The following is a 241,688-nucleotide window of genomic DNA, read 5'->3' on the forward strand; positions in this document are numbered from 1 at the left end:
TACTCCAAAAATAAAACATTCTCTAAACAAAACAGGTCATTTAATATTGCTATTAATAAGCTATTTCAATCGTTATAACTTTAGGTATTTAAAATAAGTTGAGGCATTTATTTCCTAAAGTATGTCTTAACTTCATAAAAAGCATATGCTTCAGATAACCATACCAATAACTATATTTAGTATTGACTGATTTAAAAACACTTAAATTCAGAAAATTATACTTCTTTGTATAGACTTTCCCTTTAAATATTGTGAGAGATGGCCGGTAGCTTATCCCAGCCAGTACATCCAGACCGCTAGATGGAGTCTTCCCTGCAGCATGGAGGTGCTATTTTCCCTATAGCCCGGAAGTACTACCAAGTCACGGGGACGGAAGGACAGGAGCACTTCCGGGTCACGGACTATTTAAAGGACTGTGGGAAAATCCAGCAAGCTGAGCTGGAGTTGGGAGGAAGTGTGACGGAGCTACTGGGTGGAGAGGAGGATTTATTGTGTTATTGATTATTGATTTGTGTATTGTTCATGGTGGTGGAGGTGCTTGGGGCACTTTATTAAGAAGAAAAGAAATTAAAATATTTCTAGTGCTTTTTACCTGGTGTCTGGGCGTGTTGACTGTGGGTTTGGAGGAGCAACAGCGCCCTCTACTGTCACAATATAAAATGAATACAATGTTTTTTACCTCATAACTGTGTTTTAATTGGAAATTAACCTAACGTTTTTAAAGCCCGTCTACCGTTTGTTTTTTTATTTTTTTGAGTTCAGGAAATGCAATAAGCATTGTGACACACTTCTATTGAAAATCAATCATCAATCCCTTTTACTTCCATGTAGATGGAAACTTGGTGATGTTCAGATTCAAATTCTACAGTGTCTGTAAGTGTCTGTGGAAAAGCAAAACTGATTTTTGTCACAGAATGAGGGGAATATGAGTAATAGTTTATTATATGCATAGCTGGGTGGAAATGAATGTCAGAATATGTGAGGGTGAATTGTTAGAGAGAGCAGATTAAATAGCTTGTACGCTGTTGTTATATTTGTTGAGTCAAGTTAATAAAGAAACATTTGGAACCCTACATACAATATCATTACAATTTTCACATCTTATAATTACAATTTTTGTTGCAAAATTATGCATTTTGTATTGTGTAGTGCTCCTGGATGACTGCATCCTAGAAAGGAAAAGAAAAGAAAATGTAGAACAAGTGGTATATCCCTGATGAACACTGAGACTGATGTACAATGATAACTTGCATAAAAAATTACCTTTCTTTTTGAAACAAGTTGCATCGTGTTTGCTTTGTTGCAGGTTCCATGCCTATCGCTTTCAGTGCAGTATTTATCTCCATATCTTTCCAAAATCATTTCATCTATGTCCAATGATAATGACTGTAGAAATTAGTTTGTTTAAAATTGTTTAATTTTAAAGGGATTTTTGCAGTCTGTTCCATTAGTCATATGACCTGGCCAGTAAGGGTATCACAGATCCCAAAACCTCAGATATAGTTTGTCCATCAACAGTCTCAATTTCAAAGGGACCTCTCTATTAAACAAAACACTTGGTATAAGTCACTTCTTTTCCACAATTTCAATATAATACAATTATTTGAATTTCCTTTACACGTTAACTCACTCCTCCTGTCAAGTGGTGCCCTATTCCTCCCAACTCTGACTCTTTAAATGATATGAGGCAGCTCCTTATCTACGGTACTTGGGAGTGGGAGCCATTCCCTTCATCTACTCCTAGTGGCCCTCATGTAACCCAGCAGGGCTTCCCAACAGGACTACATTTCCCAATTCACATTGCGGGTGTGCGTATGCGGTACACCAGCCATGGAATGCTTCCATCCAGTGCACTGGGATAGCATACAGTCTTGGAAGGCTGCCTAACCCTGTCCATCCACCACACTGGTCTTCTTTCCTGCCCCGCCAAGTTCTCTGTCCATCCACTCGCCCTTCCATTTTGGCATGCCATGCCAGTCTCCTGGTGGAAACATGCAACATCTTGCCTCTAACCACCCATTACACTGGCAACCCAGCCAGGCAAGTGAACAGGGGTCCATCCTGGCCAGGATATCAATCTGTCCCAGCTGTCCATCACAGTTGTTTTTGAAACGCATAATTTATTTACATTGTAAACATAGTGCACACACTAAGAGAAATAACATACAGCTTCTTTGCCCTACCAGAAGCTTATGCTGTATGATGAAGAGAAAGAAATGAGCATGCACAATAGAACTGTAAGGGCTGATGTGGACAGAGGCATTAAGGTACCCCCCTAACCAATATTTCTATCTTCAGCTTGATTATTTCATTTGACCCAATATGTTTCATTTGACCCAATGTGTTTAGTTTCAAATTAAATGAAGTTGTCCACTTAATTCAATTTCCTGTTGAACTACATTTTTCAAGTTCCTTCCATTTATTTGTGTACATACCTTGCCACACTTGGGTCACAGATTTGCACATAAACACAGGAGGTTGTAGAAAACAGGAACTTTATTCTAACATTTCAAACAAACATTTGTCTCTTTTTTCAAAAGTTTAAACATGTTCCATGACAAGTCAGAGATGACAGTTCCGCCAGGAGCAGAGAATGTCAGAAAGAGAGAGAGAGAAGCAAAACAATCAATTCCAAAACTGACAGGTGCTGTACATGCTTTTAAGTATGGGGAGTACCACTTGAGATGTTTGTCACGTGACACATCGCAAATAAGATAAGGAACAATGTGAAGGCAGCCTGTCAACATTTTCAGAGATTTTCCCAGGAGCGTCTGTAATCTCTAGGGGTGTGATCAGCCCCCCAGCTCACACCCCCTCCCTCAGCTTTATTCACATTTTCGTGAATCAAGCGACTCTCCAAACCAGGTTCAAACAAGCGTGACAATATGTCTGCATTAACATGATCAGAGCCAGGTCAACGCCAGACTGTAAAACTGTAAGGTTGTAAGTCTAAAAACCATCTCATGAGACGAGAGTTTGTATCTTTCTGACGGTATAACCATTGAAGTGGAGCATGATCAGTCACGAATGTGAAATTTCAACCCCATAAGTAATACCGAAGCACCAAGCATTCTTTCTGAATACTCGAATAATTGCATTCCCTAGGAAGCAATTTCCTACTCAAATATGTGATAGGGTGCTCTTCTCCATCAAAAACCTGGGACAGGACGGCGCCTACACCAAATGCATTTGTGTCCGTCTGTAGGACAAAATCCTTAAGAGAAATCGGGATTCCACAAAATTGGATAAGAAGACAAAGTGGTTTTCAAATCACAAAAAGAACGTTCACAAATTTCTGTCCATAAAATAGGCAGGGTTTTCTTGCCTCTAGTAAGTTCTGAAAGAGGAGCAGCCTTCTTTGCAAAGTCACTGATCGATCTTCTGTAATAACCAGCAAGCCCCAGAAAAGCGTGCACCTGTTTCTGCGTTTTTGGCCAGGGGTAAGCAAGCATCTCTTCCACTTTTCTTAACTTTTCCTAAAAAGTTAGGCCCCAGAATATTCAGAATGAGGACGCAAGATCTGATCCATCATACGCTGGAAAGTTAGAGGTGCCCCATGAAGACCAAACGGGAGTCTCGTAAATTCATAAAGTCAGTCTGGGGTCGCAAATGCTGTTTTCCCGCAACTGTCAGCCTCTAGAGGCACCTGCCAATAACCTTTTGTGAGATCTAGCGTGGAGATATAGGACGCCTGACCCAGTTTTTCCAACAGCTCATCAACACGTGGCATTGGATAAGCATCAAATTTAGACACTTTATTGAAGCGCCTGAAATCGATACAGAAGCGAACCCAACCGTCTTGCTCTGGGACTAATACGACCGGACTGCACCAGTCACTTTTACTTTCACACATTACAGCCAGCATCTTCCTGACTTCATCATGCACAATATTTCGTCACGCTTCCGGGATCCTAAACGGCCACATCTGTACACCGGGTTCAGTAGTGATTTTATGTTCTGCAAGGTTAATCATGCCTGGCAAGTCTGAAAAGACATCAGTGTTCCATTCAATCAAAGATAACAATTCTGCCTTTTGTGAGTCAGTCAAATTGTTACCAATGGCAACATTGGTCTGAGAAACAGCAGTCAAGGAAGAGTAAACCCCATTGCTGGTCGTGCCATTCCTTTAAGAGATTAACGTGTAAAATCTGGAATGGTTTGCGCCAGCCTGGTATTCTAACCTTGTAATTTACTGGTCCCATACACTCCTCAATAACGGCATTTCCCTGCCATTTAGTTAGGAATTTGTGCGGGTCAGACGGTACCAGTACCAAAACACGATCACCAGGTTTGAATTCACAGAGCTTACAGTGACTATCATAAAGATGTTTCTGAGTTTCCTGCTCACGTCGCTGATGCTCTACAGCAATAGAAGAAAGCTTAGAAATTTTATCTTGCAATGAAACGACCTGATCTGCAAAGCTCAGTCCAAGAGCTGTTGTCTCATTTCCTATCCACTCCTCACGCACAACATTGAAGATGCCTTGCGGGCTCCTCGAACTCGAATGGACTCAAGCCAGTGCACACCTGTGGCAATTCCCGCACCGCGAACATAACAAAAGGCAGGACAGAGTCCCAGGATGTGGAATCATTATGAGCGACTCGCCTGATCATCTGTTTTAATGTCTTGTTAAATCATTCAGTCAAACCATTCGTCTGTGGATGGTAAACAGTGGTACTCAATTTTTTAATAGCAAAACTGTCACACAATTGTTTCATCACAGGAGAAGTAAAAGGTGTGCCAGCTGCAAAAGAATTTCCCTATGTACTTAAGGAACAACTAGTTGTTCAATAAATTCCCCCATTAAATGATCTGAAATCACTCTGTAAAGGCAGCCGTCTTTTTCTAGAAAGTGTGAAGTTTTATGTGTAATATGTGTTATGTACATTAATGTACTTCATTGTATATTGTTGTTCATTTGTACTGTACTGTAAAATTTTCCATTGAATTTCATTTACATAGAAGTACTGTATGAACCATTCCATACTGAGTTTCTTGAGGAGCCTGCTTCAGCAAGCCAGGACCCAGTGCTGAACTTAGTATTAATCCACAGCAAGACACACACAAATTGTAGGTGTGTTTGTCCAGGATTTCCAAACAGTTCAAATACAGCTACCAGAAAAATATTTAAGTACGAATATGACTCACCAGACATAAAAACTCCACAATCATTAAGTATCTTCATTTTAAAGATATTGGTGAAATTTAAAGCAAACAGTCCATACAAAAATAGGGAGAAAAGGGAAATGTATGGTATTCTTCTTGAGGATTATGAACCTGGGTTACATTTCTTCAGGTTTCTATATGTTATCTCATTCACTGCATTCACATACACAGCATACATAACATTCAGAAAACTATATACGCTTAATGCCTCTCTGTCTAAAGGTTAATGTTTCTTTAAGGCTGTCCAACTTCAGTCTAAGGACTTTTCTGTTTTCACAAAGAGCTAACATAATGATGATTCCATAATCTGTACACTTGTAGTGAGTTAAAGTAAATTTTCTTTTATTTATGTTAAGCTACATTATATTCAAGTTCAGAACTAAGCAAACTAAGGTAAATTTACCATTAACATTAACTTAAAGAATTTAACTCTTACACATACAATATTGTAAATGTATTATTATTATTATTATTATTATTATTATTATTATTATTATTGCATATTTATCAGATGCCTTTACCCAAGAGAGCTTCATATATCATGATATGTTACAGTGAAAGCTGAGAAGGTTAGGGAAAATGTACATATATCCTGGTGGAAAAACCTTAATACCTTGAGGTATGTGCTACAAATCTTTACAGATAGCATTTATAGTTGGATCGCACACAAGTTAAATGACTTACTAAGGGACACACAGTGAGGCAGCGATGGGAACAGAACCAAAAGGCATGTGGTTTAAAGTCCATTGCTTTAGCCTAATTTACATACTACCTACTAGAATACATACAGTACATGTATGCTTGTTCAAGTATTCTTTTCTTTATATAAAGAAGCCAGAGAAAATCCATATAAACACAGGGAAAACATGCAAACCTTGTGTACAGAGACTTAACAGACTAAACATGACCCCTTTAAATCAGATATCATGGTTTTCTTTCAGAAAAGAATTTTGTGGTGGTGGGGACTGTGACTCCAAATGTTGGACACTAAATGCCTTAGAGCTTTGGTTGTAAATAAGGGTAGAAATTATTGTGAAATTGACTAGTTTATTGATGCTACAATACCAGGAATGTTATGTTCTGGGTATCATGGCATTTAAAAAGAGAATGACACTATTAAAACATCTATGATTTAACAATGGAGAGAAGAATTATTACCAGAAGAAAAACTATTTGAACACATTATTTACAGTTCAAATCAAAGTAATTCAAAATAAAAGCTGTCTCATACTCACAAGTGAGATAGGTAATGCAGGGGACAATAGCAGATTATGTTCTTGATTTAACAGTGAATCATATCTTCATCCTTACCTGCAGCTTTGTGGTTTGGGAAGTCATCCAAAACCTATACTGCGTGTATGAACTACAAAATACGGTTGCTCCAAGGGGTTGCTAGACTCACTCTTTTCCTGACTCAGTGAGAGGCCTGGCAGTTTGCAAGAATCATGGAGTAAAGACACTGCTGCTCCAAACTGAAAACATCCAGTTTTACTTGTTTAGTGAGGCATCCCAGTAATCCATCACTGGTAACACATTTTCTGTAAACAAATATCAACATTTTCTGCTTGCCCTAATTCCATCCTGAATAAAGATAACTCATGAAACATGTCTTGGCCACCTAAAATAAGAATTGTAGATGGTGGTCATCCATCTAGATAACAGCAGGTACAACATTTTTTCAAAATTTTTTGCAGCCTATGTATTTTCTCTATGGTACATGTGCCACAAAGATAAAATCAGCACAGTGTGGTATTTGGATTAATTGTCTACTGCACCTTTCAGGAATCTGGTGTCCTTTAAAGGAGTGCTTTAATAATTGATGTATATTTTTATAGTGTGACTCGCTGAACTATTTTTCATGCTCCAGAAACTATGCAGAACATGGACATTATTTCATTTTTTTTTTACAAATGGTGCAATTGTTATTGCGAAATAACGTATACACATAAAATGCTGCTGAATAATGCTATCATTCTGCAAAATACAGATTTTATTTTCATTGTGCATTAAGATAGTTTTGATTATGATTATATTGTTTATTTTATTTTGGCCACATTGTCATTTTTGCATTTCAAAATTGCATTTGCTGAGGCACAAATGCTCAATGTTTGGTGCTGCAGCTTTACTGCTCCAGAGCCTAAGGGTCAATTCCCAGTCTTGCCACTATCTGTTTGTGTCACGCTGCTACACCAGAACATCACTTTCTCATGTGAGCTTGTCCTTTTGCTGCACCATTAGATCTAAGTGGGCACAAAGGGCTTGTGCTTGTATGCAGTGACAAGAACCACTGGTTGAATTATTTATATAAAATGATTCAGTATTTTGAGTGAAACTACTGGAGGCTGCAGAAACCAGGTTAAGATTCAGGCAACACATTCAGCAATAAGATCTATCAAAGTACTGAAGATTACAATCTTAGTTAAAGACCTGAAAAGAATAAATTAAAAATAGAGGAACTAGCCCCAGTAAAATCAAAGAGCTAGCAAATAAAATTGGACTCAAATATGAAATAATCAGTAAGTGTCAGGAAATTTGTCTTTGGGGCTGGGGCTGATCTTTCTTGATTACGGGGAGACACGGGCATAAAGCTCGCTCTTGTGTTCCCTCATGTCTCTGCACCCAGAACTAATAAGGATTTTAAAAGGGTGCCATGAGACATTTGCTGTTCCCCTGTTTGCCTGTGAATCTAATGCCAGTCCACTGTTAGTCCTTCATGTGGTCAATTGTCTTGGATAGGCTGTCAAGGACTCTTCATGCAGATTCCTATCCTCTAATTTTCTCTTTTTGACCAAAATGTTCTGGCAGGTTCTTGAATATACTTTATACAATATTTTGTACCTATGGTAACCTTCAGTTCTGTCTTGTTTTGAAGTTGGTCTCTGGATGTTTACATCTGAACGTGTCCTGCCTGATAGCTCATATAGCCTGTACACTATACAGATGTAGACAGTCAAAGCAAATTATATGTTTCTGAATTCAGAATATCTACTGTGGCAGGTGGCCGGGATTCAAGCCCGGCCGGGACGCCACTGCAGCATATGTTCCAGGGGAGCAAGCATGGGAAACCCAGTATCTCCTCTTGGACGCTAGATGGCAGCCTCCCTGGGCTGCAGTGGTACCTCGGACTCCCCCAGGGCTTCATGGGGGTTGGAGTTTTGTACAGTCCTGTTGGGTTCTGCAGGCACCACCAGGGGGTGCTGCAGCAGGAGCTGTTAGACCCTTTTGGGCACTAGTTTCGCCACACCTGGAAGTGCAGCCGAATGTTGGCAATCAAGCACCTGGAGCACTTCTGGGTGCCCAATAAAAGGAGCCAGCAACCACCACTCAGCGGCCAAGATCGTGTGGAAGAGGACGAGGTAGCCTGGGAGGAGTGGTGGTGGTGCAGGAGAAGAAAAGTGTGTGGTGTGTTGGTGTTTTGGAACTGTGTTGTGGCTTGGGGGACACGGGGAAGATGTGCCCTCCAGCAGAAGAAAATTAAAAGTTTATTTATTTTATACGTGTGCCTCCGTGTCCAACCTGTGTCGGGTCAGGTGCTTATATAGCACCTTGTTACACCACTAATGTGTCTGTTCTGTTGGTTTAACTATTTCTGTAAAAACTGTAGATCTATTTTAAAAAATCCCTTTCTTTCTTAATTTATATATACCTACAGTCATATGAAAAAGTTTGGGAACCCCTCTTAATTCTTTGGATTTTTGTTGATCATTGGCTTAGCTTTCAAAGTAGAAACTTCCTTTTAATATATGACATGTCTTTTGGAAACTAGTATTTCAGCAGTGACATTAAGTTTATTGGATTAACAGAAAATATGTGAGACATTCATGACTCGGATTGAAATAGCCGAAAATTTAGCTGCCAGTGCCGAGGAAAAACCAGTAAATGTCAGCTCCGAATGCAAAAAACTCAGAGACATACTGGCTGATTTGGAAGATGGAAGCAGAAGGTATAATGTCAGAATTGAAGGTCTGCCTGAGAATCAAGAAAGTTCAAACCCTGTGAAATTTGCAGCTGAACTTTTTTCTAAAATAATCGGGGACGACTTTAAAACAGATCAAACAGCGGATCAAACACCATTAGACCTAGACAAAGATCTTTTATAATTCGTTTTGAAAGATTATCATTTAAGCAAGTGGTGATGGTACTCCTCAAAAACATGGAAGACATTATATATGAAAATAACCACATTCGTATCTTCCCTGATTTCTCTCCAGCAACAGCTACTAAACGCGCAGCCTTCTACAACATTAAACAGCGGTTACGGCAATCCAGAATCAAATACAGCCTCTTGTATCCGGCAAAAGTGAAAGTGGAATGGCAGGGTAAATTCTATGTCTTCGCTAGGTAGGAAGAAGCAGAAAAGAAATTAAGAAAGCTGATCCCGGGACTATTCTGATACATAATAGTGAGTCATGGCAGTTAATGATAAAGCAAGTATTAATAATCTACTGTCTGATCTATTTGTTTAAAATACGGGTTTTTATCAGCATATATTCTCATATACTGTATTCTCATTATTACTTAGTATTACTAGGGCGCTGTCTGTTTATGTTTTATTGTGCTTGATTACTTTTTTTTTCTCTTTTTTTCCCTTTTTTTTTTAGCTAATTATTTCATCTCTACCCTAAATGAGACTGTTCAATATCATACCCTTGGTTTATTGTTATTGCTATTACTGCATTAAGACTTGTTATGCTTATTCTGGACACATTTTTTTTTTTTTAAGACTATATTGGTAATAGATATCTCTATCTTTTAACCCTAAAACGCCACTGCATGTTGGCTTGTTTTGCTTTGGACGTGCTCTGTCTCTGGGTATGTCAGAGGACTAGGACTGTGTGAAGTGAGCTTTAGCCTCACTTGGGGAGACAAAAAGGGAGGGTGGAGGGTTAAGGGGAGAGAAAGAGAGCAGGCTTGATCTATACCTAATCTATCCTCTTAATCTTTATAATTATAACTACCAACGTAATAATAAGCTGCATGGCAACAACTCTAGGGGAAATAGGAAATTAAGACCTAAGCTGTCTCACTTCCAGTTAAGACTATAAAATGACATCAAAAACTCAGAATCAGTGTCTCCATGATGGGACAGTTAACTTCGTAAGCTGGAATGTTAAAGGCCTGAATCACGAATTAAAGAGAAAGAAAGTATTCTCTCACCTAACAGGTCTAAATGCTAAAATAGTATTTTTACAGGAGACCCACTTACTAAGCAAGGATCAGTTCCGGCTGCAAAAAGACTGGACTGGCCAAATGTTCCATTCTAGTTTTACAAAGAAAACTAGAGGTGTGGGAATTCTCATACATAGAACAGTACCATTTGTAGCATCAGATGTAGTATTGGATCCTGAAGGGAGATATGTAATGGTCATGGGAGACTTATCTAACTGTAAAATGATTTTGATAAATGTTTATGCACCTAATGTTGATGATAAGGAATTTATACAAAATTTATTTGCATCCATTCCCAATCTGAACACTCATAAAGTTATAATGGCTGGGGACTTTAATTGTGTTCTAAATCCACTTTTAGATAGGACTTCCTCCACAGGGGGAACGGCATCTAACACCTCAAAGATAATTACAAAGTTTATAACTGATCACAACTTATCAGACCCTGGAGGTTTTTAAACCCAAATTCAAGAACATATTCTTTCTACTCACCAGTACATCATTGCTACTCAAGGATTGATTACTTCTTTATAGACAATAACTTCTTGCCTAAGATTAAATCTTGCAAATATGATGCTATTGTTATTTCTGACCATGCACCTATGATCTTGGAGCTAAAATTACTAAGCCCCATACACTCACCCTGCAGATGGCGCCTCAACCCGCTTCTATTAGCTGAGAATTGTACAGAATTTATATCTAAACAAATCAAATTCTTTCTAGAGACAAATACATCCCCGAGATCTCTGCAGGAATACTCTGGGAAACTCTTAAGGCCTTCTTAAGAGGACAGATTATCTCATATCTTTCCCACAGAAATAAATCCGAAGCCAAGAAAGTAGCAGAGATAAAAAGCGAAATTACTAAAATAGATGAAGAACATGCCAGACTACCAAGCAGACTCTACATAGGAGGAGGCAGGCTCTACATTCAGAATTAAACCTCTTGACAACTAAAGAAACTGAACAACTAATTTACAAATCCAGACATCATTACTATGAACATGGAGAGAAAGCTAATAATCTTTTAGCTCAACAAATTCACAAGCAAGAAGTGCGCAACTCAATCTTGGTAATCACCAACACGAACGGAGATAAAATCATCGAACACAAAAATATAATGCACACTTTCAGAGACTACTATAAATCCCTATATACTACTGAGTTTAAAGAAGACAATACACAATCTAATGCATTTCTGGATACATTACAGATACCACAAATAGACGCTTTTAGTGTGGAGGAACTTGATAAACCTCTGCATTATCAGAATTACTAGATGCTATAAAGTCACTCCAAGGTGCGAAAGCAGCAGGCCCTGATGGCTACCCTGCAGAATTTTACAAGAAATTCTCCGCTCAGCTAACTCCCCTCCTATTAGCAACATTTACAGAAGTCAGAGATAACCAATCTCTTCCACAAACCTTTCGCCAAGCACTAATCACTGTTTTCCAAAACAAAATAAGGACTTATTACAATGTGCATCATACAGACCAATTTCACTTCTGAATAACGACGTTAAAATACTCTCTAAAATCATAGCTAGAAGGATGGAGAAAGTGCTCATCTTGGTAATATCACAAGACCAAACTGGATTTATTAGGGGCCTACACTTATCTTCAAATCTTCGACGCCTGTTTAATGTAATATACTCACCAACTAAATCAAACACCCCAGAAATATTATTATCATTGGATGCAGAAAAAGCATTCACATGATTGAATGGAAATACCTTTTTGCTACATTGGAGAAGTTTGGGTTTGGCCCGAACATTTGTGCATGGATTAAATTACTGTATACTAACCCAGAAGCTTCAGTTTGCATCAATAACATTTGCTCAGACTACTTTAAACTAGAATGTGGCACTAGACAAGGATGCCCCTTGTCACCACTGCTGTTTGTGATTGCCATTGAACCACTGGCAATACATTGTCGAAATACTGATCAGATAAAGGGGATTAGCAGAGAAGGACTGGAACAGAAAATTTCATTATATGCAAATGATAAATTAATCTGAATAAAAGTGTACTCTTTCCAGTGAATTCTCAAGCATATAATATTAGATTAGATACCCTACTTTTTATCATTGCAGAACAGTTCAAATACCTAGGGGTAAACATCACAAGTAAACATAAAGCTCTATATCAACAAAATTTTGCCGTCTGCATGGAAAAAATTAAACAAGACTTGCATAGATGGTCAACCCTTCATGTCACACTAGCTGGAAGAATTAACACTGTTAAGATGAATATTCTTCCTAAGCTCCTTTTTTATTTCAAAACATTCCAATATACATTAATAAATCATTCTTTAGGCAATTAGATTCAACAATAACCTCATTTATTTGGAATTCAAATCATCCACGCATCAAAAGAGCGATCCTGCAAAGACAAAAGGCAGAAGGTGGCATGGCTCTACCTAACTTCCAGTTTTATTACTGGGCAGCAAATATACAGGCGATAAGAACCTGTACACAAATAGAAGAACATACACAGGCTTGGACTGCAATAGAAGTAAAATCCTGCAGTACTTCTTTGTATTCTTTGCTCTGTGCTCCAATAAACACACGTTATCAGCAATATACAAATAACCCAATTGTGCTCCACTTAGAATCTGGAACCAATGTAGAAAGCATTTTAAGACGGAGAAGCTTCTATCTGTGGCACCTCTGCAAGAGAACCACCTCTTTCAACCTTCACAAACCTATGCAGTTTTTAATATCTGGAAAAAATGTGGAATTAACTTGCTTAGAGATCTTTATATAGACAACGTCTTTGTATCCTATGAACAATTACATTCCAAATTTAACATTCCAGCTACACATTTCTTTCACTATCTTCAAATCAGGAACTTTGTTAAACAGAACCTTCCAGATTTTCCTCATCTTGCACCCTCATCCATGCTGGAAAAAATATTGCTCAATCTCAAGGACTTAGACTCCATCTCTACAATATATAAAATCATTTTACAATCCCTCCCTTTCAAAGATCCAAGAGGACACTGGGAAAAAGATCTCTCAATTAATATATCAGAAAAGGAGTGGAAAGTAGCAATGCAGAGAATTCACTCAAGCTCCATATGCGCAAAGCATATAATTATACAACTTAAAATTATATATCGAGCACATCTGTCTTGACTAAAACTCTCCAAAATGTTTCCAGGGCATGATCCAACCTGCAAACGTTGCAACCAAGTCCCAGCCTCACTGGGTCACATGTTCTGGGCCTGCACCAAATTAACATTATTCTGGACAAAAATTTTTAATTATCTTTCAGATAGCCTTGGACTCACAATCCCTCCTAACCCATTAACTGCTGTGTTTGGGGTTCTTCCAGATGGGAGAAAGACAAACAAATTGTGATTGCATTCACTACACTTTTGGCACGCAGACTTATTCTGATAAACTGGAAGAACCCAAACTCTCCTCTTTTAAGTCAGTGGGAAACCGATGTGTTATACTATTTGAAATTGGAAAAAATCAAATACTCAGTTAGAGGATCCGTACAGACTTTTTTCAAAACAAGGCAGGATCTAATCAGTAATATTTTAAAATAAGCTCATAAAGCACAGAGAATTTATTAATTTAGGTATATTTACAAGCCTTAAATTTCACACCGTTTGGCTTGCTCTCTCTCACAGGGTTGGGGATCGATCTGTTCTTAACTCAATTTTTCTTTTTGAAAAAACTTGATTGCTTTGTATGGATTGCAATAAAATTAATTAAAAAAAAAAGTAAATATGCAATATGCATCATAACAAAATTAGACAGGTGCATAAATTTGGGCATCCCAACAGAGATATTACATCAATACTTAGTTGAGCCTCCTTTTGCAAATATAACAGCCTCTAGATGCCTCCTATAGCCTTTGATGAGTGTCTGGATTCTGGATGGAGGTATTTTTGACCATTCTTCCATACAAAATCTTTCCAGTTCAGTTAAATTTGATGGTTGCCAAGCATGGACAGCCTGCTTCAAATCATCCCATAGATTTTCGATGATATGCAAGTCAGGGGACTGTGACGGCCATTCCAGAACATTGTACTTCTCCTCTGCATGAATGCCTTTGTAGATTTCGAACTGTGTTTTGGGTCATTGTCTTGTTGGAATATCCAACCCCTGTGTAACTTCAACTTTGTGACTGATGCTTGAACATTATCCTGAAGAATTTATTGATATTGGATTGAATTCATCCTACCCTCGACTTTAACAAGGGCCCCAGTCCCTGAACTAGCCACATAGCCCCACAGCATCATGGAACCTCCACCAAATTTGACAGTAGTTAGCAGCTGTTTTTCTTGGAATGCAGTGTTCTTTTTCCGCCATGCAAAGCGCTTTTTATTATGACTAAATAACTCCATTTTTGTCTCATCAGTGCAAAGCACTTTGTTCCAAAATAAATCTGGCTTATCTAAATGAGCATTTGCATACAACAAGCGACTCTGTTTGAGGCGTGAGTGCAGAAAGAGATAGATATTCTTTGCACAAATTGCGCTGAATTGTAGAACGATGTACAGATACACCATCTGCAGCAAGATGTTCTTGCAGGTCTTTGGAGGTGATATGTGGGTTGTCTGTAACCATTCTAACAATCCTGCATATGCCGCCCTGTATTTTTCTTGGCCTGCCAGACCTGGGTTTAACAGCAACTGTGCCTGTGGCCTTCCATTTCCTGATTACATTCCTTACAGTTGAAACTGACAGTATAAACCTCTGAGATAGCTTTTTATAGCCTTCCCCTAAACCATGATACTGAACACTCTTTGTTTTCAGATCGTTTGAGGGTTGCTTTGAGCATCCCATGCTGTCACTTCTCAGAGGAGAGTCAAAGGGAAGCACAACTTGTAATTGACCATCTTAAATACATTTTCTCATGATTGGACACACCTGTCTATGAAATTCAAGGATTAACGAACTAATCCAACTAATTTGGGGTTGCAAGTAATCACTATTGAGCAGTTACATGCATTCAAATCAGCAAAATTATAAGGGGACCCACATTTTTGCACATCCAGTTTTTCACGTTTGATTCAATTTCATACAACTAAATACTGCTTCACTAAAAATCTTTATTCAGAAAGCACCCCAGGACTCAAATGTTCCTAGGAAATGAAAGACATACATACCACTGTTATCTTTTTTGTTGAAAGCAGAGTAAATTATTATGCAGGCTGAGAGGTGTTCCCAAACTTTTTCATATGCCTGTATATAACATTACATTTTCATTTGAACTGCATTAACGTTTGACTGACAGTTTTGTTTATAAAGTCTCATTTGGAAAAGGAAGACCAGAAGTAAGATCAACACTTCACTAGTAGTGCTTGTTGAACTTGGAACAGGAGAGTGGTGATATGCTGCATCACAGTCAGCCATGCAAGTAAGAAGTTTAATGTACTCTGTACTGATGAGAATAATTTTTTTTTTTTTTTACTTGGGGGCTCTGCCCCTGCTTGCTTCACTTGTCAAGCCCTGGGCGGGTGCTACACATTAGCCATTTCGCGGATCTGCTGCTTGCGTATGGGGAGGCGGATGTACAATTTAAATAGATTGTTATTTTCATGGGAATTGTTACATATTCATAATAGAAATTACTCTTTTACATTACAGCGAGTAATTAATCTTATTAAAAAATAGTAAAACATAATAAATTGAAAGAAATATGTTTCATGTTGCATTAGAAGTATTCATTGCGTTATAAATTTTTGTTCTGTTTGGCTTTGAAAGTAAAACGCAAATACTTTTTAAACTTACACTTTTACTGTAAAACTTCAGTAAAAACAATTTTTTGAATTAACTTTTCATCAATATCGCATTGAATTTTGATTCCATGTTTGGACTTACATCGTGACAATGCAATGTATAACTGCCCGTGAGTAAATATTTCTTTCTCTCTAATAAATAAACCGATTTTTGTGATTTGTTAATTGTCATAGCAAAAGCTATTCTAATGGGAAACTGTAAACATTTTAATACGAATGGCATATCAAGATCTCCTTTGGTTTTTAATGTTATCCGCGGAAGATGTACTACATTACCTTTCTTGCCGCCTGTTAAAATTTTACATGTCAGATGTTTGACCAATTTTGAATACAACTAATCTTGTCCTACTGCATAGCCTATCACTCAGACATAAGTAATGCAATAACATTACGATACATCTTTCTTTCAACAGTAATTCGGCCAGGGGAAGACTGGATGGTGTTAACGGTTGTAGATATTCTACGGGATATTGTAAGTTGATGTTTTCATCTTCAGCAACATCATCACCAACTGTTTGAGCATAGTCTATTGATACACATTTAACCAATTTGCCATGTAACCAATCAACAATTTTTGCGTTAATTCGTTTGACTTCATTGTTTCTCGGTGCTAGGATTTCCTGTGTATTCATTTCTTCTGTTAATAACCCTTTAAATTCTTCAATAAGATTTCAACATATACTCTACTTTTATTGGGAACTTAAAGTGAGCAAAAAGTAAAAATGTATAAGAGGTGAGAGAGCAGTACTGTGTCTGACAAAAGCATTCACATGAATGAGAGGTGAGAGGACCGTGGCTGAAATGGTTGAGAGGAGGGTGGGACTTGAAAAAATCTCTTGGCAAAAGTCTCAAGATTTTCTTTTATAATAGAGAGATATTTTATTTTATTAAATCAAAAAACATTCCATATGTACAAGTCAAGTTTAACAAAACTGTTTTGAAACAAATCGACCCCCATCCATAAGAAAGAGAGCTAGGTCAGCAGAGTAGTCTGTCAGTCATTTCCCAACCCACTTTAGCCTAACACAGGATCATAGGGGTCTGCTGGAGCCAATCTCAGCTAGCAGAGGGCACAAGGCAGAAACAAATCCCCGGAAAGGGCACCAGCCCACCACAGGGCACACACACCCGGGACAATTTAGGATCGCAATGCACCTAACCTGCATGTCTTTGGATTGTGGGAGGAAACAGAGCACCTGGAGGAAACCCACAGACACGGGGAGAACATGTAAACTACACGCAGGGAGCATCCGGGAACACGAACCCAGGTCTCCTTACTGCGAGTCAGCAGCGATACCACTGCACCCCCGTGCCGCCGCAGAGTATTAATTTAATAATAGTAAAATATATTATAATTTATAATAAAATATATTATAATTTATGTAAATAAATAAATAAATAAAAATAGAATAGAAAAAGAGGGGAGAGAATCCACTTCCTCAATTTAATTGCTTATTCTAAGATGTTATTTATCAGATCCTGCCAGATTGTGAAAACGTTTTGTACATATCCTCTAAGTAAGAATTAAATTTTTTCCTGTTTTAGATAATATATAACATCACTTATCCAATGACTTAAAAGAGGTGAGTCAGGATTCTTCCAATTTATCAGATTAAGTCTGCATGCCAATAGTGTAGTGAAGGCAATCACAGTTTGTTTGTCCTTCTCCACTTTAAGCCCATTTGGAAGAACACCAAACACTGGATGGAGGATTAACCATCTATGCAGGTCTTGCTTATTTTTTTCCATACAGACAGCAAAATTTTGTTAATAAAGAGCTTTGTGTTTACTTGTGATACTTACCCCTAGGTATTTAAACTGGTCTGCAATAATAAAAGGAAAGGTGTCCAATCTAATATTGTATGCTTGAGAATTCACTGGAAAGAGCACACTTTTATTCAAATTAATTCTGAGACCAGAGATCTTTTGAAATTCTGTAATTGCTGTTAAGACTGCAAGCACAGTATTTCGTGGGGCTGATATATACAAAACCATATCATTTGCATATAGAGAAATTTTCTGTTCCAGTCCTTCTCTGATAACCCCTTTTATCTGATCAGCATTTCGACAGTGGACTGCCAGTGGTTCAATGGTGATTGCAAATAGCAGTGGTGACAAGGGGCATCCTTGTCTGGTACCACGTTCTAGTTTAAAGTAGTCTGAGCAAATGTTGTTAATACAAACTGAAGCTTCTGGATTGGTATACAGTAGTTTGATTCATGCAAAAATATTCAGGCCAAAATCAAATTTCTCTAATGTAGTGAAAAGATAGTTACATTCAATCATATCAAATGCTTTTTTTTTGCATCCAACGATAATAATAACTCCGGGGTGTTTGACTTTGCAGGTGAATATATTACATTAAACAGGCATCGGAGATTGGAAGCTAAGTGTCTGCCTTTAGTAAATCCAGTTTGATCTTGTGATATTGCCGAAGGGAGCATTTTCTCCATCCTTCTAGCTAGGAATTTTGAGAGTATTTTAACATCATTATTCAGAAGTGAAATTGGTCTGTATGATGCACATTGTAATAAGTCCTTGTTTTGTTTAGGAAAGATGGTGATTAATGCTTGGCAAAGAGTTTGAGATAAATTTGATTGTCTCTAGCTTCTGTAAATGTTGCTAATAAGAGGGGAGCTAGCTGAGTGGAGAAATTATAAAATTCGACAGGATAGCCATTAGGGCCTGCTGCTTTCCCGCTCTGAAGTGACTTTATAGCATCTAGTAATTCTGATAGTACCAGAGGTTTATCCAATTCATCTGCAATAAAAGTATCTATTTGTGGTATCTGTAATGTATCCAGAAATGCATTAGATTGTGTTTTGTCTTCTCAGTACTCAGTAGAATATAAGGATTTATAGTAGTCTCTAAATGTGTGCATTATGTTTTTATGGTCAATGATTTTATCTCTGTTCGTGTTGGTGATTGCTGGGATTGTATTGCAAACTTTTTGCTTGCTTAAAAGTTTACTGTGCATAAAATAAGCCTTATGTTAACCAACTCCAAAACCATCAGAAAGTGGAAACATGTATTGTGGCTAGACGAATCAGTATTCCAGATCTTTTTTTTGCAGGAAAAAGGACCTTTAACTAGTTATCAGCAACACGTCTAAAAGTCAGGGTCTGTTGTGGTATGGGGTTGTGTAAGTGCCCTTGGCAAAGGTAATTTATATTTCTATGATGGCAGCATTAATGCATAAAAGTACATTGAAAATTTATAGCAGTATATGCTGTCTTTTCCAGGGCCATCCATGCATTTTTCAACAAGACAATGCAAAACCACATTCTGCACACATTACAAAGGCATGGCTATGGAAGAAGAGGGTACAAGTACTGGACTGGCCTGCTTCCAGTCCTAACCTGTCTCAAATATAAAATGTGTGGAGAATTTTGAAATGAAAAATGCAACAACGATGACCCTGCACTGTTCAAGACCTTAAGACAAGTTTGCAGGAAGAATGAGACAAAATAACACCCAAAACACTTTTATCAGTTGGAATCCTCTATGCCAGAACGTCTCTTAAATGTTATGGGAAGGAATGGCAACATTTCAAAGTAGTGAATACTTTACTGTCCCAACTTTTTTTGGAATGTTTGCAGGCCTGAAATGCAGGAATGGATGTTGTGAACGCCAGGGGTTGCTGTTGCCCCATTAAACCCAACAGACAGATACACAGACACAGGATAAAAGCACAAAGGAGCTCTTTTAACTGTTTTTCCTTCTTCAAAGTGCCTTTTAAGCACTACAACCACCATAAACAAGTAAATAAACAACAAATCCACACAAATCTCTCCTCCACTCCAAGCAAGCTCTGTCCTACTACCTCCCACCTCCATCTCATTTGCTGGGTCTCCACCAGTCCTTTATGTAGTTCTTGATCAGGTCAGATGGAGAACTGTATTTTTCTTTAGCCTGGAAGTACTTCTGTGCTTCCATCCCTATGACTTTGGAGTATTTCTGGGCTATGTAAACAGTAGGGACTCCCCAATCTCCCTGCAGCATCTCCTGACGGCACCCATGGTACCCAGCAGGGCTGTGTTGCCAAACTTCAAGTCCCATAGTGCTCTGCGGACATCCGGGGCACCGCTACAGTCTAGGGAAGCTGCCATCTATTGTCCCCCATCCTTCTATTACTGGGGCGTCCCGGCCGGGATAAACTGCCGACCAATCCCTAACAAAGTATATTAACAAATGAAATAAGAGAGACAATACATGAAATATTTTGGGTTCATACTGTCTGCAATGAAAAAAGTCAAAGTAAATGTAAGAATCATTGCATTCTTTGTTATTTGCATTTTCCATGCCATCTAAACTTTTTCTGATTTGGGGTTGTAAGTTTCATGAAAAGAAAGTATGTACTTATGTGGACTTAATTGTTCACATCTATCCATTTTCTAACCCACTTACAATAATTCAGGGTCAAAAGGGGAAACAAGAGCAGAACCTATCCCAGCAGCAAAGAGCAGGCTCATGCTCTCATCCATGCTCCTTCACACATGGCCAATTCACTTAGCAATATGGTAAAAGTTTGAGTGTAAATGTAGAAAGCTTCTGTTCAAATTCAAAAATGCAGTAGTGGAGCAGAATTTAAGACCTGAGTAGAAGCATCAATTTTCACATCCAACTTAATCCAATGATATATTGTAGTGAAGAAGCTGGCAACTATACCCCTGTATTTTTAGGCACAAAGTATAAACCACCCTTGAATGGGGCAACAGTCCATCACAGGGCAGATTTATACTCACTTCTATACTCACTGGGGATTAGTGCAGCGTTCTCAACAGTGGTAGTGCTAGATTATGGCTTGCTTTGGTTAGAACCTCAACCAAAAGGCTGCTAGTCAATTACAGACACACCATACAAATGTACTTGACAAGCAAGAAATATATTGGGCAACAATGAATAAGGCTTTGATTTTGGAATAAAAATTGCAAATGAATAGAATGCATTTAGCTTATAGCCAGTTTTGTTACAGCCTGTGATTACGTAATTATCTTTCAATAATGCTGGCCTTTGAATAGATTGTTTTGTAATTGTGCAGTTTCCTGCTGTGTGTCTTTAGAAGATGTATTATATACAAATGTTCATTAAAATAGAAGGATACATGAGTTTCAGTAAAAGACATAAAACAAACAATGATACAACTGAAAAAAAATCCTTTGTACTCATTGACATTAGTTGAAGAAGAGATCACTAAGAATGTGCTATTGGTGATAAACTTGATACACATGCAATTTGAGCAAAAATGGAAATATTTGAGGTTGTTAATAGCGTCATCTCTTCTAGTAACCACAGCTCTGAGAAGATGCCCAATAAGGGCAACTGATCCCATCCCTTTCAGTCAGAGGTGCATACATCTGAGGCACTCCCAGAAGGTGCTGTCTAATTTGGACATACAGTAGTTCAACAGCAGTACTGAGCCCAGATTAGCGTCTGTTTATTTAGAGGAGGCACTGCAGCTTTATCCTGTATGTGTTTATCTGCAAAAACAAGCACTGCTTCTTTTGTTCCTAAAACCATTATTAAAAGGGCGACATGGTTGGCCTCCTAACATTTATTTTTTGGACTTGTGCTGTACCTCCCTCAACCACACGTAAACCCAAATTTGATAAAGTTTTTTTAGTGCCTCCCTTGGTCACCAGTTAATCTAACCAGTGGATATTTGAGGAGGAAAAACAGAGCACCTAGAAAAAAAAAACTGACATGGACACACGTAGGATATGAAAAGTCACCACAGACAGATGCAAATCAATACTCCTGGAGCTGTGAAGAATGTTAAAAATGTTAACAATTGTGCCACAGTGCCACCGATTTATGTCTTGAGTCCCAGCCCTGGACACTTTCTGTGTGCTTTTTGCATGCTCCTCCAATGTCCAAATTGATTTTCTCTAAGTACTCATTCTAATTATGGAGCAATCAAGTTTTTTTTCTGTTCCGTCTAACCTGTGTATCTGAACAAAGCCAATAGGGAGAAAATTTTAATTTCAGGCAGATTCAAACAAAGGTCCCAAAAACTATGAGGCAGCCATGTTAAAGACTGTGACATCCTACTGGTATTATTATTATTATTATTATTTTGGCCGAGGTCTTTATCCGAGGGGACTTACAACATTTGGGCTACAAATGGTTAAATTTCTTTTGTTTTTCTAGTTGACGCACAGGCAGGTTAAGTGACCTGCTCATGGTCACACAGTTTCAGTAGTGGCATTTGAGCCCACAGTCTTAGGATTTGATGTCCAAAGTCTTAAGCACTATTCTACACCACCTTCTGGCAAAAACTAAACAAACACAAACCAATAATTCAATTTCTTTTACCAAAGGCACTAGCCCTTAACTCTACACAGCATTTAGTGAAAGAACTTGGAAGACATCATTTCCAGCTTCAGTTTTATTTGCTGATAGAAACTAGAAATCAACCAACTGAGGTTTCTATGTTATCAGAAACATCAAGCAATATCCCTCTAGATTGGTTGACAAATTTCTTTTCCTCTGGGCATACATCCAAGTATCAGTGATTACAGTTTGTGTCTTATCTTCTGCACATCAGTTATTGCATCACATTCTGAGGTCTGTTACTTTGAAACTGAAATCTAAACTTCCTTTCTTTCTAAGTTTAATTTAGTTTTTATATTTTGGGTAGAATAAATGTGTTGGCTTTATATATTGGGTGACATTTTAGCATAGACTCTGCAGTCTAAATGCATGTCTGTGTTTTTTTTCTCCAGGGACTCCAGTTTCCCATTATATTGCAAAATCAGTCAGCTAGTCTCACTGATAAATCTAAATTAGCTTATTTTCTGTAAATGTTTACATGTGTGAGTAAATATGCCTTACAATGGACTGGCATTGTATTTATGAATGGGTGGATAATGGATGGATGGATGGATGTTTCCATTGAAGGCTCTTGTTCAGGGATGTACCAACAACATTTGATCACTTGAGAATATGCTATGGTTTTCAGATATACTGTCTGATATTTCTTATGCCTACTTGTCATCTAAGTGTAAATATCAATTGTAAATTATTATGAGGGTTATCAAGGTTTATTGTGTAAGGAACTTTTTTGAATTAAGCACCTACTGGGCTTAATATCATAAAGTACTGCAGAGGATGGTGAAGGTGGAAAACAATACTACTGGCACCCATCAGCCTTTTGTTCAGGACAACATAACACATGCTGCCTTAGAAAGGCAAACAGTATAATTTAAGACCTCAGGTCTATAAAGTTGCATTTTCTCACTAAATTCCCTTTGGCAAATGGCACAAAACCATTTGAACCTGCATTATATATATATATATACCAGTAACGGCCCACTGCACGAATTCACTTGACTTTCTTTCTCTGTACGTTTAGCATTTGTTTGCTCAGAGGCTGATGCGCTTGCTGCTTCCTAAGCAGCTCTTCTTTTCTCCACCATCACAGCCCACTTCTTTTCTTCTTTTGTCAGCATCTTTTTGCGTTAAAACTGATTAAGTCAGTTTTTGTGTTGCAATTACTTATTACGTTTTCCTTAATGTTTTGCTTAAGCTGTCACTTAAGTCTTCAATCTGCCTCAAGAACAATTTAAGATATGAAAAGGTAGGGGAAATGACGGCGAAGGTGGTAGGGATGAGAAAGGCGCCTGTACACAGGCGCCACACAGCTGACCTGCCTGCAGCTGCTGAGAATTGATTCTACAATAAAATAAAATAAAAATTAAAAGAGTAATAATTCCAAAACTCTTCACTTTTAAGATAAAACTGTAGTGCAGAGTTTCAGCATAGTGTATGTGTACCAAATTTTAGACTACAGGTTATTTGATTTTTGACCTTGACCTTCCTGGGTTGACCTTTGACCTTGGAGGTCAATCATCACCCCAAAAACCAGATAGTAGAGGTCACATAGTATATGTGTACCAAATTTCAGGTCAATAGGTCAAACGGTTTGTGAGCTACAGGTGATTTAAAATCCTGGACAGACAAACAGACAGCCACAGTAGTGTATAATATAAGAAGACTATATATATTGCAAGTAAGAATTGTACACTATGACATTTTTTGTTTCTCTTTTGTTTATTTAATTAAATTCTTATTTTCTAAAGTTTCTTTGTGGACTTCTTTCTAAAGCCAAAAATTTTTTTATGGTTTTCCTTTCTCTTGAGATGGCATTTTTATTTATATTGGGACATTTAAACTTTAAAAGCCTTTTCTCCATTTTTCGGGCCAGGGCAGGCCAAAACCTGCCTGTGGAGTTGGGATGTCAGGCTGCCTAAAGAGGTGTATATTCTAGGCAGGCTAGGTAAGGCTCTGGCTTGGTTTTGCGAGTCTTTTGGAGGCCTCACATTGTTTTTCTAATTGTGTGCTGCTCCATCATACTTACAATGCTTCAAAGCTACAATCAGAAGGGACTGACAGAATCTTCTTTGAAAAGTGTAAGAGGTGACTTGTGAGATTAATTGTGCTGTAAACAGGAGTATGAATTAGAAAGACCCAGTCTGACAAAACTCATCTGGTTTAAGTTTTCTGATACTTCCTTGCTCAGTTGTCCATTGCCAAAATATTTTAAAGCGAATTGTTAAACTAAATTTTTTTTTTTCGCACCATCCCAAGAAAATAAACAATGGTACAGTGGATAACACTGCAGCCTCTTTGTTGCCAAGGAGGTGAGTTGCATGGAGTTTAGATGTTCTCATTGTGACTGCACAGATCAGGTCTGTTGTTACTTCAGTTTTCCTTTCATATCCCACAGACTTTTTTAGCTAGCAGGCAACTCTAAATTGCTTACTTTTAGTTCTGTAAAAGAAGCACAAGAATACCAGATTAAAGGTTGGGGAATCCATCCCTATATACTGTAGATAAATAGTTTTTTATAACAGTCAGTTCACAAAAGGTGCAACACAGACATTAAATGGGAGACAACATGGAGCATTTATGAGGTGGGAACAGAAATGGGATAGCCAGGAAAGGAGGCGCTGGGGATCTTGGGATGTGTGACGTCATCAAGAAGGACTGGAGGAAATAAGGGAACCTGGAAGCAGCAGGGACTTCAAGTTACGGTGGTGTTTTCTCATCTTTCCTGTTAAAATAAAAGAGAGATTGGTTAGTACACCATCGTCGCCCCCTGCCTTCTGGTTTCGCGCTCCCCATTGGGTTTTTTAGCTGCTCCCTACTCGCTTGTGTGTGACAGTTCATACTGGAAAGGAAGTTTGTGGGGAGAGAGGGTTGAGGTTCCAGTCACATGACCTTCTCAATACCACTCACTTTTTGAACATGTAAAGAAGGTACAGGTATTTTGATGAAAACTTGTCACCTGCTGCTCAGCCTGCGTAATCTCTATGATATCTCAAACATACTGATATCACTCTCATGGCACCCATTTAATTACTTCTCATCTAAAGCAAAAAGATCAGCTGAAGGAGTAAAATAAAGGTTTACTGATGGAATGCTGCATAAGGTCTTCAAGCTAGATATCACAAAGGGATTTGACAAGTTAAAATTAATGCAACATTTGTTTTTTTCTGGTTGCTTCAGTGTTCAGAATATATGATTATACAATACACAAGAGAGTCAAATCAAAAATCAAAAAGCTACCCATTCATTTACCAGACTCATTAATTCCAGTTCATGTGTTACAATAAAACCAAAGCTCATTAAGCCAAGCAGCTGTAAACTAGAAACAAATAATCTACAGAAAATGTACTGGCCCATTCCGAAAAGGAACTTATCCATTGAAAAGCCAGTGCTTGGTGAGGTCGTAAACCATAAAAAGATTTTGAACCCTGTTTGGCAAGTGACAACAAAGAATAATGCTGTGTAACAACTGAACTTGGCAAAAATGCTGCCATGATGCATAACAAGTCCATGTGAGTGTAAGGACTTTAAAAATGTTAAAGTAAAATTGTAAGAAATGAAAAAACAATCAGAAATTCTGAAAGATCCCTTCAGACTTTGAGGCCCAGGAAAATATTGGGAGATGAATGGGGCCAAGAATAGGATTGGTGTCAGAGTACTGGAGGTTTTAAGGAGTGTCTGTTGTTGCGGCATGAACATTGCAGGATTCTTTGTGGAGTGGTGGCAGCAGATAAGGTAATGAAATAGCCACCTACTGTAATTAGCCTATATAGTTGTTGGTAAAGCTATCTATAACTTTACATATCTCACTGGCATCCTTGTTGTCGAGATCACCACCTGTGTGCTTTTCTTCTTAATTCCTGGTTTTTACAAGTGCCACATTTGGACATTCAGTTCTGCTTCCTTTTTATAGCACCTACTTTAGTAATTTCTCCCTACATCTGCTTGTGCTCACTATTTTTCCAGCAGAAACCTTTTTTTCTAAGCTAGTTTAGCTGATGACTGATGTTGACTGATGATGTTTTTATTGTGGGACTGAAGTGCTTCTGGTTTTTAATAATGCATCTGCCCTCCCACAAATTTAAAATTTTATTATTAGTCAAGTCAAGTCATGTTGGGGAGCATGCACTGGTACAGTGCATTGCCAAACCCACCACACGACAAAACAACTTGGGATCCTGTTTGGCAACCTCCCAGGCAGACACACGGTTCAGTCCCACCCTCCAGAAATTACCTTCTATCTGACGTAGCCAGGTTTTACGTGGGCAACCCCTTGGTCTGGTCCAACCACTCGGGTCTCCAACAATGAGGATCCTGCGAGCTGGATCACCCTCTGGGAATCGCGCCACATGGCCATAGTGCCGTAACTGATGCTCCCTCATAATACAGGTAATGTACCTCATTCGGGACTCCATGAGCAACTGCTCATTCAACACAAAGTCAAACCAGTGGTACCCAAGGATTCTCCGAAGAGACACAGTACCAAAACAGTCCAGTCTTCATCTCAGGTCACTGTATAGCGGCCATGTCTCGCAACCATATAGAAAGACAGGAAGCACCAGGACTCTAAAAAACTTGCTTTGTTAGATTCCTTTTGCATAGATATTGGGAGCACCACACACCCCTTTCCAGCAACCTCATGACTCCCAATGCTCTCCCAATCTGTCTACTGACTTCATAGGAAGAGTCACCAGGGACATGAATGTCACTGCCAAGGTAAATAAACCTCTCGACAAGGTCGGCATTCTCTCCACAGACAGACATACTGTTGATGGCTGTGCCCAAGAGGTCATAAAGTCTGGAACTTGGTTTTTATCCAGGACACTCGCAAGCCCAGACACTAAAACTCCTTACTCAGTCTCTCAAGAGCCCTGATCAGAGCCTCCATTGACTCCATGAAGATCACAGCATTGTCGGCAAATTCAAGATCAGTGAATCTTTCTTCACCAACAAATGCTCCACAGCCGCTGGACCCCACGACCTTGCCCAACACCCAGTCCACACAAGCATTGAACAGAGTAGGAGCAAGAACACCCCCCTGACAAACCCCAGAATCAACTGGGAAAAACACAGAGGTTCTGCCTCCACTCTGCACAGCACTCACAGTACCAGTGTACATACAGGCCTGTCATGATATCCAGAAACTTTGAGGGGATCCCGCAAACCCTCAGGATATCCCACAGGAGAGCTTGATCAACTGAGTCATATGCTTTACGAAAATCAACAAAGGCTGCAACGAAACTCTGCCAATATTCGCGTTTGCACTTGATGCGGTTGATAGTAGACTTCTTAAGCATAAAACCAGACTGCTCCAGTCACTGGTAGGTGAGCAAGTGATCACGGATCCTATTGAGGACGACCCTGGCAAGGATCTTACCCAGCACCGAGAGCAGTGTTATCCCCCTGTAGTTGCCGCAATCCAGACGATCACCCTTCCCATTTTCAGACAGGGACAACAAGTCCCATTTTCCACTCAGTTGGGATGATGCCAGTCTCCCAAATGGAAGCAAAGATTGCAATGCCAGGAGGACAGTCTTACCACCATCCTGGTGAGGTTCACCCCAGATACCACAGATCCAGCAAGACTGGGTGGTTCATAGCTAATTGGGGGATCATCCTCAAGGACTATGGATCCAGAGATGTCCAACATCCTAGCCAGGGGGTCAGCTTTAAAGAGCTGCTCAAAGTAGCCACCCTTGCAGGTCACAACTGCAGCAGCATCATCCATAAGGACCGTTTCATCACCTGCCCTGAGTGCGACTCTCCGAGAACCAGATTCAGATGAGTTTAATGCTTTGATTCCTCTGTAAGCAGGACATGGGTCACTAGAACATAGATGGTGTATCATTTGCTCACAGATTCCTCTAACAAATGCCTCCTTATCTGCCCTCAGAACGCTTGCAGCCATCCTTCTCAGTTCCCAGTACAGACCAGAGTTACCATCAAGCCATCCACTGCAACTCACGATATCAGGGTGCCCTGCAAGGTAAATCACCTCCTTCTGGGAACACCGGCAACACCAAGTCAACCCTCAACAACTTTCAGGCTTCTTGTTATGAAGGACTCCCACATCACATTGGGATTGGCAGTCACACCCAAATCTCAAGTTCCCCACACAAACTGTATGCAAGCTCATTAGAAACAGCCTGATCTTGGAGTCTCACCAGGTCCAGCCTCATTCTCCTAGAAGGTGGAAGCCTACAAGACCTAAGCTGGATCTTCAGAGTAGCAACAACAAGTATGTGGTCAGAATTCAAAATCTGGCCACTCTAGCATCTGCCCACGTGGATATGATTAATCTCCTTCACCGCTCCACCAGTATTGGAGTACCAAGTCCAACGTTATGCGACTCAGGGCACTGGAACCAGGATCCAGTGATCTGCAGCCCCTGACCTTTTGCAAAGTCAAAAAAATGGAGCCATTTTCACCAAGGTTGCCAAACTCATGGGGGCCAAAATAATTGCCATAGCCAGCCCTGTCAGTGCCAGTGGTCACATTGAAGTCACCCATGACCAGAGGAATGTCACCTCACGGGCATCCATCAACCATCAAGTGAAGCTGCGAATGGAATTTCTTCCTCACTGAGACATCACTCATTGCTTTCGGAGCATACACTGACGCAACAGACAAGGCACCCAGAGAGTTCCATAATCTGAGTCTCATAATATGCTCATTGAAAGTAGTAACATCGGACACAATCGGAAGGAGCCAATCCGCCACAGCCATAGCTACCCCCTGAGTATGACAGCCATCAGAGTGACCAGATCAGTAAAATGTGTACCCTCCTACAGAGATCTGGCTAGTCTCAGGTCTGCGCACCTCAGAGAGTGGCACCACTGAAATGCAGTGTTTACAAAGCTCCTCCGACAGCAAAGGAAGATGATCATCATGCTGAAGAGACAAGACATTCCACACGCATTCCCGGAAGGGCCTCCTCAAATTGGGACCCAAGTGCTGTTGTGTAGAGGGCGATGCCTCAGCAGCACACCAGTTCTAATCTCCAACAAGCTCGACCTCATTTGTTCTCCTGTGGTTTTGACTGTTCCAGAGATGAGGCTTCTGAGGGCTTTCCCCATCCCCTTCATAGTGTGAGCAGCCTTCCTCAGGAGGCTGCAGCAGAGCTACTCCTGTGGTGAGCAGAAAGGAGTCTAGTCTGCCGTTTCGGAGCTGTGTGGCTGGAGTGCCAATCCTGTCACCAACTCCCAATTTTTCCATACATTCTGGAGGGCCACTTGCAGCGCTGGATGCAGTTTAATGTCAGAAGAATCAGTGTCATAAAAATGGAAGGAAGGAAGGAAAGATGGTTTGAATTTTTTGGTTAGTGTATCTGTGACTGAAAAGATGCACAATTACAGTATATAATGAAACTAAATATACCCCTGTCAATATCACTAACATGGAAAATGATTCAAAATAGTATAATCCTTCAATAATTGTATTATTTATTATTTAAAGTGTAAGGTTTTTTACCTTATGTATAAATGAAACAAACAGGTTATATAGACTACATTGAAAAGTAGGCCCCAAAATACAAACTGTACATTTAGAAGAACATAGTCATTGTCTGCCAGCTGATCACAAAAAGGAAGCAGCACACAGAGAATGAGAAAAATGTGTTCACTGTCAGAGAGTGTAAAGGGGACAGAGATGATTAATCAAAACCAGTTTTTCATATGCCTCAAGAAAAACATGTAGGCCATAAGGGAAGGGAGCATGTCATTTCCCCACATGGCAGGTGGCAGTGTGCCTCAGGGCTAAACCCTATTAGGACACCTGCTGGGTTGCAGGGGATATGGAGTCCAGAAATGCAACCCTGTTGGTGTCTTTGGGGATCACAAGAGGGTGCTGCCATTGAAGGATTGTCCTGGTTTCTGCACAACCCAGAAGTGCTCTAGATGACTGGGACAAGAGACTGGAAATAAATTTGAGCTTAAAAGAAAGCCCTCTGCCTCGTTTTGGTTGAGTCAGAATTGAAAGTCAGTGGGCAACACTCAGCAGAGGACATAACGAGGAAGAATTATCATGTATTTTGTGATTGTTTATAATTGAGGCTAATAATTAGATTGAATATTGTTAAGGGAGCTTTTGTTGAATAAATATCCTTTATTTTATTCTAAAAACGTGTTGGAGATTACTGTGTCTTGAGTTTGGGGCTCACTGGCGTCCCCCTGGGGTCACTGAAAATGCAAAGCTGACTCACTCACTCATTCACTCATCAACATCAGGTTTTTAGTTAATTGACAGGAAAATTGGCAGGATTGTACATCTAGGGCAGTAGGTATCTGCTTAGAAATTACATTTCAATTGTAGCAGTAGGGGGCGCTACCGCTCCCTTGAACCCTCAGGTACCGCGCCAAACATCAGGTAAAAGCCCAATAATTATTATTTATTATAATAATTAAGTGCACAAAGCACCACCACTCCACTATCTATACTAATAAAAGACAAAGCCCTCACTGACTCACTCACTCACTCACTCATCACTAATTCTCCAACTTCCCATGTAGGTAGAAGGCTGAAATATGGCAGGCTCATTCCTTACAGCTTACTTACAAAAGTTGGGCAGGTTTCATTTCGAAATTCTATGCGTAATGGTCATAACTGGAACCTATTTTGTCGCCCATATACTGTAATAGACTGCAGCTCGATGGCCGTGGGAAGCGGAGTTGTGTCTCGCATCATCACGCCTCCCACGTAATCACGTGAACTGACTGTGACCGCAGTACATAGAGAACAAGGCAGAGCTCCAAAGAGCGCTGAAGAAAAGACGCTTTACACAATTGAGAAGGCAGAAAAAGAATATCAAGCGAGTGATGCATACAAGCATATTCATAAGTGCAGCTACTGCGGAAACAAAGCATGGTGTAAACCGTAAGTTTAAATTAAGTTAGCAGACATGCTCCTTAAATTAAGTTCATAGACAGGCTGCCGCTGGCGTTTGTCATGCCACGACTAGCACGATATTCGCGGGATACAAGTTTAATGAGAGGACGCAGGGTATAAACGAGAGTTTTGATCACTTTCTAACTAAGTTAAAATTGCTGGTGAAGGACTGTGCTTATGCAAATTTCGGGAGATTGTGTTTGTGGGGGGGATTGACAGTTAAAGTGGGGGGGGAAGTTACGTCAGCATCTCCCCTCCCATTCACTTCATTTCGCTCTGAGCTGAGCTCCGCAGCTAACACGGTCTTGCGGAAGCAACTTTGTGACGCTACCACCAAATACTCACAGAAAAATCCACAAGTTAATACACACGCTGTCTCTAGGGCTTCTCCACACTCTGAATCCTCCAGGGACTACTGAGCATAATCTAATTTTGAGGGTTGGGACACCAATAATATTACTGAAAACCTTATAGCCACTGAGACTTTGTAACGGCACGAGAGTTCAGGTCACGTGTCTGCAAAAGAACCTAATTGAGGCAACTATTTTTACTGGCGGTTGCTCAGGGGAGAGAGTTTGTATTCCTCGCATCCCCGTTACACCCTCTGATCTCCCATTTCAATTGCAATGCCTCCAATTTCCAGTAAGGCTCTGCTTCGCGATGACAATTGATAAGTCTCAGGGACAGACCCTCCAAAAGGTTACATTGACAATCATGTTACGTTATTTTTAAAATGTTTCCTTTTCTTAGCACAAGCACAGCTGAGAAGCTTCGATGCATGTGCTCCATAACGCGTTAAAAAAAATAACGTATTTAATCACATTTTGCATTCCAAGCAAAGGGGAACTTTTGTCAATGCATGATTTCCTGGTACATTGATTACATTGATGCACACATCACAGCAACAAAAATTGAAGAGTCTAAAGAAAGCGAATTGCTAGGACTGATCGGAGGAAAATTTAATTTCGAAAGACTACCCGACGAAAGCCTTGATAAAAGCGTGGTTTTGTGCAAACTGTACAAAAAGTAGTTTGCATACCACCGACGTACTTCAACCTTACGGTACCATCTAAATGCAAAATATGTTACAGCGAGCACAGAAACCATGTATGATGTTAGCACTACCAGTACGAGTTTGAGTACCAACAAAAGGTGTCGGCAGCCCAAACCTGATGAAATGACTGGCTTCAGGACCAAAATTCGTAAGTCAACATTGGTCAAACTTACAAATTCTCTTGCAAAATGGATTGCTTTGGACTGTAGACCACTAACAGTGGTGGAAGATAGGGGGTTGGAAAATGTGCTACAGTTTATCCAACTTTCCAACTGCCGTGCCGAAAGACTATTTCAAGTAAAATTCAACAGCTTTATGACACTGAAAAGCAAGCAAATTTAGATACATTACAGAAAGCGGACTTTGTAGCTCTTACTGGGGCTCATGGACTTCCGTGACCGTTAGTAATTTTAATTACATCTAATTACAGAATGTTCAATGATCACACTGTTTTAGCCTAATGTACTAAATAATTTTGGCTAAGGTTACTCGGAGTTTAAAGGTCAAATTACCTTTTATGTTTCTGCCTTATTTTTTTAAGAAGAAAAACTGCACTTTATGTTGAAATTTGTGTTATTATTATTTAAAGACAATGCCATTCTGAGCATGTACTTAAAGTACTTAGAATACTTTATTTTTAAGTCTGCCCAATTTTAGCCAGGGATGATATTTTTGTTTCTGTTTTGAATTGAAAGGCAGTTTAAATGCATTTTTTTTTTCAGAAATTAAAAGACCTTGAGTTTACAATATTCATGTCCATGTCTATTATTTGATTCTGTCGCCCACTAAAACCCTTTTAAATTAAATAAAACATTTGCGCTTTGGGACAAATTTTCTTGTGTGATTACATGCTATTAATCAAGATTAATTAATTACAAACCCTCTAATTAATTAGATTAATTTTTCGACTCCCACGCCTAATATATATATATGTAGATATGTATATATATGTGTATATATTTGTAGATATGTATATGCATATATATGTATATATATGTGTGTGTGTGTGTGTGTGTATATATATATATATATATATATACTGTATATACACACACACACATATATATACATATGTATGCATATGTATATGTATATATGTATATATGTGGATGTATATGTATATACTGTATGTATATATATGTGGATGTATGTGTGTGTATATATGTATATATATGTGTATATGTGTATATACTGTATATGTATGTGCAGACTTTCAGCTTTAATTCAGTGGGGTGAACAAAATGATTGCATAAAAATGTGAGGCAACTAAAACATTTTTTAACACAATCCCTTTATTTCAGGGACTCAAAAGTAATTGGACAAATTAAATAACTGGAAATAAAATGATCATTTCTAATACTTGGTTGAAAACCCTTTGCTAGCAATGACAGCCTGAAGTCTTCAACTCACCAGATGCTGGATTTCCTCCTTTTTAATGCTCTGCCAGGCCTTTACTGCAGTGGCTTTCAGTTGCTGTTTGTTTGTGGGCCTTTCTGTCTGAAGTTTAGTCTTCAACAAGTGAAATGCATGCTCAATTGGGTTAAGATCAGGTGACTGACTTGGCCATTCAAGAATTTTCCACTTCTTTGCTTTAATAAACTCCTGGGTTGCTTTGGCTGTATGTTTTGGGTCATTGTCCATCTGTATCATGAAACACTGCCCAATCAATTTGACTGCATTTAGCTGGATTTGAGCAGGCAGTATGTCTCTGAACACCTCAGAATTCATTTGGCTGCTTCTGTCCTGTGTCACATTATCAATAAACACTAGTTTCCCAGTGCCACTGGCAGCCATGCACGCCCAAGCCATTACACTGCCTCCACCGATTTTTACAGATGATGTGTTATGCTTTGGATAATGAGCTGTTCCACGCCTTCTCCATACTTTTTTCTTGCCATCATTCTGGTAGAGGTTGATTTTGGTTTATTCTGTCCGAAGAATGTTTTTTCAGAACTGTGCTGGCTTTTTTAGATGTTCTTTAGCAAAGTCCAATCTAGCCTTTCTAGTCTTGAGGCTTATGAGTGGCTTGCACCTTGCAGTGCACCCTCTGTATTTACTTTCATGCAGTCTTCTCTTTATGGTAGACTTGGATATCAATACACCTACTCCCTGGAGAGTGTTGTTCACTTGGTTGGCTGTTGTAAAGGGGTTTCTCTTCACTATGGAAATGATTCTGCGATCATCCACCACTGTCGTCTTCCGTGGACCTCCAGGTCTTTTTGTGTTGCTGAGTTCACCAGTGCTTGCTTTCTTTCTCAGGATGTACCAAACTGTAGATTTTGCCACTTGTAATATTGTAGCAATTTCTCAGATGGGTTTTTTCTGTTTTCGCAGCTTAAGAATGGCTTCTTTCACCTGCATGGAGAGCTCCTTTGCAGCACAGCAAAATCTTCCACATGCAAGCACCACACCTCAAATCATCTCCAGGCCTTTTATCTACTTAATTGATAATGACATAATGACGGACTTGCCCACACCTGCCCATGAAATAGCCTTTGAGTCAATTGTCCAATTACTTTTGAGCCCCAGAAATGAAGGGATTGTGTTAAAAAAATGCTTTAGTCGCCTCACATTTTTATGAAAACATTTTGTTCACCCCACTCAATTAAAGCTGAAAGTCTGTACTTCAACTGCATCTGAGTTCTTTCATTTAAAATTCATTGTGGTAATGTGCAGAACCAAAATTAGAAAAAGTTTGTCTCTGTCCAAATATTTCTGGACCTAACTGTATCTGCCTTGCATTACATGTAAAACATTTTTAAACCTGTTCCACTGCACCTCGACTGCTCCACTGTTTATCCCAGTGTATCCTACTTAGACAAAGTTCAACTTAACAATTTTAGTCTTTGCATCTGCACTCTTACAAAATACTGAGAATTAAATTATATTATGGTCACTTGACCCTAGTGGTTCAATCACATCTACACCCTCAATTCTATCCTGATTATTACAGAATACTAAATACAGACAGGCTTCACCCCGTGTTGGTGCTTTAACATGCTGTGCTGATTACTTCTAAAAACTCCAGCTCTTGTGCTCCTCCATCTGCAAGGTTATCCCTTTTAATATTTGGATAATTAAAGTCCCACATGACTATAATATCTCCCTGTAAACTCACCTTTTTGATATTACTAAAAGGATGTGTGTTGAAATTACTGTCTGAATTGGGTGATCTATAACACACTCCTAAAATAAGCCGTCTTTCCCTAATATGTCCTCACTAAGATGGGGATCATCATCCAAATGAAGTTTAGTAAAGCTTAAGGAAAATGTGAAGGCCTGTGGTTAGCAAGAGTGTTATAAACTTTGAGTGCTAGTCCTGGGCATTGTGGCTGGGAGTAGGCGTTACCTTGTGTCACAAGAACGAGACATGGACAGATAAAGAGTTGGGGCAGCCACCCGTATATTGTGGTATCCTGGCTGCAAAGTCGTTTTTCTTATTGAAATACAGAGCACTGAAGTGCATACAACCGAGTCCAAAACAAGACTGAGGAAACAAAGGAAAAGGGGCAGGTTTTAAAGGGGGAGACAGGAAGTGAGGTCGTATGGATCTGGCACGTGGTCTTCCACCATTGGCCCGTAGCCGGAGGTGACATCAGAGGGACTGGAGCTGGTGTGGCCGACTTCCATTGGCTCAGTCCCGGAAGTGATGTCAGGAGATCCAGGTGAAATCCCCCGGGAATGGTCTACAGGCAAGGGAGAAAAGAGTCAGTGCACTCTGCCACACCCCGCATGCCTCGAACTGCCTTCACTCAAGCCCTTTAGCTGCCTCCCATGCGCACGTGTGACAAGGCCCCCTTAGCCCAGACCCGGCGGGTCGGGCGACCTAACCGAGAGGTCGTGAACCCGAGAAAGAGCATCAGCGTTGGCGTGGAGAGCCCGGCGATGAACGAGCAAAACTTGTACGGCTGCAGGTCAAGAAACCACCGGGTGACCCGCGGATTCGACTCCTTGTGGAGGGCCATCCACTGTAGGGGTGCATGGTCCGTGACAAGGGTGAATTCCGGCCCAACAGGTAGTACCTCAGCTGAGTAATCGCCCATTTAATCGCCAGAGCCTCCCTCTCCACCGCAGCATACCTGGTCTCCGGTCCAACAGTTTCCGCTCAGGAACATGATGGGGTGCTCCACACCATCGACGCTTTGGCTCAGCACGGCGCCCAGGCCTGTGTCCGCGTCCGCCTGGAGGATGAAAGGCAAAGAAAAGTTAGGTGCCATCAAAACAGGTGTGGACGTAAGGGCCTGCTTTAAGTCACCAAATGCAGCCTGTTTTTCAGTCCATACCACAATGTTCGGGCCCTCTTCTTTGTTAAATCAGTCAAGGCGCCGCTCTCTCAAAACCGAGGTACAAACCGGCGGTAGTACCCGCTAACCGAAAGGCTTGGACCTGCCGCTTGGTTCATGGACGGGCCATTTCAGAATGGCATCAATTTTGGAGCACTGTGGCCTTACGGTACCCGACCCACCAGGTAGCCTAAATATTTGGCCTCGCTTAATCCAAGAAGCATTTCTGGGATTAATCCGAGCCCGCCTCACCAAGTGTCCGTAATACCGCTTGGACATGCTGTAGGTGTTCCTTCCATGTGCTGGAATAGATGACCACGCCATCCAGGTAGGCAGCACTGTATGAGTTATGAGGCGAAGCACTTTGTCCACCAGACGCTGAAAGGTTGCTGGAGCCCCGTAACCCAAATGGAAGGACACGATACTGCCAGTGTCCGCTAGGGGTACTAAACGCGTTTTTCCTTCGGAGTCCGTTAAAGGAACCTGCCAGTACCCTTTCGTCATGTCAAGTGTGGTCAGGTATTGAGCCTGTCCAAGCCTCTCGAGGAGGTCGCCCACGCGTGGCATTGGATAAGCATCAAATTGGGAGACTTGATTGCCGACGGAAGTCATTGCAGAACCTCCAACTTCCGCCAGGCTTACCGACGAGCACAATGGGGCTGGACCAGGGACTATAACTTTCCTCAATCACACCTAGCTCCAGCATGCGCTTGATCTCAAGCTCCACTTCAGCCTTTTTTGCCTCGGGAAGACGATACGGGCGTTCTCGGACAACAACCCCGGCTCTGTCACGATGTTGTGCTCAATCAGAGAGGTCCTTCCGGGTTCTCACTGACTACCTCCCGAACGGTCCGGATAACTGTTTCCAGCTCCTGCCGCTGTCTGGGACTTAAGTCCGTGCGAAGTTAAGGTCGTGTGTGAGCGAAGAGTGAGCGGGCTGCCGGAGGAGGGATCGGGGTCCCTGTCCTTCCACGGTTTCAGCAGGTTCACATGATAAACCGCTCCTTTGGCCGACGATTGGGTTGACTCACCAAATAGTCGACCAGTCCCTTCCTCTCCTTAACTTCAGTAGGGGCCCTGCCAGTGGGCAAGCAATTTAGAGTGGGAGGTAGGCACTAGGACCATGACCCGATCTCCGGGCGGAACTCCCAGAGACGTGCGCGTTGTAGTACCGGCCTGTGCTGCTTGAGCCTCCTCCATGTGACTTTTAAGGACAGGCGAATCTTTCCAAATCTATCGCAGAACTGCGCGATATACTCCAGTATGTTTGTGGAGGGAAGAGCCTCTTCTTCCCAGCCTTCTTTCAAAATATCTAATATGCCCCGAGGTTGTCGCCTGCATAGTAGTTCAAAGGGGAGAACCCCGTGGAGGCTTGTGGGACTTCCGATAGGCAAAAGGACGAGGGGAGGAGCTGATCCCAGTTCCTTCCATCCTCGCTGACCACCTTACGCAGCATTTGCTTGAGAGTTTGATTAAACCTCTCTACTAATCCGTCGGTTTGAGGATGATACACCGAGGTCTTTAAATGCTTTATTTTCAGTAATCTGGCAGTCTCCTTGAACGTTTCCGAGGTGAAGGGGGTCCCCTGGTCTGTCAAGACTTCTTTGGGGATCCCCACGCCAATACCCTAGTAATTCCCGTGCGATGGCTTTAGAGGTAGCTGAGCGCAACGGAACAGCTTCGGGTATCGTGTAGCGTAATCCACGAGGACTAAAATGTACTTGTGTCCTCGGGCTGAGGGCTCCAGGGTCCCACCAGGTCGACCCGATTCTGTGGAAGGGAACGCCAATCAGTGGAATAGGAACAGAGGAGCACGGTCCCTCCTAGGAATTTGTCGCAGTTGACACTCCGGGCAGGAAGCGCAAAAGCGACGAACCTCCTCATTAATTCCTGGCCAGTAGAAACGGAGCTTGATCCGCTCCAGAGTTTTTTCGGTGCCCAGGTGGCCACCTAGGAGGTGGGCGTGTGCTAGCTCGCAGACCTGCCGCCGGAAGGTACGCGGCACTAGCAGCAGCCTCGCCTCCTGCCCGCCATGCATTGCTACACGGTAAAGGAGGTCATTATCTAGCACAAAGTAGGGGCCCTGTGGCATCGACTGATTAGTGCGCTGGCCATTGACAAGGACCACTGCATTTTTTACAAACTTCAGGGAGTCATCATTCCATTGCTCCCTTCTAAAAGAAGCCGGCGCTTTTTAAATTGGAACCGCAACACGGAGAGAGGGTCAGCGCCGACCTCAATGGGCGTGGTTTCCTCCGCCCGCCGCGCGTTGGTGGATGACGTGTTAGCCCGCGACGCCCGGAGTTGCCACGCCAGTCAGGGCGACGCCGTCTCTCTGCCGGCTGATTACACGGCGTGGAGGCAGCTTGAGACGGGTTATCTCCGCCCATAACGAGGCCCAAATTAACCCCGGAGTGGTATGTGTCTCACCGCTTTTGATTTTAGACCAGTCCCGCCTAGTATCACCGGGTGTGGAGGATCAGGTAGGACGCTACGGTGAGTTTACTAACTGACCCTCCGTAACTGATGACACAGCGGCGGACCTGTACCAGCGGATGTCTCCGTGGACACAGGTTATACCGGTCTTAAATTTTAGCCACTGTTGCGGTTGCACAAAGCGGCGGGCAACAATGGAAATGTTGCTGCCGGAGTCGAACAAACCTGTGGTCTTGTGTCCGCTTGGCGATCACCACGCCAGTATGTGGGACCGCCAACGGATTAGCCAGAGCACACCAACCCCTCCTCGCCCTCCACCTGCATTCCTCCTTGCCCCAAGCGGTTGGCCCGCGCACGCGGACGCCATGAGCTCCGGATTGTACAGGGAGGGGCTAGGTCTTGGAACGCACCGGCTGGGTTTGACATGAGGACGGTTCTGCTCCCCAGAGTGTGAGGCCGCCCTCTGCGTCTCCATAAGCTCTATGAGCTCAGACATGTTCTTAAACCGCCGCCCCAAACCGCTGGGTGAAGCCACGGGAAGCGCTTCCAGGAGCAGATAGCAAGCTACCTGCTCTATTATTTGGTAGGGCGTGTTTTCAAATGGCCGTAGCCAATGCCCTACCATTGCCCATAAGGACCAGGCTTGTTTGTTGGTGGCCGCTCAGGGTCCAACCTCCATTTTTATTTTATTCACCTGCCAGTCTGGGGCACCCCTAGGTGGTAAATGGGGCTTTGGTTTCGCAGGGAGGCAGGCACTCTCCCCCAAGAGAGCATACTGAGTCCCTTTTGCCTCCCCCCTCCAGGGCAGCCCAATTCTGTGAGCCCCACCCGCACACTCCTGGCCTCCAGATGGCCTAGTTATGAGTGCGGGAGCGGAGCCCGCACCGGTCACGCCGACCGCGGGCACCCTCCCCGCCTGAAGACTCGGCCCCGCACGCCCCACCTGGGTATATTGCAGGTCCTGTCCCCTTCTCTTCTGGGACTTCTCCATCCTGCCGACTACGCCACTGTCACAAGAACGAGACATGGACAGATAAAGAGTTGGGGCAGCCACCCGTATATTGTGGTATCCTGGCTGCAAAGTCGTTTTCTTATTGAAATACAGAGCACTGAAGTGCATACAACCGAGTCCAAAACAAGACTGAGGAAACAAAGGAAAAGGGGCAGGTTTTAAAGGGGGAGACAGGAAGTGAGGTCGTATGGATCTGGCACGTGGTCTTCCACCATTGGCTCGTAGCCGGAGGTGACATCAGAGGGACTGGAGCTGGTGTGGCCGACTTCCATTGGCTCAGTCCCGGAAGTGATGTCAGGAGATCCAGGTGAAATCCCCCGGGAATGGTCTACAGGCAAGGGAGAAAAAGAGTCAGTGCACTCTGCCACACCCCGGCATGCCTCCGAACTGCCTTCACTCAAGCCCTTTAGCTGCCTCCCATGCGCACGTGTGTGACACTTGCTAGAAGCAAAAATGAAGTGAAAAAGAAGCAGAGGAAAAAGTGGTGTCCTTTGATCCAAGACAAGCCAGCAGTGATGCAGTGGGATCAGAAGGTGGGTAGGGGTTTTAGAGGCTTAAACTCCTGATATATCTCTACCTCAGTTATATACAGTACTTGACAACAGTGGTAAGCTCTTCATCATTTTGTCCATAATATACAATTTAGCCCCTGATCACTGTTATGCTATTATATTAACATGTGCAAAAGCCCAATGGGACCACTCACCCCCCTATGCTCTTTGAATCTGTATGCATGTAAGACTACACACATCACAGAGGGGGCTAAAACCCTGATACCAGCAAATTATACAAATGTCCCTGGACTTTTAGTGTCAGTTTAAACTTAATGGGTCCCCCACAAGCTACTCCATTATAATACACATTCACATCTACAAACTCTGAAAGGGGACCCCCACCCTGACTACCAAAATAATTTACATACTCATCTGCTTACTTTTACTCTCCTAATGACTAAAATGTTTTGCATTGGTGCTTGAAGAGGGTCTGTATTTCTTTTTTTTTTTTTTGCTTTTGATTACCAGCACTCTTGGATATGTACCAGAATTGTTTTCTAGCATATCAGCTCTCATCATGGTTATCAATTCAATTCTGCTCTGTCAAACTCCAGCCCCAAAGCTTTATATTAATGCCCACAGTTTGCAAACTGGGAGGAATGAAATCTGCTGATTATTTTCATTTTATGTTTTTAATTTATTTTTGTTTTTATTTTTTACCTTAATACCTCAACATTCCTAATATTTTGAAAAAAAAAATAGATCCCAGAATGTTTTCAAATATTATTTTCCCTCTCTTGCTTTCTTTCTCAAAATAATTTAAATTGATCATGCCTTGTTTTTTAATATTAATGTAAAAACTTATAATCTGAGTTGTTGTTTCGAATGTTTTTGCTGCTAGTCGCATACCAGTTGTACGCTCCTGCACTCCTTGCTTTTCTTATATATTTTGCCTGTTTACGTTCAAACGACTTCAAGGCTTTGAAGTTACATACTTTTTCCGTGGATCTCTCAGAACACCTAGTTGGGGTCCGAGCAACGGATTACACCTTGGGAGAGCCTCCCTCCCACGTGCAGCCCTTACATGAATAACTGTGATAGTGGCCTCACCAAAGGACCAGAGTTGAGTGAGAGTTGTACAAGTCCACAGCCGGGCGCGCGCCTGCGTCTTCCGCTCGCGCGTGACATGCGCGCCAAAAAGGCTTCCCCTCCGTGGCGGTGCCGAAAAGCGTTAGGCGGGTTCCACAGTAATGTAAGCTGTGCCGTTTATAAAAGCAGCACAAGCGGGACAGAATTTAAAAATAGCCTTTGCGCTATTTGATACATTTTATATAACTCGCACAACTTAATGTATTTCGTGTGAGAGATTAAAACAAATTAAATAAACCGGTAAGTTAAATAAATACAGTTTCTCGTTAAGATGACTGTAAATACGTGCTAATCAGCAGCTCCATGCTCGTCATTTGCCTTGTTTCAGTGATGGGTTCAGTAAATGTATCAATGAGAGATATTTTAATCAATTAATTTTCCCAACTGTTTAACAAAATACAAGGACGTGTGAGGAAGCAAAAAATACCGGAAAAGACGTCTTATAACTAGACGAGATGATGGCAGTTCTTTGAGATTGTGGACATGGTTAAGTGTTCCCGTGTGTACTTTTCTTTACGTATTTTATTTTGTTTTATTTTATTAATCACTGTTTCAGAATTAATAGCAAACAGTACTAATTTAGACAATACGCCTTTACAATGCCTCACAGTGATTTCACTTTTATCTTTAACGAAGTGAGATCTTTTCTTCTTTTTAGTAATTGTGGTGCGTATACTAATTTAGTCATTCTGCTCAATTTTCCCATTGTGAATAATGATGTACTATCTATCTATCTATCTATCTATCTATCTATCTATCTATCTATCTATCTATCTGTTAACTACAATCGTTCAGAATTATATTTTAACACAGTTAAGCAAAACATTTTGACAATTAGTGAATGTGAATTTTACACCCTAAAAGTAACAGATTTAGCTAAATTTCTCATCTGCGCATTTATTTTAATGACTAAACCTAAAACATTTATACATTGTTTAATTACACTGTTTTTGCTAAATTCCATACTGTCGGTTTCACTTTTTGATATTTGCTTCACAATACTGAAATGTATCCCATACTGGATTTCTAACTATGTGGAATTTGCGTATTCTCCAAGTGTTTGTGATCAGTTGTATTATAGTTAATGATGTTAGGATCCATTGCAACTTTAAATTTACCTGGATATTAAAAGAGCTTGCACAACATTCAAGATAACAATGTTGGTGTCTTGCAGCTATGACTTCCTGGGTAAGCCCTGGCCCACAGAATGCTGATCAAAATTAAGAAAGTTAATGGATGTTCCTTTCTTCCCGAAGCACTTTTATGATGTGCGTTTCACATGGAATTGATTTAATTGTGTAACACATTTTGATGTCTATTCCTGTATTTGCTCATTTTTAATTTCAATGACAAGAGAATTGCGAAAGGTTGAAATATAATGTAAAAATTGCAGACGTTTCCTATATCTTTAAGCATAATGTAAAATTGTGCATTTGTCTGGATACATAGTGTTACCAAAGGCTAAATTTCTAATTAGACAACAAGTTTAATTAAAATACAAATTAACTTGTTTTAAATAAGTCTCTTAAACTGAAAATTAGCAGCCACAATAATCATCCAGAAGTTCAACAAATAATATTGTAAAGAAAGAAAGTTTTGATTTAAAATTTTAAGCATGGTTGAAAATTAGTAGGTTTATATTATTAGTAGTTTAGTCCCTAATATGTTGTTCTGGCTGCATGTTATGTCCTAATGTCCATCCATCCATTATCCAACCCGCTATATCCTAACTACAGGGTCACGGGGATCTGCTGGAGCCAATCCTAGCCAACACAGGGCGCAAGGCAGGAAACAAACCCCGAGCAGGGCGCCAGCCCACCGCAGGGCACACACACCAAGCACTAGGGACAATTTAGAATCGCCAATCCACCTAACCTGCATGTCTTTGGAATGTGGGCGGAAACCCATGCAGAGAACATGCAAACTCCACACAGGGAGGACCTGGGAAGCGAACCCAGGTCTCCTAACTGCGAGGCAGCAGCACTACCCACTGCGCAACCATGCCACCCCATGTCCTAATGTGACTATACATTTTTCATTCCTCATTTAAATACTTTTTTTTGCTTTAAGTGTGTTAAAGGAATAGTACATTGAAAAAAAATATTTTTTATATGTTATTTATTCCATGTATTTAGTAGTGGTGGCAGAGAAAACATTTTAAACTCATGTTTTCATGGAAAAAGTACATAACAAAGATTCTAATACAACCAGTTCTGTACAAAACAGAAAATTATGTGAAAAACCACCATGGAAAGAAAAACGAGAAAAAAGAAAACATCTATGGAATCTCCTAAAGAAAAACAAATTTGTCATGTAACTTGTGTGACGTAATCCACATGTCCATTATCCGTTTGTATGCTCAAAATGTTCAAACGTCATGCATTTTTGCCAAAATATTATTAATACTTACTTATGGAAAATTAAATGCATAATATAAACAGGAAAGACGCATTCCCAAAATACTGTGATTTTTGAACTGCAGATCCGTTTACTCCCTCATTCGCTGGTTGGGAATCCTAGCTTTTCCATTAAGTAAAATCCTTTTTTTCCCATAAAAATTTTGGAGAGTAAGGGGTAGTTACTTTTAAGATAATAAACACTATTCAAAGTTATTTTATTTATTTTCCGAAACTACTCATTCCAATAAAGAATTATATCCTTGGGCTATGTTAACCAAAATACTGGGGCTGTGAGGTAGTAGTGCTAGCTGCTGAGCCATTTTTAACTGAAATTAGAAATGTACAGCTAGTAACTTAAATTCGGAACATCCAGAAATTCTTAGATTCATTTTATTGTGTTATTATGTTTCTAGTTTGAATTGGCATTTATTGCAATTATTTGTATGTAAATGAAAGAAATAGTGTTACCTCTTTATAAAACAAACATTATAAATATGTTAAAAATAAACTGCTAAAAAAAATTAAAGGAACACTTTGAAAACACATCAGATCTCAATGGGAAAAAGAAATCCTCCTGGATATCTATACTGATATAGACTGGGTAATGTGTTAAGAACGAAAGGATGCCACATCGTTTGATGGAAATGAAAATGATCAACCTACAGAGCCCTGAATTCAAAGACGCCCCAAAAATCAGAGTGAAAAATTATGTGGCAGGCTAGTCCATTTTGCCAAAATTTAATTGCAGCAACTCAAAATTGTACGCAGCACTTTGTATGGTCCCTGTGTTCTTGTATACATGCCTGACAACATCAGTGCATGCTTCTAATGAGATGACAGATGGTGTTGTGGGGGATCTCCTCCCAGATCTGGACCAGGGCATCACTGAGCTCCTGGACAGTCTGAGGTGCAACCTGGTGGCATTGGATGGACCAAAACATAATGTCCCAGAGGTGTTCTATTGGATTTAGGTCAGGAAAGTGTGGTGGCCAGTCAATGGTATCAATTCCTTCATCCTCCAGGAACTGCCTGCATACTCTCACCACATGAGGCCAGGAATTGTTGTGCACCAGGAGCCACTGTACCAGCATAGGGTCTGACAATGGGTCCAAGGATTTCATCCTGATACCTAATGGCAGCCAAGGTGCCTTTGTCAAGCCTGTAGCGGTCTGTGTGACCCTCCATGGATATGCCTCCCCAGACAATCATTAACCCACCACCAAACTGCTCATGCTGAATGATGTTACAGGCAGCATAATGTTCTCCATGGCTTCTCCAGACCCTTTCACTGCTGTCACGTGCTCAGGGTGAACCTGCTCTCATCTGTAAAATGCACAGGGCACCAGTGGTGCATCTGCCAATTCTGGTATTCTGTGGCGAATGCCAATCGAGCTGCATGCTGCTGGGCAGTGAGCTCAGGGCCCATTAGAGGACATGGGGCCCTTGGGTCACCCTCATGAAGTCTTTCTGGTTGTTTGGTCAGAGACATTCACACCAGTGGCCTGCTGGAGGTCATTTTGTAGGGCTCTGGCAGTGCTCATCCTATTCCTCCTTGCCCAAAGGAGCAGATACTGGTCCTGCTGATTGGTTATGGACCTTCTATGGCCCTCTCCAGCTCTCCTAGGGTAACTGCTTGTCTCCTAGAATCTCCTCCATGCCCTTGAGACTGTGTAGGGAGACACAGCAAACCTTCTGGCAATGACACGTATTGATGTGCCATCCTGGAGAAGTTGGACTACCTGTGCAACCTCTGTAGGGTCCAGGTATCACCTCATGCTACCAGTAGTGACACTGACTGTAGCCAAATGTGAAACTAGTGAAGAAACAGTCAGAAAAGATGAGGAGGGAAAAATGTCAGTGGCCTCCACCTATTAAACCATTCCTGTTTTGGGGGTCATCTCATTGTTGCCCCTCTAGTGCATCTGTTGTTAATTTCATTAACACCACAGCAGCTGAAACTGATTAACAACCCCCTCTGCTACTTAACTGACCAGATTAATATCCCATAAGTTTCATTGACTTTATGCTATACTCTGATTAAAAAGTGTTCCTTTAATTCTTTTGAGCAGTATAATATACACTATATTCCAATTTCACTTTTACTGAATCTCAGTATTTAAAATAAGCATTCTAAAGAAGTAAAATTTAAGTCATGGAAATGATCTTAAGTTAGAAAGTGGAGTGAAAACAATTTGCTATAGCAGTCCACAAGACTGAATGAAATAATCACTGCTCAAACATACTTACATTCCACATCTGTTAGCTCTTTATGAAACAGCAACATATCATACAGCATGTCCATCTATTTTCTTAAGGTGAATTTTATGATTTCAACATTTCTTCTGAAATGGTAACTGTAAATTACCCTATGCTTAGAACTGGTACTGTGATGCTGTCCTTTTACTGTAAGTGTCCCAGTATATACTGTAACTGTTTTATCTGAAGCCTAGCAGTCCTTTTCTGGTTCAAAAAATAAAAACTGTAGAATTATTCAATATGTTTTATTCTTTAACCTCCTTCACCTGATCAGGTGCATCATCATTTTCTATCATCATCAGATGAAAAGCATGAGCTGGTCTTTAATGGCATGTAAATTTATCCACATGCAAACCACCCAATTCACTAAAGTGCAATCAATTAATTACAGAATTAACTGCTACAAATGTATTTATTATACAAACTTTAAAAATAAACTGATCGCTTGTCACTGTAGTCCATGGTATTATCTGATTTTAGTTACTACCCAATTTTTAAACACTTTGGTACTCTGGATTGAGCATGGGAAAGGTGCTATATAAATAAAATGTATTATTATTTTTATTATTATTTTCCTGTGAAATGAAACACTTAAAAGTACCTTACGAAGTATATGGCTGGCATAGAAGAACATGCAGAGACAGCAAAAGTTTGTTGCTTCATGTTGATTAAATTGTAATTCATTGTAAGAAACAGAATACAAATCATCTACCGATGCAGCCAATTTACAAATAAAATTTCAGGTTTGGTATATGGTGAAGTTGTGGTACATTGCAGATTTCCACTTGCTGCACAAAGTTTAATTCTTCACTTCTTATATTGTCTTTTTACCTTCTTATATATCATATTTTCCAGGAATTAAGTCATTATTTAGAGGAATTATGACTTTAAATCCTTATGGTATGGCAGCAACTGGAAAAGTAATAAAAACAAGCTGGAAGGTAAACATAAAGGTAATTTTTAACTACAGTGAGAATAGATGTTGTCTTGACACTGAATATCATATTGTATTTCTCATATAAATAGGCTGAAAAGCAGTGTGGAATCAGAGACAATCCAATGGATAATAAAGTATTTACAGAACATTCTTCAGTGACATTTGAGGTAGCTTTGAAAGGTATTTCTAAGTGTCTTTACTATTGCTTAAATAGATAAACCATTTTATTTTCCCATTATCTTAGTTATTGAAATACTTTGGATCAATGTCATTGTCCATTTTTCACTCATAAAATCTTGTTTTTAGGCATTCTAAAGAATGCAAATTGATGCTGAAGTTCAAAATTTCTGAATAAGTATTACACATACTTAATAAGCTGATACAGTATTCAATTATCCATACAAATAATCCAAATTGCTTAAGACATCAGCAGTTCAGCAAGTGCAGCTTGGGAATTTGGATTACGTCTACTCCATGTATCATAGATGTAAAAGTCAGAGTGACACACAGATTGTGAAATTGTTTGGAATAAACAGCCACGGGGCTTCCTCAGGATTTAACTTGGGAACCACTGATTTGAACACTTCTTATTGGAAATGAATCATCTGAAATTATTATATAAATTGATAAATTACAGATTGGTAATGTGTACTTACCTGACTTAATTATAAAAAATACATATTCCACTTAACTATGCTTACTTTCTTTAGCAGTATTTAGAACATGTGTTGGTCCGTTTCCAGGTACTGTATTTCATAAGAGGATTAATTCAATGAAATTTTGCTTTGCACAAGATTTGAGTAATTTCAGTTGTCCTTTGTATTTGAATTTATTCATTGCAGCGGGATAGTCATGTTTATTTTGAGGAGCAAAATTATATAATTTTATCATAGTAATGAATCATTTGCCTGCCTGAGTTTCTTAATGAGTGCATATTTATTTTGCAGATGTTAATGAGGAACTTCTTGTACTTGTATCAAATTATTCAGATATTCTCAGGTACACATTTTTATTTTTTTCTCTTTTTGACTTTTTTATTTTCTCTAGTTTCTTGTTTTCTTTTATCTTTTCAGACATGAAATGATTTTCTTAAATGATTTAATATGCAGCTTAAAGATTAATAAAATTAAGAAAACAAATACTGAGAGGTCAGGGCTTTAGAGCTAACAATATAGATGAGGTACAGTTTTTTATATCTATTTAAACTGAATTATTTATAAACAGTTTTTAAGTACTTAGTAAAGGAACGAGGAAGCAGGACATGACTTCATTTAATGGCTCATTTAGTCTTTAATTTTATGAGGTGAATGTCTCCCTTTACCCAGTTTTGTGCAAAAAACAAGGAATTCCCTACAAAAAAAAGTTTTATAATTTTGTAGCACTGGTGTAGAAAAATAATAAAGTTTAACTTATGCAGCAAATATCATAAACCACAAATTTCGGCTACTCGTTATATCTGTCTTAGCATAAAAATAAAACACAGGAACTAAACTCTTTATATTTCATAAACAACAACAAGTGAACAGTGTTCATTTCATATATTGTATATATAAATCCCTCAGGAACTTCTTCAAACATCCTTCATGTTTATTTATATCTCTATCTTACTTATTGTTACCCTGGGTAAGTGTGGGAATGTTTGCAAGTTCCTGGTATGTGCTATACAGTTGAAAGTTGTTGCATTGAATGAGAGGGTCACCTCAATGTTACGTAAAGCCACAGACATGAAAAAGTGTGTTTTTATTTCTTGTAACAGTGATGGTCTTGAGCGTTATCTGCTTTGCCCTTAATTCTTTCTCCCAAAGCAAATGCAAACATTCTGGTAGCAAGGCCTGTTGACATTAACTTTTGCAGTTTTTCACAGCATATGAAAATGGTTGTTACATTGATATCATCAGAAGGCTCAAGGACAGTTTTCTATGATTCAGAGTTAAGCAAGAACAAGCATAAAATAAATCTTCAAAGTCCTGATAAGTGTTTTATCATCCCCACCATGCACTGTACTTCTGTTCATTGACAAAACTTCAGACTAAGAAGACAAAAGGCATCTTACCTGAACAGTTTAAAATGCCTCCTGTACAGACAGAGTGAGAATGAGTTCTCCTAGAGGTGGACTTAATTTGTAATTAAAAATACAACCCCAGTTCCAAAAACTGCAAATACAATTTGTAAAACAATTTCAGAGTAATGTTCCACAACAAAAAATTGCAAAAACTTTGAATATCTCGTCATCTGCAGTGACGGAGGGCTCTGCATTAAGAACAGGTATAATTTTGTCATGGAAATCACTGTATGGGCCCAGGAACACTTCCAGAAATAATTGAACACAGTTCACCATGCCATCCACAAATGCAAGTTAAAACTCTATCATGCAAAGAAGAAGCCATATGTGAACATGATCCAAAAACAGCACTGTCTTCTCTGGGCCAAAGCTCATTTAAAATGGACAAAGTGGAAAATTGTTCTATGGGCAGATGAATCAAAATTTGAGATTCTTTTGGGAAAGCAAGGATGCCACGTCCTTAGGACTAAAGAGTATAGGGACCATCTGGCTTGTTATCAATGCTGAGTTCAAAAGCGTGCATCTCTGATGCTATGTGGGCACATTACTATCTATGGAATTTGCAGGTTGCACATCTGGAAAGGCATCATCAGTTCTGAAAAATATATACAGGTTTTAGAGCAACATATGCTCACATCCAGACTGCATCTATTACAACTGCATGGCTTTGTAGAAGACGAGTCCAAGTGCTGAACTGGCCTGCCTGCTGTACAGACCTTTCGCCAAATGAAAATATTTAGCTCATCATGAAATGAAAGATATGACAAAGAAGACCCAGGACTTTTGAGTAGCTAGAATCCTGTATCAGATAAGAATGGGACAACATTCCTCTCCCAAAAGTAACACAACTGGCCTCCTCAGTTCCCAGATGTTTACGTACTGTTGTTAAAGAAGAGGGGATGCCACACAATGGTAAATATGGTCCTGTCTCAACTTTTTTGAGACATGTTGCTGTCATCAAACTCAAAATAGCCGTATTTCTTTTTTAAAATGGAACATTTTCTCAGTTTAAATATTTGAATATGTTTTCTAAGTTATGTTGTGAATAAAATGTGGGTTTATGAAATTTACAAATCATTACATTCCGGTTTTTTTTTACGTTTTACACAGCATCCCAACCTTTTTGGAATTGGGGTTGTATAAACAGAGCAATAAAAAAAAATTCTGTATCTGAACAGTGTGCACACCATAACACAGTTCTAGTAATGGATCATCCATAAAAACACATTTTTAGAAGATGTGGTTGTACCCTGAGTATTTTCCCAGATGCTAGATGCAAATGGAGAGCTAAGTCTTTTGACCAAGCTTTACAGATCAATTTGTATCTCCATTTTACTTTTGGTTATAAGCTTTAGGTAGTGCTTACAATAATATGATCTCAAAAAAGAAAATTCTGAGTAGGATTCAGGAATCGAACGCTGTTCTATTTACCTGAAACAGTTTATCCATGTATTGAAAGTGTGAACTGAGCTGCTATCGCAGGAAACTGAAACCAACAAACAAACCCAGAACACATTAGAAAAATGGTGTCTAACAAGGCTTGGGGATACATGGCAATTTTCCAAAAAGGAGCTCAAATTCATGTCAGGTTTGTTCAAGATACCTCAATGACCCACTGCAGGAGATATAGATAAATTATTTGTAAGTAAATGTTAACAATTCACTCATGTAGCTACAACACATCTAAACATGTTTTTGTGAAAAGAAGTGCCTTTAGAAGTAACTTAATTGATGGAATTAAGTGCACCAGTTTTCAGTTAAGGTGTTTCACCAATATTTCTGTTAAATCTGAAAGCTAATTCAGATTAACGAAGATCCTGAAAAATGCCTTATGAAGAGAATAGACATTCATATAATGATAATAAAAATTGTTATTTGGAGAATGGTATAAGAAAGTTTCTGAGGGGTTGTAAATCTAACCTAGTATAATAAAGTCAATTGTAAATAAATAAAGAAAATGAGGCACAGTTCTGAATTAGAATAGGATATTCTCCAAAAGGCAGTAGCATCTCTAAACAACTTGTGGTCACCAGGAGTTTGCAACAAGATTCACTTCTTGAGACAGTAACATATCAAAATGAAATCTCAATGGTTTTAAAAAGACCTACGTTTTGCCAGCAAAAGGCTACTCGTATCTTTTATCTTTTGCTTAAATGTTTGTAAGAGCTGGATGAAACAGCATCTTTTACTCTCATCACATCTACATTTTCATTGGAAGACTCATATTAATATATTATGCATTCAATATCCAAATAGAAACTATAAATACATTTAGAGCTGCTGAAATAATTTATACAAAACTTGGTGGCATAGTGTTTAGGCTAACACCGTGTGGCTTTCATGACCTACAGTATGTCTGATCCAGTCACTGCGATTGGGTCCCAGGTGCTCTCTGTATGGAGAATGAATGTTCTTGCTATGTCCATGTTTGTTTCCTCTAGGTGCTCCTGTTTGCCCCGATGGTCCCAAGACTTGCATGATAGTTGAGTTCATGCTGTTAAATTTGTCCTAGTGCATGCATAAGTGTGTGTTCAACCGCTGATAGACTGCCAGCTTTCTGGATGTTGTGCCTGATAAATGCTGGAATGGGCTCCATCTGTCGCGTACCCAGTGTTGGGGGTAATGCATTAAAATAACATGCTTTACATAGTCAAATTACTTTTTAAAGTAATGAGTATCATAGCACAGTACTTTTTTATTGAAGTAAAATACATGCATCATCTAAAAAAAAGCATATGTGCTACTGCATTACAGTACTACAGAAGCTTATTCCCGATCCTCAAAAAAAAAGTTTTTTTATTTTTTATTTTTATTTATTTTGATGTTTTTTTAATATTTGTTTTATTTTTACTGAGTATTGTGTTTATTTGGTAATATCATGGAAGCGTGTGCTGTACCCATCTGGTGACAGCTAGTGAGGAAGAAGTCAAGCACATGTATGGTGTGCAGTTAAATGAAAGGAACCGAACAAAAGCTATAAGTATACATTTAATCCTGTAAATGCTGAGGGATACATTTAATCAGTCCAGTTTATGGTCACAGGGAGCCAGTGACTATTGCAGCACCACAGAATGTAAAGCAAGAAGCAAAAAGGTAGACAGGTATTCCAGTCCTTTGCAGGGCTCAGTCACACTGGCAAGCAGAAAAGAGTTTGGTCCATGCTATTCAGCAACAGAAACCTGTTAATACAGTGTCAGTTTATTTTTCATCCAGTTTTTTGCTATTGATATGCTGAAACAGTGTGATCTAGTAGCACAGTGGCTTGTACTCATACTAAGAAACTTCAAGGGCTCGCTTTGGAAAAGGAATAAGGAGACAGATGTTATTTACATCACAGCGCATCAAAAATTAAATGTATTTATTTCTGGTCAATTTCATGAAGTTTTATATAAGAGCTTGGCATTTAATAAAAATGCTTGCCAGTGATTTGTGAGTTTTTTCCATGCAAAAAAAGTAGTAATGCAAAACTAACTTGCTGTTTGTATTGTATTACATTTTATGATATGTAATTGTATAACAACAACAACAACAACATGTATTTATATAGCACATTTTCATACAAGTGATGTAGCTCAAAGTGCTTTATATGATGAAGAAAGAGAAAAACGACAAAATAAATAAGAAAATAAAATTAGGGAACACTAATTAACATAGAATAAAAGTAAGGTCAGATGGCCAGATAGGACAGAAGAAAATAGAAAAACTCCAGACGGCTGGAGAAAAAAAAATCTGCAGGGGTTCTGAGGCCACGAGACCGTCCAGCTCCCCCTAGGCATTCTACCTAACATAAATGACCTCAATCAGTCCTCATTGTATTCAGGGTTCACGTGGAAGAACTTGATGATGATGGTCATGTGGACTTCTGGCCTTTAATCCATCAATGTAGAGACATCACGGTGCCTTGTTCAGGTGGTGGTTGCCCAGATTGCCACTACAGAAAACCGGAAAAAAGAACAGAAGAGAAAGTAGGGTTTAGTACAGATTTCGGAGCCACCATGAATGATAATTATAATTAATTGAATATACAGAGCATTAAACTAAAATGAAGCTATGAGAAAGCCATGTTAAGGTAATGTGTTTTAGCAGTTTTTTAAAGTGCTCCACTGTATTAGCCTGGCAAATTCTTATTGGCAAGCTATTCCAGATTTTAGGTTCATGACAGCCGAATGCTGCCTCACCACTTTTTTTAAGTTTAGCTCTTGGAATAATAGGCAGACACTCATTTGAAGATCTAAGGTTACGATTTAGAGTGTAAGGTGAAAGATTCTAAAATATAGAATGGAGCAAGATTAATTAAGGCTTCGTAAACCATAAGCAGTATTTTAAAGTCATTTCTAAATGACACAGGTAACCAATGTAGTGACAGACATCAAAACTGGAAGATGTGCTTGGATTTTCTTTTCCTAGTTAAGATTCTAGCAGCTGCATTCTGCACTAGTTGCAATCGATTGATGTCTTTAACATGTTTAGTTACTTTTTTCAGAAGTAATGAGTAATATACAGTAACTAGGTTGCTTTTTAAAGTAGCATTCCCAACACTGCCTGTGAATTTGCCCTGTATAAGCAGGGTCACTAAATACATAGATGAACGAAAGGTTTATGTGCGGTGAAGTATTCAGAGTATTAGTTTAATAAAGGCTATATCATCTTCTTCTTTCGGCTGTTGCCATTACGGGTTTCCACAGCGGATCATCTTTTTCCATATCTTCCTGTTATCTGCATCTTGCTCTGTTACACCCTTTGCCTGCAGGTCCTCTCTCACCACATCCATAAACCTTCTCTTAGGCCTTTCGCTTTTCCTCTTGCCTGGCAGCTCTATCCTTAGCATCCTTTTCCCAATATAGCCAGCATTTCTCCTCTGTATATGTCCAAGCCAGCGCAATCTAGCCTCTCTGACTTTGTCTCCAAACTGTCCAACCTGAGCTGACCCTCTAATATACTAATTCCAAATCCTAGCCATCTTCATCACACCCAATGCAAACCTTAGCATCTTTAACTCTATCACCTCTAGCTCTGTCTCCTGTTTTTTGGTCAGCGCCACCGTCTTTAACTCATATGACATAGCTGGTCTCACTACCATCCTGTCTCCCTTTCACTTTTACCGATACCCATCTGTCACAAATTACTCCCGACACTCTTCTCCACCCATTCCACCCTGCCTGCACTCTCTTTTTCACATCTGTTCCACAATCTTCATTACTCTGTACCCCAAGTATTTAAACTCATCCACTTTCGCCAACCTCTACTCTCTGCATCCTCACCATTCCACTGACATACCCTCTCATTTACACACATGTATTTTGCCTTGTTCCTACTGACCTTCATTCCTCTCCTCTCTTGAGCATTTCTCCACCTTTCCAAGGTCTCCTCAACCTGCTACCTACTCTTGCTACAGATCATAATATTATTAGTAAACATCATAGTCCACAAGGACTCCTGTCTAATCTCATCTGTCAACTTGTCCATCACCACTGCAAAGAAGAAAATGGTCGGAACTAATCCCTGATGTAATCCCACATCCAGGTTGAATGCATCTGTCACTCCTACCGCAGGCCTCACCACTATCACACTTCACTCATACATATCCTGTACAACTCTTATATACTTCTCTGCCATTGCCAACTTCCTTATACAATACAACATCTCCTCTTGAAGCACCCCAACATATGCTTTCTCCAGGTCCACAAAGATGCAATGGTCTCCATCAACCCCCTCAGAACAAACATTGCATCTGTGGTGCTTTTTCCTGGCATGAAGCCATACTGCTACTCACTAATCATCACCTCCCTTCTTAACTTAACTTCCACTACACTTTCCAATAACTTCATGCTGTGGCTCATCAATTTTATCCTCCTGTAGGTACTATAGCTCTGCACATCCCACTTATTCTTAAAAATCGGTACCACTAAACTTCTTCTCCACTATTCAGGCATCCTCTCACTTTCCAAGGCTTCAATCTGGTTAAAAACTCCACTGCCATGTCCCCTAAACAGGTCTGTTCTTCCACAAGTATGTCATCTGGACCAGCGCCTTTCCATTCTTCATCCTCTTCATAGCTGTCCTTACTTCCTCCTTGCTAATCCATTGCACTTCCTGATTCACTATCATCACATCATCCAACTTTCTCTTTCTCTAATTCTCTTCATTCATCAGCCTCTCAAAGTACTCTTTCAATCTGCTCAACACACCCTCCTCACTTGTGAGACTGTTTCCATTTTTATCTTTTTACACCCTAACCTGCTGCACATCTTTCTCAACTCGGTACCTCTGTGTAGCCAAAAAATACAGGTCCTTTTCTCCCTCCTTATTGTCTAGCCTCTCATACAACTCATCATGCGCCTTTTCTTTAGCCTTCGATACCTCTCTCTTCACCTTACACCTTATCTCCTGGTACTGTTGTCTACTTTCTGCATCTCTCTGACTATCCCACTTCTTGTTTGCCAACCTCTTCCTCTGTATACTCTCCTGTACTTCCCCATTTCACTTATAGGTTACCTTTTCCTCCTTCCTCTGTCCAGATGTCATGCCAAGAACTCTTCTTGCTGTCACTCTTACTACTGCTGTAGTTGCCCAGCTTTCTGGTAACTCTTCACTACCACCCGGTGCCTGTCTTACCTTCTCCCTGAACTCAACCTTGCAGTCTTCCTTTTTCAACTTCCACCATTTGATCCTTGGCTCTGCCCTCACTCTCTTCCTCTTCTTGATCTCCAATGTCATCCTCCAGGCCATCATCCTATGCTGCCTAACTACACTTTCCCTTGCCACTACTTTGCAGTTTTCATCTTCTCCTTTATATTGGCCCTCCAGCATAGGATATAATATATACCTGTGCGCATCTTCCTTCACTCTTGTACGTCACCCTATGTTCCTCCAACTTCTTAAAATACGTATGCACCACAGCCATGTCCATCCGTTTCACAAAATCCACTATTATCTGACCTTCTTCATTCCTGTCTTTGACACCATACCAACCTATCATCTCCTAATCTCCTCTGTTCCCTTCACCGACTTGTGCATTGAAATTTGCTCCAATCACCACTCTCTGTCCCTTGGGTTCACTGTCCGATCCAGTATGGAAATCTGTATTGTTGGCCACATATTCATATGGCAGAATTTTACACCACCCTTCCTGAAGTAACCCTCTCCATTTATCCAGGGCTTGGGACCGGCATGAAGAAACACAATGGTTTCTACTTCCTCTGTGACTGGGTTCTTTAATACAGGCTATATATTCTGATAAAATTTGATATGTCTCTGATTGGCCTTTGTACAATATATGTTCATGATTTTAAAGTATTTCAACTACTGAAACTTTTTATTGTGAATAACTGTGCTGTGGTTAAACACATGGTAAAGTAACATAATATGCATTTGATATACTGTATTTAATCAATTATTATCAATTATCCATTGAAAAATTCAGAAAAACATCTGATGTGTGTAGAGGTTGCTCAAATGTTTTTAATATGTTTATTTGTGCATTTATTTTGTTAAAATGTATAGCCTTGACATCTTTCTCCACCTCATTTATTATGAGCAGTAAACTTAATTATGTTGGTTTTAGAACCTTGACTAAAAACTGCTTATAATTAACTTCAGATTGTATAACTGGTATGTGCTATAACTGAATTTATATGCACCTCTAAAATGTATTTATGCATAAACTATTAAAAGTTGATCTGTGGTAATCTTGCACACAATGTAGACTGCAGGACAATCAACAGAAACTCCACATTGCTTTTTAGATATTACGTAAAAAAATAGTATGCTTTAATACATATAGTATGCATATAAGATAGCCACAATCAAATTCACGCTGTTTATAAGTGAGAACTAACAATTTTGCATATGCAAAACTATTTTCTACTACATCAAGAGGTGCTTGTATAAAATGTTTAATGCTTTATATAAGAATGATAGTGGAATGTTATTCAACAAGTCACTGAAAATACACACTATTGCAGATATGAGCCTGCAACTCAAATGCTATAAAATTTCAGTTCACCATGCAACCACTTCCGAATGAGATTTGATAACTGTTTGTTGATAACTGTATAAAACAATTGATATTAAATTTTGTATTTTGTTTTCTGTTCTTACAGGACTCCACATATTTTGTTTTGCTAAATTTTGTATTATTTTTTTTCCTTCAGTGAGAAAGTAGCAATGGATATTTCATTGGTACATGAGCTGAATGAGGTTTTGAAAGAAGCTAAAATTTTGGAAAATCAGCTTAAACAGAAAAAAGAAAGCCTCCGAAAGTGTATTGATATAATTTTTCAAAATACTGAATAAAGCAGACAAGTTAAAACAGATTTTATTTGCTTCAGATATTAAATGTAGAACAGATATTATTTGGATCCCATGTGTTCAGGATTATAAATTGTCCCAGTTTCTAAATTCTGACACTATGAAAAAAATTGTTATTCCTCTTGTCACAGTGAGGGCCCACTGTATTTGTATTTTACCATCTCTCCTGAAAAATTTTGTAATGTGTAATGTTGGCACATTTGATTCTGTTTTGGAAGACATTTGTAAATCTGACCTTGTATTTATTTAACTAAATTGAGTGATTGTTTGACTGAATTACATTAAGTGATTAGAAAGTTTATTGTTGGCCCACAAAAGTTTACAGGTGTATGAAAATATTCATTGTAGAATTACCTTATTAAATTATTTAGATATTAATATATAGTAATGGAGTTGAATTTCCTTTTAAATAGAAATTTCTATATACACATGATTTTTACCTTTTGATTACAGTTTTAAATAAAAACTAGAAATGTTCACTCTTTGCTAAATATTGCTGTTTTGGTTTCAAATTTTACTTTAATATATGTCATTGTGGTCATATTAGAATGCATTTAGGCACTGAGTAGGATTACTATTGTAAACTTTAAAATTACACTTAATTAACAAAGAACATTTAACCAAATTAAAGGTTATTAATTAAAATAAAATTGTCAATGAAAATTTAAATTATTTTTGCCTATTACTTACACATGCCTCTTCTGCAAATAGTCATTTAATATTCTCAAACAGTATAAGCTATGATGGAGGTCTGTCTCCTCCTCTGCATATTCTGTACCACAATGACTGGTGGGGTACACATAAGGACAGGCATATAGGAAAATATATAGTTTATGTGGTTATTTTTGGTCTCTTGCGTTTCACGTGCAAATGCTTAGATTACCAGTTTTTAAGACAGCAGATCTTAATGTATTAGCATTATAAGTTCTGACTTATAAAGTGGGTGTGGGTGGAGACTGGGCTCAAATCAGTTGTAAATAACCTAGTGTAACTTTAGAATGGAGTACTATATAGGTAGAGTTTGAATGGATGTACTGTATATATACATGTATGGAAATATCCAGGTTAGATTGCCCATTGTTGCAGTGAACCTGTGGAAAAGCTACTGAGAGGACTTCAATTCCCTTTAGTCATCAGGAGTGCACAGGAGTTAGAAGGTAGCATGCAGTTTAAGGGAGTTGGCATTCAGCAGTTGGAAAACATTACAGTAGCGCTGTGACCTCTTTCTTTATCTTTCACATATGACATTTCAGTGTTACATGCCACAAAAAGTAAGTTCACTGCTCGTTTTTTCTACAGTACATGGTGGTGTTGCTGTTGTTTTTAGAGTTTGTACTGTACATGTGTATGATGTGTTTCACCTATTTAAGGTTTTCATATCCTAAATAGTAAAATTCTCCACAGCTGATTGACTGCATATTCCATAGCACCCAAGTAAGATTTCAGTGTTCGCCCAACACTGAGTAGTATTGGGACTTCCTAATTGTAATGGGGTATTTTGCATACTGTTTGAAATTCCAAACTTTTATGCTATAATAAATAATAAAAGGAAAATCATCAGCTACACATTGTATTACTGAGATAACTGACTGTGCCATGCACCTTTGTTGTAAAACCAAGCCACTCTGTTAGTCAGGGTGCTGCCCTGTATTACCACGCAAGAACTCATAAAGGTGTATCTATTGTCATAAATCCCTGACCTTCCTCGGTCTCTCAGATCTTGAACAGTTGACACAGAATCACCTCATTTTGGGGTGTCAAAATGATTTCATTTTGTAGATAATAAGAGAATAGTTAAAGATATTTAGCAGAGTCGATACACTGACTTTGTTACTAATATTTCTTTATGTACATGGGTGTGGAAATCAAATTTGTTTCTACTTGTCCATGGACTAGTAAACTTAGAAAATCCACTTGTCCGCCAGTTAAATTCACTTGCCCATAAACAAATAACATAAGTGAAAAATAGTTTCTTTTTTCTGATCTCTTTTATTGATACCAAAACTGCCTTCCATTTTAAAACTGAAAAACGTTCTTTCAGGGAGTAGTATTTTGCCACCTTGCTCTAGAACATTATATAAAAGATTCCCTTATTTTAACTGGCTAATAAACAATGCCTTCATTATAGGTACACTAGTTATTTTTTCATATATTACAGTTACATAACAGAACACTGTCCTGATTCATGTCCTTCAGCTTTTGTCTTGCAACATCTTCTTCCCCAAGAACCTTTACCATCTCAGACAGCATGGGCTGAATGCTGTTCATTTCTGCTTGAGCTGAACTGCATGGTTCCTGGACTGATGGTCCTGCAGAAGTGGATGCTGATGACTTTTCAGGTTTTTTATGAGTGATGTGACTGTTGATAGGTGACAGCCAGAATTCCACAGCTGGTCATGGGTCAAACTATTCTAAAGAAGCAGTATTGAACAGCCTAGCATAAAGCTCAACCCTTCGAGCGTTCAGCTTTAGAAAACGCTTTTTCAATTGAACCAACTTTTTTCTTACTTTTAGACTCATGTGTCTGATGTACTAAACCCCTAGTTCCTATCCTTTTTCTTTCTGCACATAACCAATCACCACACGATAAACGTATTTGTGAAATTAAAACTAGTTATAAGCTTAGACCTCTGAATGGATGGCATAATTAAACATGTATAACGAAAATTGTTTTTAAAGTTCTGAAAACTGAGGTCTAGGTTTATAACTAGTTTTAATTTCACAAAGACGTTTATCGTGTGGTGATTGGTTATATGGAGAAAGACAAAGGCTAGGAACTGGGGGTTTAGTACATACGGTAGACACAGCAAACATGCAATAAAGAAAGCCTGCTCAGAAAAACATCCATTGAATTCTTCGTTCCTATCTCAGACCTCCAGATGACGAACCCAACATTTACACAATATTTCAGTTAAACCTGTGCGATACCCATTCAAATACAGTATCCAGTTTTTTGGAGCCTCGTCACACCTGCCAAACTTCTCTACCCTGAACGGAGACCTGAGAACCCCATAATGCAAGGGAGCAGCACTACAGCCACGCCACCGTGCCCCCCGCCACCCATTTCTAATACATGCTTTAATGCATTTCATCGTGAAAAAGATATCAAGTATTTATCTTAGTATTCTGAATGTTCATTGAGCAGGAATATCATGAAGTCAATGTGTGGCGATTGCTGCCGGCGCCTCTCAGTGCAAGAGAAAATCAGTTTGAGAAGCGCGCAGAGATTAACAACTGGGTCGTGGAACACTTAATATAAAGCATTTAATGTGCTACATTAATTTATGACGGGGTTTGAGAAAATCTAGTAAATGAAACATTCGTTTAAAGATGAAATTTAGTTTGCGACATTCAACTGACAAAATAAACTACGAGAATAAACTCAACATGTCGACTAATCTTGACATTTACATTTTTTTGTCTTCACTGTGTCTGTATTTTTTTCACAGTGGCCTTACTACGCTTTCTTAGGTTTTTCAAGGCCTGTTGTGCCAGTTTTAATCAAGAAATGATCCATTTCTCATCCGCGATGCTACTTCAGTTTCAACAACACGCATATAGCGAGAACAACTTGCTTACCGCAGTGCATTATGGGTTACGCAGGTAATTCCTAATGACGTATTCGAAATTCAGCAAGAGGTTACATTTCCAAAGAAGTAAATATTACCGATGTTGTCGGGAAAAAAAATAATCGCGTCTAAGTGAAGATTTTTATTGATATTTCATAACATTTGGAAACCGTTAGAATGTTTTCTTTATTTTTAAAAAACTGACAGCGCGAAACCAACTTGTTTAATATGAAAAATTATCTAATCAAAAGCGATCTATAGACAGCTCATCAAAATTGATGTCACGCAATAAATTTCTTAACTCCTCAATATATCACAACCTACGCGAAATCGCAAATTTCAGAAAAGATCAAATGCCTAACAAGCTTTATGTGGCAAAAACAATTGCATTGTAGGTGAAATGACCGCATTTTTATATAGAAAAATTAATTTTTTATATATAAAAGTTATCGATTATAATTAAAAATCATCAAATTACATCGTAATGTCGGCATGAAAAAAATGACCGCATCTCCAAGCGTGTAAATAGTAGGGTAAAATACTTAAGACCACAAAAGTGCTTCCCCTTTGAAAAATCAGCCATCATTTTGTAAACAATATTGAATACCAATTTGAGACATGAAGAACATGCCTAAGTAAACTGTTTCCGCACGAAGTACGTACCCAAATGTTTAAAATTTGAAAGTAGTGGTAAAAATGTGCCCTGCACTGCACATGTAATCCTTTTTTTCTCCAGAAAAATTGCACTTGTCCGGGGACAACTGAAACAAGAAAACACGCTTGTCCGACGGTCAATTTACTCGTGTCGGACAAGTCGGGCATTGGATTTCTGCACCCCTGATGTACTTAGGACACAGCCAGAATCAAAACCACAAAACGAATCTCTTTTTTATACAATTGATTTGTTTTTATTTGGTGTTTAAACGTTAGTCTCTCTAAATCTAAATTTATAGTTCTATTGTTCTGACATCACATGCTGCACAGATTCCTACCACATTCACAGCCACAAAATGGAGGCAACTCATTGAAAAGCACAGAGATAAAGAAAGAAAATATACCTAGAGAAAATGTAAATTTCAAATATCAAACACTAATACAGTATGTTCCTCACAGAAACATTATTATAATAAAGCTGAAAAACAATAACAAAATCTACTGTATAATATACCACTAAGGGTTGTGTGTCCAGTCCCTCATTGGTGATGTGATCAAAAGAGGAAGTGCGAGTGTGAGATGCACAGGGAGGAGTAAAGCAGCATGCGGCATGCTGAGAGCGCTGTCTTCAAAGACAGCAAGTATAAAACTGGAGAGGAGGTGAGAAAGGCGTATCGAAAATAATGACAGTCTAAGAAGAAAGCTTTAGCAGAACATGCTCAAGAGAAGAGCCAGTTAAAAGAGATTCAGAAACACAAGGATACTGAATGAAAGAAATGAAGGTACGCAGAGGTCAAGAGAGCAAATATTTTTTATTCTGTTACCTGTCTTCGTCAGGTACCATGGCTAGTAGAAATATAAAATGAATGAACACCCTGAAACAAAAGAAAATGCAAATGATTAACATAATAAATAACTGATACTGTCCTCTAGCTGTTGTGATTTACTCAAGAATAAAAAGGCCAAAACTAGCAAATACAACTTATTTAATTTATTAAATTAATTAAAGAATTCAAAAGAAGCACTAACTACTAAAATAAAGCTCCAAAATTCAATATCAGAAAAGTTAAAGATAATTCTTCAAAAACAAGAAAAAACATCCTAACTGCAAAATTGAACAAACTCCATGAAATGTAAAAATTCTAGAATTTGATAAGTCAAAGACTAAACTGTGAATAAAAAAAAAGCAAAAGAAACTTGTCAAAAAAAGCTTAAAAACCACAAGTCAAATTTCAGAAGCACAAAAAAAGAGCTGATGAATTCCACCACAAACAGCTAATGCTACGGTAAAGAAGCTGTGGCAACAGGTGATTAAAAGCGATTAAAGAAAATTAGTCTTTATGGTTATGTTCGGTATTGTTCAAGTTGAGCTATTTCTTATAAACATGCTGTATATACATTTGCCATGTGAAATTGTGTTCTCAAGTTAATCGCTTTCTATATATTTAAAAAGATATCTTGCTCGCACTGGCGCTTTACCTTATAATCTATGGGGCACAGGACACCAAATTTATGGTTTAATGCTTGCAGCACCTGAGAACTGTGACTTAATTAGAAGCCCCACTGTATTGGGCAAGAATCACAACAAAGAGTAACAGAGAGGGCAAAACACAACGCATAAAACAAAATGTAAAGAAAGACAAAAGTAAGGCAGTGAGAAAATTACAAGCAAAAAAAAAAGAAAAATTGGTGTGAAGAATGACCAAAACCTTAGCACTCATGCCTTAACTGTTTATAAATGGCCTCCTACGAGTCACCACAGAGCGAGTCCCAAAAGTACCAGTTCAAAAAATTCTTTGTGAAGTTGCCCACTAGTCAGGGAAAAGCACTGTCAAAAACCCGGACTTAAGGCCCAAAGGGCCAAGATCAAATCTTTACAAAATAAAAAGGTTTATTTGCACAAAAGGATCTGCATTACAGCAAGCTAGAGCACAAGGAATTGCCTGAAAAGGCATGGTGATACATAGTGAACAAAGTTCCAATATAGAGTCACAAATCATGGTCAAAAACAGAGCAGAGGTCCAAAAAAACTCATTCAACACAGTCCCAATACAAAATCCAGAATCGTAGCCAAAAACAAGGCGGTCAAAAATCCAGAAAATCATAAGGCAAAACAAGGCACAGATGGTAACAATGAAGTCTCGACTACTTTGTGCATTCAGAATGACCTGCCAGCAACTATGGAAGGCCCTTCCATAATTAGGGCAGAGGGTTGTTTCTAGTGGTGATTAGCAAGTGGCCTGCCCCTTATGGAACCAGCCACAAAACTCAAGAGACATACCTTTGGCAATTTCCACATATAAACGAACACAAAGAAAAATGTATATAATCAATTGAATAAACATAAATACAAATACATTACATAAAATTAGACACTGTAAACAAAAAGCACAACTGTCAACCCCAGCCAGGGGGGAAATGCTGAATAAAACATGACATGTATAGGCCCAGTGAGCACCACCCTTACTGTAGAGGGTCACGTCTCCTTAACACCTGCTGGACTGCATGAATTTTAGCATCCTCAGAGAATATTTGCTCCTTTTATACCAGCACAGATCCTTACCCTTAGAGCCACATCTCTGCCCAGTTTCCAGCTTTTAAAAAAGTTTGCTTTGCATGGATGATACTTTTTTTGGTGTCTCAGACTTTGGCTGAAGATTGTCTCATTCTGCTCCAGTTAAAAATGTAAGTTAAGATGAGAACCATTCTGTAGGGGAGAAGAGCACCATGAAGCTGATTTTCTGCCTAATGCCTGGGGAGCAACTTCTAATCATAGTTGAGACCACATAAACTGCTAGGTTTATGTTAGGTTAAGTTAGGGTGCTTTAAGGTCTCCCAATTCTCTTAATTCCTGTCTTTATTTGAAGAATTAGACACACTACTATTGATGCTCGTAGTTGTTACTTTGCATTGAATTAAAGAGCATGTCTGATGTTAGTCTGTAACAAGGGTTAAACAATTAGATGTTGAAATTCAGTTCAAGCGTATACTGTAGATATCTGTGCACTGGGGCAGCAGCTTTATGAACTTGGTTAATGAGACCGGTAAGTGTAGACACTGCAATAAAACTATTGAAATTGCTCATCTTTATCAAAAAAGATCACAAATTAGCAAGAGAATACATCATATGGCTTAGCGATTGCAATTAAAATTTTTTTTGATTAATTTAAAGAATAAGTTTGGAATTTTTCAAGTTGATGTAATTGGTTCCTAATCATGATATATATTACTTTTCCACATTTTTTCTATAAATTTTAAAAATAACTTGCTTGTTCCTGCATTTTAAAATCAAGGTAGAGGTGCCAGGATCCTTAAAACCTTAAAGCGTATCCAATACATCCACTTTGAAGCAAAAAAGGTTTTGATTTGAGAAAACATGCCTTTCGTGTTGCTAAGGCATGCTTGTGACGACAAAAGTAAACTGGAATTAATATATTTTATTGCAATTTCTTAGTACTTTTATTCTTCAGGTAAGGATGTGGTTACTGTCTGCTTGTCCCCATTGTGGATGGAGTTTTGACACATTGCTATCAATGTGGCTTCTAGAATTGCAGGAAATTGGAGTGACCGGGTAAAAGTTTGGCAGGGTGTTCCTTTTGTTATCTGATCTTTGTATACAAACCTCTTAAATAAAAAAATGCTTAAAACACATCTTTTGTTATTGTTCTTCTCGTGAGTTTTGCTTGGTTTGACCTCTTTGCCTTTTTTTCAACTTCAATTCTTGTCTCTAGTTAAGATCTGGTAGCTAGGTTTATCTTTATTTGTTGTGGTTTTATTTTTTATGCACATTTAGCTCAGTAAATAAATCACCTGTCTGGAGACTTGCACCATGTGTACTGGTCAGCTTGGCTTAGGTGATGCAATCGAAAGAGGAAGTGAAACACACAAGGAGGAGTAGTTGTCTTCAAAGACAGAAAGTATAGAAGTGGACAGGAGGTGAGCAAGGCGTTTCAAAATGACCGAGACTGAGAAGCAGGATTTATAGAAATGGAGAGCAGGTCAAGAGAGGTTCAAATACATGAGGGTGCTGAGGAAAGGTGTTGAAGGTAAATACAGTGGTGTGAAAAACTATTTGCCCCCTTCCTGATTTCTTGTTCTTTTGCATGTTTGTCACACAAAATGTTTCTGATCATCAAATACATTTAACCATTAGTCAAATATAACACAAGTAAACACAAAATGCAGTTTTTAAATGATGGTTTTATTATTTAGGAGAAAAAATCCAAACCTACATGGCCCTGTGTGAAAAAGTAATTGCCCCCTTGTTAAAAAATAACCTAACTGTGGTGTATCACACCTGAGTTCAATTTCCGTAGCCACCCCCAGGCCTGATTACTGCCACTCCTGTTTCAATCAAGAAATCACTTAAATAGGAGCTGCCTGACACAGAGAAGTAGACCAAAAGCACCTCAAAAGCTAGACATCATGCCAAGATCCAAAGAAATTCAGAAACAAATGAGAACAGAAGTAATTGAGATCTATCAGTCTGGTAAAGGTTATAAAGCCATTTCTAAAGCTTTGGGACTCCAGCGAACCACAGTGAGAGCCATTATCCACAAATGGCAAAAACATGGAACAGTGGTGAACCTTCCCAGGAGTGGCCAGCCAACCAAAATTACCCCAAGAGTGCAGAGACGACTCGTCCGAGAGGTCACAAAAGACCCCAGGACAACGTCTAAAGAACTGCAGGCCTCACTTGCCTCAATTAAGGTCAGTGTTTACGACTCCACCATAAGAAAGAGACTGGGCAAAAACGGCCTGCATGGCAGATTTCCAAGACGCAAACCACTGTTAAGCAAAAAAGAACATTAGGATTCGTCTCAATTTTGCTAAGAAACATCTCAATGATTGCCAAGACTTTTGGGAAAATACCTTGTGGACTGATGAGACAAAAGTTGAAGTTTTTGGAAGGCAAATGTCCCGTTACATCTGGCGTAAAAGGAACACAGCATTTCAGAAATAGAACATCATACCAACAGTAAAATATGGTGGTGGTAGTGTGATGGTCTGAGGTTGTTTTGCTGCTTCAGGACCTGGAAGGCTTGCTGTGATAGATGGAACCATGAATTCTACTGTCTACCAAAAAATCCTGAAGGTGAATGTCCGGCCATCTGTTCGTCAACTCAAGCTGAAGCGATGTTGGGTGCTGCAACAGGACAATGACCCAAAACACACCAGCAAATCCACCTCTGAATGGCTGAAGAAAAACAAAATGAAGACTTTGGAGTGGCCTAGTCAAAGTCCTGACCTGAATCCAATTGAGATGCTATGGCATGACCTTAAAAAGGCGGTTCATGCTAGAAAACCCTCAAATAAAGCTGAATTACAACAATTCTGCAAAGATGAGTAGGCCAAAATTCCTCCAGAGCGCTGTAAAAGACTCATTGCAAGTTATCGCAAACACTTGATTGCAGTTATTGCTGCTAAGGGTGGCCCAACCAGTTATTGGGTTCAGGGGGCAATTACTTTTTCACACAGGGCCATGTAGGTTTGGATTTTTTTTTCTCGCTAAATAATAAAAACCATCATTTAAAAACTGCATTTTGTGTTTACTTGTGTTATATTTGACTAATGGTTAAATGTATTTGATGATCAGAAACATTTTGTGTGACAAACATGCAAAAGAATAAGAAATCAGGAAGGGGGCAAATAGTTTTTCACACCACTGTATAGGACAAGAGATATCAGATATTTTAATATGTATTCTATTACTAAACCTGTACTTGTAATGTAGCTAATTTTTACTGTTTTACTTTCTGCTTGTAGGTGATGTGATTTCAGCCACACCCAGAGCCGCTCTATGTATGTATAGGCAAATTTCTGCCTTGACACTTTGCAGTGTTTAGATGGCATTTTTATTTTGTATTGTAAACTATTAATATTTTAATTATTTTTACGAAAACACTTAAATCAGAGTCAGTTTAATGTCTCCAGCCTAAAATTTCAAGAACTGCTGCAGACCAAAGAACTTATCAGTTAACCCTGAACATTGATTTACATGCTATATAAAACCATTTGTTTTGTTATTTCCTCTCACAATATTGTGTATTGGTTCTCTACTAAAAATGGGTTTGTGGGTTGTGGGTTAGGTAAGTACGTATACACAGCAAAATCTTCAGTGTAGTTTAGTGTTGTTTTTTCAGTGTTAACTTTTTCTGAGTTCACAAGTGTTAATTCTGGTGTTGATTTGAGGACATCAACACTTGGAGTGTTACAGAGTGTTTAGATTGAGTGTTATTTTGGGGAGTAGGTGTACATTACACCAGCAAAGAGTGGATTTGATTTCCGGCGCTAGCTGGAACAGCACTTCCTTTTTCTTTAATGGCGGCCGTTACTGATTGCACTGCCAGATGATAGATAAATTAAGGTGAGTATGATACTTATTTTTAACAAATTAACGACTGAAAAACAATTGAATTTCAATCAGTACATTTCTGCAATACTTTTACAAGTATATTGCCATTTTATGCTTATACAGTAAATGAGATTTATAATGTTAGAGTTTCATGCTAATATTACTACATTAAACCCCTTGATAAATGGAAATAGACTACTTGTTATTTCAGCAAATTAATGATTGAGTAGATTATGTAGGGATATTTCAGTCTTAAACTCAAAGCGGCCCAGTGTCAGAACGACAAAGGTTCAAAAAATGTTTTAAAACACATTTCACCGCATCATGCAGACGGACTACACCACATACCAATACAAACAGCCTCATTTCAAAGCCACGGGTCTGTAATAAACACATGGAAAAAATACATTAAATTGCTAGTTGGATTAAAACTTCAAAAGTTTCTAACTGAAGGTAAGTTTGAATTTAATTAAGCGTTAGCTTATGTTTCTTCTGATTTGAAAAATTCATTTTATTGACATTTATTATCAAATTTCTCCTTTGATGAGTCTGATATTAATGTGGAGGATGATATTTTTCAAGAGTTGATTCAGAGCAACCCACAGATATGCTTCACAGTAAGATGTCCTCCACAAGGACTTTTTGCTGACCTGGGTGTTTCTGATGGTGTATAATTTCGTTCAGAAATGTTCAAATGTCTTCATAAAATATTTGAAAATTAATCAATATTGATCTTCTTTTTTTGAAAAAACAATTTTCACCCCCTTCTACCTTAACACCAAGTGCATGCAATGGTGCGCTTTCAAACTCCAGTGATGTAGAAGGGTTGGGGAGAACACAGCCGGACCTGTCTGCAAGCTCAAACTCGAGTAATGCCTGAGAAGTTGGGAGGTTTGGTAAGTACAGACATTCTCTTCTATTTATTTGTAGTTTAAGGAATTAAGTGTGATTGAGACATGATGGCGTTGTGTTGTTTTTCTGTATGCAATTTCATTAGGTGATTCAAGACTTTATTGTGCCGTTCAATACTGAAACATCTGCAAGATTGCTTGAGCAGTAGGAGACAGCATTTAAGCAGAAAGTCATCAAAGAAGCAAAGTCTCTCACTTTGACAGCAGAAGTTCAAAGTTATTTCAGTGCAACAGAGAAACAACAGTCTGAAAATGGTAAGTAGTATTTTGAAATTTTAAAGGACAGACAAGGCTCTCTGTTCTACATACTAATTAATATTTCTGAGCATTGACCCCTTCTCATTTTCTATCAGACTTTAACAGCAACATTTCCTCTTTCTTGCTGCTGTTCTATTTGTTACCACCTTCTGCAGGAAGGAACGAGGCTACAATCAGTCCAACTGATGCTGTTGACAGGCTTGTACATTTACTGTACATAAGGTACATTTACTAATGCAAGATCAATGTCTTTGCAATGTGTTGTACAGTCAGAGATTGTTTTTTGGTTCTTTGGTACTGAAGGAAGTTGTCCTCTTGCTTTTCACCCAAGACCAATATGTAATGTTTAATTTTTTAGTCTTATTGGTGACATGTAAATTTAAGATCAATTTTAGCCATATCGCAGTGGTCTGTACTTGTCTCTGCTTTCTAGCATATTATCTTCTCCCCATTGAACATGACATGAATTACAAACACTTGTAAGTTGTAATTGCTGACAACCTCCATACTTACTGTGTTAAATTGTAGGTGTAGTACTTTTCATATTTTCAACCTGATAGAATGTTATTCATTGTTTGAAGTGTTTAATGTATTAAACTATTCTGTTCTGTTTTGAAATTGCTGTGTATTTATTAAATGCATCATGCGTCATTTTTTATAGTCCTGTACCAGCATTTAAGAACATTTCAGCAGGAGAGAAGGTCACCAACCATATCTACTTACAGTAGGACAAACCGAGAAGAGGATCGACAATTTTTATGTGGTTGTGGACAAGCAGCTCATCCCTTGTGCAGGAACCACCTCCCTGAGTGCCATTGATGAACTTTCAAAGTTCATTACGTTTTTAACGCCTCCTATGAGGAATCTCTGGCAGATATCTAGAGCCTTTTATTTAATGCTGTCCTTTTTAAATGATCACCACTAGCACTTATTTATTTTTACACAGTTGCCATGCATGTTGATGAGCTCAGTGTTACAGAGCAGTGTTTGCACAAAAGGATTAATAGCAGCTGTAACCTATATGTAAATATACAAATATGTAAATTAACCCTTGTATCCTGTATAAATTGCTATTAAGACTGGGCATTTTTATTTATTAAAATGCTCTTGGTTGGGAAACCTGATTTTTTTTTTGTTTTATTGGTTTTGAAATATTTTGTAAACAGTTTTGTTTAATAAAACCAACATTTTGCAAAGTCTTAATTCTTGTTTTTTTAATCTGGTGTATACATGAAACTTTTATTAATGTGACATTAGCTTCTAAATAAAATGAGGTGCAGTAGCTTAATATTGCATCTAAAATAATACAATGCCAGATATACTGTACTAACACTCACTATTACCATTTTGACAATCCACACTTGTCAGGTGTTAAAATCAACACCATAAGAGTTATTTTTTTAACACCAGCAGAGTGTTTCGGGAATTTAGTTTACATCAACTGTATGTTCAAAACACTACTAGTGTTAAAAAATTAACTCTTATGGTGTTGATTTCAACACCTGACAAGTGCAGAAAATGTAACACTACACAAAGTGTAACTTTAACTTGATTTGGTGGGGACCTATATAAACTGGTGTGAACCTAACACTTTGGATTTTGCTGTGTAGCTGTATTAAGGAGTGATTGCTTTGTACATCACCTCATCCATTCATTTTTGTAATTTGCTTTTTCAGTTACCAGGTTGCACATCCTATCTCAGCGACATCAAGTGTGACTCAACATATGGCTAAAGTCCATTGAATGGTACACTGGTGCACAAACCCACATTCACTCATAAGGTGAGTCTGATCAATATCCAACATGTTTCCACTCTCTGGCACCATGGACAGCAAGCATTCACAAATGCTTCACCTCACCTTGAAATCATCAGACTCTTTCCGATTTAGAGGCATCAATGAACCTAACCTGCATGGATGCTTGCACAAATAGCATATAGTATGTACATGAAATTCATACCTCAGAGAGCACATCAACTGAACCAAGGTCCTTGGAGCTGTACAACAGACAACTATGCCTTTGATGTAAGGCCGTGCTATTAAAATGTCAGGCATCCATTCATCAGTGGACCCAATTCAAGACTGTGCTGTGTCAAAGCATATACTGTACAAGCACATCAGATGCAAGTCAGGAAAGGAATACACTGGAAAAGGTAGCAGTACTTTGCAGGGCATGAACACCAACATTCACGCTTACATTTTTGGGATGGATGGATGGATGGATGGATGGATGGATAGATAGATAGATAGATAGATAGATAGATAGATAGATAGATAGATAGATAGATAGATAGATAGATAGATAATCCACAGGGGGAAATTTGGCTGTTGGCTCCCAGTGAGGCATTATTCAGATTTATTGCTGTTGATATAAAGGTGCCTTAGTAGCATTTCTTTCTTCTGCTGAGTAATTTTTTGGCTGAAAGTCTTCAGTGTTTGTGTGTCAGAGAGGGGATGTGCAGAATTCTTCATAACGGCACTCAGTTTTATTTTAGTCTTCTCCTTTGCTACAACTTCCAAGGAGTCCAAAGTGTATGCCATAACTGAGCCTGCCATTTTAATTAGCTTATTAATTTAATTGGCCTTTCTTGAAGTGACATTACCAGCCCAGCACACTACAGCATAGGAAATTGCACTGGCCATTAAAGAGTTGTAGAAGATGTAAAGGATGTCACTACTCACATTAAATGAATACAGTTTCCTAAGAAAAAAAGAGCCTGCTCTGCCCATTCTTACATAGTTCCTCTGTGTTTCCAGGCCAGTCCAACTTGTCATTGATGTTGACTCCCAAGTACCTATAGGAGTGCTCCACCCCTACGTCAACTCCCTGTATAATGACTGGATGTAGAGACACTTTGGTCTTGCGAAAGTCAATAATCAGTCTCTTGGTTTGCTGATGCTAAGTTGCAGACACTTTCTTCTGCAGCAGGAAAGAAAGTTCTTCAGCTGACTGGATGTGGGGAGAAATCAGGAGTATTCATAGAAAAACCCTTTCAGACACATAGCAAACATGCACACTCCACACTGACAGTTATTCAAACTTGGAGCATTGGGATTCTACATTATCAGCACTAACACCTGCTCCACTGTGTGAATCAACTAAAACAATTGTCAGACTAGAAAAGCATAATAGTCAAACAAAATGAAAATAAACTTAAATTATTAAAAAAAAGTGTTGATATCATCTGTATTAGTGTACAGCATGCTTTGCCTTGAAGTGCCTTGCGTAGCACTGAATCAGTAATCCTATGAGAGGGACTCTTATTTTGAAAATCAACAAATGAGCTTTATGAGCAAGTCATGCAGGACTGAATCAGAGAAGATCCCCCTTCTGCTTCACCGAACAGGAATTCTTTAAAATCACGGTGGTTTATTTCTGCCTAAACAATAATGATGTCAATTTTTTCCTCGATATTGCAAAATATTCCAGGTAGGAAGAATGTTTGTTCTTTATGCATTGTTATTTATTTATAGGGCTTTATTACAGAGGCTTAATTGCATTCAGATTTATTTACAGCCGTACTTGCAGTAAATCAGTGGATCATGCTGCACTAAACCGTACCAGCACATGATTTGTTTCTCTCAGGAACGTGCTTCATTGTAGCCTAATCTTTAGGATTTATGGAGGAGTGCTGCAGAAAGAAAATTCTAGAATGATCCTGAAAGATGTGTCCCTAATAGTCAAGCCCTGCTCACTAAATAGCCCCATGAATCTTACACTTAATATTGCTTTACTTAGTTAATTCTAATTTGGTCAGTGTCCTATAAATAATATTTTGAAGTTGGGGTATACCACAGTAGCAGGTGATGCAACAATGTGTATTCACAGCTCTCTTAACTTTGCATATTTCCTCTTGGGACTGAGATTTGTTCCCACAGTGCAGACATACTGTTTGGTTCACTGGCAGTGGTAATTTAGCTGGCATGAGTGAATGTGTTTTGTAATGGCTTGCCCTTAACCAGTTAATGTAGGCATAAATTGTGGTTTCAGAAAATACTGACCAACAATATAGGATGAAATGAAGTGCAATAAAAAAAATCTAAATCCTAAGAAAGTGAAATATATTACATATGTGCACGTCATTCTATCCCAGCTGTTGTCCCATTATATTAAAATGTGTAGTCCAGGTTTTTTGCAAAGTGTCTCGCCATGAGTTGTTATGGAAAATTTAAGCAATCAAGATTGCTACGCTAAGACATTGGCCCCAAATCTCCAAGTTGGACAAAGCCAAACTCTCCCTCAACCTAACCTCAGCTGTTGGTGGTGATTCTCTAAGGGGGTACACCTCTCTGATATGATGGTGATCAAGATCTGGGTCTCAAAGACACTAAGAAGGGCAAGATTGAGTCACAAGAAAAATAAAAATTTCATAAGCCCTGCCCTTGAAGATTATTTCTTGTGTATTAAGAAATAGTTTTCTAAAGGTATCTCAGGGCTAAATACTCTACATGTTCATTTTCACTTTGAATTTAGGCAGCATTTCTGCCTTGTTATTTTGTTTTACATTTCAAGAACAACATGGGGGCAACGTTGGAAAACTTGTTAAGGGCAAATTTCATACAGATATTAGTAAGTAGTAATTAGTAAGTTTTATTTCAACACAAAGAACAACTGTAGGAAAAGATAGTTTTTATAGAATTAATTATCAGTTTTGCCTTTGCCAATTCAATAAGACTTCCACTTTATTGTCCTCACCTTTCTCTGTGGGAGACTATTTCCAGCAATTTGGCTTAAATCGAGGTAACTGAAGCACACTCATTTTTAGAAACAGACTAACACCATTTATTAATAAGCACAAGGATTATAGAATCACAATAACTGCATGTATATCGACATAAAAGAACCAGACATTAGACACAACAGACAAACATAACACAGAAGAGGGCAGCTCTTTCCTGGCGAGTTCTGATTTATCAGGGCACAGATAAACACTTTTACAATATCAAGGCTTTAAGGACACTGTCCAATGTGTAGAGTTGTTTGTTGCACTTCGGGTTCAGGTTCAAGACTGCTTTCATTGGAGTGCATTCTTGGTGTTATATGGTCCTTTGTCCGTGCTGTGATGTGATGCTATCTTCTTTAACTTGCTCTTAGGCTCTTTGCAATGTCCTCTGTACCTACATACGTGAAAAGCATTATTCTTTCTGCCACAACAGTGTATGTGCTAAATTGGTTACTGCATGAAGTAATGCTGCTTCTCAATCTTCTTCAACTGGGTTCAGTCGCTGGCACAGAGCTTTGCTTGGCAGAGTGTATCTTAAAGTTAGTTCAGGGCATCCAGCTCCAAGATTCTATGGCGAGTATCTTCCCGGGTCAAGAAAGATTTCTGAGCTCTTTGCTCCACAAACAGCGGGTGGTTTTTTATCCCAAAAAGAGCAGCTTGTCAGCTTTCATTTCCCAAAAAGAAAGAGTGATTTATCAGCTTTCAGGTCTCCAAAGATCATAAATTGTCTTTTTTTGGCTCTACAAAGAGAATTGAGACATCAACACACCTAGTTTTGAAGGAATGTGTAACCTCTTGTGACTGGAACGACGTCACTTCCAGTTACAGAAGCAATGCCTGTAGACTTGTTTGGTGCATCACATCCAGGTAGAGTTCAGTTCACAGTAACAAGCCTAAAGTGCAAGATGTACACCTTTGTTATCAAGCCTAAAGTGCAAGATGTACACCTTTGTTATCAGTTGAAATACAGGGCTGAGCAAACTGTTGGTACAAGTTGTAGTTCATCCATTTACTCAGGAATGCAGGTGGGGACCTCAGCTGTCTTAGTAGGCCTTGTGTGCCATTACAAGCCTAGCAAAATGGCAGCGCCCACTTTGTCCACAACAGATATATAGAATAAATTACCAAATGTTGCAATGGAAAGTGGGACTTTTTTTCTATTTAGTCAGACCTCAGATAGACTGGATTGGTGCTAGAGGCAAAATAATGGGATCATACCGAGTAGACTGAAAGATCTTAATGAAGCAAAGGCATATTCAGTTTGACAGAAATCATCAACAAAGGACTGTTAGCAAGATCTTGCAAAAGATAATGGCAGTTTTGTTGCTAAACCATTGAGTGTTTACCATTCACCTCGGCAGAATACGTTACACTGACATCTTTGGTGCTGTCCCTGGTGTGGACAAAGACTTCAGACAAGACAGCAGGTGTGGTTATATAGCAGCTTTATTTTTCAGAGTCACAGTGAGAAGAGTTTCAGAAAGGCAGACAATCAATATACATGACAGCGTCAGGGCTCTTCTGAACCCCGTCTGTTGGGTGGGGCAAATTTTTTTTACCCCTAGAATGCGTGATTTAATATCATTATAAAATGTAACAGTCAACACGTTGATTATACACAATCCTTAAGCCCCTTCAACGCCCCTTTGTGCAACTTGATTTCTTGGCCCCGTTTGTTATGGCGTTCAGATGTAAACTCAGGGAAACCGTGATAAGGCAGACTCATGTGTGGAATGCTCAGACCTTGAGTGTTTTAGACAAATATTTTTCTATTTGCTCATCAAAGCATGCTTTTACATAATGTATGGTATCATAAAGCTTACTTCTCAGACATGAATTAGTACAAGGGAACAAAGAGAACATTCATCTTCCACACTGGACACAGACTGAATGAGCTTGGTGCCTAAAATGAAAGAAAAAATAATAGACTGAGAAATGTAAAAAAACATGGATACACAAAAGAGAATTCTTAATAGGCAAAAATATCAAAACTGGAAGGAGAAACTGTGGACGAAATGTAACATCTTTTTAAAGAAAGAACCTTCCTCTAACAGGACAATTCTGTAATCAGGCAGGAGAAAAGCTGTTCATTGTGTCTTTTAATTACTCCTCGGTAAAATACCTTGGAGGGAGCATTGTTTAAAAGCAGTCCGTTACAGCATGGTCAGAATGATAAGAATGGTCAGAGAAACAAAGAATAGAGGTTCATTCTATAAACTGTTGAATTCACATACAGTGTCAGTCACTGCATACATTTCACTCTGGTTGGTTTAGTTGTTTTACACCCAAATGATTTATATAAAATAAACATTTATTATATTATAGTCTGGTTCTTCTTATAGAAGATGAGCCACCACCCTTGAAATTTCTGTGCATACAACAACTGTCCATTGCTGATTTCCTAGTCATCTCTTAGTCATCCTTCAGTACATTTTGTATATTACATCAACCTTTCTTTTGGTACATCATTTGTTTACTTGACTCTCTCAGTATTTTTCCTAAACCAATTCTTAGATTTCAGTGTACATTTTGTTGTTCACTTGACATATATTAACCCTTTACGTTATTTCTTAAAGATAAATGCTATGTTACCCTAAAATTATTCATCCACATTCCCCCCTTTGGGACTTCATACAGCCTCACTAAAACTGTAAGGAATAATTTCCTATTGTAACCCTATTCCTAATCTGTATAAAACATGTGTATACTGAATATGTCCCCCTTGGAGGTTAAAAGGAAGTAAAGGATTCCTGGCTCGCTGCATTTGGGGAATAACATAAATCAGTGCAAATCATTAATACCTAAAAATAAATCACATAAACTAATAATAGCTAATAAAATCAATAATAGTGAACATAGAAAATCAAGTTAAATAACATTTATCAAAGTTATTTTTCTTCAGAGTATACTGACATTACATGCTTTCCCCTATAAATCTCAGATTTGTGTCTCATAACTTCCATGTAGAATGATAAAAGCATTGTCAACAACTGTTTGATTTCCTTCTTATCCAACAAACATTAGCTATCTTGGTTCACAGTAGTGTATCCATCCATCCATCCATTTTCCAACCCGCTGAATCCAAACACAGGGTCACAGGGGTCTGCTGGAGCCAATCCCAGCCAACACAGGGCACAAGGCAGGAACCAACCCACCGCAGGTAGTGTACCTAGTCCTGTGTCTTTCATCAGTGTTATTGTTGGTGGTGATACAAACAGCCCAAGTATTTACTTCAAAAACATCCAAAGTCCCTAGTTTATGGTGCCAATGATGTGTACAACAATAACCAGATAGAATCCTTATACAAACGACCATGCTCACATCCTTGTGCTCTCATTCACAAAGTTGCCCCAATTTACATACTGCTGTGGCCTTCAATTAGATGATCACCTTTGCTGCATAACAACAGCTATCCTGCGCTATCTTGCTAAAAGTAGGTGTCAATCCTCCCTTCAGAAGATGACAGCACAACTCATTAATGCAAGCCACTGGCTCATGTCAAGGTCACATTAAAATTGCAAAGGTTGTACCTAAGCTTCTTATTGATGTTAAAGTCTTCTGCCACCAGCTGGGATCCTTGGTTTGTATCTAAGCTTTCCAATTTCACAAACTGCACACTCACCCTCCATGCACAAGACACTCCATCTCTGTTGTGCCAAATTCATTACTTTGTTTTGCTATCTTCTGTATTACTTAGGCCCAAGAAGCCATGATATTATAATTTTTTTGTCCTGTATTCCCACCAACTATTTCTGTCTATACGGCTCTAATTACCCCAGTTCCCAAAATCACTGTTACCACTATCCTTCGAACTGCATTTAACTTATATCATGTTCTACAGACTTTAAAGATTTGTATATTTATCTAATTTAGCACATTTAAACCTTAACAACTGGTATCATACCATTTATGTTGTATCTAATCCTAATGCAAAGTTCCTAATATATCAATATTCACATTTGTTCCATCCTTCTGTATCAATTACTATTACACAATAAAATGTACATTCTTCATGAAAAACAATAGTTATCAAACAAATGGTGCATTTTGATGTATTAGACTTCTATTTTAAATTTTATCTTCACCTTATAGCAGTAGATAGATTTGTTCTGAGTATTTCTATTCCTAAAACATTTGACTGTCCCTCAAGTTTACTACCATTCTTCACAGTTAACAATGTTCCCTTTATGTTAAACTATTATTCATTCTGTTATTAAAATCAATAACAAAGAAAGCTTAAATTGGACTGACTAAGTGGTAATGCTACAAGTGCTAATAATCATGTGTTCAATTTTGATTAGCAGTCCAAATTACATACAAACATTAATCTTTAAAATATTTTTTTTCACCAAGTATCAATAGACTTACTAGAAACATTTATCCAAAAATATTTACTCTTACACATTGCCTGTACTCTGTGTGCTGATCATATTATGGTAATCTCATTTTCTAAACTTGTTCAATTATACTACTCTAATTGCTATACAGGTTAAACAATTTAAATAATAATTATTCAGTGCAATAAATGCATACTGCTTATGAAAGGAGTTAATTTGTTTTGCTGTGCTTGCAGATAATTAGCCTTTCCTCCTATACTATCCATAATTCCATGGTTCAAATCTTCCTTAAAAGACGTTGCTGCAGAAAAATAGAGATTAAATTGTGGTTCCGACTCTTAGGGCAAGAAGAATTCAAGTACAGTACTTGGTCAACAACTACCTTAAAATTGCAAACGAATGGATAAATTGTAAGGCAAATCAAGGACAGTTAAAGTGGGCTCTGTGGCAAATAACATAGAACCTTGCACAGTAAAAGTGTGAATTAGGTCTTGGGGTCCTATACCCTAAAACAAAGGATATCAATATCTGGAGCTCTTCACCAAATGAATGACGCTCTGAGCTGGATGTCATGCAGGCAGCCCTCTTAGATTCTGGACCCACGATGATCATTTGGCATCAATGGTCACCTGCCCAGTTGAGTTATTAGCAGCAGGAACCCGTGATGCCTTGGACTGAAATTTGAGTATGTTGTCCAGTATTCAATTGATCAGTGGCCTGGTCCACACCTTGATCCCCTCTCTGGTATGGCTTGCTTCTCCTTGGAGTCAAGATGATTCATTTGTCTGCAGACCTTTAGCACAGCTCAGTCTCCAGGTTCAAATTCAAGCACTGTCATAAAAAATGTGCTAGGAAAAACAGCTTTTACCTGCAGGTGCAAAGACTTTAAGTTTTGTTCCATGTTATTCAACATTTCAGTACTTCATCTGTAATTGTTAAATTACTTATAGATCCCAAAAATAGTGTCTCATGACATATTAGGCCTGTTTTGTTGGGGGTACTCCTTATCAAAAATAACACTAGCGGTAAAACAGTCATTTTATCCAGTCTCTGCTCGTCTGTTAGCCAGTTTGTTTTAATGGTCAAAAATGAATTCTACAGCTGGTAAGCACAATGCAGAAGTTTCCATTCATTGTAGCCATTGTATTCAAAAAAATAGACCCCTCAATAAAAAAAAACCAAAAACAATCTTTATAGTTGTATCTAGTTTGGCCATTGTTGTGGACCCCACTCAAAAGCATATTCATCATAACAAGTAAATCACCACAATATAAAATAAAGTCAGTCTTAATATATATACACAGTAAATACCAAAGGAAAAACATTCAGTTGTCTCAAAATATTCAAACTATTGGCACATAACCTGTAACTAAATATCAATCTTTCCCTCCTTAGAGGGGATGTGGAGTAAAAGTGTATCAGTCAGTGAAAACCTCTGAATCCAGTCCCATTAACTACTACAACTGGGTAAGGGGCCGAATGTTCTAGTTCTCCCATAGAGAACATGAATATGTCCAGGAGTGGCAAGCCAAACCAAAAAAGAGAGAAAGGAGAGTGGTGTGGAGGTTACTAGTTAAAGAGCTGTGTTCTGTGGAGGTTCCTGTAGAAAAGTATTTACTTTCCTTTCTTATTCCAGTCTTGAACTGAAGCCTAAGACAGACATAATGAATGTAATATAATATCAGAGAATATCTCTCACACAGCATAGCAAGCAGAAGTCAAAGAAGAAATCCGCTGTCTGGACTGGTAAATTCCTAATTATTTCTGGAAATGAGATAAAAAACCCTTTCCCAAATGCTCTAATTACAGAATACTACTCAATTATGTGCAGTCTTGGGATTTACAATATTTAGAAAGGAAATTTGTAGTTCACCTAAGGCTAACAGGTTATTTTCAAAAGTTATAATTAACTTAAAATACTAAAATACATCTATTATTACCTCTCAACCATTAACATTAAAACTAAACAGTTTCTATATTCATATCCCAGGTATTTTTCTTTAACCTAGTATTTTACTAATTAAATTGACACATACATTTCTACTTACGGCTATGATCTTATATAATGCGCTACCGTGGCTGTCCGTTTGTCTGTCCAGGATTTTAAATCACCTGTGGCTCGCAAACCGTTTTACTTATTGACTTGGCATTTGGTACACATATACTACGTGACGTCTACTATCCGCTTTCGGTGATGATTTTTATTACTCTTTTTATTTTTATTTTATTGTAGAATCAACTCTCGACAGCGCGCATGCGTATGGGCGCCGTTCTCATTCCCCACCACATTCGCTAATCATTCTTGAGGCAGATTGAAGACTTAAGTACCAAAAAAAACTAACTTAATCAGTTTTAATGCGAAAGAAAAGAAGCAGCGGGCCGCTAGGGTGGAGAAAAGAAGAGCTTCTAGGAAACAGCAAGCGCATCAACCTCTGAGCAAACGAATGGTAAACAGAGACAGTGAAAGAGTGTGAAAACGAGGAATGCTCAAGTCAAGTGTATTCACTGCACGTACGCCGTTACTGGTAGAAAATAAAAGCTAAACCTTCTATGAGCGATGTAGTCATTCAAGAATAACATTCTATTTCACACTTAAGATATTCAAATTACTTGTGAACAAGGAGTGATGGGAAAAGAAATCAATATCTCACACTGTATCAAATATATAAAATCTTATTTTATTTAAAAATTTTCTCATGGTAGTTAGTGCATTGCACCATTGCATTGCATAGCACCATTGCATACAAAACTTAAAAGAAAATATTCTGATATATAAAATTTAGCTATGCTTAATAATATTGATTTCTTTTACCCATAACCTCCTGGCACTTTTTCATCGATATCATCCTGAAATGCTTCTTGCAGCTTCTCCAGAGTGTTGATCTGTAGAAAAACCAAAATGTTTTTGTTAGTTTAAACAAAGTAGATCTTTCTTAATATAGTAGAACACTACCTGGACTAGAAGCCAGTGCTCATCACCAGCTTTCTTGATATCCTGGAGAATGTCTTTTTTTACTTTTAATCTATCCATCCACTTTCCAACCCGCTGAATCCAAACACATGGTCACAGGGGTCTGCTGGAGCCAATCCCAGCCAACACAGGGTGCAAGGCAGGAACCAATCCCGGGCAGGGTGCCAACCCACCGCAGGATTACTTTTAATTTAATTTAAAATTACTAAAAGAACTTTCTTCCATTTGAATATGGCCAGTACTCAATGAAAAAAGCACACACATTTATATTAAAGCAGGAAATGTTTAATTGGACCTAAACATATGCATTTTCAAGTTTAATTTCAAAACATATTTATGCACACCTTTATCAATTTCCTTATTTCAAACAACACCACATATTTTCACATATTGTCTTTAACAAACATTCCCAAATTCACTTAAATTCCTTCAAAAATACTTCAGTCACAGAGATCATTTTCACATTGCACAACATACTAAATATTACTTGAACTGTCTTTTTACACATTATACTTGCTCAAGTTTCATTATTATTATTATTTAGCATCTACTATTTAAAGCATTTACACACTTTTCCTTACGTTTTTTTTAACCCATGTTGAGAATATATCAAGTTTGATCGTTTATTTCCTGTTGCTGAGCAACAGTGCCAACCACTGCGCCACCATATCACTCCTACGACAATCACCTAACAGCTCATGGAAAGCATTTAAAACAATGTCCATGACAAATATGCACCATCACATTTAGAGCCTTTTCAGTACGTCAGCCGAAACAAATGCACACACACACATGCACATACACATACCAGCAGCATTTTATCCATGAAAGAAATTGTCTCCTTTATTTTTTTATAATTATCAAATAACATCTTTCCTTAAGACTTGATCAGGGTCTGAAGGAAAGATGTTTTATACATAACATTTTTTTATAAGCAAAGTGGAGACTTTTTCATTTTACCAAATATTGCACATTTTCAAAACTCATATTTTAACCCAAATCAACTCCGAGCTCTGGAAATTTGTCAGGTAGTTCTAAATTTGTGGACACAATGTATTTTACTTTAAACATTCAGTCAGTCAATCAGTCATTATCCAACCCGCTATATCCTAACACAGGGTCACGGGGGTCTGCTGGAGCCAATCCCAGCCAGCACAGGGCGCAAGGGAGGAACAAACGCCAGTCAGTTCGCCAGCCCACCACAGGGCACACACATCCACATACTAGGGACAATTTAGAATCGCCAATGCAACTAACCTGCATGTCTTTAAACTGTGGGTGGAAACCGGGCCACCCGGAGGAAACCCACGCAGACACAAGGAGAACATGCAAACTCCACACAGGGAGGACCTGGGAAGCGAACCAAGGACTTTAAACATTCAGTTAAATACAAATACACGCAAATTCCGACACACGAAGCAATTCTTTTAACACGTCACCTCATACACACATTTCTTTAAATTCGCAGCGCATCAAGATGTCTATTTACTTTCTCTATACACCTTCCCTATTCCTTTTTCTTACTACTTATAATTTCATATCTCTGTTCTACTTGTGGGATTCTGTTTCTCCCACGAGTTGCAATCTTATTACCTTAGGGAGGACTTTAACCTCCTTCCCTTTTTACTGAGGTGGGGAAGTTATCTCCCTTACTACGTGACTGGGACTTGAACCTAAGACTTCTCTATTCATTTTACAGCATTACGGTCTACTGAGACCTTTTGCTAAACCCAGAGAGAGATCTGGGCAACTCCCCCAGACAATAGTGGGTTACTTCTTCTAGACAGCAATCCAAATGAATCTGCCATGCGACGAGCAGTGATCTCGGCACTATTCTTTACTCACCAGCAACCTCCAATGCGACCTGGGGCCTCATGCATAACGCCGTGCATAGAATTCGCACTACAGTATAACATGACGTAAACACAAAACTCGAAATGTGCTTACGCACAGAAAAATCCAGATGCAGGAATCTGTACGTACTCCAACTTCCGCGTTCTTCCGCTACATAAATCCCGGTCAGCATGAAAAGTAACGCTCGTGCACGCGTGTGCTGTCCGGCCCCAATTCCTCCCAGAATTACGCCTCTTTGAATATGCAAATCAATATAAATCGCTCTTAAGCTCAGCCTTCTGTGAAAAGACAATGGGAAAGGCATGGGGGAAAGTATAATAATTTCAGCGAATACCAAGTGGAGTCAAAGGAAAAACATACTATTTGTTGATTTAAACCGTGATATAATCAACAAAAGGAAGTTGATCGAGGGACCTACCGTGTTGGAGAAACTTGAAAGCTCAGGTTCACAAAGTCGCACAGTGCCGTAAAATAAAAAAGAAGTTGTCAGATATCAAAGTCGCCGTGAAAAGGTCAGTCTTAGCCCATCGTCTGAGTGTCATATGAAAGCTTATTAGGGTACAGAGAAAAAAAAGGCACACAGTAGGGAAAAAGCACAAAATGTCAACTTCAATCTCGAAATTTCCACTTTAATCACGTAGTATATATTGTCATTAAAGTAGAACATCATAAACTTCATCTTTAAATCGTTTAACCAGTTTCTCAAATCGCATCATAATTAAAGTAGCACGTTAAATGCTTTGTTTTGTATGTGATCTTCTATGTACTCTATGTGTGTGAATCACTACTTGCTTCTTAAACTGGCTCTCTTCCTCCGACTTGACACAGAATCCATGACATTCGTGATATTACAGCTCTCTGAATAACTAACATACTGAGATGTATATGTGACATCATTTTCATGATGATATAAGTATTGTGCACGACCATCGATGAAATAATTTATTGCATGTACTCATGGGCGGCTGTAGGCTCGTGGTGGCCCTGGGCAGAGAAAGAATCGGTGGCCCCTTCACCCGCCAATGTCAATATGGTATCTTATGCACGGTGGATGGCCACGTCCATTGCGGACACTGCATAGCCGTCTCATGCTCATGACAAAAGCGTTTTAACTTTTGTCGAAATTTACCGCTGCATTTTTAGCTGTGTTGTTATTTTCTCTTTCTGTTTTATATTCAATATATATTGGTGTGGCCGCCCCTGCAGTTCTTGCTTTTCTTTCTCCAAGTAACCGATCGCCACACAATCAGCTCTGTAATAGACGTTAAGCCATCTATAAGCTTAGAGCGCCGATTCTTCAAAACGTTTAAGGAACATTGAAATATCTTTGTAGTACATGTTTAATTATCCTATCCTTCACGCCAGTCCCAGTGAAGAATATAGATTATTTAAGTGAAGAATATAGATTATTTAAATGAAGTTAAAGTTTTATCTGTATAATATAATAAACATATTATGCTGCATTTCATCTTAAAAATGATATTGTGATCATATGTAAATATGCGCTTTATAAAGTGGCTCAGGTTGTGCGATATTATAACTGTAGTGCAAGTTTACAGTGGTGTGATTGTACTTATAAGTACAGATAGTTCTACAAGGAGCAATTGATTGAGTGCATTTAAAGTTCTCGGGATGAAACTGTTTCTGAACCACGAGGTCCGTACAGGAAAGGCTTTGTAACGTTTTGCTGTGGCTGAGACAGCGTGTCCTGGAAGATGTATACCGATAATTCTCTTTCCGATCAGCTGCTGCTATGATTCACACTCAGATACAGTGATATAAATACCCCGAGTGGTGCAGTGAACGGGAGCAGCTGAAAGAAGAAGAAGAAGAAAAAGAAGGTGCAATGAGAGTAACAATGCTAAAGCAGTTATGGTATTTGGAACTCTATGACTATTCCCTGGACCATTATATTGTTACAGGTTAATTACAATCAGATGTATTACACTAGGGTGGCAAGGTGGCACAGTGGTAGCGCTGCTGCCTCGCAGTTAGGAGACCCGGGTTCGTTTCATGGGTCCTCCCTGTGTGGAGTTTACATGTTCTCCCCGTGTCTGCGTGGGTTTCCTCCAGGCGCTCCGTTTTCCTCCCACAATCCAAAGACATGCAGGTTAGGTGGATTGGTGATTCTGAATTGGCCTTGGTGTGTTTGTGTGTGTCCTGTGGTGGGTTGGCACCCTGCACAAGATTGGTTCCTGTGTTGGCTGGGATTGGCTCCAGCAGACCCCCGTGACCCTGTATTCGGATTCTGCGGGTTTGAAAATGGATGCATTACACTAATAAACAGTGTATTTATAAAGCCGTGTCAGGAAAGGAAAGGATAACCACACAAGAACACCACACAAGTCTGCAAAAACCGAGAGGAGAACTTACGACAAGGTATGAGGTACCGTGGAAATGTGCGTGGCTTTATGGCAAGTGTAGGTTTTATACATCGCGATTTGAACGTGGAAGAGTTCTTACGCAACATTTCTGTGCGTACTCACCGTTTATACATTAAGTCCCTGGTGAATCCCTGAGATGATGTATGCTCTCTCTAGTAGGCAAAAGGCACTCACAAAATTCACTTTCTCTTAACCGAAAAACACTAAAAGCTAAACTTATTCCAGTACCTCAAATTGCAATTATCCATCTGTTATATTCGCATATATCCACAACTCGATAGAAGGCCTTTTTTATCTTAAGACATTATAAACATGCACGTGAAGCGTCCTCCAGTTAAACTGCTTGAACCGACTCCAAGAGTCACTTGAACCGGAGACAAGAAGTCTCTGAGAGTTAATCCTATTCCTATTTTAATGACCAATTCCTTTTCTTAATAGGACTTATGCACTCAACTTAACTACACTAAAAACTATTCTAACTCTAGACAGAAAACACTCCCTATTCTAACGGCTTGGTATATAACCCAGCGCCTTATCCTCAAAAGAACTAATGAACATACCTCCTTATACCATTTCAGGTTCGACGATAGGGAGTGCTCTCCGGGGTACGGAACGCCCGTTGAGCGCCAAAAACAGTGGACGAAATGTAACATCTTAAATAAGACAGAAACATCCTTTAACAGGACAATTCAGTATGCAGGCAGGAGAAATGATGTCCATTGTATCTTTTAATTACTCCTCGGCAAAATGCCTTGGAGGGAACATTTTTAAAAACAGTCTATTACAGCATGGTCAGAATCAGGGGCGGACTAGCCATTTGGGCATTTGGGCAATGCCCGATGGGCCGCGGACTCTGGCCTAGTCATGGGCCGGCCGTTTTCTAAACTCCAAAACTACTAAAAATTATCTGTCTGGTGCTGCGATTTTTAAAGTCCTATATAATATACCATATTTCGTCATCAAGTTGTTTTAGTACACAACGTTGCAGCGAAAAATTTGGTCAAAACTGCCTTTTGCCGATTTCTGTTTCCATACTGATACATTTCGGTTAGCATATACATTATTGCAATTTATTTTATCTCGTATCTAGTATTTAAATTCTTCGGTACTAATAATTCGTTTAGATTATGTATTATGCATGTTATTGTTCTCTGGTCGTCGGTGTGAGCAATAATTAGTGTTTTTCAGCTGCGATTATTAGTAGGCCTATGATGAAATAAAGTTATAAAGCACAGGATAGGAATTATTCATATTAGGACGGGGCATTTATAGTTTATCGTTAAGTTAATGGAACATTTCAATCATGTGAGGTTTTCATTATAACCTCGGTTATAATTTATTCCATTGTAAATGAACAGTTTTATTGTCGAGTTGAAAATAACTGTTTCATACCTGTAATCACTTACTTTGCTTTAGGCTGCCTAACCGCCTATATGGGTAAGTATTTGACACTGAATTGCATTGAATTAAGTTCTATTAACACCCACTCATGACCTCATCCTCGTTTGACCTCGTATCTTTGTTGTTCATTTCAGCCATTCAGCGTCTATTGTCAAATATGGATGAAGCAAAACAGACGAGGAGAAACATCTTGAGGCGTTCATGCTGATGTCGGTAGAGAAAAGTATCCAATAGCCAAACCTGACACTAACAGTACTGTATTGATGATGTGGTTGCTAAAATCAGTGAACTACGTAAGCTACCAGCCTACTAGGGTACTGGCACTTGGACATGACATTAACATTTGACATGTACTCTAATAACATGTAAGCTGTGTTACTACATTTTTATTTTTCGTTAAATTTTATGTCTAAGCATGTTGTCAAATTTCAAGTCAGTGTCTAAACAACAGTGTACAGATTAAGTTTGGCAACAGTTTAGAGTTCATATCTTAGACTCATAGCAAGTAGCAAGCCGAATACTCGTCACAAGTTTTGAGAAAATTACCTCGTCAACTCACTCATTGAAGGATGACCAGCCCTGTTTTGAGACCCAGTCCGCTCCTGGTCAGAATGGTCAGAGAAACAAAGGAGAGGTTCATTTTATAAACTGTTGAATTTACATACAGTATCAATCAATGCATACATTTTAGTCTGGTTGGTCCGTTGGTTTACACCCACATGATTTATATAAAATAAAAGTCTATTTTATTATATTCTGGTTCTTCTTATACCTTTTGAGATACACCACCCTTGAAATTTCTGTGCATATAACAACTGTCCATTCTCGTTGTTTATAGGACATCTGCTGATTTCTTAGTCATCCTTCAGTACATTTTGTATACTGTATTACATCAACCTTTCTTCTGGTACATTCTTTATTTACTTGACCATCTCAGTATTTTTCCTAAACCAGTTCTTATATTTCAGTGTACATTTTGTTGTTCACTTGATCTTTATCTTGTTTCTAACATTTATTAACCCTTTATGCTACTTCTTAAAGAGGAATGTTATGTTACCCTAAAATTATTCTTCCACACAACTAGCTGGCTTCTGTTTGAAAATTGACCATTACAAGTCTTAATCAAAAAACAAAAAGAGTCCAGGCTTCCTAAAAAAACTTTTCCTCATTAAACTACCAGCTAACTATAAGAATTTGTTGAGAAAATAACCACATACCTGGAATTCGTGCATACCTCAGTGCCACCTTAAATTGCACACACATAATAACCCTGCTGCTATACAAATAGATGGATGCAGTTGCAAAATCATCCAAGAATTTGCAATTCTTGTAATACAATCTAAAATAATAGCAATATGATGATGTCAGAATGTAGAAAGTGTGGCATTGCCTACTTTGCTTTAGGACTCAATTCTTTTGCATAAACAGTAGCTACAGGTTTCATCTTCAAGCTATTAAATTGTAAGTTCTCCTCACAGAGCATCTCTTTGGAGTGAAGTCTCTGGGTATCATCTAATAAAACTGATCAGTCACAGGCAAATGACGTCCAGTCATGTCTTAGTCTTATACAGTCTACTACTTAGTCAGTAAACAAAGAGCCATAACTCAGTCATTGGCAATCTTGATCAACAAGGCCTTGCACCACTTATCAGCCAAACGTTCAGGCTTACATGTGCTCAAGAAATTAATGGCAAAATGTCCACTCCTTCCTTTATAACCCATAGCAAGCACTAGCTCTCTGCTCTCTGCCTGGCCTTAACTTCTACTCTACGGCAGGACCCAGGTGAGCAAATCTGTTAACTTCAAAGGATCACCTAATGCCAGACTGTAAAAGTAGAAAACCATTTGTAATTTAGTTGAAAGTGGGTGCTGCACATACTCCAACATTGCCACAGTACAGCGAAGTGCACAAGCAAGAGAGACCATACACAGAGCAAGAAACAAAACGAGTTTGGTATTGTCTTGCTGAAGAAGTGAATTGACTGATCACCAGCTGCCCACAGAAGTCATTTTTATGTTAACAAACGTGGGCTGCTGTATGTAAAACCACAAGAAGAATGTAAACTGCAGTACAGCCCCTAGCCAAATGGTACATTAAGCCAAAGAGAGATAACAGAATGTGGGAAAAGAAAGATTAATCATGATGAATGCCTTTCCATTTGTGCCCAAGAAATTTCCCATGATAATTGAAGAAACAGGGACAAAGCATCCCATCCACCTGGAGGCAAGGGAAACGAATCCAGGAGTACACCTACTTGGATTCTGAGAACTATTGCTGTAACTTAGTAGCTACGACAAAGCCAGAAAATGTATTCATATATCCTTCTGTTTAGTGTTTTGTTTATATACCTGGTTCAGGTCATATTTCTGCAACAGGACTCTCAGAGTCATGCTAGACGATTTTTCATCTGAATCAGTCCCACTCCCATGTGGGGTTCCCCAGGGTTCCATTTTAGGGCCACTACTTTTTTCAATCTACATCCTGCCTTTAGGTGCAATTTTTAGAAAGCATGCAATTTCATATCACCTATATGCTGACGACTGCCAAATTTATTTCTCCCTCAAGCCAACTGACTCCACCAAACCTCTCCTCGACTGCCTATCTGACATTAAGGACTGGCTGGCTGTAAACTTCCTTCACCTGAACGATTCAAAAACCGAGGTCATTGTTTTAGTCCCGACTGCAAACAGGCTCCACCCCTTGGCCTCGTTTCTCTTCCCATTCCAGTAACTTCGTCTGTCTCCAATCTTGGAATCAAAATGGATACGTTCCTGAAAATGGATGCTCAAGTCAACAGCACAGTAAAATCCTGCTTTTTCCATCTAAGGCGAATCGCCAAACTCAAGCCTATTCTTTCTAACCACCTCCTGGAATCAGTAATTCATGCATTCATTACGTCCCGGCTTGACTACTCTAATTCCTGCCTTTTTGGTATCAGTAAAGCCACACTTTCTAGACTCCAACTGGCCCAAAATGCGGCTGCAAGGCTTCTAACTGGAAGTAGCAGAATCCAACACATTTCACCAATTTTGAAAACCCTTCACTAGCTGCCGGTTAGATTCAGAATCGATTTTAAGATTCTCCTCCTAACCTATAAGGCATTAAACGGTCTAGCCCCCGCCTATTTGAGTGTCTTGCTCCATTGTCACAATCCCCCTCGTGTTCTTAGATCCACAGATCAGCTGCTCCTAACCGTTCCCAAGGCACGTTTTAAAGCTCGTGGTGAAAGGGCTTTCTCCGTCTGTGCACCCAGGCTCTGGAACTCCCTGCCCTTAGTGGTTAGGCAAGCCGCTTCAGTCGCCACATTCAAATCTCGCCTAAAAACGCACTTCTTCACATTGGCTTTTAATTCTTAACCTAATTCATTTTCCACTTGTCTTTTGCTATTTTCTCTATTTTATTTGGTCCCTTGACCTGTTTTTAGTATCTCTGTTTTAATTCTCTCTTAATGTTTATTTTTAATATTTTGCTTTTAGTCCTGCTTGTTGTAACTGTACAGCGCTTTGGTCAGTTGTAATGCTGTGTTTTTAAGCGCTCAACAAATAAATATGGTATGGTATGGTATGGTATGGTATATAGTCGGTAACACTTTTGTTTAGGTACTGCAAGAAAACATCTATTACTCATTTAATCTTATGTAACAAAGGCTTCTTTTGGCATTAATAACACTTATAAAAGCGTCAGTAAAGCAGTTATTAATCTGTGAAATGTGCCCAACTAAAATAATTTTAATTTGGAATTGTCAGAAGTGGCTTATGTGAGACACCTTAATATTGCTTCAGTATAAGACATGAGAATCCTTCATATTCGTAAGTAATTTTACCAGTATATCTTAAATTTTTAATATGTCACACTGCACATACACGAATAACCACTGTACTCATGCCTTCTAAGTACAATTAAGACCAAAAGTTGCCTTTGTTTAAGGTCTTGCTACATATGAATAAATGAGTAATATATTCATTTTTGCATTTCCTAAACTAAAGTGTTATCATATATACTGTTTGGTGTTGCCTTAACTGAAAGCAGTAACCTGTGTTAAAGACACTTCCGTAACTGTTAGGTTTCTCCTTCTTAATTCACAAAGAAAATTAAACGATGCATCAATTATACCCTTCCCCATGAGCTCATCACCTAATCGGCCTAGCTTCTGATCCTATATTCCACTTTTCCTCCCTCTTGGAACCTCCCTCCACATGTTTTGGGAGTGTACCCCTGTGGCTTCTTTTTGATCCTATAGTGCAGGAAAAGCCCACACTTTTCGGCTTGCGAGCTACTTTTAAAATGACCAGATTGAAATGATCTGCCTTCATTAAAATGCTATATATTGCTATATACACACACACACACACACACGCACACATACTGACTATACTTTATACATAAAATGTATGTTGTCGTACCTTGCATAACTGAATAACCTTTATGGCACAATAACAATTCAATACATTTATGGTCAAATACAGTATTTGGATTTAATAATTGTCATGTGGGAAAAGGCTGAATCGCATAAATAAGTAGAGCCGAATAACGCAGTCAAGGAGCTTTTGAATTCAGCCGAGTGAAAAATGACGGCTGTCCGATTAACTGCGATTTTAGTTCCCTCTCCTTTCTCAGATCGCTTTTTAGAAGGACATCAGTTTCGTAGTTTTTATGAACAGTTCCAAACTGCCTTTCCACATTTTCCTTCTTTGGAATAGCAATGATAGATTGACAGATCAAACAAACGCATTTCGATTGTGACATTGTGAGAAAAAATCCTCTTCCAATTCCACATCCAGCCCATACCCTCCCCAAACAATTTTTTTTAAAGCCCTTCTTTAGTCGATATAAATTGGAAGGCTCACAAGATCACAGCCGGAGTTTTGCAGTAGCTCGCGCGTTTGATTGTGCGTGCGGGATGACCAGTGTGTTAGAAGAGAAGAGATCTCAGACTGGCCACCCTGTATGTCAATCAAGTGGCAAATGCCACAGGGAGGATATATGATAGACTAACGTTTACATTTTCTTTTTTTTTTTTAATGCAATGCGATCTACCTGTACTACCTTTCCGATCTACCGGTCGATCGCGATCGACGCATTGGGTACCCCTGCTGTAGTGTGTTGCTGACTTCCCCTCTTTAATTCTTTCCTGTCACGTCCCTCTTTCTGCTGAAATGTTGCTACTATTGGATTTTCTCTTTATTGTTCTCTTTTCTCCTGCTGAGGCTTATAATGTTGGATTGTTAGTGCACTGGAAACATAAGCTGTCTTCTCCACTCACTTTGAAACCTTCTTTCTATAATCTTTTACATTTAGAACTTTCAGGTGCAAGGATCAACCATTCACCAAGCTCCACTATTCAGACTTGGACTAATGCTATCTAGATAGCTAAGGACTGGGCAGTGTATGGCCTGTGAAACTTGTTTTTTACCCTTTCATTCTCTTCCATCTCATTTCTCTCTTTACTGGTAGGTAACACCCCTGGTGGTCTACATTTCCAGTTCTTTTTGTGACCCTTGGACTGAGAAGCTTTCTGTTTGTCACTTTCCTGGGTAGGTGTGTAGTGGATGAGTTTGTGTTTAGTTGTATTATTGTTTCTGCTTATTATAATGTAACCTTCTAATGGTTTATTTCTTGGCTATATCCTTTTTGTAGGTTTGAATATATATTACATTTTCTTGTCCTTTTTACCAAAAAAAATTTGATAATTAAAAAAAAGACTGGCAGAAACAACGGAAGTCCTCATTTACTCCAGGCTAATAAAATCGAAACTTTACTCACTCCAATGTTTTTTCGGCCCCAAGGTGGGCGCCTAAGAGGTGGGCGTGAGCCAGTTTGTAGACCTTCTGCTGGTAGGTTTGCGGCACTAGCAACAGTTTCCGCCTCTCACCTTCATGTTCTGCCACCCGGTACAGCAGATCATTGTCTAAAACAAAGTAGGGCACCGGCTGTGTGGAATCTACAGATGGTATGTCATCTACGGAAACAATAGCATTCCTGGCGAACTTCAGGGAATCATCGTTCCACTGTTCTCTTTTAAATGACGCCGGCGTAAAGCGAAACTGATGCTCCATGCCGGCGAGCGGGTCAGGTGGGCAGTCCGTGGGAACTTCTGTCCGACTCGGAGCCCCACCCAGTTGCACTTCCAGGTTAGGGTCCGTCGTCGAAGAGGAGTCCGCATCATCAACCGTCACCAAAGTGCATGGCGTGGGAGCGGCCGGGAGAGCTTCTTGACCCTCCATAATCAGACCCAGGCTAGATGTGGGAATGGCTTTTGTTCTACCACTGTTATTCTCTGACCAGTCTTGTCCAAGTATAAGCTGAAAGAGGGGCTCAGGCAAAACAGCGACGAGCAGTTGTTTCCGCGTCCCCTTCCAGGAGATGTAACATTTTGCGGACCATATGATCTGGTCTCCCCGTGCACACATGTCACGCTCATTCTCTGAGCCACCCATTGTCATGGTAGCACATAACGGGGAGCAACAATGGAAATGTTACTCCAGGAGTCAAACAGTGCCACCACCGAGTGTCCATTCACCAACACCACTTCTGTATTAGGAACTGCTAGGGAATTGGACAGAGCACAATACCTCTCTCCTTTGGCCTAGCTGCAGTCCATCGGCTCCACGGCATTGAAAGGACAGTTGAGAAGGAGGTGTCCCACCTCATCGCATTTGTAACAGAGCAGCGCGGAGGCCCCCCTCTCCCTCGGTTTTGGTGGAGGCTCTGCCACCTGACAGGGGGCTCCAGGGTGGCGACGTGTCCCTGTCGGGCCCCGCAAGCAGGCTTCTCCAACCCCCCGAGTTGGAGAACTGCCAGTTGGCACACCAGGACCTCCAAAAGACCATTTATATATTTATAAGAGTGCCGTTGGACCGGCAAGATCGTCCAGCATGGTGTTTACCAACCCCTCACAGGCCATCTGTTCTACTACCTGGTGGGCCTGGTTCACATCTGGCCTTAGCCAGCACCCGAGCTTGCCCCAGAACTCGAACACCTGGGCTCTCGCCGGGCCTTGGGGGTCAAATTTCCACAGCCGCCATTCCTTCGCCTGCTAGACCGAGGTTACGCTGTAGTATTTGACTATTTCGGTCTTAAGGAGGTCGTATTGGGCGGCCTCCTCCTCCTCGGGGAGATCGTGATAGGTGCGCTGCATGGGTCCCTTCAAATACAATGCCAGAATGGAGGCCCTCTGCGCCTACAGCCATTGATTCCGAGAGGCAGTCCTCTCAAACACCGCAATGTAGGATTCGATGTCATCCACCTCTGAGAGTGGCACGATGGGTTTCGCCGCTTCCGCTGCAGCCTGCCGTCTCTTGGTCTCCGCCAATTCTGCTTTGGTGGCAGCCTGATCCACTTCAAGAGCCTGCAGCTCATTAGCCATGGTGGTCAGGACCGCATTTAAATCCTGCCCTTCAGACATTTCGGGCGTTCAATCCTGCCAACTACGCCACTGTAATAAAAAGCACAGACAAGTATAAAGGTTGGGGGGTGTTTAGGCCCCATATACTGTTTCTAACCAAACTACAACAGACATCAAAACAAAGGATGTCGGACAATTTATAACGGTGCAATAGGAAATGATGGGGAAAGTCGTGATAGTTGATGGGAAAGTGATGTCATCTTTGGGGGACCGGAAGTTAGAAAGGACCCCAGAAGTAGGTTGTAGCAGAAGACTTCCAAGTTTGTTTATGGCAGCAGTGCTTCAGTTTTTCTAAGGGAACAAGAAAAGAGAGGTGAGTACCCCACCATTGTCCCACAGCACAATTTGTTGCGGCCCTTAAGCCGCTCCCCATGCGCTCATGCGTGACACCATATATCAGAGTAAAACTGTCAGCACAAAGATTCTAGATGCACACCAGCCCAATAAAACACATTTTGTGGAAAACTGGAAAGTTAGACATTTGTCAGTATGTGCAGGGTTGTAAAACTATTTTCTAAGACTTTTAATCTATTCTAAGCCATAATCAGAGACCTATTGTCAAAAAAGAGAAGGTCTGAGATAGTAGACACTCCTGATAAGAGTAGCTATCCTGTCCAAAATGTTTCCAGAATTTTTCCAGTCAATTACCTAGAACAAATTGAAAGGGTATTCATGCCTCTTTCACCATGAATAACATCAGTATGCATACAAGACTCTACAGTCAGATAGAAACTTTGTACAAATAGGATCCATGGCACAGCATAATTGCAGATGCCAATGCTCAGAAGTAAGACTATTGTGTATTTGCCCCAAGTGTTCCAAGGACTGTGGTGGCATTAATTTGACGTGGTGTTAAAGTTAACTCTACTTTTATGTTTGAGATGAAGAATAAAATGGACTATGATAAATAAGAGGTCCTCCACATGCCACTAAGGATCTGTGTGGGAATACTGGATGCCAATATATTTGTTATTGCTTACCAATGTCCTGGAAGCATAGGTTCTTAAGGCAGCAAAGAAGGAAAGAGTGAGTGGTGAGCTGAGAGAAAATGTGCAATATTCTAGAAGACAGAAAACTCAGCAAATTAAAAGGGCACCCTAACTCTCTAATTGTGAGAGAGAAGGACTCTGCAGTAATGACGTCAGCACTGTGTTACTATTAATATCAAAAGGTAACAGCAGAGATACAGTTCTGATTCTGTCCAAAACAGGAAGCAAATGTACTGCCTTGATGACCTGTTTGTTTAAAGGCTAAACAAGACTCTAGAGTGCAAGAAAATTAGGACCAGGCAGAGGATGCTTGATTTTTGACAAGTGGGCAAACCACAACACCAGATAGACTAGGATCTAAATCCATGTAAAGGATGCCCACAGTGCTACTAGGTTTCTTGTTTTTATCTTTCCTTTTTTAGTCCGGGTTATTCTTTGTTTATTATTACATTTTTTGTATTTTTTTAAATAAGCACAAATGTTTTTTACTATATATAAATACCAGGGGCCTCATGCATAACGGCGTACGTAAAATTCACACTAAAACATGGAGTACGGGCAAAAGTGGAAATGTGCATATGCAGAAAAAAATTCAGATGCACAAAACCTTGCATTAGCCAACTTCCACACACTTCAGCTCCATAAATCCCGGTCAGCGTTAAAAGTAATGCTTTTGCACACACCTGCCGCAATATAAATAGACGTTTCCCTTTAGTGTTTGGCTAAAAGACAATGGAAAAAGTATGTAAAAAAAAGAATTTCGACAAATGTGAAGTTGAGACAAGGAAAAATGTACTATTTGTTGGCTTAAGCAGTGGTATAAACAACAAAAGAAAGTCAATTGAGTGATACAGTGTGGTGGAGACAATCAAAAGTTCAAGTTCAGAAAGTCGCACAATGCCAAAATAAAAAGAAGTGGTCAGATATCAAAGTCGCTGTAAAAAGGCAAGTCGTTGCCCACCATCTGAGTGTCATATGTGTATTACGGTACAGAGAAAAGAAAAAACATGGACACAGTGAAAAAAAGGTAAAAATGTCCACTTTAGGCAGTCTAGTAGTTTATTTTGTCATTAAAGTAGAACGTTGTAAACTTAATCTTAAAATCAATGTTTAATTTACTAGAGTTTCTCAGATTCTGTCTTAACTAAAGTAGCATGTTAAATGTTTCATATTGTATGTGTTCTTCTATGTACTCTGTGTGTGTGAATCACTATGTGCTTCTTAAATGAGCTTTCTCTTACTCCAACAGGACACAGAATACATTACATTAATGATATTACATCTCTCTGAACAATTTAAATACTAAGATGTATATCTGATATCATGTTCATGTGAAAGGGATTAAAGCATGTATTAAACAAGGGGCGCAATGGTAGCAATGAGCTGGTGCCCCGTCCAGTGATTTTTCCTGGCTTCCGTAAGATGCATGCTGGGACGTGCGCACCCCTCAATGAAATAATTTATTGCAGCAGTACTGTCTCTTTCAAACGTACTAACCAACAATTCATGTCCTTCATTTTCTTTCTCCAAGTAACCAATCGCCACATAATAAGTTCAGTAATAAATGTCGAGCCATCTGTAAGCTTAGCCCCAGCAAGCATACAGTGCAAGGCAGGAACAATCCTTGAATGGTGCGCCAGTTCATTGCTACCACTGTGCCGCAGTGCCCACACATTTAATTACTAACAGTATACATTATTTAAATTAAGTAAACAATATATCTGTATAATGCAATATACATACTTTAATGCATTTCATGTTGAAAATGATATCAAGAGCTCCAAGAAGATGGCTCTTGGAAATCTAAATCGACTTAGAAGCCAGTCATCATCATCTATAAATGCGCACTCTCTTGTATTGAATTGAATTGAATTACTTTATTGTTATTGTATGGTACAATGAGATTCGATAGATAGATAGATAGATAGATAGATAGATAGATAGATAGATAGATAGATAGATACTTTATTAATCCCAAGGGGAAATTCACATAATCCAGCAGCAGTATACTGATACAAAGAAACAATATTAAATTAAATAGTAATAAAATGAAAAAATTAAAATAAAATTAATGTTAGCATTTACTCCCCCGGGTGGAATTGAAGAGTTGCATAGTGTGGGGGAGGAACGATCTCCTCAGTCTGTCAGTGGAGCAGGATGGTGACAGAAGTCTGTCACTGAAGCTACTCCTCTGTCTGAAGATGACACTGTTCAGTGGATGCAGTGGATTCTTCATGATTGACAGGAGTTTGCTTAGTGCCTGTCGCTCTGCCACAGATGTTAAACTGTCCAACTTTAATCCTACAATAGAGCCTGCCTTCTTAACAAGTAATAAACTTATTTTCCTATAAAATGATAAAACAACAACAACAATAATAATAATAATAATAATATGATAAAACAATGAAAAATGCACAGTATGAAAGTATAAGTACATACAGTACATGTATTTTTTTTTTTTTTGTATCAGTATACTGCTGCTGGATTATGTGAATTTCCCTTTAGGATTAATAAAGTATCTATCTATCTATCTATCTATCTATCTATCTATCTATCTATCTATCTATCTATCTGTCTATCTATCTGTCTATCTATCTATCTACATATATAGTGCAGATAGTGCAAATGGTTCATAATGTGGCTCAGGTTGTGCAAATACTACAACTGCAGTACAAGTTTACAGTGAGGTAATTGTATTTATAACTTGATGGATTGATTTAGTGTATTTATAGCTCTTGGGAATGAAACAGTTTCTGAACCGTGAGTTTTATGCAGGAAAGGCTCTGAACTGTTTGCTAAATGGGAGAAGTTCAAATAGACTATGTGCATGGCTGAGGCAGCAAGTGGTGCACTGAAAGTAACAATGCTGAAGCAGCTGTGGTATTTGGAATAATCTGCCCATTTCATAGACCATTATATTGTTACAGGATGATTACAATCAGATGCCTTAAATTTATAAATGATATGCAGTTATTTTCAGTGTATTTGTTAAAGTCGCGTCAAATATGTGAATCTAAAAAGTAAAGGGAAACCACGCAGGAACAGCAGCACTGTTTTCAAAACCAAGCCAAAATAATTTGCGTATGCAGTGGATTGAGCTGGCATGAGAATGTGTGTGGCTTTACGCCAAGTTTAGTTTTTATACATTATAATGTGAGTGTGGAAATGGGCGTATGCAATATTTTTGTGAGTACACACCATTTACACATGAGGCCCCAGGTGAGTGTTCTTTTTAGTAAAGTGTGACAATGTTGAGATGTTAAATTGTTTTAAAAAGCAACAACAACCAGTACAGTGATGTGTTGAAATTTACAACTTCATAAACTATGTGTGCAGTAAAACTGTAAACAGCAGAGCCAACCAATGTGCCACCATGTACCCAATTATTAAATTCTTTTGTTATTGTGCTTTTTGATATTATGCAAATTGCCCATTCACTCCAAATGTAATTTTGACAAAGAAATATGTCAGGTTTCCTATCTTGACAAAATTTTTAAATTTTCTGATAAAATTTGTACTTTTATAAGACTGAAGTATTTCACTAATTGTTAAACTAAAAATAAACAAATCTTAAGTTTACATTCAACTTCTGATTGCAGCACTGGGAATACTAGCTGAAATTCCTCTTATTTCAAGTAATTCATAAATCATCTAAATTTGTTATCTGGTTGTGGCCTTTATTGTAATTTTATTTTTGGTCCATTTGTGGCTGTAGCTGCCCTTTCCAGTTTCAAAAATCGAGCAGATACTGAGTTGGCAAGGTAGGATCCAGAATGAGTCAAACACATAAAAAAAGAAATTTCTCAATCCAATAAAGTTTGTTTTAAAAAGTTTAGTGAAAATTTAAAAAGAAACAAATCACTAGAATTCAGAAAAAAGTTATTACACATGCAAAATAAAAGGCAAAAAGGTTTCTTCTCTGTTTTATTCCAATCTTAGCTTTCTTGTGTTAAAGTTCAATTAATTTCTATATTTATAGGTTGTCTTGATGGCAAACTTACATAGGCTTCATTTAGTTACATTCAGTACATTCTGTATGTATGGTTTAAAGCTGTTTGCCTTCTATGCAATAGAATATGCCATAAACTGAACTAGTCTGTAGCTAGAAGCTGATTTCTGTTCCTCTCTGTTGGACGTATTTAACATTTGCCTTGCACCATCTATTGAAATGAATTTTGTAATGCATTTAGTAATAAAACCGTGGTGGGCTGGCGCCCTACCCAGGGTTTGTTTCCTGCCTTGCTCCCTGTGTTGGCTGGGATTGGCTCTAGCAGACCCCTGTGGCCCTGTAGTTAGGATATAGCAGGTTGGATAATGGATGGATGGATGTAGTAATAAAAGGCCAACAGATGGATCACAAACATTACCACTACTTTTACAAATCCCATGCCAAATGGCAAATTACAGAGACATAGCGACTGGATGGAGATGCAGATACACAGACACTTTTATTAAGGTGGATCATTCATGGTCTTTTTATAGTTTTCTTTTGGCAATTCCACTTTATTGTTGAAAAAATATGAGTTAGCATTTAGTGGATTACTAGGTGGTATGATATTGTTAGTACGGTTCAGTAAAGAGGGGGTTGTATTTACTTCACTAAATACCTACTGGGTGGTTACTGAGGCTTTTATCATTTGAGAAATTACAATTAGTCACAAACCTTCCACAACTATTAATAGTATATTAATCAATGCCATTTTCACATCACTTGAACTGAAATCTTCTGAGCCCTCATAAGCCTACTTGTGTTCTCTTTTTACCTATGTGATATTGAAAGGTGCTGTCAAAAGGCAGGGGTTTAATGTAGTCTGCTAACATAAGTAACTGCATTTCTGTTATCACTGTTATTTTTAAATATGACTCCTTGTTTGAAAATTTTTTAATAAACGAACATGTGATAACTGACACTTTCATGAAGTAACCAACAAAAACACAAAATGCTTTTATGTTAGTCTCACAGGTATAATTTCACAATGCACCTGAATGTTACTCCAAATGTACATTTTCTACACCCCATTCCACATTCCCAAAAATACAGCAGGTGTTTAGGTAAAACAAGCCTAAACATCCTTATATGAACGGAGTGGATAAAGATGAAAATTAACATCAGTCCACTACATTGCCATAATTGTCTTCCACACAAAGACTTTCTGAAAATGCCAAAAACAATATTCGTTTGACTCCCACCAAGACACCACGTGATATGAATTAGGTCACCGCCGACGCTTTGTTCTAGTAGCTATACTGTACATTTGAACTTGAAATCACTTAAGTAAAAGCTAACATGCAGTTTCTGGTACAGTGTGTAACAATAAACGTGCCACTTTGCTACCCTGTATACATTTGTTGAGTAAGGCCAGGTTTATACTTCACGCGGGTTTCCATAGTGTGCTCCGGTTTCCTTCCAAAGACAATGGTTTGGGGATTTGGTGACGCTAAAATGACGCCAGTGTATGTGTGTGCTTCTGTTCACCTTGCGATGAGCTGATGATTGTTTGTCTTGCGCCCGGTGCTTGCTGGAATGGACGCATCCCTGAATTGATGTATGTAATCATTAAACATCCTTTTCAGAGATATTGTGGCAAAATGTCCTCGGAATTGAATGGGTGCTTCAGGCAATTCACAGCACAGCGGAGCCGAAACTGTTCTCACCGTGATGATATCTCGCACTGCCACCTTGTGGAATCTTCCAGATTTCCGTAAAGTACGCGAGCAAGTATAAGGAGTTGAGCACGCGTCGCGTCTCCTGAACTATACCCCCGGCCTATGACAAGTGCAGTAAGGTGATATTGAAAAGCACAATGTAAAGGCTGCACTGTAGTTCCATCAAGATCATAATTCCCCTTGTGATTAATAAAGTATCTATCTATCTATCTATCTATCTATCTATCTATCTATCTATCTATCTATCTAGTAGCAACAGAGGTAGCAGCGGTATTGTCACATGTACAGAGTACAAACTTGCAAGGTTAAAGTCACTTCTACGTAAAGCTGGAGATCAGGAATGTTTTCAGCAGCACGATATTAATGACAGTGCAAAGCGACCAGATCATACAACGAAGAGCTCTTTATGCGTCCTATGTATGCTCTGTACGAGAACAATTACCTGCACGCTGTACACAATCTTTATGTCGCACCTACTGCGGCCTTGAACTTCGCGCGTACTTTTTGATGCCCACCTCCTTCATTGCCAATGTCTTGCATGACGTAAAGCAACGCACTGGACTGTCGTACTCATGTTAACAGTGCGGGGAAGCGGAAGACAACTTTGAAAATGCTTAAAGCGGTGAAAAGTAGGTACCTTATTTTTTGGATAAAGTGTGTCTTATAACTAACGGCTGTAGCGTATCAGTCGTACTGCTTTTATGTAAACTGCAGACCGTTAAACTTAAAACCCAGAAATGACTTTCTTGCGATTAGAAAACTGTACCATAGGATAAGAATTGACGAATATCATTTAAAATACGTATACTTTAAAAGTACGCACGATTAGAAAACGGTACCATAGGATAAGAATTGACGAATATCATTTAAAATACGTATACTTTAAAAGTACGCACGATGGTGCGTTGCTGTTTCAATGTAGAATCTAGTTGCAGATTAAACGTCACCGTGGCTTTGCGCGCTCACTAAAATAAAAAAAAAACTGCGTATTAAAATTGTGCACGCGTATGGCGCTTGCGCCCTTGTCCCGCGCGTGCACTGGCACCACTGCAGTCATTCAGAGCGCGTTACAGAACCTCAGATACGGTCCGCGATGGGCTGCAGAGCGGAGTGTAGTTGCGAGGCAACCGCAGAAGACCGAGCAAGTGGGCTACAAAGTACTTCATGGTTTTTTTTGTTTGTTTGGTTTTTCTTTCTTAACAGGTTTCAATGTTATCATGGGGTGTCAAATATACTAAATACAATGTTACATTTAGCTAGATATTTTAACATTTGCAGTACATATATATTGATATGGTTACGACGTCAGTGTTATCGTGTAAGTAAGGATATAAGGGACTGAACTAATCGAAACAATTTAATTTTTAAAAACATAGCAGTTAAGTTAACTGTCGAATCTGAATTTGCTCATACTTTGTGTGAGTAAATTCTGCCAGACAGGTGTTGTTTTGTCGGACAACGGCTCATGAACTCTGCTGATGATGCTGGGATACGCTTGGGCACCCAGCATTCCTGCAGTTCAAGGAAGAAGGCTTAGAAAATATATGTAGTGAAAATTGTGCTTTAAATATAAATTATTTTTCACTAAACTATTTTATACATTATATCACGGGATTTTTTTATCTCAAACCGCAATAGAGGTAGGTAGGTAGATAGGTAGATAGGTAGCTAGGTTAGCTAGATAGACATTATTTAAGTTACATATTTTATTGTTGTGATTGGCTTAATGCAGACAAACTTGATACATTACTGACTCCTGGAGTATTAGATGCTTCACTGTCAAGGTAACATATATAATTCTTGGCCATATCCCTGCTTTGAAGTACTTTGATGTATGTAGTGCCAACTCTGACCTTTGACTAAACTACAGTTAGGATTATAATTTTCTAATCAGAATTGAATATCTCAGATATTTAAAGTGTTTGTACAAGCCAATTAAAGTTTTTTTTTCTGTTCTTGTTTATAAACTATACAGAGGGGGGGGCACATAAGTGAAGTTGAGTTAATATGGATTGTCATGCCTGCTTTATAATAGTGTATTCTATCTTCAGTATTTCATATTCCTGTTTGTGGATATACATACTATATGGAACACTAACATTACAGAGACTGAGAGACACATTTATTTTGTCATTAATTGAACCGTATCTGGGGATATTACCATTCTGAGATAGACACAGGTAATCTCTTGATGTTTTACATACATTTGAATGTCACTGTTATATTAATATTTTAGCTGTTTTTTTGTAACTTTAATAATATTTTGAACATGTTACACAATGTGTATTTGATATTTTTATGTATAAGTACATCATAACATTACTCTTCCCATAAATACTTGAATATCATTGGACAGGGACTGTTTTTGACCATTATAGGTTTTAAACCTAAGGACCACAAATTTAACTGTGAAGAGAAAATGCAGCATTAAACAGTGTTCTCTTACTTCTCCAGTACTGCAGAACTGTACAGTATATTAGAAGTAAGAGATTTCAAGGATATTCTAATATGTCATTTTTACCTTCCCTCCACTTTAGTTTTAAAATATCTTTTGCCTAGTTCAAGGAATGAACTGCGGTGCTACAGTAACATACAGGGTCTGGAATGTGTTGCCCAGCTCGTGTCAACAGTGGAGGAAACGCCTGAACCTATAGCACTGAAGGTCAATGGTCAGATCCCAAGCTGGGTAAATGGGAGCTTTCTAAGGAATGGTCCAGGCAGATTTGAGTTTGGAAATGACAGGTAAGACTTGAAGGATATAACAAAATGATTGAATGCATGTGTTTGAATTACTGAATTGTATTTCTGAGCTACTCTCATGTAAATGGCATAGTGCTAAAGCTCCCTTTTAAAATTACAGTATTTTACATTATTTTGGGTGAATACCAACTGGCTATTGAATTAAATTTCATTTTAGAAAATTTTGAGTAGTAAAAGCCCATAATGATGAAATTAATCTGGCAATGGCACATAGGCTTGAATGCTCAGCTCCGCTGTTTTAGAACACAAGACCTTGTGAATTATTTATGAGCTGAGGTATATACAGTACTTCGTATTTACAAAACAGATAAATTCAAACATAATCTGCATAGGTCCTTGATTCTGCCTAGCGTGTGTAATGCCCATTCATACGTACTGGTAACATTTTAAACTACTACTGTCCATCCATCCATCCATCCATCCTCTTCCGCTTATCCAAGGTCGGGTCCCGGGGGTAGCAGCTTAAGTAGAGAAGCCCAGACTTCCCTCTCCCGCCACTTCTTCCAGCTCTTCCGGAGAATCCCAAAGGCGTTCCCAGGCCAGCCGGGAGACATAGTCCCTCCAGCGTGTCCTGGGTCTTCCCCGGGGCCTCCTCCCGGTTGGACGTGCCCGGAACACCTCACCAGGGAGGCGTCCAGGAGGCATCCTGATCAGATGCCCGAGCCACCTCATCTGACTCCTCTCGATGCGGAGGAGCAGCGGCTCTACTCTGAGCCCCTCCCGGATGACTGAGCTCCTCACCCTATCCTTAAGGGAAAGCCCAGACACCCTGCGAAGGAAACTCATTTCAGCCGATTGTATTCGCGATCTCGTTCTTTCGGTCACTACCCATAGCTCATGACCATAGGTGAGGGTAGGAACGTAGATCGACTGGTAAATTGAGAGCTTTGCCTTACGGCTCAGCTCTTTTTTCATCACAACAGACTGATCCAGAGCCCGCATCACTGCGGATGCCGCACTGATCCGCCTGTCAATCTCACGATCCATTCTTCCCTCACTCGTGAACAAGACCCCGAGATACTTAAACTCCTCCACTTGGGCAGGATCTCCCCCCCAACCCTGAGAGGGCACTCCACCCTTTTCCGACTGAGGACCATGGTCTCGGATTTGGAGGTGCTGATTCTCATCCCAGCCGCTTCACACTCAGCTGCGAACCGCTCCAGAGAGAGCTGAAGATCACGGCCTGATGAAGCAAACAGGACAACATCATCTGCAAAAAGCAGTGACCCAATCCTGAGTCCACCAAACTGGACCCCTTCAACACCCTGGCTGCGCCTAGAAATTCTGTCCATAAAAGTTATGAACAGAATCGGTGACAAAGGGCAGCCCTGGCGGAGTCCAACTCTCACTGGAAACGGGCTCGACTTACTGCCGGCAATGCGGACCAAGCTCTGACACTGGTTGTACAGGGACCGAACAGCTCTTATCAGGGATTCCCTGAGGGACACGGTCGAACGCCTTTTCCAAGTCCACAAAGCACATGTAGACTGGTTGGGCAAACTCCCATGCACCCTCCAGGATCCTGCTAAGGGTGTAGAGCTGGTCCACTGTTCCGCGACCAGGACGAAAACCACACTGTTCCTCCTGAATCCGAGGTTCACTATCCGACGGACCCTCCTCTCCAGAACCCCCGAATAGACTTTTCCAGGGAGGCTGAGGAGTGTGATCCCTCTATAGTTGGAACACACCCTCCGGTCTGCCAATCCAGAGGCACTGTCCCCGATGCCCATGCGATGTTGCAGAGACGTGTCAACCAAGACAGTCCTACAACATCCAGAGCCTTGAGGAACTCCGGCGATCTCATCCCCCCGGGGCCCTGCCACCAAGGAGTTTTTTGACCACCTCGGTGACTTCAGTCCCAGAGATGGGAGAGCCCACCTCAGAGTCCCCAGGCTCTGCTTCCTCATTGGAAGGCATGTTAGTGGGATTGAGGAGGTCTTCGAAGTACTCCCCCCACCGACCCACAACGTCCGAAGTGAGGTCAGCAGCACACCATCCCCACCATATACGGTGTTGACACTGCACTGCTTCCCCTTCCTGAGACGCCGGACGGTGGACCAGAATCTCCTCGAAGCCGTCCGAAAGTCATTCTCCATGGCCTCTCCAAACTCCTCCCATGCCCGAAGTTTTGCCTCAGCAACAACCGAGGCCGCATTCCGCTTGGCCTGCCGGTACCTATCAGCTGCCTCCAGAGACCCACAGGACAAAAAAGTCCTATAGGACTCCTTCTTCAGCTTGACGGCATCCCTCACCCCGGTGTCCACCAACGGGTTGGGGATTGCCGCGCGACAGGCACTGACCACCTTACGGCCACAGCTCCGGTCAGCAGCCTCAACAATAGAGGCACGGAACATGGCCCATTCGGACTCAATGTCCCCCACCTCCCTCGGGACGTGGTCGAAGTTCTGCCGAGGTGGGAGTTGAAGCTACTTCTGACAGGGGACTCTGCCAGCCGTTCCCAGCAGACCCTCACAACACGCTTGGGCCTACCAGGTCTGACCGGCATCTTCCCCCACCATCGAAGCCAACTCACCACCAGGTGGTGATCAGTTGACAGCTCCGCCCCTCTCTTCACCCGAGTGTCCAAGACATATGGCCACAAGTCCGACGACACAACCACAAAGTCGATCATCGAACTGAGGCCTAGGGTGTCCTGGTGCCAAGTGCACATATGAACACCCTTATGCTTGGCGAGCACAGAAGTCCAATAACAAAACACCGCTCGGGTTCAGATCGGGGGGGCCATTCCTCCCAATCACGCCCTTCCAGGTCTCACTGTCATTGCCCACGTGAGCATTGAAGTCTCCCAGCAAAACGAGGTAATCCCCAGAAGGTATGCCCTCTAGCACCCCTCCAGAGACTCCAAAAAGGGTGGATACTCCAAACTGCTGTTCGGCACATACGCACAAACAACAGTCAGGACCCTTCCCCACCCGGCGGAGGGAGGCCACCCTCTCGCCCACCGGGTAAACCCCAATGCACAGGCTCCAAGTCGGGGGCTATAAGTATGCCCACACCTGCTCGGCGCCTCTCACCGGGGGCAACTCCAGAGTGGTAGAGAGTCCAGCCCCTCTCAAGGACATTGGTTCCAGAATCCAAGCTGTGTGTCGAGGTGAGTCCGACTATATCTAGCCGGAACCTCTCAACCTCGCGCACTAGCTCAGGCTCCTTCCCCTTCAGAGAGGTGACATTCCACGTCCCAAGAGCCAGTTTCTGTAGCCGAGGATCAGACCGCCAAGGTCCCCGCCTCCGGCCACCACCCAACTCACACTGCACCCAACCTCCTTGGCCCCTCCCATAGGTGGTGAGCCCATGGGAAGGAGGACCCACGCTACCTCTTTGGGCTGTGCCCGGCCGAGCCCCATGGGTGCAGGCCCGGCCACCAGGCACTTGCCATCGAGCCCCACCCCAGGCCTGGCTCCAAGGGGCCCGTGACCAGCGTCCGGCAAGGGAAAACGTCGTCCACAGTTTTTATTCTTCATTGGAGGTTTGGAACCGTTCTTTGTCTCATCCCTCACCTAGGACCAGTTTGCCTTGGTGGTTCTACCGGGGCATAAAGCCCCGGACAACATAGCTCCTAGGATCATTGGGACACGAAAACCCCTCCACCACGATAAGGTGACGGCTCAAGGAGGAGTAAACTACTACTGTCAGTGATGAAATTGAAATGACAATAGCATTTGTCAAATGACATTATTACTTTTCTATGTTGCATTAAAGATGGAGAAATTATGATAGAAATATGAGTAAGTGTATTGTTGCATCAAAAAAAGCAAAATGGAATAGAAGTATTTGGTTTGATATTGGGAAATCTTAAAATAAAATAGCAAATAATATCTGTCAAAAGATTTTATAGGACATGTATTATGTGTGAATTGATTGTTAGGTGTGGTAGAGAGTCCAACAAACCTTCATGTAATTAACACAGGAATAGTCTAAAAAAGTTAACAAGTCAGGTTAGGGAGCGTGCACTGGCACAGCGTTTTGCTGCACCCACCACACAATGAAACTGCTTGGGATCCCGGTTGGCAACCCCCCCAGGTAGACACATTGTGCAGTTCCACCCCAATCAGAGACTCCACTGACTCTGCAAAGATCACAGCATCATTGGCAAAATTAAGATCAGTGAATCTTTCTTCACCAACAGATGCCCCACAGCCGCTGGACCCCACGACCCTGCCTAACACCCAGTCCATGCTAAAAATGAACAGAGAAAGAGCAAGAACACACCCCTGACGAACCCCAGAATCAATTGAGAAAAATCCAGAGGTTCTGCCTCCACTCTGCACCGAAGTTAACTATTAAGAAAATATTCCCCAATCCTAAATTTAAAAATCCTTCAAAACTATAGTCAAAGCCAGAAAATCTTAAATAGTCAAAGCCCACAAACAAGGGAGGTAGCACAAAACAGAACCTAAGAACACAGATGTGAAGTAGGTAATGTCACAGTAAAAGCTTATATGGGTATCTCCAATTCAGGTAACTCAGCCTCTGAATGATTCATATGATAAAGACAATGGTAAAAAACTAGGGAAAAAAGAAGATAAGTCAAAATCAAGTGTTAGAAAAACACAAAAACAAAGGAGAAATGTTCTAAATGATTAAAATGGGGCTGAATCCTAACACAAATTAAGAAAAGTTTTTTTTAAATTTTACTTTATTTTAAAATTTGGATGGCAGCTTTAAAGGTGCCACACAGTATTATAGTTACCAGATACTAAATAGCAGCACCATATGAGAAATAAGACAAAACGTATTAATCATCAGATAACAATTGAACTGTACAAATATTTTTAAAAAACAATAGTAACTTAGTGAATTCCCAACAACAAGATTTTTAATAGGATTAAAAAAGTATTACCCCATGTACAGTGTATCCTAAAAAATTGCCATTTTCTGTCAATTGTAAGTAATCTATGTGCTCTCATGAATAAAACTCAGTGTTATCTTTATTTCATAGGTATAATCACTGGTTTGATGGAATGGCATTGCTGCACAAGTTTCAAATTCAGGATGGCAGTGTAACTTATATGAGCAAATTTTTACAGAGTGATGCTTACAAATTAAACAGTCAACACAACCGAATTGTACTTTCAGAATTTGGTACTCTGGCCATACCTGATCCCTGCAAGAATATTTTTCAGCGTTTTCTTTCCCGATTTGCACCACTTGGTAAGTTACTGGAAATGATCTGCAAACTTTCATTAAAAACAAAGAGTGAAGTAGTTAGCTGACAAAATACAGAGAAACTATTGTTATGGATTCAAATGTGACATGAAATTTGCGTTTCATCATTGTCTATTCTATGCATTGTTATGAGACATGGTACTATACTACATTAGGTTATACTGTCTGTTTTAAGGTATGTTATTCAGATTTGCTAGTAATGTTTTGCTCTTTGGGATGCACACACAATGTGTTTTACTGTAGGGAAACACTGTAGGTGGTAATAGGTATAATTGGTGTTTTAGGGGTCTTCTATATATTAGAGGAAAACTTGCCAAAAGAATGGGTAAACCATCCTGCTTGGTATTTCTCTGTAACAGAACAAAATGCAAATAAATCAATAATGTGGATAGTACTGTTTAAAATTATTTTCAAATATTTGATTTTGCAAACATACTAGAAAAATAAAAGTTCAGAAATTTAAAAATCTTTTTAACAACATTTAAGGAAACTAAAGAAGCCACTAGAGATTGATTATGAAAGGACAACACTTATGCTCTCTCTCATTTCATTTGTTAATTGCCATTTTCTTGCCATTGTCACTGGAATATTGTCCAAGTAGTACTTCAGAGGGTGTAGTAACACAGTCTTTCTCAACTCTGCTTTAAGATAGACAGAGGGTTTTTAAGTAATCAACAGAAGTTAGGATACCTATACAAACTGTTTGCTTCAACTTGCAAGGCTTAATTTTCTTTAATTACTGCAGAACATCTGTAGTTTGTAACCTATTTAAAGTATGTAAACATTTTTCCTTTGATATTCTCTCCATTTAGTTATTGAAGTTAGTGATGTTATATACATCTACCGTATATAGGTTTATATAGTCAAACGAAGTATTTTAAAGCAGAAAACACAAAACAAAACAAAATGCACTCAAGAACTTCAAAGGTGACCTAATATGGAAGCTGTATGGAAATTTTTACTTGTTCAAAATAATGTTAAGCTTCTGGTGTCCACCTGAATGTATTCTTTTAGCACAAAGCACCAGCTAGACTGCTAGGTGGTCTAATAAATCAATTTTCCTGAATATGTTCATCTGTAGCAATTGAGTCAGATTTACAAAAAGCATAAAGTTTCCCTTTGACTAAAGGGGGTCCAGGGAAAAGGTCCATTGCATAATCACGGTTGTGGTGCGGGAGCAATTCTAGTAAAGCGTGCTTGCAAAAACTTGCTAAATATTGATATTGAGTGCGCAAGGATTCAGTTACATAGCAAGGTTTCAAGTGTGAGAAGATTGACTGTAAAGAAGTAGAAACACAGTTAAGACCCTAAGATTCAAGTTTATTAGTAACCCACTTAAAACGTGGGTTGTGATTATGTAACCAGGGTTAACCTAAAAAAAATCATTGGATAGGACTCTGGAAAACACCAAGGTTACATCTTTGTTGTGTAGGCAGGCAAATTGCATTTCAGACTGGAAGTATTCATTTCTAATACTTACTTTCCAATAGGATTCACATCTAGAGAAAGGACCCAGAGTTTAAATTCTAATAAGACTTTCTTTAATCCAAGAGACTCTAGTGGGTTTGCGCTAATAAAAAATTCAGTTTCTTCCGAATCATTCAAATCCTAAACTACCTGAATATTAATTTTATTTAAAAATCATTAAACTGTGTTTTGGCAGCAACAGGAGATCAGAGCAACAAAGAACGCGGTCAAAAGTAGAATTCAAGGGTCAGAAAAGCCAGAAAATCAATGTAAATACACAAAAAGTATTTTAGCCATGAAAATTCTTTAAGTAAACTATGACACCCGAAAGAAACCTTTTTAGGAAATGTCCAGAATCATGTACACCAGAAGGACCATGCTACAGCCCCACGTTCCTTTTGGATAAAAAGGTCATGATGTGCAACTTCCTGCTATGTACAAAATGGCCACCATTAATAAAACAATCATGGCAAAACAAAATGGTGGATGAAAAATTTTAACTAATGACAGATGTTGATTTCAAGTTAAAAAAATAAACAGAAATAATGTGTTTTAACATTTCAACAATGTTTTAAATTATTTAGTCCAGTTTACTCGCAATTAATTTAGCATAATTTCACCATCTGCTGGGAGATGTGTTTCAGTACACCACTTCCTACAATACGGAGATACCGCTGAACTCTACATTATTTGTTCACACATTTTTCAAACTTAGACACACTTGGAGAAAAAAGAGCATTGTTTATTTAACAAGAAATGCATCTATTTGATGAAACTCCAAACCCACCCCATCCAAGAAACAATTAGTTTAATAGTTGCTGCCTATATTTATTCATGCCTTACCCTTTAGCACAACTTGTTTTTTTTCAGCTTATCAGTTTCCTTCTCACATTACATAGATTATTTTAATTGACTACTCAAAGAGTTTAGTGTTACTATGAGTTCCCTGTGATGAGTTGGTGTTTCACTCCACATATAGTTTTTGCCATACACCTGATGCTTCCAAGATAGTCTACAACTTGTGCACACTAGACGTTGCTGTTACCCTTTTAAACCCAACAGACAGACAATCAGGACACAGGGTAAAAGCGCTGAGAAGTATTTTTATTTCTTCTCTTCTCAAAAACAGTGCCTTAAGCACCACAGCCACAATAAATAGGCAAACACAATCAACACAATTCTCTCTCTGTCTTTTCTCCTCCACACCTCCCAGCAAGTTTTGTACACCTCCACCCGACCCTGGCTCACTTGCTGGATCTTCAGCAGTCCTTTATATAGTTCTTGACCCGGGTCAGACGGAGAATTAAAGTTCTTTAATCAGCCTGGAAGTACTTCGGGGCTTCTGTCCTTATGACTTCCTAGTACTTCTGGGCTATAAGGGTAGCATGACTCCCCCGGTCCTTCCAGGGCACCTCCTGACGGCACCCATAGAACCCAACAGGGCTGAGATAGCGAACTCCAAGTCCCAGGATCCCCTGTGGGAATCCGGGGCACCGCTATACTCCAGGGGAGCTACCATCTAGCGTCTTGGGGGAGGCAGTATCCAAAAGTAGATGCCTTTCCCCATCCTTACATTCTCGGAGCGTCCTGGCCGGGTTGAGCTGCCAGCCGTCCCTTACAAACTATATGGACATTTTCCACTGTTTGTAAACCTCCTATTTTTTAATATTTTCATTACAGCTATACCAGTTTCTCCAGTTCAAGTAACTTAAAAAGTGTTTGTTATTTATCTTTTCAGAACCCACAGATAATTGCAGTGTGCATTATGTTATATATAAGGGAGACTATTATGTCAGCACAGAAACTAACTTCATGCATAAATTGGATCCAAAGAGCCTGGACGCAGAAGTAAAGGTAGGCAAATGTAGGCACAATGCAGCTTTTATCAGTTAAGGAAAGATACACTTGATTGTGCACATCAGTTTTCTGAAGAAAAGAGCTAAGCTTGTATTTCAGGGAGTGTATTTTATCTAGCGTTCACAAAAGGATGAAAGACTGAATCTTAAATTTGCAATATATTTTGTGTAATATTTATAGCTTATTGTTTTATTGACAGTTTGGTCCTGGAAACATTTTGTATGTGCTTGTATATAATGGCTGCTCCTGGTTCTGTGGTGCTTAAAAGGCAAAAGATCCCTTTTGTATACCTGCATTCTAACACTTTATTTCAGATTCAAGACAGGATTTGGAAAAGATTGGAAAACTTAAATTCATAACAAAACAGCAAAGTTAGCAGTCGTTCCTCACATCAGAGTACTTCCTCAGGAGCCATGCTTTAATAAAATTCAATGACACCATCCTCGAGAATCAGTCTCAGAGATCCACTGCAGATGTTTTCACAACTTAAAACAGGGAAGCCTTGCAAGATGACTCCTCCTCCTGAGCACAATAAAACGTGGTGATACAAAATATGAAGGACTTCCCCTTTCATTTTTTATTTATTGTGAGAAGATGGATGTCAAAAATTCTTGATACTCTGCCAGGTTTTTTAAATCATAACTTTTAACAGAGTTAAGCTTTCTAGAACTGGTCCTACATAAAGATGTGAACCCCAGGGACAAGTCAGCATTAATCACTGCTGTTTTTGCAGATACTGTGTTATCAATAATGTTTGATTATCTTGAGGAGCAATTTGCTCTTGATGAGATATTACAGGTGAGACAGGGAATGTTTTGGTCTGAATTTTGTTCACAATATACCAATTTATGCACATGCTTACACGTACAATGTAGCAATGTAAGTAACTTTGTAATGGCACCATTTCACTTCCTAAATATAGGCCAAGTACAAAACTTGTGTCTTTGTTTTAAGCAAAGCAAACAGAAATTGAAAAAACAAAAGAAGAAAATGAACTTAAATGAAGATAAAAGTGAAACCTATAATCATTCTGGACTTCCTTGCCCAGGCCTTGAAACCCTGTCCATCCTGTGGAATGGTTTGCTAACCTTGCAATTTCTAAATTACCAAGAACTTGCTCCTTTCAACTCCCATTTACATCTTTCATTCTATTTATCTCATTCTTAGCAGTGAGACATTTCCCACCATCCCCAGCTAACTATAAATCTAAAGAACATATAGCTTGAGGATGATTACACCCCCATTTTTCAATATATGAAGTCTCATCGCTGAGAAGTCACAGTATCTTTAAGTACTTCCCCTAGACTACTGCAGCTCTGATGGAACCAGATGTGTTAGGCAACTTTTGGACAAAACAGCTTCTCCTCTTCCACTCTGAAATGATGTGCTGCTGTTTTACAGAAGGAAAGCCTTCTATCAGTTCCTCCTTTTTAAATGGCAAAGTGCTCCTAATTCTTTTATTTGGACCCATTTCCTGCAGATTACATACAAGCAGACCTCTTTGGCTCCACTTTCTCACTGACTACTTAAAAGGTCCTTCTTTTCTAATAACTGTTAACTCATCCAACCCCTACCTGCTGTTGTAATATTACCTTTTTAATCCTGGGTTGCAGTTGTTTTCTTCCTTCCTGCTAGCCCATGCCTTTCAACATTCCAAGGTTCCCAATACATACTCAAGATTTATCACCCCATGGTAGTGTGTTTATCATAGTGTTTTGTGGTCTAGATGGACCATTTGCTGATGTCCAAACCTTGACTGGGCAGTCTATTTTAACATCAATATTTTTAGGTTTAGTTAAAGTGCCTTTGCAAGGTGCTCAGCATAAAAGCCAATTTTCTATACAGTGGTTTATTTTTAACAATACATAGATCATCACAAATGATATATAGTAGACAATTTTTTTTGACATCCAAAGCATTTTGACAAATATTGTGCCTTGAAGGTAGACTGGAGCAAATTTGTTGCAGTAAATGGAGCCACTGCACACCCTCACTATGATGCTAATGGAATGGCCTACAACATGGGCAACTCGTATGGAAGACAAGGTGAGTTATGCTCTTCTGCTGATTGAAAATGTAACTGGACGCAGCAATCTGGGGATAAGATGGTCAGCTGGCCATAGAGGGAGGAAACTGCATGGTTTAATTTTATCTTCAAAGCTAAACTGTTGTGAATGTCTCTCTACTTTATTTGATGGAGACACACAATTTTATTGAAAAGTCATTTTAATCAAAATCATCTCAGGGTCTGTCATTTTATAGATCCTAATATTTGTTGTGACCAGAATAAAAAATAGGGCTTATCTTGGGAATGACAGCTTAAAATTGACTAGGAGATAAAGTGTTCAGTAAAAGGACTGGTCAATAATGGATATAGGGGTGAAATCAGAAGGACAAAGATTGTAACTGCTATGGTACAACCAGAGTTGCTGCCCTACCTCAAATGTATTATTTATTTAATATTTTTATTGTTATTTAAATATAAGTCTCCTTATTTTGTTAGTAATTCTGCTTTTGGCATTGTCTTTATTTAAACATGATGAGTTTCTTTGTATTTTGTATTAATTTTGTTATTTTGCATTATATTAAGAACATACATAATGTTTTTTTTTTCTGTACTACCTCCTATTTTGGAGCCTAAAAAGGTTGGACCACCTATTTAGGCAGCTGGGGTACTGGCACAGCTGTCCAGATCTGTGAGATTCTTCCACACATAATGTTGTGAGACCTCAAAAAAAAGCTAAGAAACAGGCCAGAACCCAATCTGATCTGCCCAGCAGAGACAACCTTAACTTAATCCTGGCTGCAAGGCACCTGCCGACAGGCTTAAAATTAGGATCTGACAAAACAACTAGTAAAGTCCACAAGATATGACAAAAAAGACCCACAAGAGAACGGTAGCCATCAACCCTGAATTATGCACACACAGGCAGGCAAAAATCTTTATAAATAAAATTAATTTTATTTTCAAAGATATTCCTGGCAAACAAGAACTCGGAAAAGCACTAAAGGTACACATGGACTTGCCCAAAATAGGCAATACAGTAGCAAAACCTCTTCCAAAATACAATCCAAAAGAATGGTCAAAAACAGAGAAAGAAGGTCATAATCCAGGAAATAAAAATAGGTAATAGCAGAACATATTGAGAACTCACCAACACCAAGCTTTTATCAATGTTTCCCATTAAACTGTTTGTTTCCAAAACCTTTATAGGGCTAGGTGTAGTTCTTAGATGGAGATGGACAAGTGGGCCCCGCCTCTTGGGGGACAACCCACAAAACAATAATGACATAATAGAACATTTATAGTACTTCCACATAGAAACATAGTTACACAAAACTGAAATATTATGACCACAAAATAAATACAGAAACTAGTGTAAAGATATTTAAAGCACTTATTAGATTATTAGATTAAATAGAAAAAACATAAAAAGAAGCATATGCAGAACATACAGAACAAGAACTGGTTGATGCATAACCGCAACAGTACTTAACCTGAAGTTGAAAAAGGCTTCGCAGTTTCAACATTGTGTCTTTGTGTTTGATTCCTCATTATGATTTTTGGTTCTTTTGACATATGATTTACTGGAATTGCCCCCTGTTTTGTATTTAAGGTATGTTTGTTTCTGCCTTTGTGTTCCTTGTTATATTTTATTGTTTTGAGTAAATCTTAAAATTTAAGGAACCTGCTTTGTTTTGTGTTAGAAGAAAAGCTTCACTTTTCCCCCTTTCTCCATTTTTGTAGCATCTTGAACTTTAGTTATTTAAATGCCTGAGCCCCTATTTTAGCCTGTGGAGATCAGAAAGCCTGTCTTTTGAGTTTGTGGCTAGGCTCCCTTGGGAGAGGCCAATCCAGGGCCCAGACATGAAAATAAGGCAGGTCTAGCCTCTTTTGTGAGGGTTTAGAGGTTTTCCCACTATTTTGTTCTTTGCAGAGTCAGGATTATTAAACCTGTAGTTACAATGCCATAAATGTATTCCACAAATCGAAATTAAAGATGTTAGAACCAAAACTCAAAAAATGTGAGCAATGTAAAATCTTTCTATTATAAAAAGAAATCCTGGAATGCAAAAGCAAGGCTAGGCTACGATAAGTGATCTTCTCTCAGAAAACATTTGAAAGACCCGTGAGACAAAAGGACCGTATACACGAGGCTTGGTGCCAAGAGATGGTGCCAGGGCTGTCTCGCGGGGACGTGGAACATGAGATTCTTGCAAGACACGCCCTACTTTCAACAGATATCATACAGGAGCACATGCATCAAAAAACAGTCAGTCGTGTAAAAACACGTAGTGCACACACATTCTGTGCTCTCAACACATATAAAGCGTATAAGGGCAATACGGAGAATAGACACCCAAAAGATCGTTGGAGAGAAAAAAGGCAGATAGATTATGAAACCAGTAAAATTCTAAAGTATTGTAGTGTCCCAGTTAGGTTGCGGCCGTTTTGGTTTTAAGAGACTGTTAGGTCCGATTGACGGAGGGCAGAGTACAGCACGGAAGACTGATAGCGGGGTATTGATTGATGCGGTAAGGCGGGGGGTGCGAGACGTGGGGGATGAGTTGTGTTTGGGGTTACGAAGTCAGCGATTGTTCAAGTAAAACTTTTGTGACACTTTATCATGTCAGTCACTACAATATCAAAAACAAAAGGTGATTAACCATCAGAACTAGGTGTAATTGAAAAAAGAGCAGGACAAATCGAGGTCAGAAATAAAAGGCAGAGTAGAGTTTTTTCGCATTCGCATCATTCTTATGCACAAAACGTGGATTTACACAATAATAGACTATACGCTATTAGAATCTGTGGTCCCGCAACAGTTAAAGCAACAATAAGTTGAATTTCAAAGAATACACAATTTAGTCAAGTGTATATTAATGATCACAGAGAAGTGATGCAAATTTTAACAGGCAAAAAGAAAGGCAATGTATATATTCCGTGAATAACATTACACACCAAAGGAGATCGTGATATGTCATTCATATTAAAATGTTTACAGTTTACCATGAGAATAGCTTTTGCTATGACTATCAATAAATCACAGGGACAAACATTAGAAAAAGTCAGATTATTTATTAGGGAAACAAACAATAGTCACTCACGGGCAGTTATACTGTACATTTATTGTCACAATGTGTCTCCAAAAAATATTGTTTTTAATGAAGCTTTAAAGTAAAAGTGCAAATACTGAAGTTGAAACAATTCCAAAGAAAAAAAAAATTTAAATTGTATATCTGATTAACCAAACACAGGGGTTGGCGAGGGAAGCGAGCAGCGGGTGAAGCCCCCTAGTATTTGTAAATGATTTCAATAGTAATAAATAATTTATGGTATGCCATAACCATGACATCACAATGCAAAATTACTTTAGCCAACACAAAAACACTTAAGAGAAAAATGATGCCATAATGATGTCAAGAAAGAAATTAAAATAATTAATAACAAAGTCAAAAACTAAATAATATAAAATCACATATCACAAACAACAAAATACAATCAAATTGATATTTTGACACTCTGGAACATTCTAGAGTTTCCTAATAATTTAATTTGAAAAGTAATGAAATAGTCTTAAATAGTTTTATTATTATTGTAGATACCATTATTTAAATGTAACAGGTTGAATTATTCTTTAAAACTCAGAGAAACCCCAAGGCATTGATTGAGTATAGAAGTATTTTGTGGAGTATGACTTTTAAAATCTTCCAACTACAGTATGTCATTGTTGATAGCAAGATAACTTCTAATTTTGACTGAGAATATACAATAATAACAAAAGGATGTTTAAATTAAATTAATAAGTACAATTGATTCTCTGTTACTGTTTAATATTATGGTTTCAAAAGAGGTACTGTAATATCCCTTTATTGAGATGTTTAAAGTTCATACTTAATGCCCAGTTGGTTTCCAATTTGTGATTTACAGAAACAAGTAAAACCATCAGACCCTCAACTGCATTTTTTACTAAGAAGATGGATATCAGGTTTTCTGCTTAGAATTACATAATTAAGTAGAAATGCATTATTTCTTAAAAACAAATGATATATAGAGAGCATGTTATGGTGCTTTTATGTGAATAGGTCAATTTTGTATTTTTAAATGATGCAAATGTGTTTTAAAAGGCACCCCAGTGGAAACTGTATACTGGCTACAAATGCTTTTTGCACTTTCTGTGTAACTTCTGAGATGTCACTGCAAAGTCATAATGGACTAAAGGTAGCAAAATTTGAACAGCAGGTTGATGGATTGGTTAGCACTGCTGATTCACAGATCCAGCATTAAAGCTTTCCTGGTAGCTTGTGTTAAAATGTTGAGTTGTCTGTAAACATTTTTAAAACACAAGCTTTTAATGAATAAAAATGTGTTGCAGAATATTCTGCCTTTGTATTTTTCTATATGTAAAGCAATTTTAATCATTGTAGGAACTACTTACAACATTATTTGTGTGCCACCTCAGAAGGAGAATGCAAACCACACGCTAGAAGGATCTCGAATTGTATGTTCTATTCCATCTAAAGAAAACATGAAGCCATCTTATTACCACAGCTTTGGTAAAGCCTTCTACAATTTATTTTGGGGGGGGGGTCTGAGGTTTATTGTACACATTGTTTTTGGTGATGATTGCTTTATGATGATACAGAGTAGACATTTTTTGCATATTGTGTAAGATGTAACGTGTTACATACTTTATAAATTCTTTCTCTTTTTTATCTCTTATCATACTGACTTCAATGATGTAAACAGATTAAGGAGATCTAATCTTACAAATAACACTGAAAGATTGTACTTTGTAATTACTTAATAGTCAACAGAATAGTGATTTTCTGGGTTGAAAATGTTATTTGTTGCAGATGTGTCTAGGAGAGTTTACACAGCAATTTCAAAGTAACTCAGAATTAGTCAACCAGCAGTATAATGCATTATCTAATGTTATGATTGGCATCTTTATTTAATTTGATTTCATTTTCGGTATCATTTTTGTTTAATGATTGTGTTGTTGGATTGTATAGAAAAAAACCTTACTTACGACTTACTTCGTCAGTGTTTTTCTGGGCTTTTGAATGTCAGCTTTGCTATTTAAAACTATGATTCATGGGTGGTTTTTGATATGCAACCAAATACATATTTTACTGATCAAGCTTGGGTAGTTTTCATTATTAGATTTCAAACCTGTTATAATGAGCTAATTTCTTTTTTTTCCTTCACTATGAGAAATGTCTTGCCTTAAGCAATATTCAAAACTTTGAATTTTAATAACATCTTATCACAACAGCATTTTGTTAATGAGTTGGGTGTCATTATTTTTTAAGGGATGTGTTACACTGTTGCCATGGCAGTTTTTCTCAGATTTACTTATGACATGTGACATAATCCACAGCACTGGCATAAAGGTGGGCACATTCTACTACAGAGCATTTGATAATTAGGTTTCCAATGTTCATGTGCACTGCTTTATTTTGATCTCTCTATTCCTTATTTAATACAAATATTTTTTTCTGTTTTTCTAGACTTTGATTTTTGGATCATATTTGAAAGTTGATGACTGATTGTCTACTTTTTTTGGTTACTACCATTGCCTGTTTTTTACCACTCCTAATCTCTCATTCCTGTACATTTTAAATCTCTGTTGTCTCTGTTGTCAGATTGGGCCATAGCTATATATGATATTTTTCCTGCTGATTTTCTTTAGGCTTCTTTATCAAATAATTAAGAAAATATGACATATCAGTTTGTACTGAAGTTGGGATGAATAGCCCATTGGAATACTGTCAGAGTACAAGGGCATTTTGCATGCTGGCTGCTGTGGTTGAGTGGAAATATGTGACTCTTGAGTACAATACAGTACAATTTATTTTTGTATAGCCCAAAATCACACAAGGAGTGCCGCAATAGGCTTTAACAGGCCCTGCCTTTTGACAGCCCCCCAGCCTTGATTCTCTAAGAAGACAAGGAAAAACTCCCCAAAAAAGCCCTTTTTAGGGAAAAAATGGAAGAAAGCTTGGGAAAGGCAGTTCAAAGAGAGACCCTTTTCCAGGTATAGTAGGTTGGGCGTGCAGTGGGTGTTAAAAAAAGTAGGTACTGTAAATACAATTCAATACACAGAACAGAATACAAGTAATCCTCAGTACAATATAGTGGAATATGCTGTAAACATTACAATCACAGGGCAGAATTTTAACAGTAGATGATATCACATAATAGGATTCAGTTTTGTTCAAAGTCCTGGAGACCTCAGCCATCAAGCTGCCTCCCCCATTTGGCCATTCCACAGCTGAGACAGCTCTGGGCCAGCCAGTCCGATGAAAGGACCCATCTTCCTGCGATCCTCCATCACAGATGACTTTACCTTAGGCAGGCAGAACAGCCTGGCAGGTGGGCAGTGCCGCCAAGTTCCACATTTGAGTACTGAGAAGAGAAACAGAATAGGTAAGGGTTAGTAACAAATTACAACTATCATATTACTTCTGTTTTAGAGCTATTGACTAACAACAGAGATGCAGTCTGTACAGTTGATCAGCTGCTTTATTCAGGATATTCTAAACTGAAGTAGTGAGTCTTCAGCTGGGATTTTAAAGCAGGCAGTAGCAGGCAGACCATTCCACAATTTAGGGGCCCAGTAACTAGAAGCATGACCTCCCACTGTTATTTTATTAATTCTTGGAATCATAAGCAGACCGTTTGCTTGGCTTTTCTCTACATTCATAATGGCTAACACGGTACAACACCCTAGTACTACATTCTGGTTTTGTAAGTCATGGTAGATTTAGACAAGCCAGACTTAGGCCATTTAAGGCTTTATATGTTAAAAGGAGGATTTTGAAATCAGTGTCAGGAATTAAGAACTGGAGTTATGTGTTTGTATTTTCTCGTTCTTGTAATAATTCTTGCAGCAGCGTTTAAGATTAACTGGAAGCTGTATAAAGAACAAATTGAACATCCAGTGAACTCCGAATTTCAGTAGTCAGTCCTACTAGAAATAAATGCATGAATTAATTACTCAGAATCCCACTTATTTAGAAAATGTCTTAATTTCCCAACATTTTTAAGATAGAAGAAACATGATTTAGACAGCTTTGAAATGTGCGATTTAAATGAAATGCTAGAGTCAAAGATAACTCCACATTGTGGGCTGATTGAGTTAAATGATGATAAAATATTGCGATCAGCATCATTCCCTCCAATAATTAACATCTCTGTTTAATCGGTGTTTAAAGACAAGGGGTTCTCATCCATCCACTCCTTTAATTTACTAACACAACTAATTAAAGACAACATTGGAGAAACTTTATTTGGTCTAAAAGAAAGGTATAACTGGGTGTCATCTGTGTACAAGTGAAAATTAACACCTTGTTCAAAAACGGTTTGTCACTTGAAATCAAAGACACACTAGTATTATTACAAATGTGGCACAAAAAATACACACAAGGCTAACAGAGCAAAAGTTATGACACAAGTCAAAAACCCTGTCTTCACGGTGTCTGCATGATAAAAAAAAAAGTTTCAGAGTCCACAGAGCTGAGAAAAGCTCCTGTTAGCCTTCAAGAAAAACAACATTGAGTCAAAGACAAATTATGTTTCTATTGTGTTGATCTGGGACACACATATATATATTTAGAGTTGGAGTGAGAGTGTAGGTTGACTTTTGGTATTATCCACCTATGGGCTCCATCTTGAAAATTGGTACCACAGTATTATATTTGATCAAAGTCCAGATCTAAATTCATTTGAAATAACACAGGGGACTTGAAGCAGTTAGCATGTTAGAAAGACCTCAAACATCAGCAATTTTTTTCTTTTGAAGGACTTTTATTTCTATTGATTGTTTTTGAGTCTATGTAATTAAAAGTACAATCTTTCAATATGTTTAACTAGATTGGGTCACCTCATTAAGCTAACAGCATTAAAATAACGATCAGATTTGCAAATGTTCAGATACATTGACCAAAATAATTTTTTTCACAATATTTACTTCCACACAGCTATATATATATATATATATATATATATATATATATATATATATATATATATATATATATACACTCACCTAAAGGATTATTAGGTACACCTGTTCAATTTCTCAGTAATGCAATTATCTAATCAACCAATCACATGGCAGTTGCTTCAATGCATTTAGGGGTGTGGTCCTGGTCAAGACAATCTCCTGAACTCCAAATTGAATGTCAGAATGGGAAAGAAAGGTGATTTAAGCAATTTTGAGCGTGGCATGGTTGTTGGTGCCAGACGGGACGGTCAGAGTATTTCACAATCTGCTCAGTTACTGGGATTTTCACGCACAACCATTTCTAGGGTTTACAAAGAATGGTGTGAAAAGGGAAAAACATCCAGTATGCGGCAGTCCTGTGGGCGAAAATGCCTTGATGCTAGAGGTTAGAGGAGAATGGGCCGACTGATTCAAGCTGATAGAAGAGCAACTTTGACTGAAATAACCACTCGTTACAACCGGGGTATGCAGCAAAGCATTTGTGAAGCCACAACACACACAACCTTGAGGCAGATGGGCTACAACACCAGAAGACCCCACCGGGTACAACTCATCTCCACTACAAATAGGAAAAAGAGGCTACAATTTGCAAGAGCTCACCAAAATTGGACAGTTGAAGACAGGAAAAATGGTGCCTGGTCTGATGAGTCTCGATTTCTGTTGAGACATTCAAATAGTAGAGTCAGAATTTGGCGTAAACAGAATGAGAACATGTATCCATCATGCCTTGTTACCACTGTGCAGGCTGGTGGTGGTGGTGTAATGGTGTGGGGGATGTTTTCTTGGCACACTTTAGGCCCCTTAGTGCCAATTGGGCATCGTTTAAATACCACGGGCTACCTGAGCATTGTTTCTGACCATGTCCATCCCTTTATGACCACCTTGTACCCATCCTCTGATGGCTACTTCCAGCAGGATAATGCACCATGTCACAAAGCTCGAATCATTTCAAATTGGTTTCTTGAACATGACAATGAGTTGACTGTACTAAAATGGCCCCCACAGTCACCAGATCTCAACCCAATAGAGCATCTTTGGGATGTGGTGGAACGGGAGCTTCGTGCCCTGGATGTGCATCCCACAAATCTCCATCAACTGCAAGATGCTATCCTATCAATATGGGCCAACATTTCTAAAGAATGCTTTCAGCACCTTGTTGAATCAATGCCACGTAGAATTAAGGCAGTTCGGAAGGTGAAAGGGGGTCAAACACCGTATTAGTATGGTGTTCCTAATAATCCTTTAGGTGAGGAAAACACAGTAAACATATTATGTAAACACATTATATAATATATATGAATTATTTATAAAATAATTATTAATAATAATATAATAATCGAGAGGTTTACTTACCCTGGCAGTGACATTCATGTCTCTGGTGACTCTTCCTGTGAAGTCAGTAGACAGATTGGGAGAGCATGGGGGAGAGCAAGGGGTGTATGGCACTTCCAATATCTATGCAAAAGGACGAAGGTCTAAGTCTTTAGAGTCCTGGTACTTCCTAACTTGTTATATGGTTGCGAGACATGGACATTATCTAGTGACCACAGAAGAGGACTGGACTTCTTTGGTACTGTGTCTCTCTGAAAAATGTACCGTTGGTTTGACTTTGTTTCGAATGAGCGATTGCTCATGGAGTCACGAATGAGGCCTATTATCTGCATTGTGAGGGAGCGTCCGTTACGGCACTACGGCCATATGGCACATTTCCCTGAGGGTGATCCGGATCGTAAGATCCTCATTATTGGGCACCCAAGTGGCTGGACCAGGCCAAGGGGTTGCCCACATAACACCTGGCTGCAGCAGATAGAGGGTCATTTCTATAGGGTGGGACTGGACCGCGTGTCTGCCTGGGGGGTTGCAAACTGGGATCCTGAGTTGTTTTGTCATGTAGTGGGTGCAGCAACACACTGTACCAGTGCATGTTCCCCAACTTGACTGGACTTGGCTTCCATATACTGATATAAATGAAAAAATGTGACAAAAACTGTTTAACATCATATTTATGGCACTTGTGCACTGTATTTTTGCAAAACTTTCTCTTGTAGGTATGACCGAGAATTTTATTGTGTTCATTGAACAACCAATAAAGTTAAATTTACTGAAGATGCTGACATCAAAAATTCAAGGAAAGGGACTTTTCGAAGGGATTACATGGGAGGCAGGCCATGATACAATTATTCACGTTGTGGACAAACACACAGGACAGGTAAGAGGGGGAGGTTTTGAGTATCTGATTAAAATTATAAAGTTGTAATAATATCACAGCCTCACACCACTCCTCCTTCCATACCCTACTATCTTTTTCACTCTTTTTTATTTTACAAAACCAGAACATTACAGTGGCATTCAACAGATCAAACATGTTATAATAACATACCAGATACAACCATTTACTTCAAATGAATTGCAATGAGAGCAAAGGAAAAATAAAAACACAAAGAAAAAAACAACAGAAAAAAAGACAAAAATGAAACGCACAAAAAAGTGTCTCTTGGTCTTATACAGACTTTTTATGGACTTATAATTAGTAGTAGTAACATGCTAGCAATCCTGTAAATATTAATTTAAAAATCAGTTATGTGAGAGGCTGAAAAACTTTATAGGTTGCAATGCTGGATGCTTAGAGACTGCTCCACTTTGTTCATGAGTAATGCACCTTTGAAAATGTTGGCTCTCCCTGAAGCTTATCACAGTTGGGATATTATATTAATAAGCAGTTCAGTTAAAGGTTTGCTTGAGTAATAAGGTAGTCAAACAATATAATTGCTTATGTTGTTCATATGGGGTTTTTTTTGGTTAATGTGTGACCATTACAGTGTCATCAACATGTTTTAAAAATAACTTGATAGGTCACATGGTAAGGTGATTTTCAGAATGTCAGTTTCTTCATCCTTTATGAAAGTTGTTGTTGCAAGTGCCTGTCCACACAATTTTAAACACATTTAGGCAGGAATCATTGATAACATGCCAGACATTTGCTGAGATCATTCATACACATAACAAACTAATTCAGAATCACAAACCAAGTTTAGGATGTGTGACAATCTGAGAGTACTTAAGAAAAAAATCCTACATAGATATAGATATAGAAAAGTAAAACTCAGACAGTGACAATACAGACAGTGACCAGACTGAAATTTAAACACAGGGTCCTGGATCTTTAAAGGAGAGGTGCAAACCAATGCACTATCATGCCATCTCTAGTATGTACAAAAAATAGTTCTGTTTTATGATATATTTATTGTTCTCTAAGCTGTGTTGCTTCTGCTTACCTTTTAGTACTTTTTAAAATACTAGGGGGCTCTGACATTCGTGTATGGGTAAGCGGATGTATACTGAATCTTTTAAATGAGGTCTGTGAGACATGTGTTTAATGACTTTGTACTATAATTCAGGATAGGTTTCTCTGTTTAGAATTTCAGCACAGAGATGACTTTCTGATAAAACAGTCTACTTACGAAAGTCAGAATATCCAGAGCCGTAGTAGCTTGTGGTATTGTTCTCAAGAATCAATAAATTTCTGGCTACTGTGGATTACAAGTCATTGTAATAAATAAATTTGGCAGACCGATAGTTCAGGTTATTGCCATTGCATCATGATACAGTATAACTGTTGCAATGCTCTTGGACTGCCTTGATACGATGATGGTAATATTACTGCTTTATCTACTTTGAATTTGTCAGAACTATTAATATTTGCATTTTGAACGTGATGAATGAAACCTTGCATATGTTCAGTTCTAAGTTTTGCTTGATTTGATTTAATAAAGAAGAGATGATTAGCTTCGACTTTTAGATACGCATTAATAATGTAATGTTGCAATAGACATTGAGATGACAGGTGGGTTAAATACGTTGGGACGTTTGGCTAATTTTGACCTGAAATATTGTGTGGGTATTATTCATTTATCCAAATTCAAGTTTTTCATATTATACAACCATCCTGTTTCGCCGTCAGGGAAAAGCAAAGGAAAGAATAAAGGATTGGAATGAGGCGAATTATTAGACAGAATTGACAAATCGTGCTGTGCTTTTGCTTTTAAACACAAATATCAGTTCTTTATTTGATATCTCTGTCTTTCGAAACTATTATCATGACAATTTATCACATATTGGTTTATTATAAATGCAACCGTGATCTTTCAGATTCATATAGAAATCCAAGAATTCTTCTTTGTCCGTGTTTTGCACATAAATGTAGTGTAAAGTGCGATACTTTTGTATGGATTTATATCCATTATTGGCTGTAGAATTTCTAATACATCCGATAGTTTGCTTTCGATTCTATGTTGCATCCCTTTTCCGTGATCGTAAATACAAACCTAACGGAATTATGGTTTCTTCGAAATTTAACTTATAGTAGCTTTAATTGTTTCGGGATCACAGATTCTCATAGCGTATGGTATGATCCAGAATTGTGTAAATCTATGTTTTAAGCATTGAATGATGCGAACACGAACATATTATTGTAGATTCTGATATTTTGCCTGTAGTGTTTGTGGATTTCACTTTCACCAAAAAACAAATTCTCACGGATACACAACACAAATTAGACGATCTACAAGTCTCCGACTTAAACTTTAAAGCCAAACAATATCTCATACTGTACGTCTGTCATATCCCCTATGTCCATATATTCTATCTCTTTTCACTGTTCCATTAATTCATCGAGTAATAATTTCCATTTGTTAGCACTAATGCGATCTTTACTATCAGTTTTTTGAGACTTTCGAATTTTACTACTTTCATAATCTCTGACCTGCTCTGCCTGTGTATCGCGCCAACATTTTTGAACCTCTTTACGACATTCTACTTTGTCTTCTACTCGTTGTCTTTTATTTCTGACCTACTAGGTTTTCAATTCCAATCAGTCCGGGCTGATTATTACTTTCCTTACTTTCTGAATTTGCACTTAGATTATTATTGTTCTTTTTTGAATTCTTTTCTCTCCAATGCTTCTTTTCGACACGCTGCCCTTTTCTTCTTTGCTTAGTCGTTGATGTGTCATCTAGAATATATAGAATTATTGTGCAGAAAAGGACTACAATGAAGGAAACAAATTGATTGTTTGTATAAAAATACTGTCCAGAAAAGTTTCTTTAAAGGATGAAACGAGGACTTTTCATAAACGACTTAAAATGAGGAAAACGTAAAAATTTATAAGAGCAGAGAGTGCAGGAAATGTGTCTTGACAAAAGCATTCACACAAATGAGATGTGAGGGGATCATGGCCGTGGGTCGTCTACAGGAAATGGTTGAGACTAACTTAAAAAAATCTCTTGGCAATAATCTCATCTCGTCTCAAGATTTTCTTTTATAATAGAGATTTACATTTTTTTTTAATTACTAATGACACAATGCCTTTTAGAAAAAAAACAGTAAATCCAAGAATGGCAATCACTTTCTGTTCCCTCTGATCTTTGTAGGGATGAAAAATCATGGAGGGTGGGAGCGTCCTGGGAAAGTTTTCATTTAATTAAATAAATATATTTGTACTAAAATTGACCAATTTATTAAAACTAAAATTGAAATTGTTATATCATTTAAGTCCAAAATGTCTTTGAGTTGCTGCACTCATAAGTAAAAAAAATATCAGAGGCAAAGATTTAAATGAAGTAAATTGGAAACAAAAAAATCATAAAATGGTAAATTCAAAATAGTTAATCAAAAATTTCCTTATAAACAACATTTTTGGTAAAGATGGTTTCCTGTCCTTGAATCAGCTCTGCCTGGTGTGGAGTAGTTAAAACCTTCACTTTAACGTCACACAAATGCCAGACTCTTCAAAAGGCAACATAAAGTTGTCCATGTCCAAATACAGGCTCAGATAGGTAAATCCCTGCAGGTTGTGTTGTGGTGTTTGGGCGCCACCTACTGACTTTGGGAAGCCGCTGATTTTGACTCTGGGGTGCTGTGCACGTGTGCTTTTGCGGCAACCTAGTTCCCTGATGGTGATGGTGGTGGATTTGCATGCTGAAGTGACCATGGTGGCAGATCCCGGCTTGGAGATCTACATTACTAAACGAAGGTTGTATATGCGTTGGTGTACGCGTTCGCGTTCGGGCAGCAGTTGTATTGTGCATGTTCGTGTTCGGGCGGCAGTTGTATTGTGCACAGCTTGCTTCTGGTGTTTGGCATCCGTGCATATATACAACCTTTGTTTAGTAATATAGATGTGATAAACAATTGAAGTCAGAAGTTTACATACAAATAGGGTGAATTCTTTCAAAGTCACTTTATAAATCCCTCAACAGATTTTATACTATGTGACAGATAGAGGGCGCTGTCGTCCCCTTGACACCAGACACCTGATAAGTCAAATAATACTTTTTATTTAGACTATACAGTGCACAAAGCACCCTCCACTCCACAATACTCATATAAATCACAATAATCCAGTCAATAATCAATCCTCCTACTCCCAGATGCGTTGCCACCCTTCCTCCATAGAGGGTGCTGTTGTCCCCTTGAACCCTCAGATCAGATGCCAGACACCCGATAAAAGTCCAATAATAATTTTTATTTAGACTATACAGTGCACAAAGCACCCTCCACTCCACAATACTCATATAAATCACAATAATCCAATAAATAATCAATCCTCCTACTCCCAGATGCGTTGCCACCCTTCCTCCCAACTCAGCTCCACCCTGGGATCTCCCACAGTCCTTTTTATAGTCCTTGACCTGTGTTTCTTTCTTTGTCCATATGACTGGTAACACTTCCGGGTCAGATAAAAAACTTCTTCAACCCAGAAGCACGTCATTTCTTCTGTCCATGTGACTAGGATGCAGTTCCGGGTTGTAGGGAAAACAATCGTCGTTCCTCCCTGCAGCGCCTTCTAGTGGCCCCCGTGGTATCCAGCAGGGCTGTGGATAAAAACTCCATTGTCCATAATTCCCTGCTGGCATTCGGGGCACCTCCATGCTGCAGGGAGGCTCCATCTGGCGGCCTGGGGATATTGGCCGGGATGACTGGCCGTCCATATATAACAACTAACAAACTGTAAATTTGGAATTTCATTTAAGACATGTGCAGGGCAAAAGTAATTTTTTTCCAACAACATAATTAATTTTACATATACCTAACATTCTCAAACCCTCTTAATCCACTTTATGGTCGCAGGATGTGGGAGCCTATTCTAGCAGCATTAAGCACAATAAAGGAACCCTGATGATGGCAGAGCAATGGGCGCTGAGCAGGCTCCTGTTAATCATGGAGAATCCACTGAACAGTATCATCTCCAGACAGAGAAGCAGCTTCAGTGACAGACTGCTGTCACTGTCCTGCTCCACTGACAGACTGAGGAGATCGTTCCTCCTCCACACTATGAGACTCTTCAATTCTACCCTGTGGTAAACGTTAACATTATGCAAAGTTATTGTCTGTTATACCTGCATTTTTATCACTCTTTAATGTAATATGTGAATTTCCCCTTGGGATTAATAAAGTATCTATCTATCTATCTATCTATCTATCTATCTATCTATCTATCTATCTATCTATCTATCAATGTCTGTCTGCCTGTCTGTTTGTCTATTACCTTACACAAAAAGCATTGCCAACATTAGAAGAAAAACTGGTTTGACCTCTTTGCTTGTAGTGAAAAGGGTGTAACATAATCCAAACTTTATGATTGAATAAAGGCACACATCTGAACCTTGTTTGTTTCATGCTACAATACTGTATGTAGTTAATGAAACACCACAGTGTGAACACAATTAATGATTATGGCAGTACATTGTCTCTCTTAGGGTCCTAGGGTTCTTGGTTCACATCCCAGTGAATGGTTCAGAATAGAGCTCTGCGGTTTGCTTCTTAGCCTAGTCGTTTTTTTTTCTGTAGTTTTTATGTTCTGCCCTCAAAACAAGAAAAAACTATAACAGACTACAGGTTAATTTCACAGTACATGGGGTGCAGTTTCAGTTGATTAGTTTAAAGACTGTCCTTTCATAAGGTAGCAGAGTAAAACAGTGTTCTCTGTGCTATAGTAGTATCCTGTCCAGGATTGGCTCTTATGTCTCTTCTGCTATAAGCATTTAATTTCCCCTTGGGATTAATAAAGTTTATCTAATTTAATCTAACTAACGCCCAGTACTTCCAAGGTAGGCTCTGACTATTTACAAACATCTTTTAGAATAAATGGGTTACAAAAAAAAAAAATCAATGACTGAGACTGCATGATCCATGAGGCAGTTTACTGAGAAGGTTAAATGATCAACTCGTTGTATCCACAAAGCAATAGAAAAAGAAATTTCTTATTCAGACTATTTTAGGATTGTGACATTAGAGCTCTATCTATCTATCTATCTATCTATCTATCTATCTATCTATCTATCTATCTATCTATCTATCTATCTATCACTGTCATGAGCCTTCTACACAAATTACCCTAAGGGGAGAAGCTTCAAAATATAAAAATGGATATGTATTATAGCTCAGATATGAATAATAACCTTATCCAGAACAGGTAATTCATAGACTTCTCCAAAAGATGGTCTTCACAGTGGTGATGACCAGCATGCTCACAGTGTCCAAGTGATTCATGTTGTCCTGTCAAGTTCAAACACAAGAAGGTTAATTAGCTCAGCCCCATTAAATTGAGCTATGGGAGGGTGTGGGTCTGGTGCAGACCTGGTGTGGAGAAAAGTACAATGCAGACCGATTTGGATAGCTGCCTTCGGGGTTTCACTTCTCTGGCAATGAAGCTAGCCAGAACATATGCTGGAGGTTAAAAGACAGTCTGTTTGACCTATATACAGTATTCTGGAAGCAGGCCCAGGGCAGGTGTGATTAAGCGTGCAAGTTGCTTACAGCTTTAAAGAGTGGGTTTTCAGTCATTGCCTTTCTGACCAGTTCAAAAAGAGTCCCTCTTTGCCTTTCTGACCAGTTGAAAAGGGGTCCCTCTTTGGGTACTCCCTAGTCTAGAAAATATTAGACAGATTTATCATTTCCTTGATTAACACTACTTTTATTAGATGGTGATAACCGCTTAGTTACCAAATGATTTATCTTGTACATGCCAAGAGCCCTTCATACAAATATTTTTTCAGGGAGGTAAGCTTGGCTGTGGAGGTTCTGCTTTAACAGCATTGCTGAGCTGTCAAATTAGGTTACTGGAATATTACTTTGACAAACCCAGAAGACCTAAACTAGTGAGGTCTCTTAAGCATGCCAAACAGACTGGTTTGTTCATGAAGCTTTCATCTCAAGGAGGACTTTTCCTTCATTTTGGTATTCAAACAAACATCATCATTTGAGTCAGGTGGCTTGAGTTGTGACCAAAATGTGGTCAGTACTTATCACAGCAGGCACCAAAGGAATCACTGGCAGGCAACAATGTTAAGGGAATGAATCCAGGTAAAGGAGGTCTTTCTTGCAATGTTATAAGGTCGGTTTCTTGATTTGAGTTATAGGCATGATCAGGTCAAGTAGGTGGCAATAGCTGAAGTGAAGGCCAGGATTGGTCGTGTTTGGTTAGGACATGAGGAATGATTTTTATGATGCATCAAAAAGGTTTAGGGATATCACTTGACTTGAAAGGTGTGATGATGTGGAGACTTTTTGGATAGGAAATGAACATATTGACCTCAACTGTCCTTTAAAAGCCATCTATAATTTTAAGAACTTCTGTAAGGAACCCTAAGGACCAGTGCACCTGCCCTCCATGGGAAAGACAGTGGAGACGGATGATAACCAAGTGGAAATATTTAAGAAATGAATATTATAAGGGTGCCTGGATTAAGCCTCTATTCAATATTGTGTCAAAGGGGAGGGACTGTACCTCAAGATTGGCAGAGTGGTCCATATTTTTAAAAAGGGGTAAAGAAGGTCATATTACATATCTTAGGTTCTGAGTGCTGATTAATGGAGATTCATCTGGTATTCAGAGCTCAGGTCCACAAAGAGCTATGTGGATTTGATCTTGGCCACAGAACTGTAAAGACACACATTTGAGAATCCAAGTATACTTATATGTGTTGTTTGAAGCTGAGTAAAGCTTATGATGTGATACCCCATGGTATCTTGCAGCAGGTTCCTCCTGATATGTTTACCCGCTTACAGTTAACTCAAATTTAATTTAAAGCGGGCAGCAAATCTGAGTCATCTGCTCTTATAACTGTGGAACAATTCACAGTGCCTAGTATGAGGGCTTTGTCCCAAACACAAATTTTGTTTTCTGAAGGTGTCTGAAATAAGACACCTGCCAAAGTCAGTTATTTTGCATAACACTTGAAAAATTATATTAATAATAGCTCTTCATATAGGCATGCCATAATAATGGGAGTATTGTTTCTTTGTACATTAATATAGTACAGTATTTAGTGCAATCTGTAACTTCTGATGACAGACTTTATTCTATACAATCTCATGTTGTCTGACATTTTGATTTTTTTCTCTTATTTTGCAGGTTAGCCCTGTTAAGTATCACACAAAGCCCTTCAGCTTTTTCCACCAGATCAATGCATTTGAGGATGAAGGCTTTATTGTACTTGACCTGTGTTGTTCAGATAGCGGGGATGCTTTTGAGATTTACAAAATTCAGAATCTGCGCAAATCAGGAAAAGAATTAGATGAGGTAACAGGTGATGATAATGTTAAGCTTTACATGTCTGTCCTTACTGAAAAACTATGGGCTTTATGTAACAACGTCTGTGTGATTGTTCACATTCCTTACTTTAACCAACATCTTTTAACAATTGTATCTATATTTGGCATTGAAAATAAATCTGCATACCGTATCTCATATTAACACACAAAGCCTCTTCTATTTTAATTTACATACTTTTATGCATGCCTGTGAAGGACTGACTCCTGAGCAACTCCAGGCCACCTTGACTTTCAATGTCCCTGCCTCAATTTTAGAAAAAGATGGAAACTTTCCTGCTTACAAAAATGTTCAGAAAAGTTGAAAAAATAATAAAAAAGGTGTTGCTGCCACTGCAAGGACTGTGTTCTTTGGCAGGCTTTTCACATTTTTCAAAGCTACTACAGATAGCAGATACAAGCCCTATTGTTATTTTTACTTTAACATACATACACATGGAAGCTAATGATAAAATAACACAACAAATCATTATCTGCATGTGTTCAGGTATTTCAGGCAGAAGGTTTTGCTAAAGTGTGAAACTGAGCTTATAAAAGACAGCTAAGAAGAACAAATGAAACACAAATTAATATTGACACCAAAGGGATACATTAATGTACCTGCACATTTGTGAAGTCAGGTGATAGAAGATGTTATTCCTTCTCTCCTTTTCATTGACCCAATCTTGTCAACCTTCTGCAAGTTTTCTTTACTAGAAACTAAAGGCTACCTTTCCACCCTAATACTCTGTTTCTCCCTCAGGTTCTTATATAAAATGTCCCACTTTACAGACAGATCCTTCCACTTGAGCCCTATTTTCTAGTCAACCTATGATTTCTTTCTATCAACCACCTAATTTTACCTAACGTTTTTGTCTCTGACTCACTTCACAAAGCAGACACCCTCTGTAAAGTTTCTTTAGTCACAGTGACACTGCATTACTTACAATATGTCACCAACAGTACATGCATATATTGCTCTTCTGGAAAACATAATATTGCCTAAGGGATCTCCTGCCAGTCAAAAAAAAAAACTTATTTACCACATTTCTCGCAAAAAAGTGTCCAAACATTGTCATGCGTGAAACAGTGACAATTGTTTTAAGGAGTACATTTGAGCCATTAACATTAAAGAGCTTTCTGTTTGTGCTCCATCGCATGGCTTCAAGGACATCTTATTCAAAAAACAGTAGAATCTAAGCTTCTTGTCAGGTTTAAGACACACATTTTTCTAGCACTGCATCACCAGCTAATCTTTTTTTATTCCATCATCTCCAGTGGTAGCATTTTGTACCTGTTGTGGCCTTTCACTGTTTTGATGTCCTTTATCCCTGTTCCTTCTGTCTCCTTCTACAGTATTTAACCTATTTTTTCTTTTCAGTCACACACACACCTAACAAGGCTACACACCCAACATATAGTTACTCTGAATACCATTTTTTTTTGGTATGGGGTTAATATTTTCCTATTTTTCCCATTTACATGTAGGTTTATGTGTATGTACAGTATATACATACTTTTAAATCTAAAAGTGTTCTTTCATTTCAAAATGTTCTTTTTCTATATTGAAAATATGCCTAAATAGGCAATACAATGAGCTTGAGTGTGCAGAACTTCAGTAATCCTGGTGCTTTGTCACATATCATTCTAAGACAGTGGTTCTAAACCCACTTGTAGGAAACCCTTGTGGCTACATGTGTATATTCCAGTTGGTTTCATAACCTGTAACTTATTCCTTGTCTTTAATCAGTGCCCTGTGTTATTAGCTGTGATTTTTGTGTTATCATTCTTAGGTCAAAGACACTATAGTGTATGTGTTTTACTTATTGAATTACCTACAGATGATTTATATTATTCTGTAGACTTTAATGCTATAATTCATTTAAGTTGAATTTGCACATTTAATTGTATTCAAATGGTAGCTCACTAAAAGCAGATAGATATTCAAACAACTATGTATGCTATAAAAGAGCAGTTATTTCTGTGCCATTTCCAGTTATGTGCTAAATGAATAGCAAGCAGAGGAAACATCAAAATGTTACACAAAATCAGGAAAAATGTCTATCCTGTAAGTAAAGTACACAAAATTACTTGTAATATTTCTGTACAAAGTGAAGAAATCATCTTGAAAATTTAGTTAATTAAGCCAAACTTAAAGGGGAAATTAATATGCTTAAAACCTGCAGCCACTGGATTCTCCTGAGTTTGATTATCACTTCTCTAGGTAACAAGTTAGTATGCTCATTTTAATCTAAATTGCATGTTTTATATGTACTGCATGTTAACATACCAAATAACCATTAATACAGAATATGTTTTGTAATTAAAGATATACAATATGCGCTCAAGACCATATCCACGTAGATTTGTCTTGCCCCTGATGATGGATCATAACACGCCATTTGCTCAGAATCTGAACACACTGACTTACAGCTCTGCTACTGCTATAAAGAAAGAAGAAAATAAGGTAAAAAGCAAAGCAATAAAATAAAATAACAAATACCCCTGTGAGAGTTGATTTTTACTGATAAATATTACAGTCACTATTTGATTATATCTTGATTATATTGAATGACTTCTGCTGTTGTTAATTGTTAACTTTTACCTTTAGCACTCTTAGGAAGCATTTTAATTAAAGCCTCTTGATCTGTGATCCAGTCCCACTGCTACTTCTCTGCAAGGATAAGAATTAATAAAGAGAACCAGTATAATCTAGTGTAGCAGAATTCTAACTCTGAGGGTCCATTTATTCAGTAACTTGCAAGGACATGAGAAATAAAGCTAATCATGTGCGCCTGTAATTAATAACTGTGCTTAGGAAGTGTAACCAGTAGTTGTAAGACACTTATTACTTTTATGAAACTGGGTGACTCGACATGCATGTCAATAAAGGCATTTTTCTCATCCTGAACTGGCTAACACCCTTAAATCCAACATTTTCTTAAGTGTGCACAAATCCTAAGTCAATCCCAGAATTTTGAAACTTCCTTTGTTTCATGGTGTAAGTTTAGAAAAGGACACAGTTTAAACTACAAAACTATTCAATTAAAACTTTTCTCAACTGTACTTTCCATTCCTACTTCTTTTTTATAAGTAATTATATCTTTAATCTTAAACACTCTTTTTTTCAATATAACCGTTTGCACAGTATTCTCTTCTTTTACCTTTAAGATTTTCTCATTGATAACCTACTGCTGGTTACTTTCACAGTTGAGGTTTGGTCCACTACAAACCACCCTCACCTTGGAAATTTCCTTTTCCTTGTTGGTCTTCAGTAAAGTCCCTTCATATTGGTGGTACTTCTTATAAAATAATGAAGATAACAGTATAAGTTCTGTTACCTAGAGGACTCTTAATTAGTTCTGCATCATGGCTAAAATAAACAAATCCTAGTTTTTATCAATGTCAATAGTCTTTAGCAGCAAGATGTATTTTAATCATTGAGTATTGATTTTACACAGAACATTTCACAAAGAATACTATCACCAGTTAATTTACTATGTGCATAAGAATATATTTCAAAGTAACAAGATGAAGTGTAAAACATAATTTTCCTCTTTTCATGAATATGTATTACAACTAAGTTTAACTAACTAGACCTGTTTTGTCTGTCACTTTAGGTGTTCTGCACTCATGAAAATTTGCATGACAATGATTTGTTAGAAGTGGGTGGTTTAGAATTTCCACAAATCAACTATGCACGGTTCAATACCAAGAAGTACCGTTATTTCTATGGATGTGGTTTCTTACACGTATTTGGTGACTCCCTGATTAAAATGGATCTGGAAACCAAAAAATTCAAGGTATTTTATTTTTAAATAATCTACCCCTAAGCTCCATGTCTTCTTGTTGGACCATGCACAACAGATATAGAGGTTGTATTAACAAAATTTCAAAACACAAAAAAATTATTCTAACTCTAGTAACATAAGTCAACATTTCCCCTTTATGATTCTCCCTCACAACTCTCCATTGTTAAATAAACTGTGACAGAATTCTGTACAGTTTAATGATGATATTCCGGAGAACTTTTGACAGGATACACCACCATGATCTGAACCATTCTTTGCTTTCTATTCCTCATGCATTCATATATAGAAACACATTAAATTATAATTACCAACGGAACAGAATTTCATTTGTATTGCATAGATATATTACCATTTATTCAAGTCTAATGCATTTCAAGTAGAATCACCATTGTCTTGAGCCTGTTATGGGAAAACAGTGATACACATAATGTATGGTTCAGTAAAAAATGTAAAAAGTCCTTTAGAGTGTTGTATCTGATCTCTTACAGGTCATATTGTGTTTGCTTTCTCTCAAGTTTATCCTCCCTATTATTAAATAAATGCATATATATTTTGAGTATAATCTGTCTGTGTGTGTGTAAGAAAAGTATTGGGGCCTTTATCAAGGCCTTTCTAATACTTTTAACATTAAAGTGTAGGCTAAAAATAAATTAACATTTCCAAACGATAGAAAGAGCATTTTTTTATATAAGTCCTCACAGACACTTTAGTTTAGAGATCATAGAAACTTACTAGTCAATACTTAATAGTCAAATGTAGCCAAGGTCAAAAGACAGTTAGGACAAGAGGGTGGCCATCTATTATAAGGGACATCACTTTCTTTCAAAACAAAAAAAACTAATGTCAAAACCAACATTTTCTTAGCGAAAAGAGTGCTCACAAACAAAGTTTTTTAGCAAAATCATTTGTATTAAATTTTTATGAAGCTCAAATGCTGTTAAATACATGCAGCTGCTTTTTATAACATGATTGCCATGATACCACAGGTTACATGGTGTGTGAATCACATTCCTGGCCACCATACAATATCATAGCAGCCTAGAGGTCTAAAATGGCAACACCCATGAAAGCAAACACACAAAATGGCAGTGCTCTAAACCAAACAAACAAACATAATGGAAAAGAGAAATATTCACAAAATTGTAAATTTATGACATCACCAAAATAAAAGCAAAAATAATATATGCATTAATTAAGTAAAAATGCATCATTTTTGACCAATCCTGACAAGTGAGAACATTTACTTCCAGAAGATTTTGCTTGTGGCATAAGCTTATAAGGTTTAAGTAGTGTAACCATGTACTTTGAAAGTTTCACTGCTGTGCAGATATGCAACAGAATCCTGAAGATAAGGTAAAACACACAAACAGTGTAGTCCAACCAGCCTTAGAGATGAGTGCTCATAGTGTTCAATATGGTATGGGTTGACGGTATTAGTAATAAACTGAACCAATTTATAATCTGTCAGTATTTTTGTTGGAAAACCAATGAAGTGATAATTCTTCTGAATCAATTGGATACAGACAAAACCCCATGTACATTTTGTCTAAAATAGAAACCTAAAGGTAGAATTGTGGAAATTATATCCATTCATCCATTGATTTTTGAAAGATATTAATCTATTTCAGGGACCATTATGACCAGAGAGCCAAACCAATATAGGACACACAGACCCATACACTCGCTCACATTGGGTTAACATAGAGATGTATGGTTGAAATGTCTGAAAAAACTGGAGTACCTGAAGAAAAACCCATATTTACAGAGGAACAATTCACTAACCTTGCACAGACATTCTAAGTTTTGAAACCTTGGAGGTAATATGTTCCAGTATGGCAAACTATTAGAAGAAAGAAACACAACATTTAATTATGCAAGCATGTTTTCTTTAACAAACATGTTGTCAATTTGTTTTAGCCCACTGAAAAGCAATACAGCTTTGGATAGTGAATTACTCCAACTTGCCAAAAGCATGCAAACAATGTGCAAGCATTGCCAGTTATTATGAATTAAGCTGCTGTGCTTATCCTGACCTACAGGACAGATAAACTTCAACTTACCACACAAGAGTAAGACCAACACATCAGACTGGTCCATCTGAGAGTTGTTTTCAGATCTGCCACATAGGTTGCAGCTAAAATTGTCAGGAGACACGATGGCTGCATCAGTAACATGCCATGCTGCCAACCTTAACCACATAGGACAGTTCTTTGACACTCTGGGCTGAGACATCTAAGTATGTCACCTCCTGCCTGCCCATCGCCAGTAACTTCATTGGGCCCTTCTTCAAGAACTGAATAATGGTCTACAGCTGCAGATTCAAAGGCTCATTGGCTTTTTTAATAGCACATTGACTGATTTTGTTGTAAACTTCAATCCTAATGTCAAAACAAATCAATATAACAAAGAGAACCCAGACGGAAAAGGCAGGAGAAAAGCCTCAGATTTAGGTTTGTATTGGTGCTTTTCACATGTGTTTTGTATGAGTTGTTACTGTAACCTTACAGATTTGCCTAACTTATGAAAAGCTTATAGGTTTATAGGGCCATTATTGTCACAGGTACAGGGTATGTTAAAATTCTTACTTGCATGTGCTAATCAACCTATTCTATAGTGCTACAGTCAAAAAGGCATGTAATCCTTTTTCAGTTACAGTAAAGCCAAGTTATAAATTCTATTACATTAAATTTGTGGTCAAGTCACATAGCAATGAGACTTCGAAATGTATCACCTGATTCTTAATTGATAAAAGTTAGGGAAGAAAGTAAGCAGATAATTTAATAATGTAATAAAAGACTGATGTTGACATATTATTACATTAAATTTTGAAAAAGTCCACAATAGAAACTTAAACTCTGTGTACAGTCTCCAATGTAAAAGTAATTATAAAGATATTATGTTTATTTTTATACAATATTTAGTTTAATAAAACTACATAAAGAATTAAAAAATATTGCTTTGTTAATGACTATAATCACCATGAAAATTTGTCCTTTAGAAGTTCCCCATTGATTTTGCTGTTGTTTTCACACTTCAGATCTGGAGACAAATTGGATTTTTCCCCTCTGAGCCAGTTTTCCTTCCTGTCCCAAATAGCACAGAAGAAGACGACGGGATCATCTTGTCTGCTGTACTGACACCTGATCTGGTAATGGCAATTTGGAGAACATTCTTGATATATTGATATATTGTACAGTTATCATTTCACAGCATCAAGGGGTATTTGTCCATCATAAATTACCCGGCACAGCGTCTTCAACTGATGACTCAATGCAGTGTGTTTCAGGTCTTTTTTGACCAGGTTTTGACTCACCTTCTTATGTACTCTGGATGTCATATTTTTCATCATCTTAACCTGTAGTAGTGATGATCCCAAATTTTAAAACAGATTATATTTACAATATTTTTAAACTATTTAAACAGACAGAAACCTACTGTAAATGGAGTGTAAAACACTAAGATAGACAGACAGACATACAGACACACACACATAGATAGATAGATAGATAGATAGATAGATAGATAGATAGATAGATAGATAGATAGATAGATAGATAGATAGATAGATAGATAGATAGAGTAAAAAATCTTTTAAAGGCAATGTTGTGTCAAAATTGACCCAAATAACATGGCAAGGTAAAGATTTTCAGAAACTGTACAAATTTTGAGACATTGTAAATTTGTAAATTTTCACTGCGGTTTTTTGTCAGATCAGCAAGATTAAATATGTCACACGCATTCATTAAAGATATTAGCCAGATTTTGGAAAGTCAGGGTGTAAAATAAAAGTGTGTGCAAACATTATAATGTATAGGCGTCATACAGAGAGATAGCAACAGGCACACGGCAATTGCATGCATCAATCCAACTTCCAGTAGATACTTATCCAGCTGGTCCTGCACTTAAACTCTTTTCTTCTTTTTGCATGCTACATTTGCTTTTATTATTATCTGCGTTTTAATTAAAGTATTTCAGGCACATTACTTTCTCGCTTTCCACACGCAAATATCCGTGCAAACCCGACAAACCAAATGTGCTCAACAAAAAAACAACGGTCCTTTACGGAAGTTGCGCCAAATGACTATAGTAAGCCCAACTTGCAAGATCACCGCACAGTGAACAGCGCAACGTAACTGAACACTCAGGGCGACAAATAACCCCTCTGCACGACTGAACCGGATTAAACGAAAATGCTACTGCTGTTTTTTTTTTTTATTTTTTACTCAATTTTCGTTCCCGTTTTAATTTGTTTACATATTACTAATGTTTATTTTTATTTAGTCTTATATTCTCCCGTTTTGCATTAATTCCAGTTCTCATTCTTGTAAAAGAAAAACAATATTTTTAGTTCTAGTTCTCATTTTTGTTATGAAAATATCACTGGTGCCCACCTGCTGTGATCATGTTCTTCAGGGATTCAGTTCCCATCATGAGGTTGGCCTGTAGTTGGCTAAATTAGAAGGTGGCAGTTTTCCTCTTTCTGTTTTTGTTATCTTTTAAATTGACAATACTGTTGAACAAGCTTTTTTTATTAGTAATCCATGATTTTCCTATGCATTCATTCTTGTTGTGTGTTGCCTAATTTTGTTACCCTGACATACACTTGTTTCCCCTCTGAACATGGGTGAGATGAGGGGCTTAAGAAAATAAAAGCAACCAACAAACAAACATATGTAAATGACATGTTGTCAAATGTATGCCATTTCATTCGAACTCATTCAAGTATAAGTTGATCTGTGTACCATTGTTACTCACCTGGTTCCTCTAGTTAACCACAGACAAAATTTATGTCAAATTATGCCTAATAAGAGTGTGCCTTAATTATTTATATATTAGTACCCACTTCAGAAAGAGTGATGAGAATAAGCAGGCTGACACATCAACATAAAGTTGTCATAAGTGGTTTTATTTATGAGTGAATATATATACAGTATATTTGAGTCAGTTATATCCTCATCAATAAAAATACATTTTTCTGTTCAGTTAAAAGGCTGAAATTTGGTAGGATGGTACGTCTAGGGCATTACATATCCACTAAGAAAGGATATCTCAATTTTTCAAACTAAATACTCAAATATATCAAAAACACTTTGACTAATGTTATTGAAATGTTATGACATTTTATGTATAGAAAAAGAAATCAGTCAACCCATGTTTATTTATTTTTTAGTATTTGCCTGTAATAATGCTGTAGCGATTGGGGTATTCTTAGGCATCATGTTATTTTTTCGACAGTTTATGTAAATGAATGCCACAAGCAGAACAACGCCATTGAATAAGCTATAGCTGTAATTGCACAGAGAAATGCGACTGGGAGCGAGTGAAGAAGGATAGGTGTCTTGAACAGGAAAGAGTGACAGGGTCCTAGTGAATGAAAGAAAGTAAGGTGAAGTTCAGTGAAGATATGGTTAGTAAGTGGTCTCCTTGGGCACACACGGTACTCCCAACTCTGTTGGCTTCTTCTTACTTCTCACAATGCAATATAAAATACATAAAAGTTCAAATCAGATTTCATTGTTGAGTGTGCTTATATGCAAATACTTAAAAGAACAGGGGTATTCTCTTCAAGGTCAGACTGCGATGTGCTGTTATGCTCTTGTTCTCACAGTAGAAACAAGGAAGTGCCACTATAGCATATTGACTCACTTCAAGCCCTGGGTACAACACAGGCCAGGAGCAGCAGCATGCTTTGGTCAGTTTAAAGACTTTCACAGCTCACTAAAGGGATCCCCCACAGACAGAACCAACAGCAGGTGAGCATTTTACATAGTTCACAATATTATTTTATTTTACCTGTTCTTTTCTGTACAATGATTAAAAATGTTCAGATTTCTGCATGGGTCACATAAATATGCAGCCTGTAAATGTCAATGCTGTATGTAATAAATTTAAAATAAAACACAATTCAATATGTATTGCTTTTGATCTAAACCTTCCAAAACTTTGTAATGGTACAGGATTACAGATCAAAAGTGTTCAAATCAGATTGAAACTATTGTTTTTACAGGGTGCTACAGGGTGAAACTTATAACCAAAAATCCCATTATTCCTGCTAATAATCTGTTTAAATTCAAAAGAATACATTTTCCTCTAAACTTGTGGTTTGCAATGAGAATTAACAAAAGCCAAGTAACTAGGAAGAGCAAGAATTGATCTACACCAAGGATGTTTTACTCATGTGCAATTGTATACAGCATGTTCAAGAGAAACAAAAAACAGTGAACTAATAATATTAGCTCATGGGAAACAAAAAATAAAATAACAAATATTGTATACCGAAAAGTACCCAGTTGCTTACAAAATATTTCTGACACATTCAATTAACCGATAGCAATATAACCAAGGCCCATTGTCTTGAAATATCCCAGTTGAGCCGGGTGACACAGCTATTTTTTTTATAATTATAACATTGCACCTTACTTACTTCCTTCCACAGCTAGATGGCAACTGGGACTTGAACTCTACCAGACAAAATAATTTGATTTCAGAAAAGGTTTGTGTGAAAGTGAGGCATACAAACCTATATTTGCTACCACTGATGAGGTGGAATATGAATTTAAAGAGCAGAGCCAGTAAAGGTATATTTTGGCCATAATGAAACTTAGATGTAAAAAGCCCATTAATAAATACATCCAGGATTAATTAGTATATTGTATACTAGCCAACCTGCGGCGTACCATACGCTGCAAAATCAGACCGTTTTTTTAATAATTTTTAAGCACAGGGAGAAAGTTAACATTTGAAAAATCGGTAATGTAATTAATCAGCCAGAAAAGCAACATTGTAACAATGCACTGAATGAACTAACACACAATCGTCCCTGCGGCGTTCAGGTGCGGAGGGTGGAACGGGAGGAGAGGAGAAGGACGTCCACTCCGCTCCCTCCGTCATGCTAGTCTGCTGATTTCTTGTCCAGTATGCACTGCCTGCTCATGTGCCCACCTTCAACTCGTCACTCGAGTCATTGTTGTCTTTGCACAGTCCAGATGCACCTGTGATTCACGTAGACTTTTAATTGCTCTTTGCGGTTTTGGCTGCCTTTCTATATCTAATTCACCAAGACACCCGACCATGGTAGTAGCGAGGTGGGACGGGGGTGTATACAAAGTGCAGGAGCATCTAAGAAGACGCATGTTTGTTGCAGATGTGAATTGCTGTATGTAGCGTGTAAAACAGTTTGCCATGGTGCAAGCGGTCGTGCGTCGAAACTGAAAACTCATTTTTTAAAGACTGCTCACTTCATTATGGTGTTTTAACCTCAGTTGTAAAGGAATGTTTTAAGGATCCCATGGGATACCCCTCGCAAACCGTTTTACACGCTGCATATTGCGCAGAACGGGTGGAGAGGAGAAGGACGTCCATTCCGCTCCCTCCGTCATGCTAGTGTGCTGATTTCTCGTTCAGTATGCACTGCCTGCTCATGTGCCCACCTCCAACTCGTCACTCGAGTCGTTGTCGTCTTTGCACAGTCCAGATGCACCTGTGACTCACGTAGACTTTTCATTGCTCTGTGCGATTTTGGCTGCCTTTCTATATATAATCCACCAAAACACCCGACCACGGTAGTCGCGAGGTGGGAGGGGGGTGTGTACAAAGTGCAGGAGTATCTAAGAAGACGCATGTTTGTCGCGGAAGCGAACTGCTGTATGTAGCGTGTAAAACAGTTTGCTATGGTGCACGCGGTCGTGCGTTGTAACCGAAAACTCGGTTTTTAAAGACTGCTTACTTCATTGTGTTTTAACCTCAGTTGTAAAGGAATGTTTTAAGGATCCCATGGGATACCCCTCGCAAACCGTTTTACACGCTGCATACAGCGATTCACATCCGCGACAAATATGAATCTTCTTAGATGGTGCTGTCGCGTCCACCCACGCTCTCAAAGCACACACACTGCCTGGTCATGTGCCCGCTCGCAAGAGCAACTAACAGAGACCCGCCCACCAACTGTAAGACCATGGGATACCCCTCGCAAACTGCTCTACACGCCGCATACAGCATTCACATCTGCTACAAACAAACTGTTTTACACACTGCACACATCGATTCACATCCGCGACATAATTTTTCTTAGATGGTGGTGTCGTGTCCACCCTCGCACTCGAAGCATACACACTGCCTGGTCATGTGCCCGGTCGCAAGAGCAACTGACAGAGACCTGGCCACCAAGTCTAAGACCATGGGAAACCCCTCGGAAACTGTTTTACACGCTGCATACAACGATTCACATCCTCAACAAACAAACTGTTTTACACGCCGCATACAGCGATTTACATCCGTGTCAAACATGCCTCTTCTTAGATAGTCCTGCCGCGTCCACCCTCATTCTCGAAGCATACACACCGCCTGGTCATGTGGTGCCTCTGTGTGAACCGGTCAGGCACAGAGAAGGTCAGCTGCTGAGAGAGCGTCTTGACTGTTGCAGGGCCTGCATTGGTGAAGCAGGTGAGACGGTAATGAAACAGAGGCACAGGGCTTATTGGTTTTTAAAGACTGCTTCCTTCATTGTGTTTTAACCTCAGTTTTAAAGGATTGTTTTAAGGATCCCATGGGATACCCCTCGCAAACTGTTTTACATGCTGCATATAGCGATTCACTTCCGCGATAAACATGCCTCTATGAACAATCAACGTGGCTCAGAGGTGCATGTGAACTCTATGAACATAAATGACACCGTTTTTCCTGTGTAGTCGTGTCTGAGTTGGTGGGCGTGGTTCTGCGAGTTGTCGTCGTATCCAATGGTCTTAGAGTTGGTGGGCATGGCTCCTTCCTGCATGCGCCATGGGCGTCTTACTTGTCGGCTTAGTGAATCCACGCCCCTTCCGGCGTGCTTTCCATGGGTGTCTTGCCTGTATATATACAGTAGTTACTAGGGCAAATGGACTCTCTTTAACAACATTTTCTGTTTTTTATAGAGACATAATAAATTACATTAGGGTAAAAATTCATCCATCCATTACCCTATATCCCAACTACATGGTCACAGGGGTCTGCTGGAGCCAACAGGGTAAAAATGAAATCTGAATTCACTGAATTAAGATAGGACATGCTTTAACATGACATTTGTATTGTGCAAGTATATTAATGTTTATTTTCTGTAGCAAGAATAAGTTCAACAATAATCTCTTTGATGCTGCCTACAAACAGTACATCAATAAACTGAATGCTGTTTTTGCAGGATTTGTTTAAGGCCAATCCATTTGTGACTTAGTGGGGTCCCCAACAATATTCTGTGGTTGCAAAGGGGACAGCGGTAACAAGCAAAAACTCAGCACGGCAGTAGTCCTCCAAAGAAAGAACTGCAGTAATACAATGTGTATCAAAAGACAGGCAGGTGGGTTTTGATCAGACAAACAGACAAGCTTTGTTAATTTTGCTTGTTATTGAGTGTGAAGGCAACGTAACATTCTGATTCTTTTATTCTCAAGCCACATTTTATTCACCACCATAAACATTCTTTAGTGTTGGGACTAGCCCTTGGCATAACACAGGAAAAGACTGTGCACACACTTAGACCAAACCAATATAGTGTCTCAAATGTACATTTATTTAAACCACCTCAACTACTAGGTCATAAGAAATAGACACTTTGCTGCCTAATGTTTTGTGATACTAAAATTAATAATAATCATATACAGTTTTAAAACTGCCCAGTCCAGGGGGATCAGCACCAATTCAGGAGAGTCAGGAAAAAGGCCTGGACATGATGTGTCAGCCCATCACAGAGTATACATAGTTATTCACACAGGAGCAAATTTTGAGTCGCCCATCTACCTAATCTAAATTTCTTTGGGTAATGTTGGAAGGAAGGTAAAAGGGAAACCCATAGACTCACTAGAACAATGTGCAAGCTGTACTTGGAGAGTGACTACTGTGCTATCTGAATCAAGGATGCTGGATTACTAACCTCTGTGCCACTGGTCTACCAAAGTAAATTAACAATACTAAACTGGAAATCAGAAAGAATCTGACGTGTAAGTCTAGGCCCACTTCATACCCTGAAACTGTCACAGTAGACAAAGTGATGCTTTCATTATCTTGTAAAACTATCACTTCTCTTGTAATAAATTGTTCTATTTAGCTATTTTAATTTCTGATTTCAATGAAAAATGGCAGAAGGTTGAAAGGAATTTTACAGATGAAACCTTTTTCACAATAAGCTCCAGTGCTTATAAAAGCTATTCCCCATCTTTCACATTTTATTGGTGTACAACATTAGTCACAGTGGATTTAATTTAGCTTTTTTGACACTGATCAACAGTAGGAAACTGCTTAAAATCTATATGTTTTATATTTGTAATTAATTTAGACCACTTTGCACAGATCTGTTTTCACATTAATATAGAGTCTTTTTCTGCTGGTCAGTGTTATACAAGTCTAATTAAACTCCACTGTGATTTAATGTATAACAATGAACCATGAAACCTTCCAAGAGGGTGACTACTAACTACTTCAGTTTGTCAAATGCAGGTTATACAGTATGTTCCATGATATGTCTGAGAGGTCTTTACAGCTGAGTTGTTTCTCAAATGAATCAATAATCCTTTGAGTTTGTGTTTCCCCTTTATTAGTCTAGATTTAAATTAAAATTACTTATTAAGTTTACCCTTTTATTCACAGGCAAAGAGCAATTTTCTGCTTGTCTTGGATGCAAAAACCTTCAAAGAGATTGGAAGAGCAGAAATACCTGTACAGATGCCTTATGGTTTCCATGGAGTATTTGCAGCCAGTATATAACTGGAAAAACAGAACCTTCCCGAACATAATCTGGAACCTCCATGCATTAGCATTACACATTTTTGCACTGTTTTATATTTTATCAAATTGTATGTGTCTTTTCTTCAGAACATCTCTGAATCAGTCATACAACTCTAAGAAGTGAGTACAATATCTGATATGCTTCCCTAGATAGATTTAATTCATTCATTTACTGAACCTGCTTATTCTGCTTCATGGTTGCAGTGTGCCAGAACATACTGTATCTTGGCATTGTGCACTAAGCATAATCGAGGTGGAAAATAACAAAATACAATTGCTTCATTACTGTACTTATGACTTTTTTCACATATTTGCACTTTAATTAAATAGATATAGTTTTGGGTACTTTTGACTTTTACCCCACTGTATTTACAGCAAATATCTCCACTTTCTACTCTACTACATTTCTATAAATGTAGATGCATTACATTTTAAAGTGGCATGAATGGTTAATTCTTTCTGAATGACTCTTTTTAGTGAATCATGGGAACTGATTTGCAAGCACGAACAAATCGATACTGACATCTACAGGAGTGCTAACAAATTTAGAGCAATGTTTCTTAAACACGCCTGTGATGGGTCTTCACATAATTATGTGGTAAAAGTTTTTCCAAGTTAAAATTCTGTATTGAGAGATAAACTTTCCATGATTTATTGTACTATTTGCATCATGCGGTATGTGAGTCAGTAGAATTAAACATTTCAAACCGGACTGTTCACTGAATTGTTCAGCAAGTTTTATCCTAGCAGCTGTGTAAAGTACACATAGTGTAGTCTATATATTTGTTGGTATAATTTAGCTTTTTTCAGGGTTTTGTTGAACTGTTAAATGTAAACCAGAGTATTTTAAACTATTTGTGAACTCATCTGGAAAATGTATTATTAATAATGGAGTGAATTTGAAAAACATTGTTTTAATGTTTAAGACAAGGTAAATAAGCTGCACTGATTAATTACATTTTTAACTACTTTATTCCTTAACTAGTGTCATGAGTCATGTGACAAAGTTCTTTCTCTCAGCCTAACTAAAGCTTAAACTAAACTTTTTTACTGGCAGTGATACACCACAGAAATCTATTCTTGTTTTGAATGATAGTAACTTAAGGTTCAAGCCCCAGGTGCTCTCTGTGTGGAGTTTGTTTTCCTCCTATCCATGTGAGTTTCCTCCTGGTGCTCCAGTTTCCTCCCACACTCCTAGTGTGTGTGCATGGGTGTGTGGTGAGTGCGCTTACCCTGTTAAGAGATGACATCCTGTCCAGAAAACGTTCTTGCCATTCACCCTATGGGTATTTAAACGACCTACCACCATAGGCGGAAAAACAGAAAATGTAGAATCAGCAAAATTGTTACAGGAGGACTTGAACAGCATACAATTTTAATGTTAATAAATATAAGGTATTGCATTTAAGAAGTAGAAAGTTTAGATTTCAAAACACAATGGGAGGGTCTGAAACTTGAAAAAATACCTAATGAGAAGGATCTGCAAGCCATAGTGGAATCATCTCTATCTACATCAAGACAGTGTACACAAGCAATGGAGAAGGCTAATAGGATATTAGGTTACATATGATGTATTGCGCACAAGTCATTTGAGGTTATGCTTAAGTTATATAATGCACTAGAGGGGCCTTACCTGTTCAGTTTCCATCTCCATGTTAAAACTAAAACACAGCAATGCTAGAGAAAGTCCAAAGAAGAGCAATTAGGCTGATGCTGGAGCTAAGAGGTATGAGCTATGAGGAGAGACTGAAGGAGTTGATCATTTGATGTTTCCGGTAATGGAAATTCAGAAATGACACAAGCAAAGTATTTTAAATTATGAAATGAATAAGTACAATGGATCCAAGCTATTACATTAAAATACATTCTGCAACAAGAACTTGAGGACACAGTTGAAAATGTGTTAAAAGCAAATTTCTCACAATGGCATAAATTACCAATTAGGACTTTAGGGACTTTCAGATCTCAACTTTATGATATTTTTGATAATCTAGTTGAAATGGACAGACAAGCTGGTTGGGCTGAATGTGCTCCTCTTGTCACAATTGTTGTAATGTTCTAATGGTCAATATATAGGCATTAAATATGTATGATAGGCAATTCATGCTCAACGCAATTATTTTATTTCCCAGTATGCATACTCATAACCTTATAATGGGTGTAGATTTTAATTGTGTATTAAGTCCAGACTTGGAATTGAAACTGTTAAATCTACAACTGGTGGTAATTATACAGTTTATTAAGGATCAAAATCTCCCTGACCCATGGAGATTTCTGTATCCAAATTAACATTATATTCTTTGTTTTTGTCAGTACATTATAGGTACACAAAATGGATTAATTTTTTTATTGATCACAACTTAGCACCTATTAAATCATGGAACTACAAAACAATTGTTATCTCCAACAATTCTCTTATTTTGTACTTCAGATAATTATAGCCTATAAATCCAATTTACAATTGCTGACTTAATCCATTAGTGCTAGTTTATAAGGTCTACATGAAATTCATTTCCACACAAGTTCATATTTTCTTAAAGAACAATTTTACCAGATCATTAAAGCTGATGTTATTAGAGCTTACCAGGAATATTCTAGGTCACCAAATGATGTACTCTAGAAGAAAAGGTTGCCACTACAATTGGAATTTAATCTTCTGACTACAAAATAAACAGAACATCTTATCCTTAAGTCATATCATGATCTTATGGGAATAATGGAAAAAAATTTAAATTGCAGCAATGGAATGGAATTCGGCCATTCATAAAATACACAATAGTTCAATGCGCACTAAGCACACCATAATTAAACTAAAATTTGTTCATCAATCACATATATCACATCTAAAATAGTCTAAAATGTGTCCAGGGCAAGATCCAAGATTTAAGTGATGTCATCACCTGCCTGTATTGCTAGGCCACGTATTTGGAATCTTCTACACTTGAACCATTTTGGTCAAAAATGTTTGTACATATCTCGTATAGCCTTGGATTTAAAAATCACTCCTAATGCCTTAACAGTAGTAATACCTCATGAGATTAAACTGTGCTATGAAGAACTTGGGGGCAATATCCTATATCACACCACCTTCAGATTTACTCTGGTCAACTAGAGAAGCACTGTTACACACCCTGTAGACCTCAGTGGCAAAGAGAAGTCCTATATTATCTTAGGTTTGAGGGAAAAAAAAAACTAATTTTATGAATGAGGATCCAGTGCTAAAATTTTCAGCCTTCGAAAGAACTCATTTATGTAATTCTAAGGTGAGCGTGCCGTACCTTTGCTGAACCTTATCATTTTGTTTGCTGTTTCATCCTACATAAATTACCATTTTACTCAGGGCTCTGTAGTCATGAATTGTCTTTGAAGCCTACTGTTGTACTTGCCATGCTGTTTTCATATGCTTGCTTGGGTAAGGCTTTGTTATTGTATTCAGTTACCTAAATAAAAGGCTGATAATAAAGAGAGAGACATCATTTGGATGTGGATAGAAACCTGAGTTCCTGGAAGAAACCTGAGCAGGTGTTGGAGGAGTGTGAGAACTTCACAATGACAATGCTGATTTAGAACTTAGCTCTCTAATGATGTGAGGCAACAGTGCTAAAAATTGTCTCCCCATGTCACCTTTCTTCATTGATGTTTGGATTTATTTTCAGTTTTGACGATGATGAAATTTTACATTTTCAAATGTTGCTTAATAGTTTGAAGGTAATAGAAAAAAACATTAGTTTGGAAGATTTTGCTTAAGGAAGGGGCGCCACATTGGCACAGTGGTATCGCTGCTGCCTCGCAGTAAGGAGACCTGGATTCACTTCCCGGGTCCTCCCTGTGTGGAGTTTGCATGTTCTCCCTGTGTCTGTCCAAAGACATGCAGGTTAGGTGGATTGGCGATCCTAAATTGTCCCTAGTGTGTGCTTGGTGTGTGGGTGTGTGTGTGTGTGTGTGTCCTGCGGTGGGCTGGCGCCCTGCCTGGGGTTTGTTCCTGCCTTGCGCCCCGTGTTGGCTTTGATTGGCTCCAGCAGACCCCTGTGACCATGTAGTTAGGATATAGCGGGTTTAATGCTGGATGGATGGATGGATAATGGATGCATGTTTATGAAATTGAATATGATGTAAATCTCTTATGTTTGCAAGTTGAGTCGGGTTGCCACCTCACACCATTTGAACACCAGCTTGATTACTGCCTGAGGTGCCTTTTCCATGAAGTGTGCATGAGCTCCCCTTCTATTCATGGGTTTCTTCTATGTACTCATGCTTCTACCACAGTCCGAAGACATACAGTCATATCGAAAGGCTCTGGACACCTGTGACCCTGTCATGGAAAAAGCAGGTTAAAAAGAATAAGTATTTTCCTTTTACAAAATTTTAGTTTAATTTCGAATTGGGAAGCAAATTGTGATTTACTGCTAGTGTGTAATACAGTAAAATTGAGCTACACAGGGCCAAATTAGAACCCTAGCACTTATAACTGAAAATGGTTAATGTATGATGGCCATTTTCATTTACTGTATGGCCCTTGATGTTGTTATTGGTGCTGAATTTTATTATACGGAAGAGACTGTGAATCTAACCTGTTCACTTTACACTAATTTTATCCTTCTTGATTTTTGTTATTTTATATAAATGAAAATAAACAAAATTAAAAATCTTGCTATTTGTCTTTCATGTTGATCAGTAAACATTTAATGTTTGTTATGAATTGTGTGCTCTGTTACTTAAAAATCAGCTTTAAAACACTATCGTTTACATTGGCCGTGATCTATAATGGGGTAGTATCTCAAACACTCAGTTGAATGGAAGAACAACAGGCTCTTAGTTTAATGAATGAGCAGAAGTAGCCCATGGGTTCCAAGCCCCCAGTGTCTATTATATTGTATATCATTTTGCTTTTATTCATAAAAAAATTGATAGTTAAAAAAAACCATGGAGGAAATTTTAACATTTAGCAATTAAGCAACAATTCCTGACAGTTTCCCCTTTTACCAGACCAAATATAAATTATTTTTACTGAATAATTTTGATATTTTATTCACAGAATGAGAAATGTACTGTTTGATCTGATCTGAATGCTTGAACACTCAAAGGGACTGGAAGAGCAATGAAATACGTGAATCTCTTGATTTTTATAGTTACCTTGGAGTAATTTGTTGGTTGCATAGCATTCACAAATTATCAATGTCTGTTTTAGACATCTTTTACGCCAGGTTTAGGGTTATGCAAGTGCTGTGGGTAATTTAGGAAGTACACACCTCCCAGTGGAAGTTGTGTCATGAAAATTTTTCTATATGATAACAACTGAGAAGAAATTGGAAGTAACTTGCCAATTTTTGAATACGGTGCCAATCTTGCACCTCTTAATATACGATTCAAAATTTCACGTCAGCCAGAAATTGAGTTTTGTGGTCATGTTATATTTTGAACAATCTGATGCCCACTTGTTTCATTTTCTTTTTGATGTTTTTCATTAAAGGAAATATTTAGATTTTGTGTGAACTGAGAAGAAAATCAACAGTGACCTCAGCTTTCTTTATTACTCTGACTGGAAATACATGAAAAGAAAATAAAGCCAGTGTGATGTCACTTACAGATGCTTCATATTATTTAAGTCTTATGAACAGAGCATCCATCAATCTGTCACAACTGCTGATTGGGTTATTTCACACAAATTCTATATATTTGGGTCATTTAAACTTAAAGAATTCTCATCTTAGTGGAGAAATGTGAAAATGCCATCCAATGGTATGTGAGATTAGTTTAGAAATTAATTCAGAATTAAACTCAATGACATCTATAGGCAGAGCAAATTCCTTGAGGTTAGAAAAGACTGTTCATATGTAATGGATTGAGAATATATTCATCCAATATAATAAACAGTACATTTGTATAACTTATTTTTACTGTATATACAAATTAAAAACTTTGTCAAAAGAAACTTGCCCAGTTTCCTCAATCTTCTATCGATACCTACATTTAAATATATTTTAGCTTGTAATGAGGGAGATATCTACATTTAAATATATTTTAGCTTGTAATGAGGGAGATACTGGTAGCATTTCCATAGTTTAAGAACTGATTGATCTTACTCAATGAAAGGGAAGGGATCTTTCAGCTGAATTTATATGAAGACAAAGATTGGATTTCAGTCATTCATACACAATTTTTCAATCTCTGCAATGAGAGTAACTCATCTTAAAATTGTACAGTAAAGACAGTGGATTCAGAAAGTATTCAGCCCCCTTCACTTTCTGCACCATTTTTGCCTATCAATATAAACTCAGTAGCCCATAATAAGTAAATTGTGGTGGGGCATAGATCAGGGCAAAGGTATAAAACAATTTCTAATGCTTGGAGTGTACCAAGAGCGCAGTGGCCATAATAACTGTGAAAAAGAAGAATACTTGAACCACCAAGACTCTTCCTAGCATGACCTATCTAGCCAAACTCAGTAACCAGACAAGAAGGGCCTTGGTCAGGGAGATGACCGATACGCCAATGGTCACTCTGACAGACCTTTAGAAGTTATTGGCTGAGATGGGAGAACCTGTGAGAAAGGCAGCCATTTCAGCAACACTCCCATCAATCAAACATTTTTGGTAGAGCAGCTAGATGATAGCCATTCTTCAGTAAAAGGCACATGACACCATAAAGGACTCTTGAGAGCATGAGGTTAGAGATTCTCTGATCTGTCGAGTTAAAAATGTAACTCTTTGGAGAGAATTCCACGCACTGTGTCTGGCAAAGTCCAGCCACTGGTCTTTGTCCTCCTAATATAATACCAATGGTGAAGCATGGTGGTGGTAGCATCATGCTATGGGGGTGCTTCTCAGTGGCAGAGACAGAATGATCAGAATTGAGGTAAGGATGAATGCAGCCAAATACAGAGGTGTCCTTGAAAAAACCCTGCTCCAAAGTTCTTGCAACTTGCACTTCCCATCCAATCGTGCGACGCTTGAGAGGATCTGCCAATAAGAATGAGATAAACTGCACAAATCCAGGCGTGCAAAGCTTGTAGAGACAATTTCAGGAAGACTAGAAGATGCAATTGCTGCCAAAGAAGTTTCTAAAAAGTACTGAATTAAGGGTCTGAATACTTATATGAATGAGAAACTTCACATTTTCACTTTGTCATTATGGGTTATTGATTGTAGATTAAGGGACAAAAATGGCAAATTTATCCATTTAATATTAAATCTGCCGCACAATAAAGCATGCTGAAAATGAAAGGGTGTAAATACTTTCTGAGTCCATTGCATATCTTTTAAGCTGAAAATGATCTAAAATCTGTTGGGAGGGGAATCTAATCTGCAAACAATGCCATCAAATACCAGCCTTAGTAGATCATATGTTTTTGGATTGTCCAACACCATTTAGAGAAAAAATATTCACTTATTTGTCAGGTATTGTTTGATTCACAATTACTGCTAATCTTTTAATAGCATATTTTGGAAGGACTGTACATGGGATAAAATTGATAAATCTATTGTCATCTCCTATCTACAATGCTTGCACATTGGTTTGTCTTGTTTATAGATACTGTAAAAGAATCCTAGCTCATGCTCCATTAACAGGAAATCGGTGTCATTTAGACTATATTGTCTAAATCGGGAATCAAGCTTTCCTAGGGAGGAATGGTGCAGAGTTTGTTTTAAAATTGACAAGAATTCATTTAATGATATTCAGTCTCTGCCTCTGTTGCTTTTCCTTTTGAATTTTTAATAAGTATCTTACAATGAGATTTTTGTTAATGTAACACATCCAGATAGGTAGCAATACATTTTTAAATGCTGACTATGACTTAATGCATCTTCATTTTTTGGAATGTTGTGCTGATTGTATTCTTCATTGTTTTGTACTTTTTTCAAGATTCTAAACTAAATAACACATCTCTCTATTATATAAAAAAATCCTTCGATGAGACAAAACTTTTTGGAGACAAGACTTTTTGAAAGAGATTTTTTGCCTTGAGATTTTTTCAAGTCACGCCCTCCTCTCAAACATTTTCAAACAAGACCACGGTCCTCTCACCTTTCATTCATGTGAATGCTTTTGTCAGACACACTCCCTGCACTCTCAGCAATTATAAATTTTAACGTTTTCCTCACTTTAAGTTCCCAATTAAAGATGACATATTATGTCCAAATTTTATTGAAGAATTTTATCATGAAAGGTTATCAAAAGAAAAAAATTAGTACATGGGCAGTCCTAGCACCAAGAAACGAGGAAGTCAAACGAGTTAACGCCAAAAAGTTTGATCGATTACACGGCAAATTGGTTAAATGTGTATCAATAGACTATGCTGAAACAGTTGGTGGTGAGCGTGCAGAACTGTAAAACAACGACTTACAATATCCTGAAGAATATCTACAAGCGTTAACAATGTCAGGTCTTCCTCCGCACGAATTACTGCAGAAAGAAGAATGTATCCAAGAAAGGTAATGTAGTACATCTTCCATGGATAACATTAGAACAAAGGAGATCTTGATAATGCCATTTGTATTAAAGCTTTAACAGTTTCCCATTAGAATAGCTTTTGCAAAGGCAATTAACAAATCTCAGAGCCAAACATTCAAAAAAGTCATTTTATTTAATAGAGAGAAAGAAATGAAATTCAATCACGGACAGTTATATGTTGCGTTGATGATATGTAGCAATTCCCATGAATATAAAAATCTGTTTAAATTGTACATCCGCATCCCCATACGCGAGCAGCAGAACTGCAAAGAGGGTAGCGCAGGCCCGGGGTTAGTGAGCTAAGTGAGCAGGGGACAAAGCCCGCTAGTCCCTAATCAAAAGATCTGTAAGGCATCAGTGGAAAAAGTTCTTTAGTTGTGGCAAGTTAAAATGGAACAACAGAACATCCACAGTACTTATTAGGTTTTGTAGTAAAGCAGATTACTGCTATTATTGTGGAAAAAAACAGAATCAGAGAAGGCACTTGGAGACCTTGGAATGTGCAGGCAGAATCAACTTTTATTGCATGATGTACACACTGCCTCAGTTCATATTAAATGAGCAATCAGCTACTCGACCACCTTTCATTTATTACAGGTCAAGTCAAGTTCAGGAGCATGCACTGGTACAGTGCGTTGCCGCACCCACTACACGACGAAACAACTCGGGATCCCGGTTGGCAACCCCCCAGGCAGACACGCGGTCCATTCCCACCCTCTATCTGCCGCAGCAAGGTGTTACGTTGGCAGCCCGTTGGCCTGGTCCAGCCACTCGGGTCCCCAACAATGAGGATCTTATGAGCTGGATCACCCTCGGGAAAACTGCCACATGGCTGTAGTGCCGTAACTGACGCTTCCTCACAATGCAGGTAACGTGCTTCATTCTGGACTCCGTGAGCAACAGCTCATTCGACACAAAGTCAAACCAGTGATACCCAAGGATTTTCCGGAGAGACACGGTAACAAAGGAGTCCAGGCTTCATCTCAGGTCACTGGATAGCGGCCATGTCTCACAACCATATAGCAAGACAGGAAGCACCAGGACTCTAAAGACTTGGACCTTTGTCCTTTTGCATAGATATCGGGGAGCGCCACACACTCCTTTCCAGCGACCTCATGACCCCACATGCTCTCACAGTCCGTCTACTGACTTCATGGGAAGAGTCACCGGAGACATGAATGTCACTGCCAAGGTAAGTAAACCTTTCGACAACGTCGACACTCTCTCCACAAACAGACACATTGCTGATGGTTGTGTCTAAGAGGTCATTAAAGGCCTTGATCTTGGTTTTTATCCAGGACACTCGCAAGCCCAGACACTCAGACTCCTCGCTCAGTCTCTCGAGCGCCCTGATCAGAGCCTCCATTTACTCCACGAAGATCACAGCATCGTCAGCAAAGTCAAGGTCCACAAATCTTTGTTCAGCAAAAGATGCCCCACAGCCGGTGAACCCCACGACCCTGCCCAACACCCAGTCCATACAAGCATTGAACAGAGTAGGAGCAAGAATACACCCCTGCCGAACCCCAGAATCAACTGGGAAAAACACAGAGGTCCTGCCTCCACTCTGTTTATTACAGTTCTTATCAAAAGTTTATCTCCCTCAGCTCATTTGACACACGTCTGACTCCACCTCCCCGTTGCCTTGGTCCTGCCTCAAATTAGTAACACCTATATTTCACTCCCTAATGAGCATTTCACTCTATTCTATTCATCATGGCCACTGGGCAGGCCTTCTCCCCACCTTGAACCCGTCCAGTTCCTGCCACCATTATCTCTAGTCCTCAGCTCACGTTCACTACATGGAGAGAAGTGTGGGTTCTGCCTGTCAGCCTCTCTCTATATACCTGACCTTGACTCATGAAATATTTATTGGTGGTTTCCGGCTTGCTAAGAAAAATAAAAAAATACACAGGCACAAGACTTTTTGTGATTTAACCCTTGCACTAGGATATAATGCTTATTTTCATATACAGTATGCTTATGATTCTCTTAAAATATATGCAAATCATCACCTTTAAGAATACAGTATACTTTTCGATGCTATCACCTCAGAGCTTCAAATTCCTGGGTTCAAACCCCACAGCCGATTACTGTCTTTGAGGACCATGCACTTTTGCTCCAATGTCTGTCTGCATGGATCCTCCTTCAGGTATTCCAGTTTTCCTTCCATATCACAATGATGTTCATATACAGTAGCTAAAACTGAAGGCTTTGAATTGGAACAATGTGAGTGGCCATTCACCCTAATGCAGTCAGGATGGCCACCAGCTCCAGCATTAATGGACTTTAGACATGACTTAGAAAATGGATGGATGTAATCCATTGATTTATGCCTTTATCTAAGACATCTTACAGCATCTGAGATACATTTCTTCGTTCATTTTTCCAATTGGAGCACAGGCAGGTGAAGTAATTTGCTCATGGTCACACAGTGTCAGTAGCAGGATTTGAACCAGCAGGGTTTGAACTCCAAAATCTTAACCACAGCATCACATAGCCCACTAATAATTCATATTCTGATTAGTGAAAAACATATTACTGATGTCTGAACTAGCCAAAAAAACATATTTTTGATATTTGACATGTAATTTTGATTTGTCATAATATGATAATCACTAGTCAAATTTAGGCAGTTAAATATATAAACATGCAATACAATGCAGCAATTGTAATAATAATAAATACTAGAGGGCTCTGCCCCCTGCTCGCTTTGCTCACCAACCCCCGTGTGGGCCCTATGCGCTTGTCATTCCCTGGATCTGCCACTTGCGACAAATCGTGCTGTGCTTTTGGATAAACACGAATATCAACTTTGTCTTTGATATCTCCGACTTTCGAAACTATTATCACTGACAATTCGTCACATGTTGATTTATTGTACTGTATATGCAAGCGTGATCTTACGGATTCATACAGAAATCCAAGAAAACTTCTTTGTCTGTGTTTTTAAGATAAATTTTGTGTAAAGTGAGATACTTTTGGACGTATGGATTTGTATCCATTATTGGCTGTAGAATTTCTAATACATTCGATTGTTTAACTCTTTCGATTGTATGTTGCATCGCTGCTCTGTGATCATAAACATAAACCTGACCGAATTGTGGTTTCTTTGAAATTAAACTTGTAGTAGCTCTGTCATATCACCTATGTCCATATATTTGATCTCTTTTCACTGTTCTGTTATTACACTGAGTAATAATTTCCATTTGTTAGCGCTAATGTGATATTTACTATCAGTTTTTTGAGACTTTCGAACTTTAGTACTTCCATAATCTCTAACTTGCGCTGCATGTGTATCGTGCCAACGTTTTTGAACCTCTTTACAACGTTCTACTTTGTCTTCTCTTCTTTGTCTTCTCTTCTTCTACTGTTTGTCTTTTATTTCTGTCCCCGCTTGGACCTATTAGGTCTTCAATTCATTTCTTGGCACAAAGTCTCATCTCGCGGGATGTGAAATTATCTCTCTGAAAATGTCTTGTCTCATCCCAAGAATTTTTTGTATAATAGAGAGATATATTAGTAATCTTCTGTCGCCTGACTATCACCTTGTGTTCGCACACGGCCGTTGCCCCCATGAGTTTGCATTTCTGCTTATGTCCGCCCGGGTTTTCATCCTACAATCCCAAAAGATATACTCATTATTTACTGATTTCATAGTGCAGTAGTTCCCAAACTCTGTTCTGGGACCCCAACTTCTGTTTTTAATTGGAATCTTAGTCTAAATAAGTGAGCAGTTATTTATCAGTTTCTGTGTTTTGGGGTCAACAAAGAAATGACAGAAGTAAGTGTGTTAATATATTTCTCTATTATATAAAAAATTCCTGGGAGAGAAAGACGGGAGACGAGACGTGATCTTCATGTGAAGATCATGGAAGACACTTAAAAGACTCGTAAGACGAACGAGATTGGCCACGGAGCGTCTCGCAGGGACCTTAAAACATGAGACATTGTGCCAAGAGATTGACCCAGGAGCATCTTGCGATGACGTAGAACATGAGATTCTTGCAAGACACGCCCTACTTACAACCAATATCAAATAAGAGCATGGGCAGCAAAACACACAGTCATGTGAGTGTAAGGATTTGAGCACACACAGATCCACTGCTCTCAGCGCATATAAAGTGTATAAGGACAATACGTTATAAATGAAACATTGACAACTAAGTGAAGAAGAAAGCAGCGTGGAGAAAAGAGACTCAAAAGTGTTGGAGAGAAAAAAGTGCAAAAAAGAAAAAGAATAATATAGGTGCAAATTCAGAAAACAAGTGGAACTGGAAAAAAGCAGGTCCATTCGGGCTCAGAATTAAAAGACAAAGTAGAACTTCATAAAGACGTTCACAAACGTTGGCACTACACACATGCAGGGCAGGTTAGAGATTATGAAAGCAGTGGAATTCGAAAGGCTCAAAAAAAAATGGCGCGATAGACGTGGAGAAAGTTAAAGAATATGAACATTGGAAAATTAGAAAGTATAAAAAAAAAAAGTAAAGATCTCAGTAGCACAAACAAATGGAAATTATTACTCGAAAAAGGGAAAATAATCACCACGAACCAGGTGTAATTAAAAAAAAAGCAGGACAAAGCAAGGTCAGAAATAAAAGACAGTAGAAAACAAAGTAAAAAGTCATAAAAAGGTTAAAAAACAAGTGGGCCAAACAGATGTAGAGCAGGTTAGAGATAATGAAAACTGGAATTCAAAAGACTCAAAAAAAAAAACCATACGCACGAAACACATCCAGAGCAAGATACAGAACATGAAAGCAGAAAAAATGACAGTGTCAAAACAAAGAAAGTAAAGATCTCATTAGCGCAAAGAGAAATTATTACTCAGAGAAATAACAAAAAGGCAAATAGAGCTCGAATATATGGACATAAGTGATGTGTCAGAAGTATGTAAAATATTGTAAGGCTTTGAAGTTTAAGTCAGAGAATTTCAAAAACGGGGTTAACCTCACATGCATTTATTGCTTACTTTGCAACACAGGGTTGGCGAATGAAGCGAGCAGCCCCCTATTTTTAATAAAAATTAAGCAGTATCTTAATTTTTTCTTCTCTGTTTATGTTCATCCTGAGTTCTGTCTTTCCATTATTGACTAATTAGTGGGTCTGACATTGAAGCAGTTGCAGCCTTTCATCATTTAGTGTTATTCGCCCGGGTGTCTGCTTTGCTTGTTTTGGTCATTATTAGGATATGATGAAGAGAGTAGGGAATGCAAGGGAAAAATAATAGGAAAACAACAAAAACGTTTAAGAGTTTAACGTTATAGCAAAAAATAGAAATATTATTAAATGCTTAGATTATACTGCTGTTCTTTTCTGAATGTAGAATAACATAAGATAAAAAACGGAACAGTTAATTGAATAAGATCCGTTATTATCACTGCTTGTGAATCTGGTTATAACAAATATCTGCAGCCAAAGGGGATTCCCGGGACAAAGTCAGCGAACCAACTGCCATAGTAAGTGTGCGTGAGTGTCCGGTACTGGTTGGATGGGCATATAGCCTAGGACCTGAACTGGATTAAGCAGATCGGCGAGAATTGACAGCTTGTTAGAAGCTGGATGAATAATAATATAACAGAGCCAGCCACATTTTGGCCTGCTAGCTTTGGCTAAGGCTATTTGACTCGGCATTTTTTGAGATCCCGCTCTTTCAATTAATTCCTTCCCCACCAGGTGAAACTCATTTTCGCACATCTCGCGCGAACATGAAGCACTTGCACGGAGTCGACTCAATAAGTCGGTGTAGTTCGCGCTTGTAGCGTTCTTGGTTAGAAGAAAAACAAAAAAAAAGAAAAGAAAAAAAAAAGTAGGTGGTTAAAGAAGTCAGCGGTTATTACTTTAAAAAGTAAAGTATTGTTAATAGGTATAGTTTCGGATTGCAAAGGAAAATGGATTCGGCACTTATAAGGTAATGTCACTTTAAAAATGTTTAAGTGCTGGTCGGAGATATTAAATTGGGAGCTACGATTAAAAGTAATATTTCATTTCGCTGTTATAGGAGTTTCGTAAACTTCAGGTTAATCAGAAATTCGAAGCATTTATTCTCGCTTGTAAAACGTTTCTAATGGAGAGTAAATATGAAGGTTTTTTTTCCCGCTGTTGATATTTCTTAACGCTAACTTTTACACTTAACTTTTCCTTACTAATATTGAATGCAGCGAATCCTCCTTTTTCCTCCCTAATAATTTAGTATATAATTTATAATAAGTATACAACTATAATTTTAATATCATTCACGTTTCGCACGACCTCTGTTTTCGCAACTTGAACACGTACTGACAATCGGAGATCTAACTTTAGAAGGTTTTTCTCATGGGCTCCCTGTTTTTTAGATTGGCCGATGTTTTTCTTCAACACTTTCCTCCATTCAGTCTGCATGTGGTCCTTTTTTTTGGGAGGGGGGGGGGTATAATTCTTTTTCAAACTTTCTGGAACTTTCAGGGAATTACTTTTCATCCGAGCTCAGCGTTTACGAGGTGGTGTTCGCTTCGAATATACAAAGTTATAAAAATTCCCACCGTGAGGAGAAAAAGACGTTCGCAGCGATTAACGAACAAGGCTCCGTTGTTTATTGAAAATGCTGAACCCGGCACTTAAGAGACGTTCCCCTGGTTGCCTAAAATCGGTTAACAGCTCTCCATATCTAGACTTTAATTATATATGTGCATGGTAATACTAGTGTCTGGTTTTCATTTTCAACTCGGATTTTTGCTTAGGATCTTTACTTGTAGTTTTCCAATCCCTGCCAGTGCTACGGTAAAACATAGACCATGTAACTAAACAAACAGAAAAAAAGACATGTTTAATAAGGCATACAAGGAATTCATTTTCTAATCAAATACAACAGCAGCGCACCTGCCAAATAAATCCTAAGTGTCAAAAAAACTATTGTATTCCTGATAAGCAGGAAATGTCAAATTTAACCTTGGGAGCAGAACATTAGGCAGGACTCGTCCACGCACAAACCAACAATGTAACTTTGAGTTTTTCTGTTTGTACTTTTTCAGTTTCTCACAACATCGTTTATGGCACCGTCCTTCTTTAACGTCCTTGATGATCAGTGTTGGAGGTTTCCAAGTGTAGCAGTTGATATTTAATGACCATCTCTTATGCTGTCAGCACATGACTGACTGACTAACTGACATTAAGGCACGTGCACCATGTCGGATGTGACGTCAAGGCACATGTCACCCATCACAATCACCAAGTTAATTTGGTTTATGCACAGACTAGTACAGTAATTACATTTTAGAGCTACAAAACAAAGTAATGTACACAAAGTGTAGTTCAAGGAATACATGATTGTGATGAAAAAACAGACTCAGCAGACAAAAACCATAAACATTGGCAGGAACAGAAAATTATATACTGTATGTGGAAAAACATAGGGGTGGTAACGCTGCTCCTGAGCTGAAGGTAATGGCAGGTAGCTCATCAAAGCAAAACTGTGATTGTTCCTTCCTATGCCATTTTTGTTAGGCACCTTTTTTGTAAAGGGGCATTCTCCTCTCTGCCTTGCAGATCAGATCGACTCTTAATAATCAAAGCACCAACTGTTGCTGTAGGCAATAATCCTTCGCATTCCTTTTCCCAAAGACTGGTTGAATGTTTTTGGATGCCCCTTTCTTGGCTTACCTATATAGTGTTGTCTCAGGTTAATTTGTGCATGAAATGTTTAGACTTCGGTAAAGATCAATGTCCCCATTTTGCTGTAATGCTATAGGCATATTGGTATAAATTGTAACATGCTGTAAGCCTAGAAGAAAGTGTCTTCCTGTCTTAACATTTTTTTTTAGTCATAATGTGAACTTCATGAATTTGCTTGAGAAGGGTTTTTGGTCTGAATAGAATGATTTTGTTTCTGTTTATCCCAGGGGTGCCATAACACATTTTTGGCTTGCAAGCTACTTTTAAAATGACCAGGTCAAAATGATCTACCTACATTAAAAATTTATATATATACACACACACTCTGAATATCAGAGGTGGGTAGTAACGAGTTACATTTACTTGAGTAACTTTTTTAAAAAAAATTGTACTTTTACTGCACCATACTTTTTACTTTTACTTGAGTACATTTGTGAAGAAGAAACGCTACTCTTACTCCGCTACATTGGGCAACACTCGAATTGTTTTTTTTTTTTCCTCATTAGATAAAGTCTGACAGACAATTGTCAATCTGCTCTGTGTAGCTCACGCTGCCAAGTTGCGCACACGCCTTCCATTGCATCTCCAGCTCTGACGCGAGGTTTTGGATGTTCACCAAGTCAAGGCGCTGCAGCTTTGAGGACAGTTGTTGCATTTTTTTTTTTTGTCTGAAAGCATTAACTGAGATAATCATATTGACTATGGTTTTCTCTTTTCCTTGCAGCTGTAAATTAAGCTCATTCAACATGTTGGTCAGATCGGGGAAATAAAATGCCAATTCTAGCGGCCATTGATCATTATGAAGTTGCATGTTTAATGACAAGGAGAAACTCCTTTTTCTCCAGTCTCGGCAGGAATTTCTCCCTAGCCATCTGCCTCAACAAAGGCATCTTTTATCATCTCTCCATCTTGGAAGGACTTCTTATGCTTAATGATCGAGTCACCCTCCCAGAACGATTCTTCAGTGTGTCTGCCTTTTGCTTTTGAATTCAGCCGAATGAAAAATGACGGCTGTCTAACTGCGATTTTAGTTCCCTCTCCTTTCTCTTTTTTTTAGATCGTTTTTCTGAAGGAAGTCAGTTCGAATGTGCCTTTCGACATTTTCCAACTTTGAAATGGCAATGATAGATTGACAGATCAGACAAACGCACTTCGGTTGTGACATTGTGAGAGAAAAAAATCCTCTTCCAATATTCCACATCCAGCCCGTACTACCCAAACAATTTTTTTTTTAAATCCCTTGTTTAGTCGATATAAATTGGAAGGCTAACTAGATCACTTGGACAGCCAGAGTTTTGCAGTAGCTCGCGCGTTTGATCGTGCTTGCGGGATGACCGATGTGTTAGAAGAAAAGAGATCTCAGACCGGCCGCCCTGTATGTCAATTAAAAAGCAAATGCCATAGAGAGGATATACGATAGACCAGTTGTGCCCAATACATCGATCACGATTGACTGGTAGATCGGAAAGGTAGTGCAGGTAGATCGCGTTGCATTCAAAAAATATTATTTTATTTTTTTTTTTTTTTTAACGTTAGTCTATCACAGCGGTGCCTACACTTTTTCGGCTTGCGAGCTACTTTTAAAATGACCAGGTCGAAATGATCTACCTACATTAAAAATGCTATCGATTGACGTATTGGGCACCCCTGGTTTAGTCTATTAAAATAAAGTCTGCTGAATCTAAAATGTACTGTTTTGCAGAAGACCCTTTGGGCCTAATCCCCTTACCCAGGGTCTTCTGTTCAGCTTAAAAGTGACATACTTCATGTTGGGAGAATTTCTGTGACTTGGGAGTCTGGGATAGTATAACAACTTTACCCAGTTTGCTTCTTTGGTATGTTAGTCAGCTTTGTCTTTTTTTTTTAAATTTCCTTTGAGGTAATTGGTAACATTTACTCCTTCAAATTCCCTACCCCATATCAAGACTTTCCATTTTTTCCATGCCTGTTTGTTCTTAGCTGTCCATGTAAATACGGGACCAGTGAAGAGGTTCTCAAGACAACTTGTTTGAATTGGGAAATTTGTCTTTTTTTTAAAAAAAAAAAATTATTTTTCCTTGTTTTGGATTTAAGTTTGTGCCATTTTAACTGTAAGAAAGTAACAGCTACAATAAAACAAGCAATAGTAAAATGGCACTTTCCTAATCAAGTGGCACACTAGCACAACTGAATTTAATGTACCTAAACATAATGGCTAGAAGTTTAAGACATACTAATGAATAAAAGTTCGAGGCATGATTTGAAAAAAAAAATGCATTGCAACTAAAATGTAATTTGGATGTTTAAACATCTGAATTCAGCAAACATTTATACTCTAACACTGTTAATCAGTACAGTTTGTTTTAACTTGGAGCTGTGCTAATTTGTGTGTTTTTTCCCCCATCTCTGACACACTCCCATTGAAGTACAGGTTTGTGAGGTGCTTGGTGTTGTGATGGACGGCGTCGGCCATTACCTGGCTGAGACGCCAGCTGTATGGAAGAACTAGGGGAGAGTGCAACTCTGAGGCACTACCTCCCCTGGGATGCTAGAGGGCAACCCTCCTGGACAACTGTGGCGCCACAGATTCCTGCAGGGCACAGTGGGAGCTGGCAGCCCTTTTGGGTTGTGTGGGGGCTGCCAGGAGGAGCCGCAGAGCCATATAGTGGACTGGGGAGAGATTCCAGGTAATACTGTACTGATGAGCCACCTGGAGCACTCCCAGGAGTTGAATAAAAGGAGCTGCCTCACTCCATTTGAGAAGCCAGAGTTGGGAGGTAGTGGACAAAGCTTACTGGGAGAGGGGTGGAGGTGGAATGAAGAGAGAAGGAAAAGAGAACTGTGTTGTGCTTTATCTGCTGTGCTGTGGAGAGCAGAGAAAAGCGCTCCCCAGCTGTAAATAAATGAGTGCTGGACTGGAACTCCTGTCCTGTCTGTCTGTGTCGGGTTTAGGGTGGCTGTACGTGCCCCAGTGGTCCACAGTGTTTAACTCACTGAGTGACTCTCTTGTCTGTGAGGAGAGTTATTTACTAAAGCTCCTCTCACAGTCAACTGAGCTGACTGGGAAGTATATGTAGGGAAATGCTATCTCTGTCGCCCTTGGAAAATGCTGTCTTGCATCCTTCCAGTAATCGGCCAGCTCCACAGAAGAGAGACCATTTTAAGCATGGTGTAAATACACTGTCCACCCTCCACTTATTTCTGCTGATGGGCTAATCAGAGGTTTGTTTCGTGTGTCCTTCAGTGGGTTTTTCCATAATAGAGGCTTGCCTGGGGTCAAACATTCTGACCAGCTTATGTACTTCCTTTGCAGGATGGGCAGTCAGTCATTGTCCAACCCATTATATCCCAACACCGGGTCATGGGTCTGCTGGAGCTAATCCCAGCCAACACAGGGTGCAAGGCAGGAGCAAATCCAGGGCAGGGTGCCAGCCACCTGCAGGGCACACGCACACACTAGAGACAATTTAGGATTGCCAGTGCACCTAACGTGCATGTCTTTGGGAGGAAACCAGAGCACCCAGAGGAAACCCCACACAGACACGGGGAGAACATGCAAACTCCCAGGATGGACATCCTAGTGTTTTGAAAACTTGGTAAAGGCCAAGTGGAATGTATCATGCAGGTGGTCAAGCACTCTCATCTGTCGTATGCCCATCTGATCGAACAGCTCATCAGTTTTTACAGTTCCATTCATTGGGTAGGAGACCAGGTCCTCCATGATGTTACATGCTGAGACTGCAATAGGACAGTGTGTGCGCTCTAGAATTGTAAGATCTGTGACTAGTTTAATGCATCCCCCTGCGATGAAGGTTAACTTCACTTTTAGGGTCTCCCTTTTTTTTTTTTTTTTTTTTTTTTTTTCTTCGTCCTCAGTTTTAGTCAGCTCTAGGATGTTTAACAGCCGGAGCTGATGTGTTCTCAGCCAGAAAGAACTCTTTGTATAGGCATGTTCAGTGTGGTACCAGCTTTTCCATCTGGTGTTTTCTGCCTCTGTGTGGGGGGGGGGTTCAGCCTTGGTCCAGCACTATCTTATTTTAATAACTAGAAGGTTGCCTATCTCCTTTTGGAAGGCTTCTTGAAGAAGGCAGACTTCACCCACATCACTAGTGATGCAGCCTCACTGAAGTATTTATAGTGCTGCCAAGTCTCTCCCACCAAACTGATGACCTGACACAAGCAGGTTGAATGCATACTATTAGGCGTAACTCCTTTTAAAACCTCCTGCTATGCTTTCAGACAGTGTGATACATTGTCTGTAACCACTGCTAAAATGTCATTAAGATTCACTGCCTGTGAAAAGGTGGAAAAGTTTCAGCTCTCCATAAGGATAACATCTGCCAGAAAGTATTGGTCTTTAGTACCTGTAATTATGTAAATTTATTTCTAATGGTTCTTAAACTTTAAATGTTTACAGATTGAAAACGTGGTTTCATCTACTGCATATCTTAAAACTAAGCATGCAACAAAGCAGAAGCTAACTGATTAGGAGGAAGTTAAATCAAGGAATTGGGGTGGTGAGAGAGAGACCCGCTTTTAAGGGCTTGTTGCATCAGAGAATGCTCTTCCACCCAGGTTTGTAGCTGCTAAGTTTACTGGAAGAGTCAAATGTGGAACTTGCATCCTTGTCACCATGAGACAAAATGTTGATTAAACCCAGAAACATTAATGTTCAAAAGTTAACCCATTAAAACCAGTGCCATTCACTAATGTTTTTTCAATGGGAGACTGTTAATACTGGTTAAATATAAATCGGTTCAACGGCTTACAGTAAATGCAACTGCCTATATGAAAGAATTAACATACAGCCAAGTTTACTTGCTAATCTCAATGTTGAGCACTGTGTTCTTGGCTTTCGGTGGTTTTTGTCTAGTACAACACATTTTCTTGCATTATATCTTTCAAAGAACAGCGTTCATACAAGACAAATGAGTTTGACAAAGACTGCTCATTTTCCGGCAGCACGCCTCCCCATTTACGATGCTTAAAGAAAGGATGCATCTTCATTGTCAGTATCCCTGACTCTGCACACATCCTCCAAAAACTGGTGTCTTGCATCTGATGAATTTATTTCTCTATTGTTACCTAAAGGGGAATACTCATTGATTTTAATTTCTCCTTGTTCTTGATGGGTTTTAGATTTGACAAGATCATTGCAAGTATCATTTTGTGTCCAGTCTATGGTATCCTGGTAAAACTTGCAGAAAATTTGTCCATTATCGTAAAAGTTGCAGGGATATTTGTTGTGCCTTTAATTTTGCAGTTAAGCTTGCATTTTAGTTTTTTTGATGTAGTTGGGGTATCTGATACTGCTTGCTTCGACATATCCACCTGTCTCTTGCATGCCTTGAACTGCAGGGTGGCCCACGAAAAAGTAGCTCGCCTCCCTGACAAAAAAAGGTGCCCTTCCATAAAGAAAGAACTTGAAATGCAAAAATCTTTACTCACTCTTTACAGAAAGTGCTGAAAATGATTCTTTGTGGAATGGAATACTTCGCTCAGCTCGTACTCACATGTTTGCACTACGTCTACACAACTTTCGTGATGAGGGTAGTCAATCGGTGCGCCACTCTGGCAGGAAGTCGGGCTACTTTTTCGTGGGCCACCCTGTAGAAAACATGCAAGAGCATGAACAGAAGCCCGACTGGATTTCTGTTAAGAATTGCTTTCACTTGGAAAATAAACTAGTAAATAGTATCTGGATGATAGAACTACAGGTGACTCAAACATGTAATGTATTGAGTTTTGTAACAGTCACCTGTTCAGTCTCAATTCTGCACTTTTTGGCTTTTAATCTAAAATCTGTTTTTATGCATTAATTCCATGATTCGTCAGTGTTCTCCACATCATGGAAATCATAAGGCCCAACACAAGGAGTAGTCTGACAGATGCAGGAGTCTGATCCCTCTCTTATGGTATTTGTTTATTCCATGCCTGTATTTACCTCAACTTAATCTGGTTTCCTCTAATGTGTTTTGCTACAGAAATTAGCCTAATATGAATTGGTATATGAAAGTGCTCTATAATGTTCTGGCAACACAATGCTGCTGATTATAAGAATATTTCCCAATGGAGGAGAGACTGCAATAATAGAATGGTCCTAGGTAGGTGTTATACACATCGTTGTATCAGTAAGAACACTTTATTGAACATTCAGATAACTCCACAGTACACCTTTTAACATGCAAGTTAACATTACTGTACATGTATATCAAAGAAAGGCAGAGCAATAAGAGAGTCATGAAAAAGTTTGGGAGCCCCTCTTAATTCTTTGGATTTTTATCATTGGCTGAGCTTTCAAAGTAGCAACTTCATTTTAATATATGACATGCCTTATGGAAACAGTAGTATTTCAGCAGTGGCATTAAGTTTATTGGGTTAACAGAGAATATGCAATATACATCATAACCAAATTAGACAGGTGCATAAATTTGGGCACAGAGATATTGCATCAAGACTTAGTTGAGCCTCCTTTTGCAAATATAACAGCCTCTAGACACCTCCTATAGCCTTTGAGTGTCTGGTCATTGTCTTGTTGGAATATCCAACCCCCGCATAACTTTAACTTTGTGACTGATGCTTGTACATTATCCTGAATAATTTATTGGTTGAATTCGTCTGACCCTCAACTTTAACAAGGGCCCCAGTCCCTGAACTAGCCCCACAGCATGATGGAACCTCCACCAAATTTGACAGTAGGTAGCAGGTGATTTTCTTGGAATGTGGTGGTGTTCTTCCGCCATGCAAAGCGCTTTTTGTTCTGACCAAATAACTCAATTTTTGTCTGCTCAATCCTAAGCACTTTGTTCCAAAATTAATCTGGCTTGCTTGATGTATGCAAATGAACATTTAAACAACTGTGGTGTGAGTGCAGAAAGGGCTTCTTTCTCATCACCCTGCCATACAGATATTCTTTGTGTAAATTGTGCTGAATTGTAGAACGATGTACAGGTACACCATCTGCAGCAAGATGTTCTTGCAGGTCTTTGGAGGTGATATGTGGGTTGTCTGTAACCATTCTCACAATCCTGCGCATATGCCACCCCTGTATTTTTCTTGGCCTGCCAGACCTGGGTTTAACAGCAACTGTGCCTGCAACCTTCCATTTCCTGATTACATTCCTTACAGTTGAAACTGACAGTTTAAACTTCTGAGATAGCTTTTTGTAGCCTTCCCCTAAACCATGATACTGAAGAATCTTTGTTTTCAGATCTTTTGAGCGTTGCTTTGAGGATCCCATGCTGTTACTCTTCAGAGGAGAGTCAAAGGGAAGCACAACTTGTAATTGACCACCTTAAATACATTTTCTCATGATTGGACACACTTGTCTATGAAGTTCAAGGCTTAACAAGCTAATCCAACCAATTTGGTGTTGCAAGTAATCAGTATTGAGCAGTTGCATGTATTCAAATCAGCAAAATTACAAGGGTACCCAGATTTTTGCACTGCCAGTTTTTCACATTTGATTTCATACAACTAAATACTGCTTCACTAAAAATCTTTGTTTGGAAAACACCCCAGTACTCCAATGTTCCTAGAAAATGAAAGACATACCACTGGGGTGTTTTTTTTTTTTTTTGGTTGAAAGTAGAGTAAATTATTATACAGGCTGAGAGGGGTTCCCAAACTTTTTCATATGACTGTGCGTTTGCAGAACATGCATGTGATACAAACTCTGACTAAACCAGATTATATAAGGGTGTTTGTAGGTAGTCTTTTGCTCAGGAGTCTGAAGTTAGCACTCAACAGTGGCAATGCTGGTTTGTCATGCTGTTCTATGTTCCTCTGCAGGGAGTATAAAGCTCTGACTCTGCCTCTCTAGGGGGTGTGTTTTTTTTAAATCTGTGTGATTCAGTTTGGCTCAGTTCCTTGTCTTGAAAATTTTTCTTTCTTGACGTAGGACTTATCACTTGGCTAAGGTTTTAATTCTTCCCTATGATGCAGGTGGGGTGAGTTATTCATCTAATCCTTCCAGTGGGTCTTTCTCCCACAGTTCATTTTTGCATTTCTGTTTTATTAACTTGGTTCTTTTAAGTTCCATGTACACATTTGGTTCACGACTCAGTCTGGGGATCCACTACAGGGTATGGATTTGATCCAGGATGCAAATGCTTTATTTTGTCCCAGTATGACACAGTAACCAGTCTACTGAACATCGTATATTGGGATGTAGGTTAATAGTGGGCCACAGGGGGGGCCCCTTTTCTGAAACAATTGTACAAGATTATTTGATATGAAGATAAACAGATGTTCAAACTTAAAATTATAAAGCCTAGCAGCATTCTTAAGTGAATGCATAAACTGAAAAGCATATGTAGTACAAGCTTCCACTAATCATTAGTTTGTACATATGAAAAATCTTTTGGAGAGTAAGTAATCATGACTGCACTTCTTCTACTGCAGAATTTCAACATTGCATTATACAGAGAAATGTTTCCCCTTGATGTATTATGATCTGTTGTCGGCTACCAAGGCCTATCCTTAAGAAATTGTGCCTGCAGTTGCTCTTCACCCCATGAGGGCACTTTTATGTGCAATCATGATGTTCCTGTGGAGGTGCAAGTTCTCTGTGCTCCCTTGCAGACAGCCTGGAAGTGTTTTGGCCTAATTCACCTTCTTTGACCATCATCATCGCCTACACTATTTTTTGATTTTTCTCCAGTGATCCTAGTGCTCATGGTACCAAATAAAGTACAGTGATCCTTCCTCGATCGCAGGGGATGCATTCTAGAACCCCCTGCAAAAGGTGAAAATCCGCAAAGTAAAAACCATTTGTTTATATGGTTTATTTGTATATATTTTAAGCCCTTATAAACTCTTCCACACTCTTTTTATAAACATTTCCCGCACAGTTATACAGCATAAACAATTTATATTCTCTTGGATATTAGGTAAGATTCATTGAAATTATGTATGTAAACACACTGTTTATATACTACGCACAATCATGCGTATCGTATATCATTGAGGAGTTTTATTTAATACGTAATACAGTTTTAAACACATTGTAATTGATTAGGCAATATAAAAATAAATGAAAAATCTACAACATACAAATATAACCTAAATGTTATTTTAAAGGTATTGAGTATCTCTGATATCACATGTTACAGCCATTACGATAGACAGGCCACCAGCAATAAATTCGTACAATGCAAGAAAAATTGTATAAAATGTGTGTACAGTTACACTAAACGTACGTACGTGTATTAAGTACAGTATGTAAAAAATTAGTTATGGGTACTCTCCAACAATGACACAATTTGTCCAATAACGATGAGATAAATGTTACTGCACAGCAAAGGAGAGCGTTGCAGCTCTTTTAAAGGAGCATCTTCAAGAGTGACTGAGGCGCTTGAGCACAGCCCTGGAAGCAGGAGCAGATCATTTCGGAGACATAACGAAGGGCTTGACTACGCACAAAGAAACGCCGAGGAGCACAAAAGTTAACTTTTTACACAGCGAGACTCGTTGATGCTGAATGAGCGAGATGAGATGCTGGCTAACGCAAAGCAGAATTGAATGCTGCTCTACGTCGCTGAGCCAATCAGCACCCAGGAACTTAACCGCGTGCTCTGATTTGGTAGTTTCTCAGCCCTCTGCCAATAGTGTCCCTTGTAGGAAATCAACTGGGCAAACCAACTGAGGAAACATGTACCAGAAATGAAAAGACCCATTGTTCGCAGAAATCTGCGAACCACTGAAAAATCTGCAATATATATTTAGATATGCTTACATATAAAATCCACGATATACAAAGGGTTGAAACTTACTCAACAAAGAAATGCAGTAAATTTTTCACTGGCTAGAGGTGCTTGTTTAAACATTGAAATTACAACAGGGACACAGATATAAGGGTATTGTTGGTGACAGATTTTCAAATGACACATCTCCTGTTTGTAGCCAAAAGTGCCTGGTGAGGAATGTGACTGTCCTCTGAAGCAGGAGTTGCCAAGTCCGGTCCTGGAGTACCACCGTGGCTGCAAGTTTTTATTATAACCCTTTTTTAAATGAGTGCCCGGTTTGTGCTGCTAATTAACTTCTTGTAATTTTCATTTTAATTGAATTTTTTTTTTTTAAGATTTGCTCCCCTGAGTTTCTTCGTTCCTCTGAATTGCTTCATTTCTTTCCTTAAATGGCACCAAAATAGAAATGTGAAATGAGGGAGCCAACAGAAGATCAACTAAGTCAGGGCCTCAAACTCCAACCAATTTCACTCCAACCAGCTGCCAAATGAGGTGCCAATTCCTGTCGTTAATTAAACCCGTTCTTTAATTTCATGGCTTTTTTGCTACTCTCGTGGTGCATTAGCAGATATTTCTGGAATTGATGTTTTGGGGACCTGAGCAGATCAACATTCCTGAGACCTTCATCTTTCTTCATTTTGAGAGATTGTTGATGGATGCCATGATGGATGTTTTGGCTCATTTTGTGTATCCTTGTTTTTTGCTGCTAATTAAGGAAAAAAACAATGATAAAGGAGTCTGAGTCATCAAGAACAAGTCAATTAAAATTAGAAGTTAATTGGCAGCAAAAACGGGTCACTAATTAAGAAAAAGGTTAGAATGAAAACCTGCAGCCATGGTGGTCCTCCAGGACCAGAGTTGGTGACCCCTGTTCTGAAGTGATCTGTAGATGCAGATTTTGCATAGTTTGGGTGGTTGATGAAAGGAGATCAAGAGGGGGTTAGGGGGAAAAAAAAGATACTAGTTGAAGGATCACACTGCAAAAGTGGGAAATTTTTGTTAACCTCGGGGGTTGAGAGAGTCTGGGTGGAATGATTCTGAATGCCTGTCTGCGGCAATGAGAACCTCATCGTGAGACATGACTGTGTACAGAGAGGTGATGTCCATGGTAAAAATGAAGCTTATAGTACCGTGAAACCTAAAGCAGTCAACAAATGGAGAGAGTATAGTTAGTATCTTAAGTGTGAAGGGAAACCTTCAACCAGTGCTCTAAGACTGTCAAGGAAACCTGAAATGAATAGTGGGTGTGTTGTATGCCAGAGACATGTGGTCAGGGTCACCTGTCATCATGAAAGGTAAAAACTAATAACCTAAAATGTGTCACTTGTCTGTGCTTTAAATTTTGTTTTCTGTATGATTCCAATAATTTTGATAACTTTTTTTTTTTTTATATAGTCAAAATCGCTGAATTGGTGCATTTCCTGTTCAAATATAGGGGAGAAACGCGTGGTGCAACATCAACAAGCCTCGTCTAGGACTACGCTCTCCCTCACACACTGGTTTGATGCATGCAATTGGCATGTGCCTGTATGTCACCAATATATTTGCAGACACGTTTATTGTACACCCTGACTTTCCACAGTCTGGCTAATATCTTTAATGAATGTGTGTGACATTTTTAGTCTTGCTGATCTGACAAAACTGCAGTGAAAAGGCACAAGGTGAGGTGGACAGTACTGTGCCGTCCCGAAGGAGGCAGCTGTGAACCAAACAGGTGCTTGTTGCTGCTGCTGTTCTACGCAGAGGCTCTAGGCGCCAATAAGTTAGCGATATTAAAAGTCAAGTACACTGCAGCCATCCGTTTATTTTTTGTTCGGACTGACTGCCAAAATGGAAGTTTTAAGATTAAAACTAAAGGAAAATTAGGACTTCTCCACGAAGATCTCCATCACTTTCTTGTAAAAGGATAGGTGCACTGACTTCATTTACAAAGGTAAGACCATAAACTGTTTTCAATTTTATAAAAAAAAAAAGGGATCTGACTAAGAAGAAAAACAATCCAATATTTAAACTTAATGACCTTAAATATTCTTGTTTATATTGTTATCCTTTTGTTGAACAGTCTGTATTAAAATTGATTAAAGCATCAAAATTAAAAAGCTTTTTAAAATTAAATATTTTAAGGTCAAAATTGAAATTTCTTTTTGGTACACTGCTCAGTACTTTAAGTTGTAGTGAATGAGTATGAATTGTGGAATTGCAAAGGCAAACTTGGAACACACAGACGGTGCAGAGCAAATGTGCTCTCTCTCGCCGCTATAAATGTAACATTCTTTCTTAGCCAGATGCATTATGTTCCTTACCTGTGTGTGTTGGGGGGGGGGAAAAAAAGCTGATGAGATCTGAAATGTAACCAGTAGTCGACGTGCATGCTGCCAACTGAATAGTGAATAAGCTACTCTTTTTTTTTTTTTTTTTTTTTGGGATTCATATATTTGTAAATCTGACTCTGAAGGAGTCCGTGCCTCACTAGCCATGAACCTCCCTGCACGTCACTGTTGTATGCATAAGGAATTGGGCATCCAGGGTTGTCCAGATTGTGGAGGCTCAATAGAAGCTATGAGTATAATCTGTGAGTTTTCAACATTGAAGTAGTTAGCATAGTACAGAGAACCATTTATTTACATGGTATTGTTGTTCTCCCCATAAAGTGTTTGACTTCTGATTTGATTTTTAGACTTTTGAGTACTATTTTTGTAGCAAATGTTTTTCACAAATTAGTTTACAAGAGGCTTGTATAGCAAAATTTTTTTTTTTTTTTTTTTGGTGTGTACTACATATGTAGGGTTGTGGAGTTATTAATACAAAACACCCCTTCACACTATCACCCTAGAAAGTTTAAAAAGAACTACTTTGAGACTCCAGCTTTAGTCTTTGCTATCATTTAAATGATAGCTTTCATAGGAAGCATTATTCTGATTCTTTTGTAATTTACAGTAATGTAAATTCTAACACACCATGTCATTTAATATAAGGTGGCTGAGGGTTTTGGCGAATGAAGCTGTATGTTAGACGTGTGCAATAGGAGAAAGATTCAGCATAATTCATTGCTGTAGTTGGTAGTTTTGGGACATTTTTACATTCAACTGTTTGGTAAGCCAAATGAACATTTAGAGACTCAAAGTGCATTTTATCATTTTGGTCAATTCCTGAAAAATTTCCTGTTTTCAGTTGAATTTTCAATTTTTATTTTTATGTTTTTTGATACCTGGAATTAATTTTGGAATACCTTGAAATAGGAAGTTATTTAAAAACATCTTGACATTTCACTATTTGAGATAAATAAGTTTTGGATCTCTGAAATTAATTTCATGATATCTTAAAATGGGTCTGTGCTCGTTTTCATATCTTAAAATGTATACCAAGGTATTTCAAAGCATTTTCAGAAATCAAAAGCTTCTGTAAAGTACTATTAAGATGGCCCTATCTGCATTAAACAACTCTGCCCCACCATGTGCCAATTTTGTCAATGTGGCACACTTTCTTCAGTTAGTCAAGTCAATCCAATTTTTGTTGAGGTATCTCAAATGGACTGTGCTGCACAACAACATTTATTTCTGTAGCACATTTTCATACAAACAGTGTAGCTCAAAGTGCTTTACATGATGCAGAAAGAGAAAAAAGACTAAATAAGAATTAAAATTAGGGAACAATAATTAACATAGAATAAAAGTAAGGTCTAATGGCCAGGGAGGACAGAATAAACAAAATGAAATAAATAAATAAATCTGCAGGGGTTCCAGGCCTCGAGACCACCCAGCCCCCTCTAGGCATTCTACCTAATATAAATGACCTCAATCAGTCCTCATTGTATTCAGGGTTCTTATTGAAGAATTTGATGACGGTTATGTGGACTTCTGGCCTTTTAATCCATCAATGTAGGAACATCATGGTGCTTTGATCAGGTGGTGGTGGTGGGGGGTGCAGATCGAGGTATTGAAATTTCAAAATCTCCCATTGAAACATTGTTTAAAGACAGAGTTTGCAAATTTTCCAGATAAACAGTCTGTGCAATTTCGGCTATAAATTAGTTTGCTGTTTCAGTTTTACCTTGTCTGCAGTTGCTTGAACTTGTGCACTTTCCTATTACTCCTCTGACATTTGCTCATATACCCAGTGGAAGTGAGTCAGATGCTGGGCAGGGTGTGTATGTACGCAAACAACTTACACCACTGTGTAGTTCTCTTGCTGCTTTTGGTGTGTTAACTAGTATGGTACAAAAAAAGTCTATTCTCTGGAAATGAAAGGGGAAATCAAATATGTTGGCATATGCAAGATTGAGCAATATTTATATGCAGATTATTATAAAGAACGAACATTACAGTATTATTTCAAACACCATTTAGCTGCAAAGGTGCAGCAACCATAATGGATATAAACAAAGAACAGGTTTAGAAATGGACGGTGCTATCTTGCAACTCACCATACACATGCATAAATGTGGTAAGCACCTTATCTTTGTTTCCTATCTACAAAATAGCCCAAATCAATGGTAAATGATTTAAGAGATACTTGTGACTTTCACGGAACCTAAATGGAGGCAGATTTTTACAAAAGTGTACAAGTAGCATGAAACCTAGCTATTCAGATTTTTATACATGTAAAACACTGCGCAGGGATATAAAATACTAATCCCTGTAAATCCTACCAACGCCCCTAGAAATGGAACGGCAGTTGATCTGCAGGCAGAAGATTGGACTACACCGGCCACGAATTGAGGATAGAGCATGATTGTGGTTTGCTTGGTGTTGATCATTTGTCCATATAACACCAGAATGACCCTGCATTATGGTTTATCTCTACCTGAAGGGCTGCTTTTACTTCCATGTATCTTCAGGCTGGAATTAACGATTACAAGAAGCTGAAGTTGGCTACTTATTCTCGGCACCTTTTTCAGGCTTGTTAAGATTAGATAGATATATCGATACTTTTTATTAATCCCAAGGGGAAATTCACATAATCCAGCAGCAGTATACTGATACAAAAACAATTATCAAATTAAAGAGTAATAAAAATGCATGTAAAAACAGACAATAGCTTTGAATAATGTTAGCGTTTACCCCCACCCCGGGTAGATTTGAAGGGTCGCATAGTGTGGGGGAGGAACGATCTCCTCAGTCTGTCAGTGGAGCAGGACAGTGACAGCAGTCTGTCACTGAAGCTACTCCTCTGCTTGGAGATGACACTGTTCAGTGGATGCGGTGGATTCTCCATGATTGACAGGAGCTTGCTTAGCGCCCATCGCTCTGCCACAGATGTTAAACTGTCCAGCTTCATTCCTACAATAGAGCCTGCCTTCCTAACAAGTTTGTCCAGGTGTGAGGCGTCCTTCATCTTTATGCTGCCCACCACCGTGTAGAAGAGGTCACTCACCACGACCGTCTGGTAGATCATCAGCAGCATCTTATGGCAGATGTTGGACGCCAAACTTCTAAAGTATAGTCGGCTCTGACCTTTCTTACACAGTGCATCAGTATTGGCAGTCAAGTCCAATTTATCATCCAGCTGCACTCCCAAGTATTTATAGGTTCGCACCCTCTGCACACAGTCTGCTCTGATCACAGGGTCCATGAGGGGCCTGGGCCTCCTAAAATCCACTACCAGTCCCTTGGTCTTGCTGATGTTCAGGCATGAGTGGTTTGAGTCACACCATTTAACAAAGTCTTTGATTAGCTTCCTATACTCCTCCTCCTGCCCACTCCTAATGCAGCCCACAATAGCAGTGTCATCAGCGAACTTTTGCACGGGCAGGACTCTGAGTCGTATTGGAAGTCTGATGTATATAGGCTGAACAGGACCGGAGAAAGTACAGTCCCTTGCGGTGCTCCTGTGTTGCTGACCAAAATGTCAGACCTGCAGTTCCCGAGATGCACATACTGAGGTCTGTCTCTAAGATAGTCCACAATCCATGCCACCAGGTGTGAATCTATTCCCATCTGTCAGCTTGTCCCAAAGGAGCAGAGGTTGGATGGTGTTGAAGGCGCTAGAGAAGTCCAAAAACATAATTGTAATCTTACAGCACCACTGCCTCTGTCCAAGTGAGAGAGGGATTGGTGTAGCATATAGATGATGGCATCCTCTGCTCGCACTTTCTCCTGGTATGCGAACTGCAGAGGATCGAGGGTGTGGCGGACCTGTGGCCTCAGGTGGTGAAGCAGCAGCTGCTCCATGGTCTTCATCACATGTGACATCAGAGCAACAGGCCAGAAGTCATTCAGCTCAACTAGGATGTGATACCTTTTGGGACTGGGGTGATACAAGATGTTTTCCAAAGCCTCGGGACTCTTCCCCTGTTCCAGGCCCAGGTTGAAGATGTATGTAGAGGACTCCCCAGTTCCAGCACACAGGCCTTCAGCAGTCGTGGTGATACTCCAGCTGGACCTGCTGCTTTGCTGGCATGAAGTCTCCTCAGCTCTCTGCTGACCTGCGCTGCTGTAATTGTGGGTGGGGATATCTCTACTATGCTGGTATCAGCAGAAGGATGGTTGGATGATGCAGTACTCCGAGGTGAGAGTGGGTTAGGGTGGTCAATCCTGTTAAAGAAGTTGTTTATTTGGTTTGCTCTCTCCATGTCCCTGTCGATGGTGGCAACCCGCTTCAAGCTGCAGCTAGTGGTGATCTTCATCCCATCCCACACTTCCTTCATGCTGTTATTCTGCAACTTCTTCTCCAGCTTTCTTCTGTACTGCTCCTTTGCCGCCCTGAGCTGGACTCAGAGTTCCTCCTGCACATGCTTGAGCTCGTGCTGATCACCGCCTTTAAAGGCCCTTTTCTTCTGGTTCAAAAGACCCTTGATGTCACTTGTAATCCATGGCTTGTTAGCATAGCAGCGTACTGTTCTTACTGGAACTACAATGTCCATACAGAAGTTGATGTAATCAGTTGTGCAGTCAACAGCCTTTTCAATGTTCTCACTATGTGATCCCTGCAGGATATCCCAGTCAGTGGTTCCAAAGCAGTCTCTCAGAGCCTGCTCTGTCTCGGGGGACCACTTCCTGAATGATCGTGTGGTTGTAGGTAGCACTTTCACTCTTGGTTTGTAGTGAGGCTGAAGCAGGGTTATGATCCGCTTTCCCAAGCACAGGCAGCGGGGTGGCACCGTATGCGTCTTTAACATTTGTATACAGTAGGTCAATAGTCCTATTTCCCCAGGTTTTGCAGTCCATATACTGGGAGAAGGCCGGTAATGTTTTGTCCTGCGTCACTTGGTTAAAGTTACCAGCGATTGGCACAAGTGCCTTGGGGTGCTGCATTTGTAACTTGCCATCTGTGGAATGGATGACGTCACTCGCTATGTCCGCGTTCGCCCAAGGAGGGATGTAAACGAGAACAACAATGACGTGTCCAAACTCTCTGGGCAAGTAATAGAGACGCAAACTTACGGCCAACAGTTCAGTGTCCCTGCAGAAAGTCAAGATTTTAACGTTTACATTCCCGAGTTGCACCTCTTTGTACTGACATAAAGAGCAACACCACCTCCTTTATTTTTCCCTGCTGGTATTTGTCCGCTCTAACTGCTAAACCCGGGTAGCCCATGTTAGCATCTGGGATGGTAGTTGTTAGCCAAGTTTCACTAAAACAAAGCAAACTGCATTATCTGTAGGTTCTGTCATTTTTCACCAGTGTGGCTAGTTTGTCGATCTTATTTGGTAGTGAGTCCCAGGATCACAGAAGGCACTGAAGGTTTATAGCGCCATTTTCTTGCAAGCGGCTTGGCTTTTATCTTAATGCTGGCTCGGCTGCCCTGATACGGTCTCTTCTTGTATTCCCGTGTTAAATCAATTCTTTCCAAGTTATTCTTTATATAATTCTTACAAATTAGCATGTTAATAAGCTATATGAACTTGTTTCAATTGCTTTTCTCCTTTCAAGTGGTAATTTTGACAGTGTTGAATGCTAATATTGATCATTTTTTGTTTCAATTGCTAATTTTATACCATTAACGTGCAGTGAATACACTTGAGCATTTGTAGTTTTCATACTCTTTCTCTGTACATTTAGCATCTGTTTGCGCCGAGCTTAATGTACTTGTTGCTTCCTCAGCAGCTCTTCTTTTCTCCACCCTAGCGGCCCGCTACTTTTCTTTCGTTGGCATCTTTTTACGTTAAAACTGATTAAGTCAGTGTTTTGTGTTGAAATTAGTATGTTTTTCTTTAATTTTTCACTTAAGCTGGCACTTAAATCATTCTTGAGGCAGATCGAAGACTTAAAATAAGAGGTAGGGGAAGTGACGGTGAAGGTAGTAGGGATGAGAACGGCGCCCGTATGGATGCACCGCACAGCGAGCTGATTCTGTAATAATAAGAGGAATAACCTTGGAGGTCAATAGTCACCCCAAAAGTGGATAGTAGAAGTCACGTAGTATAGGTGTACAAAATTTCAGGTCAAAATTTGTGAGCTACAGGTGATTTAAAATCCTGGACAAACACCCACGGTAGCGTATTATATATAAAGGTTAGTTTATTTGGTTCACTAACCTTTGCATATGCCACAAATAACCATAGCTGTCCAAACTTTTATTAAAACCTCCCTGAACACTTTGCTTTTTTTTTTAAACAAATTTCATTTTTTGCTACTCAGCACAATAAATCCAGACTGCAGTTATTTATTTTTTAATCATTGCAATGTAGCTACTGGCACACTCTGCAGTGATCAGCTGTTACTGAATATGCAATATGTGGCACCATCTGTGTTTTTGTCCACTATTGTAAGAAGCGGTTTCAACTGATAAGACTTGTGTAGTTTCTCTGTGCAACTTGCTGCAGCTACCTGCCTGCTCACTTCACTTTCAACCTTCTCCTCGTCTGATTTCTGCCCCTCTACAATTCCCTGCAAAGAACATTTATGATCTGATGGCATCAGAAGTGACACTCTGCACTGCCTTGGTCTGTTCATTGTTTGTGTCCCTGCTGCATGCCATTCAGGCTCTCTCTGAGGAGTCGTCTGTCTGTGATGTTCCAGTTTGGCTCCACCCTCCCTTGTCTCTTCTGGGAGCTTCCTCAACCTGAAACAGTCAATAATTATGTACCAAGATGAGCTGGGCAAATGAGGATACACACATGCTCCAAGGGTTTTGTGCAAAAAGTAACAATGCTTTTGTTAAAATCAATCCAAAAGTGCAGTGCAACAAATGATCTTCCAGAAATAGTCAATAAAAAAATCAATAAAATCAGGTGTACGTGGACATTAAAATGTCTATTAATAAATACCATTTAAAATACATGGGTGAACATTTTCTCTTTAAAAACCAAGAGCCGTGATGCTTCCTTCTAAAATCCAATGTCTCCTCGGCTTACCCTTTTTAGATTCTGCAGCATGAGGAGATTGTAACCAGCAGGCTTAAACTTTAATCCAGCTCGGGGCCCCCTGTTGCTAGTTCATCTATGTTTACTGGGCACCATGCTGAGCTTTTGCTTCTTGCTCCCTCTGTTGCCACAGTCCATCAAGCTTTCATGTGAGCCTCTAGAGCACTTGGTTGCTCCTACTCCAAAAAACTCTATAGGAGCAACCCTCAGCCCCCTATTGAATGTATGATGCACACTCTTTTCCATGCCCTTTTTCCAGTCTTTCTTTAACCTCTTTTTCTGTTCCCCTTGTTCTGTGCAGGCCCCTTTTTATACAGCCTGCTTGGGTTCAGCTATGACCCCTCCGCTCACTCCAAGGTGTAAATAAGGCACCTGACTGATCTGCTCGCATTTGCATGCAAATGCTCAATCAGCCAAGCACTTCATTCAGCCCTGGAGTGGTGCTGTCATGAACATACCCTTTCCCGTTTTGAGCCTGCACACTCTCAGGACATACAATTTATTTTTGTATAGCCCAAAATAACACAAGGAGTGATGCAATGGGCTTTAACAGGCCCTGCCTTTTGACAGCCCCCCAGCCTTGATTCTCTAAGAAGCCAAGAAAAAACTCTCAAAAAAGCCCTTGTAGGGGGGAAAAAACCTTGGAAAAGGCAGTTCAAAGAGAGACCCCTTTCCAGGTAGGTTGGGCATGCCGTGGGTGCCACAAAAAAAAGGGGGCTACATACAATACACAACAGTACACAAGAAATACTCAATATAATAGGGCAATAGAAACATTACAAGTACAGAACAGAATTCAACAGTAGATATTACATGGTTGGATTTGTTCAAAGTCTTGGAGACCTCCGCCATCAAGGTGCCTCCCCCTGTTGGCCATTCCACAGCTGAATCAGTGCTGGGCCAGCCAATCCAATGAAAGGATCCCTCTACCCAATGGTTCCAGGGATCTTCCTTGTATAGAAGGGTTAGAAAATGTTTAAGAATACTGAGCAAAAGTCTTGTAGACCCTTCATCACTAACACATCTGTTGATGCCATTTTCACATCCCTTGAATTGGAATTGGCTGTTCATGAAAGCTGCTGAACCACCATAAGCCTATTTAAGCTACATTTTAAACTTAGTTAAATTTGCTTTTTAAACAGCACTTTACAAAGTCTACTAACCCATGTAATTGCATTATATTATTGATATTTTGAATATTACTCATTGTTACAAAAATATTAGGGATGCTCTGATTTGTGCATGTGTGGTGTGATGTATGGCCGGCTGTTCATCCCGGCCAATACCCCCACGCCGCCAGGTGGAGCCCTCCCTGTAGTAAGGAGGTGCCCCGAAGACCAGCAGCGCATTATGGACATTGGAGTCTTTATTCACAGCCCTTCTGGATACCATGGGGGCCGCCAGGAGTCGCTGCAGGGAGGCCCAGAGGCTATTTGCCTTACGCCCAGGAAATACGTCATAGTCGCATGGACAAAGAGTACGATGAGCTTCCTGGGTGAAGAAGAAAAATTTTTCTCACCCGGAAGTGTTCCAGGTCACATGGACAGAGACGGTGAAACGCTTCTGGGTCAAGGAGTATAAAGGACTGTGGGAGATCCCAGATAGACGAGCTGAGCTGGGTGGAAGGGTGGCAACGCGTCTGGGAGTGGAGGATTGTTTATTATTGTTATTGGTGATTATTTAATGAGTATAGTGGAGGAGAGGGTGCTTTGTGCACTGTGGCAATTTAATAAAGCCAAGTATTGGACTTTTACCTGGTGCTTGGAGTCGTGGACAAGGGTTCAAGAGAGCGATAACGCCCCCTATCTGCTACAGTGTTTTTTTGTTTTTTTTTGTTTTTTTTTTTATTTAGGCTTATACCGATCACAGATTTCATGTTACTTGATTGGCTGATTCAGATTTTTTTTTTTTTTTTGGTCCCCTCATCATACTGTACTGTTTAAAACGTTTTATACTATGTTCCTGCATAACCAGATATATTATAATTGAGCTCTACCCCACAGGTTTCTTATTAACAAAATTAAATTCTGTCGTGTTCAGTAACCATAAAAATACTAAAGTACAATTTTCCTTAACACACACTATAATTAAAAATATGTACAAAAATAATTATCCATAATACATATGGCATAAAAGAAAATACTCCTCATAATTACAAGCGTTTTTTCTTTCTAATGTAAACTGCTTTACATTACAGTAGCTCACTATCCAACTCAAATTATATCTGTTTTAAAGGACAAAAAAAAGGTCTGAATTCATTATAGTAGCTTTTCTTGCCATTTGTCTAATTGCACAAGACCACGTATCAGAGTTCATTTTGTCAGCCTTTATGCTAAAGAAAGTGGAGTAATAAACTAAGATTCCAGTAGTCTTGCTTTCTGATAAAGGTAGCCTTGACTTGCTGCTCTTTGTGTATGCTGCAGGTTGTTTGCTGCCAAAACAAAAGACCTAGCTGGCTCAACTACCGTCGTACGTCGCATAAAGGAGTATTACAACTAATTGCTGTAAAGCTTAAAACAATGGCTGAAAAGTTTTTTGCAACTGGCCAATTTAACGATCAATGATCAAGTCTTCACTGAAAATCGGCTGATTTAGATTGTCGGGTAATCGGAGCTTCTGTATTTGGCACTAACAGTTCTTACTGTTTTTGGAAGTGGCACATAATGTTGCTGGCTTTGGGAGTATGTGGGTGTTCCCAGTTTTCATAGTTTGTGTTGATTGCCATCAGTTGATTCTGACTCTTCCCTCCCACAGCCTAACGTTGCTATTGAGCACCTTGTGGATATGTGGTGACTGTGGTGTATCGCTCATTGGTGAGTACTAGAAAAGCACTTACAAAAACTAAGCAGTGAGGTTTAAATTAAAGTATTTGCTGATCATTTTATAGTAATTAATTTCTTATCTGTCTCTTTCTGATGCAAACACCCTATCATGAAGTCTTCCTAGATTGCCTTGGTCAGTACATGTCTTTTACTGGATTGATGCTTATTTCTACTACAAATCTGCTCTTTCTATTTTGCAGAAAACATCAAAGGACATTGCTTGACAGACTATCTTCAGATCCAGATTGACAATGCATTTCTTCATGTCTACAGGGTGACACTTTTCATAAGAGGCAAGCATTGGTCTTTTTTGTGAATTAAATGTTACCTTTTGTTATCTTTAGCATGAAATGATTGTTTTAGCCCAACAAATTTTATACTCTCTCCAAGCACAATGGATTAGTTGAAAATGGCAGCACATCTTCAAAAGAGAAAGCAGTCTGTGAGGGGGGCAAAAGGGCTTCTCTCACTAATTTTTTTTTTTTGTCTGTCATACTCTAGTGTAGTGTACGTATTTGGTAGCTGATGTAAAATTCTGTGAACATGTATTTTCACAGTTCAGTGTTGTCCCAAGCCGTGTCAAATTTGGCAACTTTTGGCAAACTTTTTAGGTTTTGTTTGCCCATGATTTAGGTAATAAAGTGATGAGACTTGATGGCTAATGGCAACAACAAATCAAGAAAGGTTTGTATTTTGCTAGAGTAATGCTCATTTTCAATTAATGTTTACAGTCAATATGGAACACATCAAAAGACTTGCTAAGTGGGTGGTGATAAATTGCAATCAGTGCATATTTGGAGTGTGGTTTTAAAGAGTTGGTTAATGTTTTAAAGTAATTTTACCTGGTTAGACTTTTTGGTTGGACTGTTTTATTTTTCTTGATTTTGGTCCACCAATCTTCTGTAGAAAATTAATGTGGATATGTTGGCTTTTTGTGTGCATGAGCTCAAGTGATTGCCTGTGCCACCTTTAAACATGTTTGATACAACCTGTGTTTGGCTTGTTACGTTGTGTTCCTGCAACACTTATTTGTTCAGAATGTTTGCTGCAACCTGCATCTTATACGCTCTTGTGCATATTTGTGAATCTGAAATAATGTGGGCTTTTTTCAGTTGTAATCGCACATTGGCTCCATGTCCCCTATAAAATTTGTTCTAACCTTGCTTTACAATTGAGTTATGTATTTTCTGAGCCCCTGATATATGGAGTGAGGATGTTTGCAGTGTATTTGACTTATCTGCAGGGTTGAATTTTCTGCTGGACTTCAATGTAGTCCTTTATTTCAATAATTCTGATTCACACTTAACTCGGCTTTATGCTTTCATTTTTGAGTTCCATTTAGGAATGTAAAATTTCTACATTTTGTATATTTTTTGTTGCCAAAAAGTGTAGCTTTAATCAAGACCTAAACTTGGCCCACGTGGCTGTGTAACTATGCCTTATAATGGAGTGATATTTCTGCAAGCATTGTCAGAATTGCACACAATACAGGAACCAAAGTAGACTCCCTGAAGTAGGTGTCACTAGTCTAACTTAAAGTAGTTTTAAAAGCTACTACTTTTAAAAGAAATGGGAGTACAGGCTTTGCAGAATATTAGAACACATTTTTCACACAGTTTACCTCGATTTATTTAAAAACTGAGCTGAAGCCTGCCTATAGCCACTTGAATGCAAGTTAGTAGTTGGGTGGGATTCCAACAACATTCACTGAAGGGTTGTACATACACCACTTATACAGTATAATATGGACATTTGTGTGTGTTTTCTTCTCCCGTTCAGATGATGCAGGAGAATCCCATTTACTGGATGTCTCTTTGAATGCTAAATGTGGATACAAACTACGAAGGAACTATAAGGGTGACTTGGATCTATTTGCATCCTTGAAGGCCTGCCATGTGTATAATGAGGTATGTACTGACTTTCAAGGTACCAACTAGCCACCCAACTTTTTTTTTTTTTTTGGACAGCAATCCAATCACTATATGTAATGTACACCTTAATAAAATAAGTAGGTTCAACAGACCAATTTAAGACCTTTTTAGTTTACATTTTTTTTTTGGGTGGTTGAAAGATGTTGTACAGCTCATGACCTGCTTACACAGTTCAGTCCAATTGGCTGGTAATGGTAGAAGATGCCAGTTTCTAAATAGGCAATTCTGCTAGATTTAATTTCCTTCCCACAGGGAGCCTGACAGCACTGTAGGTTTTTTTTTTTTTTTTTTTAACTAATGCAAGTATGGACCATTTAAGGGTGAGAACGGTGTGATCTGTACCATGATTGTCTAACTCTTCTGATAGGCTTCTCAAGGTTAATACAACTAAGTCTTGATAGTTCATATTAAATGCAACACACTTTTCCACAATAGCAAATGCCTCAATTGCTTTGGTGCATTGTCATAAATAATGCTGTTTGGAATTTTAATTAGTTGAATTAACTCCAGTCATTCAATATGGTGTTCTCCAATTGTCTTGGGCAGCAACTCTGAGTGGTGTTCTTGTTCGTATGTGTTTCTCTCTCTCTCTCTCTCTCTCTCTCTCTCTCTCTCTCTCTCTCTCTCTCTCTCTCTCTCTCCACACTGGATATATTTAAGTTTAAAATTTTACATTATGCATAACCCTCACTACTTACTTAAAATGTGGCTATGGACAAGGCAATCGGGCTCTGTCCTTGGCTTCTACCACAGACTATAGTTTCCGCTTATTTTGAGTAGGGCTAGATAACTGATTGTAAATTTTAAATAGGGCTTGAATATAATTTAAGTATATGACAGCATTTGTTCAATACTAACCCATTCTCTGCATTTTTTTGAACACTCCATCTGCTTTACTGTCACAGTGGGGTTGTGTGTCTTGGCACCAGCCATAACACCAGTTCATCACAGGGCAGAGTACATTTTCTCTTTTTTTTTTTTTTTTTTTTTAAATGCAGTTCTTGTAATGGGTGTTTTGTAGTTTTGGATGACGTGCATAATAGTTTTGCTTTCATTAGCAAAGTGAAGTGTTAATTATAAAGGAACTCGGTCTTTACAGAACTTCAAAATGACGGTGAAACACAAAGAAGATGGATAAACCCCTCCTGAATGTTGTGGCAAAAAGGAGTTCTTTGCTATATACATCTATGTATAAATAACCTGAGAAATGCTATTGAACAGATTATCTTAGATTGATTTCCCCAAGTAAAGTGCCAAGCTGTGCCAGGACAGTGTGGTTTTTTTTTGTTTGTTTTTTTTTTTCCCTTTTAAAACGACTGCATATCTCAAAAGCATTTTGTACTAGAAAAGTTAATTTTGGTCTTTTGTGTGGGGTGCTTTTTGTGATGTTGCTGAAATTTTTTTTTTCTTTTAGGAGAACCATGTTTTCCTTACTTTAGAAGTTATGTTTACTCCATTAAATTTGAGCAAGGCGGCAGAGATGGAAGTGTTTTCTTTTAGTTGCCCCCAGAAAAAGGAGCCAAGTGTGAAAAGGAAAATAACCTGTGAAGAGGATTACATTGAGGTAGGAAGTGAAAGAGGTATCTTAAGATTGAATATATATAATTGCTTAATTACGTTACTTTATTGCACTAATGGATAATTCTGTAGTAATATACCAGCTCACATACTGGCTACAGTGTTTTTTTTTTTTTTTTTTTTCTCTTCATAACAAAACTGCACTTGAGTTAAACAGTAAAATTTGACTGACCAATGCATATACTGGAGTTTGATAGCAACTGGCAAAGACCTGTCATGGAAGTTTCTTTCCTACAAATGCATATGGTCTTAATCCTGTATTGCAGTGCCCAGGGCAGAGTACCAGACTATTTATTGACTTAGATGCAAGTATTATTTAAAACTTTGATCATATCTAGTATATCCTCATAGTAGAATCTTAGAATCCATTTAGCTTTCTGTCTGCTTTCAGGTTTCTCTCATTGTTGATCCAGCTTTTCAGTTTGCTCTGGTAAGTTTTATACATCTATTTTGGGCTTCACTTTGTCTTTTAAATTGTGCAATGCATTGCTTCCAGTGTATAATTTTAAATTACAGCCCATTTAGCAAATACTCCTCGCTGTTTGGGATCATTTTAAGGTTTAGTGGCCTGTCAGTTCTTAAGCAAAATTTCTTTGGCCGACTATGTTCATTCGAAGACCAATCATAGGTTTGGATGTTATCCACTGTCTTCTTTTAGTATAATGCTGCAAAGGATGATCTGGACCCTTGGTATTTTGAAGTTCACTACCCTGATGATGGCACCATTAATGTGGACTATGGGTGGATTTTGGATAATGGAATTGGTCTCAACATCAGTGCCTTCGATGGCTGGATGACTTTCAGGGTACCAGTTGGCCATCCAATTATTCAAAAGAAGGTCAGTTCAAGTCAAATTTACCCAGTTGCATTTATTTATTGGAAATAAAGTAGACTTTTTTATAATTTGTGTGTGTGTGTATGCTGGGTTGCTTGTCATAAAAGCTCTTTGTCTAATATTTTAGATTTTGTTTGCACATTAAGGTGTGGAGCTTTAGCACTGCTGCTTTTTAGTATTTGAATGGACCCACAGAATAAATTGAAGAGGTTACTATTGATCCTATCTGAGCTTTGTAATACAGAATCTTAACCCTGTGGTACGGTGTAGAGTACCAAGTGAAGCACTATGCAACTAGTTGGCCTTGGGACATTTTGGCTTTGCTTTTAATTAAGGACTCTGTCACACTGGCCCCAAGCTAATTTTCTTCTCTGTACTCTATTTATGGTGGGTTGTTTTTTTGATTGCCCCCTGGCCTACTTACCTTTAATTCTTTATCATTTTACTTCACTGCTGCACCATTAAAAACCTTAATTACAAGTATGACTGTTATGAATACAGGGACAAATAACCTTACCAGGTATTGCCTACCACCACCAAAAAGTTCCAAGTATGGATACTTGTGCATTTTGCTTGATCCTCTGAAAAAAAACTTTTACATTTTATTTAACATTTTATAATAATTAGATAAGGATGTAACGAAATGTCTAAATTCAAGAAAAACTTTTTCAATGTAAAGGGAGAAATCTAAATGTACAAATTCAGACTTTACCATCCCCATTGATTTTGGTCATCGCATGCATTAGGGAAGCAGGCAAACAGTGATCTAAAAGCTGTTACTCAATTTCTTTTTAAGATGCATTAGTCAAGAATGACTGTGTGAAATAGGTCTGTAATCTTTCATGAATAATCATTTTGGTTTGTGAGGTTTCCATAACTAAAAAGAGAATGCCCATAATTTTGTTTGTGACTTCTCAATCAGTCTTAATATCTTTTTATTGACATTTTATGTGCTTGATACTGTAAAAATACAACCAGGTAATAAAACTTGACTGGTTTTTGATCAAGATATTTTCTAGTTTTATAGTGGAAGTGCTTGTACAGACAAACCTGGCACTGAATTTTTTAGATTATGCCCATTCTATCACTGTCCCTGTGACAAGCAAATTTAAAAGTTTCCACTATACAGAGTAAGCTTTACTAGTTTGGTTTTGTCAGTGAATGCTTTGTGCTTTTCTGCGTCTCTGATGGTAATCTATAGAAACTTTGTGTACATTTTATTGGGGGTTGTGGTCTTCCAATTCTCAAGAATGCATCCTTTGTAAAATTTAGTGCGTTTTAGCTTGAATGTTTCTGTAATGATTTAAATGGCCTATGAAAAGGTATGGTTTCTTAAAACCGAAAATGTTATGCTGTATTTTTTTTTTTTTTTTTTAACCAGATCTGCCAAAACCTCTCCTTACTGCCATAAACCATGTTAGGACTTCCTTGTACAAGTTTAAAACCAGGTAGAACCATCGAAAAAATGCTAGTACAGATGCAACCATTATTAAAGGGTAGTTGACTACTGTTTAGGGATGGCACTACAATTTTTCATTATTTTGATCTCTTTGGCATCCACCACTTTAAAGAAAATCTACTTAAAGTTTTAATAATGATGTTTGGGGTTTTAGCCTTAAACTGTGTTGCTTTTAATGTTGCATTCCTTCCTTTCCCATTTTATAGGATTTGACAAATCGCCAGTTTCTTGGGTACAAAGTTGCTGCAAAGCATGAAGATCTCCTGATTGGATTGCGGTATGATTTGAGTGCTCTTTGTTCAAAAGGTAAAGCAGGTCTGTTTTTTGTTCATGTATGGTAAATCAGTCTTGCAACTAAATATAGTATAACTAATGTGTAGTATTCTACATTAAATCTTTCTCTTTAGTCTACATTCAGTGCAGAAATGGCAGAATTGCCATGACTGCTGCCAATGTAAAGTTTCCTGTACGAGGCGAAACAAGTGACCTTATCATTGGAATGATGAAGGATGGTATCCTAATGTCCCAGCAAGAGATGGAAGACCACAACATTCACTTGTATCTTGATGCACATAAACTTGGTGTAACCTATCCACAAAGCTTTAATATGGGCTATGATGTGGTATGTATCACTTCATCCTGAAAAAAGTCTAACATTTTAATTGATTGTGTCTAGAGAGAGAGAGAGAATATATAATATATATTTTATTGGGGGGGGTAGGGGGAAAAATTTAATTGTCCAAAGCACATTAAAGCAAGTAAGCCATCAGAAGTGGTCCCTAAAACAATCATTCAAAAAGTTGTTAAGCTGAGGAATAATTTTAGTAATAGGCAATGCATCTTTGAAAAATTAATGCATTAAGTGCTTGGAAAGTTTGAAGATTCTCTCAAGATCAGTACTTTGGGGTGGAAGATGTAACGGTAAACAAAAGGTCACAGACCAAATTCATTGTTTCCTGAGAAGTCTTGAAGATGGCAAAAGGCTACGTTTACAGTGCATGCATTTTAAAATGCAGTTTGCACTAGGGGTTCTACAGCTTTTATAATGCCATTTATTTGAATGCACACTCCTCTCTGTTGCTACTAGGATCCTATAGACTACATTTTTAGTAACTACAATATGTACATCAAACCAACATTAATGCTACAAAACCATGCAGACCAGCTTAAAGGACTGAAAGCACAAGCTCTACCATTTTTGTTTTAAACCAAGCACTATAATTCACTAAAGCAGAAATGATTTACTGGGCTGATGGTTCTTTGGCCGTACAGTAACTTTAAAAGTATTCACCCCTTTTCACATTTTTTTTGCTGTACAGTATTGAATCACAGTAAATGTAATTTAGCTTGGTGTTTATCAACAGACTCTAACGTCAGAGTGAAAACTGATCTCTGCAAAGTGTTCTAAATTAAAAATAAATGCAAACTTTATTGCATAAGTATTCATCTGTTCAAATCACTGGTGTAGCCAATTGGTTTTAAAAGTTGCACACTTGGTTACCGACAAATGATCTTCATTTAACTAAGGGGTTTCAACTGATGTTCGTACATTTCCACAAGTGTTTGGAAGGTGTAACTTTAGGTCCATATTATGGCATAACCTACCAAATAAACCACTCTCCTTGCAACTGTGAAAAGGTAATTGGAAAGCACAATTTATGGAATGGAGACAAAATAGTCAAGTCACTGAATATCCCTTGGTGTCCAGTTAAAGCATTCATTAATACAAATATAGCACAGCTGTAAATCTGTGGAGCATGTCCTCCACAAAAATGGAGTGCATTGTGTTTTTGATAAAGTCCCCACTGTAAAGCATGGTGGTTGTTTTATTGTACTGTGGGGATACTCCCCTGCAGCAGGCCTGGGAAGACTTTTGAGGAAAGAAAGGGAAAATGAATGCAGGGAAATCCTGGAGGAAAGCCTGATGCTGTACGCAAGAACCTTAGATTTTTTTTTTCTAGTAAAGCAGCCTTGAACATGGGAAAGGTGCCATGTAAATTAAAAATTAATTATTAACCCCAGGCATAGCCTGTGCTACACAGAAATGGCTTTAAAATGCTAATGTCATGGAGTGGCAGAGTCAGAGTCCAGACCTACAGCAAATTTGGGAGAATGCAGCCGGACTGTAAATGGCTGTTCGCTCATGATCCAAATACAAATTCCTACACCAAGCAGTTGAGTTGCCAATTGCGAATAACAAAACTGCATATACCCTCTAAAGACCAATATAAGGCAAAGAACCTAAGGGACGAAAAATGCAAATATAAACTGAAATAAAATTATGGGTTGGCCTGTTTTGTATTTCAACCTTCTGTGTTCTGATGCACCTAGCTAATGTAAGGATAATTTCTTTGAATATAAAGTGGCCTAATTTTGTAACTAAATCTTTTCTCTTTAACAGAATGGTCAGTTTCTCTATATGCACCAGCTACACTTGGTCCACACATGGAGAGACTTGGATGAGAGGGGAGATGTCAGCATGCTGATAAAACTACCTGGAGAGAGGTGTCTAGAAAAAAGTTTGAAGTCTACAAAGCCTGAGTTTGTAGGCAAGTCTTTTTTGGTGGGGCGAGTATTAAGCATTTTCTGAGTGCTGTGTGAGTCATCGGATAACTGTAGTAGTTATTTTGTAATGTGCTTAATTTTCTATTTTTATGTTCTTGTTTGTGTGCTTTCAGAAATTGTGTGTTTTTTTTGACTTGCAGTAAAAAGCAAACATGGTGGATTTGATATAACTTATGGTCCTGTGCCTATTGACTATGTGTTGACAAGGATTTCTATCGATGGCGTGACTTTCTATTCTGTCAAGGAAATTGAGGATTTGGGTGTAAATGTAACTATTCACAAGGAGCAGAAGACCCAGTATGTCCACATTTGGGTACAATTTGGAGACTCCTTGGTGCCACACATGGTAAGCAGTCTTATTTGAGTTTAGATATGCATGGAGGGAAAAATGGAGAGATTATGGTGTCTAAAATAGGTGCAACAAGTTAAGCAATGTTGTGCATGAAGTTAGAAATATTAGCATATTTAAACATGTTCTGATAATGCCCTTAGCTTTCCTTGCATCCAGAACAGTTGAAATGACCGTGCCTCTGGCCCCTGCTTAGGAAACCATACTTTGTGCTCCGGGATCATCTGCACCTATTCACACTTTGTACATGGTGATCCTTACCCTTTGTCATTTTTTCCATGTTAGCACTGTATGTAGTCTCCCAGTTGGAGTCTGCTGTTTATCTCTACAGATACCATTATGTAAATTGCTCAATTAAGATTTCACCTGTGAAATATTTAAACTGCTGTGCACTGTACTGCTTGGATGCACATGTTAAATTTAATGAAATTTCTGGGAAGTTAACATGCAGGTTTTAGTAATGCCTTCTAAGGCTTTGACTATGGTATAAAAGTCCATTACTTTAATCCCTTAAACCCATTCAAAACTAATGTTTGATAGGGCTATATTTTGAAATTTGTATAGTCAAGGTGAAGTCACATTTTCATGCCTCAGTTTCTTGGATTACATTATATTCTGTATAAACAATTTATCCTGTGCACAATTACTAATCAATAACCACCTTTCCTGATTTTTAATTCTGCTTTGCAGTTAGTTGGAAAGTCTACTCTTCTTTATTCGGTTGCTCCATCAATTGAATTTGAGACTGCCAAGAGACCAGAGATTACAGTGAATTCCAAAGCATATGCTCACAGACGTTCTATTGGTAAGATTCTTTTCCACTATAGATGAAAGTATTCACTGTTCCCAAGAAAACACTTGACATAGCTGGTGTTTGTTTGCATATTGTATGTTAACATAAAAGATGGCCACTGAACAAAGATGCTTGGTTGACTTTAAGATTGTCCAAAATGTTTCCAGAGCAAGATCTAACCTGTGAATGTTGCAATTGAGCTCCAGCCTCTCTGGGCTTCGTGTTTTGGGCACCAAATTAATATTCTGGACCAAAAACTTGAAATGCCTATTAGCGAGCCTAATCCATTTAACAGCTGTGTTTGGTGTACTCTCAGTCTTAAACCGGAGAAGGACAAACTAATTGCCTTTACTTCACTACTAGCATGTAAACCTATCTTGCTCAACTGGCAGAATCTTAGCCCACCTCATTAGTCAGTGGGTAACTGATATTATAAACTATTTGAAATTGGAAAAAAATCAAATACTCACTTAGAGGATCTGTTCAAAACCCTTTTTTATATATATATAATAAAATATAAACCTGGCAGGATCTAATCCAATGACATTTTAGAATAAGTATGTGGGTGATTCTATTGGCTGTTGGCCTTCCTCTTTTGCTTGGGTGGGGCCTGAATTGAATTTAGTCTTGGCCTTCTTTGACTTGATTGTATGGAATGTTCCTTGCTTTTAATAAAATCAATGGAAATTAAAAATAGTTAAAAACCCTTAAAGCAAAATCAGTTGTTCAAATGTCAGAAAATGTACCATATTTAAGTGATCTGTTTGTACTGAAGCTTGGCTGTAATTTGTATATAAATGACATATATGACAGATCTCAATCAATATTTCTCAAATCATAAGTAAATAAGCTCCACTTGTAAGTAGGATCCAAAAACATGCTGGTTTTGACTCATGATTTTAAATTTCTCAGGCACAGGAAAGTTTTTAGATCCACATTATCATAACCTGTTGGTACAGCTGCAGTATTAACTTAATTCGCTCATGCAATTTTTCCACGAATCCTTTATCTCAAAACACTTTAACTTCGTCTTCCTAGTGCTGCCTATCTTAAAAGGAAGCTGTACAGAAAAGAGCATTTGTTTTAATGTAACCCGAGGGACTGTGGATCATCTGTGGACTTTTTATGTGTGGAAGTTTCCCATGGTTCCTTCACCATCAGAAGAGCGGGGATATGTTTACAAGGATTATTTTACTCATTACACAATGTGTGTGGGTATTGAGTCTCCTTACCTCCTGCATCGGGCAAGTATTTCTTGTATTTGTGTAGTTTCAGATTTAAAAAGAGGGAAAAAAAAATCTAGCCACCATGTACTTGCATACCCTGTAATAACTTTGTGTTGCAATATACAGTGTATTGTTTGCTTTTGATCTGAGCAAACACTAATCTTTGTACAGTATAGTTAAATGTGTAGTGAGACTAATTGTTGTTGCTTTAATTTCAGAATTTAACTGAAAATGCAAGGCGGATGGCTCTGAGTGTGTCTTTCCATGATGAAAGAATGGGTCAAATAGTGGTGGCAGCAGAGCACATCTGCTCCTTCCCTTCTAGTGGAGAGCTAGGTTTGACTTTTATATTTGTGCTTTGTGTGACATTGTAGTTAACTAACTTGTTTCTGTTGAAACATCGTACACTTTTTGATTTTTTGTTCTGTCTTGCAATATAAATTACCCTGTCAAAAATGTATACATATTATCATTAGACTGTTAATTTAGTGTTTAATCTTGCACCAGCAATTCATGTTGTGACACAAATCACTAATTTGGTGTTGGCGGCAAGTCTGTTTCATGTTATAATGGCAAAACCATAGTCTAACTGAAAGCTCATCTTTGAGATGTTTGTCTTAAAGAACATTTTAAGTTTTAAATCCAGACAGTAACCAATGCAGAAATCCACTTTTTCAGTTTTTCCATTCTAAAAAGCTTTATTCTTTGTACAATTCTGCAAAGATGGGGTTTGTGTATATTTCTATTTGAAATCTTTGTTAAATGTTACATTTTAATACCCCTCTTCTCATTCACACACTAAAATGTTTATGAACAAAAATAACTGTCTGAAATTGGCAAAAAATGTCTTGTAGGCATTCAAATTGAATCTTGCATGAGTTGGTTGGGTTAACAGCCACAGGCTACAAACAGTAATGTGAAACAGTTGATAGACAAATTATTAAAGAAATAAGATCTAGACTGAGCTGCCTGTAGTGATTCACAGCACACTTGTTTGCTGTAGGTTTGAAACGAGTTTTAAAATGAGCTGCCCACAACCCTTTCCAAACCAGCACATGGCAATTTTGTTCCTTGTACATACCAAATACTTTGCTCAGACAGAGTGGATATAAAGGCTTTGCTTATAGTACTTGCACATAATTGTATCTTTATTGACTTAAATGAAAATCGGGCAATGATTTTCTAAACCCTCCCAATAATGGCTTTTATTAGTAATTGCCTGCTATTTACACTTAATTTGCTTGTTTTGGGGTGTAAGTGTCCTGGAAAGGCATTTTAACCTGTGTGGTTCTTTTTATATTGGACAAGTTTAATACTGGAATTGTCTAAATTAAGCCCAGATTCACATGTAAAACCCATGACATCCATTCATCATTCGTATCAAGCACACAAATTCAGTCATTCAATATGGCCAAGGCAGGCGACCTTAGCTTCAAAACAGAGCAAGCAAGAATAAGTTACAGGGTAAGTTGTAAGGGTAGAGCCCATTCTTAATCCAGGCTTGGTCCACTTTTTCATTTCGTAGCTGGCACTGCAGTTTTTTGTCTTTAGACAGTATATAAATTTTCAGTGCGTCTTAACCGTCCTTTTCATGGCAGGCATGGTGTTCAGATGTTAAACCTGCATCATTCAAGCATGTGCTGAATATACGTCTGTGCCACAGCAATAAGTGTTTTTTTCTACCATGGATTGATAGCTATTTTTAGTAACTGACATTAGCCAAAAAATGGGCGATTGAAAATTTTACCCTTTGTTAACCTGAAGTGGTTTTAAGCTAATTATGAGAAGTGAAATGGCCGTTTTAGGTACTTTGTTATTTAACGTTTCCTTACAGGCATATAAACACTGATTAGCTTATCTGAACCTAGCCATTATGTTTAACATTTCTCCCTAATTTTTGCCCTACATCTGCATATTTCTCCCTGAGTTCTGTCCATTTGCTTCCTAGAATTCAATGTTGTTGATTATTGCCTTCAAGTTGTTTAGCTTACAGTTCAAAAGATTAACAGATCTTAGTGGATCCTATTTTCTCACACTTGGCCAACACACCATAACACTTCTCACTAGCCCCTTGAAATAATTCATCCATGTCTGCTTCCTCCTCCCCTAGCTGTCTGACAATATGATGGCATCATTAAGCTAAATTTATTCCTCACCCCCCAGTCCTATAGTATAGCTATTGTCTTGGTCACACAGTTTATTCACTTAAAAGCTACATCTAATGTAAAATACAATACCCAAACAAGTCTTGTTTAATACACTAAAAACCCCAGTTTTCAAACCCCATTACACTGCTAATCTATCATTGTTATAGGTAAATCTTTGAAATAGTATTTCAAACTTAATGTCTCGAAGTTGCTTTCAGCTTTCTTATGAAACTGAAGGGGGTGTGTGTGTGTACATGTAGAATAAAGAGGCATTAATTCTAGGTGGGTCAGTGTTTCCCAACCACTGGATCTACTAGGGGTTTGTGAGATGCTATTCATAATGGGATTGGGTTTTGAAAGGCTTGCCATGGCAACTGTCATACTCCAAAGGGGGAACCTTAGTCTCACAGATGCTAACATGGAAAAGTTGATTGACACCATGATGGTTGAAAAAACACCAGTTGAGGTGGCAAGTTCCAGGAACAACATTCTATATGATTAGAGAGAGAACCACAGTAAGAATATAGATAATTTTTTGTTCTTGGAGGTTTGTTTTTTAAAGCTTTTTTTTTCCCTACCCTTCCCCCCCCCTTTTTTTTTTTTTTTTATTTCTTTTACAGAATGCACAGTTGAAGGTGAGATGAAGGCAAGTTCTTTGAGGACTGCTATGTCTGCTGATTCTGACCTCGCATTATTAACTCTGAAGGATCCTTATTGTGGCCCCTCTGACATCCGTGGAAGCCTGGTCTCCTTCAACTTTCCTATTAGCAGCTGCAGTACCACAAAAGAGGTGAAAAAGCACAGGACAGAGTGTTCATTTATGCTTTGGGTTGACTCATTTTGCATAATTTTTTTTTTTTTTTGTTTTGTTTTTTGCCACCCAATGGCTCCCCCGTAGTTGAAAGGAGACATGATCATTTACAGAAATGAGATATCCTATGGAGATGAACACAACTTCACTCACAAGATCTTTATGTGAGTAGACTCATTTTAGTAGTTGATTGTAGGGAATAAGGGTAGTACTGCCTGTGCATTAAACTACTTTAGAGATTGTAAAGAAACAGGGTTCTGAAGCATCATCTGAAAAAGTGTTAGTTTCACATCATAGTGATTGCATTTTAAGCAGGTCTAAAACACAAACTACCCACCCATGAAATGCTTTTGGAAGTTCTGAAATGAACAGCACAGTAGGCAATATCTGTTTTCATTTTCAATTAGTTTTTTGTTTGTGTATCATGATTCTGGGATTCTTATTTAATATAAATCCTGTTTATACTGGTTACATAGCATGCCTTTCCTTCAAAACGTCAAGCTCCACTAAAAGGTCTTTCCTTACTGTTCTCAGAAATCATAAGCCTGATGCTTTCCATAAAATAGAATTTTTATGCTAAAAGCATAAATGTTTTTGGCATGCATTTTATTTGTTTGTGTGTATATGTATAAAAAGTGATAAAAGTGATAAATTATAGATATGTTCCCATGTGTTTTGATATATCTGATACATTTAAAGATACCTGAAAATGATAAGGCCTATTTAAACAGTAAATTTTTACAAGAAGTCATTTTAGGATTTCAAAGTGCATTTGCAGTTTCTCAAATTTAAACTAACTTATTTCAAGATGTCTTAAAATTGCACATTTGTCACTTTGGAACATCTGAAATGCCTTTTATAGTACTTCCATCCCGTTGAATCCAAACACAGGGTCACAGGGGGTCTGCTGGAGCCAATCCTGGGCAGGACGCCAATCCACCGCAGTTATAGTACTTCAATAATGTTTAATTCAAGACATTTAAATGTATCTGAGATTTTTTTCAAACAAAAATTGTAATGTTTTACTTTGCTAGTGTTCATTATGGTATCTTTAAAGGTAAAATAGGGTTTAGATTTTTTTATTTTTTTATTTTTTTATTCCACACCTTGTCATCACCTGTCAATTAACATCACACATTCATTGAAGGATTCAAACACATGGAATTTGGAAGACTAGATTGCACAGCCCACAGTACTAACTTCCCTTTTTGATACTTATAGTATGGGCAGCTTTGTCTGGCAACAAAAAGGATGTCTCTAAGAACAATTTTGTGGGTGTTTTTTGTGCGTGTTCAGGTAGCTTGCCTTAGTTTTTAACATTTCTAAAACTCATCTGTCTATTTCCCTTCTTTTGTTACTCTTTAGTCCAGAGTGATGAGTATATAGCCAAGAGCAACAGCAGAATATCGGATCATCAGACAGACTTTAAAAGTCTCTGCAAACTACCTTGTAAAATATCCTGGAAAGGAAGTTGCATATTTTTGCTGCTTCGAAAGGATAAAACTGGTGTAGGTTAATGCCATGCTAAAGTATGATTACAGAAGTAGTAGGGACATTGTATTTGTAACTTTTTTTTTTAATTGTAGAATTCTTGGTTTGAGAGTCTACAATTTTGAGAATGCTGTAATATCAATACAATAGCCCATGTATAAAATGGAATGGTATATTCATACGCCTTTGTGAGGGTCAATTTTTACATGTTTACATTCAGGCTGGGTCTCCAGTGCCAGTACTTGAGAACAGATATCTTATCTTTGGATTTCAAAAATAAGCACACTCGCAGTCAGCCAAGACCTGCCCCAGGCCAAGGAGATCTTAAGTTGTCAATGAACATCATGAAAGGTAAGAGCTGCTTTTGTAGTGGTCACTTAAACCTTCCTGTGCTCCATTAATTATGGAAGACACAGTTGTACCATAGTTCTTTTATAAAAAAGTTCTACTGACTCATGAAATATAATGATGCGTGTGCTTCTTTACTAAAAATAAGGTAATTACGCCTATTCAAGTGTTTAGTATAAGAAATTATTATATATAATAATTGTAATTAAGTATTGATGTCATTTTTGTAAGACTTTTCTGCCTGCCATATGCCTGATGTAGTGATGCACTGCAATATATAATTTTAGATGCAATACTAGACCCAGAAAACTGTCATAACAAGTAGTCGGGGGAGGGGGGAAATGGGTCACTGTGTGTAGAGCTGACTGTAAACACCATGTAGTCTTTAAAGTCACTACAGGTTCTACATACACTAAAAAGATGAATTTTGAAATATAACCGTGCACTGCAGGAGGGAATACATAAAACATTGTTTCATGTTCAAAATACTTGGATATAGCATTTTGTGTGTAGAGAACAGTGAATCTCATTTTAGACCTGAGACTCTGTTCTGGTTGCTCTCACATGTCTTGATCTAATGCCAGATTGTGTAAAGGGCAGCTTAGAAGTCCAGTAAACAATTTTTCAGTTGCTCTTTCTATTCTCCTAGCAAACAATACTGAACTTTTGTGTTTTGAGGTATTGATTTGCATTTGCCTCATTGCACTGTAGGTGTGTTGTTTTTTTTTTTTATTTTTTTATTTTTTTTTTTTTAATATATAAACTGGCAGGTGTATGAGTTTTAGAAAGCTGCATTCTTATCTGAGCTGGGGTTACTTTAATGAAGTAAGCAAACGGAATATCATCATGTCCTACATTTTCCTATTTTTATATTGGAATGTCTCAAATCAACTATCCACTGCAATACATTTTATAAACGATGGTGAATAAAGCATTCCAGCAAATCCTGAATGCTTTAGCTTTTGACTCATTAAGCTTGTTGTAATAATGTTGGTCATTGAGTTAGTTTTTAAAAGTAGTGTTTGTTTTAGTTTGTCACTTGAATACTGTTGATATATAGTCATTTCCTGAGCAGGGCCCCTCTCCATTCATAACCTATATGATAAAGGTAAACTGACTCCGGTGTTTATGGGGTCCTGGTATGTTTCATAGAGTTTTAGCTTCATAAATAAAATTGTCTTCATTCGGGGTCACCGTGATACTTATTTGACATTCATACAGATTCCACGTTTTTACAAGAGTACCAAGAAAATGAGTTTCCTATCACTAAGTTTTTGAAAGAACCATTGTATGTGGAGATCTGCGTGCACAGTAGTGATCCTGGCCTTGAACTATTTTTGAAAGACTGTTGGGGAACACCAGGTCCTGATCCATCCAATTCCATCCTGTGGCCCATAATCAAAGACAGGTAATTTTTTATAAATGTATACATTTCGTAGGATATCTTTGATCAGAGACTTTAATGTACTCGTGTTACAAGAGCTTGTTTTCATACAAGTATGCCTGCTATTCTGCCAAAAGAACCTCCTAATGTATACACGTGTTTTGTGCTCCTAGCTTCATGATCGGGAAGTGCCCTTGTTTTGAAAAGCTTACTGTCTCCAATTGCAGGGGTGTGCAAAATACCGCTGTTAAGTGTGTTACTAAAATCCATAGAGCAAGATACATTTTGTGCTTTTTAAGCCATCTCCGTTTTAAACATTACAATAGGAAAATTGAATAACTTTAAAAATTGTAAGGCACTTTTTTATTTATGCTCCTCTTATTGGAATAGCCAGTTACCAGCTGAACTAAAATGAGTTTGGTTTTCCACAGATTAGGTGCCTATACATTCCATTTGTACACCTTTGACTTGGTCTGTAAGTTGAAACTGTAATGCTCTATATTACCAGTATAATTTTCAAATCTTTGAATTTTGCCTAGCAAATAGTGATGCTCAGTGTCCAGTGACCGCATGAATAAAGTATAGCCATGTCTACACCATCTCTTAGAGTTAGAAGCATTTTATAGTTTTAAACCAGAGAAGTGAAGATGTTCCCTTGACATACCTTTTTGGTCAAGATTTTTATGCCTGCTGCGTTTTTTTTTTTTTTTTGTTTTTTTTTTTGTGTACATTTATAAAAGTTTGTGTGTGTGTGTATTGTGGCTGTAAGCCGTTTTCTAATTATTTAAGTTATACCGGTATTAAATGTTTGCCTATATATTGGTGCATAGTCCTGTGGGAGGTTCTTTATAACCCACGCAAGCTGAATTGAATTGGTGTTCTGACTTTCTTGTCTCTGTGACTATAGATTTAGTCTCGGTTAGTGACCTGCCTTGTCGTAAGTAAGGCATGGAGGGCGCACGGTTTCAAACCGTGCCTTAACGTGCCCGATAGTATATAACGCAACGTGCTCCATTGAACGTGCAGTGCCGTACATTTAGAGCATACTGAAGGCGAAGTAAAGCATCCAAGTATAGAAACGACTGAAGTTTGACAAGAAAAGCTAAGTTTAGAGAAGAGTTGTTTTTTTTTTTTTTTGCCTTTTATTCTAAGTGTGCAACAATCCTTTTTATTCTTGTGTGTACTGTTTTGCTTTGAATTTTCACTAAATCTTTTAAAACTAACTTTTGGACTGAGAGGTTTCTTTCAGCACATGTTTGACCCATGCTTGATTCTGCCTTACTTACCAGCAGCTACAGTGGCAATAAAATTTAGTCTAGAGCAAGTGTCTGGTTTCGTCACTGAGCTTCTGGTAACGTAAATATTCAAAAGACAATGTTTTTTAAAAAAAAAAAATAAAATTCAATCATTTGAATATTTGCAATTCTGTAAATCTTTTTTTTTTTTTCCCTCTTTTTAGTTGTGAGTTCAAGCAGGACAAGTACAAGATGGAGTTTCACCCTGTGAGGCCAAACTCCAGAGTGAAGTTCCCAAAACATTATAAACGCTTTGAAGTGAAAATGTTCACTTTTGCCGAAGCAGAGACCAAAAAGTTGTTGGATAATCAAGTAAGTAGGAAAAATGCTTGTGCTGTAGTTGTCTGTTTTAGTGTGAGCACTAACAATTTTTCTCACATGTAAAAATACATGGGCTGAAAAATTAACCACACAGTCCAGTCTGCTGCAAGAATTGCAGCAATCATTAGCTTTTCATTCATGTAGCTGTGGTGTAAGGTTTTTTTCTTATCTTCAGAAAGCCCCCCCACCCCCATTCTGTGTCATTTTTGAAGACCCAGTCAATGAATTTGGCTTAATTGCTCACCAACTTTCTAAAAACAGGAACTTGTTAAATGTAGTGTCACATACAATATTTCTTGGAAATTAGAAGGAAACCTGACATCAATACTACCAAAAGAGTAAAACGGTCGAATCTGAAGAAAATTGTATAGTTGCTATTCAGTTTATCTCCAGTTGTGAATGGAATACACGGAAGCAATATTTTTAGTCTGATTACTCAACCATAAGGTTTAAGCCCTCTTAAAGTAATTTACAATAAGTCCTGGTTACCTCGATGCTGCCAAGTAATAGCCAAACTCATCAGATATCTAATAGTGCTTTATTTTATGGAATACTATTGGGCTTTGCCCCTCCTGCTTGCTTTACTTGCCAGCCCCACAAAGCCCCCAGGCCTGCGCTACGTGCCAGCCACTTGACATCTCTGCTGCTTAAATCTAAACAATATATTTACTCAGTGAAATAACAGAATGGCGAAAACACAGCAATTTCCATTTAGTAAAGATCGCATTAGCGCAAACAATCATTTTTTTTGAGACTTTCGAATTTTAGTACTTATCTCTAACCTGCTCCGCCATGTGCATTAAGCCCAAGTTTTTGAATTTTTTATGACGTTCTACTTTATCTACTGTCTTATTTCCAGCCCCGGGCGTGGTTAAATCTCGTCACAAAGTCTCGTCTCGCAGGATGTGAAAGTATCTCTGAAAAAGTCGCATTCCATCCAAAGATTTTTTTTTTTATTGTAATAAGATTCCTAAAAAAATTTGCCCAATGTAGTTTGTAGTGGTGGCTATGAAACCTTTTTCAATCATGTTTTCATGGAGAAAGACCATCATAACCATATAGTGAGAAAATTTTCTTGGGGTGGCAGGCGCAATCCACTTGTCTGTACTCCAGTTCTATGCGAAATGTACAAAAATTTTTTTGCTAAAATATTGTCAAATAGGTACTTCCAGATTAAAAGGAGCAAATCATAAAACAAGAAATTAAAAGCTTTATGCGGGTAGTGTGTTGAACTGACCGGTGATTTGAGGGTGGGAGGCAGGATTTTTTAAATTTTGGGTGGAGCAGTCCTTTAAGCATGGTAGTCAGTCAAAAATGTCCTTTTACAAGAGGTGTAAATTTGGGTATTTGAGATTAGCTTGTGACAGTGGTGTGCGAAAGTATTTAATCCCCTTGAAAGTAGTCCATTTTTTGCTTGATAAAAGATTTGTACACCTTTATCCATTCAATATTTTTAACATGAACTCTTATGCTGTAATAGTATATTTCCAAAGTTAAACCATTTTCTGTAGATTTTTAACTGAAGAAAAACTCAAAAGTTAGTGTTTGCATAAGTATTTAAACCTTTGCTCTGGAAGCTCCAGGTTCACACAAATAACAAATTAATCACAAACGAGACAAAGGTGACAGTAATTTGATCATCATTAAACATAATTAGGTACTACTTGCATGTCTTCTCTCTGAATATAGAAAGCACCCTTTTTAAGGGCCAGTCTTGGACAATTACTTCAAAAATGAAGACAAGGCAGCATTCTGCTGATTTGAGGAATAGTAATTGAAATGTCCCATTAAGCACTGTTGTAGGGCTTAAACAACTAATACTTATTAATAACACTGACAGCAATCGCTTTCATCAATTTAGTTGAGTAAGTGATTGGGCTGCATACCTTGTGCCATGCAATTGTCACTACTTCATTCAGTTGTTGAGCACATTTGAAAAAAGGCAGATGGTACGCAAGTGCCAGAAAAGACTGTGTGACCTAAGACCTCAAATATGGGAGCATTTTACTGTGAACACAAAAAAGGTGAGATGCAGAATGTATAGGTCTGATTTTATATGGCACAAGAGATGTACAAACATTTAAACAGAACATACCATTACAGGCTCTGTAAAGGAGTAAGACTCTCCGTCATCACCATAAATGTTACTTCAGCGTGATAAGGATATATAAACACAATGTTTGGCATGCTAGGCATAATGATGTGATTTCTGGTTTGAAGAGAGGGATAATTAATCATTGTCCAGCTCTCTACAATTTGAATAATACACTACCATATGCAACAGTTTTTGATGGGTGACTAAAAATGTCATTAGCCACTAACTGTTAGGACATTCAGATTTTTCACTTTTTTTTTTTTTTTTTGTTTAAAATGCCACCACTCTAATTATACACTTGCACTCGTGTACCATTAGTGTTTCGTCTCAGTCATTTTTTGTAAATGCAAGTTCTGCCAGAGCAGAAAATTTTCAATTCCCTGCTTTTCAGTGTTGTGTAAAAGGAATTTAAAATCTGAGTGCAGGGGTGAGTCCCAAACCATATAAACCTCAACTGCAATACTTCTTGCTCATTCCGAGTCAGATGGTAGAAGCGGGGTGGAAAGTGAAACACCAGATTAGCCGAATTTAAGCTGTTTTTTATACAATCTGGAGTAAAACATGATGTGCAGGTCTCTGCAGCAAGCCTAGCTTAGCTGGTAAGGCAGATTTTGTCAGGATCAGTTTTAAAACATGAGACTCTAACTGCATACTTCCAAACACAAATGATACTGTATTCAGCAAGCAGTGACTACTACCAAATGTGCCAAAGTACCTGTCGTGGTAAAAAGTTTCCAGGCACAAAATACACTGATGTTGATGCAAAAATAAAAATTAAGTTAAAATAAACTTGACAATGTATCGAAGGAAGAACTGAGTTTTACGCAAATGAAACCACTTGCTTTGCTGCAAAAGGAAAATAGCCTGGACATTAACCCAATATATGACAGCTTACTTCAAACATTACTGCAGACTGGTGCCACATTCTTCTGTAGTGGAGTATTGTGGTCAGATTTACAGATTTACAGGATTGTTTGCCAGAAACTGGAGGGGGAAAAGAACATTTAATTCAAGTTAAGTGTGTGTTTAGTGTGATTGTGAATACATAGAGTAAGCCAAATTGAGTTAATTTATTAAACTGGTTGTAAGGAAATCTAGTGTGCGTTTTCATTGCACAACCAGAGCCAGAGGTGCTTCTAAGTGAAAATAAATAGTAATAAACAGAAACTAAATAATGTATTTTATAAATGTATAAAAACCTATTTTGAATAAAATATTTCCACACCGTTTATTTACAGAACTATTTCTGGAAATTTTATATTTTATTTGGGGAAGTTCCATTTCGTGCACTTTGGATTGTTTAAAAAAAAAAAAAAAATTAAACATAATTAGCAATTACCAAGATTGTCAAAATAGTCCGCTGCAGCCCTACACAACTGGATCCACCAGAAAGTGCAACGTTCACCATAGCACCCAGACTCTCTTAGAACAGGCTGTCCCTTTAAAACCAAGGTCAAGTGGTGAACTGGTGAGGTAGGCTACTAAAAATTCAACAGTTGCTTTCAGAAATCCACAATGCTTTTTAGCTAAAACTGGAATGCGGGTACATGGGTCCACAATTTCAAGAGGTCTCCGTAAAATAGACCTCCTGTGGGAGGGTAGCAAGAAAGAAGCCATTCCTTAAGTATGTTCACATAAAAGCACAAATGGCATTTTACTTTACTTTTATTTGCTTGGCAGAATTTTTTTTTTCTCTCTAATCCAAAGCGACTTTAAGGTAAACAATCAAAGTAACATTAGGCCTAGTGCCTGTTTCTTCAGCAAGTATAGTAGGACCAGTGGTAAGTAGATTGCCGCAAGTGAAAAGATTTAATAACTAATTTACAATCAGATTAGATAGATCGATACTTTATTAATCCCAAGGGGAAATTCACATAATCCAGCAGCAGTATACTGATACAAAGAAACAATATTAAATTAAGTAGTAATAAAAATGAAAAAAATTAAAATAAAATTGTATAAGATTATACAGGGTGAGCCAAAAAGGTGCCACATTTCAAATATTTATTGAACAAAAACGCTACATTTCATTACAACACAAAGAGGTATTCAAAATAGACTGTTTTAAAAATGTCTTCAAGGTGCTGGCCATTAGTCATACACTCTTTGAGATGATTTCTGAATGCTTGCGTGACTCACTTGGCCATTTCAAGCAGCGATTTTCGTGGCAAATAGTGTCCTTTAGGGCTTAAAGGTTTTGGGGTCAGTGTATGTATACCTTCGACTTTAGAGCGCCCCACAAGAAGAAATTGAGCAGAGCAAGATCAGGCCAACATGAAGGCCACCTGACATCGCCGTGCAGGGAGATCAGCTTCCCCGGAATCCTCTCTGCGCTGTATGAGCTGCTGTTCCATCCTGTTGAAAGTTGGTATTCATCACATCTATTTTTTCCCAGTTGGGGCTCTAGTATTTCAGTGTAACGGTGACTGTTGCTGTCCTCTCCTCAAAACAATAAGGGCCTACAATGCCAAATTCTGTAATTATGCACCAAATTGTAACACTCTTCCTGTGCAGGGGCCTCTGAAGTTCATGAGGGTTGGTTTCAGCCCAATAGTAAAGCTTTGCTTATTTATGCAACCATTCAAATGGAAATGTCATCATCCTGTGCAGCGATGAGGCACATCTCAATGAACAGTTTGCAGAATATTCATGCACAACTCTCTACGACTCTCCCAGTTTGCCTCAGTGAGTTCCTGTACTACCAAATTGTATGGATGGAAATTAAGGTCCTCATACAAAATCCTATTCAAAGATGTGTTGGAGATGTGTAAGGCAGAAGCATGTTTGCACGCTGAACATCTAGGAGACTGCAAATTGATGCCCTTACAACTTGGATAGTTTTGTGCGTTTTTACATTCAGAGGACAGCCTGGAGATTTTCTGTTCAGTGTTGTACCTGTCGGTCTAAATTTAGCCACCCACTGAAGAATTGTTTTCTGATTTGGGACGTTACTGTTGGGAGGAATGCTGAAGTGCGTTCAGAAGGTGCGTTGCATAGTCTTGATGGATTTCTTGGTTTTTGAACGCTTTAATGGCGAAAGCATGTTGTGTACCGGACTAAGGCATTTTGCCAACTGAAAACTACAAGGGATCGCCTATCAAAGGACTTCAACCCTCTTGGCTGCCTCTACCTTGCACAAGGACCTTGAGAGCAATTAAAACCAATTAACCAACAATATAAAAGTTCACAATCATTTATTCAGATATTCACAGAACACAGAGGTCTTAGTTGCTTCTTAAATATGATGAGGGAGTCGCCAGTATGGATGGAGGTGGGTAGCCTGTTCCAGCTAGGAACTGTGAAGGAAAAGTTTGAATTGAGACTTGATACTATGCAGAGGTGGCATCACCAGGCACTGTTCAGTGCCAGACAAGTGGGTGAGAAGGAGCATAGCATTTCACCAGTGTTTCCATATATATACCTGAGCTGACCCACTGACTACTCCGTAGGCAAGCATCAGGGATTTGAGCTTAATGCGTGCTGCTACAGGGATCCAACATAGTGACCCCAAGAGAGAAGTGATGTACCTGTCTTGGCCAGTTACATACAAGATGAACCACTGCATTCTGGATCATCCACAGCTTGATGGCACATGCAGGTACTCCTGCCAGAAGCAAGTTGTAGAAGTCCAGAAGTGAACAGACCAAAGTCTGGACCAGACGTTATGCTGTATAGTCTTATCAGATATGGCTTGATCTTGTGAATGTTATACAGAATAAACGTGCATAAACGAGATGGTGGAAATGTGGTCAGAAAAAGGGCTTGTCATCAGTCACCATCTCAAGGTTGTGAACTGACCTAGTGGCTGTTAGTGACAGTGTGCCAAGCTGTACAGAGATGGGTAGTTGAACAGACTGGCTGGCAATGATCACAAGAAGCTTTTGGCTTTGCAAGGTTAAGCTGTAGGTGATGGTCCTTCATCCAGGTTGAGATAAGTAAGATCTGGAGAGTCTCTAGTTGATACTGTATTGTTGTACGGAGGGAACAACCGGTACAGATGTGTATCATTGGTATAATACAGATAAAAGAACCCATGGGATTGGATTATGGAGCCCAGTGACGTAGTGTACGTAGAGAAAAGTAGAGGACCCAGCACCTCAGATCCCTGGGGGGGTACACCTGTGCATGTCTGGTGTACCTTTGACAGCTTTCCTTGCCAGAACATGCTACAGGATCTGCCCAAGATATAGGACTGTAACCATCTGAGAGTATTTCCAGTGATGTCAGAGTGGGTGGCAAGAAGGATGTCCTGGTTGACTGTGTCAGAGGCAGAGGAGAGGTCTAATAGAATCAGAACTGAGGACATTTGTAACCCTAGCATGTTGTAGCTGGTCAACCACCATTAGTAGAGCTGTTTTAGTTAAGTGGTTCCTCTTGAAGCAGTACTGGTTATTATTGAGCAATCCATTCTATAGGAGGAGGAGACCTGGTTAGAAACATTTTTGTCTTTTGGAAAGAAAGGAAAGTCAAGAGAGGTCTATTATTGTTAACTTGGGTTGGATCAAGTGTGTTTTTTTTTTTAAAAAAAAAAAAAAATTGGGTTATCGAGGCATGTTTGAAGGTGATGGAAAATGTGGCAGAGTTCAGTGATGATGTGTGTAATTCCAGGAGTGAGTGAGGGAGATGGCCTGAAGGAGATGTGAGGGGGTAGGGTCAAGTGGACAGGTAGTGGGGTTATTGGAGAGGAGTTTGGAAACATCAGTGGCAGAGAGTGGAGGGAATGCTAGGTGATGTTTGGAAGGAGGTATAATGGGGTGGCAGCAAGGGTGAGAACTGACTGCTGATGGCAGCCACCCAATCCTGAAAAAAGATGACAGTCTACGGCAGACAGGGAGATTTGGGAGAGGAGGGTTAATCCTTAGACCTCCATATACTTGGGGGCGGGGTTAATGCACCCCTGGACGCCAAATACTTTTTAGCTGCACTTTTTAAGTAAATGTCACAATTCACAAAGAAAATGTGAAATTTTAATGGAACACTTTCTTTTTTCATGCAAAGACCATCGCAATTACTGCAAAACTGATCATTTTACACACTGCAAATGGAAATGTAAAAACAATTTAAAAAAAAAACTACTGCAACAATGTATTATGTTCAAGGTGCAACTGACGCCATTGATGAAATTCGGGAAATCACTGAGCCAACTGCACTTGAACTGGCTGCATGCAAACACACAGAGGTTAAACGCTGATGATTGCAGGCTCATCTAGTGCAGCGGCTGAATCCCAGAGAATGGTGCTGCAGTTCTGCCGGGGCCGACAGTGGTTGTGAGCTGGCTGCTCAACAAATATACGGCACTGACAGATCAGCTCCAGCGTGCTGGCAAATTGGTCTGTGAAGCAAATATAGCTGGTTGCGGGGTTCAATGTATGTACATCGCTGAATATACTCACCCCCTGCATGCTGGCAACTTGCACTGAGACACAACTATAGCTGGTTGCAGCATTCAATGAATATACATCGCCGAATATACTCGGCTCTGGCATGCTGGCAAATTGCACTGAGAAACAAGTTTAGCCGGTTGCGGAGTTCAGTGAATGTACGTCACCGAATGTATGTCACTGCATATACTCGACTTCAGCGTGCTTCCAAATTGCACTAGAAACCAACTCTAGCCGGTTGTGCTGCTCAACAAATGTACTTTTCCTACTCTGTTCCGGCGTGCTTGCTAATTGCATTGGAAACTGACTATAGCCAGTTCCGGCGGTTTAAGGGTTAAGAATGTAAGGGAATATAGAGAACAGAGCAAGTTGCTCTGCAACTTGCAGAGCATGTCGGTGTTGCTGTTAATTCTAATCTGATAGAACTTTGGTGGTGGCAGAAGAAAAAGATGCAAGAAGGGACTGATACTTAGCCAGGTCTGCCTTAGCCTCTGAATTCCTCCATTTTGTTTCAGCTGTCCTGTGTCGAGTCCATTGATTGTGGTGTGCTTTTGAAAGCCAGGGACAGAAGGGTCTTTTGTGTGCAGGCCTGGAAGAGAGGACAGAGTCAAGCGTAAGTTGTCAGGAGAAGGGAAAGCAGAGGAGACTATAAAAAAGAAATGGGTGGCGGAGTGGTAGTGATAGCAGAAGGGTACTGTAGGGGTAGGAGAAGCAGAGAACTGAATAAAAATGGTCAGACATGTGGAAGGGGTTGACAGTTGCTTTTGTTGGAATGCAGGTGAATGAGAGAACATGGCATTGTGAATCGGTTTGGTGTGGAGCTGTGTGATATTGAAGGAGGAAAGAAGGACTAGAAAGTCTGCAGCAGGAGGGCTGTTCAGGAGGCTGTTCGGGTCCCAGAGAATTAGAATTGGGCTGCCATCCTCTGGAAGAAAAGAGTAATCTATCAAGCTTATCAAGGAAGCTCCTGAGTAAGCCTTAATGGCGATAAACAACTATGGTCATGTTAATTGGAAACGAGGCCTTAAAACCATGGTATTCAAAAGTAAAGAAATTGCATATGTTCCCCAGGGCTGAATTTCCAGTTCTTGGATATAAGAATGGTGTGCCTTATCCCTGCAACCCCCAAAACCCCAGGAAAAGTTGAAAGTAGAAGAAAGTGCTTTTTGGTCAAATCCATGTCTCTATCGGAGCCACCATTAGAAGACCCCTTTGGGCGGCGAAAGCTGAAATAAAGTCCACAAGCCACAGGAAAAGGAATATCTGATGTGGTGGCTTGACCCACTGGATGAAGGTTAAAAGCAAACTTTTTTTTTTTGGTTGTCTCTTTTATCCAAAGTATCTTACAACATATAGAAGTGGTTTTGGTTTTCCAGTTGGAGCACAAGCAGGTGTAGTAACTTGCTCATGGTAATACAATAGTGGTATTTGAACCTACAACCTTAGTGCTTCAAGTTCGAAGCCTTATTTGCTACAAAGCATGAGAGAGACCCAGTGCAGATGTGGGAGAAGGTTTACAGTCCGATGAGACCAAAATATAACTTTTTGGCCAGACTTCAAAGAGGTGTGTGTGGTGTGAAACTAACACTGCTCATGCCTCCAGAAACCCCATAACTACAATGAAATATGGTGGTTGCAGCATCATGCTGTAGGGATGCTTATGTGCTGGACTGGGAATCTTGTCAGAGTTGAAGGGACAATGGGTGGACAAAAACTGTACAACACTGCAGGAGAATTTGTTCCAGTCTATGATCCTATTGCTTGAGAAAAGATCTATCTTTTAGCATGACCATGACCCTAAGCATAAATCCAAAGCAACATTGGAATGGCTCAAAAACTGATGAATGTTTTGGAATGGCCAAGTCAAAGCCCTGATCTTAACCCTTTTAAGAATCTGTGTCACTACTTCAAAACTGCTATACAGCGGTACCATCCCACCAACCTCTAGGATCTCTATCAATTCTGTCAAGAAGAATGGCAAAGAATCACTCCTGAGTAAAGTGCAAAACTTGTTCATACTTACCCCAAAAGAATTCAGGTGGCGGTTGCAGCAAAAGGATTTGACAAAGTACGAATACCTATACAAACACTAACTTGAGCTTTTCTTCAGCTAAATATCTATAGAAAATGGTTTATTTTGTCTTTGGAAATGTATTGTTACAGTGTAAGAGTTTACATCAAAATACTGAATGGGTAATTGGGAGTGCAAATCTTGTCATACAGAAAATTGACTTTCCAAGGGATTGAATACTTTTGCATGCCACTATTTGTGACTGCATCTGACAAATACCCGTATAGCATACATTCTGAAAGCATGTTTTAGCCAAGCTGCAGGAAATGTGTGTATTGTAGATAAGTTTAAACAAGGCTCTTGTCATTTTTAACTGTATTAAAACCACTTTTAGTTATCTATTTCATTTCTTTAAATTATTGCTGAGGAGCAGTTTTGTTTGAGGCATTGACGTGAGTAGTTTGTATTGAATTTATACTCTTACAGAAAACATCAAGATTGAGAGGTTTAAAGAACTGTTAATACTTGATGCAGTATAAAACCAAGCATGTTAATGCAATTGCATTAGTAGAAAAATGAAACATCCACCTTTGCCCAGGAGATTGAATGGAAAACTTGTAGTGTTTGGGGGGGGGATAAGTGCTAATCTGACTCTTCAAAACCTTAAGCTTATTGTTTACAATCCTGTACCCTTCTGTATGACCATTTTTATTGCTGTAATACTACTACTGTATGTAATAAGAACACAGGAAAACCTACCATATGAAACCTTGAAATGTAGAAAATTAACAAGAACCCACTGCTTTACAAGGTTGTCTCCCATGTTTTGCCCATGCTGAATTTGGAAATTTTAATTAATGATGGAAAATTTATCAGTAGGTATACTTGCAAATCTAAAGATGGTGGTACCTTTGACATTTCCTGTTAAGTTACAAGCAACAGGTGTAAGGAAATTGACAGGATAATCTTTATAAATGTGTGCCAGATATAATTATATACATTGTAGTGGTGTACTTCAATATTACAATGCTGATATCCTCCTGCCCTGTTTTCTCCTACCTTCGCATTTGTTGGATGAAGATACACAAGGAATACCAACAGTACTGTAGTGTTCATTCCTCTTTAAAATATTCATTTGCTACACAATGTGCAGTTGATGTAAAATTGTTCTGTTTTTTATTGTAAACTTTCAGATCTACTTTCACTGTTTGGTAATTGTATGCGATTCTAAAGTTTTGAAACTTGACCATCGTTGCAGTGGAGTCTGTATACCAGCAAAGCAGAGAAAAGGTAAACATTACGAGCACTTTGTACTTATGTTTGTATTTTAACTTTGAAACTTCTATTTTTAACCTTTTTAATTTTGAATTATTTAATTCTATCAGACCAATTTTATTTAGTAGTCTAAATCCAGTATTTGTGCGTCATTGATTATCAAAAAAGTAGAGCATGCAGATTTTAAAAAGATCCTAAAAACTATTTCGGATAAACATTTGATTCCTAAACTTTGCTTATGTTCTTGGCACAGTAGTTTTAGGAATAGTGTTAGGTTGTAAAACCTACTGAACATCTTGAAACTTTGAATCATGCTAACCAAATCCTACTGCAATTAAACTTTTGCATCTCCATATTCAAGATTATTTGGTCACCTTTAAGCCAGTGAAACTCATATTGACCTTCCAGGACTTCAGAGCACCGTGTGTAGTTTAGTAATTGGATGCCAACACACCCAAATATATGTTGAACCACATAGCCTAATCAGTCTCTGTCCAATGATCACTCCAAAGTGGCACTGAATTAAAGAGGGTCTTCTAAAAATTTGCGTTTTAAAAAAAAATAAATAAATTAAAAACCCCGTTCATATGTTTGCACCAACTATTCACTTTTTAGTATAATTTTGGAGATCTGGGTCCTCGTGTATAACGCAGTGCGTGTAATTCACACTAAAACATGGCATATGCACAAAACCGTGCATAAGCCAACTTCCATGCACTTTAACTCCATAAATCCCTGTCCTCTTGAAAAGTAATGCATGCACCTGCCGCCCCACCCTGACTCCTCCCAGAATTATGTCCTTTTGAATATGCAAATCAATATAAAGAGCCTGTTACATGCAGAGCTTTTTGTTAAAAGATAATGGCAAAAGCACAGGGGGGACCACTTTAGCGAATACAAAGTGGATGTAAGGAAAAACATACTATTTGTTGGCTTAAGTAGTGGTATAAACAACAAAATGAAGTTGATAGATGGCAGAAACACTCAAATTCGCAAAGTCACACAATGCCTGAAATAAAGTGGTCCGATATTAAAGTCGCTGTGAAAAGGCGAGTTGTTGCCCACAGTCTCAGTGTAATACGGTAACATTTTACGCTACAGAGAAATGAACTTTTTTCCTTCAATGTGTGTCTAATTTTTTTCAAACTTTTCAGTGACAAACTGAGATTAAAGTAGAACATTGCAGACTTCATCTTAAAATCGATGTTTAATTTACTAGCTTCTCAAATGCCATCGTAACTAAAGTAGCACGTTAAACGCTTTATGTTCTATGTGTGTGAATCAGTACATGCTTAAATGGGCTTTCTGTTTTGTAGACCGGAGCCCACAGGCACTGATCTGCACACAATGCATTATATTCCTGATATTACAACTCTCTGAATATTTTAGAATAGTAAGATGTATGCTTGATATTTTCATGATGAAATGAATTAAAGCATGTATTAAACCATGGGGGTGCAGTGGTAGTGATGAGCTAGTGATGAGCTAGTGCCCAATCCAGGGATTGTTCCTGCCTCCCCCAAGATGCTTGCTGGGACGTGTGTGACCCCCTATGAAATTTTATTGCAGCAGTACCGTGTGTATCGAACGTACCAAGCCCCAATTCCTGTCCTAATGTTTTTCTTTCTCCACGTAACCTGTTGCCACACAATACACTCTGTAATAAATGTCAAACCAGCTGTAAGTGTAGAATGCCGATTCTTCAAAACTTTTAAGGAACATTGAAAAATATTTGTAATAAATGTGTCAGTGACATGTTTTATTTCATCCATCCAGGCGCATGCCAGTCCCAGCAAGCATACCGCGCAAGGCAGGAACAATCCCTGGATGGAGCGGCAGCTCATCATTACCGCTGTGCCACCATGCCCTCACATGTATATTAAATTAACTTAATTTAAATGTATACTGTTGTGTGTAAAATGTAATATACATATTTTAATGCATTTCATCTTAAAATTGATGTCAAGTATACATCCTAGTATTCTAACAGCTCACCGCTCCAAAAGGATACTGCTTGGAAATTTAAATTGACTTGGGAGCCAGTAGTCATCCTGTAAATATGCACTCTCTTTTATTGATTTGATTTGAATTGAATTATTTTGTCATTGTATGGCACCATGAGATTCAATACGTAAATCCTCAAACTTTTTTTTTTTTCCCTGTAAAATGATAAACAATGAAATGTACTTATGCTTTCATATTTTAAAATATACATGTACATATAGTGCAGATTATTCATGAAGTGGCTCAGGTTGTGCAATATTACAGGTGTAGTGTAATTTTACAGTGAGGTACCTGGAGCACTTGGACTGATTGAATGTGTTTATAGGTCTTGGGGATAAAGTAGTTTCTGGAAAGGCTCTGAAGTGTTTCCCGGATGGGATAAGTTCAAATAGACTGCACAAGGCTGAGTGGAATCCATGCAGATACTGGTGGCTTTCTTGAGCTAGTGAATGCTATATATGTCCTCCAGAGCTGGAAGCTACAGTGGTGTGAAAAACTATTTGCACCCTTCCTGATTTCTTATTCTTTTGCATGTTTGTCACACAAAATGTTTCTGATCATCAAACACATTTAACCATTAGTCAAATATAACACAAGTAAACACAAAATGCAGTTTTTAAATGATGGTTTTATTATTTAGGAGAAAAAATCCAAACCTACATGGCCCTGTGTGAAAAAGTAATTGCCCCCTTGTTAAAAATAACCTAACTGTGGTGTATCACACCTGAGTTCAATTTCTGTAGCCACCCCCAGGCCTGATTACTGCCACACCTGTTTCAATCAAGAAGTCACTTATATAGGAGCTACCTGACACAGAGAAGTAGACCAAAAGCACCTCAAAAGCTAGACATCATGCCAAGATCCAAAGAAATTCAGGAACAAATGAGAACAGAGATCTATCAGTCTGGTAAAGGTTATAAAGCCATTTCTAAAGCTTTGGGACTCCAGCGAACCACAGTGAGAGCCATTATCCACAAATGGCAAAAACATGGAACAGTGGTGAACCTTCCCAGGAGTGGCCGGCTGACCAAAATTACCCCAAGAGCGCAGAGACGACTCATCCGAGAGGTTACAAAAGACCCCAGGACAACGTCTAAAGAACTGCAGGCCTCACTTGCCTCAATTAAGGTCAGTGTTCACGACTCCACCATAAGAAAGAGACTGGGCAAAAACGGCCTGCATGGCAGATTTCCAAGACGCAAAACCACTGTTAAGCAAAAAGAACATTAGGGCTTGTCTCAATTTTGCTAAGAAACATTTCAATGATTGCCAAGAGTTTTGGGAAAATACCTTGTGGACTGATGAGACAAAAGTTGAACCTTTTGGAAGGCAAATGTCCGCTACATCTGGCGTAAAAGGAACACAGCATTTCAGAAAAAGAATATCATACCAAAAGTAAAATATGGTGGTAGTGGTGTGATGGTCTGGGGTTGTTTTGCTGCTTCAGGACCTGGAAGGCTTGCTGTGATAGATGGAACCATGAATTCTACTGTCTACCAAAAAATCCTGAAGGAGAATGTCCGGCCATCTGTTCGTCAACTCAAGCTGAAGCGATCTTGGGTGCTGCAACAGGACAATGACCCAAAACACACCAGCAAATCCACCTCTGAATGGCTGAAGAAAAACAAAATGAAGACTTTGGAGTGGCCTAATCAAAGTCCTGACCTGAATCCAATTGAGATGCTATGGCATGACCTTAAAAAGGCGGTTCATGCTAGAAAACCCTCAAATAAAGGTGAATTACAACAATTCTGCAAAGATGAGTGGGCCAAAATTCCTCCAGAGTGCTGTAAAAGACTCATTGCAAGTTATTGCAAACGCTTGATTGCAGTTATTGCTGCTAAGGGTGGCCCAACCAGTCATTAGGTTCAGGGGGCAATTACTTTTTCACACAGGGCCATGTAGGTTTGGATTTTTTTTCTCCTTAAATAATAAAACTATCATTTAAAAACTGCATTTTGTGTTTACTTGTGTTATATTGACTAATGGTTAAATGTGTTTGATGATCAGAAACATTTTGTGTGACAAACATACAAAAGAATAAGAAATCAGGAAGGGGGCAAATAGTTTTTCACACCACTGTATATCCCGATTTAATCCTGCTCTCCACACCACCCGCTATAGAGTTTTCTGATCAGCTGCTGTACCACTGTGATACCACACACGCACACCCATAGATACAGTGGGTTAATATATTCTGAGTGATCCACGGAGAATAACAATGCTAAAACCGCTATGGTATTTGGAATAGCTTGGCCATTCCATGCACCATTATATATTGTTACAGGTTGATTACAATCGGGTGTCTTTAAATTTATAAATGATATACAGTTAATTTCAGTGTATTTGATAAAGCCTGCGTCATGGATGTGAATCTAAAAAAGGGAAGCCACACAGGAACAGTAGCACTGCTTTGACGCTGAGTGCTGAAAGTTTGTCAAGTTTTTCTAAGCCGAGTAGAAACATACATACACGAGGGGGGTGCTGCCATGAGAATGTGCGTGGCTTTACACCATCTTTAGTTTTTATACATCACGATCAACATGGAAACGGGCATATGCAACATTTTTGTGTGTGTGCATTGTTTATACATGAGGCCCCAGGTGCTTTTAAAGCTTTGCCATCCTCGGTCTCTGTAGCTCTGCTAGGAAACTTTAGCACTTGCATGGGAAATGACGACAGTAATATTTTGCCTAAATTGAACTTATTGAGATGAACAGCCCCATCTAAATTGTATGCAAAGTAATTATGTACTTCTGTATTTCAGTGTAGATGTTCTCAATAGAGTTTAATAGACATGCTGTGTACATGATAAAAACATATCTAAATGTGTGGTTGTTTCTAAGTGTTCCTGCTATTACAGTACCTTGAGCTAAACGTAAGTTTGTTGTGTTTTTTGTTCTCTTCTCCCCTGAATTGACATTCCAGTCATACATCCACTGCTTGATTGGGAGAAAGCTAGTCTGGAATATTGTTGTGTACTGCTCCACCTCAAGCCCTGCATACATCCATCCATCCATCCATCAGTTTTCCCAGGGCAGCATTGTAGTCCTGCTGGAGCCTGTCCCAGCAAGCATTGGACACAAGGCAAGAGCAATCCCCAGAAAGGTTGTCGGTCCATCACCAGGCAAATGCACTCTCTAGCGATGCCAATTCATAGAATTTGTCCAATAAAGTTTAATCAGGTTGAGGTTCAGTACAGATGTACTAATAAGCATAGTTGACGGGTCATTCCTACCTCATAGCACCATGTTCTATATACAGAGCATGTATTTACAGATTGATTGGCACCAGGGTCAATCCATTTTTTTTAAACATTGTTAATATGACTAAAGAACTGAGCATAATGTTGGCAAGTGTGTGAGTATTATAAATTATTTAAAAAAAATTTGGCCTTTCCATCTGCGATGTTCTTGAAACACAACACAGCTCAAGTGGCTTGCCTTGGATTTTCTATTTTATTAAAAATAGTGTAGTAATTTCCAATGTAATATTTGTACAATGAAACTTTTAAATGCTCTTTTCATTGTGCTCTTAACTCAACGTACATCTTGGCTTTGTGGCCTATGTAAACTAGCTAAACACATTGGGTTGGGGGGAAGGTTACCTGTGTGTTGTCAACTTCATGGTCATTACAAGCACACAAATGAGCACACACACTTTCCTTGAGAAAATGGGACCAAGAAACTGTCATAAAATGATTCCGTAATCCCAGGGATGCCTCATTAATGCAGAAAGCACATTTTCTTAAATTGAACCCTATGCCACTTCAAAGTGGGCATATTTGGTAATTTAAGACCTTTTCTATTGCGAATGGACAGCTTAGAGCCCCATTGTAAGCTGCAAGATCAAAGTATTTTAAAAATTTATTTAAAAAAGCTTTACTTTAAAACACTTATGTGGCAAATATAGACCATGATTTTGATGAAATATCTCGACTTGAAAGCTAACTCTGCAGTTGTGTATATTTAATTTCCTACCATGGGGGACGACTTGAACACATTATTTTAGAAACCCAGCACGTACCTGATGTACACTGCTATGTATGGAGTCATTTTTTTTGTTTTGTTAGTACTTGCAACCAACTCTCTATATACTGCAGGAGGCCACAAGTACAAGTAACCAACAGGCTGACTGGAGAAGGGAGATATGGCCTTGAGTGATGCATTTTGTTTAGTAGGTGGTCTACATCCTTACTGTCACTAGTGGTTTTGAAGTCTGTGTATTATGACTGAAAGAAAAAGATCCTGTATACTAGCAGCTGAAATTTGATTCCTGAACTGGATTACTACACTGTCTGTGATTAGATAAGCCATCCAATGCAGGAGGAGCACTCAGAACCATCTCTTGACTGAATTTCTGGGAATTCCAGAAGAGAAGCTGGAACCTTTTTGAGTGCTGGGTCTGTGTTTGTTTTGACCCTTCATGTAAATTGTGAGGTAATAGACCAATTTTTGTGCATGCTTCATTTATTTATTTATTTATTTTTCCCCTCCCCAGGACGAGGTGCATCATTAGGAGTTCAGCAGTCAATGGTATCATCATATGGTATTCATCTGCAGATTGAAGATATTTTCACCCATTTTTCAAGTGAGACCTTCATGAAGAGAATTTTAAGTATAGAGAAGTCTTAATATTGCTGTTTTAATCCTGGCTAACTTTTGAAAAACATACAATTTTTAATAAGACGACAAATAGTACCTTTATTGCTCAGTTTAATCTAGTTTAGTGATCTAAATACTTGTTTCAGACTGGCTGGCTTACCATTCTTTTCTATGGTTAGTTTTAATAAACTACATATTTTTCTTGCAGATCCAGAGAAACCCTTGTGGCTGCTGGTGTTATCTACAGGAGCACTGTTTTCCTCTTTAGCATTTATAGTGTATGTATACTGGAGAATGAAACTAAAAAATGAAGATAATAAAACCAGCATTTCATGACTATTGTATGTGACTGTTTATGAAATTGCATTTGTAGTTCTTGGTAAATGAGTCCAACTTCCAGTTGAAAAGTGTCTTGTGTGAATGAGGCATTAATCTACCAATCATTTATAGATCTAAATTCATGCTGGATTAAATATCCAGGCTTTTTAGCCAGTGAAATGATCCGATAATGAAAACTTTTTATAACTTGTTTTAGTAAATTTGTTCTGTTGGGAACTGAGTATTTAGTTCTGCATTTTTCCTGTTAATATAATGGTTAGTACTGTATAACTCAAGACCTAATACCACTTTGTTAATGATTAAGGAAAAAATCTTATGCAAATGAAGACGTACATCTAAGTTGCATACTGCAAGTCTGAGATTGTTTCAGGAATCTACAAGCCTGGTTAGGATTAAAAAGTGTCGGAACATGCTTCCAGTATTCAACATTGTTGTTCAACATGCAATAAATTACAAATTTTCAAGAAGTGGAAGCAATTTAATATTTCCCTCCCACTGCCACCTTCAAATAACCAGTGTCCCGATACGATCCCAACTACTGTACATCAAAAAAACTCCTACCCCATCAACTGGAATGGCCAGTGACAAGTCCACCTCTGACCATCAGTATTGAGTGTTCATGACTGAAGACCAAGTAAGAGAAAAGCTGCAGGACCAGATGGAGTCAGCTATAAAGTTCTTAAGGCCTGTGCCTCTTGTCACCTGTTCAGTCTGTCCCTAAGGCTCCAGAAAGTTGTGCTGCTGTGGAAAACCTCCTGTATTGTTCTTGTTCCAAAAAAGGTAATAGCCTCTTTCCTGAACAACAACAGATCTGTGGCATTTCCTTTCAAAATCATGAAGACAATTGAGAGACTGGTCCTGAACTTTGAGTCCTCTTGTGGTAGTTTGCTAATCAGACAGAGAGTGGAATGGAGGATGCAATTATCGGTCTGCTCCACAAGGGTTATTTTCACCTGGACAAAGCTGGTAGCACTGATATTTATTTCACCTGTGCCTTCAATACCATCCAGTTATCCCAGTTAAGGGGTGAGTTTGTGAATATACAGGTGATTATCCAGGACGTAATAAAATAAGCTACCTGTTAAGGACTATTTCTGATACAGATGTGAGCAACACTGGAGTGCCACAAGCAGTAGTCCTGTGTCTTTCACTCTGTACATCTCAAACTATAAATATAACACAAGCTCCTGTTACTTTCAGAAATCCTCAGGTGATTCTACCCTTATGAGACAAGTATAGTAGTTGGGTGGAGAACTTTGTTTCTAAAGTCGGAACATGACATCAGAGTCTCTGTTCACTATCTACATGTGACAGAAAGCTGCTTTGAGGATCCTATGGGATCGATGTGCGCGCTTCAATGTTTGATTAATGGTCCGATGTGATGAAGCAAAATGCCGACATACAGATGTATTTGTGGTGCTTTTATATTCTAGTGTCACATATTCCCGATCGTAATGACATGATACATTTTAAGTCTCGCATACTGTCTTTTGTGACTTTGCGATGAGCTGATGCACAATGCTAGCTGGAATGGACACATCCCTGGATTGATGGATTTAATCATTAAACTGCAATATCTCTGAAAAGGATGGAAGGTGTCATCGGAATTTAATGGATGTTCCAGGCAATTCACAACACAGCAAAGCCGAACTTGTTCTCACCGTGATATCTCGTACTGCCATCTGGTAGATTCCTCCAGATTTTCGTAAAGTACATGCACAAGTATAAACAGTACAACGCTTGCCTAGCAGAAGCGTCCACTGGAGCATGCGTCGCTTTACGTTAAATATAAACCCGGCCTTAGGGTTAAGAGAATTGTCTACATCTTAACATAGGAAAAAACAGTGACAGATTGGACTGGCCTAATAACAGAGGAGCCAGATAAAGGGCATCTCACACTTCATTCATTTGTTACCAGTGCCAAACTAACCAATCAGCCTTTCTGAGAGATTGGACATACAGACCTTCGTGTTTTATTGTATAATAGATAAGGGTGTATGTCTAAATAAAGGATATTAATCTATCCTTGTTGAAAGGGTTTTACATCATACTACAATTAACAGTATACTGTGTGCTATAACAGTATACTCTAATAGGTTTTTAATTTTTGCTACACTTTTCTGGAATAAAATTGTTAAATTATGGAATTTTTAGAGAGTAGGTTAATTTACAGTGAATTACTGACAATTGAGGTTTGTAGTAGTGAACTTTGGCAGGAAATCACAAACTTTAATTTAGTTTCTTACTGCAATGTTTACAGTACTTACTAGAAACTTTGTAGCTTTTATTTTACAAGGAACTTTTCATGCATTTTGAGACATTACCTAAAACTGTCCCCTCCTTGAACCGTCACCTTATCATGGTGGAGGGGTTTGCGTGTCCCAATGATCCTAGGAGCTATGTTGTCCGGGGCTTTATGCCCCTGGTAGGGTCACCCAAGGCAAACTGGTCCTAGGTGAGGGATGAGACAAAGAGCGGTTCAACAAACCTCCAATGAAGAGCAAAAACATTGGACCATGTTTTCCCTTGCCCGGACGCGGGTCACCGGGGCCCCCCTCTGGAGCCAGGCCTGGAGGTGGGGCTCGATGGCGAGCGCCTGGTGGCCGGGCCTGCACCCATGGGGCTTGGCCGGGCACAGCCCGAAGAGGTAAAGTGGATCCTCCTTTCTATGGGCTCACCACCTATGGGAGGGGCCAAGGAGGTTGGGTGCAGTGTGCGTTGGGTGGTGGCCGAAGATGGGGGACCTTGGCGGTATGATCCTCGGCTACAGAAACTGGCTCTTGGGACGTGGAATGTCGCCTCTCTGAAGAGGAAGGAGCCTGAGCTAGTGCGCGAGGTCGAGAGGTTCCGGCTAGATATAGTCGGACTCTCCTCGATGCACAGCTTGGACTCTGGAACCAATCTCCTTGAGAGGGGCTGGACTCTCTACCACTCTGGAGTTGAACCCGGTGAGAGGCACCGAGCAGGTGTGGGCATACTTCTTGCCCCCTGACTTGGAGCCTGTGTATTGGGGTTTTCCCTGGTGGACGAGAGGGTGGCCTCCCTCTGCCTTCGGGTGGGGGGGAGGGGTCCTGACTGTTGTTTGTGCGTATGCGCCGAACAGCAGTTTGGAGTACCCACCCTTTTTGGAGTCTCTGGAGAGGGTGCTAGAGGGCATACCTTTTGGAGACTCCCTCGTTCTGCTGGGAGACTTCAATGCTCACGTGGGCAATGACAGTGAGACCTGGAAGGGTGTGATTTAGGGCTGTTCGATATATATCGGATGACAATATGAAAACGTCTATCGCTGCACATTACGCTATCGTTTGTTTCGTGGTGTCGCAAAATAAACTGTTTACGGCAATATTTTTTTCATTGTTTTGATGGTCACCACGTGGATGCAGACACACTAGCATAGCTGATGAAGACGAGGCAACACCAGGTAGCTCCACACAGAAGGACCTTGTTCCTAAACGAGGGGCTACCTCTGTAGTATGGAGATGGTTTGGATTTGAAAAGTCTGACACGGACCAGAAAACGGTACTGTGCAAATTATGCTGCAAACCGATCGCTACCACAGACTCCAACACGACAAACCTCTTCTACTACCTCCGCAAAAAGCACGTGAGCGAGCATGCAGAGAGTTTACAACTGAGAGGCAGGCCACGTAGGATATTACAGTTGTAAAGGTACTATTTAAACAAGCATGTTAAAAGCTTGGAAATTGCTACCAAAACAATTTGCTTAAGGCATAATTTTCCCTGCAGCGTTTGCTGTCCACGTTAATCTTGTTAAAATTACGTTTACGCCACAACTGCATTAACACGGCAAATCTCCGTTAACGAGTTACCGCGGATCGCCCCGTGCTTGGGGCTGGACGACATCAACACGTTAGCGCCGTCCAGTCCCACGCACGGGGCGATCAGCTGTAACTCATTAACGGAGATTTGCCACACTACGATGTGCAAATTAACATTTTACTAGAATGTAGCCTAAAAAATATATTTAATATTATATATTTAATATATTTTTGTCGTAAGCCTTATTGCTGCTGCAGTTTGAAGTACAATGTTTACATTTGGTTTTGACAGTTAATGTTAGACTTGCATTTATTTTGTTTTAAAGGGTTTATTGGCCTTATATAGTTTAGTTGTTAGTGCTTTGATCCTTTTATATTTAATATATGTTGTGAGAGTTATTGCTGCTACAGTTCACATTTTGTTTATGTCAGGCATTTTATATAGCAGTATTTTATATTGGGCCTTTAGTAATTTGTTTTTGAAAAGTGTTTTATATTTGATACATTAACATTTTATGTTTACATTCTAAGTCAAACATTTGCTCAAATGTTCTAAATAAAAGAACAGAAATAATTACAAGTTGAGTACTTCTCATTTTTGATTTTTTTAATTTAAATGAAAAAAAGGAGTGGTGATTATATAAACTATTCACTGAATACAAAGAAAATGTACTATATCGTGATATCGGGATATGAAATGAAATATCGGGATATAAGATTTTGGTCATATCGCACAGACCTAGTGTGATTGGGAGGAATGGCCCCCCCATTCTGAACCCGAGCAGTGTTTTGTTATTGGACTTCTGTGCTCGTCACGGATTGTCCATAATGAACACCATGTTCAAGCATAAGGGTGTTCATATGTGCACTTGGCACCAGGACACCCTAGGCCTCAGTTCGATCGACTTTGTGGTCGTGTCGTCGGACTTGCGGCCATATGTCTTGGACACTCGGGTGAAGAGAGGAGCGGAGCTGTGGTGAGTTGGCTTCGATGGTGGGGGAAGATGCCGGTCAGACTTGGTAGGCCCAAACGTGTTGTGAGGGTCTGCTGGGAATGGCTGGCGGAGTCCCCTGTCAGAAGTAGCTTCAACTCCCACCTTCGGCAGAACTTCAACCACGTCCCGAGGGAGGTGGGGGACATTGAGTCCGAATGGGCCATGTTCCGTGCCTCTATTGTTGAGGTGGCTGACCGGAGCTGTGGCCGTAAGGTGGTCGGTGCCTGTCGTGGCGGCAATCCCGAACCCGTTGGTGGACACCGCGGTGAGGGATGCCGTCAAGCTGAAGAAGAGTCCTATAGGACTTTTTGTCCTGTGGGTCTCTGGAGGCAGCTGATAGGTACCGGCAGGCCAAGCGGAATGCGGCTTTGGTTGTTGCTGAGGCAAAAACTCGGGCATAGGAGGAGTTTGGAGAGGCCATGGAGATCGACTTTCGGACGGCTTTGAGGAGATTCTGGTCCACCGTCCGGCGTCTCAGGAGGGGAAGCAGTGCAGTGTCAACACCGTATATGGTGGGGATGGTGCGCTGCTGACCTCACTTCGACGCTGGGGTCGGTGGGGGAGTACTTCGAAGACCTCCTCAATCCCACTAACATGCCTTCCAATGAGGAAGCAGAGCCTGGGGACTCTGAGGTGGGCTCTCCCATCTCTGGGACTGAAGTCACCGAGGTGGTCAAAAACTCCTTGGTGGCAGGGCCCGGGGTGGATGAGATACGCCGGAGTTCCTTAAGGCTCTGAATGTTGTAGGACTGTCATGGTTGACACGTCTCTGCAACATCGTGGGGACAGTGCCTCTGGATTGGCAGACTGGGGTGGTGGTCCCCCTCTTTAAAAAGGGGGACCGGAGGGTGTGTTCCAACTATAGAGGGATCACACTCCTCAGCCTCCCTGGAAAAGTCTATTGGGGTTCTGGAGAGGAGGGTCCGTCGGATAGTCAACCTGGATTCAGGAGGAACAGTGTGGTTTTCGTCCTGGTCGCGAACAGTGGACCAGCTCTTCACCCTTAGCAGATCCTGGAGGGTGCATGGGAGTTTGCCCACCAGTCTACATGTGTTTTGTGGACTTGGAGAAGGCGTTCGACAGTGTCCCTCGGGGAATCCTGTGGGGGGTGCTCTGGGAGTATGGGGTACCGGACCCCCTGATAAGAGCTGTTCGGTCCCTGTACAACCGGTGTCGGAGCTTGGTCCGCAAGCCCGTTTCCAGTGAGAGTTGGACTCCGCCAGGGCTGCCCTTTGTCACTGATTCTGTTCATAACTTTTATGGACAGAATTTCTAGGCGCAGCCAGGGTGTTGAAGGGGTCCGGTTTGGTGGACTCAGGATTGGGTCACTGCTTTTTGCAGATGATGTTGTCCTGTTTGCTTCATCAGGCCGTGATCTTCAGTTCTCTCTGGATCGGTTTCGCAGTTGAGTGTGAAGCGGCTGGGCTGAGAATCAGCACCTCCCAGTCTGAGACCATGGTCCTCAGCCGAAAAGGGTGTAGTGCCCTCTCAGGGTTGGGGGGAGGGATCCTGCCCCTAGTGGAGGAGTTCAAGTATCTTGAAGTCTTGTTCACGAGTGAGGGAAGAATGGACCGTGAGATCGACAGGCGGATCGGTGCGGCATCCGCAGTGATGCGGGCTCTGCATCGGTCTGTCGTGGTGAAAAGAGCTGAGCCGTAAGGCAAAGCTCTCAATTTACCAGTTGATCTACGTTCCTACCCTCACCTATGGTCATGAGCTATGGGTAGTGACCGAAAGAACGAGATCGAGAATATAAGCGACTGAAATGAGTTTCCTCCGCAGCGTGTCTGGGCTTTCCCCCTAAAGATAGGGTGAGAAGCTCAGTCATCCGGGAGGGGCTCAGAGTAGAGCCGCTACTCCGCATCAAGAGGAGTCAGATGAGGTGGCTCGGGCATCTGATCAGGATGCCTCCTGGACGCCTCCATGGTGAGGTGTTCCAGGCACGTCCAACCGGGAGGAGGCCCCGGGGAAGACCCAGGACACGCTGGAGGGACTATGTCTCCTGGCTGGCCTGGGAACGCCTTGGGATTCTCCCAGAAGACCTAGAAGTGGTGGCCGGGGCGAGGGAAGTCTGGGCCTCTCTGCTTAAGCTGCTGCCCCCGCGACCCCGGATAAGCGGAAGTGGATGGATCGACCTCAAACTGTCTTCACTGATTTACTCTGTCTGTAAAGCTCCTAATTAGATCATATCTCAAGTGCCCAAATTTAATATACTTAATTTGTTTCTTGTAACTAAATTTAAGATGTTTGTTTCTATGACAATAGACAAACATTGGAGGGGTATGCGAGTGTAAAATGAGCCCTTCTAAGAAGTTTTTGTTAGTCTCATTCTGTCCCCCATTATGCAGTGGCCAATATGGGAAGCAAACCAGCCTTTCCTATATATGACACAAAATGCTACTAGGAGTGTAACCTAAAGACCTGCCTCATAATGGAGGGATATAAAGAAATAAAATTGCCTGGTTTTTGCCCAAGTTGTGTGTTGCATTTTCTACTTGTGCTGCTTTCGTCCTACATCACAAAACATGCACTGAGTAGCTGACTTTCTGTATGAGTGTAGGGTTTTTTGTTTTTTTGGCCTTATACAATTTCTCGTATTAGGAATTTGCTAGTTTTTGCATACCCCTTGGGGTCAGAGTGCAGGGTCAGCCTTGCTCAAGGGCCCAGCAGAGAAGGATCTCTTTTGGCAGTGACGGGCATTTGAACCAGCAACCTTCGGGATACCAGTGCAGATCCTTATCCTCAGAGCCACCACTCCGTCCAATAGGTTTGTGAATGACTGGACGTTATGATGGACTACTCCCCTGTCAAAAGTTATTTCAGGATGTTTAAAAGAATGCTTGGCTTTCTGGAGAATATCTGGATGTTTCCTTCCATTCTCATCTCACCTTTTATAGGTTCACAGTGCGGTTTGTTTGCAAAGGCTGAATTGCAAACTGATATGTACTGTAAAGTACTATAGAGGATGGTGAAGTTGACTAGAGTAGCTCCTCCTTGTTTAGGACATACATATATCACATGCTAACTTAAAAAGGCAAACTATATAAAAGACCTCTGCCATTCTGTGTTTTTTTTTTTTTTTTCCCTCCCTCATTCATCTTGATTCCAGGTTCGAAGACTGCATTCACATTAATCATCAGTGGTGTGAATATGGGTCCATATGCCCCTGAATTCTAAAAGGAAGCAGCTCTCAGTACTATTTACTTGTGTATTTATTAGAAAATAGCACCTTAAAGTACATGATCATTAAGTTAAATGCTGAAAGGCAAGATATTATCTTTACTAGAGACAATATGCAAACTAAATACCTTAGTCAGATATTACATTATTTTTCACCAATCATTACAGATCATTTTGAATTCAACAAAGTGAATGTTAATCTGTGTTGTGATTCTGATTTTGCGAAATATAATGGTACATATAGATTTTCACTATTTATTTATATTAAACTTTTTTTTAAAAATGGGCTTGTATGTAAATGGAGTCTTTACCTACAGAGGTAGTAGTGAGAATGCCCAGGCATTTTTCTGAGTGGAGGATTATACACTATATGGCCAAAACTGTTTGGACACCTGACCATCAGACCTGTATGTGTTTATTGGATATCCCATTTCAAAAGCATGGGCTTTAATATGGAGTTGCCCAACCCAACCCCTCAAGGCTCCAACAGCCTTTATGCTACTGGGAAAACTTTCCCTAAGTTTTTGAAGTGTGTCTGTGGAAATTTTGTGAGGTTAGGTACTGATGTTTAACAAGACGACCTGTTTTGCATTTGGCAATCTGGTTTATCTCAACCTTGTTCAGTAGGGTTGATGTCAGATCTGGGCAGGCCACGCAAGTTCATCCATGTCTTTTATCGTGCTAGCTTTGTGTACAGAACACAATCATTCTGGAACAGAAAAATACCTTCCCCAAACTGTTCCCAAAAAGTTGTAAGAGCACACTTGTCTAAGATATCATTGTATGTTGTATAATTAACAATATAATTCATTGGAACCAAGGGGCCTAGCCCAAAACCTGAAACATAGACCCTGGCTATTATTCCTCCTCCACCAGAATTTACAGTAGGCACTGTGCAGTTGGGAAGATGGCATCATTTTTCCATCATTTGCCCATTAGACTGACACACAATTGTAACGGTTGTTTTGGATATGCATGTGTCACTGTCAGTTTGCACTTTTCCCCATTCTTGATAATGGTGGAATGGCTGAATTTGTAAGGCCAGCCAATGGTACATTGGGAGGGAAGCACCTGCCTTGGAGGGCTGTACGGGGAGGAGCCAACCTTACAGTTGTGCTTGAAAGTTTGTGAACCCTTTAGAATTTTCTGTATTTCAAAGAGGAGAAGGTTGGTATGAGCACCCCCTCTTGGCCTGGCGTGGCAAGACAAGCCCAGGGGTGAGCCACAGATGTGCATCCTTGACACTATAAAGTCTGATAAAACTGATAGCACACACAGAGTCATTCATGACATACTTTTAAGCCGGGTAGTGCAGCAGTAAGCAGGGCTGCCTTACAGATTCTGCATACTGGTATCAAATCGTGCACGTTATCTGTTTAATTCATATTAATATCAAATATTATTTCTAAAAATAATTAGGAATTTACCAGTCCAGATTGTGAATTTCCTCCTTGACTTTTACTTGCTTTGCTGACTTGTTCTCTTGAGGACACTGATGTTATAGTCTCTACAGGTACCTCCACAGAACATGGCTCTCTAACTAGTAACTTCCACCACTTTGCCTTCTCTTTTCTTTTATTTGCCACTCCTGGATGTATTTGTGTTCTCTGTAGGAGGATTATGACATTTAGCTCTTTCAACTTGTAATATTAAAGAGATTGGTTTCAGAGTTTTCACTCACCAAATACTCTCTTGCTCCACATTCCCTCTAAGGGGGGAATGGTTGATATTGCAGTCTGTAAAGTTATTTTCATAACAGCAAAGGTTATGTAGACAAATGAATGCATTTTTACCTTGGTATATACTAAGATTGCCTTTATTTTATATAGTGATACTCGTTATGATGAATATGCCTCAACAATGGCCAAACTTGATACAACTATAGAGCAACATTTTCAGGGGTCTATTTTTGAACATATTGGATTCAATGAATGGAAACCTTGTGCATTGTACGTACCGCCTGCAGAATTTATTTTTGTCCTTTAAAACAAATTTACCAAAAAACAAGCAGAGACTGGATAAATGACCATCTGTTTTACTACACTGCTCACAAAAATTAAAGGAACACTTTAAAGAAACACATTAGATACATCAGATCTCAATATGAAGTTGGATATCTATACAAATAACGACAGGGCAATGTCTTAGGAACAAAAGGATGCCAAGTCTTTTAATGGAAATAAAAGTTTTCTGCCTACAGAGGGCTCAATTGTGTAGACACCCTAAAATCAGAGTGAAATGAAGATGTGGCAGGCTAGTCCATTTTTTCAAAAACTTAATTTCTGCTACTCCGAATGCTTTTCAGTATCTTGTGTGGCCCCCACGAGCTTGTATGCATGCTTGACAACGTCGGGGCATGCTCCTAATGAGACGACGGATTGTGTCTTGTGGCATTTCCTCCCAGATCTGTATGAGGGCATCCTTGAGCTGTTGTACAGTCTGAGGAGCAACCTGGCGGCGCCTAATGGACCGAAACATAATGTCCCACAGATGTTCTATTGGGTTTAAGTCAGGGGATCGTGAAGGCCATTCAATTGTTTCAATTCCTTCATCCTCCAGGTACTGCCTGCATACTCTTGCCACATGAGGCCGGGCATTGTCGTGTATTAGGAGGAAACCAGGACCTACTGCACCAGCGTAGGGTCTGACAATGGGTCCAAGGATTTCATCCTGATACCTAATGGCAGTCAAGATGCCGTTGTCTAGCCTGTAGAGGTCTGTGAGTCGCTCCATGGATATGCCTCCAAGATCATCACTGACCCACCACCAAACCAGTCATGCTAAACGATGTTACAGGCAGCATAATATTCTCCACGGCTTCTCCTGACCCTTTCACGTCTTTCACATATACTCAGGGTGAACCTGCTCTCATCTGTGAAAAGCACAGGACGCCAGTGGTGGACCTGCCAATTCTGGTATTTTATGGCAAATGCCAATTGAGCTCCCCGGTGCTGTGCAGTGAGCACATGGCGCAGTAGACATTTGGGCCCTCAGGCAACCCTCATGAAGTCTGTTTCTGATTGTTTGGTCAGAGACATTCACACCAGTGGCCTGCTGGAGGTCATTTTGTAGGGCTCTGGCAGTGCTCATCCTGTTCCTCCTTGCCCAAAGGAGCAGATACTGGTCCTGCTGATGGGTTATGGACCTTCTATGGCCCTCTCCAGCTCTCCTAGAGTAACTGCTTGTCTCTTAGAATCTCCTCCATGCCCTTGAGACTGTGCAGGGAGACACAGCAAACCTTCTGGCAATGACACGTATTGATGTGCCATCCTGGAGAAGTTGGACTACCTGTGCAACCTCTGTAGGGTCCAGGTATCACCTCGTGCTACCAGTAGTGACACTGACTGTAGCCAAATGCAAAACTAGTGAAGAAACAGTCAGAAAAGATGAGGAGGGAAAAATGTCAGTGGCCTCCACCTGTTAAACCATTCCTGTTTTGGGGGTCCTCTCATTGTTGCCCCTCTAGTGCATCTGTTGTTAATTTCATTAACACCACAGCAGCTGAAACTGATTAACAACCCCCTCTGCTACTTAACTGACCAGATTAATATCCCATAAGTTTCATTGACATTATGCTATACTCTGATTAAAAAGTGTTCCTTTAATTCTTTTGAGCAGTATATTAGTGTTATTTTTGATAAGGGGTACCCACAATGAAGCAGGCCCTGACACCTTGTGAGACATTGGGATCCAAAAGTATCTTTCAAAATTACAGATGAAGCATTTCAATACTGACTAGTATGGAACAAAACTTTGTGAAGTCTTTACACCTGCAGGTAAAAGCTGTTTTTACAAGCTATAAGACACCAGGGGTCGCTGTTGCCCCTTTAACCCCAACAGACAGACAGTCCGGACACAAAGTAAAAACACTTTGAAGATATTTAATTATTTTCTTCTCAATAATAGTCCCTTCAAGAACCCCAGCCACAATAAACAGGCAATTCAGCAACACAGTTCTCAATAATGATTCCAATTCTCTCCTCCACACCTCCCAGCAAGCTCAGTCCTACACCTCCCAACACCGGCTCCCTTGCTGGTTTCCCAGCAGTCCTTTAAATAGTTCTTGACCTGGAAGTGCTTCTGCTCTTCCTCCCATGTGACTTGCCAGCACTTCTGGGTCAGCTGTAGAATTCAAGTTCTTTAATCAGCCTGAAGTACTTCGGGGCTTCCATCCTTGTGACTACCTATTACTTCCGGGCTATAAGAAAAGCATGAGTCCCCAGGTCCTTCGACAGCTCCCCCTGCTGGCACCAACGACATCCAACAGGGCTGAGAAACTGAACTCCCAAGTCCCATGATGCCCTGCGGGGAATCCAGGGCACCACTACACTCCAGGGTAGCTGACACTTAGTGTTTTGGCAGTGTCAACAAGTAGCTGCCTTCACCCATTCCTTCCATTTTAGGGGCGTCTCAGCTGGGTTGCACTGCCAGATGTCTTTCACATAGCACTTTGTTGATGACAGCACTTGACTTTGAACCCAGAAACTGAGCTGTGCTAAAGGTCTGCAAATGAATGAATCACTCGACTCCAAGGAGAAACAAGCCATACTAGACAGGGGATCAAGCTGAGGAGCAGGCCATCTACCAATTAACTACTGGACAACATACTTCAATTCCAGTCCAAAGGTTCCTGCTGCTAACAACTCAAACTGCACTGGTGATGGTTGACACTAAAAGATCATAATGGGTCCAGAATCGTAGAGGGTAGACTGCATGGCATCTAGACCAGAGCCTCATTCATTAGATAAAGAGTTTCAGATATTAATGTGCAAGGTTCAATGTTCTTTGCCACTTTAACTGTCCCAGATTTGCCTTATTTGTCCACTCATTTGTAATTTTATGACAGTTGTTGATCAAGTACTTGAATTCTTCTTACCCTAGAAGTTGTAACCACACCCTATTTCGTTTTTGCAGCAACATCTTTCAAGGAAAAACTAATCTTGATTTATGGAAGGTATAGGAGGAATGGCTAGTTATCTGCAAGCACAGCAAGGCAAAATTAACTCTTTTAATTCATAAGCAAGATGTATTTTGAGTATTTGTAACTATTGCTTATTAATTGAAATACTGCACAATTATTATGAATTTAAATCGTTTTGGGTTTAACCTATATAGGCAATTGGGATAGTATAATTGAACAAGTTTAGAAAATGTGATTAGCATAACATGGTCGGCACTAAAAGTAAAGAGTAAATATTTTACGATAGATGTTTCTAGTAAGTCTATTGATGCGTAGTGGAAAAAAAGTTGCAAGGATTAATGTTTGCATTTAATTTGAACTGGTAATCAAAATTTAATACATGATTATTAGCAATTGCAGCACCACAAGTTAAAAGTCAGTCTAATTTAAGCTTACTTGGTTACTGATTTTAATAACACAATGAATAATATAGTGCTTAACATAATACAGTCTAACATAAAGGGAAACTACTGTATGTTAACTATGAAGAATGGTAGTAAATTTAAAGTATGGTAAATAAGTGTTTTGGGACTAGTGACACTAGAGGTAAATGCTTAAATCTAATAATATAAGGTGAAGAAAAGTGAAACTGGAAGACTCTTGAAACAAGCACAATGTTCTATTTGTTTGACTACTCTTTTTCATGAAGAATGTAAGTTTTACATTCTGTAATAGTATTAATTGTGGACCACTGGTGTGCGTAAAGCCACCCTAACCAGACAGGCAGAGAAACAAGTGTAGCACACAACATACAGTTGTGCTTGAAAGTTTGTGAACCCTTTAGAATTTTCTATATTTCTGCATACATATGACCTAAAACATCATCAGATTTTTACTCAAGTCCTAAAAGTAGATAAAGAGAAACCAGTTAAACAAATGAGACAAAATTATTATACTTGGTCATTTATTTATTAAGGAAAATGATTGAATATTACATATTTGTTAGTGGCAAAAGTATGTGAACCTTTGCTTTCAGTATCTGGTGTGACCCCCCTTTGCAGCAATAACTGCAGCTAAACTTTTCCGGTAACTTTTGATCATTCCTGCACACCGGCATGGAGGAATTTTAGCCCATTCCTCCGTACAGAACAGCTTCAGCTCTGGGATGTTGGTGGGTTTCCTCACATTAACTCGCTTCAGGTCCTTCCACATCATTTCGATTGGATTAAGGTCAGGACTTTGATTTGGCCATTCCAAAACATTAACTTTATTCCTCTTCTTCTTTGGTAGAACGTGTGCTTAGGGTTGTTGTCTTGCTGACCCACCTTCTCTTGAGATTCAGTTCATGGACAGATGTCCTGACATTTTCCTTTAGAATTCTCTGATATAATTCAAAATTCATTGTTCCATCAATAAAGGAAAGCTGTCCTGGCCCAGATGCAGCAAAACAGGCCCAAGCCATGATATTTCCACCACCATGTTTCACAGATGGGATAAAGTTCTTATGCTGGAATGCAGTGTTTTCATTTCTCCAAACAACGCTTTTCATTTAACCCAAAAAGTTCTATTTTGGTCTCATCCGTCCACAAAACATTCTTCCAATAGCCCTTTGGTTTGTTCACGTGATCTTTGGCAAACTGCAGACGAGCAGCAATGTTTTTTTTGGAGAGCAGTGGCTTTCTCCTTGCAACCCTGCCATGCACACAGTTGTTGTTCAGTGTTCTCCTGATGGTGGATTTATGAACATGAACATTAGCCAATGTGAGAGAGGCCTTCAGTTGCTTAGAAGTTACCCTGGGGTCCTTTGTGACCTCGCCGACTATTACACGCGTTGCTCTTGGAGTGATCTTTGTTGGTCGACCACTCCTGGGGAGGGTAACAATGGTCTTGAGTTTCCTCCATTTGTACAAAATGTGTCTGACTGTGGATTCCAAACTCTGTAGAGATGGTTTTGTAACCTTTTCCAGCCTGATGAGCATCAACAACTCTTTTTCTGAGGTCCTCAGAAATCTCCTTTGTTCTTGCTATGATACACTTCCACAAACGTGTTGTGAAGAGCAGACTTTGATAGATCCCTGTTCTTTAAATAACACAGGGTGCCCACTCACATCTGATTGTCATCCTATCGACTGAAAACCCCTGACTCTAATTTCACCTTCAAATTAACTGCTAATCCTAGAGGTTCACATACTTTTGCCACTCACAAATATGTAATATTCGATCATTTTCCTCAATAGATAAATGACCAAGTATAGTATTTTTGTCTAATTTCTTTAGCTGGTTTCTCTTTATCTACTTTTAGGACTTGAGTGAAAATCTGATGATGTTTTAAGTCATATTTATGCAGAAATATAGAAAATTCTAAAGGGTTCACAAACTTTCAAGCACAACTGTACTTTTATTCAAGACTGGGGAAGTGCTTTTCTTCACTCCCCAGAGCACCAAAGTGCACAGATCAGTCTTTTCTTTCTTTCTCTCTCTCTCTCTCTTTTCCACTCATCCCTGAAGTTCGTCTGCTTCCTTCCAACGCCAGCTTTTGGAGTAGTTTACGCTGGTTTCCTTTAAAAGGCACCTGGAGGTCTCATTGACCTACTTCCAGCAGCACTTCCAGGTATGACATAAGTGTTCCAAACAAGGCCTTCACAGTTCTCCAGGTGCCCCCTGGCAGTGGCCACGGGCCCCAGCAGGGTTGAGCTTCTATGCTGCATATCTGTGGCATTCCTGCATGCCAGTGGGCCTGCCCTCTAGTGCTGCAAGGGAGGTAATGGTCTGGATATGCTCTCTCCTCTGGACCTTCCATTATAGGGGCAACCTGGCTGGGCAGAGGCCCAGGTCATCCACCACATAATGTAATGGGAACTTTGCATTAGGATTAGATACAACATTAGGACAAAAATCATATGATATTAGGTTTTTTAGGATTAGATCCAGTATTGGCACACAAATAGTATGATATTGGGTTTTAAGATTTAAACATGCTAGATTAGATACATGGTATAGTACAAACCTTTAAAGTTTGTAGAACATGGTATAATGGAAATTAAGTTTGTGGGATAATACGAACAGTTGTGTTTTTAAGAACTGGGGTACTTAAGGCAATATAGACAAATAGTTGGTGGCAATACAGGACAAATATGGCTTTTTGGGACAAAAAAATAATTTGACACAACAGAGACTGAGTGTCTTATGCATGGAGGGGTGAGTACTCAATTTGTGAAATCAGAAAGCCCAGATATAAACCAACAATCCCAGCGGTGGCAGAAGATTTTAACATCAGTAAGAAGCTTGTGTACAACCCTCTTTAAGTGTGACTTTGACATAAGCCAGTGAAATATGGTGCTAGTTATATTTTTGTGAACCAACACAGCTAAAATTTATTGAATAAGAAGGAAATAAAACTATCTTTATCATCATACTCAAAGTTACAAGGTTATTGTACACAAATCTGAGATTTACTGAAGAAAGCAGGGATCTTTACTTCCTACTGTCTGGAGGGGGGCAGGTATATTTGGTCTTTGATACCCACGTGACTTATGCAAAATAGAAATAGAGCTAAAGTAGGAAATTGGTTCTTACAAATTTAGTGGGACTTCAGTTCCAAGGGGGAGTGTAGAAGAAATGTGGGGTCACAAAGTCAGTTGGAAGAAATGCGAGGTCACATAGTCAATTATGATAAAGTGTTATTATATGCTTTCCATATTAAAACATAACATTCATATTAAAGAAATAGCATAAAGGGTTAATAGATGTCAGAAACCTGTTCAGGCATATCCAGAAACCAGATATAGGTCAAGTGAACAACAAAATGTACTGAAAGATGACTAAGATATGACTTAGAAGTCAGCAGATGTCCTGTAAACAACCAGAATGCACCAGAATATAATTATTTTATACTGTACAAGTAATTTGGGAATAAACCCATTGAACCAACCAAAGTAAAATGTATGCATTGATTGACACAGTACAGTTAGGTCCATAAATATTTGGACAGAGACGTTTTTCTAATTTTGGTTCTGTACATTACCACAATGAATTTTAAATGAAACAACTCAGATGCAGTTGAAGTGCAGGCTTTCAGCTTTAATTCAGTGGGGTGAACAAAATGATTGTATAAAATGTGAGGCAACTAAAGTATTTCTTTAATACAATCCCTTCATTTCAGGGGCTCAAAAGTAATTGGACAATTGACTCAAAGGCTATTTCATGGGCAGGTGTGGGCAAGTCCGTCATTATGTCATTATCAGTTAAGCAGATAAAAGGCCTGGAGTTAATTTGAGGTGTGGTGCTTGCATGTGGAAGATTTTGCTGTGAACAGACAACATGCGGTCAAAGGAGCTCTCCATGCAGGTGAAAGAAGCCATCCTTAAGCTGCAAAAACAGAAAAAACCCATCTGAGAAATTGCTACAATATTACGAGTGGCAAAATCTACAATTTGGTACGTCCTAAGAAAGAAAGCAAGCACTGGTGAACTCAGCAACGCAAAAAGACCTGGAGGTCCATGGAAGACAACAGTGGTGGATGATCGCAGAATCATTTCCATGGTGAAGAGAAACACCTTCACAACAGTCAACCAAGTGAACAACACTCTCCAGGTGGTTGGCATATCGATATCCAAGTCTACCATAAAGAGAAGACTGTATGAAAGTAAATACAGAGGGTGCATTGCAAGGTGCAAGCCACTCATAAGCCTCAAGATTAGAAAGGCTAGATTAGATTTTGCTAAAGAACATCTATAAAAGCCAGCACAGTTCTGGAAAAACATTCTTTGGACAGATGAAACCAAGATAAACCTATACCAGAATGATGGCAAGAAAAAAGTATGGAGAAGGCTTGGAACTGCTCATTATCCAAAGCATACCACATCATCTGTAGGCAGGAGGCAGTATGACGGTTTGGGCGTGCATGGCTGCCAGTGTCAGTTACCTGATCTTAACCCAATTGAGCATGCATTTCACTTGTCAAGACTAAACTTCAGACATAAAGGCCCACAAACAAACAGCAACATAAAGCTGCAGCAGTAAAGGCCTGGCAGAGCATTAAAAAGGAGGAAACCCAGCATCTGGTGATGTCCATGAGTTCAAGACTTCAGGCTTTCATTGCCAGCAAAGGGTTTTCAACCAAGTACAGTTTTAGAAATGAATATTTTATTTCCAGTTATTTAATTTGTCCAATTACTTTTGAGCCACTGAAATAAAGGGATTGTGTTAAAAAAAGACTTTATTTCCCTCACATTTTTATGCAATCTTTTTGTTCAACCCACTGAATTAAAGCTGAAAGTCTGCACTTCAACTGCATCTGAGTTGTTTCATTTAAAATTCATTATGGTAATGTACAGAACCAAAATTAGAAAAAAGTTGTCTCTGTCCAAATATTTATGGACCTAACTGTATGTTAATTCAATAGTTTATAAAATAACCTCTATTCTTTGTTTCTCTGATCATTCCGACCATGCTGTAACAGACTGTTTTTGAAGAATAATCCCTCTAAGGCATTTTACCGAAGAGTAATTAAAATATACAATGAACAGCTTTTCTCCTGCCTGATTACTGATTTGTCCTGTTAAAGCATAAGTTTCTTTCCTTCAGTGCATTCAAATCCATCCAGCAATCCCTGTTAAGGGGTAAACTCAGAGATCTACAGGTGGATAAGCTGATGGTGTCCTGGATAATGGACTATCTGTTGGGCAGATCAGTTTGTGAGACTTGAGGACAGTGTGTCTGATGCAATCAACACTGGAGCACCACAGTCCTGTCTCCTTTTTTCTCCACTTTGTACACCTCGGACTATAAATCTAATACCAGGACATGTCACATGCAGAAATTCTCAGATGGGGTGTACTGATAAAGGTGATGAGAGAGAGTATAGGAGTCAGATGGAGGACTTTGTTTACTGGTGCAAAAAATATTATCTACAACTTAACATCAGCAAAATCAAAGAAGTGGTTATTCACTTTCACTGCATCAAACAGTCACTACGTCCGGTCACTGTTCTAGGAGTGAATGTTGACGTGGTGCACTCCTACAAGTATTTGGGGGGCCACATCAATGACAGGTGGAACTGACTTTGCAACACAGAGGAAGTATGTAAGAAAGGGCAGAGCAGACTCTTTATTCTTAATAAACTGTGTTCCTTTAATGTGGATAGTGACATCCATTACAGGTTCTTCAACTCGCTGCGGTGCGATGGGCTGGTAACATCACTTCAAACGAGGCCCACCCAATCAACAATCTAATTAAAAAGGGCAGGGTCAGTTATGGGACACACTCTGAGCCCCGTGAAGGTAGCAACAAAGCAGAGATTAAAACAAAACTGAGTGCCACTATGAACAATACTACACATTTTTTCACTGGCCCACTTGCACTAAGGACTTTCAGCCAATGAATTATTCAGTAGAAATGTATCAAGAAGCACTGCTGGGGCTCCTTTATATGAACAGCATACACCTGCGTAATGCCTCACTGTGACCGTGACTGTTTTTTGTTGTTTATAATTCTCTTCTTTCTTAGTTGTTTTGGTGTGTATTCAGACTATAGTGTATGTCTATCTATCTTTGTATTTGTTTCGGTTACCTATCTATCATAACTTTAAATACAACAGAAACAGACTAATAAATCCATTTTCTTATGGGCAATTGTTAATACAAGACTACAAAATGTATTTACAAACAATATCACTTAGACATTTAAAAAAATTTTAAATAAATATTTTCTTAATTTCCAAATCTATCAGATCTGTTTACTGCTACTTTTCACCATTGGTATCATAAATAGTAAACAGACAAACCTGATTAGAATGGTGGCACAGTGGTCATTGCTACTGTCTCACTGATTCAGCATCCTGGGTTAAGACTGTATGTCTGCATATACCCCAAATTGTATGTTCAGGAGTGTTCCCTTATACTTGAATGGGGCCTCACTGAGGTTGGTTCCTTTCTTAGAACCTAATGCTCCTAGGGTACATTTCTGATCCCCATGACCCAGACCTGGATTAAGAAGAACTGAGATTATTACATTTCTAAA

At 38.9% G+C, this 241,688-nt stretch overlaps 2 protein-coding genes across 4 annotated transcripts; both read left to right on the forward strand.

Annotated features, from left to right (window-relative positions):
• Positions 1–72,767: 72,767 nt before the first annotated feature.
• Positions 72,768–151,458, forward strand: LOC120535824 (beta,beta-carotene 9',10'-oxygenase-like). Of its 3 annotated transcripts, none has more exons than XM_039763921.1 (12): positions 72,768–72,873; positions 103,714–103,918; positions 108,897–109,108; positions 112,329–112,444; positions 114,391–114,493; positions 118,877–119,005; positions 124,509–124,669; positions 132,875–133,042; positions 135,380–135,517; positions 136,671–136,853; positions 139,900–140,010; positions 147,480–151,458. In XM_039763921.1, exons 1-12 carry the CDS (start codon positions 72,834–72,836, stop codon positions 147,594–147,596), a joined length of 1,683 nt encoding a protein of 560 aa, XP_039619855.1. In that variant the 5' UTR covers positions 72,768–72,833; the 3' UTR covers positions 147,597–151,458. The 3 variants fall into 3 exon arrangements, with proteins under 3 accessions (XP_039619855.1, XP_039619856.1, XP_039619854.1); XM_039763922.1 differs by lacking the exon at positions 72,768–72,873 and adding an exon at positions 101,744–101,805; XM_039763920.1 differs by lacking the exon at positions 72,768–72,873 and adding an exon at positions 102,255–102,333.
• Positions 151,459–161,788: 10,330 nt separating this feature from the next.
• LOC120534914 lies at positions 161,789–221,812 on the forward strand. Its single transcript, XM_039762419.1, has 22 exons — positions 161,789–161,982; positions 185,506–185,564; positions 185,774–185,866; positions 187,353–187,480; positions 188,919–189,068; positions 189,474–189,512; positions 189,741–189,920; positions 191,583–191,682; positions 191,784–191,998; positions 193,778–193,925; positions 194,082–194,287; positions 194,981–195,095; positions 196,122–196,327; positions 196,528–196,645; positions 199,077–199,246; positions 199,355–199,431; positions 200,979–201,109; positions 202,328–202,514; positions 203,950–204,097; positions 214,787–214,883; positions 221,373–221,462; positions 221,685–221,812. Exons 1-22 carry the CDS (start codon positions 161,963–161,965, stop codon positions 221,810–221,812), a joined length of 2,805 nt encoding a protein of 934 aa, XP_039618353.1. The 5' UTR covers positions 161,789–161,962.
• The last annotated feature ends 19,876 nt before the right edge of the window (positions 221,813–241,688 follow it).

The sequence above is a fragment of the Polypterus senegalus genome, chromosome 9, assembly GCF_016835505.1.
Source record: "Polypterus senegalus isolate Bchr_013 chromosome 9, ASM1683550v1, whole genome shotgun sequence".
Taxonomy (NCBI): domain Eukaryota; kingdom Metazoa; phylum Chordata; class Cladistia; order Polypteriformes; family Polypteridae; genus Polypterus; species Polypterus senegalus.

Excerpts from the sequence above, each read along its gene's own strand:
- LOC120535824 (XM_039763920.1), top strand. The coding sequence starts at position 102,270 with ATGGGCTGCAGAGCGGAGTGTAGTTGCGAGGCAACCGCAGAAGACCGA. Across the intron at positions 103,919-108,896 it reads TTTGAGTTTGGAAATGACAG|GTATAATCACTGGTTTGATG; the intron begins GTAAGACTTGAA and ends TTTATTTCATAG. Across the intron at positions 124,670-132,874 it reads TGGACAAACACACAGGACAG|GTTAGCCCTGTTAAGTATCA; the intron begins GTAAGAGGGGGA and ends CTTATTTTGCAG.
- LOC120534914 (XM_039762419.1), top strand. The coding sequence starts at position 161,963 with ATGGATTCGGCACTTATAAG. Across the intron at positions 191,683-191,783 it reads GAGTGCTCTTTGTTCAAAAG|TCTACATTCAGTGCAGAAAT; the intron begins GTAAAGCAGGTC and ends CTTTCTCTTTAG. Across the intron at positions 202,515-203,949 it reads TGGCCCATAATCAAAGACAG|TTGTGAGTTCAAGCAGGACA; the intron begins GTAATTTTTTAT and ends CCCTCTTTTTAG.